This window comes from Seriola aureovittata, chromosome 9 (genome assembly GCF_021018895.1).
Source record: "Seriola aureovittata isolate HTS-2021-v1 ecotype China chromosome 9, ASM2101889v1, whole genome shotgun sequence".
Classification (NCBI taxonomy): domain Eukaryota; kingdom Metazoa; phylum Chordata; class Actinopteri; order Carangiformes; family Carangidae; genus Seriola; species Seriola aureovittata.
In genome coordinates this window covers 19,668,939-19,918,736 of record NC_079372.1, presented here as the reverse complement: position 1 = coordinate 19,918,736, position 249,798 = coordinate 19,668,939, and the positions used below count along the sequence as shown (strand labels likewise).

Genomic DNA, 249,798 nt, shown 5'->3' with positions numbered 1-249,798 from the left:
GTCCTGGTATACTAAACTTACAGTCTCAGAGTGTGAGGGGGATTTATCTTATTAGGATTTTTTTCTGGAAATTCAATTGGTTAACTTAATTTTGTGACTGATCAAAGTGATCTAAAAATACTGTAAATGTGATACTGTCACGCAGCAATGCAGCTCATTCGTCTCCAAGCTTGTCCACAATGGTCTTATACAACCAAAGATATTAATAGGACAGCTGACCCGATGAATTTGTTATTTTTATCATCTCGTGCTAAACACACATTGTCGTACTGGCCGACCTTATGCAAAGCACAGTGCAGCAGCTCACTGGTCGACAGTAAAAGTCTAACCACACTGGAAATATGCAAGTTTAAGCTGATATTTTTGAACTGCCGAAACCAAAACACGCCCTCGGTTCACAGCAGGATACAGGCCGGTGAGTGTCATCCAGCAGAGACATAACAGATATGAGGGAGTTTTATTGATTATATATTGTATAACTGAATCAATATGACTGGTTACGCACTAGAAGCCTTTAATCTGTGCTGATTACATTTATTTTTGTTTCATACAAGTCGACTTCCTATTTCAGTGACAGTAGAAAAATATTACATTTAAAACTAATGATTATTTGGCACAAATGTTGCAAACTGGTTAGTGTGAAGTCTGATCATTTTCTTAATAAAAAAGTGATGTGAAATGATGCAGAAAAACAGTCAGCATTAATCACTGAAACAAAAGGTGGCTACAGTCCTCAAGCTGGATATTTTTAACTTGCCCTTACAGTTACGTTAGTACATTAATTGTATTAAATTAGAACATCTCTAAAAGAGTCTGGTGAAATGATGTAGAAGTTATTTGTGTTCCAGTATTAAAGTGTTAGAAGAAACATGTTTGGAAACAAAATGCAAACCAAGAATTTACAGAAAGAACAAGCAATCAAAATTCAAACACACGAACACAGCCCCTAAAAACACATCTCTACTTTAAAGTATTTCACACAGGCTGCCTTTAAATCAGCAACAGAAAGATGAAGACAGGAGGAAACCTTTTCCAAAAGTGATTACAAAATCTTACCTTGAGAATTTCCACACAATATTTTCCCCATTTCTTCTCAACCGCATTCACCTCTGTTTTTCTGACCCACTAGTCATTTCTGTGATGTAAGCCAGAAAACATTTCAAACTTGATTACTGTGATTTAGATTTGTGGAGCCAAGAAGGGAGAACAAGGCTAGAGAAAAAAGCAATGACTGAAACTTTGGTCTAGAGTAGGTGTGGCTATAAGAGCAATCCTGACTATGTCCAGTTGTAGCTGGGCTTTGCTTCATCATATCGGACGACCAGGCGGGATGACAGGTGTGAGGGGTTACTGCTGCAGAACTGAATGTCATAGTCCAAACACATGCGACTCAGAAACAACTGTGGCAATGATTTCTCTAACAGCGCTCCTGACATTGCTGAAATATACGTAAGAGGATAGGGCACACGTGTGAAAAGAAAAATTTATTTCAGAATTCTGACTTTTTTTCTCAGAGCTCTGAAAGGTTTTTTAAAATCCACATGGAGCCACCTGAATTTTTTTAAATAATTTCTGACTTTTTTCTCAGACTTCTGACTTTTAAAAAAAATCACATAGGGCCACATGTGAATTTTTCTTTTTTTCAAAATTCACATGTGGCCCTATGTGAGAATTTTTGGGGGAAATTCTAAAAAAAATCTTTGAATTTTCAGACTATTTTTCTCATTATCCTAAAAAAAATTTATTTAAAGTTGGAATTCTGAGAAAAAAGTCGAAATTTTCTGACTTTTTTTCTAAGAATCCTACAAATAAATTAATTAATAAAAAAAAAATATAAAAGTCAAAATTCTGATAAAAAAGTCGTAGTCGTGAAAAGTCAGAATCCTGAAAACATTTTTTAGAAAAAATAAATTTAAAGTTGGAATTCTGAGAAAAAGTCTGACTTTTCTGACTTTTTTTCTAAGAATCCTACAAATAAATAAATAAATTAATTAATTAATTAATTAATTAATTAAAAAAAATTTAAAAGTCAAAATTCAGAGAAAAAAGTCGGAATTTTCTGACTTTTTTTTCTCAGAACCCTAAAAACATTTTTTTTTAGAAAAAATAAAAAACACATTTAAGGTTTGACAGCCACTGTTCCTACCATCCAACACAATGTAATGTTCAGACTGACACCATTGGCCAACGCTGACAGGTACAGTGAAACAACCGACACCGCCCACTAGTCAGATAGCCTAAGTTAGCTAACCAGCTAGTCAAGTGAAAGCCCTGATACTTTCAAATCTCTCATGTTGTGACAACGTTACACCAAAACCTCGTTTAAAATGTGTCCATGTAATTACATAGGTCAATGAGGAGGGCACCCACACGATAAAATAAAGACAAACCGATGACGAATGCGAATCGATAGTCGAAACTCATCAGTTTAATCGCTAAACACGGACAGTACCGACCCAGAGACATTACTTTTTCCAGCCGAAGTGACAGCTCCTAAAATCAACATCTGACGGAACAGTCGTTCCTCTCGTCCATTATAACACATCGCTGTTTTGACTCTGACGGGAACATTAACTGAACACGTTGAATCTTCAAACTGAAGTGAAGGCGCTGCGGGACAGCTCACATGTAAACGTATCATTACACAGACATAAACTGAAGCGTGTAACGACGAGCTGGTTACCGGTTAATTAGGCAAAATTTGTGAACTGAATTCTGCGTGTCTTTGCAATAAGAGGTGATGTCGGGGTTGTGCGTACTGATAGCTTGTCTAACACTGACGCTAGCTAGCTAACTCATGTTTGGCCATCCTTTATTGGAACAAAACACAACTTCTTTACTGGTGTAGCTACTTACCAGCCGTCTGTCAGCAGTGTTTACTGTGTGGTCAAATGTAATTCCGTGTCGCTGTCCACCACCAACACTGACATGACTTGATTTAGGACAAATAAGTATTTACTACACTGTGCGGCTCTGCAGCACACAGCCATGACAACACGCCCATGCATTGCGTCACTAATAATGCTGCCTTCACGTGCTCCTCGTAATAAATATAACAAAACCTGAATTCAAACATGTTTAGTTTCACGTTTTTTTTTTTATGAACTGAATAAAAATTGTTATGAACGTAAATGGTAGGAATATTTTGTTTAATATGCATTTTCTTGTACTTCCTCTCCAGATCTTAAAAAATGGATGGAGTCTATATTAGAGACTGTTTCATATGAACAAGGTGAGAACTTATAGTGGTCAAGGGATCTGTTTTGTGCTCACAGTATGAGTGGGGACACTGATGATCAGGTTGTACTACTTTAATCACTACATTTTTATTTTGGTTGTTTTAAAAATGTGCATTTACCATGGGTCTTTGAATACCTCATAACCAGAGGTGATAATTCTGTGTGTTTGTGTATATTCTAATAAGTAAATAAAAACGTTCTGCTAATTATCAGGTTAATAAATTAACCTTCTGATTTTTATTTATTGTTTGTTTGTTACTCTTGTTACTCTTTATGTTTTGTAACTTTTTTCTTTGTTTCTCTCTTTGTGTTTATTGTATCATTATTATTATTGTTATTATTATTACACAATAAAAAAATAATGTCACAATTGTTGTCATTGTTACTGCATTATGTTTTCAAAATAAAAATTTCGTTTAAATTTTTTTGTAAAACATCATCATAATGATGTCAGTAGATAAGTAAGTTGTTGTCAACAATAACTACTGTATATTACCTGTCAAAACATTTGCTTAATAAACTGGACTCCACTGGAAATGGAGAATGTCGTAGTAATTTACTTTGCAATGTGCAGATGTGTAAAACAACAAATACCTGTTTTCCTTTTATGGAGAGTGAAAATGTAAAAAAAAAAAAAAAAAAGCACACAAACATGTCACTCTTCACTTGTAATCAGGTCTTTGTTGGACCCCTGGTGTCCCTGGGGCCTTCAACAGTCAACCATTTAGTTGCATCATGCCTCGAGCTTGATATGTGTCCTTCTCCGTCTCATTTCTCTTGAAGTGAACTCAAAGTGTTTTCAAGTCTGCTAGGAGCCACAGGGTTAAACGACTGAATGGTTGCCCTTAATAACATAATGCAATTTCATAATGCGATCATATTAATATGATGCCTTTACTCTGAGACACAGATTTATGAACTTCTTTATTCAGATTTTAATGAACTATTTACAACATTTACAAGCTGGGAGTGGCATCAACTGCCCCACATGTCTTGGGGCTGTGGGTGGAAACAAGAGCACCCACAGAGATGCAAAGGGAGGCCAGGTAATTTATTTAAGTGAAGCCTGAGGTGAATTCTCAGAAAGAAAAAACCCAATTAAAGCATTTGAGTCTAAATTCACTCAAGCGCTGAAACTAATCTGAAGAGTCAAAAAGCTGAAAATGTTTCCTCAACAGCCTGAGCCTAAGTGGAGAACAAATAATAGGACAGACTGCACAGACTGCATGCAAATTGATAGCAATTGTACATGAAAATGAATGCTCTAATGTCTCTTAATAATATGGCTTTTGTGCTTTTTGCTTCCCTGTTTCAGAATGACTTTCTTCTGAGGATGTTTTAAGGAGTTTTTAAGAGACACAACAAACTGGCAAAAACAATAATCTGGTTTTATGAATGTTGTGCTGCAGCAGTGGAGTAAAGCCTAATCAAAAATAATGATGCCACCAGAGATTTAGCCTGTTAAAGAGACACAGGATGTACAAATAACACCCACCAGTTAAACTGTGTATCTGACCCTGCAGACTGGGAATTTACCAGTAATTACACAAAGTACATAACAGCTGTGGCTGTTGGTTTAAAGGTTGTACAATACTGCCTCCTGCTGACAAAAACACCATTACACAGAATTACAAAGGTGTTTTTTTTTTCTTAAATAAAACTACAGAACTGTCCCTTTAATTAAAAATATTTGTGGAGGACGTATGTTATGTGTGAAGTCAACAGTATTCCTGTGGTGTTTGTTGCCATTAAGTGTCATTTTAAACAGTGAATACGCTTGAAACTTTTCATATTCAAGTTCATATCCTTCTAATAGTAAATGCTAACTTTGTATCTCGTTACCAACAAAAAGGAAATGTCCATACAACAGAATATATGCTGCTCTGTTACTGTGGCCACGCCTGCAGATCGCAGCTTGATGACTGAGAACAGGGAACTTCATTTTTTAGTAAAAGGAGAGATGTTTTACTGGTTTAGCGGCAAGATGATGAAGTTTTTTGTTTATTTGAATGGAGATAAAGGAGCTGCTTTATTTTGTTAACCTCTAATGGAACCTCCTCTCAATATTTCTAAACTATTTTAATGTGTAAATAAGAAAAATAACAATAAAAACTGTTCACCATCTTGTCCTTAAAGCAGTAAAATATCTCTGCTGCTTGTTGTATTATCACATTTGTTTCAGTTTAAAGAAAAGTGAACTCCATTGGTCCAAAATGAAAGACATGCAGAACTTCACCATCAGTGAGTTTTATTACAATCCCATGAAATATTATTTGGCTCTCCAAAAAGAAAATCACAATGAGCAAAGGAACAGTATGTACCATACAGAGTACAGTGTTGAGGATATTAGTTTATTGATGTTTTTATGTGTCTTGAAGAATTACAAATATGGCAACTGTAGTTTTTATCACGTCCTTATTTGTAAAAATGTTGCCCACCTCTACAAAATGACACCAATACTTCTTAACTTTTACCAACACATTACAGGAGGGCTTAATACTGAAAAAAAAACATTTTATTATGCTCGTGTCACAGAGGAAGATCTAAACTAAATCTCTGTTCAACATATAAATTAAAGAATAAATTAAAGCCAGTGAAAGTCTTCAGACAGCTTCGTACAAATACAAGGAGATACATAAACTAGTCTGTGTTAAAACAACAAAATTTGAAATATCAAAGCTAATAAATCACAGTAACGGCAAGCTGCCAGGAGGCGCCAGAATGATCCCGAACACGTAGAAAAGTCCCATGAGGAGGTTGAGCTTGGCGGTCTTCTGGGGGATCTTGGCGTAGCATCGGCTGCGGAACTGCTTCTCCAAAGGGAACGCCATGGGCAGCGTGAGCAGAGGCAGCGCCATGCTGATGGTGTACCGGGTGGCGAGGATGCAGAAAAGCACGTAGGGGACAAAGAGCAGGAGGTTGTAGAGGACGTAGGAGAGCGTGGGGCCTACGAGGATGGCCAGCGTGACGATGCCCGCCTGCTTGTCAGAGTCCATGTCTCTGGTGTTGTTGCTGTGGAGGATGGCCTCTGTGTTGAGGGCCAGTGGGACAGCGTACACCAGGGGCAGCACCGACAGGTAGCCGACCTGCACAGCATGGGCAAACATGACTGCCAGAGGGCCGAAGGTAATGAGGATTACCACGTCTCCCAGGGCCACGTACTTGAGGCCGATGCCTGGGGGAAAGAGTAAACAGAAGGCAAATTTAACCTTTTGATTAGTGGTTGTCAACATCAAATCCCCCCCGGTGCAGAGGTGTAGCAGCATGTATTCAATCCTCTCTTCACCTCTCTGGCTGCGTATGTGCAAATCAGACCGGTCAGAAGGATAGGAATCAAACCTAATTGATTATTATCAACATGTTCTTTAGGCTTCTGACTGCAAGTGTGATAATAACTGAAGAGATATTCCTGAAGTTTACAGCATTTTCATAAAGTTCAAGGACTCTAAGGACACCGAACATTTTAAGCAAAGAGTGGTTCAAATCAATATTGCAGAGACATCCTGACTTTTACTCCCTCACATGCTGAAAGCTCTAAAAAAATAAATGGCTCCTACACTTCCCATAATGCAACAAATATACAGTTGTTCAAACTTCACACACACAGGTTATAACACAGGGTTTCTCTTTCATATTTATAGACTTGACAAAGCTCCTCCAGAGCAACAGACCGCATGTGTTCCCCTTTTAATGAAATTTTTTTTTAGATAAAACCATGAAAAACAAAGTGGAGCTGCAACATTAAAGAGCATCCCGTCTTTCCAACTGTTCTGCTGAATGAAGTCCTGATGGGAGGGTGTGCTGTTTGCACCTCTCCTCTCGCAGGGAGTGATGAATTGACATTTTAACCTCTTTCTGACGTGCACTTTACTTCATGAAGAAATGCAACACATCAGTGTCATGTTTGAAAAAAGACAGCAACTGCGTTAAAGGGCCAGTACACCCAAATTGCAAAAACAAAAAAAATGTAGTTTCAGTTTCATGTGAATGTTTTATCTGGAGCCGACGACACACCACTGCTGAGTGTATCAAATATAACTGTCAGAGGACCGAGCTGCAGAAATGAAAGTCAACTCCACTTTTTGAGGACGGAGGAGACGTTTCTGATGTGAATATATCAAAACCCTTGACACATTAAACCCAAACTATTTGCATGGCTCGAAAACCGCACGTGGCATGTCAGAGCTTGACCATTCAGCTGCAGTGAATGTCCGCTCTGTTCAGATAAAGGTGATCTTACCAGTCTTTGTTTTTTTTGTTTGTTTGTTTTGCTCTTTGATAATAAAAACATGACAGAGTGACCACGTTGCAAACAATAAATGTGCTGTGTACACTTTCCTGGCGTCAAACACAAGGTCCTACTTTCCAAACAGCAACCTTTAGCTGCCACCTGGAGCCGCTAACATGCAAATGTAGACGTGTGTGCATGTGTGCGTGTGTGTTTATGCTCTTAGTGACTGAGGTGACTGATAAACAGCGAGGCAGCAATCCAAGAGATTCAAGTTAATAACTGACTCACCTCCAGTGTATAAAAAAGAGCTGGACAGTCCCCCAAAGTAAATAAGAGCTAGGTGCTCCAGTCTGAGTGTAGACAGGAAGTAGAGCAGAGTGGCACACAAGCACCCTAAAGAATATAACAACGCTCCGAACATAACAACATCCTGCGGTGCCAGTATTTCATCCACAAGAGTCCTATCGTCACTCTTCTTATGGTCAATCCCTTTGGAGAAGTCATAATAGGTGTTCACAAGGTTGCCCGCCCCGTGGACTACGAGGACGGCGACCGCGCACACCATCAGGATGACCAAGTCCACAGAGCCCTCCAGTTTATACGCCAAGGCGCTGCCGAGGGCCACCGGCGTGAGCGAGGCACTGAAACTCCACGGTCTCAGTGCCAGCACATACGCCGCACATTTATGCCTGACATTTGATGCGACGCGGGCCATCCTCGACCTGTGGTTAGCGCCTGGAGGGTAACCGACCATGTTATTCAGACCAGTCTGCCATTGCTGGCCATTGTGACCGTTAGATCCAGCCAGAACAAATGTTTCTGCCCTGCTTTGTTTCTGCTCTTTGGCCATTTCTCTGCACGGCGTCTACAATCCCAGCAACGTTCCCAAATGTCACAGTCTGCTGATCCTGTAACGATAAACACAAGTCAGAGAAAACACAAGACAGGTGACAGTTAATAACACACTACAGCCTTGATACATACATACTACAGCTGCACAATGTGCAAAATAAATCCTATTATACTGCGATTATTTTGGCAGATATTGCGATTTCAGTTGGAATGATCATTTCTGCATTTTTATTGTGCCAAACAAACATGTTTCCTTTACAGCTGGAGAATATGATTTGTAGTCCGGGGCGTCTCTGTAGCGCCACAACACTCACGGCGCCAACAATGCACAACAATGTGACACATTTTAGCTTTAGTCAAAGAAAAATTGCAGCTTCTGCGACTTTTTTCCAGCTTCTGAGATTTGGAGAATGTAGCTGATTATATTTCTATTAATTGTAATAAGTATAAATCTCCCTTTATAAAACAGGCCTGAGCAACAAACTGTAATGCTTTGACTAATTAAAATGTGCATGTAGTGCCGTATATGGAAAGGTGTGAAGTATCATAGGTTGGCATCAAATCTGCGCTTGTTCACTTAGTTTATAAAAAGATATTTGAATCACTTCTTAAATCAGGACATTACATTTCAAGGTATCAATCTTTAATCAACAAACTCGGTAGAAAAAGAAAATACCTTAGTATCAGATATATTGAATAAAAACTGTCACACCTACCTCCTGTTCCACAAAAGACCATTTAAGACTTATCCAGGACTTGCATGTATGTCCACGTGCTTATATTAGTTTATAAATGACACTTGTCATTATTAAGTATGAGTATTAGTTGCATGACAGATATAGTTGCTGCAGCAGATTTGTTAATGAGGAGAAGAAATCTGCCCCTGGGGGTTAGAGAGGGCAGACAGCGGGGACACAAAAAGAAACTGACCGGAAGTTGTAACGTTAACGTTCCAGTGACAGAAACCTTTCTGTCAAACACTTTAAATTCAAAGAGAAGCGGGTGGTTTCAGAGCTGATCGAACATAGGCTAATTGATTAGCTTGCCAATACACGTGGCATTTCGTTTTAAACCAACCCCACTCTCAAACTGCTCTGGGGGGGGGGGGCAGATAAGGACATCGATCCCGGGAGGGGGGCGAACAACCTTAGGCTAACGGCTGAGATTATGGGATTACAGCTAACGGGCTAGCCACCGAGCTAATGTTCTCTGTAACGGGACGGCAGCTCTTACCAGCTATGTCTTCAATATCCGACACAACCCGGACTCCGCTCCGCTTAAAAACATGTTTCTGTGCCCGCCGAGCCCGGTACGGTGAGAGGCGGTGAGGTGGCTTACGTGTCAGCTTCGAGGGTATGTGACTGGTTGGCCACTGTGCAGTCTGCTGCACCTGACGGGCGCCATTTCCTCCGCCAGAAGTGCAACGCCGCACAGGGGGTCGAAGAAACAAACCCTTTCTTACAAATGGTTCCGACCTGTGTGTGATTTCTGGCAAATAATTTGGTACAATACGACAAATAATGAAAAATTAAATAAAATGAGACAATAAAAATTTAATGTATATAATCCCCCCATTACATATATCCTCATATATATATATATATAATATGAACTTTATTTATATAGCTTTTCTTAACAAAGTTACAAGGTGACTTACATAAAGAAAAATGGGGAATTAAAGGCAGCAATTAAAAACAAACAAGGCATTTTATTTTATTTACCTATTTATTCATTTATTTTCTCTCTCTTTTCTGTTGGGTGTGCTATACGGCTGGGGTGGGAGTATTGTATGTTGTTCTGTTTGTTAAAACTCAATAAAAAAGTATCTAAAATTAAAATAAACAAACACATCATAAAGCAGAAGTAAGTTACATGAAAATATAAATTGTCTGTATAATGGGAAAATAAAACACAAGAACAAATCAAACAAGCTTTCCAATAAAAGAGTAAGAAGATAATAATAAGAGTTTTAATGATGCTGCCTGTAGTTTGGGGACTCTAAACAGCAAACGTCACCTGTAGTCACCAGCCCAGACCTGGGAATAACCAGGTGTAGTGCTGTAGTTATGTCAATTTGTTTAGTGGGTGTAATTTCACATTAGGCCCTAAGAGCCTACAGCAATGGTTCCCAGTCCACCCAGAGCACTCTAACAAGCCAATGAAAAACTTGAAATTAACTTGAAACCACCACCTTTGAAACATTTTTTTATTAAAGTTAAGGTCGCTTTATCACAACAGACATTCAGATTTCTCATTGTAGGAAAAACACAGGAGTCATTATTAACTGAGTCGTGACAGGTCTCCACCATGAACAATACCACAACCACGGAGTTTACATAATGATGTGCAGCCATTGTTCATGTTATTACCAGTAATTACACATGTGCTATTATGTTTTTTGAGTCAGGGATCTGACTGTGGGATGGGATGTTGCTACTTAACCATTCATTTTTTTGTGTGAAAAGTGTTCAGACTGTGATAAGAAAGTAGAAGGGCACTGCACCAAACTTCAGAGAAAAAAAAAATCAACTTCATAGTAAAGATCCAGAGCTGCCCCAGAATTTAATGAGTTCTTCCCTGGCCCATCCCTCCACCAAGTTCAGTGCAAATCAGTACTTTTTGCATAATCCTGCTGATAAATAAACAGACACTGGTGAAAAAAAACCCTCCTTGTTCGAGGTAATGAGTTCAAATTGAACTCATGGAGCGTCCCTGAGAATCCCTAAACTGAACTTTACTTGGACAATAATAATAATAATAATAATAAAAATCATGTGTTCTCAGTCTGTCAGACAGTGGCGTACACAAGGGGGTGGGTGTCATGGGTACACAAGTGCCCCTTTAAGCAAATGGAAAATCTATTCTGCATCCACCATTTTGCAAAACAAAAGACAATCTGAAAAAGACCAAATAAGTCAAAAAAGATAAGCCAGGTATTCATCACACACACCTCTGGGCCCTCAGCTTTTACCTAAACTCACTGTGGCTCCTGCAATGTTCACGTCATATTGTCCTCACTGGACAAAAATGCAAATTACAGAAGTTCTGAAACTTTTTCAAAACTCTACAAAATAAAAAATGTAAAAGAAAAACACACTGAAGCTGTTTAAAACCTGGAATAATTCATGTGGTAAAATGCTCAATTGCATTTAGTTTGGAGTTGAGATGGTAACAGGGTCATTCTCCCTCAGTCCAAATGTCTGGTTTGTTTTCTGCCCTGCTCCTCTGAGTGTCTGTGCAGGCAGCAGTGGGATAAGGAGAAGACTAAACTCTGCTCTGTCCCAGCAGCATTACATAAACCTCAGAAAATCATGTTCAAAATAAGCCATCTGATTCTGCTTTAACGGAACTCTGGCGGTTGCAGCAAGTGGTTTGATGGACAGAGCGCGTTTGGTTTTCATTAGATTGTCTCGACACTGACCCCCTGCCCCATCTACAGTAATGTGAAACCAGCCCTCTGGCAGGCGCGCTGTGTGGAAAAGAGCCGTGCAGAGCTCATGCAGTCTGCACTGCTTCCACTACCCGGTCCGCAGGCTGGACTGCGCTGCCGCAATCTGCACCAGGAACTACCCGAGTAGTGACACACTTACCGAAACGTGCAATGGCCAAACGGGCATAGATGGTAAACCTGTGTAGTCTTCGCTGAGGGTATAACTTGTTGTTTTTCCTGGAGGTGTGATATCGGAGCCATGGTGTGCAGTCAGACTCCCAGAAGTTTAGGAAGAGGCGACCGGGGCTTCGCTCCGCTGCTGGCTGCTGCTGCGCTGCTCGGGCTGCTGTTCGCAGGGATGCAACAAACCACAGCGTTCCCCACCTGGAGGTTAGAGGTATGCTGTGACCACTTCATGACCCGTAGGAGATCTCACTCCAGCTGTGAAGTCCAGTGTATTGTATGTTTTGTAATTATTAAGTTATGTAAGTAAGCTGTTGTCTCCTTGATTATTTCAGAAAACACAGCACCAAACTCCATTCAAAATTCTGCTTCTTAACATGTGCCTCTCCTTTCTGTGAAGCGACACGTCCTGGATACTTTGATTTAAATTATTTTTAATTAGTAAAGGTCATTTGTCAATTCGGCATATGCAGTATTGATATTACACGAGGCAACACTTAATATAACTAACTTATAACTAACTAACTTTTGTAAGTGGCTGTTTAAACTCCTGTTGACCGTCCTCCTCTAATACAGGAGCAGTTCTGACTCTAAATGTGAAAGTTTGAGTTTTATTGAAATAAAGTGACACTCAGTGGATCTTTTATTGCCCCGAATTCACCACAAGTACGTAAAGATTAATAACCTTCCTTATTATATGTTGTATAAGCTGTGTATATTTGACAGTCAGGAAAATGAAATAAATTATAACATTTTTTAATGAAGTATGGTCTGGACAGGTGTCAGGGCAATGAACAGACTGAATGAGCTTTAAAAAAAAATAGCCTCAGCATTATTCACGTGATTTTCATTTTACTTTTATTATGTAGAAGTGAAGTCCCAGCTTTTAAAGACTTTTAATAGGGGTCCACTGTCCATGCATTCAATCATTTCCCCCTGGTTTCCTTAAACGTACCATTAGTTAGACATCATCAGATGAAATCACTCTTACAGCTCAGCCACGGGCAGAAGCGTCACATTCAATTAATGTCAGGGTTAAGGTTCAGAAATGAGGGTGATGGATCCTGTAATCAGGTTATAGACTGTGGAGAGGATCCATGTGCAAGACTATCTTAAGTGAATTGGATAAATGTGTTAACTCCAATCGGTGCCATCCTCCCGCTGGATACAGAGCCTGGGGGAGAGCTTTATGTCATTTCCTTTGCCACACTCTCTCATTATATGTCAGTCAAGAAGACTGCCGGTGAGGATTACATAACCGCCTTAGATAAGCTCCTTGGGGGCCTCCAGAATAAAATGTAAAAGACACATGAGAGTTTAAATTTATCAGCGAGTGAATAAATGTAGGTCAAAGATCATCTTGAATGTGTTTCCTTTTTTTCCTTCTTCTTCCCTGAACTGTTTGCATGATTCAAAGTTTTAGAGAAAAGTATGACAACCCTCTGAGTCAGCACTCCCCTCACTGGCTGCACGGCTCAGTCTAACGCGCCTGTTTCGGGGCCTCATGGTTTACGGTTCATCTTTATTTGCGCCAAAGTGTGAGATTAGATTTGCAGTGAGTATAACGAGACACGACACGGAGAGAGAACCGAGCTGGCCTCACTGCATTAAACACCTCGTAAATCACCGAGCACAAGACTCCGGCGTGTCAGCCGAGGTCAGGGGAACGCGCCTGTTGCGTAAAACCTCCGACCTGTGACATATAATGAAACGCAGAGACATTATCTTTAACATGAGAGCCGGAGAGACGTCGCCCAGCGGTGTCAGACAGTCCACCAGACTGCCTGCCCCGGTTTCACTATGTTGGCAAGGAAATGAAGGAAGTACGGCATCTCCTCGTCCTGACTGGGCGAAGCAGGGACCAGGAACCAGAGGATAGGGTGTAGAATACAAAGTGAAGGGAGTGGCTTTGATATTTGTTCTCCATCCACTGCGGGTTTTTTTTTTTCTTTCTTTTCCAGAGTAAGAAAATGCCGGAGCACAGGTCTCCTGTTTATCCTCAGTGGATTCCTCACAGTGAAAGCTTGAGACAAACGTTCAAATCCTGACTACTTTTTTTTTTTTTTTTTTTTTTTTAAATATTTTATTTTTCAAGATTATTTTGAACAATTTTTGTTGTTTGTGTGAAATTGTGTCATAATTTCTGTGTGAAGTATTGCGTAATGGCTAAAAAAGTGTTTTCTGAGGTGACCTTTGACCTTTGACCATCAAAGTCTAATCAGTTCGTCCCTGAGTCCAAGTGAATGTTTGTGCTAAATTTGAAGAAATTCCCTCAAGGCGTTACGGAGATATTGCGTTCACAAGGAGAAAAAATCTGTTTTTGTGAGGTCACCATACCTGTGGCCTTTGACCTTTGACCCCCCAAAATCTAATCAGTTCGTCCTTGAGTCCTAGTGAATATTTGTGCCAAATTTGAAGAGGTTCCTTCAAGGCGTTTCTTAGATATCGGGTCCACGAGGATGGGATGGACGGACAAACGTGAAAACAATATGGCTGCTGCTCCGACTGTCGCTGAGGAATAAAAACACAAAGTTTTGTTTCCCACCCAGAAAATAAAAAATAAAAATCAGTGCATAGAGTGAAACATAAGAGACGTGAGTCTAACACGGTATCTCCCTGAAAGAGGTCGTTGGTTAACGACAGACGGCTCGTTGTCATGGCGTCAGTGATGTTCCTTCATGCTTTAGATAAGACTTTCAGAACGTCGTTGATCTTTACGATCAGTTCGTTTCAATCAGAAATCAGGTTTCCACGTCACTGCGCCACATTTTCTTCTCCACACACACAGAGCGACCTTCAAGCATCTCATTAGGGAACTTAGTTGAGTACCTGTTTTTTTTTTTCTCAGTGAGCAGAGTCCAGGATCTAATGAGAAGGTAAAGCTCCGGTGATGTTGGTGAAGGAGGTCTCACCTTAGCAGGAGAGAGCCGACCTCTGTCCCACATCTGAATCTGACAGTCAGCTCTGGATTTGTGTCGTTGCTGTGGAGTGAGGTGAAGCTGATGAAGGAACTAGTCTGTACCTGGAATTACTAGGAGCTGACATCAGCTCTTCATCAGTCGTCATTACACACCCGACGTATTGTATATCAGCACAATTTGAAGTCCTTAAGGTCGAGGTTGAAACAGGGAAAAAGGGTCATGTGGACAGTTGTATGTACCTTCAGCTTTAATGCATTCCTCCTTAAATCTGCCTCAAATCCATCAGTTCCTGCAGGACAGAGCGAGTCCTCGGGTCACGATCGAGGCTTGACTTCACGTGATGAAAAGCGGATTAACCCGAGCTGGAATGAAGTCATCTGAAAAGATGTAATGCAATTATTGGTTAATAATTTTATACTTCATGTTTTATAAACAGGCAAACAAAGAGACAGAAGTTGCTCAGTCGATGGGGAGACGATACGAAGTTTAAAGTCTGAAGCTGCAAAAGTGAAACTGTCTCCAAGATCAGAAATAGGAAAGAATCCAAAGTGTCTTGTTTGAATTCCCGATCAAAGAGTTCGACTGCGTCCTCTCTCTGTTGTACTGTCGCTTCAGGTGTGTGAGGTGATTAATTAATTAAAGGTTTTTCTTTGTCCAAGGAAGAAGCTCACACCACTGTGTTGCTCATCGGGATCCGCAAAGAGGCCCGGTCGCAAGTGCTTCACCTCTCCAGGAACAAGCGCTACACCCTCACCCCGGAGCAGCTGAAATGGGACAAGTTCAAACTGACATACAAGTACTCATTTCTAATTCTTCCCCTGGTCAGCACAGCAGGAAAGTACAGGTGTAGCCAAAAAGGTCAAAGTGAATCACCTGACAGAACTCCAGAGATGTTTGATTCTTCCTGGAGATGAAGATGAAGTATCTGTGTTAGTGTAACTGCAGCAGATATATAATAGAATATCAGGTCACAGTAATGGAGCTGTAACTCGCAGCGCTGAGGGAATTCTGGTCCGTCTGAACAGTAGCCATTGTGTTTTTGGCAGATTGGTCCTGCTGCAGAGGAATGTGTGTAGAGACGAGTTTTAACCACACCGTGCTGTTGTCTCCGGGCAGGTTGCTCTCCTTCCCCACAAACTTGATAAACGCCAGTGACACGCGCCGAGGCATCGCCAAGGCCTTCGGCATGTGGAGCGACGTCTCGCCATTCAGCTTCAGAGAGGTGCCAGCTGACCAAGAGGCGGACATAAAGATCGGTGGGTGCTCCCCGACAGATGTTTATTGGCTCCGAGCTCCAGACTTCTGCTTTACTGTTTTTCTCTCCGTGCTGTCTGCACCTCCAGATTCATTAAATCACTCCACCGCAGCTATATTACCAAGCTTATATTCAGTGTGATTCATTATTCTAAACAAAAAAAAGAAAAAGAAAAGCTTTAACAACTTCCATACATGTCAGGCTACGGCGAGGCCGTCTAAACGATCCTCTGTCTGTCCCTCTGGGTGTAAACTCCAGGGTCCTGCACAGATTCAGAGTGACAGTGAGAGGGACGGTCGTCCTGCAGGGTGAAGCTCTGTCCTCTGTAATCCATCATCCTCCGCTCAAGTCTACACACTGCACTATTAATAGAGTGAGGCTCTCTCTCTCTCTCTCTGTTTTACAGGCTTCTACCCTGTCAACCACACAGACTGCCTGCAGTCCCACTTGCACCATTGTTTCGATGGCATCACGGGAGAGCTGGCTCACGCTTTCTTCCCGCCAACAGGCGAGATCCACTTTGACGACCATGAATACTGGATTCTTGGAAACATGCGCTTCAGCTGGAAGAAAGGTCTTTATCACGTTTGTTGAAATGGGGGGGGGGGGGGGGGGGGGGGGTTACAGCAAACATGAAGAGAAAATAACCAGCAGTTTCTTTGTTGCAGGGGTTTGGCTGACGGATCTTGTCCATGTGGCGACGCATGAAATCGGCCACGTCCTGGGACTCATGCACTCCATGGACCCGAAAGCTATAATGCACCTGAACGCAACTCTGACGGGGCGCAAGCTCATCACCCAGGATGAAGTGTGGGGTTTACACCGTCTCTATGGTGCGTTCACTGTCCACGTTTCCTCAAGTTTCTGCCAGAACACAAATGGGACACATATAGAAGTAGTAAGTCAAAGACAAACTGAATCGGTCATGAAGATCTTATGCGATCCATCCAAAAGGTGAACTACAGAAACTTCTTTAATGAATGGAAAAGATCCTCAAGACCTGAACAGTAAATTCAGTTCTGATGCCGGGGTCAAACTCCACGAGAGGCCTGAGGCCTGAGGCCCGACCCGACAGCACCAAAGTGTGGAACAGCATAAATAAATAACATCTAGAGCAACATTATGCAAAAGCATCTGGCAGGAATATATGTAAAAATATATAAAAATAAAACACGTATCAGACATCACCAAAGGCTGAGACACAGAAATGTGTTTTCAGAAGAGATTTAAAGGAAGTTAAAGAGTTACAGCGTCTGATTTCAGGCAGGAGAAAGCTCCAGAGTGTCCAACGCCCGGTCACCCTCAGTCACAAGCCTTGACCTCGGGGAGACCAGCACGCCTCCTCCTGCAGATCTCAATTCTCAAACCACGTCAATAAATCTGAGATGTAATTTAAAGCCTTAAAATTCAGCAGAAGAATTAAAAAAAATCAATGATGGCGAGTCAGAAATGTGCTGTCGTCTGATCCCGGCATCAGAAGAATTATTGTAGACACGCTTGAGAGGAACCTGTGATCCATTTTTGGTCAGAAGCGACCAGAATGCAGACCACAGTGTTTGTCTTTGACGGCCGACACCGAAAGCCAACGTGGCATTAATGAATACTGTATAAACTACTCATGAGTCATGATTAGCGTGTATTATGGTGAGTCATTTTCATTGGAACAAAAAGCAGAACGAGGATCCAAATTCTTCTGCTGCTGACTTAGAGCTGCTGTCTGATCCTCCTCACTCCTCACTTCTCCTCCTCTCTTCCAGGATGTTTGGACCGGTTATTTATCTGTCCGGCCTGGGCTCGGAAAGGTTATTGCGACAGCAAGCGCAAGCTGATGCAGAAGCACTGCCCCTCCAGCTGTGATTTCTGTTACGGTAAGACACAGCAGCAGCAGCAGCAGCAGCAGCAGCAGCAGCAGCAGAAAACAGCAGCAGCCGTCCAGGGGAAAAAAAAAAAAAAAAGAGAAAGTTTTCTCTCAATTGAGCAGCGCGAGGAGCTGCTGTGAACTGTTTGCCAATGGAGCAACGGGAGCCAACAGGTCCAGCCATGCAGAGCTGCGATGGGGGTTTTCAAGAATCTCATTTGAAGGGAAATTGCACTTGCTACTGAAGGAGTTTGTGTTTAGTTTTGGAGAATAGCAGCGCCCCCAGAATACTAACAGAGCTGGGGGGGGGGGGGGGGGGGGTACCTGCTGGTTGCTGTGTCTACACTAAGTAGTATTGATAACACACCCGTAGTGTAGCAGCCTGGGCTTTTCAGGCTTATCGTGGGGCGGACTAGCGCAGAGTCCCTCTGTTGCACAACAGGAAATGGCTCCTCTTAACCATCGCAGCCCATAGATTGTTGTGGCTGTCTGAGATTTTTGTCAGCAACAAGGGACAGTGTGGAGAGAAGCAAGAGGATACGATTCCTGGCTCACAGTAATCTGTTCCTCATTGTTGATTGGGAGATGTTGTACGGCTGTGGAAAATTCCTGAGTGAGTCCAAACCGCTGGAATTTCAGACTGTGGCTTGAGGGTTAGAGACACACAAGGTCAATTTGGATTTTTGTGGCATTAACGAGAGCGACTGTTTTTAAGCAGAATTTGAGTTGATCACTAGGCAGACGGTTGTGTTTGTCAGAAACCAGATGGGAGAGATTATATTGATAAGACAGGCCACGGCGCCGGCAGGTCAGGGGTGGTGAAAAGAGGAGCAAGTGTCTGACGGGATGAGGTCTGCATCGAATCGTCTGACCATTATCAGTGTTGGCGAGGGAGAGCGAGACGAAACACACACAGATAAATGCTGAAGCACTTTCCAGCACTGATCTTAGACAGACGGGAATATTATAAGATCATTAAAGGTCTAATCTTTGCAATTCTTATTTTGGAGTTTTTTTTTTGTTTGTTTGTTTGTTATTTCCTGTCAATCTTCCTCAGAATTCCCTTTCCCCACCGTGGCCCCCACACCCGCTCCCCCGAGGACCAAACACAAGCTGGTCGTTGAGGGCAAGAGGCTGACTTTTCGCTGTGGGAAGAAAATAGCATCAAAGAAAGGCAAAGTATAGTGAGTATCTACGGAAGAGGATTAGGGCCACGCGAAAAACAGTATCCAGTATTTAGTATTCTGACTTTCTGAGATTTAACTTGGAATTCTGAGGTTAAAATTGAAATTATAAAATAAATTTCATGTGGCCTTCTTCCTCTTCAGTAAGTATCTGTTGGTAGTCGACCTAAACGCAGTATGATTTCACTCAGCACTGTCTAATGTCTGACTCCCGTTCCAGCTGGTACAAAGACGGGGAGCTGCTGGAGTTCTCTCACCCGAACTACATCTCCCTGAAAGACGACCACATCACTATAGTGGCCAACGCCATCAACGAGGGCACATACACCTGCATCGTGAAGAAAAAAGACAAAGTTCTCACTAACTACTCGTGGAGGGTGCGTGTGCGCTTCTGAAGGCCGCGCCGCCTCCTCCGCGCACTGAACAGGACACATTCACACACACGGTCACACCTCATTCACTAGGGCACATATTTCTGTTTTTTCTTTTTTTTTTTTTTTTATAAAAATGACTTTCCTGTATCTTCCACACACAACTGTCTATCGTCGATTGTCATTGTGTAAGTGCGTTTTCATATGTGCAAGTAATAAATGTGCCGTGACAAGTAGTATTTTTGTGAAAATACTACCTGACTGTGAAAAGCTGTTCATGGCAGACATTGCGGTTTGTATTTTATTTGGTGATGAAAAATCCTTGCAGCCCTCGTCAGCTGTTTGGGACGATGTCCACCCTGGATTCATCGAGCCTGGACTTCTTCAAAGCTCTTGCTGCTTAGGCAGTAAATGGGGTCCAAGGCCACCCACGGGATCTTGGGACTTCCCCAGAAAAATGGGGACTAATTAGCTGCATAGTGCCACATAGAAATCAAAAAGATATTAACACAGTTGGAGAATTCTCTATTAGATTCTGCAAACTCCTACAGGCCACATGGAAAAAAACATCATCCAAAGAAATAGCCATGTCCCTAATGTGTTTCTTTTTAGTGGCCTGAAAAAGTTACAGAAGCCCTTTGCTTAGATGCCATTTGAATAATTTACGCACTGACCAAACCAAGCTAATAAAGCCAGAATAAGCAATGTTGTCTACAGCCTTTGGAACTATTTGGACCTTAAACCGCATATGGAACACCTCAGACGTCTAGCTTACTTTACTAGCCTCACAGTGAAGCCAGCAGTCTGTCTCCAGAGACTGAGCAGTCAGTTCCACTCGCAGCTCTCCGTCCAAGCTTATTCAACACATCAGGTGTAATAATCTGCAGAAGGGCTCCGGTGGGGGCAGGGGATAGATAAAACTGATTAATGAACATTTCCATTCGGTGCTGGCTCTGGACGTCTCAGGACGAGGGGATTTTTTTTTCTGCGCGTGTTCCAGTGAAAGCAGCGAGCGGTCCTGCAGGCAACGAAACTGTAATGTTTATTTTTCTTCGGCTCAAAATCAAAGAATTTATTGGTTTAATACTGAAGTTGCAGAACCATTTAAAAACAAAGGCAGAGCGAAGTCTGGGCCTCTTTTTCCCTGAAAGAACAAAGTACTGAGACAAAGTGTGCAGTGCAGAGAATGACATCACTTTTGGACAGCGTCTACCAAGTCGGGTTCAAGGCTGTTTCTTTTTTTTTTTTTTTTAAGGCTCGACTTCCCTTCATTTTTTTTCTCCTCTGGCAGTGTGCGGTTGTGTTTGCATAGCTTGGACAGAGTTTATAAATACAGGGAAAACGGCAGACAAAACAAAGTTTCAAACTTTATTTCTAGAAAAAACATTGTCCCCCTGTCATCGAGTGAGCCGACAGTCCCGAGTAAATTTCTAACATTAAGCTGGATGGAGAACACAGCCAGTGCTGCATCATTATACAGTAGCTCAGGCAGCCAGGAAATACCAACCATTTATAAAATCTGGTCCTCTCTCATGAAGTATAAAAGAGAAAATAAAATAAAAGTCGAACATGAGAGCTAAACTTCTAACAGATTTATGGTCGTGTCTCCTCTGTAAGAGCTAATATGGTGAAGATGGCGTGAAAATACAGAGAAGAAGCTGAAAAGTTGAGGGAAAAAATTCTGAAAATTCAACATGTTTGAGCCACCAGTCTTGCTGTGAGACAGTCCTGACTATTTGGTAACAGTTGTGATTGATCAGATACAGGATCCGGTTTACCGCGGTAAACCAGCGACACCGTCCAGTTCCAAAAGAACAACAAGTCCCAGAACTCTTTGCTCCCTCCTTCCCGGCTCAGACAGCCAGGTGTCCCGCACATTCAAGCTCAGAACTTGAGGCTGAATCCTGGGCCGACCGCAGACGCTCCCTGGTTGCTGGTTGTCAGGTGGAAGCCCGTGTCCTTCAGGTCGTCATCGCCCTGCAGAGACATTACACAGTTATTAGTTCAGTTTCATCAAACCTCTGATTTCACTCACTGATCAACACTACACTGGTTACTTTTGGAAAACCCTTCACGGATCCTAAGAGACATTTTGATTGTATTCCACAAGTATGCATGAACATGTTTATTATTATTAATATTATTATTGTTATTCTTCTTCTTCCTTGGTTCCATTGGAGAATGTTTATGTCAGACTGAAGCTTTTCCAACCTGACGAGAATAAAACTTCAAGAACGAAATGGTCTAATTTATTGGTTAAAAAAAAACAACTCCAGGGTGGGGAGGACCGTTGCTGAAAACATTAAGATCTAAAAGCAGATCATCATGGAAAACACAAGGAGGAAATACACCGACGCAAAGCAGAAGCCTGTAGGTCTGTAATCTATTTAACACAGACGCCGTTCCGAAAGCCTGGTAGCTGTATGTAATGGAGAAAGTGGAGCCTAATGTCCTTACCAGCTGACTGTAGCCCAGGCCTCCCTCGGGTGGACGAGGACTAGTGCCTCTCTTCACCCTCTGCTGCTCGCTCTTGGCCGGCCAGGTGGGGAACATGGACGGGTCGATGGGCAGCGGCGTCTCTCTGAAGTACTCGTGCTTGAGCGCGTCGTCCGACACGATCCTCTTACTGGGGCAGTAAGTTAGGAATCTGGAAAACAGGCAGTGCAGGAGTTCATATGTGTTCATATGTGTGGGCTGTATATGGAAACCTCTGTGTGGAGAGCACAGGTTAAAGTCTGAATTTGTTCTGGTTAAGAGGTAATCTGGTGCCGGAGGCGTCATCTTTCTGTGCCAGAGCCAGTGAAATAATCACAAGAAAACGGCCAAAATATGATGCAAGTGGGGATGAGATGAACACAGATACACATGTTGCTGCTCAAACATAAACAGGCAAATGAATCTGATAATCAGGCTACTGAAGAGAAGCTGCTTTAAAACAACCTGAGCGCTAGAGGTCCCTGACGTTTGAACAAAAATGGAAGAAATGGACTTTAATCAAGGACAGATCCAAGTCTTCTCAGAGTCGAAGGGGAAAATGGACGAATACAAATAGAGCAGCGCCTCCCCCCTTGTGTTTGTTTCTTGTTTTGTCCGTGACAGTCGTTTGTTTGTAATAAATGTTTGAAAAACTGCTTAAATAAAAAGAATATTTAAAAAAAAGAAAGAACAACTAGACAGAAGATGCCGCCGTGGCACAAGCGGCCGGTGGCTTAATCGTACATGACAGGATCAACACAGCACAATGGAGAGCCACTCAATTGTGATAATTGGCTTTCTAACTGTGTCTGATTGGAATTTTCTGTGTGAGCGGGGGCGCTGCGGTAAATCATGAACACTAGCCTGGAAAAGATTTTTATCAAACAAAGCGTCTCTGTTTTTACGTGGAGGGAATCCCTGAGAAGGATTTACTGAGCGACTGCTGCCAGCTTTGTGACATTTGGCATCGAAGGAGACAATCGTCCACTTGTGTCTAAATTAGTGTTTTTGTTGTGGAATTCCAAGAATGAACGCTCCTTCCTGCACCTCATGACTCACACAGACCTGTTTATACTGAGACACAAGGTGATAGAAACTAAAAATATCTCTTATCTTTCAAATCTTATTATTGCTCTTCCTTCAGTTTGCTGTAGTAAATAAAAAACAGGTCAGAAGCCCCTGCTCAGACTTCACTCTTCTACACAGGCGGGTGTGATATTCCAAACAGCTCTGTGATGTCTACCTGCCATCCTACACCTCTAAACTTCTACTACACTGCGCTGTCTGAAGCTTTTCGAGCTGGAAGGTTTCAGCGGCGCTGGCAGGGCGCCAAGGTTCCACTGAACCGTGATCCCTCCGGCAGCACAGTGGACATGTTGTTACCATCCTCTGCAGCTGCGAGGAAACTGCCTGGTGTGGTTTTGTCATTTACAGGTGTAGGCAACAGGCTCTGTGGGTGGGTGAAGATCTGAGAGGAGAAGCTCGTCTCTGCTCTCTGCAGCTGCTACACTCGGCCGATCTCTGGAATGTGCGAGGAAGAATTATAAACCTTTCACTCTCTGTGTGAAAATGATCCTCCATATTAAGTGTGTGTGTTTTCTAAAACATTTTCCTGGAGTGTGGAGAATCACCATGGTGTTTGTGAGAAACGGAACAAGGGGATGGAACGGGACTGCTGCTGAGGCATGCTGATGAATTACCAGTCCGCTACCGTTGTCATGTTTTCAGTCGGCTCGCCAGAAATGCACTGACTGAATAAAAAGCTCTGGAAAGAGAAACAGAACCTGACAGCGTAGCGCTGCGTTCATCCAAGTAAGGCAATTTCCACTGTAGCAGTCCTGCTGATTGTTACTGATATTAGTGGTTGACATTTTCCTTTCACTGGCGTATGATATCGGTATGTGTTCTATCAATAATTGACTGAAAACACAGCCATCAAATATTTTATAATATAATGCATATGTGGATATTCTTATGACTTATTCATTATTATTAATACACAAGACCAAACTTAGTCTTAAAATCTCAAAACTATCAAATCTTGTCATCTACCAGAAAAACAGATCCGTTTACGAACTGATAAGACAAAAAACAGCTGGAATACCAACGATCAGCCGCATGGCGGTGCGGTAAAGACGTAGTCCAGTGTGTGAGGTGTATAATATCTTTAAGAATCCTACTTGTTCATGAGGTCAAAGCCTTGGTCTGAGAGCAGCGCTCCAAAGCGCTTTCGCAGGTTGTTGTAGGGATACTCTGTGAAAGTCATCTTCTTCACAGCGGGCAGCTCGTTGTAGCCAGGCCAGATCTTCTCGCTGGGTGACCCCAGATCCTACAGGCAACACACACCAGTCAGCAGACAAACTGTTAGAGACAGACGCAGATGAGATATTCTCATCATCAACCACAGACATGTGGCAGTTCCCTAGTCCTAAGTACATTTCAATACTTTAATTCATCACTGGTAAAGTCTGTAGGATAACGGCTGTCACGCTTATGCACATCGTCTACTGAAAATTATTCAGCCAACTCTGGTTTCAGTCTCATAATAACTTCATCAGCTGGTGTGACATCCACCATGAGCTCCACCCTGTGGTGCAGAGCAGAACTGCAGGCTGACACACTGACAGACGACACTAAAGATTTACAGGCCGTAAACACAAGAGCTTCACTCTTTATGTTGAGGATTTATTTTATTTTAAAGGGCAAACGAGGCCGTTTACCTTAAAAATCTTGTTAATTTGGTCAATTTCAGATTTTCCAGGGAAAAGCGGTTTCTGGGTCAGGAGCTCGCCAAATATGCAGCCCACTGACCACATGTCCACAGCTGTGGAGTACTCCTGCGGAGAGAAGAACAAACACAGTGTCAGTCCGCAGAAACATAAAGTCGACAGTCTTCCTGGCACGTTTGAGTTTGTCTGTGTGAAAGTGGATGTGCTCTGACTGAGCTGCTGGACTTCTGCCGCCTGGCTTTGTAAATCATACACGTAAAACTCAGAAAGTGTTTCACGGCATTTGTTATCTTTAGGCCAAATGCTTTGCAGATGTTGTCCTCTCTTGGTGATATATCTTTGGATAAAACAGTCAATCAAGATGATGTAACGTTTGCAGTCGAAGCTATTGGATAGGTATTTCATCTGCTGCTGCGATGTGGGGAGGGAGCCTCGGCTTGAATTCTCACCTTGGCTCCGAGCAGCAGGTCTGGTGACCGGTACCACAGGGTCACCACTACAGGGGTGTACGGCTTCAGGGGGGAACCGTACTCCCGGGCCAAACCAAAGTCGCCAATCTACAGTAAAAGACAGATGGAAAGAAAAAAAGAACTTTAAAACCACTGCGCTTTATTCTGGGAAAGAGAACAATGCCTCAGCATTAAGAAGGTTCAACAGTCAAACAGTCAAACAGTCATACGTTCTGGGGTTAGTCGTATCAGATTTGAAAAATTATATGACGGAGTGTAATTTGTATTTGCTATTGTCAGCTTGCATGAAATTCATGCTGAAAAATGTCTGTAAAAACCTGGTTTATTTAAACATGAACTCAGTCTGTCGGACATTTTGCCAGAAGTTCATGCTCTAATTGACTTTAAGTAATCATGTGTTGTTTGTGCAACTGCGCTGTACTGCTGCTAACTCAGGGGAAAGATGTGCATCATCAGAAGATGGATTAAAGGAAACCTCTTTCTCTGAGTTTCTGTCTTCTAACAAACTACAGATGGATTTCCTCCAGGATCCAGGACCAGGAGAGACGTAACGATATGTCACGATCTCGCGCACTTCATGCCAAGAAGGATCAACACAGTACTTCAAAATAACAGACGACATATAAAGTACTAATATATTATATATCACTGTTTCCCCTAGGTGGGCTGCTCCACTCCTTGTGTGTGTGGGGGGAGGGGCTAAGGCACACAGGAAGCAGAGGAAAGAAACACGATGTTAAATATATATAAAAGGTTAAATATATGATAATATTAATTTCAAATTTTTTATCTTTTCATGAACTGTAATAAAGTTTATTTAGAAATAGAGATATATCTTTATGTTCAGGGAAAGTAAACTCATTTATGCTGTACATTTTGTACATTAATCTGTCATGTTTATTGCATTCGAAGGCAACCAGCTTCTTCTCAGCCTGCCTCATCTACCTCAATTACTGATTTCCAACATTTCCCAGAAGGCCATGCAGTATTCTCACAAGGGTGTACATTTCAAATCGGTTACTCACATGTGGACATGTGGGAATATGATTATATGTAGGGGTCGAATTGTCCCAGACGACCGTAAGAAAGAAAGACTTTAACCAATGGTGCAATAGTCAAGTGAAAAAATAAGCCGTGAATGCAGAACCTACTTCGCTTTTAACACATATTTAATTTAGCTGCAGACCCCTTAGCTGCCCTCTAGGACCTCAGGAAGAGTAGCTGTTGCCAAGGTAACAACTAATGGGGATCCAAATAAACAACAGCCGCTTTAGTTAGTCAGTAACAACCTCGCTTACCTTGAGGATACCCTTGTGGCTCAGCAGCAGATTGGACGTCTTCAGATCACGGTGCAGGATCCAGTTATCGTGGAGATGTCGGACTCCTCGAAGCAGCTGAATCATCAGAGTCTTTACCTCACCTGTAAGAGACGAGTCAGGCTTTAACAGAGGGGAGACATTCGCTGCTGAAACTAAAAATAAAGAAAAATCTTACTGTTTAAATCTCATTATTATTACGTCACCTGGCAGGAAGGGCTGCTTCATGGTTTCCATCAGACTCTTCAGGTCATGCTCTACATAGTTCATCACGATGTAGATCTTGTCCATGTTGCTTCCAACGACTATTTCCTAAGACAGCGTGGGGTGAGAGGACGGATTAGATTTACCAAGAACCCTAGATCCTGCATGTGAATGTTGTGCACTTACTCCTGCATCATTAGCATAAATTACTGGAGAAATAGAGGTATTGATTTAGATCCCCTGATGGCGGTTTTAGGAATTGTAGACTTTAACATAGTAAGAAAACACATGGAACATGTTGTGGTAGCATTAGCATTAGCACAAGGACTGAACTTACTAAACTGGAGAAAACAGAAAAACTGCATCTAATGAGAGATGTAATGAAACTTTTGAAACTAGATAAAATTTAATTCCTCTTTGGAAAAACAGGAAAAGAAAAAGTGATGGACAACTGCAAATAACCAAATGGAAGTCAAGAAGGGACACTGCAAATTGATAACTGTCATGTTTTGTGGTGAACATGCTGCTGTATTTGGACAAAAAGACAATATATAGAGTTTAAAAAAAGGAATTACCTAAAACATCATAAATAAATAAAAGTTTTTACCTAAGAAAGTATTTTACAAGTTCTCTCACCCTCACTGTGACAATGTTTGGATGTTGAGCTTTCAGAATTGTATTGATTTCTCTTAAAGAGGTGATGGGGAAACCCTCCTTCTCCTTCTCCATCTTCAGCCTTTTAAGAGCCACGATCTCATCTGCAAATATTAAACCCTTATTTATCGTTCCATACATCAACAGCTGTTTGAATTATAAAAGTAAATATATCTATTTTCTTACCAGTCTTTTTGTCCTTGGCTCTGTACACCACACCGTACGTTCCCTCCTCTATTCGGTTCAGACACTGGAATTCCTCGACACTGCGACAACCCTGGAACCACACACACAAACAATGTGACTGAGCTGAACATACGGCTTAACCTGCATCAGATGATTACATGTGCGAGCGTGTTTGTGATTTATATGGATAGGCAGCAGATCTGTGCTGCGTCGTTGCTCACCTGTAAAGCAGGCAGATATTTGGGCAGCTCCTTCTTCAGCTCCACGGGTGAAATCGGGGGGGAGTCGGGGATGTAGTTCTCTTCGGGGGTGGGGGAGCGTGAGTGTGTCTGGGATTGAGGAGTAGGGTCACCATCTCCTGCTTCATCCTCATCCTCCTCCTCGTCCTCCATGTCCTCGCCGCTCTCCTCGGAGTCGTGGTCAAAACGAGACTCTGGCACTGCGACGCAAAAGGTGAAGTTTGTAAGATGCCATATTTAATGTTAAATTTAAAACTAGATTCAATTCACGGTTGTAAAAAACAATCATCTTAATCAATTAGCCTGTCAATAATTTTCCATAAAATATCAGAAAATTGTGAAAATTGCACATTACAATTTCCCAAACTGCAAGTTTTTGTTTTTGTTGTGTCTGACCTACAGGCTAAAACCCATTTAATGAAATTTAAAAATAAAGAAACGTTGTGAATCTTTACATGTTTTTTTTTTTTCCTGAGCTTTTCCTGAGCGTTTTCATGGTTTTCATCAACAAATGCACTTTGCACATTTGTTGTGGTTTATGGTTTGGTTCAGTTCAGTTAACAGGTGAAGGTCAGGGGAGACCTTTCCACCACTGAAGAAGACCATGAGATAGAATTGAAAGCTCAAGAAAAAGCCAGTAAGGACCTTGAGTCAAAGTTTTTGTTTTTAGTTGATACTATTATTTCCCAGGTCAAAAATGAACCTTTATGCTAAAACCTGTCAACAGGCCGTTTCCACTGAAGACGTTTGAACATGAATTACAGGTGTAAATAATAAAATGAATGATGGATAAATTCCATTTAACTGCTTCAGTTTTAGGCTCCTGGTGTTCATGTTGACTTCTTTAATGTTATTCGCAACACCTCTGCGTTTCAGTTTATTGGCCATGTAACTATTTAAACTGATTTCCAGATAAGAACTGTAACAACACTCAACACAAATATTAACAATTAAATCAAGCTGCAGGAAATTTGAACCATTAACTTTGTGTTTATTCCTCTGGATTAGAATTAATATCATACCCTCATAGACATGAATGGTGAGGTGTGTTCACCCACCTGCAGGTATGTGATTTCCATTCTCCCTCTCCTCTTCAAAGTCTTCCTCTGACTGCTCGTCCTCACTCACGTCCTCTGAAAAGGAGGAAGTAACTATTAAACCTGCGATGCTGTGAAGTCACATAAAACTCATCGTAGAAGAAGAGTCTGTAATAGTTTTTACCTGCACTCTGCTCAGACCTTCCTGAGCCTGAGACAGACTCCTCCTCCTCCTCCTCTTCTTCTTCACCCTCGCTCTGGCTGCTGGACTCTTCTTCGTCATCGTCATCCTCCTCCTCTTCGTCAGAGCCTGATCCTGACGCTAGACGAGAGGGAAGAGATCAGAAATGTTACTGCGATGGCGAAACTGCCATGTCATCATCCTGATGTTGGTCCTGCTGGTTGTGTGTTGGCACCAGTAAATTCCTGAGGTGTCCTGACCTACTTATCCTTTCTAGTAAAGTTAAAGCTATAATGACTAACATGAGTGAGCGATTATCCTCATCAAATTTTATGTTCTACAGAGCTGTAGCTGCATGTGTTGCCAGTTGGCTGCTGTAAGCATAGATTGTCTGTTACCCATGGAGGATTCTGCTGTGCTGGTCTTCCTCTCGCTGTCACTGATGTCCTGGAGGTCTGCGAGCAGGTCTTTGCCCTCTGGTTTATCCTCCTTCGAGGCTGCAGACAAAAAGTAGTGTGAGATACGCTGAAACATGAGTGATTGTACCAGGAAACAAAGAGCTTGAAGATCCGATCATCACTAAAGCGTTATGTCATGTAGAGAGCTAATAGCTCTAAGGTCTCTTCTTGAGATGCATGTCTAAACTGTCATGTTAAACAGAGTGCGCGTTAATAAAACTGCTTTGGGTCTATTTGTAAAGTAAGAATTAATGTTTTTAATAATGCACCAGGTAAGAGGAACAATTAACAGCATTAGTTCTCTGAGAATCTCATTCATATCCAAGCATAATTGATATTGTAACTGAAATATCTCTAACTGAATCGATATCAAACCAGGACCTTGTGAATCAGAATTGAATCGTTTCAGGAAATCAGTGGTAATTCTCAGCCGTACTAGAGACTGTGATGTGATGGTGAACTCACCGGCACTTTTTCGTGGTTCGCTGTGTTCAGATCTGTCTCGGGGAACGCAGGTAGGACTGCGGCTGCGGTGACTTTGTTTTGGCTTCTCATATTCATCAGGGAGCATCCGGTGGTGAGACGGCACTGCGGACATTTAAGTCTCTTATTATCCACTGCTGTTATTTCACTTCATGGTTCACAGGATTCATCACAGTCCTTAAATGAACACTTCCACATTTTGGGAAATACGCCTAATTACTCTCTTTCCCTGGGTTTCATGGGGGAAATCCATGTGATTCTTCTGTCCATGTGTTAACAACTGCACTGGAATCAGGACATAATTAGCCTAGTTTAGCATAAAGACTGACAGCAGAGGGAGACAGCTAGCCTGGCTAGGTCCAAGTAGAAAAACACGTCTGTGGTCCAGCAGGTGTCTAGGTTCACTAACTGACCTTCTCGTCGAGCACCTCTTTCTTTGCGCCGCTCCTCGGCCCTCCTCTCTCGATCCTTGAGCTCCCGTTGCTCTTTCTGCTGTTCACGGAGCTTTCGGTCCCGTTCACGCTGGCGCTCCAGCTGCTCCAGCCGGTCCCTGTGGTCCAAAAAAAACCCAGGAGAATCCACTCGAGGTCTGTTCAGACAACCAAAAGCCCAGTGTTGTCAATGTTTGCTGGATTTTTGGATTGGGTTGATAAAGTTTGTCTTATTCAGAGATACAGATACTTTATTGCTGGGATTGGAATTGCTCTGTTTCCTTCACAGCTGTACTGAATGATTAACACATTTCCATAACTGCTGATATTCAATGTATACTGATTCCACTGATGTTTTAATCAACTGTTTCAAAATTAAACACATCTCTGTCTAAACTAACATGAGATCATCTATTCTGTGTTTCCTCTCTAGAGTCAATGCTCACCTCTCTCTGCGTGAATGAGCTCTGGCCTGTTCCCTTCGTTTCTGCCTCTCCCAGTCTCGCCGGGCTTTGTCTTCTTCCCACTGACGCTTCCTGCGATCGCTCTCTCGCTCTTTTTCTTTGTCTTTGGGTCGCACATGTTTCCCTGCTGAAGAAGCATCAAACCATAAGTGGAACCAGACCCACAAAACAGTTCCAAACGTGTTGGTTTCAGCAGTAAAACATATGTTTGTGTTTATGTAATTAAACAGGTCTCGAATACCTCCTTCATCAGAGTGACTACGATGACGTCTTTTATCTTTTCTCTTCTCCTCCTTTCTGTGGTGAGATTTGTCTTTCCTCGCTATCTGCTGTGGAGGCTTGATTGCTAGTGATTCATCTTCCTCTCCTCTGAGGAAATGTAAATACAATACTGTGAGACTCTAAACAGCCACTGGCACTGGGTTGTATATCATTTTTAAACTATGAAAAAAACCTAAAATATGACATACACACACCATAAAAATACACTTTCCTGACTTTCGCAGTCAGCATCAACATATTTACCTATGTTTGTTCCCTACAATTCCAAGTACCTGTCCTCTGTTGAGTCTTCCCGTGTGTACGGGGAATTACGAATTGTTATTTCCATTCTTTGATCCCGTAGTTCTCCTTCCTCCGGAGTGTCTCGTTTGGATTCCCGATCATCCGCCTGTGGAACAAGGCCCTGTGTGAACTGTGCAAGACAAAAAGAGCAGAATTTGAAGTCTGAGCTGGAGACAAGTCATTAAAATGTCATCAGATAGAGATTAAGGAAGTTAATACAAATACCAGAACATTTGGAATGTATCTACAGGTACTTGCAGTCTATTTTTTTCTTTTTCTTTTTTTTTAAAACACATTTCTTGCAAAAAAAAAAAAAGAAACATCAAAAAATAATACAATACTTCTACCCAAAGTGTTTCTTTGCGAATGTCTTGATGCAAAAGCTTCTTAAATAACAATTGGAGAACAGGAGACTGCCATTATGTTAAAACACAAAATAATGAATAACAAAAGTCAACAAAAATGTCTGTAGATACTGCAATTATTTGTATATATTACAAATTTATATGTTTTTAACCCTAAATTATGCTATTTGTAATGAAAAATATTTGCTATTACTTTTAACACTGTATCAACATGTAGGGGTCATATGGTTCTTACGTTAACTTTAAAATACTTTACATTTTTCTGGCGCTTGGGATCTGTTCTCTCTTCTAATTCTCTTCTGCGTTTTTTCTCAAGTAAGATTTCGTCCAGAGTTTTTACTTTCCAGGTCTCCTTTTCGTCCCCCATCAGCATCCACTCTGCACCGCCTGTTCCATATCACACACATACATATTCATTACATGTTAGTTCAGGTCAATTGCAATTATATCATGAAGACTGAGGCTCATCTAGAACAAAATGAAGCAATATAGTTATGACACAGAAGAACCAACTACTTGTCAGTCATTGTTTGTTTTTGTTTCAACCGAAACCTGCTGTACCTAAATTTCTCTTGCAAAATAGATCTTGATCTCAATTAGTTTAACTAATGTAATAAAAGGTTAAATGTGGTGTTTTCTATTTAGCATGCATTTATTTTAAAACCACTGGTAATTCATATCATTGGCAGATTACAGTTTGCCACACTGTCACTGCATGTTTAAAAACCAAACTGCTTCCCTGGCCTGTACCGGAAATATGAACTCTTTGCAGAACTTCAAATCAAAATGTGAGATTTAAAGACCTTACTGTAAATCAGCAATCAGCAGTTATTTAATTTTGTGTCACACGGTGACGTAAAATCATCAAAAACAGTTGGGATTCACTCTCAGTTCGGCTAACACACAGTCCAACAAACACCAACGATTTTAATAAAACGTCAACTTTAATAACCAAATTATACGCATCTTATTCCCACTGTTTCACAAGTGCATTGTACTGACCAACTCCCTACACATTTACCAACAATTACGGATGACTCTACGACAAATTTACCATTTCAAAACATAAGACGTTGACTCGGGTTATTTTACTTTGAGTGAAATTTGGCTTCAGACGGTTATCGGTGTTTAGCTTCAGTTTACTCTTCGATGCATCACGTTACAATGTGTAGCTTAGCTCACAGGCCAGTCAGGGAGACGTATAAAGTGCGCTAACGTTATAGTTGTTTCTGAATAGACCGATGGGTGAACTGTTAAGTAGCAGCATGTGCTAGCATCTTAAGTGAAATGGTACTGAATTACTTCTAAAACAGCTGTGTGTTGTGATACACGCGTGATGCTAACACATTAGCTAGCTAACGGTAGCTAGCTTAAACTAGCAAGGGCGACCGTTGCTAAACAACTCCTGCAGCTAACTACACGATATTTAAAGAAATAGTTAGAACAGCCGGTAGAGGTATAAACTAGAGAACCTATGGCTGTGTCCGTAACTGTCCGTAAAACCCTAGTTATAGCAAACAATGACGTTATTCAGTGAGCGGTTGAAACAGTTAAACAAACCTGAAATATGCGCAGCGGTATTATGGCACACCGGAAGTCTCAAGGCGTTGGTAACGTTTGTAAAACTTCCGATGTGAAACAATAAGTTCCTTGAATAAGAGTAGACAAAGTAAAATAAAATAAAATAAAATAAAATAAAAACCTTCTCCAATCATATGGTGAACAATCAAAGCATTTTGTAGCCATTCAAAGACATTATTGATTGATTGATTTAAAAACGATTTAAGTATGTTTAATGTATCAGGAGACATTTAGCTACCCACTTTATTTGCAGTCAACTTGTGTCTTGTCTTAATGTCACAATCCTTTTTTTTTTCTGGGGGGGGGGGCTTTATACTAACTCCATAAATCCCAAGATATCCTAGGCTTTCGTCTTTGATCATTTCTCATCTTACATGGATACCCAGCTCTGTTTCCATGGAGATGTGGGATAAGGGTTCTGCAGTATTCCACAGGATATCTGTCTGTTATTAGGAATATTAATGTATCGTTCTCAGGCGTATATTACATTTGCTGTTTGCTTTCTTCTGAAAATGCCAGACCCCTCTGCATTTTCAGTGTCTACCTGTCCATGAGGAGGCAGCAGTGTCCAACGATGTTAAGCCATGAACTCCACTTGGCCTTTCAGAGTTAGCACTGTGCAGCAAAAAACAGATAAGCCCCTAGCGCTGGTGGAAAACATAATATGTAAACTGCAACAATAATAATTGATGTGTATCACAGACAGTCAAAATCAAGTGAAACAAAAGTCAATTCAACTCTTTGTTCTCAGTGTGCAAATTTAAACACACAGAAACCACAAGGAATCTGACAGTTTCTCTGTTTAAAATATCCCGAATATGACATTTCCAGATCAGTGAGTCTTCAGCTCATGATACACTAGTGTATTCATGGTAATAAAATGAGTGAGTGGCTGAGATTGTTGGATTTCTTTACATGTAAAACACAAGAGGGCACTGTTACTCCAGCTGAAACATGTTTATCCTCCTCAGTGCAGACACAGAAGTGTTTGAAAGGACAAAGTGATGTTGTATTCAACCAAATCACCTGTTAATGCAGATGAGAGAGTTTCACGAAATCTACAACACTAAGCATTTTGTGCTTTGCAGTCTAGTATCTGCACAGGATGTGATGAAACCGGAGACTAACTACAGCACATAGAGTTTGAATTGCCCTTTATCACTGAGCTGGAGTCATATAAGGAGGTGAAAGACAACAGTTGGATTCCAACCAATGAATTTATGACAGGCTGACCTCTGTGAACACATGAACTATGGCCGATGTCTCAGGAGGAATGGCTCTGTCAGTCTCAGTCGAGGCTTTAAAAGTGCAGGAGAGCAGAGCTTTATGGGCAGGTTGTTGACTGTTTCACACTCAGGTGAGTACAAACTCAGTTTATTTGAATGTGAGGATATAATATCAACCAATCACTGCCTTTTGAATCTGATTATTTCAGTCATGTGATCTGATTAAACAAAATAAATCTTTGAGTGACAAGATTTATCTGCATCAAAACTAATTTTAAATGTCATGTGTGTGAAACACATATAATAACACGTTGATTAGTGTGTTACCATGTGTTACCAGCAGTTTATTGAGCCTAAACTGATCAGACTGCAACTTTAATTCTCCTCATAACTAAACACAATGATTAAAACCCTTTCCTCCTCACTGTGTCAGAGTGCGTGTGTCCAGGCTGAGCAGTGGAGCAGTGATTGAACAGTGATCCCAGCCATGGAGCCCAACAATGCCGGCAGTGTGCAGTATGACCGCTGGAACGAGAGCAACATCAACATGAACGTGGGGGCGTCACAGTCGACTGTGATGAGGTGAAACATAAAGATCCAAAGACTGAATATGAAGGTTTAATATTACTGAGAATTTGCTGGTACTATTTAAGAGCAAACCTATGGAGATGTAGGAGGATGTGGATGATCTACAAACCAGATGCTAGGATGTATGTAAATGGGTGTTTGAGTTGGATGGAGTTAATAAAACTAAATTTCTTGTCACAAACTATAATATAATAATTTGAACCTGTTATCAGTTGAGTGGAAAAATTTTATAGTCAAACTAAAGTCCAACAACAGCTGTGTCACTCTTTGACTCCTTTTCTCCCACAATCACAGGCTCCACAACAGACTGTGTGTCGGCAGGACTGGAATAATAGTGAAGACAGCAGGAGCTCTGGCTGCTCTGGTGTCCATCTACATCATAGGATATGCCACAGGATACTACGTCCACAGGTGCTGATGGTGGAGTCCAGCCAGGGAAGAACTGCGGCATGTTGATGATGAAGCATTTCTATGCTTTTTAGATTTTTACGCTTTGCTTTTATCCTGAAATCAATCTGCTCTGTCTTGTGTGATTCATGCACAACTTTGCAAGTAAAACCTCATCAGTTCAGCCAATTCAGTGTCTTTCATTAACCTCATATCAAATGTTTAATACAGGGAAACTGAAAGTTATGTAAAAGTTTATTTTTGTAATTATCTCCACGCTGACAAAGACCTGTCGTTTTAATAAAAGTTGCAACTATACATCAACAGTTAGTCGACTGAATTTCAAATTGTAGTATCGAATTGTGTTTTTTGCCAAGTACAGGAAATATGTTATAATATGTTTATATCTTATAGTTGAATTGCATTCAGGGGATGTGATGTAATATCTGCTTTACAGTGTCAGTACAGTGACAGCAGCAGTAACAGTTGAGAAGAGGCTGGAGCTGGCGTCAACATGCTGCCGTCTCTTGAGGGTCATTAGTGTCATTCAGCTTTTGTCTTACTGGAGGAGCAACACTGATTTCATTATATTCATTTATTAGACTCCTGATTTACTTTCCCACCTTGTGTGACTAATACGTAAAAGTCTTTATTTTCTTTCAAATAAGTTATTGGTGTTAAATCCTTTTGGTAAAGCAGCAGAGATGCTGATAGGTAACAGAGGGATGCTGCTGCAGGCTGAATGAAGTCTTGGTTAAGATAGACCCACCAGATGTTTTGAGTGGGTTTAGGACGTGTGCAGCGTTGGCTGATTTTGCAGTCAGTTAGTGAATGACTGAGTTGTTCCAATGTCATTTTGTTGGACACTGATCTTAAAGCAATATTCAACTACTGACACAAATCCTCACAGGAGAGTCATTTGTAAGTTTTTTTTTTTTTTTTTTATGAACGTATGATATAAATCTCATAAATCTCAGTTTGGTTATCAGGTGATATATCAGTCTGAATAGCATCTGTATGCCCATCGACTCTGCTGCACAGTTTCATTTACAACTCCTCACCAAGAACTGGGTCGTTATTTCGAGCACGTACAACCTCTGTGGCTGAAAACAGGAAACAGCACCACCTACAGCATCTTAGGCTTCATGAACATGAAATCAAGGCCGCCACTGTTGCAGAAACACCACAGCAACGAGTGTTTAACATTTAAAATGAAAACAAGTTTTTACAACAAAACAAACTAAACAATTGATTCTGAATTGTTGACATGGACTGACTCACTTCTGGATTTCAAATAAATCTAACTCTTAATTTCACACACTTTGTTTTATTTGACGCATTTCATTCTGTGGCAGACGTGGTCCAGATGTTGACCTCAGAGGAGAAGTTGTGTTTGTTACAACTCTTTTTCTCATTAAATATATTATTGATAATCCTGCACACTGCTCTTACTCAGCATCAAGATTTATTGATCATCCTGAGAAGTATTTTAATTTTAAAATCTCTAATTTTTATCTGCCACATGACATTTTGACACATGGAGCTGGATGTTCAGATTGATGTTATTGTCAGTATTGAGCTTGATGTTTGTCCGCAGGGTTTTCCTAAAATATAGCTAATCTAATAACATTACTTAAATGTTATTTTTAATAAACTTTTGACCTATCAAGACAGTTCCTCTTCTCTGTGCACCTTGAAAGTAGGTAAAGCCAGAAATCCTTATTCCGCTACAACTGCTGGACACATTTCCATGAAATCTGAAATGGATATTTAATAATTCTCAGAGGATGAATCTAAAAATGTTTGGAGATCTGTGAGACTCCACCATCAGAAAAAAATGTCAGCTATCCACACCAGATGAGACGAGTCCTAATTCTTTACTAACACTAACACGGTACAGTAAGTTCCAACAGTACATATTAATCTTTATAGTTGTGTTAATGGTCTTGTTGGTCAGTCAGTGCCCTGCTGGCAATGTGCTGATTAATTGCACAAATAAGATTTAAGACTGAATGATCCAGATTATCAGAGTCAGCACATCTGACGGAGGTGCTGTCCTCATGCCATTTCACGTTTAAATGTCTGCAGACACGTTCAACTCCTGAATTTCGAAATCAGAACTTTGGTCGTCCATCTGATCTGCACAGTGCAATCAGCGGAGCATGTAAACATACAATATCAAACATCTATATTATACCATGAAACATAAATATCTCTGGCTACATGAAGACAGTGAGGCACATGAGAAACGCTGACATGCATAACACTTAGGTCGATGAGTTCAGTTTTATTTTTGTCATCATCAGCTCCTCTGTATCCGGCCCAAATCCCTACGAGAGCATATAAATTGGAAGAACCTCTTATCTGAACACAATTACGATGAGGAAGCAGATAATATTCCGGTAGCAATAAATCAACATTTCTGTGTGTAACCAGTCCTGCAAAGCTCGTCAGTCAATGGACAAAGTCCCATAAGAAAAAAACACTATATTCTTATCAAGCAGTCTCACCTTTTTTTTTTTGAACACATACAGTTCCATGCAAACCACCAGGTGTTTAAGATGTTTTTAAGATGTTACACTTTGTCTTCACCAGTGAGAAAGACAAGTGTACAGGCCAAGATAACACACACACACACGCACGCACGCACACACACACACACACACACACACACACACACACACACACACACACACACACACACACACACACACACACACACACACACACACACACACCTCCTTATCAACATTTTAAATATCACAAAATGAATACTTAATTTGGCCAAATATATTGCGGACTTTTATTTTTTTCTGCCAAAAATCACAATGTAGTCTTAACGAACTTGTGACATCTTGTCTTACTGTCTATGTTTATATATATATATATATTTATGTTCATTTTATGTCTTTTCATGTGAAGCACTTGGTGCATGTCAATTCTTTGTTGTGCAACATTTCTTGCATGAAAGGTGCTATACAAATAAATAATAACCAAATAATACATTTATTATTACTTTCATTTGCACTACTTTATGTGTATTTGCCAAATCCTCTTGCTTATCAATCTGCACAATAAAACCAAGGAAGCTTAAAGGTTCAGATGTATCAAAGCAGGAAATCCAAATGACCTACAAACTACAACATCATGTTGACAGACCCATGCTGCCCTCATGTGTCCAAACAGAAACAGCAAAGCTCACTGACAGACTGCTTCAGAGACTGTTAAGATCTCTCTTTTTAAAGCTTTCTGTTCCCTACTATATATTTATACTGTCTCGCCCACCTGTGGCTTTGTTACAGAAAAGCCGGTATGCAGAGACTCACAGTGGCTTATACTGACAGTACGAGGCTGCTGCTTAAAGTCCCAAGAAGCTGCAGCACCAGTCAAATGTCTGTTAATGTTGGTGCGCCCACCTGCCCACCTGCCCTGCTGTAATATGAAATCTGATCTACAGATGTACGTGTAGGGTATCTGATTGTGCAAATGGTATTATCTCAGCCTTAACCAACCCTGAACTGAGCTCTGCGTTGTGAAATGTCTTTTGTTTTGACCTGATTTTTTGTGGATTTCTTTCTGTTTTGTGTGTCGTTTTCTTCTTTTGAACCCTCCACGAGCTGCATCCTTAATAAAGATTGAATTAATGAAAGCTTCAGAAACCAATGTTTTCTTTGCACTAACAATCTTATCAAAAATGCTCCAAACCTGGCCCAGAATATTAATTTATTATTCTTGGAAGTAATGACATTTTTAAAGAGAAATAATGTGACTGATAGTTCTGAGAGGACTGATCACCTCTGGGACTATAAAGCCTGAATTAACACTCTTATCAGACTCCATATAAGTATACAGGTATCAGAAATATGAAGAAAATAACTCTGCACTGTGGTGCATATGTTCATACATTATATGCAGTATAAGATCAAAGATGTCATGTGGCACAAGTGATGTAAAGTACTCACATTTACACCTGAGGATTTTGCTGGACAAGACCCCTGTCCTTCAGCGTCTCTATATATGCTGTGACTGCAGTGAGGCTTCACACGGCATCATTTCTCCAGTTCATCTGCATGGAAGATCAGGATTATATCAACCTGGGATTTCAGTGTATATTTATGGGCAGGAGATGTTTGACAAAATTAAAAATTAAAAAACGCACTGCAGTAGAATTCATTGTAATGTGGAATTTGTGTGTCACATCTGAATGTCAGAGTTTCAGGATGGACCATAACAATAAAGGAATAGTCCTACTCCTCACCATACAATGGTCAGAGGGTCATGACAAAGAAAAGCTACTGTGAATTATTTTAATATTCGTTACTCTGTGATATTACCTAACAAATTCAGCCCATAATCGGGCAACATGCTTGTTTTCCTCTGGCCCAGTATACGCCTGGTTCCACGGCCTAAATCTGGCCCATATACTGCATGATTGTAAGATGTTACTTCCAAATCTGCACCAATACTGGCACACACAGGGAAAATCTTGTCAGTCAATACAGGAGGATAAAAGCTGGACTCTGCCCAGATGTGCAAGTACATGGGCCAGACTCGGCCGAGGACCCAGGCATGTGTTGGGCCAGAGGTTTCATTTTGCTATCTGGGAAGCAGATGTGCAAAAGTCCAAACTGTCTCAAATGCTACAGTAGCTGGTTCAGTTCACAATTTATATGTTGTGGCCTCTTGCCATTCACAACTGAGGGTCACATTTGTGACACTTTTTAATGTGAAGTCCTTTCCTTCATTAAACTGAACCACAGTTAGCCATTTCTGATCAGCTGTGTGGAGCCGGTGTCACGCTGTGGGGAAATCCGTCAGTGTGATGTCACGAGCCGCAGACAGCCGAGAGGCGGGTCTGGAGCAGTGCAGGACGGCCTCCTCCACAGCGTGTCTGAGCGGTTTAAGCAAAATGAAACATGGATGAGGAGGTCGCCGAAAGTTGGGAGGAAGCTGCTGACAGTGGGGTAAATAACTAAGGGTTCAATATATCTTCTATTAAATGCGAATATCCTTTCGGTGGCTTCTTGATATTTACACTTTGGTTTTAGAAGTTCCCGTGACGTCGTTCCATGTTAACGACTCCCACGGGCCAACAATGTGGCTAATGCTAACGCTAGCTCTATGAAACTTGGCGAGCTAACGTCAAGTAGATAGCGAGCGACACGGGCTTTATGTGGACTTAGTTAACTAGCCAAGACGGCGTTTGCTATTTCTAACTAACTTCACGTGAAATAATGTCAATATACCTGGTTATTAGCGAACGAACTCACACGGCGCGAGCTAAACGTACTGAATTAAACGTCTAGCTAGGCGAAATGCTAAACTTGGCGTTAGCTAATGCTAAGCTAGCTATAGATTACATGGCTAACGTGGAAAATCTGACAATGAACCCATATTAATGTACGTATTGGAAAATATACGCACCTCACATAAGACGATTTTGTCTGGTTTCCTATTCAGTTCGGTTCCGTGTAACGTTTTTATAACGACAATAACTCTTATTTTAGGAAAATGTCAACTTGAAGTTTCCCAACCGAACCTTTTTGTGGACGACGACCAGAAGAACCGTGAATCCGTTTAAGGTCCACTATCATAAAGTGAGGACGGGTGACTGTTTTCAGTAAACGTCACATTTTCGTTATAATTTTTGCGGAACCAGGCTCAAACTATTCGTACTACACAGTTAGCTTAGCTAGCTGAATGCTAGCGTGCTGCACTAACTTGGTGGTTTCCTGTTAGGTTACAAGGCCAAGCTATTGGTGGAAAACATTTTCGGCCATGTTATCAACTAGTGGTCAGGTAGCGAGCTGGTTATGTCGCCAAACTGACAGGTCGGAGACATTGAGGTAACATATAGGTAACATTTATCTTTACATTAGCCGTCGTCGCTGTAGCCTGGCAGACCACCGCTAGCTCATGACGTCAAGAACGTGGCTGAGGAGAAGTTGGCCGTAACGTTAGGAACTAGTCAGGCTGAAGTTACAAATCCTTTCAACACTTCTACTTCAGTTATTCAGTATAAAACGCGATTAAAAAGGAAGCTCAGCTAATCTTACATTAACAGTTTTAGGTGTCAACATCAGCCGGCTAATGTTGGTAGCTGAGCACTCTCTCTGTTATGACTTGGCAGCTGTCCTACACATGTATAAATAGCTTGTAACTGAATCCTGCTTTCCATCCAGTCTTCTGCTTGCTTAATACCTGCTGTACTTTTCTTCGCATACATAATCAAGCAGACCAATGTTGTTTGTTTACATGAATACATGTTTGGACTATTTTTTCCCCCCCACAGGAAATGGAAAAACGGTTAGAAGAGAAGCTAAGGATCAGCCAGAAAGAAAAGTAAGGCTTTAAAAGGAAGAAGAAACATGGTCCAAATTTGTGACACTTTAACTTTGTAGTCAAAACTGCACTGTTTTGTTTCTGTTTCTTGAGTATCTGTAAAAGTCGCACCTGAACATGACTTTATAAGCAGACTGGCTATTAATCATTGACTCATCTACAATTACAGACTGTGTCTTCCTCAGTATTATCATTTACATTTATGCATTTGCAGTGGACTGCCAACTCCGATTTTGGCATCACAGTATCCCCTCTCTTCGTGTTACCTTACATAAAGATGATCCAAATAAGTTTCATGCAATGTAGTGTACAGATTTTAATTTGTGGGGATGAAAAGAGCACTGGATACTGGGTCTTGTATTAGTAGATACCTTGACTTGAGGTATTGGAATCAGTATCGGGTGGAGAAAAGTTGGATTTTTGCATCCCCATTGAATTAATTAAAACATTTATTTATTTATTCATTCATTTAGTTAATTATTGATTTAATTCATCCTTTTTTTTAATGATCTGAATTGAAGAACGTTGTCTTAAGACACGTTTTACCACACAATGTAACTTTGATGATGAGCAAGGAAGAAGTGCATCAGTAATAAGTGTTGGGGTGTGTGTGTGTGTCAGAAGTTTTTTTGGCCACTTATCATCTCAGCTATTATTGGCACTGCCTCCTTGACTTTAATGTTATGACCTCTTTCTGTCTGTCGTATCACTAATTTTGCATCCTGTTGCTACCAGGGAGTCCAGTAACAATTCTTCACGATCTCCTTTGAAGACGACCATGGTCATACAGGACGAGTCTCTACCAGCAGCCCCCCCACCTCAGATACGCATTTTGAAGCGGCCTGCAAGTAACGGCTCGCTGGGATCGCCCTTGAATCAGAACAGGCCTACTCCACAGGTCAAGTCTCTGGCTCAGCGTGAGGCAGAGTACGCCGAGGCCAGGAAGAGAATACTGGGCAGCGCCTGCCCAGAGGAGACGCCTCAGGACAAGCCCAACACTGACAGGTAATAATCCACAAACATTGACAGGTTAGAGGTTTTCTTCACAGCCTCATAAAGACTTCCTGAAGGGTGAACTGGTGGGTTCCACATTGTGTGAGCTAAATATTCAACTGAGAACTTTAGGATATCTCCATTCAGCTTGATTCGAGTAGTTAACACCTTTTGAGTATTTAAACAGGTTTATCTTAATAGCCCAGTTCCATCTTATACTCTGATTTTACATTTACAATTAGATTAGATTTTCACTCCGTCTAATGTCTATAGCACTGACAGACTACAGTTTGAAAATAAAAACAGGTGTTTTTAAAAGAAAAAAGTAAACAATTCAAATAATTTAAATAAGACAAATAATTGGAGAAACACAAGCTAGCAACCAGAACAGTAACTTAGTAAGCATCAAATGAATCCCAGATGAATTTCCAGAACCCACGCATCAACAGGATTGCGAGGAGCCTTGTTGACCTCCCCTCCTGGTGTTACTTTTTTGGTTCCATGATTTCGACTGCCACTGACAGAGGCACGTTGTTTTTGTCGGGCACGTGGGAAAAAAAAACTGCTGTCTCTAATTTATCCCTGTTTCCTCTCTTTCTGCCAGGCCAGGGCGCAATAACTCTACATCGCCTTCAGAGGACACCCGATCAAACAATCACACTGTCCGGCAGCCATCCGGACCAGACGGCACCCATGGGTTCCGACAGCACAGATAAGTGGGCCCCGGGGCCACCCAGCCATCGAGAGGAGAGAGATCAAGGACCTCCTGAGAGCAAAGACAGCACTGTATTCTTAAGCTTCCTTCCTTCCTTCAGTTCCATTATATCAGATGCGCAGTGAATACAGCCGCACTGCTGCTCAACTCCTCCCACCAGCAGCGGTGTGGAACTGACAGGGAGCGAGGAACTCCAGGAGGAAGTCAGATACGCTCTTTTCTCTCCCCGATCCAGTCTGTTTGACACTGTGATTATGGACATTTTCTGGACTCACTGTGATGATCCCTTTAAGAGACGCCCCTCACCTCCATCTCTGTCCTCCTCTGGTTCCCAGGATGCGTGCAAGGCAGCGGCAAAGACTTTATCAAAGGATGGCAGAGAGGGGAGGAGACGTGATGGGCCATAGCAAAATGAGATGAGCTGGTACTTGTGCAGCAGCTTCTCCCCAGCAATAATACCACACACCACTTCTCACACCTTTCATGTTTTTAATTTTTCTGATGTTGGCTCACTAAATTTTTATCTTTTAGGGATGCTCTGATATCTACCGAGTACAGATAGAAGTAGTAACGTTATACACACACCACCAAGGACCTGCTCATTACAACAGCATTTAATTTTGGTATTTAAAAAAAAAAAAAAAAAAAAAACATCTGCAGTTTTTGTGAAATGGGAAACATTCGAAATTTTCCCCATTTGTTTTGTGCTAAAAATGTTCTCAAGATGACCTGGTTTGGTTTCTCCGTACAGACACCCTGGGCTGCATCTTGTGGTGTCAGATGGGACAATGAACTCCCCACTAATGCAGAGTATTTAACTGGTACCTGTCCGGTAACTGAGCTGTTTGCATTATCAGTGCACCCCTAATTTGTAAATTGCCATTTGTTTTTAAAAACTTAGGGTAAGGGTCATGTGTGTCAAGTTGTATATCTGAAAAGTTCTGTTTACGGTTTTTGTTTTTTAATTGAGCTTTACAGCTGTCTTCCTTTGACTGTCACTTCATTATTTCTATTTAAAAGTAAAAGCAAAAAAAAAAAGACGAGTGAGGAAGAGATTGTGGATTTAAGTCCATTTTTAAGTAGCTTTTCTGCCTTTTTGTATGAGATGGCAGCAATGTCAGAGCAGTATTTTAATCGAGATGAACCAAAAGCCCATTTTAAAATCGACCTGTGTATATATCAGGTAATTCAGATGTCATTATTTGAAGGTGGTGTTGGCAGCAACTCGAGGGAGGTTCAGATGGGGGAATGAATTTACTGCTGTACTTCACAAGCTGCTCCGCTGCAGCTCCACCTCGTCAGCGGTGCGCTCATTTCATCATGTCCGTCACTGACGTACAGCATGTAGGAACTCAGGTGCAAGCGAACGAGACTGAATGAATGAAATGAACGAAGATTGTATTTTTCCAGCAGGTTTGATTTGCTCAAACAGCAAATGTCCATATTTAAGCTTGGGTTGGCACTTTGTTAGAGACAGTGCTATGCGAGTGTGCAGTGAAATGTAACTGAAGCGATGTCCACGTCCCAGGATGAATGAATGAGGTTTTTTTTTTCCTTTTTTTTGTTTTTGTCTTAACTGACAGTATGAAATTGTAACACCACTCCCTTGTTCAATAACTGATGGTCCACTCCTGAAATGGAACGTGTAGACGCAGCTGGATGTGAACCAGAGAGGTAGCGACTACCTGGCTGTCCATTGTGCCCGATAGATGTAATTAGTTTTTCACATATATTTGTTCAAGCGGAGAAGAGATCTCAATAAAGCCATATTCAGTGGTGCACATCATCAGTTCTAATAATGGTTGAATTCAGCTTGTGCCTCCTGTATCACATCTTTACTTCCTGGTTGTTGATTTTATTACTGTAGTTCAAGAAAAGTGAATATATGTGAGGGAGAATTCACAATACTGGTAAGAGACTTTAGTTCAGGAAATCTAGCGGTAGAGCAGGAGACAGACGGGTTTAACTGAGCTCTGAGTGAGAACACAAACTGCCTGTAAATACTGATTTAATAAAATGATTTGTCAAAAAAAGTAATTTTCCTGTTGTCATGCCTGCTCATTATTATTTGGCTGAAACTTGTGTTAATAACCATATCATGACAGAAAGAGACACACTGTAGTTTACATAAAAATAGTTTTTATTAACACAGGTAAACGTGGTTTTGTTAGTGGAGTTGTGTATTGTCTCTGTTCACTTTCAAGTGTCCAACAGAGGGGAGGGCAGATGCTAGGATAAGCAGATGACTCTGTGATCTGAGGGGGACAGGGTCTGATTGAGTGGCGGCCATGACGGAGAGTCAGACAGAAGGACGTGGAGACGTTTGTACTGTTTCTTGGACAGACGTCTCCCACGCAGCAACCGAAGACAGTTCAGGATGCCCAGGTCTATCAGCAGCTGGAGAACAAAGACAAACAGCAGCTGTACGGTTAACAAGGGATTTTACCACAGTTAGTGTCCATTGAGTGTTTATCTGTGAATGATGCGGATGGACAATAGGCTTTTTTTTCATAGAAAAAGCATGTGTTTTTAAAAACACTTAACGAAGGCTCTGCTGTGTTCAAGTGTCAGACAGTGAGCCACCGTGTACAATACCAGGCATAAAAACATATATAATAATATATGTTTTATGAGACCCAACAGTCCATATTTTGCATTTAAAGTTGTACGACAGAGTATTTGGGCCACATTGAGGGAAAAAAGTCGTAATATTACGAGAATTAAAAATGTGAAATAACAGAATAGACTCAGTTTCTTGCAATCTTTTCAATTTCAATGTCCTGATGTTGCTGCTGATGATGAGCCAAAAGATGAAGTATCTCCTTATTTGTGAAACCTCTGCTAAAGTAAAACTTCACAGGATGCTCCACGTTCCTCATTTTAAAGCTTCTGATATTTCCCCTCTAAAACAACACAGAATCTAAAATTATCACTTTATTCTGATAATATTATGACTTTTTTCTTGAAATATTATTTTTTCTTCAATACTCATAAAAGTTGAGATTTCACGCTTTCAAATTTTTATTTAATTCATTTGGTTCATCTGATGCAGAGAGCAGACACTGCCCCGCCTCCATTATACATATAATAATGTGTGTGTTTTTGTACACTGGTTACTCAGAAAGGCTCTGAGGGAGAACTAATCTAACACTAACTGTGCAGAATCAGAGATGGCTGTTAACATACATGAACATTCAACAGTCACAGGCGGAGGAGGAAGAAGTGTAAGGAGGTGAAATCCTGAGCAGTGCTGGCATGAGGAAATCAGCAGTGACAACAGTGAAGACAAAGGCCGCCTACTGCACTTGTTTGAATGTGATTGGATGTTACTAGTCAGCTGGTAGCTGAACAGATGCTGCATAAATACTGCAGTGAGCACTGACGACACAGATGATGCTGATCGCCTGAAATTAGTGAAATATACAGAATCTGTGTGTTTGGAATAAACAAGAAGTTACTATGGATAGTTTTTCAGCCATGAAAACTTGTCACTATTTAATTATGTTGAAACTGACATGAACTAAATGTCAGATCCATCTTTTTCTTGATGAAGGAGAATATTACAAACTTTTTATATCCTTCTCTACAGCCTGTAGAAAGTCTTCAAAGACAGATTTACTGATCAGCATCATGGAGAATATCCCTAGATCAGTTCAATCCAAAAGACAGCTGGCGTCTCATATGGTTGCCATAGGAGCTAATGACCGAGCCAGTCATGTAAATGTGATTATAATTTGTCATGAGAGGGAATATTAAAGCCTCATATCCACACTCACCTCCACAACAAAACAAACGAGGAAGTTGAGAGCGGCCACAGCGACGAGCAGCATTTTGTAACTCATATCAGAGATGTCGTAAAGTTGAAGTATCCTGCAAACGGCAGGCCCGGGATACAACACCAGCCAAGTCATCAGAGAGAAGAGGATGACCAGTAGACAGAGGAAAATCACTGGAAATATAAGAGAAAAAAAAAAAAAAAAAAAAAATCACTTCTGAGCTCAAGGTCCTAAATCCATAATATTTTAGCCAACGATTGGTGTAAATGTCTCACCCTTCCAGCCCCAAAACCATCATCTTACCATTGTAATAGAGAGGTTTCTTGTGAGGGTAGCCCTTTGTGACCACCACAGCCATGATAATGTACTGGAAACCTGACAAGGAAAACACACTGGTGTCCTCCATGTTGGGCAGATTGGCCGTTCCAAACACTGTTGAATTGAGTGGAATATACCTGAAGCAATAAATAATACAGGAGAAGAAGTTATTAAAGTGTGTGTATATTAAAGTGCAGATAGAATGGTGGTCTTCTCCTGAATCTCAGACATTGGATTTTGTTTAGTGAATTACAAAAGGATATTCTGGTGGGAAAGAAAAGCTCGACAGCTGTGTCTCCTTCTTACTGACCAGTCCTGTGAGGTGGTGATTAAGAGCGCAGCCAGCTGGCCCAGGAAGATCATGCAGGTGTGGATGAAGAGGCTGCCGAGGACAGGCAGGGCCAGCAGACTGGCTGGGGGTCGACTGGGATGCAGGTGGTCACTGGGGCCTCCTTTTCCCATCACCACAGCCAGCAGCGTCACTAGAGCAATGTCACTGAACAGGAACTGCATGTCTGCCACGCCCGTCTTCACCTGGTTACACACAACAACAGGTCACATTCCAGTGTGAGATCTTAAAGAAATAAAGGTGAAGGAAGAAACTGTTGTCTTGAGATCAAAGTTGCAAACTTGTACTGAATTGCTCCTCTGAATATATAATTATTCTTATATTTATTATAGGTATACTTATTAAATTTATTGCAATTATTCTAGTTTATTTGCATGTCCCCTTCCTCTTAAGAAAGCAGGCTAAATAACTGCTACCAAATTGAGCCAGTTAGCTCCTGTTAGCTCGAGCAACAACAGTGTCAAAGTAAATCTGAACTATCTGCTGCTGCTGTAAATAAACACTGTACACAGACACAGAAAATACCCTCTCCTTTAATTTATTTAGCTTAATCAGGCTACACATGCTACCTACCTAGCTGGCTAGGTTTGGTTGTGAGTTTGGATTATTACACACCATCAATGTGAGGAGACAGTGAATTAACCAGAGAAGGTTAGCTGCTGCTGCTAACCATGTTTCGATGTTAAGACATTGCTCAGAGAAAAAAAACACACACACACAACAACACTGAATTTCTCTGTGGTAGCTCAAGCTAATAGAAGCTAGCTAACACTGCTAACAAGGACGCTCCTCTTTGATGCTGAACCAAGCTAGTTCGCTGGCTAGCCAGGTAGCTAACAGGAGCTTACTATCTAATTCTGTTAGCAGTGTATGTGATTGGTTGAAAGGTGAAAACACAAATAAAATGTGTCACAATGAAAAGTAACTTTTTATGAATAAAAACAAAGTTTTGAAAAAGGGTATTTTGAAATAAAAATGTCAACAATGAAATAAAATAAAACATTTAATAATTGATTGAGTTATAATAATTTATTCAATAATTTCACAAATTGTTCATTTATATATTTTACACAATTTATTCATATGATTATTTATTTCATAATGTCTTTTTATTCATCTAATACTCATCACTTTGGGGCTTAATATAAGATCTTGTCTAAAAGTCGACTGGACAGAAATACAAATGAAACGTAGCTACTTTGAGGGTGATGAGCTCCACTGATACTCACTGTGTAGAGGATGAGGACAGAGCAGAACTGGATGAGGCTGTACAGAGCCATGTATCTGAAGAGACTGAAGGAGGTGACCAGAGAACATCGGCCCTCTCTGCAGAGACAAGGAGGAAAAATGTGTCATTGTTTCTAAAACTTCAAACATTACTAGTCTGGTTGGCTTTCAAAGACATCTCCCACATTTAACATGATTCTCTAACTTCAACGATATAAATTCCTCCCACTTCCTCACTTGATAAGCAGCGGCACACAGCTGATGTCTTCAGTTTTGGACGTGAAAGGTGAAGCGACCGAAGCCTCGGCTTCAGACAGGGAGACCCCGACATCAGCAGCTCTCAGAGCCCCACAGTCATTGGCCCCATCCCCGCACATGCCCACCCGGTAGCTGCAGTAAGAGAAGAGGAGCATTAAAATTTCACTAATAGCTGGTGTCTTATTTAAAGTTTCCCCCTGATACTCAATTCTCTGTAGATGTGGTTCTCTTAGTAAATCCTTGCTGTGTTTTATTTCCTGTCTGTTATTCGTCTGTGTTCCTGTTTTTCTTCTTTGTGTCTGAACTCACTTCAGTTTCTGCAGCTCCTTCACCAGCTGGGTTTTCTGATCGGGAGTCATCCGTGCAAAGACTGTGGCTCGCATCAAAACCTGAAATGAAAGCATAACAATAAAGGCAGTTATAATGCCACTGTCTGAACCTAATTATAATGTCATTTAAATCATTGTTCCAGTTGCTAGCTGCTCAATAGTTAGCACGGTCCATTGTCACAATTCCTGTTAGGATTAGACAGCTTACATTACCTTTGGCAGATACTCGGGGAAGTAGTCACAAAGGGCAGCGAAGGACTTTCCATTAATCGCCAAGTGATAACCAAAACCACCCTGGTACAGGCCCTGAGAGCAGAGGGAGAAAAATCAATAACAGCGACCGAAATTCATCCTGACAGTATGAAAATGTCACCCATGATTGTGCTTTATGTGAGATAACTACTCAACTGTCAAATATGACACAACCAATTAGCAAAAACCTGCATGTATCAATGCGTGTATATAAGAATTAGGGTTAGCTTTTAGTGACACAGCTCATGCTGTACGAGAGATAATGGGACCAAAACTTTAGGATTGATTGGAAACTGATATGAGGTCACTGTTGTCTCTCAAGTTCAGACAATGATCCCAGTTCAGTCTGGCATAAGATGAAAGTCATCCCCCCTAGTATTTATCAGATTAGCACAACTACAGTCAACGTCTGTTCTTCCCAGATGTCTAAAAATGTCAGCATTTGATTTAACCATCCTCAGGACCAGTGAACTGTAGTGGTGCGTGTGTCTGAGCAGGACCGACCCAGGTGATGACCTCTACGGAGCTTTGGCCAGAAGCTGTCGTCCCTCCTTCTTCCAGGCTGAACCTCAGGGTGGGCATAGTCTGGGCAGTGTGGGGGGTGGCATTGACGAATATCACCTTCTCATCAGATCCCACCATCCCACAGCTTTTTGCTACATTCACTGCTGTTAAAATGTTGTCACCTGTGTGAAGGAGGACAAAACAAGATTATAATATTTGGAATAGAGGAAACTAGAGAAAATATGCAACTTTATGCCTTCGAACTGCAGTGTTATACTAATGCAAAATATCCCTTACCAGTGACCATGACGCTGCGAAGGTGTGCCATTCTCAGGATGTTAATAACCTTGGGACTCTCTGGCTTCACCAAGTTCTTCATCATCAGCAAACCCAGGAAGTGCATGTCTTTCTCCACTTCCTGTCTGTTGACAGACACACAGCTGCATGAACACACACATCTTTGTATCTTAAAAAAGAAGAGCCTGTGAAGTGTCTTTGGTGTCATGAAGAAGTCAGACATGCAGACTGGGTTCTCACCGTTCTATGGTCCTAAAGTCAGTGTTCCTGTCTATGGGTTTATAGGCAAGTGCAAGAACCCTGAGGCCTTCACTCGAGAAGCTGCGCAGTTTGCTGGGGAACTGTGACGGCACTGTAAAACAGAAAACACCCTGTTTTTTTGTTTTTTTTTAATGTAATGAAGACACAACGCAAATTCACGAATGTTTTATTCCCAGTCTGTAAAAATTCTTCAAGCTTTAGTTTTTTATTAATAATAACTTTCTGACCCGTTTCTGCTCGGCAGAGGCTAGCCACAATCTCAGGGGATCCTTTGATAAAAGCCAGAGCTGAGTGACCCCCCTGGGCCACTGTGACCACACTCATCCTCTGCAGGGCCGAGGAGAAGGGAAACCTCTGAACAATGGCCACCGCCTCGCTTGTGGACTGACATGAAAATGAAAGAGAAGAATAAGAGTTAATAACTGAAAAACTGCAGGGCAATATATATATATTTTTTATGGCTCATGAGTTTTAAGATTTTCTAGAAAACATAGCAGGGACAGTTAACAAAGCAGACATTACAGTTTACAGGTTGCACTGGATGAACTAAAGATATGTTGACTTTTCCTGCCACTTCTTCTTTCCTCAACAGAAAAAGACACAAGCACACAGGTGGCCCTGGAAATATCCTGATGTTATACTAATTGTCAAAAATATAACACTAAGGTTAAAAATCAAAGATCAATATCTGTTGAAGAGTGTTACAGGTGTTAAGCGGTTGTTCATTTTAATAGCACATAAGCCCTATTAATCAGTTTATATAGGACTGATGTCAGCGACACTCACAGTTCCTTGAGCTTCTAGCCGTTGAGTTGGAGGTCTCATAACGGCCAAAACTTTGTGGCCTCCAAACGCTGCATCCAGCACCTTCCCGTCCCCCTCCGGCTCCTGTTGGGTCTGTAAATTAGATATGATGTAAAAATACTGATTTACATCAACGTTATTAATGGCAATTGACTGTAAGATGAAATGTGACAGGAGTGGAGAATCGCCTGAAGAATGCAAAAACACTACGTGGTTCTTCCAATGTCCCAGAGGTGTAAACGAGAGGGAAATTTTATAACCACTACTATCATTTAAAGGGAAAATTTGAGAACTTTGGCTACTTTAACTAAATGAACACAGGTTTTATAACTAAGTTAGTAACATCTCAAAAAGTATTGTTTTACTCTGTCCTAGTCAAGTACTTCTTGAAGTAAATAAAACAAGCTTTATACGATCGTACCCAACCAGTGGACTCAACCATCCTGAGCTCCAGAGGGTCTCCGAGGGGCTGACCTTGCAGCAGCGTCACAGTGTGACAGCAAGCCAGGCCTGAGAGCATGGGCCCTGGGGGCAAAAGTCTGGGCTCTGGGACCAACTCTGAGAACCCAGCAGGTGACCCCTCCATCACTCCCCACACGTCCAGACCCTCCTCCGTCAGAGTTCCTGTCTGGTAAAACAAAATGAAGCGTCAATGATAATTTCAGTAAAGTGGCCAAGACTGTTCTCCACATACGCGGCAAACTTCATCCTCACCTTGTCGAAGCAGAAGAGTGACACCTTGCCGCAGATGTTGATGCGTGGGGGACTGATGCAGAAGACGCCCTGTTTCTTGAGCCTGCGCTGGGCGTAGATGGTGCCCGTGGTGATGGCAGCAGGAAGGGCAGGAGGCACTGCAATGGTCACAATATCCAGACTCCTGATCACTAACTCCTCCCATGTCGCCTGGACACACATCCAGTCACAAGTCAGTCATTATCATTTCATCTGTTGTTTATATCCAGTAAAAAAATCAATAAAATCTGACAGGCCACAAAATACTTCAGTACACTATAGCTTACATTGGATCTGTAGAGGATCACGAAGCTGTAAATGGTGCCAAGACAAGCTGAAACAGAGAAGGACAATATTGGATATACAGTATCACATTTCATTACAGATAACTCAAGTTTTTCATACACTCTTGAAACAACATGAGTTAATGCTCTTACCAACAAAACCCAGGACGAGCAGGAACTTGATAGCGTCTTGGTAGAAGCGGAAGTTGATTGGCTGAGGATACAAAATGGAGCTGACCAGGTTTCCTTTGGCTGTGAAAAACCCTGAGGATAAGAAATAAGACAGAGAATTGGTTTGGTCTGTTTACATGAAGTGTTACTATCTTGGAGGTCTAACAAACATGTTGAAAGTGTTTCCTTCATCATAAAAATCACACTTGCACAATGGTCACCAAATAAGATCTGGTTTCACGGTCAACTGACATGTCAACGAAATGTTACTGCCTCAGATCATCAGTGTTTCTACTCACCAGTGCTTGTGACCACGGCGACAGCACCCCCACCTCCCGGACCTCCACCTTTGGCCTGAATGAGCTGGGTACCACAGAAGAGGGTGTGTCTACGCTCAGTCTCTGAGCTGTACTTGCCCTCACCGGCCGGCAGTGGGGTTTTCAGCACAGGGACACTTTCACCTGGACACAGGAATGATTAAAACCAGTTGATACACTAATACACCAACCAGGTTTTTATTGGCCATGTTTCCTGTATTTTTTGTTTTTACTGGTCAACAGTGTTGGAGCTTTCTAAATTAAATCCCAACGACAAAGTCAAAACTGCAGCAACACATAAACAAAGTGAAAGACTACCAGGTTAAACTAGTTTACAGACAGATTTTCTTCTCAAGAAAAGAAGTTACTCTGTGATTCTCTGAAAAAGTTTATGGATGTAGAGGTCATGGCATTTCATCAACACAAAGGGGATATAATAATAATATAATAATCCAACAGAAGAAGTTATAAAACAGGTTCTGCCTGTTGGTGTTCAGGTTTGATGATCACCTGTGAGCATGCTCTCGTTCACCAGACACTCCCCAGCCAGCAGGGCAGCATCACAGGGCAGCAGCAGACCTTCCTGGGGGATGATCACACAGTCGCCGGGGACCAGATCCACTGAGCTCACACACTCCTCGGCTGACAAAACACATAGAGCTCTGGGTTTAATGCAGAATAAGTGCACTGAAGCAGTCTGGCTTTACTTGGCCCAATGAAACAAAATCACTTCCTGATTTATTTCCTTGCTACATTAGCTCGAGAGTTAGGAGAGACATGTAAGAAAATCACCTTCAGCAACAAAAGCTACAAATAAAAACTTTTTTTTTTTAAAGCAAATTCTTCTTAAAGTAAACGATTCATTTTTCAAGTTACCAAAACAAAATCTTATTTGCCAGTTGGTTGCTGTCATGACCACACATTCTTCTATACATACACAGTAACTGAATGTTTCTCCAAACAAACGGTGTGGCAGAGGGACAATTAATGTTCTCATAGCTGCTGGAGGATGTAGCTACAGTAAGCGGTTGGGCAGAACACACAAATAGCTCAGTTGGGTTTTGCCTCGAGGGAGGAACTGTCACAGCTTAAAGCTGCTCTGTGGAGTTTTTCGTCAACAAAGCTTCTGTTTACTTTCAGCGTTGTCGACCAAAACGCACGAAATGGAACATTCCACAATAAATATTTGCAAAGCTGATTTTGTGAAAGTTTTCGAACCCCGCTTTGTTTACACCTTTGTTTACTTGCCTGCTGCCCTTTTTTTTTGTAACAACTGTAATCAAACAAAACGGGGACCACCTTGTAACGACACTGACCCGTAGCTGTGATCGCAAACTCCAAATGGCACCTCAATGACAAGAACTGCAGTTTTGATATGTAAAGAAAGTTGCACAAATAACTTTGGGCACTACTACTGACCCACGGTCGTGTTTTTTCCCCCATGTCTTAGCCCATTTTAAAAGGGTGCTACTAACTCCAATGCTGCTACGGAGGACAAAGGTTGTAATATACACTCAGTTGCCAGTTTATTAGGTACACCTCTCTAAAACTAATTCAGTCTAATACTGCAACAAATGCTTGCACTGGTTGTGTTTTTTGTTGTGTACATGTGTTTTTTAATGTTTACTCTATGTGCCCTTTAAATTGCCCCCTGGGGTGAAATAAAGTTTATTGAATTGAAATCCTACATTCATGAAGGATATGATGTTCAGCTTTTGTTGAAACAGTTGTTGATTCAACTGTATGATTATTTTGGGGGATACAGTTTGTGCTGCTGTTGAATTTTATTGCGTTATCATGTCTCCTGGAGGTGTCGTGGGACCAACTAGACGAAACACTGGTGAAAGGAGGTTCCCACCTGATGACCCCAAAGACATGTTAGTTATCACTGCTCATTAGTCTGTATAGCTAAATTAATAGTTATCATAGGACATGTTAAGCTTGGGGAGCTATTCACTGAGTCTGGTCCATTTTCTGTAGCACAAGCTTCTTGTGTTTATCTTAAATTCAAGCGTATCTAATACTGTAAACTGGCAACTCAGTGTTGAATCCCAGAGGTAACTCTGATTGATCGAGTTCTACTTCAGTCAATTTTTGATTTTCAGTCCTGAGGAATGAGGAATAATGTTGCTGGTTCAAGAGAGGCACCTACTTATGAAGAATATATGCCAACTCTTATTGTCTGCCATTTAAAACACTTGGGTACAGTCTCAGTTAACAAATCAAAACCATCTTTTACTGTCTCTGACCACTCTGAATAATGGTTATTTACCACTATATAAAACTATGGCTATGAATCACCTTGCCTTGTTCCTTTAGCAGACTAAAACCTCCTGTGCCAAAAGTCATTGGCTCTCAATTACATTACTACAGGACTCATGTTAAGGTGAAGTTAACAAAATTACAGCAAAGCCCCTTTTCCACTGGCCATAAAAACCTGCTAAGACCCGTTAACATCTGGCTTTTGTCAACAATGGAAAATGGTACAATCGTGATTCACATCCGGGTCAAATGACTCTGCAGTAGACGCGGGTATTTATCGGCTCTGGCGCCAATCATCATTGATGTAAACACAAGACCAGGTGAACAAACTAATGTCAAGCAAATAACATGAATCGTTTTTCTGAAACAGGAATTCCACAATGGAAGAGGAATAAATTAGCAAAAACTCACCTCCTGAGTTTCTGCGTATCATAACATTTGTGACCAACCGGGCCATGTTGTGAAGAGTGATGCTTTGCTGTGGAGTGAGGTCAAAAAAGTTTCAAATACTGTCATTAGCATCAACATCCAGAGTTACACATGTAATAAATAGTCAGATTAAGTATTCCACTACAGGCTCACCTTGCGTGTCTCATACAGAGAGATGCTGATAGAGAAAATGGAGATAAACAAAATGCACAGGGCGTACAAATAATAATTATCAATCATCCACAGGGTGATACTGAAGAACTGGAACACATAGAATGGGTTGAGGACCTACAGAAGCAGAGAGAGAGAGAGAGAGAGAGAGAGAGAGAGAGAGAGAGAGAGAGAGAGAGAGAGAGAGAGAGAGAGAGAGAGAGAGAGAGAGAGAGAGAGAGAGAGAGAGAGAGAGAGAGAGAGAGAGAGACAAAAGGAGAGGAGCCGGCTCAATTTCATACTTCACCTGGATTTTGAATAAAATATTACTTCAGACCAAATCATCATACAAAATTAATGTTAGTCAGTATGAAAGACTGTGATTTAAATCTCACCTCCTCAAACAGCAGTTTAATATAAGGCTTCACAGGCACGTCGATAAGGTTGGGCCCATAAATTCGTCTCCTGAAAGAATTCATGTCATGAATTACCCAGCAGTTCCCACTTAGATTAAAGAATTATCTTATTTCTCACATTCATGCATCGTTTCCCACCTCAAGCTCTGCTCCATGTGACTCAGGCCCTTTTGGAAACCATACAGGTCCTTGCAGGTCCAGTCCTCATTGAGGACACTACAGACAAAGATGGAAGTGTTCAGCATTGATGTGAAAAACAAACACAAAGTTAAACAGATGATAAAATATAAAAACAAAACTCAAGATTATTCTTTGGCTGAAGCAACAAGTGTGTAGACATATTTCAAAAGTCTATGTTTTATAGTATTTTCTAGGATTTAACTTTCTTGAAAATGGTCAACACCAAGCCTAGAAATCCTACTTGTCTCTGGTTTTCTTGTTTCAATACCTAACACGAAAGAAAGCTCCCTTCCTGTCCAGCCAGACGTAGCGCAGCCCTTCAAACAGGTAGTAGCGCAGCAGAGTTTTCTGTAACATGATAGAGGTCACTTTCAGTCGGGGAAAGAAGGTCACGCAGCACATTATTCTGCCAAAAAAAAAAAAACTGAACACAACCGCTCCCTTCTTCCTCACCTCCTCCTTGTACAGCTGAACTGTATCTCTCCACTCAGTGACCTCCAGCTCTCCCAACAACTCCACACTGAAAGGAAAAAAACAAAGTCAGCATCAGTTTGAACAGTTTTTCGGATACGTGCTAAAGATGATCCTCTCTGACAGCCAGAGGATAGAGACATGGAGCTGACCTGCCATCCTCCATCTCCTCTGTGAGGACCTCCACCACATGCTGCTGGCCAAAGGCGTCCTGAAAGCGAACGTTTTATACTTTACCACTGATGTGCAAAAATAATTCACAAAACAATTTAAATAAAGAACAAAATTACAAAATTGTAATAAAAATAATACACAAGGAAATTTTAAAACATATAAGATGACAAGATTAAAAACAGTTGCATTTTGTTTTGGGGAGATTTAACATCTAGTTTCTAAAATGTGGATAAATTATAAAACTATGAATTTTTAATGTGCTCTGTGTCTTATTCCATGTGTCTGGGGCATTGACTCCAAATGTTAGCCAATCATGTCACAGAGTTTGGTGCATACTAACTGATCTGACCAAGAGAGACCTAATATACGATGGTATTTTCATAAATTAATAGGTCCCAAAGCATGTCACGTCTTTCTGTTAGAGAGGACAAACCAACCTTCTTGTATAGGTTTGGTCGGTACAACATAAATGCATCTGTGACTGCTGGAAACTAGACATTAACCAACCAACACAGGAAGCATCTAATGTTGTGTATCAGAGGATGAGACAAAATACTGCCACAGATATGGTCCCGTTTTCCATCTGGCACTAACATCACACCATTCTGGTTGATCAGATGTGATGAGCGTGAGCTAACAGATACAAAACAAACTATAAAACTTTGGAGGTGGATGTTTGCAGATATGGAAACTGTGTAAAAGGACTATTTTAATCAGTTCCACCCAGTAGGTACACGTTAATGAAACAGATGGAAAGCAGCTTGGATAATAAATGCTGGTCATAAAACGGTGAACCAGGATGAGGTATTTGCTGCAACATTTTAAACTGAAGCTGGTAATTGCTAAGATTTTGTTCCAATGTATATAAAAGAAATTACAAGTACACTGTGTTCTCTGTGTAATTAATTTCTTCCCAGTGTGGAAAATAATCTGCAACAGCATTTCGGACATCAATGGACACTGCAATTCAGTACCTTCTTTGGAGGTTAGAGCAGTGCTCTAAACGAAGATAACATTCACCTATAATTGAACATTAAATTAAAATATAGACCAGACTGAGAGACTAACATTTCAGTGCAGGTTTTATTATAGCTGTGACCTCTCAATCTAATACTTTATCACCAGGCCACTTTCAGCCATTATGATTATTTCTCTGAAGGATAATGTGGGACAAAGTACTTGCAGGTCAGGTGCAGTTCTTGCTATGCCAAGACAAATCAGTTTCAGTGATAATAGGAATAGGAACTGTTTTTATTCTCACTCTTATTAGCAGAATATCTGCCAAAGCCAGAGGGCAGGAGCAGCAGCGGGCAAGGACACTGAGCCGCGGGCGCCAGTGAAACACGATCAGGAGGAGACCCAAGGACAGCACAGCCACCAGGCGACACAACCACACCCGCCAGCGCACCCACTTATACCCCTGAACATCCTGGTGGGGCAAAGGAGTCAGACACTCTATTCAGATTCAAACACAGGTTTGTTCTCATTGTTAAACAGAGGTTCATTTCCATTTAGCTGGTTAGCTTATCAGCACCTGAATTACATGATAAGCCACCGAAAAAAGCCAGAATGACAGAGTGGCCTTTTTGTTTTCAGCAGTGATACTTACTGTAGACCAAATTAAATAATGTTCAAAACCACTGGTTCCTCTTTGTGTGTAAATATAACAAGGCTATATCCACTTCTCTAAGTACAGGTGACAGGTGTCAAGTACTCTTGATTCTTTACTTCTATTTTCTGTATTTCTCCCAATTTGTTCTCTTTGGTCTTCTTGTCTTTATGCAATTCTTTGTTGCTACAATAAACATCATTTGTCTGTTTAGCAGAAACACTGTTGTGGTTCTTACCATGTGTGAGTCAGGACTGAGGAGGGGGTCTCGTGGACTGGGTGAGGGGAGTCCGCTCTGCGGCTCCACCACACTTCCTACAGAACAGGTTTAAGTGCTGTTAACACAACGGTTTCTCTGCTACATTTGCATTCGCTGAGCAGTGCAACACACACACACACCCTTAAAGTCAATACTAACAAAACACACATGGCAAATGCTCTGCTCTGGTCCATGTTGCAAACTGCAGTGAACTTTAAGGTGGCATGCTTCAAAAGTAACATCTTTTGTATTAATTTAGTGGTGATTGAATCTTGGTCCAAAAATTGGCTCAGTTGAGCTCATACTTCATGACCATCCTCTGCGTTATCAGACAACCATTAAACTTTACAGCACTACATTTATAGTCTGGGTCAGTATGGTTAAAGCAGTGGTTATGGATATTCAGTTGTGATGCAGTTGTAGTAATCCCTCTGCAAAAAGCCCCAGAGTAACTCTAGTAAAAAAAAAAAAAAAAAAAGAGGACACAATACAAACACAAGCAAAGGGAAGGAAAATAAGTGAGATAATGGAGATTTGCCTCAGGATCCGAGATTAAAGAGTTACCATAAACTGTAGTGAGGTCACTAACACACCTGAGTACGACAGATACACTTTGAGCTCCTGTTATAAACATTAACTTTTAAAAGGTTGCAGGAGAGTAAAACGTCCCGTTAAAAATGTACGTTTGCTTTAAACCCTTGTAAAAGTCATATATTAAAAGGAATATACAATAACCTAGGAGATAGAGAATACCGTAAGTGCTGTAAAGTAGGTTGTTTTTTTTAACCAGATGCTCGTTTCCGCCTCCATACACATGGAAAACATCGACACAAAAACCAACTTCATTCAGATTGAATTGAGCTTACCGTCGACTCTAGACCGTAAATGTAAGATAAATATATCCCAGAGATGATTAAGTTATAGAGGGTGAATTTCAGTGCTGCCGCCGGTGTGACCCAGCTTTCACTTCTACTGCTACTCTGTTTCTCTCTTTTCACCTGCCCGCGGCGCCTCGAGCGTCTGACACCTGACTACCGTAGCTGTATAACCGGATCCTGTGGCAAATCTGGGATACGAGTAGCCACCGTCGTGAAGATATATTAGACTGGTCTGTTGGTCCAGTCTTCATTGTGCTCACAGAAGAGTCTAATGAAAGTAAGACTGTTTCAGATAAGCAAAGAATGACTAATTTTAAGATAAAAAAAACATTAACCCCCAGCTAACTCAGACGAATGTTACCATGGTAACAATCAGTGACACCTGCGCTGAGTAGCACCGAACAACAAAAAACAGGAAAACATGGCTCATAATTTGAACGGACGGAGTTTTTAGAGACAACAGCTATTTTTTTTAACCATTAAAGAAAAATTATGTTTCACTCTTAAAGAAAAATTTCCTTGTAATTGATTAATTCTTCCAAAAGACAAACATTTTCTGCTGGACGCGGTTCTTCGGTGGGCCATTTTTTTATTTCGAAAAAAGTCTTAATTTACCCAGAATTCATTGCACCATAGTTCAATTTAAGACAGTCAAGAACTAAACTACTTTGCGTAACGGATGGATTCAGATGTCTATCTGAAGTCTGACTATTTTTTTTATATATAAGCCACAGTCAAAGTCTATCTTTGTGAAACCAGCCCCAGAGAGGCTAACTCTGGCCTAAGACTAATGTTACTATGGTAACAATCAATGACACCTGCACAAAAAAACATGAAAACATGGCTCATATATGTGGATTGCTAACATTGTTATTGAGAGAGCAATGAGAGGGGAAAGAGTTTTTAGAGGCTGCAGCCATTTTATTCCAAATCAGATTTTTACTGTTACAATCTTTCATGAATTTTCCAAGTAAAACATCCTTGTAACTGTAGAATTCTTCCAAAAGAAAAACATTTTCTACTGGAACCTGAGTGGTTGGATGCTGCTCCTTGGTCGGCCATTTTGTTTTATTTTGGAAAAAAAAACCTAACTTAATTTACCCAGAATTCATTGTACCATAGTCAGGTTTAAGATAGTCAAGAATGTAGCTGCTTTGTGCAATGGATGCATTTAGCTACTATTTGTTATATCTAAACCACAGTCTAAGTCTGTCTTTGCTAACTCAGGCCTAAGGCTAATGTTACCATGGTGAAAATCAATGACACGTGCGCTTATACGGATTGCTAACATTGTTACGGAGAGAACAGAGTTTTTCGAGACCACAGCCATTTTTTTCCAGATCAGATTTTCTACCCTTTTACCCTTATAAAAGATTTATAAATGGTTCATAATTAGGTTATTAATTTAGTTGTACACTTTTTAAATCATAAATAACCAATTATAAACAAGTTTTCATACATTGATACAGGCTCATTATTTGGCAAGATCAAGTTAATGTTTACTACTCATTAATCTTACTGATGAGTTACTACTATTTATTATATTATACTATTTCGATATTTGATAGTTTTACTCTCCTCTAACACAAACAGCATTATCATTAAATAATTAGTTAACCATCATGTTATCATTAAGGTAATGTTTTCCTTATGATAAGAGGTTTGTAAAGGAAGCCATAACTTACTATATGTTCATGTATTTATCTCTGTCCTTTGGCTCATAACCTACTTGTAGTTCTTGTACTGTAGCGTCACGCAGCTCCATGCATAGCACAATTTGCTACACTCTACACAAGAAACAAAACAACCGAGTCATCTGTTTTGTCACTATGCACATGATTGTAATGGAATCATGGGAAAGTCCATTGAGGCTGGGTTACTCTGCCAAATCACATGCTTGCCCTGTTCTAACTAGGCCAATCCCTAACAAAAGTAGACTAAAAAGTTTCAAGTCTGCATCACACTCCATTGGTTTTTGAGTTTAAAGTCTATTTGCCAGTTTGCTGTGTGGCAGACTATTTGGAATTGCATGTTTATTTGACTGTAAGCTACCCCATAGCAGCCAGTATTTCCTTATAGTGTCTACAATGGTATTGAATTTCAGCTGGTTTCAAGTAACCAATTCATTCACATACCTCACTTAAATAGACTGTCTCAACTCCCACAGCAATTCCAGATATCTGAAAGTCATCATTATGTTTCCCTTGTCCGAAGCATCAATCAATGACTGTTCAAATCTGCTTCCAACAAGTCAGAAGTGAATATTATGGCCCTAAAATAACTTTATAAATCTTGCTCCATCCAGTGAACTGTGATCAACCTTAAGAAAATCTACACTGTCAGTTCATCTTCAATCAGAACATTACACTGAGCAAACTCTCTGCATTGTCAAGAAAAGGGAAGTGAGAACACACAGATGAGTAGGCAGACACAAGACAGTCATCTGAGCTGAGGGTGCAAAAAACTAAACAAAAAAAACTTGCAGTGCATAGCAGCATTAGCAACATGAAGTAGTGGCAGCAGTAGCATATATTAACTGGAGCCCAACTGATACTGGATTTTTTGGAGGGCAATGTTTAGATATGGGAGTTTAAAGCTGCTGTAATCAATATTTCTATTTAATAATGTGTCACATGACTGTGTGTCTAATGTGAAAGGGGTCACTCGTAGTGAAGAACCCAATGAGAATTATCACCAGATTCTGCAGTTTCCTTCAGCTCCTTGGAGCATTTTGGTGTCTCTGTGTGCTCTGATCAGCATCATTTCCAGCAGCTGTTCTCAGTGAAAAACACTAATAAACCCACTGTGTAACAACTGGCTGGTGAACACTGTGGTGGACTTAAATCAATTACTACAACTTTAAACATGCAACATAAACATTTTTGACTAAAATGCATCACTTTTTTTTTTTTTTTTTAATACTTTTGAAGTTATGTACTTGGCCGGAAATTCACCCATTTTCTTTGCACACAAATTATGTAATGTAATACAATGAGGACAGTGTCTCATGTTTGCCATTTCTGTTTTGCAGTTTCCTGTTACTTATCAGCCAACACAGACCTCAATGCTGACATAGCTGGAGTAAGATAATAAGGATTTATCGCTCATGCTCTAACAAAGACACTTGTAATTTTGTGCCAGTGCTAGCTTTAATATCAGTAGTGGTAGCAGCAGCAATGATAGCAGCAGTAGTTGCTGTAGTAGTGTTTGTATTAGTAGTAGTAGGGCAACAGTGAGGTTTGTGGATTGTTTGTGAAAAGAAATGGTAAATTAACCACTTCTATTGTAATAGGGAGGAAGAAGAGAAGGTTATCACACTGTAAGCTGTACAAATAGAACCAAAAGATGAGAACCTGCTTTACTTTTTCTGTAAATAAGGCAAAACGACCCTTTAAACTCACATACAATATATATGTGGTCTCAGACCAGGTTAATATTACAGTTCATGTAAATACTTTCTGTCTTTTAAAAAGCCAATGCAATACTGTAGAAGGATAAATGCTACACAAAAGGGATATTTCTCAAACTGCAACCAAAAAGTTGTTCTTAAAAATGGCTTTCAATTAAGATATAAAGCATCAATAAATGGTCTAAAGCCATTAGATGAAACTTATTAGCACTTAAGCATAAACAGAAATATGTTTCACTGCAATAATGGAAATGTGTAGGATTTTTATACAACTATATAACTATATGGACATCATATACAGAGGGGTCCAGACTGAGTTGTCAGCACAAACCCTGCAGTCAGTCCACCCTTGTCAGCACAGAGGAGCCTGTCGCCACTTGCTGGTTTTAGCTAACAGCTAGCAAACATTTCTGTGTAGCGTTAACGTTATACTGTCTGGTGGGAAGGACTCATTAATAGAATGTAAACACACTCACCACGCCTGTCCATCCTCTGGTTACGATGACAGTCTCCACATTGCTAAATAACGGGCTGTCTTTTTAAGACTGAGCTTGTTTGAAACATGCAGCTGCCCCAGCTACAAACTACAGCTTTCTACGGGAAGTCGCGCTGTCCAAAACAGTCACAATCGCTTATGCGTGGAAAGAGCGTCACGCTGAAATCGGTGTGTTTACTGAGGGAACGTACTAATTACAAAAACTGCTCACATCCTTCATATTGAAGCTCATTATTTCTAATTAACAACATATTTTATAATTACATTTTGTTCTGATAAATTATTCAAAATGTATTATAAGTTTGATAAACAATTTCTATTTATATAGTTTGAGGCTTTTTCTATTTAAATCTTACACACTTCCTCGAGGGCAGTGAAAATTCACAGAAACATCTTTTGGTTTCTGGGCCACCACTTGTAAAGTGCTAATACGTTTCAGTTAATGACTATAGACTATTTATTAATGTTTTATATTTTTATTAAAAGACGTTTTTGAGAACAATTTTTTGAGGAAAAATCCCTCTGGCTCGTTTTTATCCTCCAGCACTGCACTGGCTTTTTAAAAGAGATAAATTATTTACATGAACTGTAATATTAACCAGGTTACTGTAGAGCCCCTGCTTATATGCAGCTGGTCAATAATTTCTACTCAAAACACTAAGTTAGTAATAAATATTCATGGATAAGAAATTAGGTTTCTTGGTCAAATTCTATCTTTGGTCCAGAGATTTCTCCTAATTACTAAATCCACATATCATGTAAGTAATAAACTCATGTTTCGCTGAAATTTCAAAATGCTGTGAAAATGGCACAGGTTCTACATCTTCTCTTTGGGCTTTTACTGAATATATTGTGTTTATGACAACATATGCACGTTTATTGTCATAATAACATTTAAAAATGATCATCTTCACGTTTGAGATATGATGTTGTTATATCACATTTATAATCTCAGATAAACTGGTATCTCATTACAACAATAAAAATACCATAATATTTAAGTATCTTGTTGTAGTGAGGTCTTTATTTTCATATGGAAACTTTTTGGCAAATAAAAATGTTTGATCAGATTCTCCAGTGTTGTTCATTGTTTATTGTAATGGAAGTTACAAAGGAAATCAACAAGAGGGTACTGTGTTCTTTCCTCATCCAAATGATAACACACGTTTGACTTCCATAATGAGCTCAGCACATCTTAATTAACAAATATTTAAATATTTACAGTCTGAAAACAAAGTTTGTGAGTAATTACAACAGAACCTAGTTTTTTTAATCACTGCGCACACAGATGTAAGAAATGTGGTCCAACTCGTTGCGTCACTCAAAATATTTTGCTTCATAGGCCTTTCCATCACCTCTTTCTCACACCTGCCTGTTATTCTGTTCCCTTTTACAATCACACTCACACACTCACGTCTCACACACTCATGAAAATCAGAAAAAGGTGCTGATGCAGGCAAAACTTCCTGGTTTACTTTTCTCTTCCACTTTGTGGATCTTGAGCCACCTGGATTTTCAGATGTTCAAGTAGCTGCAGCTTTCTTCTCTTTGTAAGTCGCCATCATTTTCTTGATCTCTGCAATTGCCTTTCCTGGGTTGAGTCCCTGTGGAGAAGTGAGTCAAACAGACTGTGAGAAACTTAAAATATTAACTCTTTGTGTGTGTGTGTGTGTGTGTGTGTGTGTGTGTGTGTGTGTGTGTGTGTGTGTGTGTGTGTGTGTAATTTGAAGTACCTTGGGGCAGGTCTTGGTGCAGTTCATGATGGTGTGACAGCGGTAGAGAGAGAAGGGGTCCTGAAGTTTAGACAGACGTTCCTCAGTGAATTCATCACGGGAGTCAATCATCCACCGATACGCCTGTGGGACAGTAACAGTATTCATGTGCTGTTTGCTTCATCAGGAATATTTCATGCACACTGGCACATTGGCTCTGGGGTCATGACTGGTGGTAAAATGATAAATAGAAAAAAAAAAAAACTTTGATCCAGAGTGAAATATCTCAATTCGATGGCAACGACTTCAAATTTCCCACATTTCAAACACTTGATTTCATGACATGACACCTCTTAAAATCACAAATGAATTCTTTTTAATTTTTCTTTTTTGTATGTTTTCCTTTATTTTAATAGCCACAGTGTGAGAGAGACGGGAAAGTCAGGGAGAGAGGGGATGACATGCAGCAAAGGGCCACACATCAGTATCGAACCCCGGCCGCTGTGGTTAGGACTGAGCCTTTGTGCTACGCGCTCTACCATGAATTTTAGTTTGCCTTGACGTTGGGACACTTATCTCACATCTAAATACATTTAAGATGCACGATCTCTTTGCTCACCTGCATTAGAACTGCAGGTCCCAGGTATTTGTCTCCATTCCACCAGTAGCTGGGGCAGCTGGTGCTGCAGCAAGCACACAGGATGCACTCATACAGGCCGTCCTGTTGGGTTAAAGACAAAAGTTTATTCCGTGGTGCTTTACGACTCCATAAGCAGAGCATGTTACTATCATTACAAATTTGATTCTGCTGTTATATCACTTGTGTATCTGTCTGTGTTTCTCACAGTAAGAAGTTGGTTTATTTACCAGTTTTTGTCTGTCCTCCACTGACTGGAAATACTGCTCCTTCCCCTCTTGAGTTTCATCCTTCTTTTTCAGGTAGGGCTCGATGGACTTGTACTGCGCATAGAAGTTGCTCATATCCTGGTGGAAATGATATGAGGAAGAAGTCATGACATGCATTCAAACAACCAATACATATACAACATTAAATTTGTGCTATTTTATTCACGTCGGCCCTCATCGTGCTGCAACAACTTCAAATACGGCCGCGGAATTAAGTCTTTTTCCACACTTGCGGTACTTACAGGCACCAGATCTTTGACCACATACATGTGTGGGAGTGGGTAGATCTTCGTTGGTTTGCTCGTGTTTGTGTCAATTTTGTTAAGGCACGCCAGTGTGTTGCCTCCATTGATGTTCATGGCACATGAGCCGCAGATACCTTAGGAAACACAGAGTCAGGGTGGGTCACTGAAATCTGACCCAGAGGTTCATGTTTCTATGTTTCATTTATTTTTATTTGCTTTTTAATCTGAGTGAAACTTGTTGACATTATGTGCAAGTTGAATCCAGATGTTCTTTGTTTCTTACCCTCACGGCAGGAGCGTCTGAACGTGAGTGTGGGGTCGATCTCATTCTTGATCTTAATGAGTGCATCCAGAACCATTGGGCCACAGCTATATTAAAAGGAACACTTCAATAAGTTATGACTGTAAAAACTAAAAACTAAAAAGCTCAGCAACATTCTGATAATGGACCTAGTCGTGACTTACGTGTTTAGATCAATATCATAAGTCTGCATTCGTGGTTTGTCTCCGGCGGTGTCGGGGTCCCAGCGGTAAACCTGGAACTTCTTGATTCTGGGTTCAGGAGCTGGAGCAGCTGCAGTCTGGGCATAACGCACCATCTGTATCACAGATAAGAAACAGAAACAGTGAATTAACATTCAAAAAGAAGTACCAAATTATTATACATATTTTTTTTTCTTTTATCCCTTCCACTAAAGCACCATCTTTCAGCTAAGAGAACAATAAAGAGTTATGTGCAAAACATAGGAAGGTCAGGACAGTGTGACCTAGCAGCTGGTTACGTCAACCAAGGCTAAAATGAAGCACCTATCCTGAGACACCAGAGGATACTATTAGTACTGCTACATCAACGCATATAAACAACGCCACCTGTATTGCTCAAATCTAAAATAATTCAGAATAAAGTAACAATATAACACGATACAACAACAGGAGCATTTGATGAAACACTCAAATAATAAATAACTATGATATAATCCTTTAAAAACCATATCATGGATATTACAAAACATAATACTGAAAATGTAAAGAATACAATTAGGATGTTTGAGGCACACTATCATGTTATAAATCAGTGTTATTACACGGTATCTGTATCAACAATTAAACATTGAAAAAAAAGGAGGAATTAAATCATGACTTCTGAAATAAGATACATAGTAAAATATGAACAATACATACCGATAAAATAAATACAATAAAAGGAAATAAATGCAACATATAAATAAGGAATTAAAAGAAAAGGAAATTTGGCCAGTAATGCAGTTTTTTTGCATAAGAAGGTATGAAGGCTCCCCCTAGTGGTAACTTGGACGAACTGTCATGGAAGTGTTACATCACTTTCCAGTCTATGATTACCTAACTGACTCTTTAAGGACAATGAAACTTGGGCTTCAGTAAATAATCTGAATATTTCTGTATAGTTATAAGAAGTAAACAGATATTTATTTCCATAAACTGCTAAGAAGAAGAAAAAAAGATTTTTTTATTTCAGTTTTTAATAAGAGCTCAGCTAAACATTTATTATAGTGTACTGAAAATTAAATGTCTCCTATATTTATTCACGTTTTACAGTGAAGCAGGTAGAACTAGAATAGATCTCTTTAATGTTTTGTGACATTTACACACAAAACCTGTGAGCAGGGTGTGTTACTACAGACAAAGCTAATATCACACACATCAGGATGATAAACTGTAGCCTAGCATAAACCAAGAGACATGTCTGTACTAATACTAAGTAAAGTTATTAATAAAGTTATTTAGTACTCACCACCATCGTGCCGGCATTCCTAATGGCCAAAACATTTCGACTCAGGGCGACACAGACCACCGACATCTTTCTCACTGGTTGTGTTTATCTATGTAACTTCACTACAGCACAGAGAGGTCCACGCACTGGTGTCTGCACTAGACTGTATGTAAGCCGAAGCTCCGCCCTCTATGTGCGTCACGGTTGTTGCCTTCACGGGCTTCCTCCTAGCTCCTTCATCCGACTGTCACAATGCAACTGGCGCGCAAATACACAATTGTGCTGCGGCCGGATGGGAGTTATGACAAATTAAACTTCAAGCATCAATAATGCACCGGTCATGTTTTCATATGAAAATACGCTTTCACTTAATTAGGATGTAAATGTATACCTTATCCATGAATAACATATTTATCCGATAGCACATGAACGCAGTATATATGTAAGAGCCTCTTTCACAACTCTCATTGCTGTGAACGAGGGTCAGTTATATATATATATATGTTGACTGAAAACATACAGCGCTGTACCGGTGATATATGTGACATAGGAGGAGCGAGGGGGGCAGTTTATGGGGGTCCAGCCCGGATGTTTTCCCAAAAGCCCCAATCTTATATCAAGTTTATCATAACATTATTTATATCTTATATATATACAAATCAACTGAGCTCTATTAGTACTATACTGGGGAAATAGCCATTTATACTATTATTTATTTTTGGCAAGCCATGAGGGAACATAAGTAAGAGAGCACGGGGACAGGACAGGACAACCTGTGGACCAGGAGAGGAAGCACGAATAGAAAGAGAGAGAAAAGCTAAAGTTAGGAGAAGAAGAGAGGAGAAAAATGTGTGAACAACCAGGAGGAGTGGGGTGGAGAACGGGTGAGAAGAAGACAGAAGAGGAAGTCTGGATTTGAAGAGTGAAAAAGAGAATAGAAAGGGAGGAGTGAGAGAGAAACTGAGGGAAAGAATGAAGGAGGGAAGGGGAGATGAGATGTGAAAACTTGTGCACGTGAAGAGAAAGAGGGATGGGTATGGAGGTTCATTTGTCTCAATATTATTTATATGAACTGATTGACAATCAGTGAGTAAATGTGTGATTTGTACATATAAAACACCTTCTACAAATACAAAAAATAAATTTGTAAACTCACAAAAGATATCTTGCAAATATAAAACGGATGTACAAACAAATTTCACGAATAAAAACAAATCTGTGAATACAATTTGAATCAATTATCTTTTCTCTACTCCTGCTGACGGCGCTATTTCCGCTTTTCAAAGTAAGAGCACGCACTCTTCTTTGAGCTTTTTTATTTCCTCAAATAATCGGCGACAAGTCACGTGCGCTACGTTAACGGTTGTAGAATATGAAGTAACAGCACCTGGTTAAGGTGTTTGATAGTATGGCTTTTGGTGTTGATATTTGTTTAGTTAAAAAATGACATATTATAATTTTATTGTTCAACGCTAACGTTGACTACTAAACCGGAACCCGTTGCCAGGGTGACAGTAATCAGTCATGTTGCAGACTGAGGGAATGAAAGCAGGGTTAGACCACATTTCATACCCATCCAACCTGTAAAGAGATAATTGGTGTCATTTCTTTACCATTTAGTTTATTATAATCATTCGGTCCATTTGCTGTTTATAACATAATTGCTATTTTCTACATGTAGGCTATACTCAGTTATCTTCATTTGTCCTGTACAGTCACTTGAACAGCCAACTCACCTCTTACAGGTGGTAATAGTGAGGAATATGTCATAATGCACAAAATATACTAAATAAGTGAAAGACAGGCTACAAGGTTCATGAATTTATCATTTGACACAGGGTTGTATAACAAGCTGAGACGCAATATTAATATTGTTAATGTTGGGACATTAGACTCAGTATTATGTTTCAGAAAAGCTGTTTATTCGGGAAGAATAGATTAAACTCATCATGCAAACATGCACTATATAAAAAGAGGTCACTGTAAATGTGCATTTAATGACATTTTACAAATTTTCTGCCAAAACGAGTTATCTAGATGAATACAATTGTACATAGTATCGTGAATTTCCTAGCAGCTTGCTAATGCTAATGGTAATAGAGGCTGGGGGGCTGCTTGCTTGCCCCCCACTTAGCCTTCACTAGTTACTCATCACTAACTGCTGAGCTTAAGTAACTAGCAGATGAATAGCATGCCTACCTGTAACCAACTACATCAGACATCCCACTGTTTTCTGCTGCTGTGATGCTAGCCGGCTAGCCAATATTACCAGTTACAACTGCTTACGTCTCAGACCCATGGCAAACTGTTGACTAACATGTTGTTTACAGATTGTTTCAACAGAAAGTCTGGAATTGTGATTTAAATAAAGCTATTGTAAGATGATGCAGGCTGCTGTTAAGGATGCTTACCTTGTACAGTGAGAGAAGAAAACATTAAACCAAGATGGCGTCCCACACAGAACACATCTCAAAACTACGGTGTCCCACAGCCGCCAAACAACACCAAAACCTGGATTCACCTGGGAATAAACATCGCAACTGCGACACCAAGTGGCTTATTTAGGCTGCTGCCCTACACATTTGTAACTGTATGTATACATGGATGTACAGTATATGCCTGATAGTATACATGTATGTGCAAGTGCTTAGTACCAGTATATTTGTATATGCAAGTGAAGTACTCAGCTTTGGACTAGCAGCTTCTCACAGAATTGACTAAACCTGAGTGAGACACATTGATATCATGGATAACAGCAAACTGAGAAATACATTTATTGAGCACAGAATAGATTTTAGTTTGCTCAGGTTACAGTATTATTTGCTCAAAAATATTTTTTCTTCAAAATATAATTTGGAGGGAGGGAATGAGAACAGAATGATGAGTAGATCAAATAAAATACTGTCCGATAATATTACAGTACATGTCCATGTTGTTTATCCTATGATGCTATTCCTTAAAGAGATTTATTATAATTGGAGTAAATGTTCTTCATATTCAGTTCAGTGGGTCTCGGTTCGCTTTGTTCTCAGTGGTTTGCAGACAGAAGGCTGGGGTTATATAACTTCCTGGGTGTGGTTAAGAGGATGGCAGGTGATTTGCAGGTGAGGCAGGGTATTAGACTACTGATTTAACAGTAAGTGTAGTTGCCCAGGTGGTCAGAACAGAAACGGCTGAATGAATAAAGCAGCACTGTCCTTATTATTCTGCTCTTTACTTCAGGAGGACGTGTTAAAGAAGCGCTTGCTCATATACATGCAGGAGCAGACTGTACAGCTGGAGCATCAGAGTAAAGTGAAAGTAGGTTTTGAGGGAAGGGGGGGGGGCTATGCCTCTGAAGTGATGCTGTGATCATCTGTTACTGTGCTCAGAAGAAGTAACTGCTAAACCCTGATGTCAGTAAACATAACACCAACAGCTGCTTTGGTGCAGGTGAAGGGCGAGCAGATCCAAGTCCAGGGGCAGGAAAGATGGAGGAGACAAAGTAAAAACCAAGCAGAATGGAATTAACTCTGTACACACCATGATATTCTGACTGTGAAACACAAGGTTTATCTAAAGGGAATATACAGTTTGTGTTACATGTAAATGTAATGGTTGTTTTCTCACCTCTAGAGGGCACAACATCAAGACCAACCTGCCAGAGAGATGATGATCAGCTCAGGCAACAGGTAAACCTATAACAAAAGGTTATGATAATAATAAGTGAGACTATGCTGATTTAAATTGGGTCAAATGTACAGCTCTGTCAGAAGTTGCTATAAGCATGAAGATATTAATATCTGCTGCTTTTCCTCCCAGCTACAACTGAACGACCTGTTTCCTGGTTTAAGCGGAGGCTCGTGCCCAGCTGGAGCGGGTGGATCCAGACCTGATGAGATCCACCTGAAATATGCTGAACACCGACAAACTGTATTTGAATCTAAAAGGTGAAGGCAAAATGACTTTCCACTTTTCCTTAATCCTCAGAGTAACTGGCATGTTATCTTCTACCATCTCTCTAAGCTGTAAGTCGCTGTTAAACAAAACTCCCAGAGGGCCGCAGTGAGAGTCGCCACCACAGTGAGGCAGTCGGTGTGATAATTGTGTTTTGTTCCTGGCAGGACGACGGGAGCAGTGTTTGGGGAAGGATTCAGGGCCTTCATCTCTGACTGGGACAGACTCGCTGCCACGTTAAATCCATGTCAGACCTGTCACACTTTCACCACAGGAGGACCGCAGAGGATTATGGGAGCCAGTGGTCTTCGTATCTGATATTTGTGTTGTGCTTGTGTGAGAGAGCTCCAGGTTAACAGTTACAGAGGCCGTCTAACACCCAATAAAGTCAAACTAGATCCAGATTTTCATGTTTTTACTATTTATTGTGGCTGATTAAAATCCAACTCACATCATCTACACAAGAATGAAATATGTGCATAAAAATATTATATTTTAAAGACCTTTAAATGCTTTTTACATGGGGGTTATTATATAAGCACCACTGTTCAAAAATAACACTGAAATGTCGGCAGCCTTGTCGTATTTGAAGTCTTCGACATCAGCTTGTAACAGCTGGAAGCGCATCTAATTTATTTTCTGACGAGAAAAAAAAAAGCATAAATGTATTTGTTTATTTGTTTATCATCATCTGCAGCACTTCCTGCCAATCCTCCACCACGCACTGAATCTGGGGGAGTTTTTGAACGTAACGTAGAAATAGCAAAATCTTCAAATATGCCATCAGTTCTACCAATGAAGTGTGTGAAATGAGGGAATACACTCATTTTATTTCTCAGACACCAAAACAATAAGGGAGGTGGTTATTTTCACGACAGCTTTGGTTGTATTTTCACATTTTTACCCCCAAAAAATCTGTAAAACGGACACGAAGCTGAACATTTGAATTTGTCAGTAGAGAAGCAGAAGAGACTCACGGGTGATAAAGCTTTTCTACATTTTATGAGTAGATCATAACAAATTCTCTCGTTAAGTGGGGGCCAGGACGCCAATCACTGGCATATATTTCGGGAATGTCCAGTAATAAGACATTTCTGGATGGAGACGCACAAAATATTGGAAAGCATATTCAATACAAACATACCTTTCAAGTTTAGCACCTTTATTTTAGGAAAAGTTGAGTTTCAATATGCCCACTTCAATGAACACTTGTTTGGTGTACAGATATAGAGGAATGGACAGATATAGTTTATGAAGAATACACAATGGGAAAAATGACCTTTTCACTTTGCCAACTATAACCATAATATTAATCATATTTACAATAATTTTCAGGAAAATGATGTTCAGTTGTACAGCACTATATTTTCTATCTTTCGCTTGTTACTTAGTATTTTTAAGACCAAAGATCTTTCCATTACCTTTCAGAACCTGGCTCTCCATATGCCATCATGACAGGTGGGTACGTGGCACCCATGGGGCGCGATGAAGTCACTGCCATGCACAAGGTGTTTGTCTTGGCCGGCACCAGCAGCTGAGGGTAGGGCACTTTTAATTTGCTCCTTTAAATTAGCACTGAGCGCTGAAGGAGCAGCAGCAAAATGGCAGTTTTATTCTCTTTGATGTTCTCTGACTCTCTGCAGCCTCTCGCTGTTCGTAGATGAAGCTGATGCTTTCCTGCGTAAACAGGCCTCGTGAGTTCAGCGGCAGTGCCATATGCACGGTGATGATACACTGCGTTTTGATCATATATGCATGAGTCATGATTTTTGCAAGAGAAAATCAGTGTGCACCTCAGAGCTACGATCCATGCTTTCCTCTATCACACCGGGGAGCGGAGCAACAAGTTGGTGTCTTACATTATTCACTGTGCATGGCTGGGCATGAAAAGGTCATCGCCATGACTGAAAAGGTCACTGGCCGGGTCTTAGTAGTCTCATTTCCTCTCCTCAGGTTCATGCTGGTGCTTGCTAATAACCAGCCGGAGCAGGTCGACTGGGCCGTAAACGACGCATTGAGGAGATAGTAAACTTTGCATTAGCAGGTCTGGAGGGGAGGGAAAGATCGGTACGCCTGTGTTTTGAGACGCTCACATTGTTTCAATAACCTCGACTGTGTCTGCTCTGTAGCAGAGGTGATTTACTACCAGAAAAGGAAAGCATTGGTCCCCAGAGGTCGCCTTGCTAGCTCAAGTTGCATAATGGTGTGTAAATGTGTTCAGTCCTGAAACCACAGTGATGTCTGAGTCTTAACTTACTGCTTTCATGAAATGGTCTTTAAGTCCTAATGAAGTTGTGCACAGGCAGAGTGCGTTGGTCAGTTTGAAACCAGTAGATGTAGATGATCAATGACATGAAACAAGTAAGCTCACTTACTGTGCAGACAAACCTCTGCTTTAACTCAATGGGAGATTAGAGTAAGCTCAGCAGTGTGCAAAGTACAAAGAAATCTCTAAACTTGCTTCAAGTCAAATCCAAAGCTGGTGTTTTTGTAGAATTTGTTTTTACTGGACATTGCCACCTACTCCTCTGAACATGAAGATGAAGAGTTCTGACTGGAGCGATGATTGACTCAAGAGTTGATGATGGCGTCAAGGAGCGTGCACAGAAAATGGAGCGGCTGCTGATGGAAGCAGGTGTGTGTGGGGGGGTTGGCAAGGTGAGCGCACTGCTCCCTAAGGAACTGGCTGCAGGAATCATTGTCCAGGAAGCTGCTTTACTTGCACAAAGTGAAGATACAACGACAAACGTGCAACAAGACCTTCCACTGCCCCCGGTACTTCCATCCCATTGGTGCAGGAGGTTGAGGCCGGCAGCCAGAAACCTACTGGAGCTGGACTCTCCCAGGAGAATATTGTCCAGGAAAAAGAGTCAGCAGCTACCTCTGTTGATGGTGGAGAAACCGAAGCCACTAAGACTGTTGAGGAAGGAGCAAGTGATACTGCAGAGGTGACGGAAATGCCCGAGTCCTTGGCAAACATTATAAAAGAGGCTGAAGCAGCAGCAGATGATGTGGTAAGGTGGCAGTAGTCACTAAGGAGGTTGAAGCGACGGAAAGGGATGTTGTCAAGGACGTAAATGAGGTTGCAGTGGAGGTTACTAGGTTACTAAATGCTAGTTAAAGAGGCGGTCAAATACATGTGGTAACAAAGGTTAAGGAAGCTGAGGTCAACCCAACAGAGGAGGAACCCGAGGAGACTCAGACTACTGCCTCACAGTTGACCACAGAGGCTGAGACTTTGGCTACAGAGCTTGTGAAAGACTCTTTAACCTCAGAGATTGACGCCAAGGAATCAGAAATCGTCCCACCAGATGTTTGCGAGGAAGCAGACGTCCTACCAATGAAAGTAATCCCAACAGAAATTGGCGTTGAAACTGAAGCCACAGCTTCAGGGGTAGGACAAGAGGCCCGGCCAGCTGCAGACTTTTGCCATGGAGACTCAAAGAGTACAAGTCCTACCAACGAAGGAGGCTGGCACTGTGGCCACAGGATATGTGAAACTACTGAGGTTGCTGCCAAGGAAGCTGAGGTAAAGCCAACAGAGTCTGTAGAGGAGGCAGACACTGTAGTAAAAGAAATCTGTGTTCAGGAGGTTGATACAGAGTCTGTTGTGTCAGAATCTACTGAGTCCAACCACAGAGAAATCAACTGCCTCAGTGCTGATGAAGCTGAACCCAAACAACAAAAGCCAAAGACAAGTCTAGTTCAATGAAACGACTGATCGCTCCTCACACAGCTTCCCCAATAGCTACAGTTTACACCAGGTGTGTTTTTGTCTGCTGCTGGTTGCCATACAGGTGTTTTACTTTCTTACTTTCTTTGACTTGACACAAAAATGTCATCAGGTGTAGTTTATATTATATCAATTACTCAAGCGCTCCAAGAGAAAATTCATCAACAGCAATTATGGAAATCAATGAATCACTTGAGTAATGGATTCACTGGATTCAGCCTTTTCTCACTTTTATATCACTTTCATTTTACTATCTTCAATTGAGTGATTAATCAATGATGAAAACCATTAGTTTCAGCTGTATATTTGATATATTTAAAGAATTACTGACATTGTGAACACCTGCAGTATTTATGACTGTCCATGAGCGCAGAGGTACACATGTATTTTCTAAAGAATATCCAACCAAGGGGGAAAATTTTGTTTTAAATGCCCTCGCAGCCTCTGCAGCGTATCACAATGTACCGCTGGATGATAATGGTGGAGGGCTTTTCTCAGGAGCTTCAGGATGTCATCGGCATTGTTAGTCATTTTTAAGTGTTGTTAGTAAGTGCTTATGAAATCCCCATTTGAATTTATAACAGAGAGAGCTGAAGTTGTCGGCGGGACCTCTCTACATAATCGCTCTGTTGTCGGCGCTCTAGAATAACCTCTCGCCATGAGAACGCGTTCTCGCCTTCACTCGTGTGACTGGAATGACACAATCAAACATCAGAGGTCACTGTTGTGCTTCAATGGCACTTTTAATAAAACAGACATTTCATCCTCACAACAGCAATGTCTGGACAGAGAGGGCGAGGGGGGGGCCGGGTGAGGGTTCCCTCTGCTGATAGGCTGGTTGCTCCTGATAAGTGAGAGGGAACTGGATAAAGAAAATTGAACTGTGCTGTTGAGCACAGTGTGGGGAAGATGGAGAGTGATGTGTGTGTGTGTGTGTGTGTGTGTGTGTGTATTGAACTGACTCATCTTGGCTGGCATTTATTTCTCCTCTCGTGTCTTCTAAAGAATGATAATATAGCGAAGAGAACCCTGACCACAACTGTACACGCTCCCCTCCCCCTCACATATTTACAGAAAAAATTAATACATTCAGTTAATTCACTAAGTAACAAAGCTAATTAATCTGTGTTTTTAGCAGAAATCACATGGTTTCACATCCAGTTTTCAAACAGACTCGTCCCTCTGTTCCACTTCTGTAATCTTTCCCTGCACGCTGTCCATCATTAGGGTTTTCTATTGATAACCGAATCACACAAAAATCCCCCCACGCACCCCCTCTTAAAGACTTAAATCCCATTTGCCCGTATTTATAACTATTTACAGAAGCAGCAATCTAACTATCACAAAAACCCACCCACCCACCAGTCTCATTCGCCCCTCCCCACTCCAACAAAGTCCCCTCCCACCCACTAGAGAAAAAAAATATCATGACACCCGTCTTGCCGCCCTGTTCCATACACTGCCCACATCTTACCCTGTTCTAAAAGAGCATGCCAAGTTTAACAATGAACACAGAAAATGTCTCTATACAGAAAAAACACCCTTAAAAATGTTTTTTTTTTCCTTCCTCCTCCCACAATGGTGGACATGGACATAAGACAAGATTTCAGTGGCAACAAATAATCGTCATCTTGCTCCATTTTGGGATTTTTTTTTTTAGTGTTGACAGGGGCCAGGTTTAGTCATAAGAAAGTCCTGTCATGGGGGGTTTAAGGGGGCCATGTTATGAACAGTGGGAGGGCAGTTTTCCAGGGTCTCTGAGGCAATAGTTGGCCATGGGGCAGTTTGGAAAGGGAGGTGAGGGGTTTTGGAAAGGAAGGGAGGAGGTTTTTTTTAGAGGAAGGGGATCTAGGTTTGTTTGTTTTTTTTTTGTTTGTTTTTGATTTTGTTGTTTAGTTTTTCAGAGTCAGAGGTGGCGGGGGCTGGGGTGGCCGTTGTGGTAGAGCTTCTGCTTGATGTGGACCATGTTGCCGCTGGAGTCCTCCAGTTGTCGGAGCTGCGCTCGGCGACGGAGGTCTCGAAGGTTGCAGAACTGGGGCAGCCATGACCAGGAGGGGGTATCTGGAGGAAAGAGAGGAGAGGCTGTCAGAGAAGGCAAGTGTTACTGAAGGATTGGTTGTATCATAGGGGTAAAGAATCACAGGTAACTCCAGGACCAGATTAACCTGCGATAGGTGCCCTGTGTAAAAAATGAGCAGTGGGTTTATTACCCCCCTCCCACCACAAACCCACCCAGCCTATTGTTTCCAAATTTTAGTTTTAGTGATAACATAATGAAACATACATTTATTGAAGAATATTCAAATAATATCAACTGAAAAATAAATTTATGAAAGATATTTAAACTATATTTTGGCTAAAGGCCTCAAGATTAATAAAAATGCAACAGCTGCTTTGACGCCCATTTAATGTAATTACCACAAATAATTGGACATGCAGTTTCCCACTTTCATTTTCCAGCCTTGAGTAATACACGGTTGGATACATATGCACTAAATAAGCCTGAAGGGAAAATATATGAATAAAATGTCCACACTTTTTGTTTTTAACGAAGCAGGAATCAAACCTGCAGTGTGTTTATTTACTACATTATTAAATTGTTTCAGTCTAATAAACAATTGAGAGGGAACAGTGTCAGGGCCGTGGCGTGGATTTTACAAATACTGAGGTTTTGATTCGGCGATTTTCAGGGTAAGATTAACAAATTAATCCTTTCCAGACATATGTATTAGAAAGTGACTTGATTTCTTTTTTTTTTTTTAAAAGGTTACACAAAGTCCAAAGATAGGAGCCAGGAAAGCGGACACCATTAAACAATGTTGTTATGTATATTATCAACCACTCAAGCTGCAGGAAATATGGTCACAGTCTCTTCTTACCGAGTTACAGAGCTGAATAATGACCAGAGGTGTTTTTGCAGAGCATTATGATGTCACAATGACCTTGACCTTTGACCTTTTCCCACCAAATTTGAATCATCCTTGAGTCGTAGTGAATGTTTGCACCAAATGTAAACTAAATCTCTCAAGGTAGTCTTAAGACATCACATTCAAGATGCCAAAATGTGTTTTGTGAGGTCACACTGAACTTTGACCTTTGACCCTTGACCACCAAAATCTAATCAGTTCATCCTTGAGTCCAAGAGGACATTTGTGCCAAATCTGAAGAAATTCCCCCAAGGCGCTACTGAGATATCGACCCCGAAAACATAAAAAAAAATTTGATAACATATTGGATAAGCTAGTTTGTTATAAACAGTGTGTATATAGATTGAATAGAGTAGATACAGAAACAGATGGGAAACATGGGGATAAAATAAAGTATACAACATGCAACAAATGCCCACATCCAGAATCAAACTGAAGTTATGATTATACGCTGACATTTTAGATTACACAGAGTTTGAATGACAAACAGCCATAAATTTGAAAGTGAGAGGAAACAGAACATTTCAGACCCAGGGAGGAAACGCCTCCGTATTCTATCAAAATCACAACATTTCACAATATTGATTATTTCATCCTCCGTTTCCCTTCTTTACTTCTGCTCACATATACACAAAACTGTGTAATCTCAGTCTCCGCGGTTTATTGTTCGCCAACATTGTCTCCCTTGTGTAGCTCTGCAGACGCGAGCAAAGAAAACTGAATGCGGCCTTTCGCAGACTCCAAAGCCAAGCTGCTATAAGACACACTCATGAGATCAAGACACACAATGGTGTAAAATCCTTCTTAGCCTGGTTTTCTGGCTCCAAATCCAGTTAGAGGCAGACGGGACATATCAACAACCAGCAACACAGACCGCTAATCTCTGTGCTGGGAACTGTACGTTTCCGAGTCCAAGCAAGCTCGGGTTTTTCTCCTGGAACATGTAGAAAAATAATTTGGGGCTGTCAGTTTGTCCTATCTCTGACGTGATGCATGATGTGATTCATTCCCACGGCGGCCTAAAGATCACTGTCCTACCCTGACGAGGAAACAGTTCTGAAGTCCTGTGTCTCTAAATCATATCTTCCATACTTCATTTAATATTTTCAAAGATCCAGTGAAACCAAAAAAAAAAGAAGACTCAGAATCAGACGCCTGGAGGTTTTTGTACTCCGCTGCATAAAAGCGAGTTCGGAGCTCCACACGGACCTCAGACGGGAGAAAGTGGATGTTTTAATGTGTCTTTTTGAGCGCCAGCTTTATCACAGCTGGAACAACTTTTAATTCTGGGAAGTAGGGGCTGAGCGTTTTACAGTGACGTAGATAAAAGCTCGGGAAGCTGATATATTGGATGCGATCGGTAAACGGCGCCAATCTCTCCAAGTGCATCGCAGCGTTGCCCTTGATTCCCAACCTTCTGTGTTGTTGCACATGTGACTGGGCATCATCCCTCTACGGTCAGAGAGATGAGACCAAGCGTTGTGAAATCAGTGGCCGTCTGGAAACGAAGCGGGATTTCATGAACGTGTGGTGTACAATGTGAAGAGGGGAATGGCGGAGCAGACATTCGGGCTTGTCGGGTTATAAAGTGGAGCCGGCGAGGCGGAGCGAGGTCCACAGAGACAGGAGAGAGAGAGAGAGAGAGAGAGAGAGAGAGCGTGAGAGAGAGAGAGAGAGAGAGAGAGAGAGGGAAGGAGGGGAGAGCCCCAGACAAGCAAACCCAGTAGCAAATGGCCCTGCTGGAGGATGAGGGAGTGGAGGGGTGGTGGTGGTGGTGGTGTAGTTGGGGAGGAGAGGAGAGGAGGGGGAGGTGAGGTGTTGGGTGGAGGAGAGGTGAGGAGGGAGGGAGAGGAGTGAGTTATTTATAGCTGTGAATGGGTATGCTGTCCACAAGGACTGCTCTGAAGGGTATCCAAAGGAAAAGGGGCAACGAAGACAGGTTTTTCTCATTTGAATAAAAGGATGGAGACCGAGATGGAGTCGGGAGAAATGATAATGCAAGGGGCAGAAAACGGGAGGCGAAGACACAATTGTTATGCTCTGTTAGAGGAGAGGCAAAGGAGAAGAGGAGGAGGAGGAGGAGAGGAGGAGGAGGAGGAGGGTAAGGTGGGGGGTGGGGGTTTAATGCTGAACGCCAAGTCATCATTTTCTCCATTTTTGAGATATATATATATATATTTTTTTTTTTTGTGTGTGTGTGTGTGTTTCTCTTTCCCCTTGTGTCTTTGTAAAAACAACAGACTCTGGTATCGGATATTCACGGCACATTAGCGATAAGAAGAAAAAAAAAAGTAGTTGCAGCAGGAAGCAGTGTAAAGGAAATGGCCAGGAGGAGATTCAATAAGTGAAGAGGGAGGGGAGAGGGAGGAGCTAGAGATGGAATTAGGAGGGGGAAAAAAAAAAAGGCGATGGGAATCAACGTGTATCTCAATGCGCTGTGTGTGTGTGTGTGTGTGTTTCTCACTTGCCATTCCAGCTGCTCTCTCTCATTCTATTTATAGCTCTGGCAGAGAGAATGTGTGTATGTGTGTGTGTGTGCAAGTTGGGGGTGGGGATATGACAGCATCTCCATCCTGCACCCCCAACACCTACACACACATACACACACACACATATACACACACACACACACACACACACACACACACACACACACACACACACACACCCTTCCCCGCCCTGTTAGCCTCACCTTCACTCCTCATCTCGGCGAGGCTAAACGAGTCTGACCTAGCATCAACGTCACGGCCGACACACACACACACACACACACACACACACACACACACACACACACTCACACACACAAGCGAGGGGATATTCCCTCCCAGTACAAAAGAAGAAGCCTATATCCCCCACTCTGTAACTGCTGCTAATGAATATGGATGCTCCCTCCTCTCTGGGTGTTTTTTTATGATGATGTATTTTACACTGTTGTACTAATGCACTGGAGAAAACAGCATTGTCTCAGCCGCTGCTGCAAAACCTTCCACACCTCTGCGCAAAGCAGAAGCCTGCAACTATTAAAGCTTGTATAATTCAAGCACCTTGTTTATTGGAGCCACATCTGAAAAAACTAAACAACACAATAAACACTGAAGAATCTGATTCGCACGTGATATTTTTTTATCTTAAAAACCCTGCTTCAGTACATGTTCAGATAACTTCTGAGTAATAGCCGTCATTCGTCTGATCTGATCGTTGCTTGATATTGCTTTCCCATCTTTGCCTGAGGAGCTTTTCCATGGCGGTCCAAGTATCCAGGTCACATATCACCTACTTTAGCATTATCTTTAAAACTGAGGAACCAGGCCACCTCCACAACACAGGCCTGCCCTGACAGCAGGAGAGCACACACAACATTCAACCTGAGTTCCTCCAAATCCTGTTTTTAAAGGCTTTTATTTTCAGCAAAACCTATAAATTTAGCTAATTTGGGGCAAAAGAAAATAAAAAACTTTGTGAGTGCCCACCCCCCCGTAGATCTTAATCCTGGCAGGGTCAAGAAGCAGTGAAACGAAAGTAAAACACTGTAATCCAGGATGCTAACACTCTGTGTAGTTGGGCGGTTGATGACTCTTCAGCCGAGCGCCAGACTATGAAGGATTTCATGCTGTCATGTCGTGATTTCACACGTGTGTCTAATAGCTGCTTAGCTTTACTGTGTCACTAAAAGCTTTTTTTTATTTTATTTCTTTGCTTGTGTCTGCAACAGCCACACAAGCCAAGAGATACTTGTGAACTGCACACCACGTTCTGTCTCATTAAATCTGCTGCGTTCCTTTTCTTGTACTGTGGTAACATGCATCCGTCGTGTCAGGAGATGAAAAAGATATTTCAGAGAAGGGGGGGGTGCTGACAGGAGACAGGAAATTAAGGAGCAACTATCACATCACGATTTAAACACATGGTATGTGGGAATGAAGCTTTCACTACAGCACAGCAGATGGTGGGAGTGAAGTCATTTCTCAGTCTCTGTTTCTCAGGTTTGAACCAGACTCACTCACTGCGTTTATCACACAAAAGCAATGTTTCTCATCAGACAGCTAATTTTTAGGCAGTAGTGAATATTAATTCATGTTATCTTCAGTGGAATATGAATTGTCACGATGTGCACTACACACACACACACATATATATATATATATATATATATATATATATATATATATATATGTGTATATGCATCTACACTCCCAGACACTTAAAAGCTGTGTCCCAATTCAGGGGCCGCATCCTTCAGAGGCTGCATTTGAAGACCGATTACGTCACAGCGGTGCGACTAGACTGTCCCATTTCGTTCAAATGCGGCCGAGAAATGCAGACTTCTTTTCCTGGGCCCAACCTATCCCAAGATTCACTGAGCGCAGGTAATTAAAGCAAACAGCACCAACAGAGAGCCTGAGGATTACACTTTTAAATGTAAGTATTGGGTTTCAGCTCAGTTCAACAGCTAACGGTACAATTGTTAAAATCACGGGCCTTAAAACCTCAAGTGTCTGTGAAAAAAAGTTACGAGTATGTGATGCAACGGTAAGGTTGGGAACAGCTGGTGATGCACAGTGAAAATCCTCTGGAGACTAGACCATCTCATTTCGGTTCGGCCTTCGTGGCCACAACTTCATAGAACGCATCCTCCGAGGGATGCCCCGCCTGAATTGGGACACAGCTGATGTGTCTGTGGATTCCTGCATATCTGTAAATTTAATCCACATTTTACGCACCACGTAAATTTGTAATTGTAACAAGGGTGCAGGTTTGCAAATGGATGTCAGGGACATGTCCCAACCAATATTGGAGAAAACTTGTTGCACTTTTTGGAGTGAAGTAATTAGAAAAAACCATTTGGTTGACAGTAAGTTTCGCTATTGCTACATAGCTAGCATTAGCATTAACAGCTGTTTACTTCCCAGTTGTGCCAAGAGCTTCAGCCATTGTTGCTTTTACAAGACAAGAGGTAATAATACGTCCTCAGAGCAGCAGCTACTTCTTCAGGCTACACTGGATGCTACAGTGACTTGGTATCGGAAAGTGATGAGACAGGCTGGGGCTAGCTGGTTAGCATGCTAACTTCATCAGAAGAAAAGAAGTGATAGAAATAGAACGAAAACCAAAGTTTCTTTCACCCCTGGAGACAGCTCTATGAAGTTTGATGCTGAACTCGTAACATATCAAGTAAACAGCTGTTAATGCTAACATTAGCTATGTACCAACAGTTAAACTTACATATAGGGCCTTTAAAAGGTTGTGTCCCCACCAATGTTGAGACCAAACCTACACCCTTAAATTGTATGTAATTTCTTATTATCATGTTTTTCCCTATGTCATATTACTGTGTTGATGCTCCCATTCATATTATGGCTAATACTGAGTTTCCAAAACCCTGCAAAGATGCAGAGAGCTAACGTAGAATCATACAGAGAGATAGAGTGCTGATGTAACAGTGCTAACCACTGATTTACTGCGCAATGACAACGTTGTCAATGATTGGGGTGGACACACACTTCTGGGTCGTACAGCGACTCTTGAGGGAGAAGTAATGTCATTAATTGCATTAATGTTCATTAGTTGCACACTTGGTGAGCCCACAGAGGTGATTTTAATTACTTTGGATGATCTGACCTCTTTTAAAGGACTGTATGGATGTGTACAGACCGTTCTTGAGTGACATCTCCCTGAGTCTCCCGTTAGGACGTATTACACCTTCAAAACCTGAATAATGCCAGTTGCCAGCTGGGCATGGTTTCCACTCCATTTCAATTTGGCACACGAGACGGCACATGTCATTCATGTTGAATGGAATCTACAGCTCCGTGCCACAAGTAAACACCACTGTAAACAATACAGGCAAATAAGCACGTACTTCACATGGCTCGTCTTGGCTGAATTCGAGTAGAAAATGTATTGTACTGTCTCTGCCAACACTTAAAAGCTGTGAAAAGAAATTACTTTAATTTTCTGATAGAGCTTCTACGTCACACCTGCCACCTCATACGCCGCTTGCACTCTATTGAAGCAGGTTAAGTGTAGAAAGATCAAAACGGTTTTGATTTCTGTAGGATATAGTTTGACATTGTTGGAAATAAGCTTATTAATTTTTTCTGAAAACTGCATGAGGAGATGGATACCACTCTCATTTCAGTGTATTAACTATGGAGTATATGTATCTCATTTGGTTAATCTGTACATATACTAAAATGTAATAATGACAGTTTTATGGGGAGTTATGTGCTGGAAAAATTTGCTGGTAGCTGGTTTCATTTTATTTCACTTTATACTTTACACTTTAATACTCCGTCATATTTGAATAAATTCTGTGAAAAGCTGATGTGGTGCTAGACTGGTTTACTTTTGATAAAACTGCCTCTTGTGGAGTTCCCCAAGGGTCTAACTAGGGTCCCTGATTATTCTCTATTTATACACTGTCCTTGGGGAATAACATCCACTGACAGATTTAATTTCACTGTTATGCAACTGACACACAGTTTTAAAGCTGTTTAATAAAGCCTTTTAATATAGATGTATCCTGCATTATACCATGGCTCTCTCATAATTCTTTTACTTGCTGCCCTGGTGAAGGTCATTCCTGCGTTTAGCTCCTCCGTCCTTGATTGTTGTCACGTGGTCGTGGTCTTAGCAGGAGAAATATCAACATACTACTGTTAATTCAGAACCCTCCTCCTGGGCTAATCACACTCTCTGAGAGAAGTGGCCAAATTACTTGAGTCCTTGTCCCTCTTCACAGATTGTCGTTCAAATTCAGAACTGATTTTTAAGTTTTAAAGTCAGCTTATTTGTGTGATTTGTCGGCCCCACGTGAGCCTGATTGCTGCTTGAGAGCCTCTTTTGGAGCCCTTCCAGTGATTTCCATGTCTCTCCTCATGAGAGACCTATGTTTACCATCAGGTAACACTCAGCTGTGGAAGTCTGTGCCAGGGGATTGCAGGCATGCAAAGTAAGCATCGTCTTTTAAATCCTTACTCAAAACTCACATTATCCTATTTCTAATTTATAGTTTTAATCCATAAGTAAATTAGTTTTTCATTTATTACTAGTCTAGGCAGGTATGTAGCCATGAATGCTGTGATCATGAATGTAAATTGAGGGAATTTCCATTTGTCCATTTAGCTAACTTGAAGGCATAGCCTGCAAAGCTATTTTTAGTCTTCACAATTAGGTTTAACTCAAATGTTTAACTCATTATTTCGGTTCGTATTAATATTCTCTTTCACTTTTACTGCATTGCTTTGCTGTTTTGCTTTTGCAGCGTCCCCAGTGAGATCATTAAAGTTCAACTTAGCATAACACAACAGTGTACTGGATATAGCAGAGAACTGAGTCAGACTTGGGTTGAAACAAAGGTTTGATATTTGAACCAAACCAAAACCTAAACCAAACGCTGAAAAGTGATTCAAGCAAATATGTGAGGTGACTTTGTTTCACATCAGTGGTTACAAGGATACCAACTTCTCTGCTCGATGCTAACGCAACATTTTAGCTAACGGGATAATACTGAAACACACTACCAGGGCAAAGCACTTCTGAAGTACAATGTTGCCATTAAAATGACCCGATTGAAATTGCTCCACATATTATTACACATGGACATGGCAAAATGGCTCAATAGCGCCCCCAACAAAACTCAAATTAGGCAGTCCCCCCTATGTGTTTCACCTCCATGTACCAAAATTGGTAGGCACATGAAACACGCCAAGACTCACAAAAAATCCTCTTGTACCCATACCCTAAACCCAACAGGAAATCAGCCATTTTGAATTTACTCTGCAATTTTGGCGTCGTTTCTGCAATTTAAGGGAGTCATACTTTAACAAACTCCTCCCACAGAATTAGTCAGATCAAGGTCATATTTGGTCCGTCTAATCTTAAAACCTTTGTGATGCAAAATTGTGAAGCTTTTGAGCTTTTTCATTGGAGGATCTGCATTAGGGAGCGTGGCGAATTCGCAGTGAATTTTGATTTTTTCGCCATTAAACAGGAAGTTGTTACAACCATAATATACATTGTCCAATCTGTCCCAAACTTCCCATGTTTGATGACAGTCCCACACTGAAGACATCTGCATGCTAATATGATGCCATACTCATAGCGCCAACCTACTGAAAACAGGAAGTAACCCTTGAATGACAATCATCATTTGATTTACATGATATTTTCATGGTCTGGTTATTCCTGAGCTGGGCAAACGGGTGCAAAGTTTTTGCAGCTTAATGTCATATTTTTCAACTGTAAATACGTATAAAACGATCATTGCAATCACTTCTGTTTTACAACACTTGCAGTTCTCATTAAGGTATGAATTTGTGTTGTCTTATTAATTTTGAGTTTAATATATTCAGATCATAGTAATTACACTTAATGATGGTGCTATTACGTTAGCATATGACTACTGCTGTTTCCTGAAAACAAATTAAGAGGATTATTAGTGTGATAAGATTTGAGGTATTGAGGCTTTCCAAAAGAGACAGCCATTTAAATTTAGTTTCACCTCTGCTGATAGCCTCCGTCTGAATCATCACACAGTTGGAAGGTTTAGCTGTGATTTTCCAAGAGGTCGCAGTAAACTGAGAGAAAAATCTGTGAGAAGAGCCAAAAATGGGCCAAGCAATGGGGGGAAGGTCATTTTCTAGAGCTCCACCAACTGCTGTGTTAACCTGGCAAGCACTTACACATACAGATGGATGTATACAAGGTGGATACTTATATTTCTGCACACACAGGATTTGTTCCACCACAAATCCTGCTCTGAATTATGGAGACTGTTGTTTTTTACTTGGCAAATTAAGATTTTGTTTATTTGTGACATGTTTTTGTTTTTTTCTGTCATGTAGCCGAACAGAGAAGGGTTTGTGATATTAAGCTGATATCTTGCTCGAGTTGTGTCCATGTGTATCTGCAGCAGACAATGTCCAGCTCACCATAGTAGCGGCTCGCCCTCCAGGCCCTGACGGCACAGTGTAGGACTCCGTCCAGCCACAGCAGCAGCCAGCTAATGCAGAAGCCCAGCAGCAGCCCCAACATCAAGTCCATCTCCTGCTTGGTCACACTGTCACTCACAAAGTAGTTTTCCGATGAGTCCACCAAGGAATGGTCCCCATCATACGGGATTACATAGTGGACATGATGTCTGGAGGGAGGACAGACAGAGAGAGGTGATGAGAGGGTTGGATATGCATATACATGTGTCCTTGTAAGAGTCCTTCAACCAACGTATAATTGTATGAATTTAAGATATGAATTAACATTTCTTAGACGTCTCCAAGACATAGAGATGACAAATTAAAGGAAAAACCACCAGCCTCAGTGTGAACTCCACTGGAAAGATGAACAGAATTGTTAATAAATGTATTCCTTCATTTGGTGTTTTGATGACGATGGTGAAGAGTTCCGTTTAACACATCGCTCCTAAATCTCCAAAAGTGTTTGATTTCATTGAGATCTGGTGCCTGTGAGGACTAAACCATATGATTCACATCATTTCATCAAATCCTTTACAGCAGCGTCTGCATTTGTCATCTTTCTCCATTCATCTATTCAGGTGTTTCCTTTAATTTGCTCGGCTGTATAACCTTACCTTGAAAAGTGACTTTCCAAATTTTCCTCGACCCCGAGAACCTTGAACACTATTGGACTTTATACTGTATATACACATATATAAGGGGTTACAATGAAGACGTTATTCTACGTACAACCTCTACATCAAATGATGTCTTGAAATTTTGAAATTTTAATCAGACTGCACTAATCCGCACTTTGCTGGGTGTTCCCAGGCTGCACTTTAGGTAGAGACGTTTATGGTCGGTTTGTGATTGTGAATTAGCAGAAAAAGCTCACGGCCGGAAAAGAGAGAGTGCACCACCGCTACCTCCTGCAGAGGTGCCTTTCAGCAAGGCATTGACTCCCATAACGAAATAGGTACCTGCTCAATAAAAACCTTTCAATTGATCTAAAAATTCTGGAGTTATACTAATTAACTAATTATCTTGTCATCTTTTTTTTATGTCATTTTGGAATTAAAATCCTATCTTAAATCCAAAATAAAACCTAGAAAGTCAAGTTTAAATTTGTTCCAAATAGAAGAAACCTGAAAGATCTCAATATGAAGCCAATTTTAATTGTTTTCCACAAATCCACAGGGTGTGTTTGCTACTAACCAGGTGCTCACATCCCACGGGAGAGGAAGGAGGAACTGTGGTGAAAAATATGGAAATGTTACACTGACAGACTGTTAATTTAAAAACAGCTTATGTTTGCGGTAGATCATAGAAAACATCAGTCTGTTGCATTAAAGCTAAGGGACATGCATGGTAACATCACATGCAGATGTGTATATCAGCTGTTGCAGCAGCAACTCCTCAATAATCATTAATTTCCTTGCATTCATTTTGCCACACATGGTCCAGCACTGACTCAGCTCCCCTGTAAAACAGATACATCCAGTTGATATGAAAGTCTTACTATAGTGGTATTACCTGGCCTCCTGAGAGGGGATGAAAGCTTCTAACAAAAACTAACAACACGGGCCGTTGTCTGACAAACGCTGTGAGGGAACACAGTGGGAGCTGAGAGATTTAACTGCTGGGAGTGAGAACAGATACACTCACACACTTTGGGATTTTACACTGATAACAAGTTTGGACTGATGCAGGTTTTTTGAAGGGCATTACCAAAAGTTTTCATTGTGAAAGAATACTCCAATTTGGTATCCTACTTCTCAAAACTGAAGGACTTGCAGGAGACAGATTTAATAATAAAAAAAAGTGTGGTCAAGATTTATGCAGCGGAATCTGAGATATCCTGACTTCTAATCCTTAGTATGGGCCAAGCTCCAAAAAACAAAGGATTCTACATTTTCTGTAATGCAACGTGATCGTGTCTTTCACTGGACGTTCCACATGATTCCACCTATTTTAATAAATATCTGAAAGTTGCTATCTTTTGTCGACCGGTATGTAGTATGTAGTGATGTTTCCGACTTGTTTGGCGTTAAACTGAGGAAGAAGTGAGAATCACGAGCAGCTGTAGACAAAGGAGAAATCTCCACCTACCGAAATGCAACTTCATAAACAAGAAAATCCACCCACACTGTTTGATTGACAGATGATCTCTGGGAAGTGCAGTGCAGAAACACAACAGCACTTTGTCCTAAACGTTGAGGAAAAAAAAACTGATGTTGCAGATTAGCACCTTAAGTATCTTTACTGAAGAAGTACGGCCGCATGGGGGATCAAACCCCCCTCTATTAAACCTCACTGACCTGAGCCATGCTGCCACCAAGGTCCATTAACGCCAAAACATTTCTCACAATAAACAAAGATAAGCTATGTGTAAAGATGAGGCAACATCTTCACTCCAGGTTTCTTTCCATTCCCTGAGGAGTTGCCTGTATATCTAAGTCCCGGTCACCTGCGCCCTACACATCTTTCACTGTGTGTCTTTTGTTCTGTTTTCTGTTTTCTAGTATAAAAATGAATTTTATGATGGAAATGCCCCAATAAGAGCTTTTAGATCATCTTAGATCTAGCATCCTGCAGCCTCGCAAAACAGTATGACACCAATAAAGGTTCACCCAGCAACACACACTGTCCAACTCCTAGATCACTCCTCTCCCACAGAGGCAGCAGCTATTGTAGGCCAGGCTTTGGCCCGTCAGAGAAGCTACAACTACATCCAAAATCAGAGCGCAGAGGCTGCCAAATAAAATGACACTGGCTGTGTCCTCGAGCCTGATAAGGTGAGCGCTGTGGGCGTCACGACACCTCTGTGGCTTACGGATGGAAGGGCAGGCAAGCGAAGCCTGAGCTCCGGTCTATTCACCCACCTATCCCACGTTTTTCTGCTGTTTACGTGAAAACAGATGACTGACTCTCACTCATGGATGTTTCCAGGTCAGTGAAAGAGACCGTGGTTACAGTAACCTGAAAACTAACAGGAGGACCAGGGGTTTGACTGTGCATACTGTCCAGTGGTAGGTAGTTTTATCTGATCATCGCCTATTAAACAAATATGTATACAGGACACATATAGATTATATAGATTAAGAAATCACTGCTTTCCAGATTTTCAAAATCCCGTTGCATTCATAATCACAGTTGTTTTAGCAGAAGCAAGGATGTCAAAACTACAAAATAAGATTGTGAATGATACATCATCTCCAAACATGCTCCTTTTTTGCAAGAGGCCTTTCCAAACTTTAAAAACCATAATCTAACATCACCTGAGGATGAAGGATTTCTGCATTTACAGGTTAAAAAAAAAAACACAGTGGAAGTGGCCAGTTAATGCTGCTTACAAACTGCTATAGCACACCAGCCCCCTCACTGCAGCACATGCACACTATAGACTGCTGTTTTTGGTTTGATGTGCATCTGTTCAGCTTGCACCGACATGAATAGTGACATTTCCCCCTTCCTAAACCACTGATCTCTTCTAGTGGCTGTAGCTAGGCTGCCTGTAGGACACGAGCCAATCAGGATCCAATATCTGAGGACAATATAGGGGTGAATCTATTGGTTCAAATGACTCCTACTTTAAATCTTGGTCCAACATTGTTGCCATAGCCTGTAGAGACTAAAAAAACAGAGGCCCAGTTGTGTGTCTGCTGATCCACACAGCCTACATCTTGCTCACTGTTGATGGAAAATAAATAATAATACAGATGAATTCAGAATTAATATATTAATGAGTGTCTTGCTGCTGCCCCCCACCCCCCACTTCAACCCTGCTCACTGTGACAGCAAACAGCAGGTAGGCTGATGAGCCCTACAGCACTTCTTAAGCCATAACCACTTCACCTCAACACTCATACGATCATAATTGGCCCAGCAGGTTTATATTCTCCGTGCAGCCTGAGTCCGTGTGAATTGCACACTTGATGCTCAGATTGTTTTTGAACGGCCTCCTACTGCTCACAGTTCATTACCTATTTATGGCTCCGACACACACCTTCGTAGGCTATATGCAGCAAAAGCCGAAATCCTCGCAGCCAATATGGGCTGTATGTATATACATATATTTAAAAAAAAAAAAAAAAAAAAGAAACACACACCTCGGCCAAACGTTTCATCGGACTGTGTGTTAGAGCGAATAATAAAAACCTGTATGAAAACATCAGCCGCTGTGTGGAGGCACAGACGGGGCTGATATCACGTTGGCTTTGCAGGGCTTCACCGCCAGAAATCTTCGAGGCCTCTTCAGCAATTAAGAATAGAAAAAAGAAAATAAAAACACAACACACACACAGCACCGTGTTTATCCCACATTTTGTACGAGGATGAGCATTTACCTTCCACAGTTGCAGTGACAGACGCGGTCCTCCCCTCGTAGATGCGGTAAGATGTAGTTGTGAAAGCGATCCAGTAGTGCGTTCATGTCCATTAAACAGGCTATCGCCTGCAAAGAACCATGCCAGTCAGCTGGGACATGTCAAGCAATAGGCTAGGCTATTCCTACAGACAGCCAATCATCCTGTTCTCCATTATTAAGATAAATAACAACCATAAGGATCATAAAGAAAAAGACAGAAAATAGCCTTGGTAGACCCTCCCGATTCCAAGAGGGGGGACTCTTGCCTCAAAACGGACTTAGATTATTTATTTATGACAGCAGGTAATTATAGGTAGGCTAACCTACTTCCACATGTCACTGATAGGCCTGCTGGAAGGTAGTTCCTCTATATTTAAGGCACATTTGTAACAATCTGATTAAATAGCTTGTTAGCTTCAGTGAGTAGGCTAAATTAGAAAATCATATGGTGGCTGAGGGAGGTGAATATGTCTTACCATTACAACTGAAGCACCAAGAATCATAAAAATCATGGTGGTTGTGATCATATGCATCAAAACTTCCAAACTGGCCGCCGTCCTGAAGCCCGGGGTTTTACCCGCGGCGGTGGAGACGCTCCGGCTGGGCTCTGGGCGCTCTGTCCCGGCAGGAGCCGCTCATGGAGCCGCCGCGCCGCTCCTGGCTCCCCGTCCCTTCAAACTGCCCGGTCTTCCTCCGTCCCCCTCCTACACACGGCAAGCCGCTCTCTCAGCCCCTTTACTGCGCCCTCTCCATCCAAGTATCCCCCCCTCCCGGTCCGTCGGATGCGGCTGCCGCTCGCTCCAAGGAGGCAGTCCTCTCCTAATTACCGATGCAAAAGTGATCCGTTCTTCCAGGCGCCTTTCTCTCTCTATCCCGGGTTAGAAAACCATCAAGAAAACAAGAGACGGGCTCATTCGATATCCTCTAAGGGGAGCCTCGGTATCCTTCCTGCCCTGTTCCAAGTTATTCCAAACCGGGGCTGCGCTTTAACAGGCTACCGGCGAATTCTGTCCTCCATCTGTGAAAACGGTCAATTTCTCTCGTTTCAAAGAGCTGCACCAACTCCTCTCACGGCCATCGCCCTCGTCTTTCTCGGAACAGCAGCCTGCTTGATAACATCAACATGAGGTCCAGATAGCTCCAGTCGGGAACTAGACCCACCCTACGCCCCGAGTCCAGTCCGGATCCAGCAACGGCAGCTGCATCAACGCCTGAAGCCAGACACGCATGATCATCCCATCCTGGCTTCCAGCAGCTACACGAGCATCCACTCCCACCTCTAGTACATGTGCGCGTGCACGTGTCTCTGTGCGTGCGTGTGCATCTGTGTGTGTGTGTGTGTGAGAGAGAGAGAGAAAGAGAGAGATAGTGTGTGTGTGTGTGTGTGTGTGTGTGTGTGTGTGTGTGTAGTGGGCGGTATGAGGGGGGAGAACTGCAAACTGCCTCTATGGCATTGGCCTATAGGCTCATTATTTATAGTGGATACCTGCAGATGCACCGGAGGCTTCAAGAATGACACTCTTCATGATGATTTAACCTCCTTTTCGTCCAGAGGCTTAACCCCTTTTACCCCTCAGTGTGTGTGTGTGTCTGTGTGTCTTTATATTTCTCTTCTAGACATTGCAGTTCTTCAGTTTCTGATTCTGCGCAGTTCCTGCTGTTTCTGCTCCTACTATCATGTTTAATGTCTAAAACCGAGTCTCAGATACAAATCAGACAAATTCTATATTCTAAACTCTTTTTTGGGGGGAAATAAAACCCCTCTCAGTTGTTTCTTTGAACAAGCAAGGGGGGGGGGGGGGTTCAGTGACATTGTCTTGTATAATTTTCATCCAAAAACTTGCAAACTTTGCTATTCGAGATAACTCACTAAGGACACACTGGTCTGGAAACTTTCCCTAATGGGATTTTCTACCATGGATATCTGGGGATTCTTTCTCTGTATTTTAACAAAAAAGTAAAAAAAATAAAAATAAAAAACAGTTCCCATATGTATCCAGTTGGGGAGACCAGGGATGGTTGTAAAATTTGTGACATTTCTGTCTGCATCTTGGAGCTGTTTTGAGTCAGTGTGTTCAAAATTTAATACAAACTAGTTAGATGTGTCTACTATTAAATGGTGTAGGTGTTATCTCTGCAACACAAACAGAAAATGTCTGGTTTAGTCTCAAACACAAGGAGTGAAATGTTACAATTCATCTCATAGTCCAGGTTAGTTATAACATACACTGGTGTGAAATGTGACGTTACGACATAAGTATGTTAGTTACTTTCAGTCATAATAGTGATAAGACATTTGGAAATAATAAAACAATAACTTCAACAACTTAACATTTGTGTGTGTGTGTGTGTGTGTGACTCTTGAAGCCATGGACTAGCTTAATTTACAGCTAACGGCTAAAATATTAGTACTGACAACTAGCATGAAAAATATCTACGCAGACTCACAATGAACATGGCATAAGTTTGAAGAGTTGAACTACATAGCAGACAGTGCTATTAAAAAAATTAATTAAGTAATCTTTTTTTTTTTTTTTAAAACTGTCTTACCTCAAAATTTGTTTTCATTCCTCTGCGCCGGGAACAATCAGAGCTGGAGGCATGTTGTTGTCCGTCCGTCCCTTTCTCATGGACGATATCTCAATTACACCATGACGGAACTTCTTCAGATTTGGCGCAAATATTTACTCGGGTTTTGTACGAAATCACTCACCCGTTCACTCTTTCCCGCTCCCTATCCAGGCATTTCTAAGTAGAGGACTCTATCGTCAGCCCATCCGCAAAATGAAGCAACATTTTCGGACCGTTTTTTTTTTTGTCTTTCAGCGCGAGCGCCATGCATGATGGTACATATTGCCTGGTTAGTGACCACACTTACTTTTCTTTCACTATACATTTGGACAGCACTACAAAATGGCGAAATCTTCATATAGTGAACTATATAGTGAGTAGTGAGTGATTAAGACTCAAGAATGAACTGATGAGATTTTGGGGGTCAAAGGTCAAAGGTCACAAAACACAGTTTTGGCCTTGTGAATGCAATACCTCTGTAACACCTTGAGGGAATTTCTTCAAATTTGGTAAAAACATTCACTTGTTCTCAAGAACAAACTGATTAGAATTTGGTGGCTAAAGGTCAAAGTTCAAAGGTCAGGGTCACTGTGATCTCACAAACCATGATTTTGGACTTGTGAAAGCAATAGCTCAAGAACTATACAGGGAATCCCTTCAAATCTCACACCTTGAGGGAATTTTTTAAGAAATCTGGTACAAACCTTCATTTGGACTCAAAGACAAACTGATTAGATGATGATTTTGTGGTCCAAAGGTCAAGGTCACAGTGACCTTAGAAAACATTTTTTTGCCATTATTCAAGATGCAATTATGCAATTATGACAAAATTTCCTAAATTAGTCAAATTAATCAGCCCCAGTAAACAATGTAAGAAATAAACAGTTAATTCACGTTATCACTATAGTAAACAGTGTTATACAGTTTCAGCACCATGGACAGCGGCCATAAAACAGCCTGCTTCTACCAGCTGCTACAGTGAGATGCATTTTCTGAATCTTTGTAAAAACCATAACATTTTACATGCATGTTGTACTAACAACTAAAATAGAACCGCTGTAACAAATTAATCAATAACCAGTCTCGTGGTATTCTTTATTTTTGGGGGTGCAGAATTCAAAAACATCTGCTGTTGTCACCTACAGGCACACTGCTGGTGTTACTTCATTTTGACTTCCCCCGATAAGGAAACGCAGCCAAGCTGGGGCACCAGTGTGGCAGACTCTGGTTAAAATCTACAGGGGTTAGAATGTAAACATTTAATAGGAAGAGGACTTGAAACCAGAACAATCACAATTATGAGTGCAGCAACAAACACAAGGTTGATTGTGAGTTAACAGCATTTATCTGGCATAACCAACAAAGCTCCAAATAGCTGCACAAACAAAGAGAAAAGTGCATGCGAGCTGATAAGGCCCCTTTTGTAGCAATGCTTGCCATAGTAATTAAGCTCACATTTAAAGGGTCAATTTAATTACAGAGTGACATTTTTTTTCCATTTGGTGGTATCTAAACATGCAGGTAGTTTTGGTTTTTGGTTTTATTTGTTGAGATTTGAAGATGTTTGTCTTTGCTGCACCAATGTGAGTGAATAAAATTTCATTAGTGCTGCTCAAAACAGAGAAAACTACATTTTAAAAGATCAGGAGCAACTTTTATTTTCATTTTCTTTGACCTAGATAACCACATATGATACTATCAACATTTTTCATAGCTCTACTTTCTACCAAAGAAACACTCTTCAAGGAAACACAGTGAGGTTTGTCAATTATCAAGAGTAACTGGCAGATTTTGTAGTTGGAAATACACGTTGTTGTTTAGTTTTTCCAATATTTTTCATTTAATTGGAGTAGGGCAGATAAATGAATCTTTACTGTACATAGTAAAGTTTCAGATATCTGAAAACCTAAATATATGAAACATATAGTGTGAATCACCAGTGTGAATCAGAAAATGCTTTTCTTTGAATTAGGTGAACTTACCCTCTAAAATCCTTTTTTTCAGTGTGTACCTGCAGTAATTTTGTCTCCCTCCTCTGAGTCGTTTCCTGCTTTAAAATTCCAACATTCACCAAAAACTGCAGTATTAGCACTTGGTTACAGGCAAAAATTACTCTGCAAAACTGGAAGAGGCCAGCTTATCTATTTGCTGTTATAAAAAAAAAAGCAGCTCAGTCTTTGTATGTGTGGAGCAGTTAGTTAGTTTGAAAAAAAAAACAATCTAGTTTTCATCATTTGCAGGACGTCAGATTTCTCAGTGTACCAAGATATATCCTCATATCGGATGTTAGCACAGGCCAAGAGGTTTTTATATTTCATGACTATAGTTTTGCAGGTGATATCCATTCAAATAACAGTAAGTCAGTGAAGCTGCAAAGATTTTAGGTTTCTAGAAAAAAAAGAGCATCAGTCATAAATATAACACTGCAACATCAGTTGAAATTAACTTTCTTCGACATAATGTTCTATTTTCGTCTGTTATCTTCCTGTAACATAATGATTTGATGTACCCTGATGGACTCTCACATACACACACAACCATACTGTACATGTGCAGTATAAATGATATGTTGTCCACGCTTGGCTGATTGCTCTTATGTTCCACTCAGGTGACTGACTCTGATTGCTGCACATGCACAAATGCATGGATAACCTTCAGGCCATTACATCTGCTTGCACACAGTGCCATCAATCACTGAGGTCTATTATAAACCACATACCAACTTACAGCTGCAGATGTGTGTCCTGTTTCTTTTACGTCAGCTGGCTTGGTACAAATTTGTTTTTTTTTTTTCCTAGCTTTTACGAAATAGAATGGTCTTACTGCGTTATTGTTTTTTGATGCAGTTTTATGTCTTGAGGCTATTGTTTTTTTGTCTCACTGTGTCTGCTTGTCTTTTTCACATAGCCAACATTCTGTTTATTGCTTCTCAGCCTACTCCTCCCCCACATTATATTCTCCAACTGTGTGGAGTCATCTGAAGGAGTTGGTGGTGAGTTGGGGAGAGTATAGGGTGGAGGGATTTTCAGAGATTCAAAATTTCTTTCAAAATTGTAACTCAACCTCCTACTTTGTCCTGAGTCACAGTCTGCAATATAAAATGACTCAGAGTTTTCTGACTTGTCGCAATTATCAAAATGATTAAAAAATGCATCTCACAGTCACATTCACACCTGTCCCCCTGCAAACAATGGCAGGTGGGAACTAAAAGTGCTCCATACTAAAGGGGTTGTAAATAACCAAATTAAATGTTACACTTACAAATTATAATAATTATAATATTATAATATTATACCTGTCATATTATATGAAATAATAAAGTACAGCAACTGATAATACAATTATAGAATAAACTTAATGAAATTATATTAACTAGTAATATAATAAACTCAAATAATATTGCATCTCTTAATATACAACACAACTTACTATGGAATTGTGGAATCATTGAATAAACCTGGTGCTTTCATCAGCCCGATGCAATTTATTTATCGCCTCTGCCGTTAGGCCCATTCCCCCTTCCGTACGTTTTGACGCACGCTGAGTTACGTAGGCGGAACTTGAGTTGTAAACAAAAACGACAATCATTACATTCCTCTTCTGAGCCAAAAATACACAAGAAACGAAACAAAGACATATCTCGTTGAACGCGGTGTGTTAAAGGCAAGTATCAGTCTATTAACTACGTTAAATTATTTAGTCTCTTACAATGTAGTGAGAGCTACGAGCGGGGAGATATGATTTGTTATGTAATATTCAGCCGTGAATGCTAGCTAGCTAGCTAGCTATCGAACTTCATGTTAGCAAATCTGACGTCGATAATGTTCCGTTTGGGTCGGTTCAACTAACATTATCTAGCATTTATGAGTACTAGTTACTATGTAGTGCTAATTAGTATTAACGTCAACTAGTTCATCGTTAGTTAAAATCCATCGACTAGTTAGTTAACTATATAACGAAACTAGTCAAATTGTGATTTAGCTTCAGTAATGACGCTACAGGAATATTAAGTCAACACCTTGTTAGTTTATCGCTGATCAGATCACATTTTGTGTCAAAAAACACAATTTCTAACATGTGAAAGACACTGATCTAAGACTTTTTGCCCTTCATGTCGGGTACAATTGTCAGTTTGATTAACATTTACACCAGACACCACTTCACTAACGGGATCAGACAGATAAAATATTCACTGACTCTGCTTTCATCAAAACACACCGTGCAGAACTGCACTTTGCTGAGAGAACCAAGCCCAGGTTACACTGGAACAAACTGCTGCTTAATAAGTCAATTATATTTGAATTTGCCGATATGCACTAGAGAATCAGACAAAAATAAACAGCTCATTGCTTAAAAGATATTCTGTGTCTGATGTATTGTCTAAGAATCTCAGCTGAAAACTGTCAAATTTCCAAGTGGAGTCTTCTACATCAGGGACAGACTGTGGCGGGATGTTTGTCTCTTGCAAATTACAGCTTTACAGAAGACTAGTAGACTCAAATGACAAACCTGGAATATTATGACATTCTAAGAAAACTAGAATACATATCTCATAACATATCCTGACAACTTGTCTCCCCCACCTCTGTGTATTTTTAAATAGGTTCCAGATGTGTGGCAGTGCTTGATGCAAGTGCTAGCACATTACTGTAAGAAGACATACTTTGGTGTTGTAGGCCTGCAGAAAGGGCTGCAGCCGGCATGTCTAGGAAACAGACATCGAAACCTGTGCGGAGCAATAAAAAGAGCGAACTGGAACGCAAGAGAGATGAGCGGGCAGCACGTCGGGCTATTGTAAAGGACCGCAAGAACCGGCCTCAGGATGGTGATGAAGGAGCAGAGTTTGTCAGTTTCTCCAATCAGCTCCAGGCACTGGGGCTCAAGCTAAGAGAAGTCCCAGGAGATGGGTAGGAGCCAGAAAAAGACTGTGGTGTCTAGCTGTGCTTTGTCTCCCTCTGTGTAGTCTCCTACCACCACTGATACTGTAACACCTCCCTCTTCAATCATATAATATACAGAAACCTTAGCTTCAAGCTGGCCACAGCTGTCTCACCATTATTAACCAGGAGAAACATAATGTCTCCAGCCTCTATGTCAATTTCTCCCCTGCCAACAGTCAGTAACAATGCGTTGTTAACTAAACTGCAACATTTTTATAGCTGCATGGCTGCTGCACAGTAGAGGCAAATGTCACTAGTGCCATAATTTGTCAGCGTTCATCAGTCATGTTTACTAAAAAAAAGGTCTAGGTAGCTTGTGTTTTGCAGGACTTCAGTCACTGTTATTGTTCAAAACCCAGAACTTTTGCAGCTCATGCCAACTCTGACAAAGGCACCTGTGAAGTGACAAACCTTTATTTTGGCTTTATTTCTTGCAGAAACTGCCTGTTCAGAGCTTTAGGCGACCAGTTAGAGGGTCACTCCAGGGGTCACCTGCGACTTCGCCAGGAGACTGTCCAGTACATGTCGTCTCATCGACAAGACTTTGAGCCCTTTGTTGAGGATGACGTGCCCTTCGCACAGCACTGTAAGAAAATGACCCAGTGTGTGTGACACTGACTAAATCTGCAAAGGAGATAAAAGACTGTGATCAGATCTGAAGCTTTTGATAAAGCTTCATTCACAGTGAACAATTTTGTGATGTTACCCTACATGATAAGTTCACTGATTTCAAAGAGAGACCATTTTGACCAGCAACTATGCACTGACCCCTGGTGGTCATCCCTTTTGCTTGCAATGGAGCGACAGATTGCGTATGTCAGTGGTTCCAAGATAATTAATAGGATAAGAATGACATTAAAAAAAAAAAAAAAAAAGATTTTTGTACTCAAATAGTTTTTCAGACTTCCCTCCATTCTTTGCTTTTGAATTGAGTGGTTGCAAGTAGTTGTTAAAGGTGTCCCAAATCAACAAGGTTGGGAAAAACTTTTAAATGAGGCTGTCTTGACTTCATGTATTTTGTGTTTTAGAAGATACACTGTATATTCGTTGTGGCAACACCACAGACAATTCAGTGTGATCACTGCTTACGTTTACCTTGTGAATACGTGTTTTTGTGTCTTTCCACCCAGTGTCCAACCTCTCTCAGCCCGGTACATTTGCTGGCAATGACGCTATCGTGGCTTTTGCTCGCAGTCAACAGGTGAAGGTGGTCATCCATCAGCTGAACACACCACTGTGGGAGGTAAGGACACGCAAAGACTTTGAAATTATAACATGTAATCTCATGTGCTATTACTCTGTGATATCTAACTCCCTTTGGTACACCACACAGTTTATATGTCGTGTTTTCATGGTAGATAAATGGTGCAGAGAAGCAGGTGTGCAGAGAGCTACACATTGCCTACCGCTATGGAGATCATTATGACAGTGTAAGGCGGATTGGAGACAATTCTGAGAGTCCTGCTCAGCTCCGCATAGAGGTATACTGTAATGTACAAAGGACATCAAATGGGCCAGCATTTAGGAGCAGTTATCCCTTACAATAGCTTAAATCATGTAGTAAATTCGAGAAATTGAGAAACCATTTAATGATGTGTTTCTGATGATTTCTTGCCTTTGCTGTCGCCAGAACATGCAGAATTCACGAGGCCAGCAGCGCGAGTTCGGGGACGGTCAGAGGGACAGGCAGAAAAATCCCTCCCCCACTGCCTCGGAGGAGGACAACGTGATCCTGAGTTCCATCAAGAATCGAGGAATCCAGGGTCAGAAGTTCCACTTGACTCATTAGCTGCAGGAAGAATTAGACTGTGAGGACAAAAGAGCAACAACTAGGAATCAACTTTGTTACACACTTTATAATCATCATGCATTCAAACTTGTCTCTTCAGCTACGTTTTCCATTGATAACTTACTTATATGACTGTTTTCTTCTCAACAGTGACGATCGCATCACCCTGACTCGTTCTGTTCATGTGTGTGTTCTCTGCCTCAGGTGATGAGGAGAACCTGCTCCAGTTGAGTGCGGCAACCATCAATGCTGAATGGCTTGTCGGCTCTGTGCTGGGCCAGTCCTGCGAGGGCCAGTGTGCCTCAGGATCCTGTTCTGCCTGCAGATCTGCAGCCACAGACTGCAGTGAGCATAAGCAGTCAGCAGAGGGCAGCAACGTACAAAAACCTAAGGTGGACCAACTGACACAAAAGTTTCAGTTTTAGGGATTCTTGTTAATTGTAATTCTATTGCCAAATTAATTGTAATCCAAGTCTGTTTTACTTCAAATACTCACTTAAAAAAATATTTTTGTTTTCTTCATTCCCAGGTATCGAACAAGCAAAGGAAAGAGCAGCAGAGGCAAGAGAAGAAGAAGCGTCAGGAGGAGAGGCATCGGCAGAAGTTTCTCCAGAGCAAAGGAAGCATGGATCAGAACCAGAACCTGCCGGAAGCTGTTACTTTAGTACCAGCTCTCAACACTCTCAGTATATAGACTGGAGCATGGCCAAAATTACCTACTGCTACTCTAGCTACTGGTGGCTGACGCTGTCCACAACGTTTTGCACATAGTCAGATATGATTCAGTCACAGAGGATGACTTTTCCTAAAGAGAACCCTATAGTTTCTTTCCAAACAAACAGTATAACGGTGCCTGCAAACTCATGTGTGTGAGACGTGTGAAAGTTGTAGAAGACAAGAGAGTGACAAAGAGCACGGCTGTCAGTATTTCCGTTGGGTTTTGATTTAGTTCAATCCCTGGTTGGTGTTGGTGTATGTAGAAACTCCTCGGAGCTGGTCTACCTACCACGCCACCTTTCCCCTTTCTATGCTGGACATCTGGCTTTCAACGACAACCAATGCAGATAATCTCGTGCAGCTGGGCTTTCTGATTCGCCACAGATTGAGGTAACGTTTATTCAGATGTTGAGATCGTTGCGTTTGTCCGATCTGACTGAAGATGGAAGAAAAGTAAAGGCAGAGCGGCAGATGAATGATTGTTATGCACACTGTGTAAGGAATGTGGCAATAAAAAAAAACAAACAATAAATGATAATTTACTGTTTATGTGCATCAGATAATATATTGCATATTCTCCAGGGTGACATGTTGCCTTTTGTATTAATTTTCCTTGGTGTTTAAGAAAATAACCTGAATACAACAAACTGAACATGAACATAAACAGACATGAGGCACATATAAAGACATTCATCCCTCTTATGTTGTCATGGTGCAGCCGCAGCAGTTAAGCTGGAGGCAACAACATTAACACATCCTAAAGGAGTTTTTTTAAATCGAAAACAACTGGACTAGGTTATTTGTCTGTGAAGACGTTTCACCTCTCATCCAAGAGGCTTCATCAGTTCGTGTACGCATCTGACCAGGCTAGGACTGGTCCTGGTCAGATGCGTACACGAACTGATGAAGCCTCTTGGATGAGAGGTGAAACGTCTTCACAGACAAATAACCTAGTCCAGTTGTTTTCGATTTAAAAAAACTCCTTTAGGATACTATGACCTGGAAAAATGAGAATATACACAGGAACATTAACACATGTACTGCAACACAAAAAACATGGATCCCTCAGATTGATGAATTACAAGTTACTTAGCCTGTTACACAGAAACACGACTAAAGTCACTGTAGCTGTAAACCATTGAATTTGTGTTCATTTGCATAATGAGCTTTCTTGCATTTTGTAATATTAGGTAGGACATGAGCACGGTGAACTGATGATCACGTCCTGTCATGTTCCATAAACCCTGTTTGATTTGTTATTCCACACTATATTATATTGAAGTTTCTGATCCCAGAACAGCATTTGAGGCTGTAGTGTGCAGCGCTGTTGTATTGGATTGTAATATTGAGAGGTGTTCATGTTATTTCACCTGTGAAAACAACCCAAGCTCTAACTGACTGACTGTGGTTGATGTTTCACATCTGGTCTTATCATCAGTTAACATGCAATTACATATTTGACTGGCCGTTATTCTAATTAGAGATTATCTAGCATGTACTCTTTGAGTGGTCAAACTGTTCACTGTAGATGTGTAATTAGTAAACCAAAGTCAATGAATGATTAAAAGCCTCACCGTTTGGGAATACTACGCTGGACTGGCACCAGCATTACGGGCCTGACAGCTCTGTGGGGGGACGCACACTGATGATTTAAGAGTAGTTTTTTTCTAACTGGTCATTGGGCATTTAGTTCTTGACATGTTCATAATTTGGTCATTTACCATTTAATAAATGACAAACTACATCTGAATGCGCTGTCAGAGAGCTTAGAGAGGAGGTTCGAGGTAACTTTACGATCCTGTCTGTTGACTCAGTGGCTGCCTATTTATCACACTGGGAGTAGGATGTTAAATTTGAATATACTTTACCTTCATGCAATAAAGAAACTGACCAGCTGCACCGAGCTCCAGGAAAACCACTGACACAACATATTACAAATCATACCAAACAGCAGTCAAATCCGTGTCTTTACATAAGTGGAACTAGACAATGCACTTAAGTCAGGTTATGTGTATTGTGATATCTGATGTGAGAAATAAGGAAAAATAAGAAATGTTCATTTTTTATTAAATCAGCATAAAAAAATTACATGAATGGAAGTCAAGGCGAGACTCAGAGATAATTTTGTATTCAACAGACTTGAACTATGTACACGTTATTCTAAACACACTCCTCTGTTGGTAGACATCCTCAAAGACTGAATCCGACATGCTGGTGTGAATTACATTTTAAAGCAAGACTATGTAACATTATTACCTTATGAAATAATGTTAATGCTGGTACAACAGTAGCACAAGGAAAGAAGAAAAGAGTCTTAAAGCTGGCAAACCGCCTCCACAAAGCCAGTTACACAGTATTATCTATCAAAAGTTAGCTAGCATTAGCCACCATAGGCTAGTGGTCATACCAGAACATGTGAGGCTGCACTGTATCAGCAGAAACCATAATTGTATTGAATTAAGCAAAGGTGTGTTTTATCACCTGCTGAGACAGTGTGGCTGGTTTTGTTTTCAAGTTTGTGTGTGTGTGTGTGTGTGTGTGTGTGTGTGTGTGTGTGTGTGTGTGTGGTCATGACAAAATGTGGTCCTGAGACGCAGACTGTAGCGGGAACAAGCTCAGAGGTGGTTTGGAGTACTGTGGCAGGTGTTTATGAACTGTGCAAGACACATTCACAGAACCTTACAGGTGTGTGGTTGAGATCAAAATGAAGGCCTAGCTCGAAGATGGGTGTGGTCCGACCCATGAGTACAGAGTTCTGATGTACTAATGTAGTAATGACCACTTACTACTCCTGAGTCAGAAAGTCAACATCATCACAAGATGATCTCTAGTTGCTTTTCAATTCAACTTTCCATTTGTAAGAAGGTGAACGTGTTCCATCCTTTAGCAAACTGTACATAGTCTCGCTTTAAACATCTGTGATCCTTGGAAGATAATAAAAAAATACACTCAAAAAGCCGCTTTATACCATAACCACCACTGTTTTTACTCTAGAATAAGGTCTGGTAAAAATGTGTGCTGTCACTGAGGTCTCTGGGCAGCTCCATCTGAATGTCAACGTTATTGGATGATGCAGTTTCACATCAACTCTCCTCCGTATGGATAACGTTCCATCCTTAGTCCTGTAAGTCTTATGATACCTGATGAAAGCTGCTGCCGCTCTAGAAGTCCTGTCGGATATTCTCCTTGTTCTCTTCCCCCTGCTGTTGTCTGAGCTGGGTGACTTCGTTCTCCAGCTGGACAATGGCCCGCTCGATCTCGTAGTTCTTGCTGACCAGAGACACCCAGCTGTTGAGGGGGCAGATACAGATGTTAAGACCGAGGGAAATCTAACCTACGTATTTGCTGTAGAGTGACATAAACAAGTGACAACGTACTTTGACTCCAGCTCTCTCAGTTTAGCTCCTCCTGCTAACTGATCGTTCTTACGCTGCCAGTTCATATCCTGAATTTGTTTCCTGTGCACCAAAGGAAAAAAAAATCGATTTAATTATTAAATGTGAAAGAAAGTTTGATAAAACTTTCAAAAATGTTCCAATGATCGTTCACCTGAATTTCTGCAGTTCCTTTTGTGCCATCTCGATCATGAAGGCCAAGTTACTGTAGGAAGAAGATAAAATAAAATGTTATTCTTCAGTGTTTAGACCTGTTTTACAGCGAGTTACTGTCTGTGAGAGAAGGCTGCTGTCACATACTCATTGTAGACTTTCCACGCGTTGGTTCCATATTGTGACATGAGCTCCAGGTTCTCGATGCGGACCGCCTGGTGCTCTAGCTGGGCCATCGAGTTGTTGACGCACTCCTGCCACGCTGTGATGTCGTTCTTCTGTCCAGCTGACGGCGCGGGCAGCTCGTATCTTCACAGGGAAGAAAAGGTCAAATGTAATGATCAACATTTGGAGCCAAAGAGCAAAAATAACATTACAGGAAAGAAACTTTTTTGTTATGCCTCTGCACAAGCGAGAGCCGGATCATGGTCAAAGGTCAAGGTCGTGGTGACCTCACAATACACAGTTTTGGCCTTGTGAACACGATGTCTCAGTAACAATTCAAATTTGGCACAAACATTCACTTGGACTCAAGGATGAACTGATTAGATATGGGTGGTTAAAGGTTAAAGGTCAAGGTCACAGTGATCTCATGTTCTTGTGAATGCAATATAAAAGGAACGCCCAGAGGGAATTTCATCACTTCTGTCACACTGTGAACATGTTTTTGACCGTAACTCATAAATAAAGTGGGGTTACACCTGAAGCTGCAACTAACTATTGTTGGCATTATATCAATTATTTTTGTAGTCATTATAAATTGTATAAAATGTTTCATATACCAAATTTTCACTTCTGGTTTTACTACAATATGTGGTGTTAGCAAAGAGCACTGTCAAAAAATGGAAATTATTCTGCAGTTATTTTGTTTAGGTCATTTCCTGAAACAAAAGTGGCAAAAATTCAACAGTTCAAGCTGCTAAAATGTTAATGATTTCTGTTATTTATTTATTTATTTATTTTTAAAGTCATCTGTGATAGTAAACTGGATTTCTTTGGTCAAAACAAAATATTGAAAGATACATCACTATGGGCACTCTTTTCATTTCTTTGCTATTTGGTGATTCTATAAACAAAATGATGAATTGAGGAAATATCAGTAGAATACTAATGAATGAAAATAATAATTAGTTGGAGCAATAATTTAGATTATAAGTGTGATGTTACAGGATTGCTGGGTGTACAAGTCTTTGAAACGCAGGTACCAAACCCTGCAGTTTGTCTAGTGGCATCATAAATATCTAAAGACGGATTCTGATCCTCTTGGCTTATTTCCATTATTTGAATTCACTTGTTGGTACAGGTTCATTTTTCAAACAGCAGTTTTGACTTTGACATGAACTTAAGTGAACTTGACTTTACTTTGAAGTGAAGCACCTGTGAGATGTGGTATAAATAACCTGAAGTAGCTTAGTATCAATGTATCCTTGTATCCATCATTTAAAATATTGCATACCTCACTAAGCAGTATATTTTCATTTAATACACATATAACTTGTCCACTGAGGCAAATAAGGAAAAAGCAAAACTTCTGTCTAAACCATCATGAGGCTCGAACACAGGCTCCAGCAGTGTGTGGGGTTTACCTCTTCATGCTCAGGAGATCCATGGGCTGCCGAGCAGCAAGCCGCTCAAATTCATTCCTCATAATTTCTGTCTGAAGGGTGATAAGAAATAAAAATAAGAAATGTTATGTTATTTCTGTCACACTGGTCGAAGCCATGAGGAAGGTTTCAGACGTCTGACTGTCACCTCAAAAGTAGAGAAGTCAGGTGTGGGCAGGTAGCTCAAGTAGTTCTTGGTTGGTCGATATCTTCTGGTCTCCTCCTCAACCAGCGCTGCAGCCTGGGGGCCAAAGGAGAATCAAACATTTTGCACAGGCAAAGCACCTCTGGATGAACCCAGTTTTCAATTGGTAATCAAACACTAACAGCTCATGTCAGTTCAGTGCCAGTTCCCTCGTCCTGTAAATACCAGCTGACTAGCATTTCATGCTGTGGAAAACCTTCACTATTTCTACGGTGACATCAAAATATAGAGTAGAAAAAAAAAAAACAAGTGTACTTTAGGTGTGATGATGCGTAATTGAGCACTTAATAATGGTCTTTTAGTCTTGTTCTATGAGGTGATCAGTAGGACCCATGACTGCATTAATTTAACAAAACTTTCAATATTTGACTTTAGTTTAATGTGGTGAGAAGAATCAGCTTAGGTGCCACAAATAGAGACACACAGACATTTTGAGACGTCACAGCAGAAGAAACACTGGTGGAATTAATATCACTATTGAAGGCTGCATTTCTTTTGGGTGCCAATGTTCTGGTAATGTGCATGGTGGCTGATAAGAACACCTTACAAGGACACATTAACTTACAAAAGCACAGCACAGACCGAAGCTGAGTCAATCAGTTGGCGGGAAAAATCTCATAATTTGGATATGAAAGTTGGAATTATGAGATGCGGCCTTCATCATTAATGTTATCAACTACAAGTAAGGATGTCTTCTGAGAAAAGAGGTCTAGAGGCCCCTGAGCTTTGTGAGGACTGGCCCCTAACAAAAGCCAAATTACTGCGTTTACAGTACTGTGTAAAAGTTTTAAGCACCTTAAGAGGGTTCACAAAAAACTTGCATTACAGTTATTTTATATCTTCTACATCAGTGTGTCAATGTTTGCATGCCATTAAAGAAAGTAACAGACCACTATCCACATAAAAAAAGCCGAAGGTATTTTTAGGCATATAGCCTTAAGCATGATTAAACAACTGCACCAAACAGGTGCTAATGAAAAAACAACATAACATGTAGTTTGAACCAAAACCATTAACTGAAACAGAAACAGCTGTGTGTGGGGAATAAAGCCTGGTGAACTACAAAGGTGCAAGAGTGAACATAACACAGCAAGACACAAGACCGCCATCCTGCATCAGCAAGGTTTCAGAACAGACAGATGTTTCCAGATGTGCTGTCCAAGCTCCTCTGATCCAAAATATAGAGTCATGAAGAATCCTGCTGCACTTAATATGACATTAAGTGATAAGTAGGAACTACTCATGGCATTATGTTAGAAAGCATCCTCACTTTACTTTAAGCGTCTTCAGCCTTTGCACAGTAGGCTATGAGCTCAAGTGAAACACTATCTGCATGCAATATATAATAAAATAAAAAATAAAACAAATATATTAATGATATATTATTATAGCAAATTAAAGCAAAATAAAAGTAGTTTTAATCTGCTGAAATGTTCTATTAGGTTCCATTGTGCCACTTCCATCTCTGGGTGTAGCATGGTTAGCTAAGCTAGCTAACATGCTGTTAGCGGTTAGCCGATTCCCGGTCTGATACAAAAGAGCTGCCCGTTAACTCACCGCTTCTCTCACACCTGCTGCATCATAACCTTGGTCAAAATATGGCAAAGCATCGACAAACACTTCACCAGCCACTGAAGCCGTTCCGGCCATTTTCAATCAGTCTGTACTGTTGATTTTATTTATCTCTTAGCCGAAGCACTTCTCCAGGAAGCTAAATGACTAACGGCAAACCTTTCCGGTCTCGACCTTCAAAATAAAAGCCTTATGTGACACAGCTACTTTTCACTAGTGACATCTAGGTGAGTGGAATAGTAGTGCTGCTCGATAAAGCCAAGCTGTAAAGTACAAAAATGCAAATGCAAGTACTCTGGTGAAGGTTTTGCCCTTGTATTGTTTTGTAAATTTCTTTAATGTAACTTTTTAGAAAGAAAGTCAAAGAATTAAATGCTACAATGCAACATTTTGATGTGTTTATCAAGTTAAAAATAATCAGAATCAGATTTATTGGATTTATTAAGTATGTTGAAACACTCAAGCAATGGATACAATATAAAGATGTTATATACAATATACAGATTATGTAAAAGACAAGCAATATACATCAAGTGCAACTGTGAGTGCCTTATTAGTTTCCTGAAAATGAGCAGAGACTGATGATGATGATGATCACAGAAGGAAATTAAATGTTAAAACTCTGTATGCAAAGACTAAAAGCATGTGTATTTCATTTTTTGGAGTCAAATTGTGAAATTCTCTGGGGAGTCATTTTAAATGTCAATTTAAATGTTGTTAATTTAATAATATGAGCTTGATGAGCAGTGTTTCTTTTCAGTCTTTTGTCATTGGTTGTGTATGTGTGTGTTTTGATGTTTGCATAGAAGCACACACACACACATACACAAAAGGTTCTTAGAATACAGGTCAGATAAGACCTGATGAAATGTTTATTATGTTGTTTCATACTTTAATTTGTGTTATGTTCCGCTATATTACATTGAAACTCCCCCCAATTTGTCAAGGGAGTCACATGACTCATGACACATGACTCCCTTGAGAACTCATGCACCGCAACACACCCACAGTGCTATGCCACCAGTGAGGACAAGGCCAGTGTTCACTCCAGGTTGCAATCTCTCCTCCTCAAACAGTCAGCTTTCATTATACTAATTCATGGTGTTCTGATTGGCTGTATTGTGTTTCTCTGTCAGCAGGCTTTTGAACCTTGTTCAGCTGTTAAACTCCTTCTTTCTTTTTCTGTCACACAGCTCTCACAATTCACTGAAAGATCTGCTCAAACTTCAACCACTAGTTACTGATTACTACTCAAGCTGATTATTATTTTTTTTGTTTATTCATACATTTCATACTTTTGATTTCAAATTACATCTATACACATAATCAAGCTATCGTTTAATGGCAGGTGATGTAATTGCTGACATAAATTAAGCTCAGATGCAGGTCAGCTGTGGTTATTACAGACCCCCCCACCCTCTTCTCTCTCTCTCTGGTTATGGCACAAATTGGCGGAGCTCCTCTTGGGTCTCACAGTTTGTTTTCTGCTCTCCAAACAAATTGTTCGACAGAGGTTTTCTTGTGTATGCGTATGTGTGTGTGTGTGTGTGTGTGTGTGTGTGTGTGTGTGTGTGTGAGTGTGGGTGTGAATGGGCTGAATGAGAGGCCAATTGTAAAGCGCTTTAGTTGAAAGCGTAAATGCGGCCCATTTTCCCGTCAGGTGAGACAGTTTGGTGACTGTCATTGTTGGAACAGATGAAGGGCTGCTTGCTCTTGTGTGTGCCTCAAAAACCTTCACAGCTGTTTGATTTATAAAACCTTTGTGAGGCTAATTAGTCCAACTCAAATCCATCCAGCTATGATACAAACAGAGCTGTGCTTCTTGGTTAAAAGCTAAAAACTGAGACAAAGGGTTTCCACCTGATTGATGTGAAATGTCTTGTCAGTACTGCTTTTTTCTAACTGTTGGTGATGTTCATGCCTGGATACATGTCACTCAACTTAATGAGATGTTGAGGTAACCATTATCTGTGAAACTACAATAGGTGTTAAAGCAGCAGCATGAAATCTTATTGACACAAAAACTAATGTTGACCTTCGAAAACTTTTTTTAATGGGCAATTACTCGTACTTTCTATTTTTTCCTCGAATTTATTCATTGTTGCAATGACTTTCCTGTACCGTGACCATTAGTCTCCTCATTATATCACCTATAAAATAAGGACACTTAAAGACCCAGGGCTATAGTGCCGTTGGCAATGCAGCGAGCACATAAAAAGACAAAAGAATGCAATGCAGCAGAGTGACAGAGTATTCTTAAGGAGTGATCACATGATTAATCATAAGCATAAAGAGAGACCCTGCAACTGCCCCATTGTTCATTTAATAAAATTCCTTCCATGTCAGTGATGTTGAGAGCCTATATAACTTCAATTTCAAGGTTAATTTTGAAAAAACACATTCACAGCTACAGGACATTTCTTGTCTGTAATTTACCTTTAACTCCATGTTCGGCCACGCCAACACAGACCTGTAAATTCCACAGAGTCAGACCTTCTGATGCAGGATGAGAGAGGGAAGTGTGCAAATTTGGTTGTATCATCAAAAGGTGGCAAAATGAAACTTCTAGCCCAATATATAGCCAAGTCTGACCCATATACCTGCACATCTGGGCTGATTCCAGATGTTATCTATCCTCTAGGGTTGGCTGACAGCCAGGAAGATTCTTTGTGTGTGCGCCAGAATTGGTCCAGATGTGGAAGTAGTATCTGACAGCATTTAACAGCTGTGATGTATGTGGGCCAGACTCGAGCTAAGGAACGGTAGATAGATTGACAACAGATTTTCAAAGCAAAACAAAGACCTTCTGAGCTCCTTCATTCAGTCTTTTTCCTCAGGAGTAGTAGCCAAGGCCGGCCCACATCTGGTTTATTTTATTTTAAAATCCTCATCATCTTCAGTGAATGCTTTTTAGTAATCACCTCTAGCGCAGCAGCTCTGAGAACCTGCACCTTGTGCCACAACTGGAATACAGTGAAGAGTACAAATTACACATAATAAATAAAATAGCTTATATTTAATCTATCACAGGGACTCCAGGGTAATGAGCACCTGAAAGACACCTCCATTTGTCATAACAGTGTATTACTATGGCAACTATTTTGGCAGATATTGCAAAGTTGTGTACTTTGTCCACCTCTGATGGCAGCAGGATTGCATGCCCTGGCCCTGGTCCTGGTTGCTGGACAAATAAAAACTTGGTTTGTGCTCTGCCACATTGTCAGAACACTTCTTCATACATGGTTGCACTGATTTCATTCAATGTATATTACAGGGCCTGCACATATTTGTGGCGATATTTCGGATCCGTTTTTAATTTGTTGTTTATTTGTTATATGGTCTTTATTTTATTGGTATATTTATTTTTATTGACCTTTATGTGTCTGACCACTTGTATTGCATTTGACACTGTCCTCTATTTAACAAAGACAGTTCATCAAAATTCTCTTCCATTCTCTCTAGCAATATTATAACCAATGCATTAGATGCTGATAATCTGGTACACCTTTCTAACTCTCTCTGTACCTCTACCTTATAAGGTTATGCTTCTTAGATGCAGAGTGAGGCATAGTCAATGTCATCAGTGATCTGATCACTGATGACATTTGTGCTTGTAAAAGATAATGAATGCATGAGAGTAGAATGTAAGTGCAGAAAGACAAAGCTCCAGGTACATTATCAGCAAATAAAGGACCTGATGACCAAGTTAAAAATGCAAGAACCATGTATTTTTTTGTTTTAATACAGTCTAATAAGCACAAACTAATGGCTCTTCCATTGATTGTCTTATAAACCCTGTCAGCGTGGATCCTCTCCTGATGAATGGTTGAGTTTTTTTTTTTTTTTTCACCTTTTCATAAATAAGGTAAATGGAATAAGATCAAAGATCATTGAGGTTCCCACTTCTTTTATTTATGCCCTTTGTCCCAACCATACCTTTCTTTCTCATTTCACACAAATCATCCCTAAATGAACCTCTAGAAATTAGGTCTCACCTCAAATGCTCATCTAGTCCTATGGATATTATTCCCCCTTAATGTGTCCACAGTGTCATGTTGATCATGTTTCACCCCCCTCCCTAGGACCTTTTGGGGTGCCCCAGGGCTCCATTTGGGGACCAATTCTTTTGTCTTTTTATGTGCTCCCACTGGGGGAAATAAGTTATTGCATGTCTACCATTTTTATGATATACGCCGATATATGTCCCAATAAAGGCTGAAACCCCACCAGCTTGTCCACCATAAAAGCCTAGTCTTGTGTCTCATTGACATTAAAAACTGGATTTCTGCTAACTACTTTCAGTGAGGTCCTTATCATTGGACCTGGCTGAGGATAAAAATTTTAAATCCTCACTTGGCCCTTTTCTAACAAAACGTCTGTTAGAAACCTAGGTGTCTTATTTCATTCCAACCTTAATTTTGAGATTCGTGTCAGTAAGACAGTCCAATCCTGCTTCTATTATTTAAGGAACATTGCTAAAATCTGTTCATGTCTGAGCGATAGTGACACAGAAACCATCGTATATACTCTAATTTCCTCCCGTTTAGATTAGGAGATTCCATTTAGCAGAATGGTCTCCTACATGGCACTAATCGAGAATTCATAGACTTCAAGTAGTACAGACTACAAAGTCTTAAGATAAGATTCTATTTCTGAATTATTTTAAGGAATTTATATGATATATGAATTTATATGGCATAATAGTATATATAATATTAATATATATATAATATTAATACTAATCTTTGTTATTTCGTGATAACGAAATAATTAATTCGTTATCACGAGAAAACGATCTTTGTTATATCGAGATAAATAAATAATAAGTCGCTATAACGAGAAAACAGTGCCAAAAAAAACAGTGCAAAAATAAAAAAGGGGCATGGCCGTTCTTGGCTTCCGTAATACATATTCTGTACTACTACTATTAGTATTATTATCATAGCTAGCTAGCTGTACCTAACAAACCGCCAACTTAATGTAAGCAAACAAGCAATTAAACAAAGTCGCGTCCTCCACTACGTCACGCCGTAATGCTACGTAGTCCTGGTTCGAGAAGTTACGCAGGACGTGCAGCGGTTCAAAGAGGAAGGAAGATGGCGGACAACAAAGACGAGGAGGATATGAAACCGTCTACTAATCCGGACTCAGTGCCTTCAGCACAAGATAACGAACAACCAGAGACTAAAGTGGAAAATGCTTTAATGGTCGTAGAAGCGAATACAAAGGGTGGCGAAGAAACAGACTCACATGAGAACACTAACGAGGCACCGACACCCACCACCGACGGAGGGGACGTTAGCAGCGGCGGAGCTGCTACCGCGGGAGGGGAAGCCAACGGTAGCGCTAGCAACGCCGTCAGCCCGGCTGGGACTAGCACTTCCAATGCAGAGCCACCGACAGCTGAAACCCTGACCGCTGGGGATGCTCCTGTTGGCGGACTCACTACTGAAATGTCTCCCCCTCCTTCGGCTCCAGCGGCCACGCCGGTATCCACTCCCATTAATTTGCTGGATACGTGCGCAGTGTGTAAACAAAGTCTTCAGAGCCGAGACTGTGAACCAAAACTTCTGCCTTGTCTGCACTCTTTTTGCCTGAAATGTATCCCGCAACCGGATAGACAAATAAGCGTACAGGTCCCTGGGCCACACGGGCAAACTGACACACACATAGGTGAGTTGTTGGTTTTTTTTTTGTTTTTTTTTTTTACGAGTGAAAATCTGGATCTACCTGTGAACAAGAACTCTGCCCTGTTATCTGATGTTAGTTATGATGAATTGCTGTGTTCGGGCAAGAGTTAAACATTGAACTTGATTGATTGAGTTCTGGTGGGAACTGAGATAACGTTAGGACAGCTTGGGAGGTTGATCTGAGTCTTTACACCTCAATACGTTGATGCTAACCGACAAGGGAGCCGTGTTTCTGTTGCACTGCACAGAGGAAGGTAGCTGGTCTGTTGTGGTAGCCTGTCATTGGTCCAGCGGATTACCACGTCTTCCACCATAACAGATAAAGACAGCGAGTAACATGCACCAAAACGATCGGGTGAGTTTTGATTGGAGAAAGGACTGTTCGGGAACTCCATGCCGAATAAACGATGGTGCAACCGATTTCACTCAGTTGCCGTGGTCAATACCAAGGCTGTATTCATTTGACAGATTTCCAGTGGCTTCTGCCATAACAGTCTCGCCCAGGATTAAGCTACATATTCTCCCTTACCAGAAGACATGTAGTCATCACTCACTCTATTTTTATTTTATAGTGACACATAACACATTAGTAGCTTATCAATTAGATGACATAAACATGAATGGATGATGATTAAACACTAGTCAAGTGTACTAGTCAAACCGATGATGCACCACTGCATATTCTGTAGCAACCAGTAATAGTAGGAAATTCAACATTAACAGTAGATAGAAACTACTAGATTACTTGATATCCAAATGTCATATTAACATATTAACTGCATGTTATAGATATTTACACGCTGAAGTGTTATCTAAATGATTGGATCAAAATACAACTGGGGGATATCGCTGTCTCATTTTTTTCTTTCTTCCAAATTATGATATCTGTATCTCAAAATCACAAGATGTTTTCTTGTAATTAGAAGGTCTTTTCTTGTAAGTATAAAATCCAGATATCCCAATTTCATAGCAATGAAATTACTAGTAAAAGTCATAACTCTGGGGCATGGAAGTCATAATTCTAAGTTAAGGTCTACAGTTGTTGTTTTTTTTTAGTTAATGAAAGTCAGAATATATTACAACGCAGTGTAAGTGGATACCCAAACATGTCTTTTGCTGCCTCGCTGCTTTTAAAGGATGCACACATCACACCATCTGCCAAGTACACTCTGAGGTGTGAATACAGTTTTGGAAAGATGGATTGTCAGATACCTGGCAAAAGCTCCACTGATGACATGCAGCCAGGTGTTTGGACTCATTTCATGTTTATGTGAACCACTACACATGAATAATTTTACTGCAGTGCCAGAAAATGTAACCACAACATCCTTTGGAAAACTGATCTGAGTGGTGGCAGTCTACACGAAATAAGTGTCGTATTTCAGGTTCAACAGAGGGACTCCTACAAGTGTCTCATGATGACATCTCATGTTACACTTTATTATCCAGTATTTAGGTATGTGTGTAGTTTTACGTCCTCACAGTACCTGCCACAAAGCTTGACATAATTTTATTGGTCTCGTTCTCAGTGGAGAGGTTTAATATCACATGGTCTGAAGGCTCAGGAATCGCATTAGTACTGGTCTTAGGAGCAATTCAGTGTCACATGGTCTGAATTGTATTTACAGAACTGCCCGTCATAACAAAGGATTGCTTCTGGGGTAAAACTGGAATATATTATGTTTTAGTTGGGTTTTTCTATTTACCTTTTGTAGATGATGTGGTTAATATGATCTGACTCAGCCCTGCAGTTTGACATTGAAAGAGGAAAATATTTTCCCTTTAAATGTTTCTTTGGCCACAATTGCTGACAGACTCATACTGGAGTTTTGGAAGGTGGGGGTCTTCAATCTCTCCCGCTCAGTTAATGTAATAATGACCTCCACAGCATCAGGCCCATTCTTTCCAGACTGCTTTCCTCAGTTTGTGAAAGTCTTACCATCTCAGAGAATTATAGATTTAGCTCAACACTTAAGTCCTACAAAAGGTGGTTTAATAGTAACTAGACGTGTATCATTGATTCCCATAAAGGATTGAAAGTTCTATCATCCATGCCCCTGTCACAACACTTCATCAGGCTACTGATTGACAGCGTTAAACCCTGGTCGAAAGAAGGCTGTTTAATGATAAGCTTAGCTTTTGAATGATAGACAGTTATAGTACATAATTATTTCTGAAGGCTTGACCATTAAATGAGGAACTGTAAAAGCCAGTTGAGAATGCTGAGTTCATAAACAATGCCACTGAAATAACTTCATTCTCTCCTACCTGGACTGACAAATTCATTAATGAATTCATCCTCCACTTTCTGTGTCCTATTTGTAAAGTCTGCTGTAATAGCTGGTAGCAGCTTGTAATGTGTTGATGTTTAACTTCTTATATGATATAGACGTTACAATATCCAGATGTAGCTGTCAGGGGAGGAAGATGCTTTATCTGATCTGATTCTTGATGACTAGTCCTTTTTTTTCATAACCTTACTCATTACTTTGTTGGGTAAAATGTGTGAAGATAATTAAATATGACTAAGATGCTAATTATCTTCTGCTGCACCAAAATTGCCAGTTCATTTTATGATTTAAATATATTTAGGCGTTTATTGAAGCCAAATCTCCGAATCTTGTTTGTTGTGCCCATTATGTAATTAAGTGAACGTGAACACTAACACCGAGCATGGTTGAGATGTAATGATATTTACCACTTCTGTAAGAAATTCTCTTTTTTGTATTTCAGCAAGATTTGGTCATAGTTTGGTCCAAGTTTAAATTCTGGTTAATCTCTGGTCTATCACCTGTACCAGCGGCAACTGACACCTGCATAACGACGAGGTTAATATTTGGCCAAGCAATAGCCCGATTTGAAAAGAGGAAAACAAAACCCTAATCATGGTTAAAATACAGTTTTAATTGTGTGAGTGTTCAAAGAGGGAGGAGGGGGGTTCAAAGTGACAGCTGTGTGGTTCATTTGTTTATGTATGTGTGTGTGTGTGTGTCTGTTTTGGGGTGGTGTGGGTTCCTCAGCACAGTCCCAGTCCAGCTGCTTTCACAACCAATCACTCGGGATCCATGCAGCTGGAGCTTACACAAACCGGCTGTGTGCTGCTCAAGTCAGTGTAGACCGCCTCAAACCGGCTTGAACCGGTTTTTACCTCTGCTGGCTGGAGAGGGGGATGGGGTGGGGGGTTTTATGGGTTTATGATTTACAGGAGGGGCAACATATTTTGCTGAATTAAACATTTATGTGAAGTTTAATCTTGTGCTTCATATTAGACTTTATGAAAATAAACGGCAAAGTTAATGAGCTGATTTAATTATTTGCTGTGGTGTATATGATTATAGCGGTAATTCAGCTAATTCCATTAACGAATCCAACTGAAGTGATTAAGTGAAACGGTCCTCGCTGTTTGGCCATGGGAGTTAATAATCTAATAAAAATGCCAGGAATGACGGTGGCTAAATCAATTAGCCCCCACGAATCGGCAGCGGGTGTCCCATGGCGCCAAGAATTTTTAATAACAACAGGAATTTACCTAAAAAGAAATTATTGAAATAACCTGAAAAGTCTCACTGAAGGCCTTTTATTCATCTTAAAAAGGGCAGTTCTCAGCTGAGAGTTAGGGGAACATTGGTATTAGTCTACATATGGGCTCGTTCTTGATGGTGACATCTTGTTTCCATGTTCCTTGAAAGACCAGTCACCAATGAAATGTCACTGAACATTGGATTTGTTGCCCAGTGTTTGACCTTTGCACCTCATTTAACTCGTACCCCCCCGTGTGTTCTGTCTCTTCTGTCTTTAGTAAATGTTATGCGCTGTTCAGTGTGCCACCAGGACTACAAACAGAGCGACATCATTGACAACTACTTTGTCAAAGATACCACAGAGGCCACCAGCACGTCTGATGAAAAGTCTGCACAGGTAAGCCTCCAACGATTGGGCTCTTGGCAACATGCATAAGCATATATTCACATCAAGTCTTGTAGCTTCTCCTCTAATGATTGGAGGGGTCTTTGCATAAGTTGTGATATTTAATTTCTGATAAGGTGAAGACAAGGTCAAGTCTTATTTGTTCATGATTCAGGGCAGCGTTATCTAGATAAGCACCAAGTCCATTTAGTCCAGAACAAATAAAAAAAACAAGAATCAGATCATACACTCACTTCTCTACAAAACCATTCCATGGTTTTATTATTGATACTTTTAAGCCAAGCATGTAGGAAGACATTGAAAGACAGACTGTTCCTATAAGGCCACTGTTTTACCCATAAGTGATGACACAAAGCGAGTGAAACTTTATTTTTTACAGCACATTTCATTCCAGGTGGTAGCACAATGTGCTGCACAGAGATGTTAGGAAAGTTGCAACCACAAAAACTAAACATTAAACAAACCCATAACTGATATGTATGAATTAAAAACCATTAGGAAAATAATATAATGAAGATCAACAACCAATCATTAAAAAGGTGTGTATATTAAAACTATTAAAAAGTAGGAATAAAATTTGAGGTAAAGTAAAGTCCAAACCAGACTACAAGAAAGGAATATTTTCAGTTTAGATTTAAAAGATGATAGAGTGGGAGCACCTCTAATATGACACAGTTAGTGTATTACATATCACACAGGCACATATTGCTTATGTCGGTTTGAGGACGTGCTCTTTAACCAGTAATTAATGATTGTTGTCTAGTCATCTTTGGTGGGAGGGAAAACCTGAAGCCATTTTTGTGTAATGACTGTCTTGTTAACTGCAAAGTGTATTTTACAAGATGTTCATCCTGTGCCACAGGTTTGCTTGGGTCTTGGCTGATTGAAATTAGAATTTTAAATTAAGGGCGAGGCCAGAAAATATGGAAATGGTCTGCCATTTTTTTTCTTACCACGCTGCCACAAGCACTGGTTCAGTCCCAGAGCGCTAATCTGTTTATTGATTAGATGCTTCAAGCAGGATTCTCACCAAGACATTAAATTAGTTTAAAATTAGTCTGTTTCATTCATATATTATTCTCATCTTTTTCTGCTCTCCCAATTCTTGTTGAAAAAGTTTATCCACTGATTTTTAGAGGTTTGTAAACTTAACTTCTATGCAACTAAAAATAGCCAGACCAGGTTCACTAGCCTGTCTTTAGGGTGTTACTAAAATAATCTCAGGCCTGGACATGAGGGCTGGCCGATAATCTAATCTAGTTTTATTTCAGCTACGCTTTTTCTTCAAATGATTATGAAAATTAAAAGATACATGAGATAAAGTTATTATTGTGCTGTATTTTGTTTTGCAACAAATTTCAACACCATCCCCACGTCCACTTCCTGGTTACATTTAGTTACTAATGTAGCAGTGTGTTATCTTGAGCAGTTTGCAGCTTTTTTCACTTATATCGTGTATAACTGGAAAAACTACACAGACACAATGCTTTTTAAAGTTCAATAAATGCGTGGTGTTTCCAAAGTCAATGAGTAATCCTGTTAAATAATGGTGATCTCAATATTGATCAACATAATCGCTGTTATTATTATTTTTGCCATAATCGAGCAGCCCTACTGGAGATATTGAAGAAATATTGTTTTTCAATGTTAAAAAATATTATATAATATAAGATAAACATGTCCACAATTTCCACCTGCAAAGGGAGCTGTTAAAATAAGTTGAAATATATGTACAGAAGAGCAGTTGTTCATTTACATAGGATCATAATTCTTACATTATACCTCTGTAAAGGCTGAGTGTTCGCGGCCACCTGCAGTCATACGTGTTTTTGTTGGTTCGTGGCCACAGACCATGAGGCGTGGTCTTAGATTGACATTCAGGATGGAAGTAAGAAAACATTGCTTGGTGTGAGTGATGTCATTTTGGTGTGAATGATGAATGGCACACAGTAGAAAAGGAACACAGCCCAGTCAATTAACAGAGCAACACTGTTGTCAAATAAAACGTCAGATCAAGTTTATCAAATCATTTGACACTATTTTTCCAGTATTGATTCCTAAGCTTTTTCATCACCTCTGTTTTCACCAGTTATTTTTTGTTACCTCCAGCCTTGAGGCCACTCTCCTGAAATGATAAATGGGTAATGTTAGGTTGTGAATGATGACTGTAAGCCAGGGAAAATGATGAAACATGGCTCTGTCCTCTGACTGTTTTTAATTAAATCGGGTTTTAATTAATCAAATGGCTCGATAATTTATCACTCCATTTTTCATTTCAAGTCCATTTTTACTGCTCCATTTTTCAATTTGCATGCATTTTCATCTTCTCCATTTTCATCAGTTGATTTTTGTTACTTCCACTCTTCACACTGGACGGTGTGACATTTTAAATACACGTTTGTGCTGCCAGGAGGAACAAGCCTGTTTTTGTTTGGTTTCAGTGGTTTTCCTCTGTTGCCACGAATCAAACCTCACTGTGCATCTGGACCCATTGCTCAGAACCAATTCAGTTGATTTATAAAGAACCCATAGCCATTTATTAAGTGCCACTATGAGACCACACTTTTCAAATGATCATTTTATCTTGACCCCATATTTGTCAAAACAAATAATACTCATTCACAAAGTGCAAGTGCTTTTAAGTGTTGCTCTCAGAGTTTGTGTAGCATGACCACGCTAAATGTCGTACATCTTTTTTCAGGCTGGAAATGTTATATATCGTCTCAATGTGAAGCAAAGTACTGTGTCAATATCAAGGCAATATCTACTGATGATCTTAGCACCAGGCGTAGGAGCTGTATCATTCAGCACCTCTGCAGATACTGGACAGACTTTGCATAGACTTCTGATCCTACCCAGATTCTTTAAGGTGCTCATTGGTGTTATCTTCTCAAGGTGTGCACAAGTTGTGAGGACAACGCGGGAACCATAGGCTTTTGTGTGGAGTGTGGGGAATGGCTGTGTAAGACCTGCGTGGAGGCCCACCAGAGGGTCAAAATCACCAAGGACCACAAGATTCGCACAAAGGAGGACGCCGACGCCGACGCCGCCTCCGGTAAGATGGCTGACCCTCAGAGCGAAGGACAGACCAATATTTACCGAAGCAAAAAAAAAAAACTGCAGAAAGCCTGAACAGGACAAACTGTAGCTGAAGCATTGTGAATGTGGTGCTGCTGATAGGGCTGTTGCCATGGTAACACTGCTGCAGAGCCTTGGTTGCTTGGATGGTACTTCTAGCTGGGGAGACCATACAAGCTCTTCCCAGGTTTTCTGGGGCTTTTTCTGTCTCGTTTTTCTGTCCGCTTGCAAGTTTAAAGTGGATTTGACATACGTAACAACTGACACAACTTTTTTTGTTGCTTGTTATTTCTGTTTTTCTTTTGTTCTCTTACCAGTCTCCATGGGTACTTGGCCTCTGTACTTATTTCTCTCTCTCTCACTGAGCATCAGTGGTGTCTTTTCTCCTGTGTGTCTACAGAGTCTGTTGGTGCGTCTGGACAGAGGCCTGTTTTCTGTCCCATCCACAAGCAGGAGCCACTGAAGCTTTACTGTGAGACCTGTGACACGTTGACTTGCAGGGACTGTCAGCTGCTGGAGCACAAGGAACACAGGTAACTGAGCATGCACACATCTGTTTTATGACTAATGGACTGTCAGTCTCTTGTCTTCCAGCTTCTTTAACTGATATGGTTCTGCCAGTTGTCAATATTTTGTACCAGTAGTCATGTTCATTAATTTAGATTTGTCTATTATTGCTTGTTTTAAGCCATTAACTACTGTTTGCATATGTTTCATGTCACTGCTGACCATTCCCCACAGCATACCATAAGGTTTTGATTAATTGCCTACCCTGCAGGCAGCCATTGAGTTCAGCTCATTTCAGTACATTGAGAGGAAATCCAAAGAGAGACACATCCCGCAAACCCCTGTGGTATTTCAGTGTCATGTACAATAATTGAACAGAAAATCGATCAGTTACAAACTACAAAACACAAAAATAAGGTCAATAAAGATGAAAATCCAACAATAGAATAATAATAAAACCAAAAAAATCTTAATTCCAGTAAAGTAAATCCAAGAAAATGAGTCTGGATCACGTCTTTGTGCTGTGCTTGTCAGACAGTTACGTCACATCAGGAAAGCAGTGAGCCAACTGAAGTTGTCAGCTGGTTTACTTTGTGCTCCAGCAGGAAACTTGTGTTGTTTTACAGACAAAGCCACTGGTAGATGAAAACAGTGATGGCTGAACATGAATTTTCCCACTGTAAAGCAAAGGAAAAATTGCCCACTCACAGACTCATATAAATCTTCAACATTTGACAGCAAGAAACAGCAGTTGCATTCCTGCATGATTCTCTAGTATTGATGAATGAAATGTGCATTTCCCCAGTTGTCAATGACGTTTTCCCTTAGAAACCTCTTATTTTTTGACCCTCTCTTAAAGATTTTTGTGAAACATAATTTGTCAAATTGTTGTTATTCAGTTTATGGAAAGGTGTCGATGACCCCTCTGCTCTCAGGTACCAGTTCCTGGAGGAGGCTTTCCAGAACCAGAAAGGCATCATTGAGACCAGCATGGCCAAGCTACAGGAAAAGAAAAACTACGTCCATTACTCTGTCTCTCAGGTGCAAAGCAGGTACGAGTTTCTCTCCAGTGCGTGTGAATGGGCTGACGGATGCGGTCGATGTTGTAATTGGTGGCCATAGTCTCAGTTTTGAACGATGAATTATGTTTTGTTTTTTTTGTTTTTTTCATCCAGGTTAAAAGAGCTGAATGAAACACACAGGAAGGTGGAGCACGAAATCAAAATTGCAGTATTTACTCTCATAAATGAGATCAACAAGAAGGGCAAGTCCCTGTTGCAGCAGCTGGAGGTAAGACAGTATTAATGAGAGCGCCTCATCACGTCATGCTACGTCACTTCAAAAAGATAATTGGTACATTTCTAAGAGTTCAGCCTGTTGACTCACTGTAGCTGCACTGACACTTATGAACTGGACTTGTGACGTTAATGTTGTTATCACTGAATTACACATCTGAAAATAGAGTATATGGTTGACAAAGAGTTTATATATATATATATATTTATGATGAATCATCCCACAACACATTTGTCATGTTGTTTATTAACACCTTTCCATTTATTTTAATTGTATGATTTATAGAGATATTGTGATGGATTCTGTTTACTAAGTATGCCTTTAGACACTATAAATTTAATTCTGTTTACTAAGTATGCCTTTAGACACTATAAATTTAATTAATCTTCATTCATTTCCTCATTTCTTTTGCCTGCTACTTTTCAACCACTTGCTGTGATTTTTTTTTCTATTTTCTTTCCTTCACGTCTCACTAAAAGCAGTTGATATTATGTTGTTTACTTGACTGACTCCCGACTTGGCTGCAATCTATATCGACTGCTGCAATAACCCAAATCCCCGACTGGGATCATTACATTTTCATCTAATCATCTAATCCATCTCCATGCATATGCAAACATTTTCTTATAGCTTGTCTAGACATTTAGCTTCAGTAGCGGTCTCTTTACCCAAATAATCTCCCTCTCTGTCCAGAGTGTGACCAAAGAGCGCAGTATGAGGCTTGTGGCTCAGCATAAGGATACCACCAGCTGGCCCAGCAGATCCACCATGTGCTCAACTTCTGCCACTGGGCCATCACTACTGGCAGCAGCACAGCGCTGCTCTACAGCAAGAGGCTGGTATGTTTCTCACACGCTCCACATGTTCATCAGTTTGAGAGACTTAAACCGGCAGCGCACTGAGAACAAAAACTGAATTTTACAGACACACAACATCACTGGTGTGCCACCGAAGACGCACACCATTTGGGATTCATCCTTGTTTTAGTGTTTGATTCTTGTTTTGGGGAATGATGGAGGTTCTGTCTGTTTCCAACATGTAAGTCTGTACCGAGCAGCAGTCTGAGAATTCATTTTGTTTGGAGTAAACTGCTGGCCCAAGCCAGAGATTTTTTTTGTTTGTTTTTTTTTCCTCAGACAAGGGATGCCTCTGTCACGTGGATTTCACTACTTACCACAAGACAGTCAGCAAATGAGATAACTGAGAACTTAATTGTGGGATTGTGGAATAATGTTTTCTAAAGGGCATGTTGACAAATGGGCTTTTTGTTGCGCCGCCATAGCCAAGCTTACTCATCGAAGAACATTTGTGTGTTTGTGTGTGTTTGTAGATCCTGTTCCAGCTTCGCCAGCTCTTCAAGGCTAGACTGGAGCCAGCGCCCCAGGCCAACGGAGTGGTGCGCTTCTTCTGTGACCCCACCTTCTGGGCCAAAAATGTGGTGAATCTAGGTGAGAGAGACCTGTTTTTTCAGTACTCGTCAGTTGATATTTCTCTGTATTAAATATGATCTTTTATTAACTTGTTCTAATCAAGATTATGTCTGAGAACATTCTCACCATCTGTCTGACCAGATGAAGTCTTAATTTACTGTATAATGGCCATTAACAGTTGGAAAATTAAACAATAAACATTTGATTAATGTGCATGTCTGAATAAAATAAAGGGATATTTCACACCTGTCTATAGCATGTGCTTACCTACAACTGTCTTCTTCCAACTGTAGGTAATTTGGTAATTGAGAAACCACCTCCAGCTGCACAGCCGCCCAATGTGATGGTGGGAGGACCGCCTATTTCACCGGGCCAGGGTCATCCCGGCAAACACCCAGGACAGATCAACCTGGCCCAGCTCCGACTGCAGCACATGCAGCAGGCAGCCTACGCACAGCAGAAGCAGCAGCAGCAGCACCAGCAGCAGCACCAGCAGCAGATCCAGCAACAGATGCGCATCGCCTCCCAAATGTCCCAGCAGCACGCCAGGCAGGCCGGCCCACCTCTGGTTCAGCAGCAGGTATGGGAATCAGTCAGCAATCACAGCACCTCTGACTGACTCCTCAAGTTATTAGAAGCTTACTTCAAATATGATCTTAGCGCAACACACAATATCAGTAATAATAATATAGATATTTTTTATTATTACCAATTATTACCAACCTAATTTAAATCTCCAAAGCTTTTGTTTTCCAAATATTTTTATTTATTTTTTTTTTATTATTTGTCTGTTCATTTAGTTTTGGATGAGATTTTCTCCAGACCTCTGAGAGTGTTAGCAGATGGAGGTCTGTTGATTCAAGATTAGAATTATTAATAAGGGAGCAGTGAGAGGATTTGGTGACAGACTTCCCATCACTTAATCCACGATGAACACACACTTGGTGCAGATGTATGTTTAGATATCGAAGGAAGATCCGGAATATCACTGGTGGTTTTAAATGGGCTTTGTTTTTTGTTTTTTTGAATTTTTTAACGGTAGAGTCCAACCATAGACATAAAGTTTGGGTTATATTTAGAATATGTGCATTTGTCCCCCACTCAATAAAAACAGCTATAACACACACACACACATATAGACACAGACAGTGTTGTGATCTCAGTCAGCAGTGACAGGTTGATAACCATAGAGGATCCACTAAGTAATGTTTACTTTTAGAAGTTGTTGTTTTCTAGTTGCTAACTAATCATAAGGTAATGTTGCCTCTCTGTGAAAGATGGCTAGCAGGAGACAAGCTAATCCAGCATTAGCTGAAAAGAACAGCAGCATGTGAATTGTTGACCACGTGGGACATTTGAATTTCAGAGTCTAACTGCATTAAATTCCATTATATTTTTTAGCTGTTGGTGAATTAATTTTGTATTTCACTTTACATAAACATTACCACCATAAATTGATGCAGAAATGGCACAAACTGGTTCATAAAAATTCACCAGAATGTGGGGAATGAAGTGTGTGACACTCAACATTTCCTGGGGAAGGTGGGGGCTGGGGGACGGGGCGCAGTGAATACATATCCATATATTATCCATTTTGTCCATCTTGCAATGTATAAATCATTTCTCAGTCTCAGTAGGAAGGTCAGTGCTGTAAATTATTTTTTAAAGCATACAGTTTTAGATTAATCCTCTCCCTCTCTCTCTTCTTTTTTTAATTATTTTATATGGGGAAACCAACATGATTACTTATAACTTAAATTATCCAACCAACAGTCAAAAGTCCCAAAATCTCCAGGCTGTTAAACAAATCACTGCTCTTGAGAATCATGATGATTTGGTAATTCAATTCCTCAACTTATCTTTTATTTTGACGAATCAATAAATAGAACTATATATTGTGGTCCCATGTTTACATGACCATGGTTGTCTTTATCCAGAGATCTGATTTCCACACAATGTTGTTGTCTTATGGTGTTGAGCAGCCTCCCAGGCTCATCAGTATGCAGCAGCTACCAAGAGGGCCTGGGGGTATGAACGGTGGGCCAGGTCCGCCAATGTACCCCTCCTCCCACCACATGCGTCTACCGGGTCCACCTCAAGGCCGAATAGCCACGGCCCAGCCGAGACTTAACGGACAGCAGTATCCCCCCATGATGCAGCCTCAGCTACAGAGACAGGTCAGTACAACCGCTCTGGTTTCACTGTATGGATTACTATATTTTACAGCACATTGTGACTGGTTTACAAGGGATGGTTGTGTGTGTGTGTGTGTGTGTGTGTGTGTGTGTGTGTGTGTGTGTGTGTGTGTGTGTGTGTGTGTGTGTGTGTGTGTGTGTGTGTGTGTGTGTGTGTGTGTGTGTGTGTGTGTGTGTGTGTGTGTGTGTGTGTGTGTGTGTGTGTGTGTGTGTGTGTGTGTGTGTGTGTGTGTGTGTGTGTGTGTGTGTCCAACACATTCGTTGCTGTAAATGTTGGATGAACTGAAACTGCACAAATGTGTTAAAAAGGTTGTTTAACCCAAAATGTGAGTTCCAGTTGCTGTATAGATACACAGGACGTGGCTGGTCCATTAGTCAGGGACAGGCAGGCTCCAGAGATTCTTTATCTATGTTTGTGGATGAGATTGTGGTTTTTGATTCTTCAGCTCAGTTTGTGTGGAATATGATTGTTTGGCTGATTTTAACTCATCACAGATACAGTGGTAAGAAAAAGTAAATGTGGTCAGATCTTCATCCAAGTCACAGTTATGAACAAACGCATACTGAAAACCTAATTAAAACATTCACAGAGTTGGTTGGTAAAAGTATATGAAGCCCTCGGCTAATGGCATTAACAAAAGATAAGTGGAGTCAAGAGTCAACAAACCTTGAGTCCAGTCAATGAAACCAGACTGGAGTTGTGGGTTAGAGCGACTCTGACTCATTAAAAAAACAAAAAACACTTTGGGTTCTCATACTCTTTCTTTCCACTGTATTCTGTATAAGTGCATATGTCAGTTGATACGTAACGAGACAGCAGCACAGAAATGTCAGATATTGCTTACATAGTCCACCAGAGAGCACTAACCAGTTTATTCTTAATCCAAGGGATCCTTATCAAAAGATGTTGTGTATATGCTTAAAAACGCGGTGGCACTGCTGTCCATCTGGACTTTCAATATTAATATAAGATCATTGAGGCAAAATGATTCTATTTGTGTGTGCATGATATAAATAGAAAAATTTAGTCAGGTCAGTCGATGCCAACTCATCCAGAATTTAGAACTTCTTCTGCTTCATGTCGTTGATTTTCTGGAAGAAAAAGTTGTTTTAAAAACTTCTATTAAATTCATGGGACCTTGTAAATTCCTACAACAAGTATGTTTTAGTTATTAATTTTTTAAGTTTGGCCCTGAGCTAAATTTCATCATTAATGATTAATACTCCACAGAAATCAAAGTTGGTTGCAAAAAAGGGAAATCTAGCGGAGGTATTAATTATTATTTTTTAATTTAAGATGTTGGGTAAAAAAATTGATTTATTTTGATTAATTTGATTACTGTAGATTACAGTTCAGAAACAACTATTTACCTGAGTATATGTTGTAAATTATCCTTGGATTTCTTTGAAGTACATTAAAAAATTTCAACCCAATCCAATGAAAAATAAACAACCGGTGAAGCTTCAAATACAAAGAATCGCAAAAGTGATGAAATTTAGCTCGGAGGGAAAACGTCAAAACTTTATAACTAAAAAAGTATTTGAAGTAGAGCTACAGGAATTTGTGAAGTCCCCATGAATTTAATAGAAGTTCTCACATGAATAATTTCAAGAAAGTCCATGACATGACCTGGGAGGTGAGTTTGTATGCAATGACCCAATTTAAATTTGAATGCTTAAAAATGCATTACAGACCAAAGTCAATTGAAAACTCCACTGACTATATTTCACGTTGCCTCAGAGTGTAACCCTACTATAATTGCAATGAAATTGAACATGGAATGGACTATGGACTATATTTCATTTGCATTAAATGTAATTCAGCCAGACACGAATGATCCCTAAGAAAGGCCAACCTTTTTTTTTTTTTGCCCACATTCCCTTCACCTTCGCAGACATGTTGACCTCGGCTTGAAAACTGAGCAGGTTAATCGTGTCCTCTGGTCGATTTCTGCTGGTTATAGTCCTTTTCCATTACAGGAACTTAAGGAACTTAAATTTAATTGACATATTTATGATAAAAATGTGCCAATGTCAGAGGGGGTCTCTTATAGTCCCCCGTACTCCCCTCGGCTTCATGGAGCTTTATAGCAAGTTTCAGCTCATTTGTCAGCCGTTCAGACCACAACTTTACAGTCCCGGGTCCCTCAGCGGTCCAATTACACCGTGTTCAGCCTCAGCAGGTAGTCGTTCTCAGAGAAAAAATGTACTCCCTGCTCTGCTCAGCATGTGACTGCAGACAGACACAGTTAGTGACTAGCTGGTGAACATAGTGGAGGATTTAACAGCTACAGAGCCAGATATCTCAGGTCATACAGTTCATGGAACGCGTCCCATATGTGGGTGGATAACTAAACATTACATTCCTGCAGTGGAGGAGGGATATTTGATGTTAGCGCACTAGTTTTGATGTGTGATTGTGACGGTTTTCAAAACAAGCCTGAGAGAACGCTGCCTTTGTTCAAACTGCTGTCTCTGAGCTCATGTTTTAACACAATACTAAAATGCAAAACGTCCAGTTTACATGTTCATTTTCAAGGTTGGAATATTGAGCGCCAAAATAAAAGCATAGTCGATTTTATTCAGTATTTGGTTATACTCGGGGGCGCACTGAAAACTATTTGACCTCGAAGTATTTTTTTCATTTTGATTGGTGCATTTTTAAACATGAATATGGAAAGTATGTTTTTGTAATTTCAATTTTGGGCACACAAACGTTAGTTGAAATATAGTTTTAATTTAATGGCTTCATTAAATACTGAACTTCCATTCACAAGCTGCTGTTAGTTTAAGGGACCTGGTTCATATGAGTTTTCTGAGAGTGGCGTGGATGTTCTGTTTCCTCATGCAGCCCAGCCTAAAACTGCCTCACTAGTGTATCTATACATATGAAGCTGGTCATTTTCTCGAGTGATGTGTACAGTATGAAAATGTAAATTCACTGCCTGCATGTAAGACTAGGTAAGAGACACCTCCACTATATCCAGCCCCTTTTTCTTTGTGTCCAGATGTCTATAGAATCTGAGATGAGCCACCAAAGGTTTCGTTTCTTACTACAATCAGGGGTTTGGCACCTTTTTCCTACTTTGTCATTTGTGTGTCTTGTGCAGCATGTGTCATCACCCAAATGCATGATCATGCAACCATGTTGTTTTCACAACAAAGAATAAATTTTTTTAAAACTGAGTGAGTGACCTGCGTCATTGTTCCTGTCTTCCCTCCTTTCTTCCTTTCCCTTTTCTTTCTCTGTCCTTCCTTCCCTCCTTCCTGTGGTCCTCTCTTTCTACATCCCTCTCTCTCTCTCTCTCTGTCTCTCTCTCTGTCTTTTTCTCTCTGTGCAGCATTCCAACCCGGGGCACGCAGGCCCTTTCCCAGTGGCGTCCCTCCACAACGCCAACCCCACGAGTCCCACCAGTGCCAGTATGGCCGGTGCTCACGCTCACCGCGGCCCCGCCAGCCCCATCATAGGTCCCATCGAGCTCATCCCCTCCGTTACCAATCCTGAGAACCTGCCCTGCCTACCTGAGATCCCGCCCATTCAGGTGCGTCACCTGCCATGAAAGTTAGACATTTATAATTAGCAATAATTCTAATAGTTAGAAATATCACAATAAATAGTCCTGGTGTTATAAGAAGAATGAATAAAACTGCACAATATTTGTACTCTGTCGTTTTACTAACTTGAGCCGCTGTTGATATTTTCCTCATCACTGTGCTTCTCTGGCATCACCAGCTGGAGGACGCAGGTTCCAGCAACCTCGGACACCTCCTGTCTCGCTACATCACAGCCAGCACGCAGCATCAGCTCGGCTCAGTAGACATGAACCCGTCACCTGGACTGTCCACACACTCTCCTGGATCGTCAGGTACGCACACACGTCCAGGGAGAGGGACTCGCATTCACATGTAACAGAGCTTCATTCAGTCATTGACTCTAAAACACTGCCTGATCATTAAATCTGAAGGATAATACACTGGGTTAGCCACAAAAGCATTAAAATAAATATAAGATTATAATGTTATATAATGATACAAATATTATATATACTATCATCAATGTTGCCAATATCTGCATCATATTCTGTCTCTTTTCTAGATGCTGTGTACATGTTTATGTTCACCAAGAGAAAAGAAATGATCACTGCTGCTGTATCATCTGTTCTCATCTCCGTCCACAGGTCTGTCCAACGCCCACACGCCAGCGCGGCCTTCCAGCACGTCCAGCACGGGCAGCAGAGGCAGGTAAGAAGATAAGGAGGTATCCTAGTAGCAAAACACCCTGTTAAAGTTTATAGAAAATATTAACACAGCAGAGTCCAAGTTAACTGATTTAATACATTAACCGAACTTTTAATTTGTCACCTGTCTGACAAATGGAGCTGCATGTGACAGACATAAACAGCTCATCGTGGTAGTGATGGGATTAAATTAAAGTTTTTTGTATTGTTCATTCAATTTTAATTCTGAACTTCTACAGTGGTTACTGGTTTCATTTGAACACCTTGGTGGTTATTTTCACCTTAATACTGGAACTGTGCCTGGACTGGAATAGAGGTTAAAGGTCATGGCCTAGCACATTGCAATATGCAGTTTGATTGCAAGTAAATGTGCTCATTCAAAAATCAGATATGTTTTGATTCTGCCGTGTCGGTCCAAGTTCAAAGGAGGCAAAGTTTTACACTTGATGCCTCGCTGGTGCATTTTGCTCAACATATGTGAGTGAAGTCACTGCAGTCTCACTCAAATAAATGAGAAGAGTTGTAATTAGTACCTAATTGGTTTGATGTTAATGAGTTTAAACAACTGCAGTAATGTTCTCTGTGATTTGCTTTTGTGTCTGTTTAAGCTGCAGCTCTGCGGGGAGGGCGGGGCCAGGAAGTGGAGCTGCGGTGGAGCAGGTGAGGGTGAAGCAGGAGCCGGGTACGGAGGATAGCTACAGCTGTCCAGCTTCTTCTCTGAAGACGGAGCGCGACAAAGACGCCGGGAGGAGTGCCTGCATGGTACGAATACTCTTCCTCATCCATCGGTTTAAAACGAGCCGTAGGGTTTGGGAATGTGATGACATCATACTGCACTGATCTGCTGTACCTGTTGGCAGCTTGTTATCTGAACTACATTGTGCTTGTGTTCAGCGTACGTCATGATACGGCTCACCCTGTCACAGGGAGTCTCCCTCTAATAGCTAACATTGAACATTATGGCAAGTGTGGTAACAGAACGACAGCAAGTGCAAACTGAACTAAATATGATGACAGTGTGGACAGAAGTGTTCAGTTATTCATGATCTTACCCAAAAACAGACAAATGCCCAAATATAAAATAAGATATGCCTAAAAACATCGGCCTGATAACAATGGCAGAAAGGGCCAGAACCACAGGGTCCTTCTCACTACAGACACTACATGTAGACTGTGGCAAATGTGCATTTAACTTTTTTCACTCTGCACTGTGCATGAATGACTTGTGTATGATGATTCAGACTGAAACCATCAATCTTTTCCTTGGACACACTTACTGTAGATTTGCACATTAATTTGTACATTAATATATAAGTAACAGAGAAAATTGGAAATGTCACGTGGAAGATGGAAAACGTGTGGACGGTGGTGAAATGTAGTTTGACCAAAACTGAAAGTGGATAAAAGACGATATGAGCGAGGACTGATGAAACAGTGAAACAAGTTTTAACTCACAGTTATTACCAGCGTGTGTGTGTGTGCTGTGTCGTCATTGGAAAAATATGAGCCTAGAGGCACCTACTGCAACAGGTATTTCGGCAGGTGTTTATATGTCTGTCTGTCTGTCTGTGGACAGATTTTGTCACAGCGATAGAATCACAACTGTGCAAGATACAGTCATGGAACTTTTACAGGTGTGTAGTTGAGATCAAAATGAGGCCAAGTCTGAAGATGGGTGTGATCCAAGTCCGACCCGTTGCTTAGTACTCAATTAATAATGTAGAAATGACTCCTGAGTACTCCTGGGCGATGAGTGTTCAATGTGTTGTGTTGGGTTGTCCATTGGAAAATGTTCTGATGTTTATGTGTATATTTTTCCCCAGATGAGCAGTCCTGAGAACAGCCCCCTCCCTACATTAGGGGTCGTAGGCCAAGATGCACTCAAGGCCCTGGGGGAGCGCATTAAAACAGAACCACAGTCTGAGACGCCTTGTTCTGGACTAAATGGCTCCAGTGCAGCCATGTCATCTTCTTCTGCTACCACAATGACCTCCACTACCTCGTCGTCCACCGAGAGCAGCGGCGGCACGACGGGCCCTCCGCTCACTAATGGAAGCTTAGAGAAAGGGACAGAGGCCAAACAGAGCGCGCCACCTGCTGGAACAGGAAACCCTGGCGGGAAAGAGGATGACCCCAACGAGGACTGGTGCGCTGTGTGTATCAACGGTGGTGACCTGCTGTGCTGCGACCGCTGTCCCAAAGTGTTTCACATGAAATGCCATGTGCCCACCATAAAAATCTTCCCTAAGTAAGTACTGCTGACACACACATCTAGGTGTTAGGAACAGCAACATTTAGGGAAACTGAAACAGACAAATGCACACAAGCAGAACCACACATTTAAAAAAGAGAACAGAAAAAGAAAAAAGGCTCAGGAGCAACAGTAAAACCAGAACATGTTTTGAACATTGATCTAATAAGAGACCCTCTACTAGTAAAAAGATGTGTCAGTCTAAATACATCACTGCAGAATATTCTGAATGTTCTCAACGTTCTCGAAACATTTGACCTCGGCTGCTGTTAATTGACAATGTTAGTTAAAGGCTAACATCATGTCCTCTGTGTGATTTTTCTTTTTCATCACAGGGGAGACTTCCTCTGCACTTTTTGCCGCAGTCTATCAAGCCCAGAGATAGAATACTGTGACGACGGCAGGAAAACTAAAGGAGAGCAGAACATGAACCCAGAGGACCAAAGGGTCAGTACATCCACCAGCGCATCACCTCTAAGAGTACGGTCTGTGATCATTACGATGAAGCTAATTCTCTCCCTCCCTCTCTGTGCAGAGATGTGAACGCCTCCTGCTGTACATCTTCTGTCACGAGCTCAGTGTGGGCTTTAGGGAAGCGGTTCCTAGCTCTGTAAGTGGCTCTTAATCACACACACACACACACACACACACACACACACACAAATATACAGATACTTGAGCACTGTTCAGTTTTCGCTACCTGATGCTCACTCGCTTCCTCGTTCCTGATCTTGATTCCTGATTCTTGATCAAATGGTTGCAAAGCTTCATTGTTCCTTCTTAGATTTTATTTTTCCCTTCCTCTGTAATCTTTGTGATTGAGGGAGACATGGTTGGAATCTCAAAGCAAGAATAAATGCCTGATTCATTTATTGTGGAACCAACTGTAATGCTTGGTTACTTGGAATATTTTATACTTTTTGTAAGAACCAGAACAATTTTGAAATGCACTGAAAAAAAAAACTTGCAGCAGCATATTTTTTTCTTGTTTTATTTTATTGCATAATTTATCATTTTTTCCTCTGATTAATAATTGATTAGTTTGCTCTTGGTAGGTAATTTTTCTTATAAACTATCTTAAAAATGTGTTTTTGATTAACTAATTTCATAGAAGCTTGCATGCCGGTAAATGAGGTACCTGACAATCATCATCATGTTGATTAATGAGTCTCCAGAGGGTTGAAAGGATAGACTCAATGGACATGTGGCTATTTATAACAAAACAGTAACAGTTGCTGTGTCGGCGTGTGTGCCTGTGGCCTGCGGTTAGCCTAGGGGACTTTTTTCTTGCCTCCCTACTCTTCCCCACGCTTCTTTTTTTGTCTTGACTTTTAAGCTACTGAATAAGGGCAAAGATGCCAAAAAATGTATTTAAGGGTCACCTCACAGTGCTGATTATAATTTCAGGATCTCAAAAAGTATAAGAGCTAAAGCTACCGCTAGGCAGATGGGTTCAGATTGTCACCCACTACAGACAACTAAAACCTTTTGGGATATTTTAGATTTTTTTCTTTTGACATGTGGTTTATGTGATTTACTCAAAGGTTGTTGCGCTGATGTATAGGTTTGATATCTGAGTGGGAGGAGCCCCAGTCTTAAAAGCATTTCATGGACTAACACAGCGTACACATCCACTACACACTCGTTACACAGTATCTCAGAATTACTTTGATGTTCTCCTGTGTATATTATGCTGCACAACAGCTATGAAATCATGATGCTCCCCTGCGGTATTGTAATAAACAACAATACTCCACAACAAAGAGATTTTGACAGACTCGACAGGAGAATCATTCAGTGGAAGATCAATCAGTTTTTTGTTGTGCACGTTTAAGTGCATGTTGTAGCTTGAAATGCTTTTGTTTGAAGGGACTGTGTATGCTGCAGCAAATTTTGGTCTAACTGTTTACCAGCTGTCTTGAGAAGCTCCAAGACAGATTTAATATCCATTTATCTATTTTTCTACCTGTGAGAAATGTGTAGCACCATATATAAAAAAAAAAAAAAAAAAAAAAACAATCCTGAAAAGCACCAGAACCTCAGCTCCTCTGCCTTTGGAGCTGATCTTTGTTATGTTGTTTGTTTAACCCAGGTGCCCAATTACTACAAGATTATCAAGCAGCCAATGGACCTGAAGAAGGTGAAGAAGAAGCTGCAGTTACGGAGCTCCCAGTATTACCAGTCCACCCAGGAGTTTGTGTCCGACATTCGCCTGGTCTTCAAAAACTGTGCAAAGTACAATGAGGTGAGCAGCATGAGTCTTGTGCCTGCTTCAGGGAATGGCATCTGCTTGTGTGTGTGCGCATGCAGACGAGGGTTAGACTGGTGTATGGGTTGAAGTTTAAACAGACACCAGCATATTCAAAATTAAAGAATCATTTGAGCTTTTTCATGCTCAAACGATAAAAGACTGATATATTAGGACTTAAATGGATAATTCTTTGACAAAAACAAAAGTGAACAATGCAATGAGTAAATAAAACAATATTTATATTTCAGTGCTAGGTGTTATTATGAGGCCAGAGATGGCAAACCAATATATTAGTCTAACCTTAACATGAAGACACAGCCTTACCTTGGACAAGGAGGTGGGAAGTGGTGCTTACAACCTGCATTGTGTGTAGTTTCGTACACTTACTAACACTGGCTGTTGGAGGATGGAGTGTACAGGCGCCGCTGTCGTCTCCTCACACTGGCTGCAGGAACACTGTCTGAACCCTGTTAACTCTGTCGTCATCGCAGTGATAAATCACAATGAGTTTGTTTGTTTTTTTGTGTTTTTTTTAATGGATTGCTGTGGTCACTTTTGAATATGTTATTTTTTAAAGTAAAATGGATGTATTGTTATTTTTGTTGCCTCTGTTGTGGGTATCAGTTAAAATTGCTTGTGATAGCTTGTACCCTCTGTTTAACGCTGGAACACAGTTTGTACACTGCATATGTTCACAAGTTACACCTCACAACCACAAGGGGGAGCCTCTATTTTAATCAAGAAGTGAACCGTGTCTGGACTGACAACTCAGACTACACAGAGACATCACTTCTATTGGCCAATAGAGATCATTAAGGTGCTGAGCCTCACAGGATGACCTCACTATACATATGTTGTTGTCATGTCACCAAAATTAACAGCAAGCAGGGTCCCCGCCTCTTGTTTTTAAATTTAGGTTGCATGAGTAAACAATAGAGTGAAAGACATTTCATCACTGTAATGTAATGAGATTACTCACCTCAAAGTAAGTAGTAAGTCAGTAAGTGGTGAGTGATTGCTAAAGTGATTAATCAGGTGCTAACACTCATGGCAACACGTATAAAAGTGTAGATTTTCAAGAGCAATTGAAGTTCTTTTCATTCTTAGATCTTCCAGAACAGCAGGTTTAAAAAAAGGAACAACCTGTGATGCAGTTTTTATTACAATAAGTTGCATTTGTATAAATAAAAAGAGTATAGTTTTTCTATAACACAAAGCGCCAGCATCAGCTATACATACACATTTTTAAATGACAATACTTGCACACACACAGCACACTGTATAAACACAGTTCTCTCAGTTTTCTATAACTGAGCATTAGAGAAAGATGCCAACAAAATGTTGAGCATTAACTAAGAAAATCTGTCCTGTTGAAAGATAAAAATCTGCCTTTGAACCACAGCTGCATAAATTTAAGAATGATTTCAAAGCATCAGAAATAAGGATGGAGAGTTTCGGAAAGTCGCAACTGCCCCAAAACCCCAAGAATCTGGAGATTTCCTTTTTTAGGTTCTTGTAAGAATCTGGATCATATCTGGAGATTTGTTTGATATGACATCTTACAATGCCCTGATCCGAACATGTCCAGTCCAGATGTTGTCATATATGGGGGACATAGTCTGAAACATCTGAGCAACTACATCTCCAGATTCTGGGGTATTTTGTGCTGTGAATTAATTCCTGTGATTATATCAGTTGTAAAAAAAAAAAAACATTCTGGACACACATGTATAACCTTAAATAATACGTTTCTTTACACATAAGTGGTGAAGAAACATCAACGACAGACTTGTAAGACCCGACGTGGTAAAACAGGAAACAAAAAATAAATATCCACCACCTCAGAGATGATGATGTAGAAAATGTGCTGCAGAAAATTGTGAAATAGATTTATAAACCACAGCCCATGTGACTGTATGGACCTTCTCTTGCTGTTAATTTGTGCAGTAATGACCTGGTGATACACGCCTCGTAGGCTTGAGCACAGTAGGCCGTAAAGCAGATTTCTTATCTGTTATTATCTAACCTGCCTGTGCTGTGAACTCTTTTCTTCCCCCTGCTGCTTCACTGTCTTTGTTGTAATGTTATTGCCCCTTTTTAGATGTCTCGAATAATCCAGGTTTATGATGAGGAGAAACAGATTAATACACAGGTAAGCCGTTTCAAATGGAGCACAGATGTCCTGTCCCGTCCCACTGAGGCTTCAAGAAGTGTTTTTACCCTTCATCTTAGCGAGAGAGAGAGAGAGAGAGAATTCATGAGCAGCAGATTTCGGCAGTCGTATGATGAAGATGTGTTTAGTATTGGATTAGTGGGTGTAGAAAACACAATGAATTCTTGGCCTCTCACATATACTCATATACATAGGTGTGTGTGTGTGTGTGTGTGTGTGTAAGTAAATATCCACTCAATTGGCAGTTTATTAGGTACACCTAACTAAATCTATTGCAGTACTACAATGTATCCAACAATAATAACGAGATTTTCTAACTGATATCTGAAGAGTTAGCAGATCACAATTATAAAGAGAAGACTGACCATTTAAGTCTTTAAAGACGAGCAGTAAAATCTTTAAATCAATTCAAACCTCACAGGTGAGCGGTGAGGCGTAGTGGGGATTGGTGTGGTGACGTGATGTTAGACGCCCCGGCGGCGGCATTTTTTATCAGCTGAGGTCTTTGGACGTTTTTCCTGCTGACACCAGAGTAAAGGACGTTGCAACAGTCCAGTCTGGAAGAGATAAAAACATGGATGACCTTTTCAGATCTGCAGATGATAGGAATGACCTGATCTTGATTAAAATGTCATAATTGTACGATAGTTGTAAATTATTGGACGTCCAGTTCTTAATTTAATCAAGACAGGACGTAATAGATGACTTTATTTGGACATAACTAATCTATATTGTCTGTGTATCAATGGAAATCAATAGTAGGGTAGCACAGCAAAATTAAAATAAGCTTTGCATCTATATAGTAAATAAATGGGGGCGGAGAATAGAACCTGTGGGATCTCCACACGCAGTAGAGAAGGAAGACTGAAATGAGATGAACCAATCCAGAGATGCATCCCTAATGTCAAAATCAGACGACTGGTCCGCCGGGTCAAAGGTTGAGCTGAGGTCAAGAGAGATATAAAAGGGAGTACTTTGCATCAGCAGCAAACACCACGTTAAAATTATTGCTCATCAAAGAAATGTGTTTTTTCTTAAGTCGTAGATAAAAAATGGCTGCTCAGCGTTGCGTCTAAAATCACTGAAAACAGAAGGATCCACTAAAGGGAGAAAGTGCTGAGGATGGGCAGGAGTCAACATCGAGCTCTCCACCATCTCGTTATAGAAATATTGAAATTCTTCACATCTCACTGGGGAGGTTTCAGCTGGCTGACCAATCACAGAGGTCTGGGACTACGGCTCTGATTAGCTATCAGCTGTTAAGCATAAGAGCTCCTTGCTTCAACTGTTTAATGGAAATCAGATGTTTAAGAGGGGCACAGGAATCACTATGTTTAATCTTCTACCGTTTCAACTCTGGTTTCTGTCCTTTTTCAATTCCTAATTTCTTCATTTAACTTTGGTAGAGAAGAAGATTTTGACTTTTTTGTCTCTGACGGGAGCTAAAGAATCTGAAGTATTTGTGCAGGAGATGTTAAAAAAACCCTGACAGGCTGATCTACAGCGAGGCCCTCTTGTTCATGCATATTAAAAACGTTTTGAGCTTGACAGGAACAAGAATCAGAGAGTGAATTTAGGGAGCGGGAGCGAATCAGTGTGGTGCAAAATCAGCCAATTGCACATCTTCCTCACAGGTGTTGATTGACCTGTATGATGATTTTGGAGGATGTAGTTTGTGCTGCTGAGCTTTATACACAGATGTTTGTTATTTAGTATATCCTCATTGATATAAATGTTGAGAAACACCTGTTAGTATAATGCACTATAATTCAAAAGCACAACGAACTGCAGCAACCAAACTGAGCATAAAGTTGAATCAACACATCATACAATATAACAATCGTGAAGGGAGGGTCAGTTTTAGCAGGGTGTACCTAATAAACTGCCAACTGTGTGTGTGTGTGTTGTGTGTGTGTGTGTTGTGTGTGTGTGTGTGTGTGTGTGTGTGTGTGTTTGTGTGTGTGTGTGTGTGTGTGTGTGTGACATGCAAACATGTGAGAGACAGTGTATGGATGTGGAAGGAGAAGCTGAGAGGCCTGAAATTATAGCTCTACTTCACATGGGCATCAGTGCAGACTTCAGGCTTTTAAGATCAAGAACTCCTGACTCTGACATCACAATCCTGGGTTTAGGGTTTGTTTCCTGGACCTTGTTCAAATCTTATTTTCAGTAAATTGGGCTGTGGCGTCATTTAGTGCCAGTAGAGTCAAGATAACCAGCCAGAAAAAAACACAATCAGGGGTCTAAAACTCAAATTTCCTTTTGAAAGCAGCCTGGCTGAAGTTTTGCCACTTGTGTCTGAATTGTGGAAATGCTTCATGGAGCCACAGTGGGACAGGGAGGCAGGATATCTCTGCTCTGTACAACAAGGTTGAGTCGGGGTCAGCCTGCCACCAGGAGTCTTAACCACATCTAATTTGTCTCCTCATTGTCCTCTTCATCCTCCCTGCTTCCACCCATTCATCCCTCCTGCTCTGCGGTACTTCCTCCATATCATAACTTCACCTTCCTCCTCCTCCTCCTCCTCCTCCTCCTCCTCCTCTTCCTCTTCCTCCTCCGGCAGGTGGGATCAGAGATGGCGATATCTGGGAAGGCGGTGGGTCTGTACTTTGAGGAGAAGCTGCTGGAGATGTTTCCCGGGCAGAGCTTCCCAGAAACGCCTGAAACCGAAGCCACGGAGGAAAAGGAGAAGGCGGAGGACGACACGGAGGACTCGGAGGAGGACTTCATACAGCCCCGACGCAAACGGTTAAAAACAGATGAGAAATTGGTCCACATCAAGTGAGACCCGACCACACGAGAAACGAGAGGTTAAAAAAACTGTCTTCCTCGCGTCCCCCCACTTCTCCTTTGTTTGAGGCAGCAAACAAAAAAAAAAAGGACAAGATTCGCTGTACAATCTGCTTGGTTTATCTGATCCTTGCCTTTGAATGAGTCACTGTCAACTCCATAAGAAGTCTGCCTTGATCTGAACTCTTTACAGACAGAAACATGGAAGAGCTGCTTCCCCTCCTTATTTCATGGACACTCAGCTCGCCTGTACAGACTTTGAAGTAGGACTTGTTTTGCAGTAGTTAAGTTAAAGGTTGGTCCTTTCTTTTCTATCCATTTTCATTTGTAGATTTGTTGTGATAATTGCTTTATAAAACATTTAAATCCCGTGTTCTGTTTAATGTATTATATCTATACTTTGACATGATGAAACCTACCAAGTATTTGTATGACTTTGTGGAAGCGTTATGTAAATAAGAGAATCTAGCCCACTGAAGGTATTCCTACAGTATAGATGTTTGGGTGCGTCATCAATAAAACATGTTCTTGAAATATATCAAAGAAATCGTGTGTGGTGTGGAGTAGGTTTTCATAGGGAGCTTTTAAAGGAGCAGTTCACCCTCAAAGAAACATGGTCTCACACATCCTCAGTGACATCAACTCAACTCAACTGTTGACAAGTCACAGCTGTTAATTTGTAAAAGCGCTCCCGATGACTTCCTCATGAAGCTGGTTAAGATAAAACCAATATTGTGCAAAGCTATCATTAAGTTAAATGGCGGCTACTTTGAAGAATCTAAAAAATGAAACATGTTTGTTTTTTTTACTTTTTTTGTTTACTTTATAAATACATACTTTTCATTATAATTAGTTTTAATACCTTTTTCTCAGCAGGTATTTCATCTGTCCCAGCAGGAAAAAGCACAGGTGGCGAGCCAACATGCTTATTACCAGGATACATCATTAACTTTATTATTTACAGCTGCACTTTTCCTACTGTAACACATCAACTGTCTTTCAGGAAAAAGGCCAGTTGGGGCCCTGTGGTGTCATGAGCACCTGTGAAATGAGTCAGTAGTCTCTGCTGTGGTAATCTTTAACATCTATAATCTTCCACACAACAACCACCATAATCTGGCTGTAAAACACAGTAAACAGAAGACATAATACGAGTGAATAGCACAGTGAAATGTCAAGTTGCCTCTTGTAGATCCACATGAACAACTGGAAGATTTAAGCTGCTACAATAATGTCTGATAAGGAGAAGTAGCACGTGACGACAGTGGAAACTTAACCTGAAAATAAAAACCACACGAGCTGACATCAGCGTAGTGAAGTGCTGAGTCGTCAGTCTGACAGACTGTCAGCTGACACATTTTTCATCAGTTCAGAAATTTTGAAAATACCAAGCGGAGTCCTCTCTTTGGTTTTTCATTCAAAGTCTGACGTTGGATTCAATCATCTTTTCCAGGTAGGATGTTTTCTCTTGACATAATGTCTGCAGCTATAGTATATAATGTATATAATATAGTGGAAACTGTGTCACTAGCAACAAAGTAAAATGATTTTTAAATCATTTTCACGACTAAATTTAGGGGGAGACCGGCGATGGTTGTAATATAGGTCACTTCTCATATGCAAATGTGATATATGTAGCCTACATATATTGAATTTCCATACATGACATATATGTACATACACAAAATAAAAGCACATATGTAAAAGTTTTATATGAAACCTATTAAAAATTGGGACAATTTAATATATTGACATATACAAAGTCTCTATATGTTGATATTATATACAGTAGGGTACAAAAGAGACCACTTTACTAGAATGGGATTTTAGTATTATTATTAATTTACAATTAACAATGAATTAATTAGAAAAACATAGATAAACATACAGAAATGTTATATGTATGTTGTATATAAATAGAATATTGTTGACATTTATAGTTGCAATATGTTATACTATATAAAAATTCATATTTTTAACATCAATAATATGCTGTATGTTATAAACTTATATCTTCATATATCCAGAGGATGTATAATACAGGTGACATATGTGCCAACATTACTGTTGATATAGGGGCATATATGTCATATTTTACATTTCTGTACGGGTTGTAACACTTCCAACTTCTCCAATTAGGAACAAGTTACGAATCACCTGGTTTCACTCTACACCTGCTCAATGTAGTCCTTATTGCACGTGAGGAAGTAGCTCAGTGTGTCAGACAGAGACTTTTTAGAAAGAAAAAAATAATTTTGAGGTAAGAAAGTTTTTTTTTTACTTAATTAATTTTGTAATAGTACTTTCTGCTTTGTGGTTAAACTCTTCAAACCGGTGTCGTGTTTATTGTGAATCTGCGTAGATATTTTTCATGCTAGTTGTCAGTGCTAATGTTTTAGCTGTTAGCTAAGTAAAGGTAGTTCATGGCTACAAGAGACTGGGTGAGTTGTAACAACAATACACTCACGCGCGCACACACGCACACAAAAATGTTCAATTGCTGAAGTTGATGAACATTTGTACATTTTGTTCAGTTTTATTATTATGGTAAAAAATGTTTTATCACCACTATGACTGACATTAGCTAACACACTTGGCTCTCTCACTCACACACACACACAAATTATGTTAAAGTAATTTAAGTGTTTTATTATTATTATTATTATTATTATTATATTATTTAAGTGTTAATATTATTATTTTTTAAAGCTTTCAGTATCAAGTTTTTTATCATAATCTTTATATCATCATGTCACATCACCCGTGTGTGATATAACTAACCTGGACTATGGGGTGAATTCTGATATTACACTCCTTGTGTTTGAGACCAAACCACACATTTTCTGTTTGTGTTGCAGAGATAACACCTACACCATTTAATAGTAGACTAATCTAACTAGTTTGTATTAAATTTTGAACACACTCGCTTAAAACAGCTCCAAGATACAGACAGAAATGTCAAAAATGTTGCAAACATCCCAGGTCTCTCTATCTTTAAACACCTAGGATAAGTAGATATGATGAAAAGTCACTCACCTCTGTCCTCTCCAGACTGTCAACAACTGCCCAAAAGTTCACAGAGAGAGAACATTTACATACAAGCCAGTTTCACAGAGTATTAACCTGGGTATTAAATTGTTTTTCACAGATGCATACTAAAATGCAGAACTTGTGGAAGAATGCAGGAGGCCTCGGTACTAATGACAGCTCAGGACTAATGACTGAATTACCATGTGCAGCCAAATAATACACTTTAACAAGGCTTGCTGATATGTGATGAGAGTATGTGAAATGTGTGAGTGCTGGAACATCAGATTGGCATTGCTAAATTGTCCTGGTTCAAGAGAAAAGTAACATTAACATAAAGCAAACCATTAGCTTGTTCCACAGCTTTAATACATCTTTTACAATTGAACAGTGGCCACCAGAGAGTATTTACACTATTATACCTTAGATCCTGAAGCAGAATAAGGAATTCATTCTCAACTGTAAAAATCATAACAAGAGGGAAAGAAATATGATGTATGATAAAATACAGCTGTTTTGTTTCAAAATATAATGTATATTATGTACTGTCATGGCCTCCTTAATCTCTTGTGGGGCTCAAAAATTTGTTCTTCGGCCCCTATTGACCCCCACTATACATGGCAGTTCAATTATTTCCCCAAGCACCCACATTCCCCACAGCTTAAATGATTAGCTGATTAATCAATCAGTTGATTGACAGAAAATTGACCAGCAACAAGTTTGATAACTGATTAATCCCTTAAATTGTAAAAAGCAATCTTTTTATGACAGGAAACTCTACATGTTTGGGTTTTGTCAGAAAAAAATTTACAATTAATAATGAAGAAACAGTACCTCCATGATGGAATAATGACGTATTCTATGTTGATTATTATTCGTATGCAAAGGTTTATGATTATTATTATTATTATTATTGCTTTTTTTGCTTCTTAAATACACATTATGTTAAAATGTACAGGCAGCTTGTAAATTAAACTTTTATTTTGAAGGTGAGGTGTTTTGTTTTGGAGCTCTCGGCGGCCGCTAGTCACGTGCTGATTTGAGTGACGTATCATCGTGCCGACCAATCAGCTCACGGGGACGGATTTGTCTTGTTTATTGCGAGCTTCCGTGTTATTTCTCCAGAGTGTCCGAGGGGTTTTTGTTCTGCTGAGGACTTTACCGGCATGTCAGCGGCTGCACAGGCAAGAAAAATAAGATGTTTTATCCATTTCCAGTTTGGCAGTTTGTAAAAGTTTGTAAACTGACATAAATTTACAATCGACAGACGAGCTACAGCTGTCTTTCATTAGGTAGTTGTTGTCGTGGCTAGCTAGCTGTGTCCAGCTGGTAATTAGGAACATATGTTCTCTGGTTTCTTCTTCTGGTTGAGTGTATTTTATGTGAAAAATGTTTTTTTGCTGTCGCTACCCGATGTAGAAATGCAGCAACACACACACACACGCCGTTTTATTTAATCGCCACTGTCTTGATCTAATCAGAGGAGCAGCAGCAGAATGTGGCTCCAAACAAGCTTTTTTGATGTTGTTTTAAGAGTTCAACAACCTTTGACCCCTTTACGACCGTGTTAACTGGACAACTGCTTTATGTTGAGATTTGGGGTTCATGTATGATAAATATATATATATATATAAATATGTATTTTTTTTTTTTTTCTTTTATAAAGCTGATTTTTTTTTTAAGTGTGCGATGAAGCTCTGAATCTACCTCTTTGCTATATGGTTGAGGTATTTTTCACAGGATGTTTTCTTGGAAGCACCATGTCAACATTGTTTATAGGCTGACAATGTGGCATAAGGATGTTAGCATTATTATTGTACATTTTTTCTAATAAACTGTGCATTTACATTGGTTTTTCTCTCCAGCAGATAATGTTGACAGACGGAGTCCTCACTCGGGGAGCCTTTGGAGGGACCGTTGAAGGAAACTTCACCTCTTTGTGCCCTAATGGATCCAAATGGGTTTGGGAGGGGCTTGGGGAGTGTGCCCAGGATGCGAGGGATATGGCCAGCATCTACCTGGGCCTCCTGTCCATCCTCTGCTTCATGGTGTCCTCACTTCCGTAAGTGTTTGAGGAAATGCTTTTTTTTTTTTTTCTTAATTGATAAGCAGTGTGTAATTCTGCTTTTTGTTCCTGTCTGTGTTATTGCAGACAGTACTACAGCTCGTGCAGGACAGGGAATATGGACAGTGCTCTTTCTATTTGGTTCCTGCTACTGTGGTTGGGAGGTGACAGCTGCAATCTGGTGGGATCCTTCTTGGCAGATCAGCTTCCACTTCAGGTGAATTGTAGTGATATTTTTGCCAACACAGTGTAGGGTAAATAATAATTTTAAGTTCCAAATCATCTATAAATCATTGTTTTTCATAATTTCAAGAACCATTGAGAAATGCTCATTAATTAAAGCCAGAAATTATGTCTTTAGATAGTTTTTTTTATTTCATTTAAAGAAAGAAAAGTGTGTATCTTCTAATGTCATGACAAAAAAACAATATTTTATTGTTATAATATCATATTTTTAGGGCTGTTATCATGTAATTATTGTTTTTGTCTTCATCAATGACAAAGATGATTTAATGTCAACTGACTAATTCATTGCTTGACTTCATCTTTATCCCTGTCTTGCAGACATACACAGCTGTTTATTACGTTATAGCTGACTTACTGATGCTGGGCATGTACTTATACTACAAGATGAAGAACAAAGTGGCTGAAAGTGAGTGTTTTGGTTTGTTAATTTTTGTTTAACTATTCAGTTTTCCAAATGCCAATATAAGAACCAAGTTCTTGCCTTGTGCCGTGTGAGTTTCACTGCCTTATTTGCATCCTAGCTCCTCATTTACATACACATAGGCCTTTGTTAACTTCAGGAATAGACACGACTAACCCCAAACATGTGTTTAATGCTCAACAGTAAAACTACAACTAAAGTCTTTAATGATCCAGCTGCTTATTTCTGAAAAGAGTTTTATCTGAAATATCTGCTTAATGAACAAGCATTACATCAATAATCAATACACTTGATCAAAACTGATGAACAATGATCCAGACAGAGGAAGAGGTACCCTGTAATGATGTCATCACATGTCTCATGTTGTTGTGGCGTTTGTGCCCCCGCCTACCTTTGACACAGTATGCCTCGTCTGGAGGAATGTGCTGAGTTGTCTTTCCCAGTATTGAGTTTTGATGGTGCTGTGTCTCCAGGCAGAAGGGTCTTACACGTGGTGGGTGTAGCCTGCGTCCTGGGCTTCACCGCAAACCTCGCCCACCTCCCCGGGTTAGGCACCCAACAGGAAATTCCCTCTGGGTTCAGAGGTCGCTCCTTGCTCTCAACCTCTGACAGTAGCTCCGTCAAGGTGAGTCCTATCCATTTCTTTAATTAGTGACTTGAGGGAAGTGAACTAGTTGTGTCTGGCTTTTTTTTTTTTCCCAAGTAATGTTGTGCCTCTCTGTTGCTTCAGGCTTTTACCCCTAAAGAGATAATTGGTTTCTCCATCGGCTCAGTGTCGTCGGTGCTCTACCTCTGCTCCAGACTTCCACAGATGTACACTAATGTGAGTATGATAAAGATATACATGTAAATTCTTCAGCACTATCAGCTGCAAACTCTAGGTGGTAGACATTGACTGATGCTAATGCTAATAACAATAAATAATAGGGATAATTAGAAGGAGTATTCTCATGATAATATTACATCTGCATCACTGTATATTACAGAGTTTAAAATTATACTATATTATATCCTATTATTATATTATATTATTATATTATATTATATTATATTATATTATATTATATTATATTATATTATACTACATCCAATACAAGAAGTTATAAACAATAAAATTCAGATAGTCAGATGTCCATATTTAAAATGGCAGGTATGGTTAAAGATAAATCAGATGAGGAGGTGACACGTGAAATAATGATAGTTATAATAAAAGCTGTTAAGAAATTACAAGTTGTGTTTTGATGTCTGTTCAAATCTGCACAAAAATGAAAAATGTTCATTAAAGCGAAAGAGGCAAAATTCAATGTACCTGCAAACTGAGCAGGTGAAAATAATCCCTGAAGAATCCCTGAATAAGCAATAAGCTTTCTCACTTCCCCTCCCGACCTCTCATTTCTCCCCACAGTTCAAGAGGAAGTCGACAGAGGGAGTCTCTTACTTCCTGTTTGCGCTAGTCATCCTGGGAAACACCACATACGGCCTGAGTGTCCTACTGAAGAACCCTGACGAGGGCCAAGGCGAGAAAAGCTACCTGATCCATCACCTGCCCTGGCTCATCGGCAGCCTCGGCACCCTCACTTTAGACCTCATCGTATCCTTTAAACAAATTAATAAAATAAACAAACATGTCTCCTGCTGCTGCCCACTCTCTGTGCTCTCCTTAATCCCATATATATGCTGCATCATAGGCCACACTGAGCTGTAGCAGAGGGCAGTTCATCAGGTGGGTTCAGGTCTTGTGACTGTGTTTGTGTGTGTGGAAACATGATGCACAGTATCAAAGGTCCAGACACTCGCAGGGAATCTGGCTTGTTGTCAGCAAAGAAGCAAGACTGCAGACGCTGCACTAGTGGCCCCTGGAGGCCGTGCGTCTATTTGTACCCTTCAGAAGAGGTGGACTCAAGTGTCATGTTGCTTCCCTCTTTGTTTTGAATGAAGATATAGACGCTGCAGAGGAATGTGACTTACTTTTTCTATGAGCTAATCCTCAAAAGCACATGGAAAAACCTTTAACTGAATATATGGCATGATCGGTTTGGTCCTCTAGCTGGTTAAATTAAGGAGGGACTGGGGTAAAAATTTGCTTTTGGGTCCCTATTGACCTTTCACCTATTGCTACATAGCTAACATTAGCATTAGCAGCTATTTTCTTACCAGTCTAGAAGAAATTCTCTGAGTTCAGTATCAAACTTCATTCCTTTACTCACCAACATCTGTCTCCAGAGGTGAGTCTTTCAGATGTGAGAAAAGAAAGTATGTTCTGTTGTTCATAGTTGTGTGTTTTTCTAGCTGAACTCTGGTTTTGCATTAAACTGACTCCTTCCCAGGATTTCTCTTGATTTCCTTGACGCTGTGGCTCAGATCTCCATCCAGTTCGTAATTTACCGCAAAGCTCCGGTGGAGGTGGGCAGCGGCTACGATGAGACATCGCCTCTGATTGGGAGCTAAACCAACACACTAAGGCTGTACTGGTCATACTGGTGGGACATGAACGGACACTCGCTTCCTGTGAACCCACAAAAATCACATTTCCAAAACAAAATCAGCATGAAAAAAACTGTACATTTTAGTTTAATTTTATAGTTTTATTTATTATGCTCTTTTTTTAATGTTTACAATGTGTTTTAATCCATACAGCACAATGACAGATGTTGTTCTTCACCTGGGTTCATCTGCAGTGATGATGATGTGACTCTGCTCTTATTATTCGTTTTTAAAGGGACAATTGAAGGTTTCCGGTGTCGGCCCTGAACTCCTGAATTTAGGTCACAGCATCAGTTTGAACCGATAGATGTCAGAAACCTGCTGCTCAGAGGTTTCTCTAAAATTATCTCGGTATTTTTAAGTTGACAAACATTTTTGACAGTTGAAATGAAATGAATTAATTAATTAATTTTACAGTGGTTCATCTTTTACTTTGTGTGTCATTGGAAAAAAAAAAAGTTTTGTTACTTTGTTTAAAAAAAAAAAAAAAGTCTAAATTGTACTTAGTCGATTTTTAATTGATGTTTATACCAAGTGCCATAATCAAAAATGTTTTTGAGCATTTATGTTCTTTGTGAATTTTAGATGCCTTTTTAATTGTAATCATGATGTTTTATTTTATTTTGTTCAAATACAAACCGGTTTTGTTTGCACTGGTGATAAACGTTGCATGACTTGACACAGATACTTTGTTTAATTTACACATTTTCATTTTTGCCATTTTTTGCACATTTTGACGCAAAAGTTGGTTTTTTACTTGAAATGTTAAATGTTCTGGTGGGTCAGTGTACTGTAAACATTAAACGAAATGAATAACACCTTTTTATCTGCTCCTGTCACTCCGGGTGAAGTCTTGATTGAGTCGCTCAGGATTGGCCCAGTTTCCTTCATAACACTGTTCCAGTTTGTCTTTCACTCTTTGCTCTGATTTATGAATTTTACAAAACCCGCTCTCCCTCCCTGACGCTTAACTCTCTGCACCTCCCATTTTCCTGCAGCACAGCAGAGGTCAAGCCCTGCCCTTGGCCTTGATGTTGACCTTTGACCCTTTGCCCCCCCCCCACTGACCTCGACCCCCAGCCACTGTGTTTGAACTGCTCCTGGGAGGCCCTGACAGCCATGTTGTTTTTCTTCATTAGCAGATTCACACTGGCCTCTCACTTGCTCTCTCAGGACACCCACGCACACACACACATTTTCTCTCCCTATTAAACATAATGCAACCACATACACTCAAATTAGTAAGGGCCCACCCACCGAGGAAGCGAGGTCAGTGCTGAAAATATCAAGAGTGCAGTAAGTGTGTGTGTGCGTGTGTGTGTGCGTGTGCGCGCGCATGCATGTGTGCGTGTGCGTGCACAGGGAGGTGGAGGGTGTTGGAGTGTGTGGTTGTGAAACAGTGGCAGGGAGATTGTTAAGCGGGTTGGGGAGTCAGCAGGAAGAGCCTGTGATAGGGAGCATGCATCCATCACCAGGGATGAACAAGAGCCTGTTTATAAACACTCCATACTGGGAATTTCTTAATGAGATGATTTCAGTTTCTACCAGCGGGGGAGGGGAGGGGAGGGGAGGGGGTCCTTTGTGACTCAAACGTTGCCAGTTCAAATCCCTAGTGCAACCAAAGAGCCCCATACTGGGAATTTTAATGGTAGATATGTGTTATTTGCAATTTCCCATCATTGACGCACATGGTGACACACATAACCTCCAGGCGGGGTTGTTCCCCCAGCTGTTTTTCATGGTCACCAGCTCATTCAAAAAAAAATAAAATGTGTATTGATTATTTCTCCTCCTCACTGACAGGTTCCTCTGACAGATCTTTGATCCGGGGTCCCGGGCGTCCAGCTAAAACACACATGAAGAGCAACTGTCTCATTTGAAAGGTTCTGTTTACTTTGTGTGTGTGTGTGTGTGTGTGTGTGTGTGAGAGAGAGAGAGAGAGAGAGAGAGAGAATGGAGGCTGGGCTGCAGTCAACATTACAAAAAGTGAGAGTTGGATGAAGCGAGAGGACGTCGGGACGCTCGAACACAGCGAGAAGATTCATCAGCGGTGAATTCACAGCTTCTGTCTCTAACTAACATACGATGCGTTTAGTGACCTGAGCATCAGCAGGTTCAGGTCCTGCAGCCGGACACAGGAAGTTTTGAACTGGGAGAAATCGATCGAATATAAAGGCTTATTTTTTTGTTTTTGTTTTTTTTATTAAAAAAGCATGTTTAACATTACAGCTTGTAATTGTTCTGCTGCAGTATTGCCGTTCTTTAGATTAACACCTAAAGACGTTAGATGATCGAGGGAAAGGTATAAAAAGGTTTTTAAAAAAAGCAGCTTTATGCATAATAAAAAATGAAAATAAGTAAAAACCTGTGATCCAGTATGGATAGTGAGAGTGAAAACACCTGGCGACATGGTTGGCCAGGTGAGAAGAATCCTGTAAAAACATCAGCAGGGGATCGGCTGCTTACAGCCTCTGATTTTCTGTCCAATTCACACTAGTAGATTAATGTTACAGGTGTTATTATGAATGCCACTTATTACAAGCTGCAGTCCAGTAGGAATACTGTGTTTTTATTTATCAGTGTATTTGGTTAAATCCATCATTTAAAACCTCTATAATCAACAAAAAAAAGAGTGTAGTTTTAAAGTCCAATCCGACAATAGCCTCCACAGAACAGAGGGAATTGTCTCCAACAAATTCTTTAAGTGGACATGACTAATGTTGGACAGTTTACATTCCTTCTTGTGATAGTCAAACACGCCCCCCCCCCCCCCCCCCCCCCCACACACACACACACATATGCTCAGACATAAGTTATGGACTTTACTCACAAAATCCTGAGGCCACTTTAATGTGAGCGTCAGTTTCCTGCGAGGATCAGTAAACAGTCCGGGGCCGTTATCGAGCTGCAGCTACCGAGCCAGCGGCCCCCCGTGATAAAGAGAGCAGGCGACGTCCTGAAGGGATTTATGACGTGTTGGATTTATCTCCAGGCTTGTGCTGTGAGTGATTCTGGACTAATGAGTTTCAGGGTTCGAACATGTCATTAGTTTGTTTTCTTTGGTCTGAGCCACAGAGGAGATGTTGACTTCGTTTTTTTTTTTTTGGTTTCTTTAAGTTTGTGTAAAGTGGAGATGCCAGAAGTTCCTCTATTTTTTCTAATGTTCACCTCATCACACTGCGAGTAGGTGCAAAGAAATAAAAATAATTAAGGGAACGTTCCAGAGTCCATTTGAAGTAACCCTGCTTAAAAGTCTTTTCCATCCTTCCTCTCCTCCTCCTTTTGTGATGTTCATTTCCCCTGGGGCGAGCCCTCATAGCCGGGCCCCCCTCCCCTCTCCCCCCCCCCCCCCCCCCCCCCCCCCCATGTGTCCAGCAGTGTGACACCTCCAGAAGATCCATGGCGACATTTGCACGCTCTCAGATATCGTCCCCATCGTTTAGCGTCACTGTGCCTGCTCTCTGCTCTCCTTCCATTCCTCAGAGGTCGGAGGCGGTCGGAGAGGAGCGGCTGACGGCTCGTTTTGTCACATATGTGAGGACGGGGTCACGAGACTCGCTGCTCTTTAACTGAGGAATAACAGTAGACAACAGTTGGTGCACGCCATCCCCAAAACCATCACTGATCTATCATGGCGGCGTTTGTTTGTGAGGCATTTTTACGCAGATGATGCTGCGCTGTTTAGTCAACACAAGAGATTCTTAAAGCTGTTTTACAATATTCATCAAATACAACGAATTTCTAAACTGATTTTGACTTGAACTCAGTTTGAAAAGCAGCAAGTTAAAAGTTCTGCCCCTGAAAAATACACAGTGAGATAGTTCTGAGACAGTTTCACTGCAAGTTCACTTAATTTAGGAACCTTAGTGAGTGTATATAAAATCAGTGGCAGTTCAGTCAGTCCACCATTTTGAGCTAGAGTGAAATACCTCAACAACTATCAGACGGATCGGCACAAGTCCAGTGACTTTGTTGCCACCAGAAGTTTGACATTTGTGGGTTTTAGATAAATTGTTTCAACTAACACATGTTCATGTTCCCCACAGGATGAACTGTGATCATTCTTCTTCTAGTGCCATCATCAGACCAAATACTTTTTGTCTGGTTACAGGGATGTGCTAACATTTAGCTCAAAGCACCACAGTGCAGCTCGTATGGGTGCAGGTTCTTAATCCTGTTGTTTCATCACGTTTCAACAAGAACAAATTTTTCTTCTCCATTCTAGTCAATTCAATTATTTTCTAGACAGTTTGTGTAAGAGTAAGTGGGCTTCAAATTCTGACCAGGATACACCTTCCATCCTTAGACCGTCAAAAGGTAAAACTCTACAACAACAACAACAACAACAACAACAACAACAACAACAACAGAAAGCCTTAAAATAATACTTTTTTTCACCATGTAACAATTCATCCGTGTTTATGACACTTGGATTTCATGCTCCTTAATAATTAATTCAGTTTTTTTTTATATGTAATATTTTTTATTGAGTTTTGTTTTCTTTAGTTTGATTTCACCCACTCTGTGTTTAAAGTTAAGAAATCTCTTAAAATTTGAGTATTTGAACATGTGGCGTTCTCAACCTTGCAAATTTCAGTTGTTTCTATATTAGAACAAAAGTTACAGCAGGTTTTTGATGTGTAGGACACATTTATTTGTGTATTTGTTTTCTTTAAGTTTGTACTTTTCCCTGAACTACAGCTCATCTTGAGGCAGTGTCGTCCAGTGAACTGTGGCCACACTTGTACCAATTTACCCTTTGGACGCAATCTTCAAAAGAAAGACACCGTGTAGCGTTTGTCATCGTGATCGATCGTGTGATCGCTCCACTGAAGGCTACGGCTTCGGTGACCATGACTGGCTCTTCCCTCGCCCCTCCGCCACCCGCCGCTCAGCCCTGGTTCCCATAATGAGCCAGTGAAAGCGATGATATGTGGGTGGGAGGGCGCAGTTAATCCTCAGTGAGCATGCTGCGTGTCAAACAGCTCAGCTCGGAGATGTACAGGCCAGCGCTGAGGTCACTCCTCTGTCTCCTCCGGGCGGTTCAGGGCCTCCACTCCTTTCGCTCTTTGCCCGGCCTGGTTAACTGTCTGTGGGGGAGGCCGAGGTCCCCGGGCCCCTTAAATCTAACCACTGTCCAATATTAACTGCAGCACAAACAGAACAGCGGTAAACAAAAGACAGAGTAAACACACTCCCGAAGCTTCGAGGACAAACATGGATGTGCACACACACACACAAACACACACACACACACACACACACACACACACACACACACACACACACACACACACATTAAGTGCAGCATTCAGTCCATGAAATGCTCGTGAAAAAAATAAACTTTTTTTTAACATTTCATTTAATGAGATTTTTTTGGTGCAACATCATCAGATTAAATTGAGAAAATGTCTCATCGCCCAGACCAGCTGTTGCACTCTGGGATACATCCATCCAGTCCAAATCTCAACACACGCACGCACACACACATGCATGCGCACACACACACACACACACACACACACACACCATGAGTGTCGAGTGTGTCCCTCACTCTGCCCATGAGGGATAAAGTCTCCGTCTTTCCCTCTATCCATCCACCCTCTGTCTTCTGATCTGTGAAGTCCCCGCCAGGTCCAGCTGTTTGGACCAGAGTCCCATCCCTGTCCTTCCTGGGTGTCCCTGCTTTCCCTTTCGCCCCCCCCCCCCCCCCCCCCCCTCGGGGGACGGTTAAGACCTCCTCCAGCACATCATCCACCACAGACCAAGAGAGCCTCAGCTGCGCTCTTCCTCTCTGCTGCTTTTTTAAAAATAGGCTGGGATATCAGCCTGGACAGCTAAGAGACCTGAACGCATCTTGGGGATTGAGGAATGTCTCCGCACTTCCCAGATCCTTCATATCTGTGTGAATCCTCTGAGTAATTGTCTCTGTGTGTGTGTGTTTATTTCTTTGCATGTGTGTGTGTGAAGATAGATCCTGTATTACTAGCTGAGGAGAGGATCTTCTGTCCAGATGAGAGAGTGGACCGAGTTGGAGATGAGCTTTTCAGCAGGGGGGTTTCTCTCCGCCTCGGATGGTTACTGCTCCACCGAGCAGCTCCAGTACTACGGTGAGTCTTCTCTCTCCTAAACATTTGAATTCTGACAGTAATAGATAAAACAGTGAGGATGGACTGATGAGAGAGCTGAAGATGCTCTTGGTCACTGAACTGTCGGTGTGCGAGACCAAAACAATTAAACCACTGGTTAAATTTAAGTGCATGAGAGACTGGATATTCAGACGTGAGTGTTCGCGTCTTGTGTGATTTGAATATTATTTGCAAAGCACTTTTCAGCATTAACGGTCAGTGGTGCACGAATTCAAATGATGCAGTTAGATATTTCTTACCTGGTATAGAAAGGAGACCAGGAGCAAAGAGAGCTGGTGTCATTTGATTTTCTGCTGTTGTAAACAAACCACATTTTCTCATTTACGTCATTTAGCTTTGGTTGAATCTGACCACTTTTTGAAGATATTCACTGATAAGATTCCCAATACAATGAATGAAGTTAATTTAATTTTAAAAAATTAGAATGACATCTATAAAATTCAGAAGCAGTAATCTCTGTCTAGAGTCAGTTTTCCTGTTCATTCTGAATAATCCACAGTTTCTTTAGTAGAAATTAAAACTGTTGACAGTTTTTACCTGAGCAAATAAAAACAGAACCATCAGCGCACTGGTCTGAAACCACCAGGGTTTCTTTTTAAATAAAAAGAGAAAGTCACTGCTGTGACCTCAGTCCGAACTGAATCACTCCTATCCATGTTTCTGATCACTATTATTGACCTTTGTTAGTGACGTGCTGCACTTTCTTCTTCTTCTTTCAACATGTGTCAGCTGATTTAACTCCTGACAGAAGAGCTGCGGCTTCATGTGCTCTGGTGCGACCAATAGCGTATGGTGGCTAATGTTAGCTTACTTTAGCAAACTTTAGGTAGATATTGCTGTGAAATACACATGACTGAGTCGAGTTTGTGACTCTTTTGTACTGCTCTACGTCTACTGTAACATTTGTAAATTATTCCATGATTGTTGCTTTAAGCGAGGGGCTCAATTACACATTAAACTGTTACACATCATCTCATTGGCTCTCACAGTTGATGGATAAATGCAGAGCATTTATTCATGAGGATGAGATGGAGGAAGTAGTTGTTGAGGAGCTCCAGCCGCTCGCTGCGTTCACAGCACACAGGGAGGCTGAGCGTGCATCGGAGGATCTATTTATACTGATGTGTATCATCAACAAATTCCCCCTGTTGTCTCCCCTCTAGCCCTAAGGAGAAGGGGGGGTGGGGGGTGGATGGATGGGCCGCTATGGGGGGTAGTTTGCTGGTGTTGTTTTGCTCCCTAGCGTGCGTGGGATGGAAGGGAGGCTGAGGAGTGTTTAGACAGCGTTCAAATGGTTTACAAACAGCACGAACCACAGCTCTGTCACACGCCGAGAAAGCAAGGACCCCCCACCCCCCACCCCAGAACCATCGCCGTCACAGTCTGGTAAAGACAGGAAACATCTGGAGAGAGAATGAAAGAAGAGAGAAGACAAAAGGAGGGATACTAAGTGCCCTTTAAACTGATGGTTCTGTTGACTCACACACTCGCTTCATCAGAGCAGAGTGTCGATCCACTAAAAATCTAAACCCTCAAAAGTTCTTACACCGTGGGAACAAATCGATCAGTTCTATTTACTGTATCAGTCATCGGTGTTCAATCGGTAAAGACTGAAGGTTGATGGCTGATAAATCGCGACAGTGGCATCGCCTCAGACCTCGTGACTCTATGCAGGACACCTCAGCTCCACGCAGGATTAGAGTTCAGTTTACACTTTAATTTTCCCACGTTTCTGTCATCATAATAAAATAAAATAAATGTTGTCAGGATAAAGCGGTGAGAGTTGCCAGCGCGTTCCACATTCTTCTGGCTGCGTCTTGATAAAATGAGAGGGCACCTGAGTCCGATGGTTGAGGTGCGTGGCCACGACACTGCTGACCGTCTGATACAGGCAGAAACAAGCAGAGAAGATGTTGAAGGTGACGAGCAGGAGACGTGGGAAGTGTTTTTTTTTTTTTGTTTGTTTGATTCATTTCTTTAGAAATCTGAGACGTGACGAACGGGAGAGGTTTAAGGATTGTGACTGGACCCGGAGCCTTTGGACCTGTGGGGCCCCCGGGCCGTTGCACAGTAGCCCCATTAAGTAATCCATCACTGGTCATCAGGGTTATCTCTGCTCGGGCTTTGTGACTTTTTAACAGAAAGCCTGGATTACACACTAGGGGTGAGGGGTGGGGGGGCATTTATCAGAAGGAGGGGGGCCTAACCAAAAACTGAGTTGCATTATGGGAAGACTTGGTTCCAGTGGTTTTTGAATGAGGGACTAAAAGTCTGTGTGGACATGCATCGCCAGATCACTGACGTTCACCTTTAACAATGTGACAGAGCTACGGGACTCACACATTTTGCACGTAATACTATATAATTATCAGCTCTCATGTTTTACCATTAATACTTCCATCTGCGGCGGTCCCCAGACCCCCGACAGTTGGGTGGGCTCTCCTTTCACGCAGGACATAACAGATCCCACAGCAGTCCCAGTTGTGCCGGTCCAGCTGGTTCTTTACGGAGCGGCCAGTGGTCACATGTTTTCTCAGCAGAGATTTGGACTTGCAAAACACAAGCTGCTCACCCTCACTCAGAGATGTTTTCAAGTGCCGTCGCAACACTGAGCGAACATTACGGACTGACTGAAGCGTCCAGAAAAGAGGATCAAAAAAAAAAATCTTAAATGGCACTGGGAGTTGTCAGCTGCATCCTGTTTCAGCAGTCTGAACAAGTTCACAAGGTCTCACTCCAGTCTTTTATTGTATCCCCCAAGAGCTATAAAAGCAGTGAAGTCACACGAGTCACGTAAGACCCACATTCCTGTGACGCTCTTTGACTTGCAACAGCGTAACTGTGTCCCTTGAAACGTTCATTTACGTGTCTGTCACGTAAAAGCAATCGATCTCCGGCAACTTTTTAACTCGTGATGCTGATAACTTCACTTTCTTGGGAAGGATAAGCATCCTGTCACATTAAAAGGGTGATTCAGGTTTATTACAGCGTCATATAATCATCAAGTCACTCATATTATTCCTGGATATGTTGTACGTTATTTTAAACCAGGATGTCAGGGAGGGGTGAAACTCCTACCTTGTCTGCATTTGTTTTTATTGATGATGTAAATCTTTAAAAAAGATAGTTTCATTTTTAAAAAAGGCACAGTAAGTTCCTGAAACAGTTTGGCACTGTAGTTTTTGGCGAACGTCACTCAAACAGAAGTAAAGAATGCGTTTACTGAGGAGTGTTTTCAGTGGATTAATACGGTTTTGCTCCAGTGACGGTCTTTATTGATTGACTCAATGAGATATACAGAATGTGCTAATGTTGTTACGATCAATTCATTATTGATTTAGTTTTTTTTAGGAGGTTTGTTGACAATAAGAAAAACAGAATATTATCAGCCTCATCATTTAGAGTGGTGATGGAAACAAAGACAGTTTGTTGGAATAGAGTCGAGCAACGCCACTTGTTCTGCTGTCCAGGAAGTTCAGGTTCCCTTATCATGTATTTTTTTATAAACACCAGATCTAAATGTCTGAACATGTTTAGTTTGGTTTTGTGAAGGAACTCAGAATCAGATCACAAACCTGAACACAATGTAGAACTAGAATTTACCGCCTCACGGTTGTATCCCTCCGCCAACCAGCCAGGCTGCAGGAAATATGGTCACAGTCTCTCCTTCCTGAGCTACAGTGTTTAATCAGAACGTTATGATGTCACAGTGAAGTCGACCTTTGACCGTTGACCATTTGGATATAAAATATCATCACTTCATTTTATCCTTATAGATATTTGAGTGAAATTCACTAATTATTGTCATAATTAGTGAATGAATCTGTGAGTTATGGCCAAAAATGTGTTTTGTGAGGTCACAGTGACCTTTGACCTTTGTCCACCAAAATCTATTCAGTTCGTCCTTGAGTCCTAGTGAATGTTTGAGCTCCATTTTCTTCCATTTCAGACATGCTGGCCGACCCCCTGGGGTACCCCCTGCAGGACCCCGATCTCCAGCTGCTCCCTTACAGCCAACAACAGTACAGCCCCGGCAACATGCCCTTCACCCTCTACAGCCCTCCGCCTTCCTCCACCTCCTCACCGTCCTCCTCCTCTTCCTCCTCGCAGCTCTGCCACCCCCAGTACCTGTACAGCTCTCACTGCCTGGAGGCCCCCTGCGATCCCAGCCCCGAGCCCCACTGTGGAGGTCTGGTTCAGGGGCTCGGGGCGGTGGGACTGCCTCTGGGGCGGAGGTCGCGGGTGGGGTCGGGAGGGAAGGGCAGAAGTCAGGACGAGCTGTGCGTGGTGTGTGGAGATAAAGCGTCAGGGTATCATTACAACGCTCTCACCTGCGAGGGATGTAAAGGTATCTCTCCCCCCTGCTGTGTCTCCTTTATTTATTCTTCTTTATTTACCTTTCCTTTCAACCTCACCCGGTTCTTCTCTTCCCGTCGCTGTAGGTTTTTTCAGGCGTAGCGTGACTAAAAACGCCGTGTATCACTGTAAGAGCGGAGGGGGCTGTGAGATGGACATGTACATGAGGAGGAAGTGCCAGGACTGCCGGCTGAGGAAGTGTCGCGCCGTGGGAATGCTGGCTGAGTGTAAGAGATATCGAATTAAACTACAGGAAATCAAACGTTTAACTTAATGTAATAAAAACCAGCAGATGAGTGAGAGTCACCAGCACCTCCTGAGACAATATACATTTGACTGAACATGTATATTCCTCCCGCAGGTCTTCTGACGGAGGTGCAGTGCCAATCCAAGAGACTGAGGAAAGGAGGGAAAGGCAGAGGACACGAGGAGGAGAACACAGACAGCCGGAGGGTCAGCTCGACCAGCAGACTACCTGGACAGGTGAGGAGGTGCAGCAGTATTCACATACACAAATGTAATATATATCACGAATGATGAAATACCCATAGTAACATTTATATTTCAAAATATCTTTATGATGAATTTTTATATGGTATAACATGTTGTGACCATATATGTTAATTATATGTTAAATTCATTTACACAAGTTTATTAAAACAACATACATATGAAATTTCTATATGTTTATGTATGTTTTACTCATTAATTTCTCATTAATTTTAAACATGTCTGTCCTCCTTCTGGGGAAGTGGTCTCAGACCCACTGAGACCCACTGTATATATATATGTATATATATATATATATATATATTGACAGGTTTTGGGATGGATATATATTTATGTACACATTTGTATGGGTGGGATATATATTTCAGTATATGAAATTATTCCAATTTCTAAAAGGTTTCATATATGATTTTTACATATGTGCTTTTATAATACATGTACATATATTTCATTTATGGAAATTCAATATATTGATAGATAGATAGATAGATAGATAGATAGATAGATAGATAGATAGATAGATAGATAGATAAATAGATAGATAGATAGATAGATACTTGATTTATCCCCTAGGGGAAATTCATGTATATATAAAATATATGTACATATGCGATTATTATTCTTTGTCCAATACAAAACTATTTGTGTTAAGTGCCAATTAGCATGTAAAAATGCTAAAAACAGATGATGAACACTGTAGACATTACTGACTGACTGAATAATATCTTTCACACAGATGGTTAATATTTTATATGACTCTGGATTAACAAGGATGTAAATCTGGAACTAGTCTGAGTGGCGGAGGGATACAACCACGAGGTGGTAATTCTAGTTTTTTTTAGATGGGGTCATTTTCTGGCTGGTTAATTGGATGGTTGTATAAGTTACTTGTTGGTTGCTGGTTTGATGATAAAACAAAGACAGGTATAACACTCCCTCCCCCACAGGTGGTCAGATTCCGACAAGTCGACGTTTATCTCAGTCTTTATACCTTGTAGTTTTACCATAGGGGATATTATAATCCTTGTTTAATGCCGCCGTGTGTGAACCTCCGTCTTCACCAGGCTGTGTCGGCCAGTTTAACCCGAGAACAGAAGTACATCGTGGACCGGATGGTGGACGCTCATCGACTGTACCGAGCACAGAACGGCAGCCACGGAAGGGTAGGTCCCCGCGTGTCAAACATCACCCGATCTCCCCAGAGACACATTCACACGTTTCATGCCGTCCTCACGATGTCTGGTGTGTTTGTGCTCAGCTGCTGGAGTGGCCGTACGCGGAGGAAGGGGAGGTCCTGTCTGGTCTTGTGTCACCACACCTGCAAAGGCTGCTGCAGTTTGCCAGGACAGTGCCAGGTAAAATGGACAGGAACATGTGACTATGATATACTGTGACCCAAAGACTTTGACTTGGTTTCATGACTTCAGACAGATGATTTGAATGGACTTGGCTTTTTATTATTATTAAATATTTGCATTTTTCTAGATATTGAGAGGTTACATTTTATTTTGAAATGTAATTGGATGATTTCTAGTAAGATGCACCTCAAACCTGAATTACAGGAGGAAAGAGACATAGACATATTCCACATAGAGATGATTCGCCCCCTCCTCCCCCATCACGCCACCAGGTTTGGTGCAGATCAGTTCAGGACTTTTTTTTTTTTTTTTTTAAGTATATTTTTTTGGGCTTTTATGCCTTTAATGGACAGCACAGTGGAGAGTGACAGGAAACGGGGAGGCAGAGAGAGGGGGAGTGACATGCAGCGAAAGGCCGTCCGATGCGGGATTTGAACCGGGGCCGACTGTAGCCTCTACACATGGGGCGCCTGCTTAAACCACTACGCTACTCGACGCCCAAGTTCAGGACTTTTTACTGACAAATAAACAGACACAGGTGAAAACGGAGGTTAATAAAAATAATAAGACTGATCATGATAATAGTAGCAGTGGGCGGCTGCAGACATGACACCTGATAATACCACATTCAAATAGGAAACACTTATGTGATGTTTTTTTTATTTGGTTTCTAAACAGACAAAAAAGTAACATTTGCTTGATTATGAGTAAAAAAAAAACTAAATGGAGACATAGATAGAGAAATGCTGTATTATTGTTAGTTCAGAAGCAGTGAGCTGTCATGTTCTGGTTGCAGGTTTTGAGCTCCTGGACTTCTCAGATCAAAGCTCTCTGTTGTCCATCTCTTCACTGGAGGTCATGTTTCTGCTCTCGGCTCAGCAGTTCTCCAACAACCCAGCGAGCCCCAGTCCAGGTGAATAAAACAGCAGGGGAGGAGACACACCGACGTCACAGAAAGCACACATCAATTCAGGAAATCTAGATTAATTACTTTTAATTAGGTCAGTCAGAACAAATCTTTTCTGTTTCCCTGTCGTCAGCCCTGCAGCTTTTCACCACGTCAACACACAACTGGCTGAGAAATGTAGAGTCAAAGGAAAACATCCGCAGTAGCACGTTGGTCAGTTCAGGTGAGTCCAGAAACACACACACACACACACACACACTCAGAAAATAACTGGAGTCTTTGAGATTCACACGAAAACGAATGAGGCATTTTCCCATTTGCTCGTGTGAACAGGAGGCAGCGAGGATCTCTTCGGGCCGGTGCTCAGCTTCTTCCACAGCATGAAAACGCTGCGGGTGACGGAGGCCGAGTACAGCCTGCTCACCGCCACAGCTCTGCTCTGCTCAGGTCAGACCGGGCGTACCGTACGTTTTCTCTCGTTGTCTGTGGGCGTTTGGTTTGAAATAATCCAATCAGCTGTTCAGCCAAGACATGCGAGTGCTCTATTGAACTGTAAATAATCAGTGTAAACCTATCTGCCACCATGTGAATGATTGACTCAGTATGTCTCAAAGGTCCCGACTGCAGACTCGATCAGGCGCTCTGCAGCAGGGGTTTGACAGCTGTGTTCAACCTCACTCACATAGTAGCTGTCTGGAAAATTCAATACGTCAATCAGTGTTTGGATATAAACAAGATTCATCTGTCACCCCCACTCCTCCCCCCGCAGACCGGGCGTCCCTGCAGGCAGCCAGCTGTGTTGAGAAAATGCAGGAGCTGATCCTGGACCTGCTGTCCAGGGTGTGTGGGGCCCAGGCCGGAGCTGCACGAGGGGGACCGCAGCGGTTCGGCCGCCTGCTAGGGAGACTGACGGAGCTCCGAACCCTCCGTCACAATTACCTCCTCCTGACGAGACAGCAGCCCGGACCCTGACGGAAGTGAGACGCACCACCACTGCCATCTCTGGGGAGTCGGATGGTTTTGAAGTATGAGCTGAGAAACATTTTGAAAGTGCAAAATTTTCACGATATTGATCTGACAGTGTTGGATCAACAGGCCTGACTTCCTGTTGCTGAAAAACTGACACACAAATCTTCAGTCATATTTAAATTTTAGCTCGTGGACTGCTGTAGTTTGTCTGAGCAAAGAAATGTTTATAGGTCTTTTTTATAACTGGTTGTTTATAGCCAACATGTATACGTACAGTACTTTTCACTATGCTGAACATTGTTAAAATAAAAAGGAGAATGCAGTCTGTGTGATAACTGGAGCTCATCAGTGGAAGGACAATTTGACGTCACAGTTTCACCAGAGAAATGAACTCAAAATAATAAATAAAAAACACGACACAAAGCTGCAGTTAAGTATCCCAAAAGGCTTTTAATAGAGCATTTATATCCCAAAATGAGGAAATACTGGTTCAGACAAAATATTTGGTGAGCAGGTAAAATATGCAGGTAGTACAAGCTTATAAAGGTGTATTTTTCCATTTGATAAAATGGGGCTCTTGACAATAAATAGAGTCTTCTGGCGGGGGTCAACAGTGAATGATGGTGATTGGGTCCGAGTCAAATCATCAACATCAAACTGAGCGTGAAATTTAATCTGTTAAAATGTTGGCTGCATGTTTGTTTTGTTTTTTTTAAACCTCACTCCATTTGTTTTAAATAAAATTTCATTCTCAACTTTAACCAATATAGCTTTATTTCTATAGTTCTGTCTTCCATAAATAAATTATTTCTCTCTGTATCAAAAAGAGAATTCAAATATAAAGAACAACGGCTCATTGTGTTGTATGCTCTGAATGTACACACACACACACTCACACACACTCACACACAGCACAATGAAATTACATCAAAGACAACCTTAGTACACTGCAGCAAGTCAGGAATTATTTTATCTCCACAAATATACACAGCCTCGTTTTGCCCCGTGTGGGTTGATTGAAATACGCATTTTAAAACAGCAACATTAAATTAAATTGGGTTTGATAATACACATACATATGTACACAAAGTGTGCCTTTTTAATATACAAGTGTCTTTGTAAAAGAAAATTTAAAAATGTAAAAAGCTATTGTATAAAAGATGGCAGTGATCCATTCATTCATCTTCTGTGGTTCATAGAAATGTCAAATCTCTTTTCTGACAATTTGTTTCCTTGGCAGTAGCATTAAACAAAATAGAGGGGAATTCTTTTACGTTTGATCCAGACACACGGCTTCAACACATCCAGGTTGGAGTGAGCAGACAGCTCCATACAATCCTCACCGACCCCAGCTACAACTTCATCCACATCCTCAACGGCACGAAAGGCAGACACACCACAGCTCTGGGTGTCAGACACTAGTGGTTTGGTAACGAAACTACAGTCCTGGACTCTGTGCTGCCATGGCAACCTCTTCAGACCACAGCGCGAATACGAATTCACCTCGCAGCGGGACTCGCCCCCACCTGCTGCTTTAAGACCAAAGAGAAATACTTAAGTGGCCGGCCGTGGGTGCACACAGGGCTCACGCTCGCCCTCTACAGGTAGTTAGACGCCACGAAGCCTTGGCTGTGGCTGACTCGGCTCTGGTGGATCATGGCGCGGTCGTACGCCACCTGGACAGACTTGCGGATGCTGGACTTGCGGCCCTCCATTATGCGCAGCTTGTCCGCTGTGTCGTCTACACCCAGGGGTGTCACCTTCTCACGTGGGAGCCACTGCCTGCAACACCAGAGACACATGTCGACTATTAATCTGATGCTTACTTCCACTGCTTTACATTGTATAATTTTTCTATGCATTTTATGGCTTTGATGTTAACGTACATAACTACAATAATGATAATAAACTTTATTGATAGAGCACTTTTCATACAAGAGATGTAGCTCAAAGTGCTTTACAAAAAAAATGAATGCCGAATAGAAGGATGAAAATAGACAAGACAGTAAATGATAAAATATGTAAATAAAAATAAAAACAGTTTCTTGTGCTTAAAATTGTGTTGTTTTTCCTTAAAATCTTAGTTAAGGTTTCCTTGAAATAAAGGTGGCCTTAAATCTTCTCCTTAAGGTTTCCTGAAAATGTAAAGTATTTAAGGTTTTCTCCTTATCTTAGCCTTATACTCAAGGAATCACTTAAAGTTAATTAAACCATTGCAAAAAAAAGCTTAAGGTGCCTGTGACTGTTTTCACTGCAACATGATGATGACTGAAGAAAATGAAGCGTGGGAGAAACTGATGGACGCCCTCAATGCCGCATTCCTTTAATGTTGCCAGCTTCCCAAAAGTGATAGCAGGTATCACAAGCTAATGCCAGCAAGCAAACGGTCTCCATGGAAACAGAAAGCAAACGGTCTCCATGGAAACAGCCGAGTTTAGACACTGCAGTAATCTCTTTTACGGCTGTAAAAAGATTCTGTGCAACACCCTCAGCTGAGGAGAAATCAAACCTTAAGTGTTAAACTTAAGTTGTTTTGTGCAACAGTAGAGGATGTAAGAGCTCATGAAGGCAATCTTCATCTGCAATGTAGCTTTATAAGCATATAATATAAACTATATACGTTTATTTATTCATGAAGAAGTCATGGTTTTTCAAATGAATTGGCACAATAACAACTTTCTTCTTCTTCTTTAGAGCTGCAGGTTGGCCTGGGAGTTATGATCCTCCGGGACCGGACGGTTCGACCAGCCGGTCAGCGACGGCGGGTCTGAGGAGCAGTTTGTTTTCCAGTTAGTCACATTTGAAACTCACCACGTTCGCTTGTTGTCAAAGAAAAGCACCAGGTAGAGCCTCTCGTTGGTCTCCTCCTGTCTCTGCTCCCCCAGGCGGAGGACGTCTTTGGGTGGGACGGGGATGGGCACCCCGTTGTGCAGGAGGCCGTCCTCGGGCATCTCTGGGTCGATGATCTGGAACCAACACACAGTGAGTCCAGAGGGGGGGCCTCTGGTTTGTTCCTGGCACTGCACCCTCAAACAGTTGTAATTAAACACTAAGAAATCACTGAGATTATAAATTCTCAAAATATGGTTTGGTGGAAGCTGCCTATTTATAAAAAGCTACAGCACCTGTTGACAACCCAGGTTAGGTGGAGCGTCAGTAATACTAGATGAAATAAGGGAATTACCAGAGCAGGGTAGGAGGGATATCCTCGACATTTGGCCCAAACCAGATCGAGAGACTCCAGCTCCGTCTCATCCTCAGACGTTTGGCTGCCGTTCCCTGAAAGACCAGGAAAGCAAACGCAAGTACAGTTTAAAAGCAGTGTTTTGATTGGCTGTGTGCAGAGAGCTTCTTCGTATGTGTGAACGGGTCATGAAGCACATATCAGGGGAACATTCATGAGACCAACAAATATAGAACTTAAATTTCTTCCTTTTGGTAAGTGATTTTTTTAAAACCTTGTGGACATAGAACATGACATTTGGAGCAGATTGATGTTTATGATGTAACACAAAAAAACCCATTTGATTTAAAAAAAAAAAAAAAAAAAAAAAGAAAGAAAAACCTACCGGTGTAATCTGAGTCTCCATTCACTATCTCCATGAAGGGAACTTTGGAAAGAGCCGGTTTCCCGAGGCTCCGTTTGGGTGGCGAGCTGCTGTAAGACAACACAGTGTGATGTCAGCGTATTGTCAATCATGACTAAAACCAAACAAGCGATAACAGCAGACACATCATGTCTTACATCTCTTTGTGGAGGACCGGGCAAGGGCTGTACTCAGCATCAGAGCCGCCATCTTTGTGCTTGTTGAAGCCGTTGGTCAGTCCTGAAAGTAAATGAGAGGGAAACGTCAGAACAGCTGCTGCTGGAAAAACAAGAGCAGGAGGAAAAACCAGACAGAAAACAGAGAAGAGGATATATTTAGTTTTTTCTCAGTCACAATGAAAACAACAACACATGCAGGGAGGAGAGAGAGAGAGAGAGAGAGAGAGAGAGAGAGAGAGAGAGAGAGAGAGAGAGAGAGAGAGAGAGAGAGAGAGAGAGAGAGAGAGAGAGAGAGAGAGAGAGAGAGAGAGAGAATCAAAGCACTGCACACAGCTCTACAGTGAGGAGATAGATATATTTTTTTAGTTGGTTATGAAACTGTGGCGGGCCTAATTAGACTGTGTCAGAGGACGTCAGTAGAGTGGGCGGTCCTTCAGTGTGGACCAGGACACATCTGTATTCATGCTGCTGAAAGGATGTGGTCCAGATGGGATCTCAAATGTGCGTTTCATGTGCGTTCACACCTGAACTTAAGAGCTGACCACAGATCACCTGAGACGCATGTTAATACCAGGTCTAAACAGGGCCATCGATAATAAGGGTGGTGGTGCTCCAACATGCTCCTACTGCTGTGATCGAGTAGCTCGCTTTGTTTCCTCACATCACAAGAGAAAGAATACATGAAAGCTGATCAAACTAAACCTCGACATGTTTAAAATCATCAGTGTGAGCTTGTTAACCCGAGGAGAAAAACAGATGATGATGAAAACTGATGAAAAGACAAGTTGAGAAAGATGGGAAACTCAAACATCTGTAACTGCGCTCCAACAACTCGTACTTTCCTCCACTTATTTTTTTTTGTGTCACGTTATTTGTACCAAGACTCTTCAGACAATGGACTGGTGGCTAACATCAAATGCGAATTCAACAGATTACAAACTGATGAACTCTAATATCAGTAACCATGTAAAGCCGCTCACCACTTTCCAGTGTGTGGTTTGGTGTCCTCTCTAGCTCCCCGTCTGAGCACGTGTCTCGACTGGGGGTCCACTGTTCGTTGAGGGCGGGGGGTCCTGGGCTTTTCTGTGGCGTCTTGGAAGGAGTGGACAAAGGTGTGGAGGATGGGGTGCTGGCTGTGGAGTTGGGTGCTGTGGGGGGGTTGCCTGCGTTCTCGTCCTGCAGCCCCTTTCCATTCATCAAAGGATTGTCTCTGTCTCTGAACAGCTTTGCTCCATTTTTTGCCTTTTTGAATAACACAGAGGTCCGTCGCCCGACTCCGCCGGTGGTGGGCCGCGGGGGGGTGCTGAGCTCTGGCAGACCGTTGGCCACCGCCTGCCCTTCACTGTGCAAACTGGGAGGTGGCGACGCCGGCCGCTCACGCATTTTAGTGCAATTAATGTTCTCTGTGGCGCCGTCTGAGACATCGCTGTCCATCTTTAAGCGCTTGCAGGGCCAGCTGGGGGACTGGGGCTCCCCTGTGATTGGCCGCAGGGTGGGAGGCTCCAGAGGTGCGTCTCCCTGTCGCGGAGGAGGAGCCGGCCCTGTAGGTTCCAGTGTTGGCGGTGAAGTGGATTTGAGATCTTCTGGAAGATGAGAGGAGAAAAAATGAAATTCCATTTCACTCAGCACTTATTTGAAATGAATGTCCACTTAGTATGTAGTGTGATGTGGTGGTGTAGTATTCACACTGGAAAATGGTGTCCCTTCGTAATGATTAACATTTCATTCTAACAGTCTAACCACAGTCCAAAGGGAGTTGAGGTTTTCTGCAGATATGGAGGACCTTGTCAAGACGAGTGAATAAATAACTTTGCTCTCACAACTGTACACCAGCAACATGGTAACATGGCAGCATTTCATGACGTTACTGACACAAATCACAGGTGCTCTGCCGCCCTCCTCTACGGTGACAAGACTGTTTGACTGGACTAGCCTGTAGTAAGTGGGATGATATGGCATGACTGTACGTGGCCAATGGAGAGTGGTGAGTCCATGACAGTGATGTATAGAAGAGGTGCAGACATAGAGTGCACTGGGAGAGAGGAGTTGTGAGGCAGCCATGGCTAACGAGACTCTGTGGGCCCCTACTTACTAGACTGGAGACAGTGGGGTGGTTGGGGTTGGTGCGTGGGGGGGACCCTGGCTCAATTACCTGAGGACAATGTTCCGTTAGCTCATGTTCACAACTGGTCTCATTGAAAAAAAGTGGCTTTTAAAAAAGGTACATGCATTGGCAATTTCATAACTGTTGAAACGTCAGTGCCTTTCATCACCCACCTTTGTCTGAAGACGAAAGGCCGTTATCCGCCTTGGCGTCTTTGTCCTCGTCTTCCTCGTCGTCCTCGTCCTCGTCCTCTTCCTTCAGGTGTCCGTTGTGGAGGCTGTGGCGGGAGTGTTGGCCCTGCCTGTAGCGGATGTTGTTGATCTCGCGACGGAGCAGGCGGATGCGTCGGGTTCGGGCGCCGCTGCATCGCATGGAGGAGACAAAGTCCAGCTTTTCCAGCAGCTCTTTCAGCTGCTCCTCCACGGTCATGTGAAGCCGGTTATCTGGATCCAGCACACTGTCAACTGCACACAACAGACAGGAGTTAGGCTAACAGAGCAGCTAGCATCCATGTTCCATGAAGTTCGACAAATATGAGTTTAATACTGATTTTTTTTCTGACAAATTTAAAAGAAAAGAGACTCCCAACATTGACTTTATCTTCAATATATACTGTATATAACCAGAATACTGAACATGGAAAAGGTGGTAGCACTTCAAAGTTTTACATAAAGACAAAATGGCACAACTGTCTACAGAGACAGTGTACTGTAGCAACCTTTACATCTCCATCACGAGGATGATTAAGCAGCAACCTATCAACAAATTAATCTAAGACACAAATACTTTGACTCAAAAATCACAGAATTTGTCTAAACTAACTAACTTGTCTAACTAAAATCACTTCTCAAAAATTATGATCCAGTAAAAGATGCAAGACCCACTTCTCTCCTGGCAACTTCCCAAATCTAATATCTCTAATATCTCTAATATCTCTCACACACACACACAGACACACACACACACACACACACACACACACACACACACTATCTTATATTAAGGACAAGCGTGTGTCCTCAGGTGCCGCCACAGTGACTCACCATCCTCCCAGGTGCAGCTGTAAAAGTCTCTTTTCTGCGGTGACTCTGGGAGGTGCATGCCAGTGTCCAGGTCCAGGCCGGTGTTGGTGGCTTGTCGTTGTGCGTGGCGCAGTACGGCCCCGCCCAAGTCACGAAGACGCAGCGCTGCCCGGTGGAAGACGGTGTCCTTGCCGTTGTAGAGGAGGCAGTTGGACACCATAAGGTTGAAGTCGGCCTCCAGCTCAGCCACTGAGCGATAGGCGTGACTCTCCAACTTAACGCGTATGGTGGAAAAGTCCATGGGCTGGCTGATGAACTCCAGGTAATCTGGGACCTGAGCACAAGACATAACTCCTCATGTTAATCACAGGAATCGATGCATATTAGAAAATAAAAGACAAATTTGTTGAAGTGTAAAAAACTGGTGAGCAACGTAACACGAAGTGCCATTAATAATAAGTTGTATCATATAAGAAGGATATGCTCCATGTTTCATAAGTTTTGGTTTCAATCTGAAAATTATGACCAACTACAGACATGTGGAAAAAATTTGTTCAGGTTAACCCGTGTTTTGATTTTCTTGCTTGTGACTCACAGACCTCTGACAGCCTCATGTCCACTGTGTTATTTAGAACCGTTCGCCAACATGACAAGACGAGATTTCTCAGAAACACAGCTAAAATAATTGAGGCTGCTGGTGTGAACATAAACCATTAGGGTCTTTACATTATCAGAGAGTCCCATGTTTCTCAGTTAACCAAAAATGTGTGTGTGATTTAAAAAATATCTTAAAAAGGTGCAATGAAATATGAGGAAAAAACATGTCCAGAACCAGCGAGTCCTCCCACTCTGCCACTCTTTATAAACTGCGTGCGAGCATCTGGTGTCAGTGATGTAACATGTCTGACCTCCTTGATGTTGACAGGCTGTGCAAAGATCTGGGCTGTGTCCTTTTCCTGTAGTTGGTCCAGAGTGGAGCGGAGCAGCGCCAACATCGGGGTCAACTGCATCTCCAGGGCTGCCTGGTGAACCTTGACCTGCAGTTAAGACGATATGCACATGACGTCAACATATGTGGACACTGCATCCACGCTGGAAGCTCAACTGAAGAGAAGCAATGTGAAGTGTTATTTTTCGAGGGGCCGTGCAATGTTAACTAACCACAACAATGTTTTTTTTTTTTTTTTTTTTAAATATGACAACACAATAAGATTGAAAACATGTCCGAGGGACAATCAGAGTATCATCTGAAGTTCAACATCCACAGACAACTGGAGCATCCAACCATCTCAGCACTTCAGAGTACATTCAAGAAAACCCTTCAAGTGATCAAGTGATTTACATTTTTCTTCCAACCACACCTACCTGCTGTTTCCATGTAATTTAAAACTTTTACATTTCAGCCTTGAGATACTGTATTCGGTACAACGACCTTTATGCTTTTACAAAAAAAAAAGGGTAAATGGTGAATTGACAAGCCTGAATAGCAAATACATTTAGTCTCCATGCCACACCTGTTCTCGTTTGAGTTTCTCCCTCTTGCGGATGAGCTCCACCAGCAGCCTGGCTTTTTCAAGGTCGTGCCGAAGCTTCTGCCAATATCTCAGTGCCTCTCTTGCTGCAGAAACCTTCTCGTCCACCTCAGGCTACAATGTATAAGAAAACATTTTGAGCGTTAAATACTGTACCAGAAGTGTATCTGAAGGCAATCAGTTAACTTTGGTGAGACAGTGGCCTAATAAATAATGCTGAAAACATCACAAAAATGTAATCACTGGAGTGCCAAGGCTGCAGTTGTTTCCTGCCCTGACCTGTTCCGTATTCCTTTGGGATTGGATGTTAGAGTGCAAACGCCGAACCAGCGGCACGCCGTTCCTCGACTGACGCTTCAGTAACCAGAAGTTATGCAGCCTCTGCATGAACTGGTTTTTCCTCTGGAAGATGATTCCTTTGCAGATGATATTCAGCCTGTACAACAGAGGTAGATGCAGGTGGGTTGTATTGTCAACATGACTCATATCTGATGAAAACCACCTTGGTCATATTAAACTTTTAATGAACAACAACATAAAACAAAGAAAAGAAAATCTGACCTGCTCGTGGGGATCTGAGGTACTATCACTTGTGGTGAAGCAGTTTGTTGAGCTGTTGACTCGGCGCCCTTCTTCCCTTTCTTTTTATCCGTTTTGCCATCGTCATCAGATTTCCTGCCTTTTTTTGGTGTAGTCGGCCCCTCTGTGTAGGCACTCCGTCCTCTGCTAGCCCTCCCTCTGCTGCCCACCACTCTTCCTTCACTCTCCTCATCTGATGCGGTTTCTTGTCCCGGTGGTGAATGGGCCTCGCAGAACGCCGTCTTCTTAACGGAGAACATGGTCCCGTTGACGTTCGTCTCGCGCACTGGATCGATCTTCATAAAGAGGCCAGCGCGCTGAGCACATGTGACGTGAAACGCAGTGTAACAGTTGGCCTTGTGGCACTGAATAGATGCGCCGCGGCCCTTCTGCTTGCACAGGTAGCAGGTCAGTTTCCAGCGTGCTGTGGGAATGTTATTGACCCCTTCTACTGGTTCCAGAAACACTGTGTTGGCAAAGCAGACTTCAGGAATCCAGATGGCACAGACCACATGTGCCCAGCGGCCGTCACTTGTTTGTTTGAAGGCGCCGCCACGGTTTGGACATAGAACACAGTCAACAGGTTTCTGAGGGGACTGGAGGCAGCAGCGGCACAGCCACTGGCCCTCAGGGATATAGGGCACTCCATAACACTCCTGGTGCACAGCCAGGTTGCAGGAGTCACAGAAGAGGATGACGTTGCTGTTGAGGCACTCATCATCCAGGCACACGCAGCAGAAGGCATCATCGTCAACAGTGGTCTGAGAGGGCGCCCGGCTGCGGGCTTCCCGGTACGCTTCCTCCTCCAGTCGGTCCACCAGCAGCTCAAAGGTGTCCGGTGAGACAGCGGAGTAACCCTCTGACGTTCGTCCAGAGTTGACCATCTCCAGCCAGGCGGTGTCCTCTTCGTCCATGTCGTATTCTGCCTCACCTTCCTGCTCCTCAGCTGAACGTTCAATGTAGCGGTAATATGCTGTAGGCAGTGGAGGAGCCTCCACTGGCGTGAAGGTTTCTAGCACACGAAACTTAGGCTCAGGGAGGGTCATGTGATGATGGTGTGCTGTGTGTACCTTTTCAGGTGTTTGTAGCTGAGAATTGGGGCAGTGGTTCTTGGAAGGTGGCGGTGCCTTGATAGACGAACATTTAGAGTCTTTCCTGCGGCCTCGGGGTGTGACTGGTTTGCGGGCTGTTTGGGCGCTGCTGGTGGGAGATGAGGACTGCTCACTGTTCTCCTTGTTGCTGTTACACTCACTAATGTCCTGAGCCATCATCTCATCTTCAGTAATGACCTCCAGGGGATCCAGAATAGAAATGCGGTGAAGCCTACCATCGAGTTCCACCTCCACCACCTTCTGGGCCTGGGCGTAGGTCAGGGTTTCTCTGCTTGGAGATGCTTTGAGGCTGTAAGGCGAGGGAGATCGCTGGCGGGCACCCCCACGCCCGGCAGCTGTCCCATTGGACTTTTTGACTTCACCCCCACCACCCCCTCCTCCTCCTCCTCCGGCCGCCTGGCATTTTCGACGTGGCTTCCTCATAGGCCACTGATCACAATTTCCCTCCTAGTGGTTAAAGAGAAAACAAATATAATATGAGAAGTCTTTGGTGTCAGACTGGAAATAATAGTTAATATATTTTGTATACTGCACAGCAAAAACCATTTGATGATGATACAGCAAAATATGAAAATGTTCTGCCATTATTTCACCATTTAAAGTCCAACTGAAATCACATTCAGTTATCCCTTTTTGTAGTCCAAAATGCCAAGTTATTTTTTAAATATATTGTTAATAGTTCTTATTATTAAAAAAGGGAAGAAAATAGACCTTTGGAGAAATATCAGAAATGCTCCTTTCCTCTCAACTCGCTGCAGGGGTGAGAGTGTCTGTATTTGATTGACTGCAGCTGGCGGGCTGCCAGTGTTGGTGCTATGAGTGGGCAACAGAGACTAAGCAAACAAACTTGACTGTAGCCTAGATGTCATGGACAGACAGTGTGTTGTTAGCAGCACTAAAGAGTAAACATCACAGCAGCATCTAACCGGACTGAAGTGACATTTGCAGGTAAGTTTACACGGACTGGTATTCTGTTGTATTCATGCAAAACTAGGGCACGCCATTTTAAAACAAAAAATATATATTAAATTGTCATTTCTATCTATCTACATTTATTCTCTGCCGATTAATTCCCTCTTTTGATCAAGAACTAAAGCAAATTAATGCCATTGTTGTAACAAGGCCAAACAACAACGACGCTAAACTTGCTTTGAACTTCTTGACATATTAAGTCATTCAAAACACACCTGTCATGCGTTGTATGTTACTACACAGTGTTATTAGGCAGGACTGTCACCTGCAGCGTGAACATTCCTTCACACACCTCAACTCACAGCACACTTGCTCACACAGTGCCGGTAACTAAATGCATAGAGCAACGTATTAACAGCTAACTAACTGTCGCCCTGACGCTTACTCTTCACTGTCTAAACACAGAGAAAAATTGTCTGTAGATTATTCTCGACTTTATCTCATTAACTGTTGGCAACTACTATCACTAGCCACAACACAACGGACACATCCAATCAGCTGTCAGGAAAGTATGACTGATCCACTCCAGAGCCAATCAGCTTCAGCAATACAACGGTCTCAACAGATCAGTGCCCTTATTTCGAGAGTAAAATGTCAGCCATATTTACAGTTTTAAAACACTGTTAAAAGCTCTTCTACAGTTTAAATCTTTATAATAATTTTATAATTTTGAAGCGGTGCATCATCTTGTAAATTCGGCATGAGAAATGCACATTATTTTGACAGTATTCCGGTACGCTGACATAAAAGTACAGAGACAAGTAAAAGATATCAGCTAGCTAGCCTGCTAACTTAACAGATTGACAGTACTAACGTTAGCTGGCTTGTTATTTTTTTTTACCCTTGACAAGACGCAAAACAAGTTGATCACTGCCAGTTAAAACTGTGTTAAAAGTTCTGAACCAGTCAACAACATAGAAGCAGTAGGTAGCAAACATAAGCCATCTTACCTATTATGGCAACTGACTGACACAGGTAGCTCGACAGCCGGCGGTCTGAAGCCGCCTCTACAGTAATGGTTTCCTAGCCAGCCGCCTAACTTGCTGTACTCCCGAAGCTAACAGCTATCGTTAGCCAGCTACAGTTTGCTGGTACAGCCGGTATATTTCGCTATTTTAAAACGCATCCGTTTCTTCACAACACGGTATTTGGGACGCAATCAGTCAATCCCAAAGATTTGCTGAGAACAAGAGTGGTATATCTGCATTAGTAATTTGAGAAACAGCTTATTGTCGACCCAGTTTTGTGAGAAGGAGAAATACTAGCCTCCTTCGGCTAGCTGGCTAGCTATTTGGAGCCTAGAAGTTCTAAATCGATATTAGCCAAAGTAAGAGCATAGGACTTCCGGATATACCTTTCAAAATAAAGTCATAAGTGGTTTATACTGCGTACACCTCTAATTCAACTCAAAGAACATACATTTTACATGAGACTGAATTTATTAACATCTTTGTTTATTTTCTTGCCAACATGTCTTTTTCACAGTATTTCAGCGCCATTCTGACATTATGAGAAAGGATTATCAATGCACACGGTGAAGTGTGGCAGAAATTGGATGAGCAACATTATTGAGAGTGGTCAAGGTAAAGTGCAGAGACGATCTTTTCTTACACTCTTCTTATTTTCAGATTTGTGTATTGTTATTGACTTATGCACCTACATTTAATATATTCTTTTTTTTTTAATTTTCTTTTTAAATATATTTTTACTGCTCTTAAATTGTAAAATTCCCCCCATCTTGTCTGAATATTTCCTTCTGTATCATTTTCTGAAGATTTTTAATTTACATTATAGTGCATATAGATTTGTTTTCAAGCAATGGGCTTAAATTTAGTTTGTATTCTCTTTCCATGGGATATCCGGGATAAATTATTTTAAAATAAGGTTTTGCTAAATTTAAGATAAAGTTTAACTTTCAATCTCAATTAATAATAATAAAACGGCCGGGAAACTGCGTTATGCTATTCTTTTTTTACATTAGTCTGTCAACTTTTATTTTGACGGCAAAATGCCTCACTTCCGCTTTTATGTATCGCCTGTGGGCTACCTTGATAACAGCAATTAATACAAGTTTAGCCCGCCCTCTTGACGTCACCAGGCCATGATTTTCGCGCGCAAGCTATTTAACAGGGTCAGTGGCAGATCAGGCTGTATTGATCTTATTATCAGCTTTAAGCATTCTAAATATGTAGTTACAACACGGCGCCATTAACTGTATCTGGACCGTTTTCTCTGATGTGGTGCTTTGGAAACCTGACACTCGTCCCTGTCACCCCCATGTACATAAAACATGTGTGCACACATGGATGCTCATGCTCATGTTTATTCTCTATTCATATGCACACATGCACAGACATTCACCCACTCAGAGAAAAAAAAAGAAAGAAGTGACAAACCAGCATCACATTTTAAGGTATTACATGGTTATTATCAGTCTCAAGATGTCCTGTGCAGGATCCCCTTTCAAACAGATGATGCAATGAATTAAACAGAATAACCTTAATCCCAATGAATGATCACTGTGCAATATTACACATCACAAAGTGGCCTCTGAATAATGTACAAGCCCAGCCAAGTACATATTAAAAAGCTGCTAGATACTGAAAACAACCACAAGGGTTGGGCTTAAATTTGTGTTTAAGTGTGAAGATGGTATATACAGCATGGCAGGCATTACAGTAGTGCAATATGGACCCACAGGTGATAAAAGCAGACATAAATTAAAAGGACTAGTTGCTTTGAGCATCATACACACTGTCATGGTCCCATATTCCAACAGACACCTGTAATATATTGCACATTCACATTGTAACTGCTAATCTTTTGGGCCCCTCACTGGTCAGGGGTTTTCAGGGATTTGTTGGCAAAAACCCAGATCCAACCAAACCCCTTACCTGAGAGATGCTATTTTCAATGCAAAAAATAACTTTATACATATTTTGTCTTATAGTTTAATTGGAAAACAATTTTACAGTAAATCTTACAGTAAACCCCGTGACATCTGGTCACAATAAATTTGCAAGACAACTCACTGACAGGGAATGTGTGTCACACAAAGCAATTTAAATTTAGGAAATAATTGCACATTATAAAAAAAAAAGTTTTTAAGATGATCTCTCTTCTGAACACTGATTCAAAATCTAAACATCTCCAGGCTAGAAGAAACAGACTGAATCCATGGTTAGAGTATACAAGGGCACCATTGGCTGTATTCTATGTTGGTTGGGGCACAACATTCATCAGGTCACTGAGACATAGTCAGGGTGTTTTTCCTCTTGGAGTCCCGCCGTGGGAACGGCACAAAGTCTCTCACCTCTTTGAAACACAACCCTGTGGGTAGAAGGGGGAAACCATTAGTTTTCTGCAGGTGCAGGATGTCTATAATAATTTAAAGAGGACTAATTGCATGGCGTTTTAACATTAATTATTCATCACCACATTAACAGAAGTTTTGTGTAGTTGTAAATCATTCAACATGGTAAAAAGAAAATGTCTATGATTGTAAAACTGTTCCCACTATGAGACACAAGTATGTGACTTCTGTTTATATCTGTCTCATATAACGCCATAGAAAAAACAAAAACAAAATCCAATCCATATTTACGCCACTCTCATCTGTAATTAATTACATCATGGTAATTTCTTTTTAATTAATGTTTATGTATTTTTTTTCTCTTACGCTTCCACTCATCCAGGGACAATGTGGCGTTGTCGTGGCTGTCATCATACGTTTCAGGCTCACGAAAGTCGTCCTGGTCCCTCAGACCGTCGAAGTATGGGTGCTCCAGAGCCAGTTCCGCCGTGAGCCTCTCGTCTCCATCGAGAACCAGCATCTTCTCCAGCAGGTCGATACCTGCAAACGGTCAGTGGTACAGAAGAACGCAACGATTTGATCGAACGTAAAAAAAAAATGCTCAAATTGTAGACGTCAGTGAATGTGATATTAGCCATGTGGCAGATTTGCTGCAAACTCTCCAGTAGCAATAATTAAATCGGTTCCAAAAAGAGAAGTTTTTCTGCTGCTGCCAGAGACATAAAATGTATCATGTAGAGAATTTCTCCTGATCTGAATCCTCCTCACACTGATTGTTCAGATCAGTGATTGGAAAATCTTTCATGAACACGGTACAGGGGCAGTGTCACATCATTCAAAAGACAGTAAGGAGCAAAGGAACCTGCTGTTACTATGACAACAAACTCCTGACCCTGGACTCCTTTGGTGGGCCACTGTAGTAGTAGACTGGAATTATGCTGAGTCTGTCCGTGTGTCAACCTGGACCAGGAGGGCCAGCTGGAGGCTGGACTCACCGTGTGCGCTGGCTCTGGTGAACAACGTTGAGAAATCTTTTCTGGGATAACGTGGAAGGGCCTTCACATAAGTTTTGGCCTGTTTTTAGAGACAAAAAACAAATTGGAATGCGAACCAGAAAAACATCTTACACTGACTCTCTCCAAAAACAGCACCGTAAACCAATTTTGCAGACATGTTTGGTATCAAATCTCTGTAAAAATATGCACTGGAATCATTTTCCGTGTACTTCAGCGGCTCAGAGTGTGGGTTCATTATCAGGTATATAAAGCTGATGAAAAATTGGATAAAAAAACAGGGTTATTAAAATGCCTGAACAGAGAGAACATGAAGAACATGAACAGGCACTTCTCTTGCAAAGATAAAAATATATATTGGAGCTTTTTATGTGCAGAAATCAACAGAAGCTCACACAAAGCAACGCATGAGCCTCAGATGTAATAGACAGAAAGACAGTGATTGATTGTTGAGCTTGGTGCACAGATTTACTGCTAAGATAAGCTCTTACTGGTGATATCTGGTGGATAAAAATCCATATTTCTATCATTATTTTACACGTCTTCACTTACCCTCATTGAACACACCCTGCTGAATGTTTTTGTTGATGCCCTGACTTTCCCTCTAGTGCCACCCTCAGGACAAATTTTATATTTTTACTGTACAACTGGTAAAGCTTAAGAAAGGCAAAATCTTTTGTATTTTGCATTCCTGATGTTGTTGTTGTATCTAACATGTACAGTGAGACTGTAGCCTTGTTAATAATAGTGTAATATTGTGGCTGTGGTGTCATTGTTGAGTTCAAACTCAGACTAAGGAGAAAGGGGGGGGGGCTCTTTTAAAAGTAAGAAGAAAGTCGGAAACGGACGATCTGGAAATAAGTTTCAGTTTCAGACTGAGTATTAAATCAGCGCCGCTGATTTCAGGGGAAAACACCTGAGAGGACTCTTGGCATCTCGGCAGAGAAACACATCAACGTTCAGCTCGTGGTACGGTTTGGATTAAATGAACATTATCAACCAGAAGAATTGTTTACTCTCTGAAATCTGATTGTGAGTTATAGGGATGTGAGAATATATTATTAGAATATATTATTATTGTCGCTGGTGCAGAGGCATAAAAATGGCAAAAGCCACATTAAAGTGGTGATTGTATTAACCTTAACCTCCATCTTTTTCCATTTCAGACATGCTGGCTGACCCTCTGGGGTGTACCCCCTGCAGGACCCTGATCTCCAGGTGCTCCCTTACAGCCAACAACAGTACAGTCCTGCCAACATGCCCTCTACAGCCCTCCTCACACATACAGTAGCTTGTCCTACCTCTGGACTGTCCAGCTTCTGTATGAACTCTGGTCCAGGTACTCCAGTCACTTTCATGATCTGAGTCAGCTGGTCCATGTCTGGTGGTTGGTTATGATCAAGGATTTTAAAACCTGAGATGTTCTGGTGCTTTCATAAGCGTGTGTGCACAGAGAAGCAGTGGAAAGTATGGGTTTCCAGGCAGATCCATAAAACACAATAACAGAGGAAAATGAAAGCCATCTGATGAAACAGTGACAGCTTTATTTGCGATGAATCAACTGTCAGGTGCAACACAAAAAAGAACATAAAAAGCAAATATAAAACATGCAGGAAAAAGCATGTAATAGCTGAGTAAAAGAGATATACTGCATGTAATATGCTGTAACTGTCTTTTGTGTTCTGTGTTGCACCGGATTTATGATCAAATAAAACTGTCACTGTTTATTTAAGGGGCTTTCAATCTCATTTATCATTACATTGATTCGATGACAAAATACATTCAAACTTACAGTATATTTCCATTTCTGTACATTAGAACCCGTTTCATTATTTAGAATTACACAGGCTTCAATAGTGGATGAAAGGATACAGTCTTTTCCTTTGAAAAGAGTCTTTCCATTGATCATTTCTGCCATGATACAGCCCACAGACCAGATGTCCACTAGAATAAACAGGAAAGGAGAAAACACATCATTGAGAATCCAAGCAGAAAACACATCAAGAGTGTTTCAAATTCAGCTCAGTGGAGTAGAAATGAGGAAGGTGGCATTTATATGCCAGAGCAAAGTTCCTATTATCAACAGGAAGCAGAATCTATTGTGCTGTTTATATTGGGAATACTTGGTGAGTAATACAATCCTGTGAAGGGTATAAACTTGCCAGAGTTGCTTTCTTTGCTACACCCCATCCTCTAGATGTTGTTTACAAATTAAAAAAAAAACTCCCACAGAAACATGAATCCCGGGAAAGTCTGTCAGATCTGTCATTCAGTCTCAGCACTATCAGGCTGCTGTCAGACCCATCTGTGTCAATGTCTAACAGATTAAAGGAAAAAAAAATTTGTCAGAATGACACCCATGCAACTTCAAACAGGGTTTCATGCGGCAGCGACAGGATTATAATAAAACCTGCTGACCCGTAAAGTACCACACAAGCTAAAAGAAAGAAATCCCTGTAAGTGGAGTTGGGATGTTTTCACACGACAGACGGCGAACGGTTACAGTTACAGCACCGACAGGCCGACTGAGCAACCGAGACCACAGCGAGGAGGCAGGTACAGTTAGAATATAAAAAACAGCTACGATTGTCTTGCCAGTCTGGGTGTAGTGCATCCAGTTCAGAATGACCTCAGGTGCCCGGTACCAACGGGTCACCACGTAGCCCGTCATCTCTGCGTCAGTACTGCGAGCCAGACCGAAGTCCAGGATCTGCATCAGAGGCACAAAACTGATCACAATCTGGAATATTATATCAACAATATATCATTGATAAAGTGTTTGATTTTTACTGATATATATTGTTTAAGATATGTAACATTATTTTACACACACGTGTTTCTACATCAATGTTTCCTGAGCCACATTTAAGTGAGAATCAAAACAGCAGCATCTGTAATTATTAGTAAATCCACATGCTGTTTCTTGTATATTGCTAATTTTATAACATTTTCTGAATCTTATTACATTCTTTTGCTGAAATCTATTATTTGCAGCGTCCCCATCATTTCAGTTTGGTCATGTTTTTCTAGTGTAATCCTTAGAAGTACGAACCTTCAGTTCACAGTCTTGGTTTACTGCCAAGTTTCCTGGCTTTAGATCCTGTAGAAGAAAAAGAGCTGAGTGATGGTTTCTTACAGCACACAGTGATAAACAGAAAACGATAGCGCTCGTACTGAAGCAGCATCAGAACCGGGAACGGGAGGAGCTTTGGTGCTTGTAGTTCCTGCGGCCTGACATGGCTCAGCTGTTTGTCTCCATGCATACGCAGGGAGTCAATGGCGTGACTCAAGTATAACTGACTGTAGGTCTTACTGTGTCGTTTCTGCAGAGTCATTCATAAAATACTGTCACACAATGTGTGATCAGTATTAGTGAGTGCTGATAACACCTTCAATGCTTTAGGAATTACTACAGTAACAACAGGGTAACACCTTAACAGAGGACTGAGTCAGAGTGTGCACAACTGAGTTTCCTGCAGTTTAAACAACAATTACTTATTACAACCCCACACACTAGCAGCTAAATTAATATTGAGCATAACTGATAAATATGTTAAGGCTAAAAAGGTAGGACAGCAACATAGCATAGCATAAAATAATATAACAGCATAAGATAGCATAACAACATAAAATAACATAACCTATCATATCATAGCACAGCACAGCATAGCATAGCATAGTATAGCATAGCACAACACAACATAGCATTATAACATCCATCGGTGGGGGAAGTGCGCACTACTGGGTTGGTGTAAATTTGTTTTCTTATGTTAGGTGTGGGGGTGGGATGTGTTTGGTTTGGTTTGAAATACAGGTCTGTCCCCCACAGTGTTCAGGCTCCAGACCTTTGGAAGGGGGCTGAGACCACCAGGTGACAGGACCCTGTCTTCCAACCTGGACTCCTCCCAGAACCTCAGGGAGGCGCACCCCGTCCAAACTGTGCTGTGATTGGCCGACTTGTCACCCCCCCCCCCCCCAAAAAAAGATAGAGGGATAGAGATAACGAATAACAGATTGGTCAGTTTCAGTTCTTTCCTGCATAAATCACTGTTTTCTTGAATCAATTACAAAGTTACAGTTCGATTTTCAATATGATTTTCCCGCTCCATGACTCTGTATTAATGGTGCCACTGTGATGCACTTAGATAACAAACCGGTGTCTATCTGATATGTAAGTGATGCATTAATCTAACTCTGCTTTCCCTTATTCCACACACACACCCATAGGTCTTGGCAGCCGTCACCCATGGGTGTGGCCTAACGTCTCTAGACACGCCAGTCAGACATCAGAAGTGGAGTGAACTCATCCTACCTGTCGGGGCAGGGTTTAATCTGAGTCGATAACAATGACATTAAATCACCATTTGCAAATTCTTCTGAAGTACAGGAAGAAGTGCACGTCTGCAATCTGAGCCAGAATCAACGTACGTGACAAAGAACTCAACACGTTACAGTTTCTTAATAAAACTCTGAGAAGGTCAATTTATCATAGAACAAAAAAACAGACCCAAGTTAAGGCTGTTTTTTCCCCTAAGCTGTACAACGATGAACTGACTTGTACTTACCCTGTGGATGATTCCGGCTTTGTGAATGTACTGCAGAGAGAGAGAGAGAGAGAGAGAGAGAGAGAGAGAGAGAGAGAGAGAGAGAGAGAGAGAGAGAGAGAGAGAGACATTTATATTGCATTAATATCTAAAATGTATGGTATGGTTCATTTTTGATACAGCTGGTTTTATCAATGTTTGCCTGTTTGCAGTATGAGCTTTGAGTGAGTTTTGAGTGAAGTTATACTTAAAATACTTTTGACAGTAGCAAACATTTTATTATATTTTAACAAGGTGCATTGATCTGTGCTTCTTTCCTTTCTTTAAATAACTTCTAATTCTTACATGCTACGACTGTACACTACGACTTTGTCTTCAACTAAAGGTTGAACCCTCAGCTGCACCTCTCGTTACATACATGTGTTATATAATTACCACGATGAAAGTAGAGCTTTTAATTTATGACTTTAAACGTTCTGACGCTGCACGGTGAAATTCTAACATCCCTGTCTCACCCTGAGTCCACAGAGCATCTGGTAGACCAAAAACTGGACTTTGTCATCTGAGAGATGACCCCGCACCTTCGACAGGTCAGTAAACATGTAAGGCATCACCAGGTAGCTGCGAAAAAGAGAGAGAGAGGTTAGAGAGGGGCCGAGTAAGAAGGCAGCGAGAGAGACGGCAAAGTGATTACCTCTGTTCAACAGGCCAGACATGACATAACAAATTAATTCAGTCAAGATCACAACTAAGCACAAAAAGAGGCTTTTATCCCACTTATTTTACACACCCTGTTAATGCTGTAATCCGTGTCTTTTCATACTTTTATTAAGGAGCTTAGGGTGCTTGTGTCTGTTTATGTAACTCTTAATATACAGTATTCTTCTTCTTTATGTGCTGCTGCAACAGCCACAGTTTGCAGTTTGATGTGTTCGTCTTATGAGCAACCTAAACTCTGAGTCACAGCAATGAATAATCATTCAATTCAGTTAAAGAAAATATGATAATAATAATTTTCTATGTTATATTGTATAGTTATTTAATTATACGTGGCAAAATAAAAATAATAATGTGCGTTATGCTGTGGCAGAAGGCCTAAATTAAAATTCACCACCGAACCTAAAGCTGACTGTTCCTTGGTTTTCTGAAACACAGAGTGGAAAGAGACCAATAAGATAAGATCGTGACGGAGAACTGTAACTAATTTTTGAGCGATCCTCGGCGAAAACCTGGCAGGTGTCGTGCTCTGTTCACTGTCACCCCGCTCGCTAACCGCGGAGTTTCATGATGGACGTTTTTTCCATCTTAAGAGTTCCCTCATCAAGACCTTAAATTCTTGACTGAATGGTAGATTTTGGTCTCTGTATACAGTGATTTATCCTTATGTAGTTTGTCACGAGTGTAAACTGTGTGGCCAAAAGTATGCGGACGCCTCTGGGGCTGTAACTCAGTGTTTCAGTTTTGGGGCGCTTTAGCTCCAGTTCAGGAACATTTTAATCCTACAGTGATATTTCTAAATGCTATACGGAGTTATTTTAGACAACACAGCTGGTAACAGTTTAGATAAGACCCCTTCCTGTCTAATGACGGTGGTCAGTTCAGTTTTTATCTCATCACTCTGGTGACTCACCTATTGTTTAACCCCCCCCCAAAACGGCTCTGCAGTCCAGAACCTGTAGGCATTGCTGCAGGTGAATACTAAACCCGCAGATCACCAGATAGGCGTTGTCTGCCTCTGCCTGAGGGCTTTGCTAAATACTCACAAGTCTTGGAAGTCATTGAGGCTTGAGGCAGGTGTAAACACATCAAGAAGTCCTATCACCTGGTTGGAATGAAGGGGAGATGTGACGAACACAGAGACATGGGAGCAGGCGTTAGGAGCTGAAGTATTTACACCATATTATCATATCTATAATGCATAATGATTATTACCATCATGAGGCCAAAACCACACATAAAAGCTCCAGTCTGTTACAAGAAGCGGGGAATATGTCGGCTTTGATCTACTCACATTTTCGTGCTTCATGTGTTTGAGCAGCCGCAGCTCTCTGTAGGCCCTCTTAGCAAAGATCTCTGACTGGAAGGGCCTGTGCAGCTTCTTGATGGCCACTTTCTCTGTAGTCTTCTCATTTATTGCCGAGCTGTGGTGCATAATGGAATAACGGGTCAATGGCTGTGCAGTCTGAGTCTACGTGTGTCTTCTAGTTTCACAATGATTCCCCTCTTTTGAAGTGAGAGCAGTGGGAAAACGACTGAGGCCAGTCTATTTCGAGGGGTTTCGCTTTCACTAAGAGGCTGTGTGTTAAAATCATACGCTACAGCGAAGACGTTCTCACATGGAGGGACTCGTTCTCTAACTGATCGGCGGTCTGTGGTTTATTGAAAGTCAACATGTAAATGTTTGGCAGCTGGTGACGTGCATGTTTGCAGTGATCTGCAGGGCACCGAATCGTGGGAGGAAAGGCTTGTTAGGCTATTTGGAGCCGCGTCCACCAACACACATCACACACACACATCGTTTGTTCACAGCGCCGTGGACAACACTGATGCACTAATGTAGGATATTTCAGTAATTTGAACATGAACAGCTTCTCCATGCCAGAAAAAGATCTGAAATAAAAAACAGTACATCTCACACCTACAGTACGGTAACAATGAAACTGGTGAATATGTTTCAATTCTGTTGATTATTTCCTTCCTTCTTCTAATGAAAGATGTGCGATCCAGATAATGGTCGCTTGATCTCATTTACTCAGATGGTGCTTCTTTTAATAGGCGGATATCTTAAGCTTCAACAGACCGTCACTCCAAAACTATAAAGCTTAAAATCCTGGTAACTATAGTCAGTATATCTGATATTTGATATAATATCTGCAGCTCTGACAACAGGAGTCCACTGTGATAGATGTTTTACCATTTCAACTTTATGGATAAAAAAGCATTCTCAGAACTTTTACCTATCGTGCTTCAGTGGTCAGTCGACTCAGACCAGTGATCTATAAACAAACTCAAAGGGATAAAAAAGCAAAGCTGAGAGTGGGAGTTGCGTAACTCCAAAAACTGGCCAGAAATCAGTGACTATTTTTCTGAATAAAACTGGAGCTGATCTCATTCAGTAACTTCACAATGAGATCACAAAATTATCCCAAATTTGTTGCTACAGTATGGATAATCAAAATATAATAAAATTTCTTACACATGCAAAGAATAAATGTAAGACCAAAAAATATATATTTTAATTAGATTTAGGTTGGTTTAGTGCATGTGGTCTACCACAGTAATGAAATGAGAGCAGAGTGTGGGCAGGGCAGCAAGGTTATATCCTGTATTTCTATTATTAGATATATTATTATTTTATCTATTGAATTTAAGGAGGTTAATGATGTGAAATGGAGTTTATATATTACGATTACACACATATTCTGCTTTTAAGGCTGATTCTCATGTATATAAACTAGTTTTAGCTGATGGCTAATTAGTGATTTCTTGGGTTGGTGGCGTTCTGCTGAGGGAATTTATAGTCTTATTTATTTTTATTTGTAAGATTATAGATCAAAGTGCATTTGCATAATGCTGGTATGAAACTTGACGGCAGAGTTGCATGTATGATAATTATAGACACATGGAGCAACTGTTACACACTGATTTTATTTATCTAGTGGAAGGTAAGTTGTGTTTCCATTATGACACACAGACACACACACACAACTTGTAGATACATGTTTACAAAGAGTAAGTAACATTTAGATTTCTTCAAATCTGTGTGCGTAGGTGGCACCATGTCATATTGTACCTTGCATGTAACTGCATGTAGAGATGAAAGTGCAAAGTGGCCATCTTTAACACTGACAGAGCCTCGTTTCCTCTGTTACTGCACATATTATAACATATATGTGCTGTGAGGTGTGCCTGGTCTCCGTGGTAACACATGGCACACGCTGTGAGGATGTGCTATAATATGTGAGGTGTAATAACTAGTTACATAAGTTACTCCTGTGCCACCAGTGTTGACAGTGTGTTGGTGCACAGGATATAAAACCCGGGCCCACCGTAGGCTGCCGGGGTAGCTTATCGTTGGTGAGTGCTGGGCTCAGATTGAGTATTTTCCACAAGGTCCAGTCCCAACTACGACACACACACACACACACACACACACACACACACACACACACTTCATGCAGCGTACATGCACAGTAAATGGTAAATCACTCACCACACCGAGCCGTACGCCCCGGTCCCTATCTGTTTGAGCCGTGTGTATTTCTCAGCTACTTCCCACACCGTGCTGTTGATTTCCTCCCGTGAGAAATGTGCCCGAGCCTCCATGATGAAGGGGAGAAGGCGAAGCTGCGAAAAACTTCTCCTCCCTCCTCCTGTAAGCCTGTCACTTCTTCGGTAAGGTAGAGGCAAAAAAAAAAAAAAAAAAAAAAAAACACACACACACACACACACACACACACACACTGCTCAAGTACGAGGTGATACCGCAGACCTTACTTCCGTTCGTGGTTTTCAAAATAATGTCCTTTAGTAACGAACTGCGTGGGAGTAATGCAAGTGTAACGAGAACTGAAGCTAGCCGCGATAAAATCAGATAAGATAAGATCAGATATTCCTTTAAAAAAAAAAAACAACTTCAAAATGACAGTACCAAATATTGATATGTATTAATATATTAATATAATTATAGTACCAAATACTCACCAAAAAAGATAAATAATATAATTATATAATAAGTACAATTTAAATACTCAGATATAACAAAAAACACAAAGTATTTGTTTCCTTGTCGGTTTTTGCCCCCCATTAATGATAATGAGTATTTTCAATAAAATGGAAAAAAATCAATAACATCAACAATAACAACCAGCTACATTTATATCTGACTTTTAGTTTGAGATATTTTTGATTATTTTGTTTTATAAGACTCTATTGAATCTAATTAAAAAAAAACAAACAAAAAAAAAAACAAAATACTTTTTTATCTTTAATATTCCTGGAAATAAACTTTATTTTGAAGGAAAAATCACCTAGGCTCCGGTATAATCCTCTGGTGGTCTTTACACAGCACCACAGTGTTATACTACTGCCAGTAAACTACAGTCAGTCTATTACAGCATACAACATGTTAAATCGCCTGGAGGACCATTTAACGGAGCCTCCATTTGCAAAAAAACCAAAACAACAACAACAACAAAAAACAGACATTTCACCATGAAAAGCCTCATCTACCGTGTGGAAAATAACTAAATGATGTAAACAGACTATACAGATCCCCAGTGTGAAAAATCAGACAGCCTGCATGCTCAAACATGTCAATATGACTGATTTGCTCCCACCCACACATAGTAGGTGTTACTTGTCATGAATAATTACTGTACATTGCCAGACGTTTATGAATCACGACAGCCTACAGCAGGACATTCACACTTACAGGGATGGACGTAAGCCTGGAGATTTTTACTTTGTACACAAATATGTATTTATTATCAATTATAAATTATCCATATCAGTCCTTTTCTTTTTTTTGTCCTCTGTAGTAATAATCTTTTACATATTTATGCTGTTGTTAGTGTTCTGACATGAAGTAACACTACCTTTTTTATTTTTTTAAGGGGTAATGTTATTGCTGTACTGTGGTTTTTAAATATTTGCATTAAAGGACAGGTTTCCCTTAAAGCCTGACAAGCCAGAAATACAACACTGAAATCTACAGTGTCATCATAACCCGGTGCTGCTCTCACAACAGCTAATAAAACAATGATAGTGAGCGGCAGAAACCGGCAGGTCAGAAGTGCACTTAACATAAACTAACCCTTTTCCACTGAATTTCTGTAGAGTGGTAGATAAACCTGTGTGATAACAACAACAACAACAACAACAACAACAACAACAACAACAACAACAACAACAACAACAACAACAACAACAACATTAACAATAACAACAACAACAACAACATTAACAATAACAATTCATTTTCAACTGTTATTTTCCTTGTTAAATCTGTCAAATTCTCCATAAATCCAAATGCATTTGAACTAAACCACATATGTGTACATGAATGCAGAGGGTTTCAAATCTTACATTAGTTATAATACACACATATATTATACTTACTGGGATTGCAAATTAGAATTCCTGAGAAATACACATATTTGGTATGATCCATTGATAACAATACAAAACAGAACCTGACAAATCATAAGAAATATGTTGTTAGAACAGTTGGGGACTATGTAAATGTGTGTTTCAGAGCAGGCGGTGTTCAGGTGGTTTTATGAACAGGGTGAAATTGTAAGTTGGACTATGAGAATAAAAGAAAATGTGTATTTTCTGTGTCTTGTGTGAAACTCATGTCAGTTAAATGTTAAACTCTTTTATTCAACTGGAGAAATAAGCAAAGACTCGTGGTGGAAGTCAGAGGATGGCGTGTATGAAATCAAATGAAATATTTATACTGTATGAAAAATAAATGAGTCAGTTAAATCCTATATTCAAGGTTAGTGATTTGCAATTTGAGCCAGTGCAGCTCCCATATTTCGGTGGCAGCATTTAAAGTAAAAAAAAAAAGAAAGCAAAAAGGATGAGGTCATTGTTTTTAAGGAAGCAGTAAGTTAGATCTTTACTGCTGGATGGCACAGAATGATGATAATAAATCTGTGAGAGTTGAAAGGGTAATGGATCAATAGCAATGACTCAGCTGTTGCTTGGCCAGCTACTGAACCTGCTGGCTTTCAAAAATCCCTTTCTATCCTGTCCTCTGTTCTGGAGAGAAAACATCCCACCCATCCACTGGAGTTTCAAGACGTAAACTAAACAAGTCTCTGTTTAGTCAAGTGATTAGCAAAGTAGACCAGCTTTAAGGAAGAAGAAACAGTGCCCTCTGCGTGACCAGGAAGACTCACCACAAATAACCGGTTTGACAAAATAATCTTAAGTGAGGGTTCGTTTTCTAGATTTGCTGAAAGTCCCGGATCACTTTTCACATCCCAGGTCCATTCCAATGGACAGAACTTTTTCTGGGATGGCTAGATGTGTGATGTACTGTCACCTGACTCCACCCAAATGCATCCATAAACTAATCAACATCACCTAAAGTGGATTGCAGTAAAGCCACACCCACTTTTTTCAGCAAGCACGGCCAACTGTGAAACTAATTTTTAATCGTGAGATGTTATACTACTTATACATGTCAAAATATCATATGAAAGATCTGACATTAGAACACAGAGTTTTAAAATCTTCATTTGAGACCCTTTGAATATTACACCCGCATCAGTTTCCCACTGTGTGTTTATTAATGCGACACACGTGAGAATCTACTGTATAAGCAACTGTTCAAACTGTGTGAAAATGTGAAATGTTTTGTTTGCCTAATAAGACCTCTCTGCTGCGGTCGAGTTACACTGACTTTGAACCAGTGAGGGAGTACAAACAGAACGATGAAGCTCCATCTTGTAAAATTGTCATATGATAAGTCTGAATCAGAAATGGTCTGTTCATGTAAGCAGGGTTTGGCATTTGCTTTGTTCCCGGGAAGAAGCCTATAGGTGGAAAATTTAGAAGTGCATTAGGGAAGCCATGAAAAATGATCAAGTAATGTGTAATTTTTTTATACTTTAAGCTGCTTTAAAAGGTATAAACTGTATAAAAGGTTTGAATGGTTGTGCACATCTGTTAAGTGTTCAATCTGAGCACTGGAAAGCATCAGATAAAAGATAATACAAACCATTAAAAACAACCATAGTTTTAACTGCAGTGGCATGGTAAGTTTCTACGATCTTGTTTGTGTCCCAGCTCATTGATGCTGACTTCAGCCTCAACATAGTGCAGACCCTTCAGGATGAGGCTGATGAAAGCAGCAGGGCATTTTAAGCACTGGAAAGCAATGGTATCATTTTAACACAACATGATATATGAAAGAATTAAATGTTGTTTTTTTCTCCACAAGCATAAAGCCCCCTTTCTCCTTGCACACCACTTTCCTTTTTTGCATTCTTGAGCGTTTCTCACACTGGTTGAGATTTCTGAGGTTGTAAAAGAACTGAGGTGAATGCTCAATGTCAGACTTCACAGTGTTTTCAAGATAATTTCTGTTGCACCAGTCGCACTGCAGTAAAGTGCTCTGTTACTCGCGGTGCACTTTATGCGATGTGACATTTAAAGCAACATTATGCAAATAAGAGCCTCAAAATCATTTTGATAGTACACTGACTTATAACAAGGAGAATGACACCTCTTTCATTCCCATTGAGCACCACCCCACTTCCTGTTCTTGCACCGTGTAACTCGGGTTGGCTTTCACTACCTTTAACCGCTCGGACTCAGAGCTCAACAGAAACGTCCTGTAATTACCACTTATGGCTGCAGAGGCTGCTGTTTGCTGCTGCTCAACAAATGTTACAGTCTTGCTTTAAAATGTGTTAAAAAACAAAAACAAATGGCATTAGCAGATCCACATAATGTGTGTACATCCCTCCCAGCGTGTGTGTAATGCTGTCCAGCCTTTCATGATGATTTTAATTAGTAAACAGAAAAATGGCCGGATGGGAATTACAATTTACAACCCACACTGGCTGAGACACAGATTTGTGTTGCAGGAGTAATGGCTCAAAGGTCCTTCCATAATTTCAAATCATGAATGACTGCTTCCATCTCAAACCAAAACATCAATTAGTTAATTAATAACATTACTGAGAAGCATTCAACGTGATGCTGCCAATTGATATCCACAGTCTGAAGGCTGATACTGAGACACTGAGTGTAAAAAGCAGGTTGGCAGGAAAACAAACCACTAATAAAAGTGAATCAGCAATATGTTAATTACCATATGACAGTCAGGTAATTCCAGTGGCTGAACATTTTACATAAGAAACAAATGAATGAATCATTATTAGGAGGAAGGAAGTCAGCCGGGAAGTTGACCTCATCGCAGCAGGTTTCATAAAGCTAAAATGAAGACTTTTAAAACCTTCTTTAATTTCAGACTAGATAGACAACTGGCCCCTGCGATGATTGTGGAAACAGCTGTTGTAGTCTAAGGTTGACTAAGTAGGTTAGATTGGAGCACAAACACACGGCTACCCTTGACTTTTTTTCCTCCTTTTTTTCTTACATATCTTAAATCTGTTGCCTCCATTTGCATCTGGTGGTGAAGCTTTTATTTTTTCCCTCCCCTTTCACAGCATTTGCTAAAAGCCAGCGACAAAAGCTGTTCCCCGACTGTATGTGGCTTATTCGCCTTGGCGATTTGAAAAAAACCCATGAATGACGCACGCAGTGTCACGTTTTTGCTGTCGCTTGTCCTCTTAATTAGTTTTGTCTCCCATGATCCCCTGCTGTGACTGAGCATGTCACAACCCAAGAGTTTAAAAGCCACTGGCTGAACAGCCGCTGCAGTTCGACAGCAGAGGAGGAGGAAAGAGAAGTGAGTTACTGTGGGATGGGAGGTTTTTAATTCATGTCCCAATACCTTACATTACGCTTTATGAAAAAATACAACAATCACTGTAAACACTAGTAGGAATATTTTTATACTTTTTTGCAAAGGAAACAAACACCTCATTTCTGTGGCTCTAATTTCTTAGAGACAAAAGTATTTTGTGTAATTATATAAACATGGAATAAGTTTATACTTTCCACCTCTCTCTCTGTGGCTTTTCACAGATGGTGAGAACAGCTGTGGGCAATTACTATTTTAATCTTTTATATCAAGATCAGTTTGGCATCAACAATGAGGAACTGGGTGATGCCCGGCGATGGGAACCATCAATGGTATGCTGGATACAACAGTCCAGACCAAGCGATAGCTGCGCGGGAGACTTCTCCTAAATGTGTTTCCTGGTTCTCTCTGTGTACAAGTGTGTACAAGACAGTTTACTCATTCACTTTACTCATTTACCTCTCATGCCGAGTTCGTTTAAGCTTTAAACCAGCTGACAACATTAACACATACTAGCAACACACAGTAAAATTAGCTACTTCTACATTGAAAAAAATGCTTTTATGGCTAGCGCGCTAATCGCGGTTAGCTTTTCTCTTTAACACACGATGATGACGTGTTTTCAGTTCATCAAAGTTAGCTCCAACATGTTGTTTGCCTGAAAATGTCTTGTTCGGCGTTCAGTTGTTCTTAACGACACTCGGAGGAGTCGGCGGTTCATTTTTTCCGGTAAGTACATTTTGTTTTAAGCCTTTTTTTGCTAGCTAAAATTAGCATCCCTGTTAATATCACAGTTCATGTGAAGATGCACCTTGCTAATCAAGCTAACCAGCTAGTGCTAGCGTTAGCTGATAACCTGTGTCAACCTGGGTTAGCCCGTGGAGGTGTTCAGTCAAAGCCCAATAAAAGGTGAATTTAATCGATGTTAATCTAACGACGTTTGGTTTGTGTTTCTCGCACATGTGACCCAGTTCAAGTGATCTGTGTTAGTGTAAAGCGCAGCATTAATGTTAGTTAATACATTGTCCATCAAGACGTCGTGATAGTTCAAGTTAAGATAACGTGACGTATACAAAATGTGTAGACAAATATTTGTCACATAGAAGATTATTCATTTAATACTCAAACCAGTCCTCAACTGAAGCAGACATTCATGCACCTATACTGACAGCTGATAGATATTTGTGATTAACTGATCCACCGCATCTTAACTCAAGTGTTTGTCTTTTATTGTCATTTGAAAGGTTTCCACACTGAAAACTGAGTGATCTGTGCCAACAGAGGGAGGACCTCATGTACAGAGCAGCCCATTTGTTTCCATTCATCTGGTTGTGGTGAAGGGAGACTGCATGGACATCCTTAGTTCTCAAATGTGCTGTGATGATGATGATGATGATGCTAGAAAACCTCTCCCAGTTGAATGACAGACTAACTGACGAGTTTGTTTATTATTCTGTCTTCAGTATTCACAGGTAGTTTCTTACCTGCAACTTCATTTCTGCTGTTGTTGACAGGTGATGGTAGCAACACTTTTAAGAACAGAATTTATAAATATTAAACTGTGATTAAGTGATGGATCATCTCTAGCACTGTCACAGGTGAAAGTATTTACTAATTAACATCAGCATGTTTTTTGATCCTTCATTGTCAGTGTTGGACAACATTTAAACATTTCTAGTATTTACGTTGTTGATTAAAGCTAACATAGAAATAGCCACACAATGCTGTACGTGTTACTATTGTGAAAATTCATACCAGATGTATTCTATGAAAACCATCAACAAAGTTAAAGCAAGAGCATCATAAATAACTTTATTGGACATTATAAACTACATTAATTTCAACAATTTACAACACTGGAAACATGTATAAAAGAATGTAATAAATTGATTAATTAAATACTGTAGTGTACAATTTACCATCAACTAACTATTTAAAGTCAAAAAATAGTTGTAGATGAAGTTAAAGTTGAATTTCACTGTCATATGTAAGTTTGTTTAATAAAAAGAAGTAGTTGAATCAACAGTGCAACAGAATTTTTTGTAACAAGTATAATCATCATGTGAGACGGTTCATATTTATTTGTTCCAGTAACAATCTCCCTCTAAATAAGTGATGCTGTTGGAACAGCACACTGATATTAACTATAATGGCTGAGGACTATGAAATATGGACTGTAATGTTTTAAACTATTGACAATTTGTTACAGCTAGAGTGGAGTCCAAAGGTTATGTGATTGTATGTCTGACGTGGGGCAGAGTGTAATACGATAGTGAGGGTGTAGGGAACAAGGAAGAGCATAGCTGATAAGACTGAACAATGTTATGGCCACAAGTGTTACATTAAAAAATACTATATTATCATATAAGACACTGTCTATGTTTGGGAAGAGAAGATCTTCATGTGTGGACACTGCAGGTGGAGGCGGTGCAGGGCCTCCATCATTGCTGCAAGAGGTTGTAGGTGTCCCCAAAGATCCAGACCTCTCTAAAGGAATTGTCCTATTGCATGTTTCTGTATCAGGGCCAGAAGTCCAGTCTAATCATCACCAATGATGGACCAGCACCAGCCTTTTCTTCTGCATCTGGCCTCATCAATCAACAACCACATTACATCAACACCTTGAGGTATTATCCCTGCACATGACAGATATTGTCTATACTGTGTTCTTTTGCACATCCCCTAATCAATACCTTTTGCACATCTTGCCCAGCAGGAGTGTTGTCATTCTAAAACACTTTTATACATAGTTGTGTAGTATCCTTTTCAATGTTTTATTTTTTTAATATTTGAATGTTGCAGTATTTCACTTTGAGCACCAAGTTTTACAGTTTTGTGCTTTGTATGTGTACACAGATGTTGACAGAAGCTTTTCCTCTTGCAGTGTCTTTGTGTTGCCTCACCACTAATAAGTTTGTTTATTTATATATGAATATTTTCTACAAACTCTTCACATGTACATGTATCATTTGTTCAAATGTATTCATAGTCTTTTTATTACAGTATATGCTAAATGAGTTTTAAGTGGATGATTATATCTATGTTTGGAAGTCCTTGGACTGCCTCAAACATTTCATAGTCAAGAGGAGCTGCTTGACATGTCCTTATTTTTCCTTTTTTTTGTTTTCATAGGGATGGCAGAATCCACCTCAGACCAGAAACCAGCAAGAAACAGTAAGTCATGCACATGACTCCACCCCATACATGTATATAGGCTCAAATTAGGGTCAAAATAACTGAACTTGTAAAGTGACCACAACAAATAATTCCAATGTTTGTAGCTGTAAATCAACATTTGTTAACCTGTAAAATAAATCTGCATTACAAATTCAAGTTTAAAAGTAGTTTGTTATTGCATTTCCACACAGATCGTAGTCTAACGTTCAAGATGAGTTAAAATGATATTCTGTTTATTACATTTAAGTTGTTGTCATATCAAATGCATCAGAAAACAATGTGGATGTGATTAATATATTTGGCTTGAATATTACAATTAAAATACTTGTTTGGAAACTTGCTGTGTCTGATTTGTTAAGTAACGTATTGTGATGGAGTTTAACCAGTTAATCCACAACCATGTAATGTGTAACATAGCCTGCTTTATGCTGAGAGATGTGTATTAGTTAGCAGATGTTTTTAAAAACCTGTTGGTGGCTGTAGGTGTGTGTGTGTACCTAGGCTCAAATTAGGGTCAAAATGATTTTGAGCTTGTAAAGTGATGTTCACAAATAATTCCAGTGTTTGTAGTTGTAAATCAAACTAAGTTGGGGGGGCGAGCTAGCCGCCGATTTCATTAGCATTAGCATTTAAAAAAAAAAAAAAAAAAAATCTTTATTGGTGAAACAGGGACAAACAACACAGGGGGGATGGGGGGGGCTAGCTTACTAGCATTAGCATCTAGCATTAGCATTTTTTTTTTTTTTTTTAATCTTTATTGGTGAAACAGGGACAAACAGGGCACAGGGGGGTTGGGGTGGGGGCTAGCTTGCTAGCATTAGCAGCTAGAGCTAAAATGATGGGCTATTGATTACAATTATAATGCTAACAATGATATACATGGGGGCAATGTATGTGTGCGTACAGTATGTATACCCCCCCGCCGTTTTCATTAGCTCTAGCATAAGCAGCTGGTTCGCTGGCATTTTTCATTGATGAATGATTTCAACAATGTCATTATAACATGTCAAAATGGAGGTGCTGGTTTGCGAATGCTGAATGCAAAATAACATGTGGGGGGATAGCTAGCATCTTTACTGATGATAAATGGATAAACAGACGGTGACACAGAAGACATTTTAACCATGAAGCATGATAGACAAGTGACAAAATGTATATAAAGTGATATTTTGTTTGTGATTGTATATAATAATAATAATAACAACTTTAAAAATAACATGCCTGTTGTCACATTGAGGCATAGCGGTCCTGGCACAGGATGCTCGGCCTTACTGTTGCCAAGGTGATCCAGAGGATCTCCTGGGAGGAGTGGAGGCTCCTCTGTTGGAGGAGGACAAATGGGGCAGAGGAGAAGGTCCTCCTCATCCAGGATCTCCACGTCACCCTGGACGTCTGTTTGCTGGATTCTCTCTGCATCCAGGACATGGAGACACAGAGGTGCCACCTCAGCTGCATTCAGGACCCAGCAGGTGTGCAGCTGTACACAGACTGGTAGGCTGACAAAGGGCAGGGTCAGCCTTCTGGTTTCCACCATAACCAGGTTAGGCAGCCCAGGTGACAGTTCAAGGCAGCGACGGGGAAGAACACCTCCTGTCCTGGGAAGGAGAGTCTCCAGAGGTAACTCCGGTGACTCCGGCTGCCAACGTCATACATCTGCAGCAAGTGTGGCCAACCCAAAAGGATTGACACTGACCTCACTCACATTACAGGTGTGTAACACTGACTGTTGGTGGAAAGAGATGAAGAAAAGACAGGACAACGTTTTCTATCTTCATTTATAACTTTTAATGATGTTATTTATAATTATATTTCATTTGTTGCATTTGGAGTGGTGTTTGTGTCATCTGATGTCTCATGATGATCTCAGTCCAGTGTTCCTTCTCTTTTAGTTTTGTGTTTGGTCTCCACCAGCTCCTGAGGGAAATCTGTCTCTTTAGCTTCTTAAAGCTCCACTATGTTCACCAGCTGCTCTCGGACCGTTTCTGTCTGCTGTTTGCTGCTGAGGAGGTTGTGGACAGTGGCTACGGCCAAAAAAGTCTATTGAACAAAGACGGTAACTGAATCATTATTTTACCTATTATTTTTTTTTTTTTCCTTTTTAATTATATTCTTAAATTGCATCCGCGATTGCGCAGTGCAAAGACTGGACACTGACTGTTTCCCTGGTAAAAATGTTGTAAATAGTTTCCATTGGGCACAATGCTGTTAATTTATGTAAGGATTCATTTGTAATTTGTGCTTTCTTTTATTCTTTTTATTCTTTTATTTATTTTTTATATATGTGTATATGTGTGTGTGTATATGTGTGTGTGTGTGTGTGTGTTGGGATACATTCGAGTACTTCAAACTTTTTTTGTTTGAAGTTTGAATGTTTAATGTAATGAAAAGTTTGTTACATTTGCATCCAGAATTACAAAGTTTGAATGTAGAAGTCACATAAATGTAAAACAAATAAAATTTACCCTAAAATTAAAGAGAAAAACTTTAAATTGTTGTATGGACATTATTCTTTATAATAACAAGCTACATTTTTAATTACAGATAATTTCTGTCCTTTTACAAAGATTTGTATGTAATTTAAGAAAGCAGAAAAATACTGTATAAATAATACAGTAATTTGTCTTTACAAAAATGGGAAATAAATGTAATTCATTATCATTGGCATAATGCTTAAAATAGAAGTTTGGCTGTTAATTCACAGATAATTTCTGTCATTTTACAGACTTGTACACAATTTTAAAAAACAGAAAATGACTAAAATTATGAGTGTATTTTGAATAAATTTGCATATAACATTGGCTGCAACATGTTATACCATATAAAAATTAATTGTATAGATATTTTTTTAATATGTTACATATACAAGTTTTACTATGGGTATTTCATATATGTTATGTATACATGTGATAACAATATATCCCCTTATATGGCTACATCATTCTTGATATAGGGACATATATCATATATTTCATTTCTCCATGTGTATGTTAACCTACTTTATGCCTCCTCTGTTGCTCTTCTTGAGGTTTCTCTTTTTCCCAGTAAAGTGTGTTGTTTTTTTTTTTTATCTAAATTGGGTCTAAAGCTGCAAAACACACACCCCCCTCATTAGTTTGAATGAAGCTAGTCCAGCAACACGGTGGGGGCGCTCTGCAGTGGCCAATCAAGTACTTGCATGTGCACATTACTGCCCGACTACTTTCTTGAACAGTGTATTTTGCGATCGTTTCAAGTAGAGAGATATAATTGTTGCCACCATGATAACTATCCAGGGTTGTAAAATTCTGTTTCTGAGTGTTATATGCTGTGTACAGTTTTCGCATCTGAATTTCATGGAGATCTGTCTCATAGTTATCAAAAAATAATGCACAGTGGGTTCAGCTTTAGCCTCCAGCCACAGGTTTGATTTTTGTCTGCAAAAAGCAACAGCTGTCTGGATGGAAAACATATCAGTTTATCTTTGACATGCAGGGGACATACCTCCACATTGCTGCACATACTTACAGGAAGAACACAAATACATCAGTGATCTGTATGAACATCACAAATCCTACTTAAACTCATGTTTTTTTTTTTGCTTTTGCATATATTTTATTACCCACAAGTTTACCAGCCAAAATGTGACCACAGTGCAGCTGCAGTAATTTAAAAATCAATAAACATCAGATACATTTCAGTTTATAAAACACATAAAAGCCCCGTGTCATGTTATAAACCTCATGCGTGTGGTTTACGAGGGACTTCATCCTGTAAAGTAACATTTAAAAGGATAATCCACTAAAAGCTGGAGCCAGTGATTTTTTTTCAATGGACAATTTAGTATCTGGCACTGGTTCAATTTATTAGTCTCACTGTAAAATGAACCAAAAGTTTCCTTCACCTTGTCGTTCACCTTGACCAAAGCTTGAAGTATATTCTGGCAGCCACATCGTCCCTCTGCCCCGTGAAGTCCGGGAGATGTGCATTTGATTTATTGGATTCACTCTTACAGTAAATCTGCATACTGTACATTGTTCTGTATAATTACTTCACCACCCTGCTGGCTAATATATCCGGAATTAAGAAATCAGATTTGACAGACATCTGTTGTCGGTCGGCTGTTGCCAGTATTGATCATAAATCCGTTTGCTCTTCTCTGTTTATTTGCATTTTGTCAATTTTTTGAGGTCACTTCCAAAAATAGTTCCCATCAGCTGCTCGGAGAGGGCCAGTGTCACTCTGTCTGGGTAAATGTCAGTGAAATGCCACATTTCAGAGTCTTTGAGAAACCAAACACAAATGAGTTGGATTAAGTTCGAGGGGACGAGTTACATCAGCTTGAAATCATCATACAGAGACAGAACTACTCTGTCCTGTTGATGCCAAAATGATGGTAGACCTGTCAGTTACTAGTTAGAGCTGACCCATATGCAAATGTAATATATACATATAATACAGATAATACATTAAATATATGTACATATATCTAAAAAACATAATGTATATCAAACCTGTTAAATGATGGAACGATTTCATTTATTTACATATACAGTATGTCTGGCATATGTTTATGTATGTATGCTTATATTGTAGACTTATGGTAAGTCTGTCAGTATATGTTTATAATACATAGGATAGAATGTGTAACATAAATAAGAAAAACATTTATAACTTTTTAAACTTATATTAAAAATTATAAAATATGTTGTTTTAATAAAGTTGTATTTATAAATTGAATGTACAAATTCATCATGTAGATATTTTTAACATATGTACAAATCATACTATGGGTATTTCATATATTTTATAAACATATATCTTATAACTAGAGGATGTATATATCTGATAATAATAATATATGGCAACATTACTCTTAATATAGTGACACATATATATATATATATATATATATGTCATATATTACATTTCTGTGTGGGTCGAGGGAATTTGCCTGTGTTTTATAAGTGTTGTTTGAAGGTAATCTCCATAGGATCATAATAAATCAGACTAATCAAATGACTTTCATGCCATTTGCCACGACTGAATTCAAAATGGATTCAGCACAATGATGACATGCTTATGCATATTTAATATCACCCACACACTGATTTAAATAAACACTTTGTATTATAAAGGCTGCAAACAGCAGCTAGAATCATCTCGGCCTATGTGGGTTTATATTTTTGCTCAAACAATGAAGTGATGATCCCATTTTCAGAAACAGCATCACACACTCTTTAAAGCCTGCTGAGCCCACCACATATGCTTTGAGCTGTAAGCCTCTTTTGAAAATGGTACTTTTACAAGATACAGCAGATTGACGGCATCAGTCGCTCCTGATCCCACCGCACACATTCTCCCAGTCCGGTTCAAGCTCGGTTTGGCCGTGCAAATAAAAGCAATGAAGGTGGAAATGTGTAAAGACTGTCTGGTCTGGTCTGTAGCTGTAATGATGTAGCTCAATATTTTCTGTGAAAAGAGTTAATGTAGTCCACAAGATGGCGCTAACGTCTAGCTGTGGGCCACAGGATGAGCTGGATGGTGCATTCAGGCTATTTAATCAGATCAGTGACCACTGCAGCTTTGTTTAAGCCTGGTTGTGTTTACTGTGTAAATCTGTTCATGTGTTAATTGCTTAGAAAATGAAATAAAATGAAATTCCCATATGGGCTTTTAATGTTGTTTAGCATGAGTCATAATGTGGTATTTGAAAAAAATAAAAAATAAAAAAATCCATCTTTTTCCTTGAGTTTTCTTGTGATGACTTTCAGTATGTGCTTCTCTTTTCCTTCAGTGACTGTGGCTGTCATTGCTAATGCTGCTACCAGGTTGTTTTATTCATGACAAAGCAGACATGTAAAAATGCATCACCTGCTGTCTGCAGGAGGACTATTCCCAGGAAACATCTCCCAGGCACTGACGGCTGTGAACAGCAAAATGTTAAAAGCATTCATACGTTGAATCATGACTCTACTTTAATAAATTGTCAACGGAAACAAAGAGACTGAATGAGACAGTAGTAGATGAAACATTTATTTATGTGAACATGTCACAGGGTATTATTCTAGAAGTGAAAGCCTCTGGGTGGTGCATTGCATCAGCGTACAGCATGGATTGGTGGATAATAAAATAACATGGCATGTCCTCTGTTCTTGTTTGTGATGCAGATGCACCGGCATGACTGGTGGCATTTACGTGACTCAAGACAAAGTTAGACAAACATACGTATACATCGTTGCAAACATAAATGCACGCTAACAGCCATAGGGTCATGCAGATGCACACAGAGCCTGTATGTCTGCCCTCCACCCCACCCCACCCCCACCCCCCCCATCACTTGTGCTTCAACCCATCTGCCAAAATCCTCTCAAGCGAAATCTGACTTGACATTTTCAAACACTGAATCAGCGGAGAAAGTAGCCCAGCACATAGATGGATACCACTGGAGAGACATAGGAAGTAAGAGGGGTGGGGGGGTGGGGTGGGGTGGGGCAGCTTGTTTCACAAAAGGCCACAGCTAGAGGAAGACATCTATTTGCCCCCCTGTGCCACTGGAGCACACAATGGCATTAACCTAATGAGTCTTTACATAGTAATTAAAGGTTCCCCACTGAATGATACTCTCTGTCGTTCTGTACCAATGGAGAATTAATTATTAGTATTAATCAATGATGTTATCTGTGGGTGTTACTTGGTTAAGAAGGGAGACGGGCAGACAGTGGCATTTAGCTATGATTAATGAAGTGACCTTCCCTACAGCCTTGGCTGAGATCTAGAAAAATCTATTCCATTTCAAAGTGACCTCAGGGAGAGGGACGGCTGGTTGGAACACCCATACACTCAGCATCCAAATGCAACAAAACACACACACACACACACACACACACACACACACACACACACACACACACACGACCTTCACCACGAGGACTGGGCAGCGGTGCAGATGTGAAACGTCAGAGACTAATGTCTGAGGAAGTCACATCTGAGCTTCCTCACACTCTTTGTTCTTGTGTTCAGCTGTTTCTGACAGATGATCGTCGCTCTGACTGAGGCTGGTGAACTGATATTACTCCTTAAAGCTTCAGCGCGCCATACACTGGCATGCAAATGGGACAGTGGCAGTAGTGGTGATGATAATGATATTAATGGGTGCCCAAAGACTTCTCCTAAGAAATTTCCATATTTTGTCCCATGGGCCTGAGTTGGTAGAGCATGGCATTAACATTTTTATATTGGTACCATTCCCACTAGAACAGGACAAGCCAAGCATGCAGGCTATATTCATTCTTCACACTGGAGAACAGGAGGGAGGAACCGTGTTTTCCACATGGAGAGGCTCACCAAGCACGCATAGAATTTATTTGTATAAGGAAATACATGGGGTAGCTACAGCTGCTACTTATACTGCCTATATATAGGGTACATTTTTACATTAAGCATTAGATGTTTTATCTATTGTAGATGGTTTGGACAGCCATATACACTTCACACATACAGCGGGGTCCAAACGTCTGAGACTACCTTTGGACAAACTGTACAAACATAAAAACATTTCCTGAAAATAAAAGAAAACAAAAAGTTATTTTCCAGAAACTTAAAACATTCTTTGTTCCCTTTTTTTTTAAACATAAAAAAAAATTGTGCTGTGGCTAAGAACCGTTTTCAAAAAACACTAACATTAAGTTTTTCAAGGAAATGCTTTTGTTGCAGTCTCTCCAAGTGCCAGCTTTTCTTTTTAATTACTCATCTCAAAGGCAAAATAACTGAGACAACAGACTGCAAAAAAAAGATCTATTTCCACTGAAACACACTGCAAACATATGTCCCATCTGTACATGTTGATTCTCTAAATGCAAAAAGCTCTGGATCTGTTCTGTAGGAAAGTAGAGGAGATAATGAGGTAGGTGACTGGTGCTTGAAGTGGGCCGGTACCGGCACTTCTTTAAGTTGTTGCTGCCGCTGCTCTTCTGCCCCCTTCACCTCAGGTTGTGGGCGATTCGTGTTGAACCCAGTGGTTGTTTTTGTAAAAAACGTGTCGGGAGATCCGACAGTAAACTCAACAAACATCATGTCGCGGTGCCCCGCCCACAGCTCCATCTGATTGGTCACACGTCACGAGTAACAGCCTATCAACGCTGAAGGCTGCTGTGTACACAAACGGTCACGGACTGGAGGAGTTCCGGTTAATGAACGGAGCTGAGTGTCGGAGGTAAGACAGCAGACATCGTGAAAATGTAATAAACATCACGTTCCTATAAACTGAAGCTATAACAACAGCACACTCTGAAGAACAAGTTCATCTGTTGGTTCAGGACACACCGAGAGAGAGAGAGAGCGAAGCTAGTGCTAACTGCTAAGCTAAAGCACAGGTGAGTGTCTGCACTTTTTTGTCCTCCACTTCAAGCAGTGTACAAAACCCTTGAAAAACGCTTTTATTTTATGCTTTATGAACCTTACAAATATACAAATATGGTCGTTTTAGAGGAAACTGAGATAAAACTAGATGTGATAGGTAATTTTATATAGTGATCCTAATGACTAGAGCTCGACCGATATGGGATTTTTGGGGCTGATGCCGGTAATAGGAAGTCAAAAATTCTGATATCAATATATATATCAATATACATATATATATACATATATCTATATATATATATATATATATATATATATATATATATATATATATATATATATATATACATATATGTATCGGTGATATATTGATATCAGAATTTTTGACTTCCTGTTATCATCAGCCCCAAATATATATATATGAACACTTGTGAAAAACATACGTAATGAAAGCAGGATAATTTAAAGTTTAACAATAAACTTTACTGTACAAAATTACATCGGTGCACTGAAATGGTAAATTTCACTGGGAATTAAATAAAATAACTATAGTAATAAATAACATCATAGTGATGTAATATTCAAATAAAAAACATAATAACAAATTGGTTCGGGCTCTACTAATGACATCAATAGAAATCAATAAAGATTTCCGATGCCACGGAGAGATAAGCATAATGAAAAAAACAAACTGTCTCCAAAAACAAAAAAACAACAGTCAGAGATTACATTGCTACAACAAATCGTCTCAAACCGGGAGAACAGTTTAGTAGGCGGTTATATTAATGTAATTTAAAGGAGATAGAGTTGGTTTGTTTGCTGTTATTGCTGAGCAGGTGTGCACTTGGTTTATCAGCTTTTTTTTAATTTATTTTTTTGGCTGAAAACTGTTCGCTGCTGTGACAACAACGATGGGAATGAGGTTGATGAAAGCAGAAATCAAAACAATGAGCTAAAAGAGGCTAAACAACTGCACAGAGCTGAGGGAAACTGCAGAGTTGGATGTTAATTATCCGTGTGTTTGTCACTTTTCAAACTGCAGTGGAATGAAAAAGTCTGTGGACCCATTTCGATGACCTGGTTTTATGCATTAACTGGTCTGATCTTCATCTAAGTCATACATGTAGATAAACACAGTGTCCCTAAACCGATATCAAACGAACAATTATAATCTTTCATGTCTTTACTGAACACAGATTAAACATTTAAAGTGCTGATGGAAAAAGTAAGTGGACTGCTCGAACTTTATTTAGCTCCAATAACCTGAAACCAATCTCTTCCAGTAGCTGCTGATCAGACCTTCAGGAGGAGGTTTGGACCGTTCTTCCCACAGAGCTGCTTCAGCTCAGACATATTCTCAGGATGTCTGGTGTCAGGTCAGTCCACAGCATCTCTACTGGATTAAGGTGTGGGATTTGACTGGGCCGCTCCAGGAGCTGGAATTTTCTTTGTTTGAAGTCATTCTGCAGTAGATTTACTTTGATGTTTAGGGTCGTTGTCCTGCAGCATCACCAAGGGTTCTACTGAACTTCAGCAGGTCGACAGACACCCTGACATTATCCTGGAAGACACCTTGATAAACCTGGGAGTTCATTTTCCCTGGGGATGACATGGAGCTGTCCAGGACCGGAGGCAGCAAAGACCCAGATCACAATGCTCCCTCCACCCTGCTTCACCTGAGGTTGGTATACACTGTCTTTTTTTATGTCATACATAGTGCTGCATGGTCTTCTCAAACAATTCAACCTGAGTTTCAAAGCTTTATGTGTGTTGTCCTTGGTTGACCCATGAGCAGAGATTCATCACTGATCATTCTCTGTTGAGCTTTTGGACTCGTTTTAGCTGGACGTCCACTTCTATGGACGGTCGCCACAGTCAGACAAACTGTCTCCACCTACAGATCGGTCGTCTGACTGTGGACTGATGAATATTTAAACTCTTTGTGACCTTTTCAGATTTATGCAAATCAACAATTCTTGATCCTAAGTCTTCTGTGATCTTTTTTTTTTTTTTTGTGAGGCATGGTTCACATCAGCAGATGTTTCCTGTGAATATCAAACTCACAATGTTTAAGTGTTTTTTATACAGTAAGTCAAAGAAACTCTAAAACCCACCTGCTACCTTTTTTCATTGGACCTCCAGGTTGTTAACTCCTGACTCAAGTTATCTTTTGTTGATATCATTGGCCGAGAGGTTCGTCTACTATTTCCAACCCACACTGTGAATGTTTGATGTTTTCAGTATGGACAAGAACAGTACAATGATTTGTGTTTTATTAGTTAAAATAGATCATGTTTGTTCATGTTTGTTCACCTTTGTTCAGCATGTAACACAGATAATTACAAAGGGTTTACGCACCTTTTTTTTTTTTTTGCTTCTGTGCACACGGTCATTCGATCCATACCTCCACTCGGAAGGCGATGTCTACCAGCCTTCACCCAGCGATCCAAGCTTTCCTTGAGGCTCCAGGTATGATGCGTTCCAACCAAGAAAACAAAAAGGGATCGTAAAGCTAAACATTTATTTGATATTGAAAACAAAATATGTTCCATCATAACAGCTGGAAAATAAACTCTCTGCCAACCTTCAGGATAAAGAGTGGAAAAGGGGAACAATGAGAAATAGGATGTGGACATTGAGTTAGACTCAATATTCTGTTAACTAATTGGAAAGCTCAATTATAATACCTTATTGCAACATAACATACTACACAATACTTTGACATGATTTGATTTGACATCCTTTTTGGCTGCTACAGTTAATGTGCTAAAAAAAAATATCTGGTGCACCTTTAAATTCTTTCCGTCTGATGATGTGGGGCTTTTTATTTACTTTTTAAAAGACCTGCAGGTAGCGTGTTGAAGTGGCGCTGTTAGGTTTGGACAGCTATCACCGAACAGTCACATCATCTACTCTGATGATCAGGTCTCTGATCGCGGACGGTTCACAATCCCAAATGTTTCCGTTCCATTCAGACGGCCACCTGGCTCTCCTTCCGTCTGACCCAGCATCAGGTCAGCGCAGATCATGTCCTAATGAGGATGAAGAGGAAAATACATTAGTTAAAGCAACTCTCCGGGCGTTGCAGATGTTGCATTTGTTTTTATCACAGATTAACATTTTGGTAACAGATGGGTAATACACGCACATGCACACCAACAACGACAGCGATGGCAAACACACAAGAGTACGCATCTAAACGGCGATTACCATCTCGGGTTGAGGCTGCCCAGACGATGACAGCGCCTCATACAGTGCAGGAAGTCCCTGCGGTGCCACTTTACCGAGCCTCACAGGCGTGCAAGTCATTGTGCCACGTTTCATCTCATCCACTCATTAATGATGCTTACTGGCCAGCACGTGACAGACCTCAGCTTCACCACTGTTTGTCTGCTGGCTGCCGCCGTAGCAAAGCCGGCCAATTCTAATAGTATACATGGTGTGTAATTGCTGCATTTCTGGAGTGTACGGCAATAATGGACTATTGGAGGCAGTTAGTGGGGTGACCCTCTGCATAATGGCCCAACGCAGGCCTTATAAAGTATTCAGGACATTGACTTTTCCTTCGTGAGTGTGAGACTGAGGAAAAAGGAGATAATAATGAGCATTAGCCAGGCTAGTGTATTCATTTGTGAGAATGATGACCCAAATTATGTCAGAGTGTTACGGAGCCATGTGAGTGAGAGGATATGATACAACAGATTGTTCTTGTCTCCAAAATGCGTCTCAGTCAGTGTATTCAATGCGGCTTAAATGTGGGTTTTATTGCAGCAACCGTGGAACAATGTGGTGTGATTAGGCTTACTCCACGGAGAAAAGTGCAGCTAGTGCGGATCAATAAAATTTTACAATCAATCCTAAATTGCCCTGGTAGCCAATGAAGTGAAGCCAAACTCGAGTATTAGACTGTCCTCTCCACTTAGCTCTCATCGGGAACTGTAATCTGGATATAATCTGCTGGTTCTGACAGCTTTCCAGAGGGGGTGGGGGGTTGTGGAGCGTGGGTTGCAGTTTTAGCAGCGAGAAGTCAGAGACCGAAGATCTCCAGTGTTGTGAAGTTATGTTAAACACAACCAGGTGACCAGGCTTTTATCGTGTTTCCCTGAAAATCAGATAAGAACTGAAAATGAGTCTGGCAATCTGGTTGTTAAACCAGATTGAGCAAGATATAATTCACTTACCTTAACAGGATAATTAAGGTTTATTGCAATTTATTTTCATAATCTGGTCGTCGTCATTCATTTTCAATATCACGTTAAACCCAGATCAAACGTACGCTGAAGGAATTTGAATAAACGTACGTGTCTTTGTCTCTCGTCCTAATCTCACGTGATACAAGAAGGTATCAGTAACACTGCTCTCACCAAAGTGACTGCTGAGATCTAAAAGGATGACATTGCTATGATGTCACACAGGCAGTCACAACATCAGACCTGTTGTAAAGTTTTACTGATGAAGATTATGGCCAAAAACTACAAAAATAACATTCAAATTACGGTAAAAAAAAGTGATGCTTTAATTATGGTGTTAATTCTCATAATAAAGCCTAATTATAGGTGTGTAATTGCCTCTCCTGACCAACGTCTGCTATAGTCACAAAATTCCCTGCTGCTTATTTTGTCTTATTTTTATGACACTTCCCAGTCAGGTTTTTTTTTTTATCACAGGAGACACCGTCAGTGACAGAATAGGATAGTATCTGCCATGTTGTGTGTGGTGTTGCTGTCAACAGTCCTGTCATTGTTTGTTATGCTCATGTTTCCACAACTCTTGCTTCCTACAGTTACCAGGCAGCAGGACAGGCAGACCGGACTCGAGCGCCACTGGGCCAAATAACCATCATCCAGGATTCATTTGTAATCATCTGAAAGAAATTAAGGAAAAAAAAAAAAGCATCAGCCTTTTTTACATACAGGAGAAAGGTCAGGTAAGGTGGTTAGTTGGTATATTTTTAGTTATGTAATTAAAAACACCACATTTTACACAATCATCATGGTTTACAGCTGTGCAGCTAATTTATTCTACTCACAGACAAAAGGCTCCGTATTTAGAAAAGTCTTGTGTCCAACGTCATTGTAGGAAGATCAGCTTTACAAGCAGCCTGGAAACACAGCAGCAAAAACACACAGTGTTGTGTGTGTGTGTGTGTGTGTGTGTGTGTGTGTGTGTGTGTGTGTGTATTTGTGTGTGTGTATTTGTGTGTGTGTGTTTGTGTGTGTGTTTGTGTTTGTGTTTGTGTGTGTGTGTGTGTGTGTGTGTGTGTGTGTGTGTTTGTGTTTGTGTGTGTGTGTGAGAAATTCATGTGTATATGGCTGAACTTTGCATTTCCTTGTGTGGCTTTTTATATGTTTATGTATTGTACACACTGCTTTGCACACAGCAGGATATCAATGTTTTCACTTCAGCTGATTTTATAAGACATTTTTATCTTTTTTTTTTCTTTTGTTTTCATTTAACATCAACTGACAAATATCCCAAATGGTGCAATGTGCTTTTTGACCAAATTCCATCAAGGGAAACAATTTTTTTTTTCTGGAGGAGCTCACAGAAATATTTTCTTCACAGTCACTTTGCTGGGTTGTACAAAACTTATTGATAAATAGACAACAGTATCTGAAAGGTCCAATATTTTTACACTTTTCCTGTATTTTATTTTGAAGTTTTGAAGATATATTTGTGGTTTTAAGAACAAAAAAAACTATCTCAGTGTAGTTTTACATCTCCTCTCTCAGGCTTCTCTCTGGAGCTCTAGTAACAACAGGTCGGTGAGCCAATCAGAAGAGAGGAGGCTCTGAGCCTCTCTTGACCTGATCTATACTCAAACTACACATGGACAGAGACCTTTAGACTGGATGGGACATTTATAATTTGCCAAATAATTAATGATATTGATGCACTCTCCTCATTGTCAGCCACCTCAGGTGTGACAGATTTAAGTTGCATGTTCTAAGACACAATGTCCAGCGGGGGGGGGGGGGGTGGGGGGGGGGGGGGTGGTGGTGCATGAGGCACTTAAACAGCCTGTGAACGGAGACGAAGTCTGGACACCTAATAAATGACTTATGATGAGTTTAGAGGGTGAGCGACCACATGTGTCCCAGTGCTGTTGACCCAGTCAGAAACTCAAGTGAAGAAGAAATCCACCCTTTCAGCAAACCAGCAATATAACTACCATTCACTGGTCCATTTTAATACTGGAGAATAACAGTTTCTACAGGTAAGACGAGGTTTATTATTATTCCTTTTCCATTTTGATCGTTGATATATTGCTTGAATTGGTTATGTTAAGAGTTCCACTTCCTAGCCTTGCAAATGTGTCGCTGTATGTTCTGGGAGCCTGCTCACTGATTGATGGATGGGTTATGATTATAGACACATAAATTACACGGTTAACATCAGTGACAGTTATTGAGGGAAATGTGGGTGAAGTAGAAGAATAAATGGACGAGGCAGGTTGAAGAACAATAAGTCACAAAATTACTCCCAGCACATTTTAAACATCGTAGATTGATGACACACATAACTGCATAAGACAACAATATGAGGGTGGAAATTTTTGTTGAGTTTTCCATCCCTTTAGTCTGCATTTGCATGACTATAGAGCCCATTAAGCTTTTTGATTGAGTTTACCAACAATAAAGTGCGTAGGCTTTTTCTTTCCTAAATTGAAACTTGATTAAGAGAAGCCAGTGACTTGTAAGATCTTTCTATTCCAAATAATTCATTTGTCATCTCAGTAAGTGTTTGTATCGTATCCATTGTAGACCTCTGAAGAAAAAACAACAACACAAAACTGGCTCTGCATCACGTCACTGAAAAAAACAAAACAAAACAAAACACGTACCAGACATCAATCACCACCAAGTTTCACCCAAATCACTGGCATTTCACTGAAAACTTTGTGCGCTGCCTGTAATTAGTGTAAAAACTGTAAGTGGTGAGTGGGCAGCCTGTGTGTTAGAGAGCATATGTCACAGTGTGTTAGTGTCCAGGCTAAAACGTGTTACTTACGCCTGTCATGGCCGCCCTGGCTGCCTGTCAGACCAGCCGTGAGGTGACAGTGATGTGTCTTGTCTGTCCAGCTCAGTGGCCCAGAAGACCTGTCACCTGTCAGCACACACTCACTCTCTCACTCACACACACACACACACACACCCTTTTCCCTCCCTGACAAATACAGAGGGGCATACAATTGCAACATGGGCTCGTAAAAGTCTAAATTTTCTGCATGAATCCTCCTATCACCTAACCAAATGTATGTTGCTTTGTTGTAATGTAGCTTGACAGCTCACCTGTACGTCAGACTTTTCACCCACTCCATTTTGGTTTGCCTCCTCCCAGCCGTCCTCGCTTCAGAAACTCATGATACAGCAGCACATATTTACAAAAACTGGCAGTTTTCTGTCAGAATTAAATGAAAAATTAACCTTAATCTTCACCGAAGTATTCTTAAAGCTGTACTAGTTTACATTTTTACATCAGGAATGGATCAAATGACCATTATGTGAAAAGAAGTTTTAAATGATAAACCCACAGAATTATCACTCAACTCAGAAGCCTTTTAGTCTATTTTGTATCGTTGTTTTGGTTAGCAACTAGTAAGCAACTAGCTAATGATGAACATAGTGGAGCATTTAGCAGCTAAAGAGCTAAATATTTCCCTCTGGGAGTTAGACCAAAGCAGAGCTTAAAGGAGACTGGATGTTGGACTATAGGTGTCAAATGAATGCTAACGCTGTTCTGTGTCTGCTGGATGCACCTGGTTTGCTAACATGTTAGACATATCAACTTTATAAGGTGACAATATGTCTATATGTTCTGTTGCTAGCCTATATGCGCAGTTTGCTAATTGTTTTGCTAACAGTCTCAACAGCAAAGCATGTTCCACTGCCCCCAAGTGGATAAAAATACAAATGAACCACAGCTTTAATCACATTATTGCATTATTTTATTGTTGTAATACAAAACTGTAATGATAGACATGACATGAAATAGTTTGCTTCTCCCAGGATAACGTATAGATGTGTAAAACGGAGGGAATGAGAGTACAATGAAAAGCTAACCTTGTCTAATTATCTGTAATAACATCGTTTAATTATGTTTTCCGACAAACCAATCTCCCATAAATCTTGCTGCATTCTTTACCCTATTATTGTAATTTGCTTTATGTTTACACCCATCATATCTACCCTGCTCTCATTTTAATCCTATTGAGCTTCACTATATCTACCTATCTGCAACAACCTTGTGTCCACATGTGAATCACTGAGGTTTCATCTTATCTTATCTCCTGCTCTCCCCCTGAACCTTCTGCATGGCCTCGCTCCAAACCTCTGCCTTCCACCCTGCAGCACATCGACCCAGCTACACTCGCTCTCTCACAACCCCCTCCTCTTCCTCCCCTCTCTCTCTCTCCTGTCCACTGGCCCTTGTCTAAGTGTGTATTTGTGTCTCTCTCTGAGGCCCAGTGTGTTAGTGCCAGATGACCTGAAGCCACCCTTGACCAGTGGTCCACGGATAAAATGATAAGGCAGGGGACTCCTCTCCTTCCCGTACCTTCTTTACTCTCCTCTCATCACCTTTGAATTTTTCTTTCATTTCCTTTCCTTTCTTAAATCTATTGACTATTTCAAAGCCGAACTAGTATTAGCATTGATTGGTACCGGCCCCTTCACAACCCACATTGGTTATAAAAGGCTACTTGACCTTCACCTCCTTAATCTGAAGAGGGAACGACATGATTTACCTTTCAGAAAATCACAGATAATCAGAGTTAGAGGAATGTTTCATCGCTATTTGCCGCTCTGAATACTTGAGATCTATTCAGCTCAGCACTGAGTCAAATGAAGGAGAAAGAAAGTTGAATTCCTCTAATTCAAATGAAGGTTTCTTTTTCCTTTTTGGCGGAATGTATTCAATTATTAAAGATTACATTAATATTATAAATATGCCTGTAATTAGCCTTCTTGTTCACATTCAGAAAACCCCATCCTTTTGAAAATGCTGCACTGTAACTCACCAGGATTTTCTCAAGCCTTTGTGACTGATCTGAAAAAAATCTATTCTTTCAATCAAACCTAAAGGAAAAAAAAGAAATCCCTCCACGATTGATCTGTTTTCAGAGAGGCGGTCAACAGCTTAGCATTTCCTTGGTAATACCCATGTGAGTCAATGGGAAATCTATTTATTTTGTCTCCAAATCAAAGTCCTGAAACCTAATGGAACGGTTTGCAAATGATTTTGGGAGAAATGGTCCGTGTCCCCATTGACTTTGACTGCAGCTTTGCAGCCCTGTGTTGGCTTCCCAGAAACCCCAGAGAGTTTTGATTAACCACATCTGGCCCCGCTCTTTATTGGGATTCATCAAGTCAAAACTCTTTGGTAATTAGAAAGACCGTCCTTCATGTCAAATCAAAAACATGACTGATGGCTATTTGTAATCTTATGAGTGCATGTGTGTGTGTTTGTGTGTGTGTGTGTGTATGATTGTAGTATGCAATAGAAAAATCTGATTAATGATGCTCATCTCAGCCTCCCTTGGCTGTCCAAATGTAAACAGAGGACTCAACTGTTTGCTTGCAGTGTAATTAGTCAGCGGTGACAGGTCTTTTTTCTCTCTCTCGTTCTTTCTTTGGTCGTCCTGTCAGCGGGACAGATACGCACCATGCTGTCAACAAGCCTGATAGCCAGCACCAGTGGAAAGGTTAAGATTTACATAAAATATAGCAATCTGCTAACACACACTCCAAATCAGACAGATTATTGTGTTTTTTCTGTATCTTTTCTTTTTGTACTCTCTAGTGCTCTTCTTCTCTAATGCAGACTGTTCGCTCTGATTGACTCTCACATGTACAGAGGAAAGAATCCATGTATGATTGAGTGCACTCCTATATGAACAGTCATAAACATCCCTCTTTGTTGAGCAGGTAGACAGCAGAACAACAGTCATCTGTCACAGTCAAGGTAACTTATAGTTCCTGCACATGCTGTCCTACATAAGACTATATACAATATATAAGTACCTTCTTGTTTTATTGTGCAAGCGCCGCACTGTCATTAAGTTATCCTCGCCAGCTGGAAGAATGAAAGCACTCTGTGCACTCGATGCTCTGAATTATTCTGAGGGTCATTTTCTGAAGTCGCTAGGCGCAATGCTTCCTGGGCAAGCAGAGGAAAGACATACATGGGAGATGTAGGTGTTATGAGCTACATACTGTTAGTATCCACAGAATGTTCCTTGGCTAATGGATGAAGTGAAAAGAGAGATGAATACGTAACAAAAAACATAAATATAAAAAATATCCATAAATGTGAATGGACTCTGGTAAAACAGCAAAAGGGGCCGTGTTTGGCGTCGACTGCTTGCCTTGTGTCACCAAAATGTCAACTTCACCATATGTGCACACACGCAGCGACTTCATTTTCACATTAAGGCAAACTTGTCCTTGACATTTTGCGTTACGCTGAGTATCCCCTTTAATAGGGGCACCTCATCATTTAGAGTAACACCCTGCTCCAGACAGTGAGTCACATATGAATAAAGCATAAGTGTGATGCGTGCAGGCAGGGTTGAGTGGTTCAGAAACTGTTTCTCCGAACGTGCATGGAACTTACAACATTTCCTTACATTAGCACCGCCAGGTCCTCCGTACCCTTTAATTAGGGGCTTCTGTCATTTCCAAGGTCTTCCAGACGCATCAAAACATCAACATTCCCATGATTTGCTGCTTGTGTTCATCGCTTTCTCCCGTCTTTGTGAAGCACTTACAACACACAGAGGTGCATGGTAATTAAGTGCATTTGCTCTGTACTCTCTGTTGAGTCTCAGACACTACATCAAGGAACTGATCATTCATAGGGGACGGTTACACAGAAAAGGCTCTGCCAAAGAGTCTGAGCAGCAACAAGGATTCTGCTGGGAGAACTGATTCTCCTTCATATACATGAACAAAAGTCTTAGTTAAATCAACAAAACTAAAACGTAAAGAGTCTGCGATGGTGGGTGGATGGTGGTGACAAAGTCATAGTGAGAAGTGTCAGATTTGAGCTTGAGTTGTAGCTACACTGGTTCAACAAATAATGGCCAAACTTCTTACAGATGTCTTTTGAAGATTTATTTTCTGTCTCTTTCTCATTAGAAGACAACATCAGAAGACACTGTGAAAACCACACGAAAATGAAAAGATAAAAGTTCAAAACACACATCTCTCTGCTGTTTTACAGTCTCGTAAAAGTCTGTATAAGCAGCTCAGACATGGTGAGCTAGTGTCCATCAATGATCAGGCCCGAACACATTAACTCAACAGAAATGAAAATCAGATAAAATACGGAAAACTTAAACATTATACACATATATATCGGATCAATTGCAATTATTGTGTGCGCCTCTTGAACCATGTGCAGACTAACATCATTTTTTAGTTGTGTTTCTTTCCTCTGCATCCATAGTGATTCTGATCCACTGCTCTGACGCACAATGCCACGATCATATATTTAGCTCAACTCAACAAACCTTTTAAAAATGTTACTCTTTTTTTAACATCTTATTTATTGTTTTTAATCATTTTTAACAACTGTATGCTCTTAAGTTATCAAGAATTTACCATGAAACCATATGAAACATAAAATACACATCTCAATGAAACCTGTCTCTTAGACAGTTGCATTAATATTTTTATTATATGTTTCTTTATACTCATACTCTACTCATAGCTGTACTGTTTATTCAGTACATAGCTACTTTGCAGTATGATCAACCAATTAAATATGATGCATTGTTGCAGATTAAATTGTTTATAAAGTAGTTAAAATTAGCTTCATCTCAATCAGCTGCAGCATTAAAATAATGACAGTATAATTGTACTTTTTATTTTGAATGCAGGACTTTTAGTTGTGATTGAATATTTTCACACTGCGGTATTGTCTGCTTGTACTTAAGAAAAGGATCTGAATACCTCTGCACACCCTGCTTACACGCTTAATTAGTTTAGCTCAATTAGCTTTTAAAGCACTATAAAAATGAAGTTGAACACATTTTGTGAAATTTGTGGAAAGACTCATCTCTGCTGTGTGATTAGTCATTAGTGTTGCTTGAATAAATGTACGCTGTCAAGTGTTGTGACTGTGTTGGAATAACTGCACCATATAGCAGATATATTTTTCTTGTGGTTGTTTTTATTTGTACTTTTATGTCTTTTTATTTGTTGGTGTATATACTGTCGTACCATTATCTCAGGCCTCGAGGTGGGAAAGTAAGAGTGGTGTGTGGGGATGATGTGGAATGAAATTATATATGGCGTTGATGAACCATGACCATGGGGCAGCAAGGTGGTGCAGTGGGTAGAACTGTTGCCATGCAACTGTTTTATGACTTTATATGCCTTACTATACTATGACGTTTTTAGTCGTTTTTATGCCTTACTATTTTAGGAAGATTTTTGATGTCGTTAGGCCTTACTATACTATGACCTTTTATGTCTTATTATACTATGACATTTTTTCACATTTGTATGCCTTATTATATTAAGAAATTTTTATGCCTTACTATACTGTGGCGTTTTTTGTTTTTTTATGCCTTATTATACTATGAGGTTTTTTTTTTTTTGCCTTACAATAATATGACATCTTTTCACAGTATTATGCCTTTCTATATTATGACGTTTTTTGATGTTATTATGCCTTACTATACTATGACATTTTATGCCTTATTATGCTATGAAATTTTTTCACATTTGTATGCCTTATTATATTAAAAGATTTTTATGCCTTACTATACTGTGACGTTTTTTGCCATTTTTATGCCTTACTATAATATGATGTTTTATGCCTTATTATACTATGAAATTTTTTCACATTTGATTGCCTTATTATATTAAGAAATTTTTATGCCTTACTATGCTGTGACATTTTTTGTTGTTTTTATGCCTAAGTATACTATGTTGTATTTATGCATTACTATACTATGTCGTTTTTAAACTTTTTTATGCTTTACTGTACTATGTCGTTTTTATGACTTTTTATGCCTTAATATACTATGTAATTTTTATGAACTTTTATGCCTTACTATACTATGTTGTTCTTTGGCTGACTATACTATGACATCTTTATGTCTTATTATACTATGCACTACAATGACATTTTTATGCCTTAGTATACTATGATGTTTTTTGATGTTTTTATGCCTTATTATGCTATGATGTTTTTTCACATTTGTGTGCCTTATTATATTAAAACATTTTCATGCCTTACTATACTATGCTGTTTTTATGACTTTTTATGCCTTACTATATTATGATGTTTTTATGACATTTTTATACCTTACTTTAATATGACTTTTTATGACTTACTATACTATGACTTCTTTATGACTTTTTATGCCTTACTATACTATGACGTTTTTATGAATTTTTATGCCTTACTATAATATGACTTTTCATGCCTTACTATACTATGTCTTTTTATGCCTTACTGTATTATGTCATTTTTATGACTTTTTATGCCTTACTATACTATGTCGTTTTTATGACTTTTTATGCCTTACTATACTATTTCGTTTTTATGACTTTTTATGCCTTACTATACCATGACGTTTTTATGAATTTTTATGCCTTACTATAATATGACTTTTTGACTTTTTATGCCTTATTATAGTATGACTTTTCATGCCTTACTATACTATGTTGTTTTTATGACTTTTTATGCCATAATATACTATGACTATTTATGCCTTACTATACTATGTTGTTTTTATGACTTTTTATTCCATACTATACTATGTTGTTTTTATGACTTTTTATGCCTTACAATACTATGACTTTTTATGCCTTACAATACTATGACATTTTATGCCTTATTATACTATGAAATTTTTTCACATTTGATTGCCTTATTATATTTAGACATTTTTATGCCCTACTATACTGTGACGTTTTTTGTTGTTTTTATGCCTTACTATACTGTGACGTTTTTTTCAAATTTTTTTGCCTCACTATATTATGACATCTTTTCTTTATGCCTAACTATACTATGACGTTTTTTGACATTTTTATGCCTTCGTATTTTATGAAATTTTTTTATGTTATTATGCCTTAGTATACTATGTTTTTTGTTGTTTTTATGCCTAAGTATACTATGTTGTATTTATGCCTTACTATACTATGTCGTTTTTAAGATTTTTTATGCTTTACTGTACTATGTCGTTTTTATGTCTTCTTATGCCTTACTATACTATGACTTTTTATGCCTTATTATACTACGACTTTTTATGCCTTACTATACTATGACTTTTTATGCCTTACTATACTATGACTTTTTATGCCTTACTATACTATGTCGTTTTTATGAATTTTTATGCCATACTATACTATGACGTTTTTATGACTTTTCATGCCTTACTATACTATGACTTTTTAGGCCTTACTATACTATGTCGTTTTTATGAGTTTTTATGCCATACTGTACTATGACTTTTTATGCCTTACTATACTATGACGATTTTATGACTTTTTATGCCTTACTATACTATGTCGTTTTTATGTCTTCTTATGCCTTAGTATACTATGACTTTTTATACCTTATTATAGTATGACTTTTCATGCCTTACTATACTATGTTGTTTTTATGACTTTTTATGCCATAATATACTATGACTATTTATGCCTTACTATACTATGTTGTTTTTATGACTTTTTATTCCATACTATACTATGTTGTTTTTATGACTTTTTATGCCTTACAATACTATGACTTTTTATGCCTTACAATACTATGACATTTTTATGCCTTATTATACTATGAAATTTTTTCACATTTGATTGCCTTATTATATTTAGACATTTTTATGCCCTACTATACTGTGACGTTTTTTGTTGTTTTTATGCCTTACTATACTGTGACGTTTTTTTCAAATTTTTTTGCCTCACTATATTATGACATCTTTTCTTTATGCCTAACTATACTATGACGTTTTTTGACATTTTTATGCCTTCGTATTTTATGAAATTTTTTTATGTTATTATGCCTTAGTATACTATGTTTTTTGTTGTTTTTATGCCTAAGTATACTATGTTGTATTTATGCCTTACTATACTATGTCGTTTTTAAGATTTTTTATGCTTTACTGTACTATGTCGTTTTTATGTCTTCTTATGCCTTACTATACTATGACTTTTTATGCCTTATTATACTACGACTTTTTATGCCTTACTATACTATGACTTTTTATGCCTTACTATACTATGACTTTTTATGCCTTACTATACTATGTCGTTTTTATGAATTTTTATGCCATACTATACTATGACGTTTTTATGACTTTTCATGCCTTACTATACTATGACTTTTTAGGCCTTACTATACTATGTCGTTTTTATGAGTTTTTATGCCATACTGTACTATGACTTTTTATGCCTTACTATACTATGACGATTTTATGACTTTTTATGCCTTACTATACTATGTCGTTTTTATGTCTTCTTATGCCTTAGTATACTATGACTTTTTATACCTTGTTATACTACGACTTTTTATGCCTTACAATACTATGTCGTTTTTATGTCTTCTTATGCCTTACTATACTATGACTTTTTATGCCTTACTATACTATGTCGTTTTTATGAATTTTTATGCCATACTATACTATGACGTTTTTATGACTTTTCATGCCTTACTATACTATGTCGTTTTTATGACTTTTTATGCCTTACTGTACTATGTCGTTTTAATGACTTTTTATGCCTTACTATACTATGTTGTTCTTTGGCTGACTATACTATGACATCTTTATGTCTTATTATACTATGCCCTACAATGACATTTTTATGCCTTAGTATACTATGATGTTTTTTGATGTTTTTATGCCTTATTATGCTATGATGTTATTATGCCTTACTATACTATGACATTTTATGCCTTATTATACTATGACATTTTTTCACATTTGTATGCCTTATTATATTAAAACATTTTCATGCCTTACTATACTATGCTGTTTTTATGACTTTTTAAGCCTTACTATACTATGACATTTTCATGACATTTTTATACCTTACCATACTATGACGCTTCTTGGCTTAAAAAAGTTCATTTACTATGGGGCAGCATCATTGTAAAATGGTTAGAACTGTTGCCTCTGTGTCAGAATGCTCAGGGTTCAAAGCCCATCCCAGGGGCTTTTCTGTGTGGAGTCGACAAGTTCCTTGCCATACTCTGACATTGTTATGCCTTACCACACTATGGCATTTTGTGCTTTAATACACCTTGGCTGTTATGTTATAGCACAATGGTAGAGTGGTTAAAGCTGTTGCTTCACAGGGAGTAGGTTCAGGGTTCAAATCCCCGTCAGAGGCCTTTTCAGTGTAGATTTTGTTCTATCTGTCCTTGCGTGGGTTTTCTCCAAGAACTCCGGCTTCCACCCACAGTCCAAAGACATATACATTTCCTTTACTGAGATTTTCATGCCTTGCTATGCTATGACATTTTTATTCCTTAACACACCTTGGTTACCATCGGAAATCATGGTGGTCCAATGGTTAGAACTCCATCCTCACAGTGAAAAGGTTGAGGGTTCAAAGCCCAGTCCCAGGTGTTTCTGTGTGGTTTTTCCATTTTCCTTACTATGACATTTATGCCTTACTATACTGTCGTTTTTATGACTTTTTATGCCTTACTATACGATAACGTTTTTATGACTTTATTTATGCCTTACTATAATATGACTTTTCATGCCTTACTATACTATGACGTTTTTATGACTTTTTATGCCTTACTATAATATGACTTTTTATGCCTTACTATACTATGACATTTTTATGAATTTTTATGCCTTACTATACTATGTCGTTTTTATGAATTTTTATGCCATACTATACTATGACTTTTTATGCCTTACTATAGTGTGACGTTTTTATGAATTTTCATGCCTTACTATACTACGTCGTTTTTATGACTTTTTATACCTTACTATACTACCACTTTTCATGCCTTACTATACTATGACTTTTTATGCCATACTATAGTACGACTTTTTATTCCTTACTATACTATGACGATTTTATGACTTTTTATGCCTTATTATAATATGACTTTTTATGCCTTACTATACTATGACTTTTATGCCTTACTATACTATGATGATTTTTATGACTTTTTATTCCTTATTTACTATGTCGTTTTTATGACTTTTTATGCCTTACTATTACATGTCGTTTTTATGACTTCTTATGCCTTACTATACTATGACTTTTTATGCCTTACTATAATACAACGTTTTTATGAATTTTTATGCCTTACTATAATATGACTTTTCATGCCTTACTATACTATGACGTTTTTATGACTTTTTATACCTTACTATACTATGACTTTTTATGCCTTACTATACTATGACTTTTTATGCCTTACTATAATACGACGTTTTTATGAATATTTATGCCTTACTATAATATGACTTTTCATGCCTTACTATACTATGACGTTTTTATGACTTTTTATGCCTTACTATAATGACTTTTTATGCCTTACTATACTATGACATTTTTATGAATTTTTATGCCTTACTATACTATGTCGTTTTTATGAATTTTTATGCCATACTATACTATGACTTTTTATGCCTTAGTATAATATAACGTTTTTATGAATTTTTATGCCTTACTATAATATGACTTTTCATGCCTTACTATACTACGTCATTTTTATGACTTTTTATGCCTTACTATAATATTACTTTTTATGCCTTACTATAATATGACTTTTTATGCCTTACTCTACTATGACTTTTTATGCCTTACTATAATACAACGTTTTTATGAATTTTTATGCTTTACTATAATATGACTTTTCATGCCTTACTCTACTATGATGTTTTTTATGACTTTTTATACCTTACTATACTATGACTTTTTATGCCTTACTATACTATGACTTTTTATGCCTTACTATAATACGACGTTTTTTTATGAATATTTATGCCTTACTATAATATGACTTTTCATGCCTTACTATACTATGACTTTTTATGCCTTACTATACTATGACATTTTTATGCCTCACTATACTATGTCGTTTTTTATGAATTTTTATGCCTTACTATAATATGACTTTTCATGCCTTACTATACTAGGACGGTTTTATGAATTTTTATGTCTTACTATAATATGACTTTTCATGCCTTACTATACTTTGACGTTTTTATGAATTTTTACTCCTTACTATAATATGACTTTTTATGCCTTACTATAGTGTGACGTTTTTATGAATTTTTATGCCTTACTATACTACGTCGTTTTTATGACTTTTTATACCTTACTATCATATGACATTTTATGTCTTACTATACTATAATATTTTATGCCTTATTATACAATGATGTTTTTATGAATTTTTATGCCTTACTATAATATGACTTTTCATGCCTTACTATACTTTGATGTTTTTATGAATTTTTATGCCTTACTATAATATGACTTTTTATGCCTTACTATAGTGTGACGTTTTTATGAATTTTTATGCCTTACTATAATATGACTTTTCATGCCTTACTATACTATGACGTTTTTATGACTTTTTATAACTTACTATACTATGACTTTTTATGCCTTACTATACTATGACTTTTTATGCCTTACTATAATACGACGTTTTTATGAATTCTTATGCCTTACTATAATATGACTCTTCATGCCTTACTATACTATGATATTTTTATGAATTTTTATGCCTTACTATACTATGTCGTTTTTATGAATTTTTATGCCATACTATACTATGACTTTTTATGCCTTACTATAATATAACGTTTTTATGAATTTTTATGCCTTACTATAATATGACTTTTCATGCCTTACTCTACTATGACGTTTTTATGAATTTTTATGCCTTACTATACTATGTCGTTTTTATGAATTTTTATGCCATACTATACTATGACTTTTTATGCCTTACTATAGTGTGACGTTTTTATGATTTTTATGCCTTACTATACTACGTCGTTTTTATGACTTTTTATACCTTACTATCATATGACATTTTACGTCTTAGTATACTATGATATTTTATGCCTTATTATACGATGATGTTTTTATGAATTTTTATGCCTTACCATAATATGACTTTTCATGCCTTACTATACTTTGACGTTTTTATGAATTTTTATGCCTTACTATAATATGACTTTTTATGCCTTACTATACTATGACGTTTTTATGAACTTTTATGCCTTACTATAATATGACTTTTCATGCCTTACTATAGTGTGACATTTTTATGACTTTTCATGCCTTACTATACTTTAACGTTTTTATGAATTTTTATGCCTTACTATAATATGACTTTTTATGCATTACTATACTATGACGTTTTTATGACTTTTTATAACTTACTATACTATGACTTTTTATGCCTTACTATACTATGACTTTTTATGCCTTACTATAATACGACGTTTTTATGAATTTTTATGCCTTACTATAATATGACTTTTCATGCCTTACTATACTATGACGTTTTTATGACTTTTCATGCCTTACTATACTATGACGTTTTTATGACTTTTTATGCCTTACTATAATACGACGTTTTTTTATGAATATTTATGCCTTACTATAATATGACTTTTCATGCCTTACTATACTATGACTTTTTATGCCTTACTATACTATGACATTTTTATGCCTCACTATACTATGTCGTTTTTTATGAATTTTTATGCCTTACTATAATATGACTTTTCATGCCTTACTATACTATGACGTTTTTATGACTTTTTATGCCTTACTATACTATGACTTTTCATGCCTTACTATACTTTGACGTTTTTATGAATTTTTACTCCTTACTATAATATGACTTTTTATGCCTTACTATAGTGTGACGTTTTTATGAATTTTTATGCCTTACTATACTACGTCGTTTTTATGACTTTTTATACCTTACTATCATATGACATTTTATGTCTTACTATACTATAATATTTTATGCCTTATTATACTATGATGTTTTTATGAATTTTTATGCCTTACTATAATATGACTTTTCATGCCTTACTATACTTTGACGTTTTTATGAATTTTTATGCCTTACTATAATATGACTTTTTATGCCTTACTATAGTGTGACGTTTTTATGAATTTTTATGCCTTACTATAATATGACTTTTCATGCCTTACTATACTATGACGTTTTTATGACTTTTTATAACTTACTATACTATGACTTTTTATGCCTTACTATACTATGACTTTTTATGCCTTACTATAATACGACGTTTTTATGAATTCTTATGCCTTACTATAATATGACTTTTCATGCCTTACTATACTATGATATTTTTATGACTTTTTATGCCTTACTATACTATGTCGTTTTTATGAATTTTTATGCCATACTATACTATGACTTTTTATGCCTTACTATAATATAACGTTTTTATGAATTTTTATGCCTTACTATAATATGACTTTTCATGCCTTACTCTACTATGAAGTTTTTATGAATTTTTATGCCTTACTATACTATGTCGTTTTTATGAATTTTTATGCCATACTATACTATGACTTTTTATGCCTTACTATAGTGTGACGTTTTTATGAATTTTTATGCCTTACTATACTACGTCGTTTTTATGACTTTTTATACCTTACTATCATATGACATTTTACGTCTTAGTATACTATGATATTTTATGCCTTATTATACTATGATGTTTTTATGAATTTTTATGCCTTACCATAATATGACTTTTCATGCCTTACTATACTTTGACGTTTTTATGAATTTTTATGCCTTACTATAATATGACTTTTTATGCCTTACTATACTATGACGTTTTTATGAACTTTTATGCCTTACTATAATATGACTTTTCATGCCTTACTATAGTGTGACATTTTTATGACTTTTCATGCCTTACTATACTTTAACGTTTTTATGAATTTTTATGCCTTACTATACTATGACTTTTTATGCCTTACTATACTATGACTTTTTATGCCTTACTATAATACGACGTTTTTATGAATTTTTATGCCTTACTATAATATGACTTTTCATGCCTTACTATACTATGACGTTTTTATGACTTTTCATGCCTTACTATAATATGACTTTTTATGCCTTACTATACTATGACATTTTTATTAATTTTTATGCCTTACTATACTATGTCGTTTTTATGAATTTTTATGCCATACTATACTATGACTTTTTATGCCTTACTATAATATAACGTTTTCATGAATTTTTATGCCTTACTATAATATGACTTTCATGCCTTACTATACTAGGACGTTTTTATGAATTTTTATGCCTTACTATACTATGTCGTTTTTATGAATTTTTATGCCATACTATACCATGACTTTTTATGCCTTACTATAATATAACGTTTTTATGAATTTTTATGCCTTACTATAATATGACTTTTCATGCCTTACTATACTATGACGTTTTTATGAATTTTTATGCCTTACTATAATATGACTTTTTATGCCTTACTATAGTGTGACATTTTTATGAATTTTTATGCCTTACTATATACGCCGTTTTTATGACATTTTATGCCTTACTATACTACGTTGTCTTTATGACTTTTTATGCCTTGCTATAATATGACTTTTTATGACTTACTATACTATGACGTTAGTATGACTTTTGATGCCTTACTATACAATGATGTTTTTATGACTTTTTATGCCTTACTATACTATGTCGTTTTTATGACTTTTTATGCCTTACTATACTATGACTTTTTATGCCTTGCTATACTACGACTTTTTATGCCTTACTATAGTACGACTTTTTATGCCTTACTATACTACGTTGTTTTTATGAGTTTTTATGTTTTAATTTACTATGTTGTTTTTATGACTTTTTATGCCTTACTATAATATGACTTTTTATGCCTTACTCTACTATGACTTTTTATGCCTTACTATACTATGTCGTTTTTATGATTTTTTATGCCTTACTATACAATGTCGTTTTTATGACTTGTTATGCCTTACTATACTATGCTGTTTTTACGACTTTTTCTGCCTAATTATACTACGACGTTTTTGACTTTTTATGCCCTAACATAATATGACATTTTTTATGACTTTTTATGCCTTACTATACTATGACTTTTTATGCCTTACTATACTATGTCGTTTTTATGACTTTTTATGCCATATAACTTTTTATGCCTTAATATACTATGACTTTTTATGCCTTACTGTACTATGATTTTTTATGTCTTATTATACTATGACGTTTTTATGACTCCTATACCTTACTATACTATGACTTTTTATGCCTTACTATACTATGACGTTTTGATGACGTTTTATGCCCTAACATAATATGACGTTTTTTATGACTTTTTATGCCTTACTATACTATGACTTTTTATGCCTTTCTGTACCATGATTTTTTATGTCTTACTATACTATGACATTTTTATGACTTCTTATGCCTTACTATACTATGACTTTTTATGCCTTACTATACTATGACGTTTTGATGACGTTTTATGCCCTAACATAATATGAGGTTTTGATGACGTTTTATGCCCTAACATAATATGACGTTTTTTATGACTTTTTAAGCCATACTATACTATGTTGTTTTTATGACTTTTTATGCCATACTATACTATGACGTTTTTATGACTTTTTATGCCTTAATATACTATGACTTTTTTTCCTTTACTATACTATGATTTTTATGTCTTACTATACTATCATGTTTTTATGGCTTCTTATGCCTTACTATACTATGACTTTTTATGCCTTACTATAATATGACTTTTTATGCCTTACTATACTATGACGTTTTTATGGCTTTTTATGCCTTACTATACTATGCTGTTCTTATGACCTTTTATGCCTAATTTTACTACGACGTTTTTGACTTTTTATGCCTTACTATATTACGACATTTTTATGACTTTTTATGCCTTACTATACTATGACTTTTTATGCCTTACTATGCTATGATTTTTTATGCCTTACTATACTATGACGTTTTTATGACTTCTTATGCCTTACCATACTATGACTATTTATGCCTCACTATACTATGACGATTTTTATGACTATTTATGCTTTACTATACTATGACGTTTTTATGACGGCTTATGCCTTACTACACTATGAGTTTTTATGCCTTACTATAATACGACGTTTTTATGAATTTTTATGCCTTACTATAATATGACTTTTCATGCCTTACTATACTATGACGTTTTCATGACTTTTTATGCCTTACTATAATATGACTTTTTATGCCTTACTATACTATGACATTTTTATGAATTTTTATGCCTTACTATACTATGTCGTTTTTATGAATTTTTATGCCATACTATACTATGACTTTTTATGCCTTACTATAATATGACGTTTTTATGAATTTTTATGCCTTACTATAATATGACTTTTCATGCCTTACTATACTATGACGTTTTTATGAATTTTTATGCCTTACTATAATATGACTTGTTATGCCTTACTATAGTGTGACGTTTTTATGAATTTTTATGCCTTACTATACTACGTCGTTTTTATGACTTTTTATGCCTTACTATAATATGACTTTTTATGCCTTACTATACTATGACGTTTTTTGACATTTTATGCCTCACTATACTATGTCGTTTTTATGACTTTTTATGCCTTAATATAGTACGACTTTTTATGCCTTACTATACTATCTTGTTTTTATGAGTTTTTATGTTTTAATTTACTATGTTGTTTTTACAACTTTTTATGCCTTACTATACGATGTCGTTTTTATGAATTTTTATGCCTTACTATACTATGATTTTTTATGCCTTACTATACTATGACGATTTTATGACTTTTTATGCCTTACTATAATATGACTTTTTATGCCTTACTATACTATGACGTTTTTATGGCTTCTTATGCCTTACTATGCTATGATTTTTTATGCCTTTTTATGCCTTACTATACTATGACTTTTTATGCCTTACTATACTACGTCGTTTTTATGATTTTTTATTCCTTACTATACCATGTCGTTTTTATGACTTGTTATGCCTTACTATACTATGCTGTTTTTACGACTTTTTCTGCCTAATTATACTACGACGTTTTTGACTTTTTATGCCTTACTATACTACGACGTTTTCATGACGTTTTATGCCTTACTATACTATGTCGTTTTTATGACTTTTTATGCCATACTATACTATGACGTTTTTATGACTTTTTATGCCATATAACTTTTTATGCCTTAATATACTATGACTTCTTATGCCTTACTGTACTATGATTTTTTATGTCTTACTATACTATGACATTTTTATGACTTCTTATGCCTTACTATACTATGACTTTTTATGCCTTACTATACTATGACGTTTTGATGACGTTTTATGCCCTAACATAATATGACGTTTTGATGACGTTTTATGCCCTAACATAATATGACGTTTTTTATGACTTTTTATGCCTTACTATACTATGACTTTTTAAGCCATACTTTACTATGTCGTTTTCATGACTTTTTATGCCATACTATACTATGACGTTTTTATGACTTTTTATGCCTTAATATACTATGACTTTTTTTCCTTTACTATACTATGATTTTTATGTCTTACTATACTATCATGTTTTTATGGCTTCTTATGCCTTACTATACTATGACTTTTTATGCCTTACTATAATATGACTTTTTATGCCTTACTATACTATGACGTTTTTATGGCTTTTTATGCCTTACTATACTATGCTGTTCTTATGACCTTTTATGCCTAATTTTACTACGACGTTTTTGACTTTTTATGCCTTACTATATTACGACATTTTTATGACTTTTTATGCCTTACTATACTATGACTTTTTATGCCTTACTATACTATGATTTTTATGCCTTACTATACTATGACGTTTTTATGACTTCTTATGCCTTACCATACTATGACTATTTATGCCTCACTATACTATGACGATTTTTATGACTATTTATGCTTTACTATACTATGACGTTTTTATGACGGCTTATGCCTTACTACACTATGAGTTTTTATGCCTTACTATAATACGACGTTTTTATGAATTTTTATGCCTTACTATAATATGACTTTTCATGCCTTACTATACTATGACGTTTTTATGACTTTTTATGCCTTACTATAATATGACTTTTTATGCCTTACTATACTATGACATTTTTATGAATTTTTATGCCTTACTATACTATGTCGTTTTTATGAATTTTTATGCCATACTATACTATGACTTTTATGCCTTACTATAATATGACGTTTTTATGAATTTTTATGCCTTACTATAATATGACTTTTCATGCCTTACTATACTATGACGTTTTTATGAATTTTTATGCCTTACTATAATATGACTTGTTATGCCTTACTATAATATGACTTTTCATGCCTTACTATAGTGTGACGTTTTTATGAATTTTTATGCCTTACTATACTACGTCGTTTTTATGACTTTTTATGCCTTACTATAATATGACTTTTTATGCCTTACTATACTATGACGTTTTTTGACATTTTATGCCTCACTATACTATGTCGTTTTTATGACTTTTTATGCCTTACTATAGTACGACTTTTTATGCCTTACTATACTATCTTGTTTTTATGAGTTTTTATGTTTTAATTTACTATGTTGTTTTTACAACTTTTTATGCCTTACTATACGATGTCGTTTTTATGAATTTTTATGCCTTACTATACTATGACTTTTTATGCCTTACTATACTATGACGATTTTATGACTTTTTATGCCTTACTATAATATGACTTTTTATGCCTTACTATACTATGACTTTTTATGCCTTACTATACTATGATGATTTTTATGCCTTTTTATGCCTTACTATACTATGACTTTTTATGCCTTATTATACTACGTCGTTTTTATGATTTTTATGCCTTACTATACCATGTTGTTTTTATGACTTTTTATGCCTTACTATACTATGCTGTTTTTACGACTTTTTCTGCCTAATTATACTACGACGTTTTTGACTTTTTATGCCTTACTATACTACGACGTTTTCATGACTTTTTATGCCTTACTATACTATGTCGTTTTTAAGACTTTTTATGCCATACTATACTATGACGTTTTTATGACTATTATGCCATATAACTTTTTATGCCTTAATATACTATGACTTTTTATGCATTACTGTACTATGATTTTTTATGTCTTACTATACTATGACGTTTTTATGACTTCTTATGCCTTACTATACTATGACTTTTTATGCCTTACTATACTATGACGTTTTGATGACGTTTTATGCCCTAACATAATATGACGTTTTTTATGACTTTTTATGCCTTACTATACTATGCCTTTTTATGCCTTACTATACTATGACGATATTATGACTTTTTATGACTTACTATACTATGACATTTTTATGAATTTTTATGCCTTACTATACTATGACGATTTTATGACTTTTCATGCCTTACTATACTATGAGTTTTTATGCCTTACTATACTATGACTTTTTATGCCTCACTATACTATGTCGTTTTTTATGAATTTTTATGCCTTACTATACTATGACGTTTTTATGACTTCTTATGCCTTACCATACTATGACTATTTATGCCTCACTATACTATGACGATTTTTATGACTATTTATGCTTTACTATACTATGACGTTTTTATGACGGCTTATGCCTTACTACACTATGAGTTTTTATGCCTTACTATAATACGACGTTTTTATGAATTTTTATGCCTTACTATAATATGACTTTTCATGCCTTACTATACTATGACGTTTTTATGACTTTTTATGCCTTACTATAATATGACTTTTTATGCCTTACTATACTATGACATTTTTATGAATTTTTATGCCTTACTATACTATGTCGTTTTTATGAATTTTTATGCCATACTATACTATGACTTTTATGCCTTACTATAATATGACGTTTTTATGAATTTTTATGCCTTACTATAATATGACTTTTCATGCCTTACTATACTATGACGTTTTTATGAATTTTTATGCCTTACTATAATATGACTTGTTATGCCTTACTATAATATGACTTTTCATGCCTTACTATAGTGTGACGTTTTTATGAATTTTTATGCCTTACTATACTACGTCGTTTTTATGACTTTTTTGCCTTACTATAATATGACTTTTTATGCCTTACTATACTATGACGTTTTTTGACATTTTATGCCTCACTATACTATGTCGTTTTTATGACTTTTTATGCCTTACTATAGTACGACTTTTTATGCCTTACTATACTATCTTGTTTTTATGAGTTTTTATGTTTTAATTTACTATGTTGTTTTTACAACTTTTTATGCCTTACTATACGATGTCGTTTTTATGAATTTTTATGCCTTACTATACTATGACTTTTTATGCCTTACTATACTATGACGATTTTATGACTTTTTATGCCTTACTATAATATGACTTTTTATGCCTTACTATACTATGACTTTTTATGCCTTACTATACTATGATGATTTTTATGCCTTTTTATGCCTTACTATACTATGACTTTTTATGCCTTATTATACTACGTCGTTTTTATGATTTTTTATGCCTTACTATACCATGTTGTTTTTATGACTTGTTATGCCTTACTATACTATGCTGTTTTTACGACTTTTTCTGCCTAATTATACTACGACGTTTTTGACTTTTTATGCCTTACTATACTACGACGTTTTCATGACTTTTTATGCCTTACTATACTATGTCGTTTTTATGACTTTTTATGCCATACTATACTATGACGTTTTTATGACTTTTTATGCCATATAACTTTTTATGCCTTAATATACTATGACTTTTTATGCATTACTGTACTATGATTTTTTATGTCTTACTATACTATGACGTTTTTATGACTTCTTATGCCTTACTATACTATGACTTTTTATGCCTTACTATACTATGACGATTTTATGAATTTTTATGCCTTACTACACTATGATGATTTTATGACTTTTCATGCCTTACTATACTATGTCATTTTTATGACTTCTTATGCCTTACTATACTATGACGATTTTATGACTTTTTATGCCTTACTATTCTATGACGATTTTATGACTTTTCATGCTTTACTATACTATGACTTTTTATGCCTTATTATACTATGTCGTTTTTATGACTTTTTATTCCTTACTCTACTATGTCGTTTTTATGAAATTTTATGTCTCACTAGATTATGCTGTTGTATGACTTTTTTTGTTTTAATATACTATGCCGTCTTTTTGACTTACTATACTATGATTTTTTTTTTAATTTTTATGCCTTACTATACTATGACTTTTTATGCCTTAATATACTATGACATTTTTTTTCATTTGTTAGGCCTTACTATACCATGTTGGTTTAATGCATTATTTCTAATATGACGTTTTTTTAAAAACTTTTTATGCCTTACTATACTATGTCAATTCTTTTTTGCTTTTTAGGCCTTATTATACCATGTCATTTTTTAATTTTTATTCCCTACTTTACCATGACATTTTTATACGTTATTATATTCTGACATTTTTTGACTTTTTTTATCCTTACTACACGATGACACATTAGCTTTATTCTTGTCTGTAATTCATTACGATGATTTTTTTATACCTTATTTTACAATTACTTTTTATGTCTCCCTATACTATGACCTATGACATATACAGTATATAACATACATGTCCCTATATCAAGAGTGATGTTCCCATATGTGTCACGTATAAGAGGATCTTTTATTATGACATATATACATCCTCTGGATGTATGAAGATGGAAGTTTAAAACATGCATGAAATACTCATAGTAAAAACTTTATTAAAACATGTTTATTAACATTGTACATGTTTGTATCTGTTTTTATTAATAACTTCTCATTAAATTTAAAAATACATGTCTCTGCTTTATATTTACATACATAACATGAACACATAGTGACAGGCTTCTGGATGGTGATTTATATACAATATCTATATAATATAAACAGACATACTAAAATAAATGTCTGTATTTGCTGGACATATATGTCAATATATGATATTTTTCCAGTTTCTAACAGGTTTCAAATGTACTTTCTACATATATATAGGCTATACTTTAAATCCATACATGATTTTACTTCAAATGTACATATTTCATACATGGAAATTCAATACATGTACATATATTACATTTGCGTATGGGCATCCTGAATGAAAATTCAGACCTTATATGGTAGTAAGGCATTAAAAAGCCAATCCTTTGTTTTCAAGGGGTTGTGGGGTTGTTGCATCCCTACTAATGTTGAGACCAAACCTATGCCCTTGGTAAAAAGTAACTACAGTTGTCACATAAATGAAGTTCAGCAGCACATACAATATTTGCTTTTGAAATACAGAGGAGCAGAAGTATAAACTTGCACAATGCAGACGTTCTCATCTAGATACAAGTGCAAAAAAACTGTATTTATATATAGTACATGAGTAAACATTAATTTGACAGTAAACTTGCTACATGTTGCAGCTCACGACAGAGAAGGTTTGACTTTCATCCCATCAAGTGTCTTCCGGGGCTCTATCCTACCACCCAACCCCACCTTCCTTTCCCCTGCCCACCACCTCCTCAAAAAGATACCCAGACACCCTGCTGGCTCTGAAGCAGGAGAGAGAGAGAGAGAGCGAGAGAGAGCGAGGGAGTTGGCATTAGTCAACATTCTCACTGAGATTTCTCCCCACTGATTTGCCACCCACTCCCATGAATGCCAAACAGTTCCTTTATTATCTCTGCATTTACATGATTTTTGGGAGCAGCTTAGGCTTTATTCCTCTACCCTTCCCTCTCCTCCGCCTCCTTCCTCTCCTTCCTTTCCTTTTCCTCTCTTTTTGCCTTCCCCTTCTGCTCTATCAAAGTGCTGTATCATTACGCCCGGGATAATCCTGATCCCCCTCGCCCCTCCCGCCTCCTTCAAGTCTTGAGCCTCACCCTTCAGATTCCTCTGCTTTACAGGGTGTTCAGAGTGGGAGGAGGAGGAAGAGGATGGGAGGAGGTTGGGGGGGGGGGTTTCTTGTGCTATTGCAAAATGATGATGAAACCATATGGAGGCTGGTGGTGGTGGTGGTGGGGTTTGCAGGGAGGGAAATGTGTGTGTGTGTGTGTGTGTGTGTGGGGGTGAGGATGGGGAGTATGGATGGGGGGGCTACATGGCAGCGTAAATGACTTCTTAGCAGTGCAGCGAGATGTGAAGGACAGACTGACATGAGACGGTGTGGCGAGCAAACTAATGAGCTACACATTTCACGCCGAGAAAGAAAAGGAAAGAGGGGAGGGAGGGGAGGGAGAAGACAGGAAGCAGAGATGGAGCGGGAGGGACGGGATGATGACGGAGATAGAGAGATAAGAGGAAGAGGAGGAGAGGAGACAACGCAGGAGAGGGTGGGAGAGGGAGAGAGGAAGAATGATGGGGGGAAAACGAGAGAGCTGAAGCCTTACATTTGCAAAGTTGGGTAAAGAAAGAGGGTGACAGGAAGTGTGTGAGAGAGATAGGAAAGAAGGAAGAGAGGGAGCAGGATAAGAAGTGACATGAAAAATGACCTCTCTTTGGCAGCGTTTCTCATTTATCCTTGTCATGGCAATGAACAATAAAGTTAGCTTTGATGAGATATTGCATGGATACACAATTTCACAGGCGGCTCAGACTTTTCATCTTTTTTCATTATGACTTTCAAAGATTTCCATTCATTTGACCGCAAAGGAAATAGGTATTTGATGCCAAAAAAAAAGGTTCCAGTGTTAGTGAGGAGCTGATATATGGCCCCCAGACAGACTTTAAGAATGAAAGATCAGATAGCTGCCGGTTAGAGCCGTCCACATTTGTTTGATTACACAGTCATTGTAGAGTTAATCAATACTACATTTGCTGCCTTTGAGCAGCCCTGAACCCGCTGCTACAGAGTTAGAAGAAAACTTTGCAGAAACGTAATCACTTCATGTTATTTTTTAGTATGAGGATAAAATTTACAAAACATCATTTTGAAGGCCGGATCCAAAAATATTGGCAGCGACCTAAAAAACAGAATCCACATTAGACTGCAGGCTAACTGAGTCAAGTTTCTGTTATGAATAAGCTAGACAGTAATGTACTTATTAGCTATACTGTGTTGTAGAATCCATTTATATTTATATTTACCTATCAGAAACCAGCAGTAGGTGTACACAAAGATTCCAATGAATTATATCGCCACTGATTTTTAATCCCCACCCCTCATCGCCTGCACCTTCAGTTTTCAAAGTGACACATGCTGCAGCAGTACATTTTGTTATTTTTGGCCTCAAACCCAGGACAAAACTTTCTACTCTCATCCCTCCTCCTCCTCCTCTTCTTCCTCCTCCTCCTCAGCTTCTTGCGGCGCCAGTCTTTCAGTGCCTGGTGTGATGGGTGTTGGAAGAGGTCTGTGGTCCTGTTACTGAATGCAGGCTGGCGTCCAGCTCGTCTGAGTCACGTCCAGTGTTTGTTCTGTGGTTCTACTTGCCCACCACTCCAGTCCCTCAGTGCATCAAAATTTAAAGCACAAGACACTGAAAAAATGCAGCGAAACACATCATAGAGCTTTACTGTGGAGAGCTAAGCCAGTGGTTGGTGTGAGCTAACATTGCCCTGAAAAATATGGGGCCAGTGTATTTCTAACAAGATGAGCTTGAACACCATATAGTCATCTTTTAACAACTTGGAGATAAAAACCACTAAACGTTAGTGTAACATATTTGGTAAACCTTTAATTTACAGGCCATTAATTATGTAGTAATTATGTGGTAATGTGAAGAAATTGCCAAGAATTTATATCAGTGCAATCAGTATTACTGTAAAATATGGGCTAATTAGGGAGCAAAATTGAAGCAGAATAAAGAGGGTTGGTTGGTCATTATGTGGTAATTATCATTGGTAATTATTTCAGTAAGTAGTATAGCTCACATACAAGGTAAGACAGGAGGGTTGTTATGCCTTTACAGGTAGAGAGACAAGTAATGTAGGGACAGAGTTAAGGGGGATGACATGCTGATTAGATTTTTTGACTAGTTTGACAAGTAAGTGAAATGTTGCTAGATAACTGATCAACTGAGCAATGTTTTTCTGTGTATTTATATTTTCATATTTATGTACTTTTGTCATACTTTTTCATTTTGTATTTTCTGTATTTGCGTTGTGGATCTTGTACTTGTGTTGTGGCTTTTGTATTTGTGTTGTGGCTTTTGTATTTGCGTTGTGGCTTTTCTATTTGCATTGTGGCTTAATTTGTATTTATGTTGTGGCTTTTGTATTTATGTTGTGGCTTTTGTATTGGTGTCGTGGCTTTTGTATTTGTGTTGTGGTTTTTGTATTTATGTTGTGGCTTTTGTATTAGTGTCGTGGCTTTTGTATTTATGTCGTGGCTTTTGCATTAGTGTTGTGGCTTAATTTGTATTTATGTTGTGGCTTTTGTATTTGTATTTGTGTCGTGGCTTTTGTATTTGTATTTGTGTCGTGGCTTTTGTATTTGTGTCGTGGCTTTTCTATTTGTGTTGTGGCTTTTCTATTTGTGTTGTGGCTTTTGTATTTATGTTGTGGCGTTTGTATTTGTGTTGTGGCTTCTTATAAATCAGACAGGACAAGAAACATTAACTGTCAGATGATCTTATGTAGCGGTTAAAACAGGTTAGAGTACCATATATGTACATAACACGTTCAGTTTTATGGCCAAATAAAGAGGTTTAGTTGGAGCTTATGCTAACCAGTTAACAGCAATTAACTTGATGAACACAATCTTATTATTACCAGTTGGAAGGAACTACAAAAACTATGAAAATAAGGCTCAAGTTGTAATAAAGCGAAATAAACCTTCAAAATTAAAATGTATTGCATTCGCATGTAAAGTCGGAAGCATAAATAATGATTTGGGAAAGGTGACAGAGCACCCAGGGGTGTCCTTTACATAGAACAGGTTCTCTTTTGATTCAGCAGTTGCTGACATGTTAAAATATTCTGTGGTTTGAATAAAATCCGGCTCACGTTTATCATCAGTGCAGCAGCTCCTGATTTTTAATCATGAGGCAATCACAGGTTTTCTTCAGGTTTCCTATATAATTGTCTCATACATCATTGTTTGGCTCTTTAAACACAAACCTTTTATTTATCAGTGTAATGATGAAATGTAATTTAGACATATTTGATTGTCCTTGTTTCTGCGTGTCAGTGCTATCGTAGGTGTTTCTTCAGTGTAAGTGGTTCATCCTAACCACAGGTTAAAAAGGACTAACGTGCGAATAATCAGCCTTTCCTCTCTCTCTCTGTCTCTATTTATCGCCCACCCCCCCCTCCCACACTGCTGTGCTATGCTGATATATTATGCTATTTAAGTCTCCCTCTTTTCCTCTTTTAGTTGAGATAAGAGTTCATTTCCACTGCCTCTTCTGCTTCTCTCATTATTGTAAAAGTCCTTCTTTTCATGCCAAGGAGCCTGGCGAAGAAGCAAATTGCTTGTCCTGCTAATACTTTATTAGAGGCTACTGGTGCTCACGTACTCCTTCAAACTCAGTCAGACTCACTCATTCTCTCAATCAATCACACATGTTTCCCTCAGCTCGCCCTATCTGGTGACCACTTGTGCTAAAAATGGACCACACGCACACACACACACACACACACACACACACACACACACACACACACACACACACACACACACACTCATACACACTCTGTGGCCTGAGTGACGCTTTACATCTTAATATGCAATTATGCCTTGTGTTTAATCTTAAAATTGCATTTTCTTCAATGAACAATATGCAAGTCTCTTCATGTGAGGTGAACGAGGTCAGGAGGTAATTATGACAGTTGGGACAAAATTTTCCATTAATGAAATTGTGCCGTGCTCTTTCCTTCGTCCATTTCCATCATGGCCCACATTCCAAAACACCAGACACCTGTAAACGCTTTCATTATTAACTGGATATTGAAATTAACCAACTCTACAACCTACACTCTGCCTGTGTTTCATCCTATTATATCTCCATTGTGTTTTAAAATTGAGGACATTTCTGGATGTCAACCCCTCTGGCAAGTGGGTGTCATATCCCCTGCACTGTGCCTGATATTAGACACCATGAAAACATTTTCCTGCACATTAACCTAATAGCTGTTACTATATGTATCACCTCATCGCTCAGGCTCGTTCAGGTACGTCCTTCGCAAAGAAAGCTCCCTGAGGTTTTCAGAGGCACTGTTGCTGCCGAATCCTGGCAGCTGCATTCGGGGAGGCCGTGACCTTCGCGTCTTGTTGAGCTGGAGAGGGATAGGTCACTTTGCAAGCTGTTTACAAGCCACTCACAGCAGAAGTCCACTTGTATGCATTATAGAACAGGCAAAACACCCCAATGACGTGGGGATTATTTAAATGTTTGAACTGTTTTACAGGTTTTCCAGAAACGAGGATGGATTTGAAAACCACAACAAAGCAGAAAATACATTACAGACAACATGTGACTTGTTGGACCTAAACCATTAGTTTCTAATGCAGAATTAAAAATGCTCATTCATTTCCTCACATATCGACCACTGTAATGCACTCTTCTCCTCTCTTAGTACATCTGCCCTGGATCGTCTGCAAGCACTCCAGAATGCCCCCTGCAGACTTCTTACTAGGTCAAATACATGGTCTCATATCACTCCCACATTTACTTCCCTTCACTGGCTCCCTGTTACATATAGAATCCAGTTCAACCCATACAGAAAAGTAATATATGACACTAGAGTAATGTTGCTATATATGTCACCTATGTTACTATCACATATATGCATACTCTGGATATATGAAGATATACGTTTATAACTTAAATTATATGAAATATGCATATAGTAAAATTTGTCTATGTATATATATTAAAAATATGTATATGATTAATTTTTATATGGTATAACATGTTGCAACCGTATATGTTAATGATATATAATTTATTTATATATGTACGTTTATTAAAACAACAGACATAAAATTTCTATGTTTATATATGTTGTTCTCATTCATTTCTTATTTTATTTACTTATTTTTTAATTTTAAACATGTCTATCCACCCATTCTAGGAAAATGGTCTCAGACTTTTGTAACGCACTGTATATAATATCATCATATACTGACAGGCTTTAGGATGGATATATATTTATGTAACATATGTCTGCAATATAAGCATACATACATAAACACAGATATTTGTATGGGCTAGACATATATGTCAATATATGAAATTGTTCTAATTTCTAATAGGTTGCATATCAAATTTTCCACGTGTTTTTATTTTATATGTACATATATGTCATGTACATATATTACATTTGTGTATGGGAAAGTTCTCAGTCTTACATACAGAGCACTGCACCATCAAACCCCTGCACGTTTAACTGATCTACTCCACCCCGGCTCATCAGCTCGCTCCCGCACATCAAATAAGTCAAAGTCTGTCCCACGCACCCGTTTAAAGACTTGTGGTGATCGAGCTTTTGGGGCCACCGCAGCACCCAAGTTGTGGAGCGTGCTACCTGCACCTCTAAGGTTTGCTGAGTCATTTAAAAATCACTTAAAGATTTATGTGTTTAACCAGGCTTTCAGATAAACTGTGCATATTTTACTGGATACTCTACCGTTCCCCTGTGTGGTGTGATTCTATGAGATTCTATTGACTGACTTTAATTGTTTATGTCTCTGTAAAGCACTTCAGTGGCTCAGTGTAGTACTTTCTTATGCGTTCTTATTCTATTCTCTGTGTTGTGTGTTTTCTATGTTTTTGTACTGATCTTAATTGTTTTTGGTCTGTAAAGCACTTTGTGTGCTGTATAAATAAATTTGACTTTACTTTACTTTCAAGAACTTTCTTTAACAGGTGGATGTGCAGGAAAAATGGATCACAGATATTTTGACTCAATACCAAATAAAATACTCAGAAGTTTTTCTTTTAGCATGCGTTTGTTAAAAAATGCACAGACATCAGATGTTGGGAAGGAACATATTATTAAGTGCAGTTTGTAATTTGTTAATTACATCCCAGCCATTGGTCCCGGTAACTGTTATTGGAGGTGAGGAAGTTAACCAGAATTGCGTTTACCAAACCTTAAAGTGCATGTCCTTAAATCCATCACGTCTTTTCTCTTGTAAAACTGAGACATTTTTTGTTTTTGAAAACACTTTGTCTACAGTATTATGTTTGGAACAGCCTCATTATTGCCCCTTGTAGCCCGAGGGGGTAGGAAAAAAAAAGAAACACCCACTACAACAGAGAACAATAATGAAACTGGTACAATTTGGCACACCACAACGAGGAGAAGAACACACTGCATTGAAACACCAACTTGGACGAACCACACAAAGGTGAGATATCTGCTTTACCAGAAATGTTTCCCAGCAGCACGTTTCACTTTTTACAAGAGAGGGATGACTGAAGAGAAGGCGATTCATTTGGTTTGGCAAATGCACGTCTGGTTAACTCGCTCATCTTTGATAAGGAGCAGCTTCCCTGAGCATTTCTATGTAGACTGCCCCCTCTTTCACCCCCCCCCCCCAAACACACACAAACACACACACACACACACACACATACAGTGGATGAGACAGTCACCAGCAGGGCTAACGAACCACTGATAAAACCACATCCACAAATCACCTGGGTTTTGTTGTGTAAACACCTACAGGCTGGAGGAAGATGTGATATGTGGATGTGGTGGTTTTAGAGAGTTGTTGTAAAGTTTTTTGTCACACAGCAGTACAGTTCAATAACTCCACTGGCCTGTGTTGCACTGCATGAGGATTTATTACTGCCTGTACACTGTATATAGTTTTCCCAGTGTGAGGTAGTGTCACATCCTCGGGAACATCACAGGCATCTCTGAGGAGGCTGTGCTCAGTAACGTACAGTCAAGTAATAAATAATGTAAGTCATTCTTTCTGTTGGAGTGATTTGTAATGTGATTACATTTTCAACGGGGTCCTCGAGTAATGAATAATTGATCGTATTTTTCAAGTAACTCAGAAACCGAACACCCTGACTCGCACATGCACATCACAGAGCCGCGTGCAGACACAAACAGAGAGCGATAGGAAGCCTGTCTGAGCGCCGAGCAAGAGGAAGACCCGCCATGACTTGCCAGCAGCTTTAACCAGCGTCTGACAGGAGGAGGTGAAGCAGCTCAGTTAATTGACTACACATGGCGTCTCTGCACTCAGCACTGCTGCTGAGGCCTCCACCGCGCAGCATTGATCTGATGCAGAACATTGTCTGTCTCTTACTCGCCCTCTTCCTTCATCCATCTGTCCTCTATATTCCGCTTACTTCATTTCCTTTCTCTCTCTTTCATCCAGCGCCCCTCCCTCTTTCACTCTGCTAATCACTCCTTCCTTCTATCTCCCTCGCTGCCATTCTTTCTTCTCTTTCCTCATCAACATATTCCACTACGGGGGATCTGAGCCAAGCCTTTAAGACAGATGGATGGTGATGAATGGTGAGGCGAACCACATCTCTCTCCCTCGCTGTCGTTCTCTTTCCGTCTCTCTTCCTTTTCTTTCGCGTGGTCTTGACTTTGTTTTCTTTGATGCACTTTTGAAGCTAATGAGAATGCGCCTTCGGGAGGGAGATGATGTGCTTTCAGATGATTAAGGCCAAAAGCTACTTCCTTGGCCATCGAACATCAATAGAACAAAGCCAGTTGGACACAAACAGGGTTGAGATTGAAAAAAAAAAGAGGGAAAAAAATCCACTCAGAAGTCAGTTAAGAACCCTCTTGTGAAAAAAAACCAATGAGGGGTCGTCGTCTACTTGTTAGAGCTTCCACCCCTCAAGTCTTCTTTACTTCCCTATGATAATGATGTGATTCTGCTTGTATCTCTATCCGATTTAAGGGTTGCGGAGGGTAAAGATCTGTGAGCAATGTGACATGTAGCTTTTGCCTTTGAAGAAACGAGGATGAGGCCTTTTGGGAAATCTCCACAGGACCCAAGATGGACTCCCCTCGGTTTCAATTATAGCAGCCTCTGCTTGGTACGACAGTGTTCCCTCTCCGCGGCCTCTATCTCTCTCTGCATGACATCTGTACGTCTCCACTAGCACCGCGGGACAGTTCTGTCCTTCACCTTTTGATCGAGGCCGGATCAAACACCAGCTCCTCTTTGATGAGAGGGGAGATGGTGGAAGCGCTAAGGATCCCAGGGCATTGCATCCCCTTCAGCTTATCACTGGAAAAACCCTAACAACCTGTGGCGGCGAGCCTGCAGTGATGCTCCTGGCGGGAGGCACCACAAATAATGTCTGTGGAGATTCAAAATGGGAGTTCTACATTTTACTGGCTGTTACACTTCCAAGAGTGTTTGAGGAGGCGCCGCTGCTGGGGTGCACTGTGATGTACAGGTGGAGGAGTCGAGTAGTAAATGATTCATAACGAGCAGCGCGAGTTTGAGCTGAGTGAAGTTCAGACTACTACTCAGAAAAAGTCCTGTCTGTAGCTGCGGGGAAACTATGAATTCATTCCACATGATGTTGTGTTTTTGTGTTTTGGTTTGATGAGTTACAAGTGAGTGGGAAACAGGGAACAATTTAGAGTAGTATAGCTGCAATTAACAGTAATTTTCATTATTGATTAATGAACTGATTTACTTCTGGGGAAAGCTTGTTGATTGGTCTGTCAGTCAGAGAGTCCATCCCTTTTGTCCGGGCTGAAATATCGTTGCCACACATTTATTCCTGGTTCCTGGAGGAAGAATTCTTCTGACTTTAGTGACCCCCTGACTTTCCTCTGATGCAACAACGAGGCTGATGTTTCTGCTTTTTAGTGACACTTTTCCACAATGGCTTTGGTGAAGATATGCATGGTGCCCATCCACATGACTTGGCAATCCCCTGATCTTTAATCTAGCGCCTCCAGCAGGTCGAACTTTTCACTTGAAAATCCCAACATCTGGATGGCAGTGTCAGTTAGTCCACTGCTTCGGTTCAGACTATCGCAGTACCCAGTGGATGGCTTGCCCTGATACTTTGGACAGACCTTCATGGTCCCCAGATGATGAATCCCAAGGACTTTGTCGATCTCCTGACTTTCCTCCAGCTCCACCAGCAGATTGATATTTATTTTTTTGGCTTGCCATGAAATTTGATAAATCTATGTCTGTAGACGAATCTATTAATATTTTCACAGTAGTGCAGATTTTTTTTAAAATTTGATTAATTTCAAGTTAATTCAACTTGAAAGTTTTAGTTTTGGTTTTCAGACCACTTCAGAACTTGAGGACACGAGTACACGATGTCTTTGGACTTGAAATAATGAGCCGAGTGAATGAACTGCTGAGTGTTCACTCAACTCAATAAATTAAGAAACACTATCAGCATTAGCAGACTCCTCAACATGCAAGTTTCAAGAGTTCAACCTTGATGAAGGTTTCAGTAATGAATTCACATCCTTGTAAACTTATACTTATAAGCAAAGCGACTTTGTTGGAGCCATTGTACCAGTCAGCACAACGACAACATGCTCGCACTCGGATGCTGTCCTTAGTCTGACTGGTACACAGCAGGTTCAACAAGAGCAGCTGTAGCAGTAAATACTTCATGTTATATGAAAAGCTGATTGTAAACCTGAGAGAAAGAAAAAAAGTTGTTGATTTAACTTAATATCTTAAGTTCAATGACCTTGTTTTCTCAAGTTCAGTTAACTTTACTCTGTTAGTTTTACTTTGAATCAAGTGTTGAAACTTAAATTCAGTGAGCTCACCTTTTAAAGGCGGCAGTGGGACTTTAAGTTTTAAGTTCAACCAGTTTAAAATGATTTACAGAGATGATGAATCCTTTGACTTTTCTTTTAGCACCATCATCAGGTCAAAATTTCAATTCGTCCAATATTTTGTTTTATGACCAGATTTGTGTTTGGTGCTAATTACGTGGTAAACTAAGATAGCAAACATGGTAAACCTGCCATTACCTGCCAAACATCAACATGTCAGTATTGTATTTATAAGGATTCCAGCATGTTGACGTTAGCATTTAGCTCTCATTAGCTCTTTAGTCTACATTTAAATAACAATGATATGAAACAGAGAAAACCATCAAATCTTCACGTTTGAGAAGCTAGAACCAGCAGAGATTTGACATTGAGGCTTCAAGAAAATTTATTAAATTACTAAATTTGTTATCAATACAATGCATTGATGAATCAACTAATTGTTTCAGCAGTAGAGGAGGTTAGATTGTGGAAAATCACAATAAAACATCCAGATGTTTCAGACATTTGTTTCAGCTGCTCCTTGGTTTTCTCCCACATAAAGTACAGAAAGTTGCACATTAAATTACAATAAATTAATAAATGAGTTGCTCGTTATCATCCCCACTCAACAGTACGTCAAATTGTAACAGGCATCGAGTCTCAGTGGGTATTACAGCAACAGTCCATGCTCCCTAAGAAGACAAGTAAAAACAACAACAACAACAACAACAACACTATATAAATGTCTTTTTATGGATCCAGTACATAAAATAATGATTTTCTCTGGCTCGAACCTCGTTACACGTTGTATTCTATCCACACCAGAACAATATTGAATCGTATGGCACAACTAGAACTGATATTCCCTTTGGCTATATCAACCTTTAATACCGTAGAAAACGAACCATTCATCATCTGGATTACGATATATTAAACCCACGGACAAAAAGATGAGAGTGAGCGGCGCCACTTGCTAACACAAACACACTGGGAGATTTATGACTATCATCATCATTGTCTGCTCAGACCTTTCCGTCACCTCGGGGCGATTTACCTTCTCCGTCTCTGACCAGTACAGCTCTAGACGGTAATATAAAATGATCAGGGCTGATATGGACATTTACGGTGCCCACATTCATACACAGGAGAGACACAGATACCTGAAGGTCAGATGGAAGAGGGTGGTGGTGGTGGTGGTGGGGGGCAGTCAATTTCAAAGGACCTTTTGTCAAGTCCTTATTGAAATTCATCAATAAAAATGGGCCACCCTAAGCCTTTTCAAAAATAAAATTGTCATGCTAATTCATTTTGATTGCCACATTGGAATGGCTAAACAAAATGAATGGCTGGGGCCAGATGCGTCCGCCGAAGCGTAACTCTGGATATTTCATAGTGAATTACCCTTGATCGACTTGCCCCATGGATCTTGGTGCAAATTCCGATCAAATGCCAACACGTGTGGAATTCCAATCACCGCTTTGCTAACTCATTGATTTGCATGCCAAAGAGGCACACGTAAAAAACAACAACAAAAAAAAAAAACCTCCAGTGAACACTGCAACACTGCTGACTGAGGCTTTTTTATAAATAGAAGAACAGAGAGAATTAAATTTTTCATCCTAAGCGTGAACCTCCTGATGGAAAATGAAAAAATTCAGCCATTTGTGAACCAAACAATGAATATTTCCCCCTCATCATTTGCAGAGACTCGCCGACACTTGCAGAGAATAATATGTTTCATTACGCTTTTATTGGGGCTGACATTTGTACTCAAACATATAATTTCACATATCAACAAACCAAAGTTCTTTAGTTGCTATTCTGGTTGGGAGCACGGACTTAATAAGAAAAACACCAGCGAGTGACACAAGTTCAGAGCCGATGAGTGCGTCAAATACGTGACGGCTCCTGGAGATTAACGACCACAGACCACAGTATGGAGGAACAGTGAGGGATAATAACCCTTCTGTGTTGCATGAGAGACAGGACTCTTGTGTATGAGGGGGGAGGATACTTTCCAACGAGCCATCTGGACATGCCCCCCCCACCCTCCCCAGGGGACACAGAGCAAAACATGCTTGATCTGTTTCTCTCTCTCTCTCTCTCTCTCTCTCTCTGTCTATCCGTCTATCTATCTCTCCACATTACGCCGGGTGCACGCTGCCAGCGACTCGTTTGACATTGCTGCCTTTCTACATTCTGACTGGTGATTTGACTGTCGATTAAAATTTTTAAAAACTTTTATCCCAAAACCAGTGTGGAATGAATTCATCTGTCATCGTACCTTTTTATATTTTACCAGGTTTTTTAGTATCCAGAGAAACGAGTTTACATTTACTTTTATTATTTCGGCACATTTTCGTTCTGAAGGCACCTTTAGATTTAGTCTGAATCTGGAAAATTTTCTAAATACGATTAAAGAAGTAGTTTTGTTGTGTTTCCATATTATTTGTTTAATAGACCACGTCTGCGCTAAATAAGGATACATTTCAAAACTTGCTAACTTTGTGTGTTTATGCGTGTTCGTAGCGACAGTTATTTCTGCTACCAGATGCTTAGCTGAGCTGCTGCGAGTGCTACATTTTCAAACTTCCAGTATCTGATCTTTTGGCTGCTTGTGACACTGACATATTATCAGCTTTATACTTGCTAGCAAACAGTTGCTTTATTACATATCCAGCTGATATATAGCCTTTATGCTAACCTTTATTTTGAGTCATGTTCCTGTCCACGTGATGAATGTGAGTCTCTGGCTAAAATACTACCACTCTCCTTTCAGCTCTGTTTTGGTCTATCTGGCTGTTCAGCTGCTACATGCTCCACTATGTTCAGCAGCCAGTCGCCTGCAGTACCGTCCGCTGTTTGGAGCTGACCGGAGACTTTTCGCTGAGCTGAGGAGTTTGCTTACAAAGTATGTAACAGCTCGACTTTCAACTGCAGCAAATATTTCTCTCTCAAATCGAAATTTTAAACTTTTTTTAATTTTCAAGGAGAAACATTTTCACTTGAGCAGACGCGTGTTTGCTTTAATTAGCACCACTCTGTCATGTCCACTTTACGTGAATCCAATTCTCTTAAATAAACTGTTCGGTTTACTTTGGTGTGCCGGCGGTGTGATTAAAGCGCATCGTTTCATTTTTCAAACGACCTCGTGAGGAGGAAGCAGAGGCTGGTGAAGAAGAGAGAGCGGTAGGTAAGCAGAGAGAGAGAGAGTTACAGCAGCGGTGGGTCACTGAGACATGCTACCGTTGCTCCTCTGGTGCTGCTCGCTCCTGACAGCGCTGTTAGCGGCGTAGCCAGAGGGAGGCCACCAGCACCCAGGCTTGATAAAGTGCCCCCCCCACCCCCACCCCCCACCCTCCTCCTCCTCCTCCTCCTCCTCCTCCTCCTCCTCCTGCCTGCAGAAATACCAATACCAACCAGCAGAGGAGCTATACTCAGAGCTGGGATGAGACTCTTTCTCCGGTCACTGTCTGTGTGGCTTGTTTGTTGACATGAGAGTGTTGTCGTTTCTCTGTTATTCTGTCGACATCATTTTCCTGTCGGTTGTCAGAGTTTTTCACAAGTTGCCTTTTGTCTGTTTCTGCAGCTGCCTGTCTTTTGTCTGCACTCGGGTCCTATCTACCGGTCGCTCCAGAGTGCTGAATATGAGTTTTAATTTTTTACTTAAAAAGTCATCATTTAATCATAGGTATAGGTATATGATACCTAAAATTGACTTTCAAATGAAAAAATGATGATCAGTGTTGTGCTGAGATGAAACGGCATGAAAGATATTCCACACATTCATATTGTCAGGATGGAAATCTCGTCTGCAGGTTTTTGGCAATTAAGATTCAGAAAACATTGGACTGTGAGTCAAATTTGAGGAAGGTACAGGCTCTTATCTATCAGGTTACAAGTAATATCTCTATTGCACACTTTGTCTCCCCCCCTTCTCACCCATTCTCAGTCACCCTCCAGTGTGTCTGTCCCTCTCTCCATCGTCCAGTTGCAGGGTTTGGAGGCCCTCGGGGTATTGACTGGGCTTGGCTTAATGCTGTCAGACTGATGGGAGACATGTGATTCACAGAAGAAATTTTGGCCCGGGTTCAGTCAGCCTCCAAGTGCACGCACACACACACACACCCATACACACACACACTAACAGTATGTGGGCAGTGAGCACATACACACAAATGAACGCACATTAGATCATGCACTGATGCACAAAGGCAAATGCATGTACACACACTTAAACAAGTACCACATGCATGCACAAATGCACACAGTCCCACACACACGCACACACACACGCACACATGCACACACACACACACACACACACCCTTGGGAGTCCCTCCTGACACCCTCAATCTGTCACAGCTAAAACCCAGAGGACCTCGTCTTCGAGTCAGGAGGGCTGGGACAGTACACTGAGCTACACTGAGTTTGAGCTAATCAACACTGGCAATGACAGACTGCCTGCAATGACAGACATTTTTTTTTTCACTTTTACATATTTCACAGTTGAGGATATCTCATTTCTTTGGTTAGAGGCATGGAAAAGGGAGTCTGTCCTGTTGGGCAAATATGGATCGTGTTTAATCAGCCGTCATGGGACTGAGGTGCAAGTCTGAATGGATAGACAGCCTCAGGTTACTCTTGCCATATTTACTGACAATAATTACATGAACAATACATTTTTTTTTAATTAATTGCATTATTTTTTGGTTCAGAGAATGTGCAGGAAATTTTTTACTGTCACAGCAGGTCAACGCTGTGAGCTACAAGCAGTTATTCAATGATAATAATAATGATAATAAAGGTAAATTATGGGCTTTAATCACCAGTAATCAAAGGGCTAAACAACAGAAGAATGGAGCCTAATCAAAGTGTATTCACAAAAATGCCTGCCTTTAATGGAGTCCCAAGGGATATGTTCCGATATATAACCAAGAGAAGGAATTTCCATGACAAATGTAAATACTTATGAAAGGTGATGAAGTTAGTGAACTTTATTCTGCAAATGAATTAAAGCTTTAGGCGGGTTTTATTCTATATTCTTCTTATTTTCTGCAAATGCAATGAAAAGACAAAAGAGTGCTTCTCTGAAGAGTTTGCGACTTCTCT

At 39.9% G+C, this 249,798-nt stretch overlaps 15 protein-coding genes and 1 long non-coding RNA gene across 33 annotated transcripts in view; 7 read left to right on the top strand and 9 right to left on the bottom strand.

Moving 5' to 3' along the window:
• mib2 (MIB E3 ubiquitin protein ligase 2) overlaps nt 1–3,015 on the bottom strand; it is a 49,296-nt gene extending 46,281 nt beyond the window's left edge. For 2 of the 4 annotated variants that reach the window (XM_056384609.1, XM_056384608.1), the window contains exons 1-2: nt 2,857–3,015; nt 1,057–1,135 (exon numbers count right to left, since the gene is read on the bottom strand). Coding sequence is in view for 1 of the 4 variants with exons in the window: in XM_056384608.1 (XP_056240583.1) it covers nt 1,057–1,087 (31 nt within the window). In the remaining 3 variants the exon portion in view is untranslated. The remainder of the gene's footprint in view (nt 1–1,056; nt 1,136–2,856) is intronic. The other 2 variants (XM_056384610.1, XM_056384612.1) reach the window with 2 other exon arrangements.
• Nucleotides 3,016–5,466: 2,451 nt separating this feature from the next.
• On the bottom strand, nt 5,467–9,737 carry ubiad1 (UbiA prenyltransferase domain containing 1). 2 transcript variants are annotated; one of them, XM_056384908.1, is made up of 3 exons: nt 9,556–9,737; nt 7,759–8,378; nt 5,467–6,414 (listed from the first exon to the last, which is right to left on the bottom strand). In XM_056384908.1, the coding sequence occupies exons 2-3, from the start codon at nt 8,318–8,320 to the stop codon at nt 5,927–5,929; spliced, it is 1,050 nt and encodes a 349-aa protein (XP_056240883.1). In that variant the 5' UTR covers nt 8,321–8,378; nt 9,556–9,737; the 3' UTR covers nt 5,467–5,926. The 2 variants fall into 2 exon arrangements, with proteins under 2 accessions (XP_056240883.1, XP_056240884.1); XM_056384909.1 differs by lacking the exon at nt 9,556–9,737 and adding an exon at nt 9,039–9,549.
• A 2,045-nt stretch (nt 9,738–11,782) lies between these two features.
• On the top strand, nt 11,783–21,328 carry mmp23ba (matrix metallopeptidase 23ba). The gene is made up of 8 exons (XM_056384907.1): nt 11,783–12,149; nt 15,516–15,652; nt 15,973–16,112; nt 16,518–16,685; nt 16,780–16,944; nt 17,869–17,979; nt 19,027–19,153; nt 19,374–21,328. The coding sequence occupies exons 1-8, from the start codon at nt 12,012–12,014 to the stop codon at nt 19,546–19,548; spliced, it is 1,161 nt and encodes a 386-aa protein (XP_056240882.1). The 5' UTR covers nt 11,783–12,011; the 3' UTR covers nt 19,549–21,328.
• cdk11b (cyclin dependent kinase 11B) lies at nt 20,879–41,122 on the bottom strand. Of its 5 annotated transcripts, none has more exons than XM_056384902.1 (21): nt 40,987–41,122; nt 39,525–39,628; nt 32,037–32,167; nt 31,406–31,545; nt 31,093–31,220; nt 30,834–30,978; nt 30,370–30,545; nt 29,939–30,061; nt 29,414–29,512; nt 29,019–29,156; nt 28,856–28,930; nt 27,780–27,997; nt 27,559–27,649; nt 27,355–27,476; nt 26,721–26,826; nt 26,497–26,618; nt 25,178–25,285; nt 24,720–24,836; nt 24,180–24,328; nt 21,982–22,171; nt 20,879–21,501 (listed from the first exon to the last, which is right to left on the bottom strand). In XM_056384902.1, the coding sequence occupies exons 3-21, from the start codon at nt 32,151–32,153 to the stop codon at nt 21,409–21,411; spliced, it is 2,457 nt and encodes an 818-aa protein (XP_056240877.1). In that variant the 5' UTR covers nt 32,154–32,167; nt 39,525–39,628; nt 40,987–41,122; the 3' UTR covers nt 20,879–21,408. The 5 variants fall into 5 exon arrangements, with proteins under 5 accessions (XP_056240877.1, XP_056240879.1, XP_056240880.1 ...); XM_056384904.1 differs by having other exon boundaries at nt 30,385–30,545; XM_056384905.1 differs by having other exon boundaries at nt 30,370–30,506.
• Nucleotides 40,395–45,649, top strand: szrd1 (SUZ RNA binding domain containing 1). Its single transcript, XM_056384910.1, has 4 exons — nt 40,395–40,526; nt 41,855–41,904; nt 42,640–42,909; nt 43,502–45,649. Exons 1-4 carry the CDS (start codon nt 40,479–40,481, stop codon nt 43,611–43,613), a joined length of 480 nt encoding a protein of 159 aa, XP_056240885.1. The 5' UTR covers nt 40,395–40,478; the 3' UTR covers nt 43,614–45,649.
• Nucleotides 45,650–45,734: 85 nt separating this feature from the next.
• On the bottom strand, nt 45,735–64,337 carry atp13a2 (ATPase cation transporting 13A2). Of its 6 annotated transcripts, none has more exons than XM_056384895.1 (29): nt 64,205–64,337; nt 59,421–59,497; nt 58,835–59,002; nt 57,552–57,610; nt 57,382–57,448; nt 57,197–57,276; nt 56,887–56,964; nt 56,728–56,797; nt 56,336–56,470; nt 56,165–56,231; nt 54,002–54,133; nt 53,474–53,635; nt 53,157–53,267; nt 53,007–53,053; nt 52,702–52,890; nt 52,409–52,615; nt 51,970–52,080; nt 51,411–51,567; nt 51,163–51,274; nt 50,923–51,047; nt 50,626–50,807; nt 50,083–50,175; nt 49,850–49,929; nt 49,520–49,672; nt 49,285–49,381; nt 48,017–48,240; nt 47,692–47,843; nt 47,389–47,561; nt 45,735–46,009 (listed from the first exon to the last, which is right to left on the bottom strand). In XM_056384895.1, exons 1-29 carry the CDS (start codon nt 64,215–64,217, stop codon nt 45,842–45,844), a joined length of 3,489 nt encoding a protein of 1,162 aa, XP_056240870.1. In that variant the 5' UTR covers nt 64,218–64,337; the 3' UTR covers nt 45,735–45,841. The 6 variants fall into 6 exon arrangements, with proteins under 6 accessions (XP_056240870.1, XP_056240872.1, XP_056240873.1 ...); XM_056384897.1 differs by lacking the exon at nt 64,205–64,337 and adding an exon at nt 62,455–62,602; XM_056384898.1 differs by lacking the exon at nt 64,205–64,337 and adding an exon at nt 62,005–62,024.
• Nucleotides 64,338–65,228: 891 nt separating this feature from the next.
• LOC130174241 (succinate dehydrogenase [ubiquinone] iron-sulfur subunit, mitochondrial-like) lies at nt 65,229–69,018 on the bottom strand. Its single transcript, XM_056383899.1, has 8 exons — nt 68,859–69,018; nt 67,553–67,686; nt 67,371–67,456; nt 67,085–67,221; nt 66,804–66,920; nt 66,556–66,657; nt 65,958–66,080; nt 65,229–65,828 (listed from the first exon to the last, which is right to left on the bottom strand). Exons 1-8 carry the CDS (start codon nt 68,922–68,924, stop codon nt 65,748–65,750), a joined length of 846 nt encoding a protein of 281 aa, XP_056239874.1. The 5' UTR covers nt 68,925–69,018; the 3' UTR covers nt 65,229–65,747.
• An 8,206-nt stretch (nt 69,019–77,224) lies between these two features.
• On the bottom strand, nt 77,225–94,052 carry tmem240a (transmembrane protein 240a). The gene is made up of 4 exons (XM_056386075.1): nt 93,233–94,052; nt 92,737–92,843; nt 88,370–88,578; nt 77,225–78,567 (listed from the first exon to the last, which is right to left on the bottom strand). The coding sequence occupies exons 1-4, from the start codon at nt 93,287–93,289 to the stop codon at nt 78,413–78,415; spliced, it is 528 nt and encodes a 175-aa protein (XP_056242050.1). The 5' UTR covers nt 93,290–94,052; the 3' UTR covers nt 77,225–78,412.
• Nucleotides 94,053–98,843: 4,791 nt separating this feature from the next.
• Nucleotides 98,844–103,320, top strand: otud3 (OTU deubiquitinase 3). Its single transcript, XM_056385566.1, has 8 exons — nt 98,844–98,990; nt 99,931–100,234; nt 100,705–100,853; nt 101,398–101,510; nt 101,626–101,748; nt 101,898–102,030; nt 102,261–102,448; nt 102,586–103,320. Exons 2-8 carry the CDS (start codon nt 100,029–100,031, stop codon nt 102,748–102,750), a joined length of 1,077 nt encoding a protein of 358 aa, XP_056241541.1. The 5' UTR covers nt 98,844–98,990; nt 99,931–100,028; the 3' UTR covers nt 102,751–103,320.
• Nucleotides 103,321–104,823: 1,503 nt separating this feature from the next.
• Nucleotides 104,824–109,860, bottom strand: bcas2 (BCAS2 pre-mRNA processing factor). The gene is made up of 7 exons (XM_056385565.1): nt 109,688–109,860; nt 108,074–108,166; nt 107,908–107,978; nt 106,469–106,630; nt 106,323–106,373; nt 106,151–106,231; nt 104,824–106,061 (listed from the first exon to the last, which is right to left on the bottom strand). Exons 1-7 carry the CDS (start codon nt 109,778–109,780, stop codon nt 105,935–105,937), a joined length of 678 nt encoding a protein of 225 aa, XP_056241540.1. The 5' UTR covers nt 109,781–109,860; the 3' UTR covers nt 104,824–105,934.
• Nucleotides 109,861–114,768: 4,908 nt separating this feature from the next.
• Nucleotides 114,769–142,075, top strand: trim33 (tripartite motif containing 33). Its single transcript, XM_056385254.1, is given in 22 exon segments — nt 114,769–115,375; nt 119,192–119,310; nt 122,215–122,374; nt 122,798–122,930; nt 123,840–123,956; nt 124,080–124,194; nt 124,894–124,939; nt 124,942–125,039; nt 125,531–125,648; nt 125,924–126,210; nt 127,613–127,807; nt 130,834–130,890; nt 131,167–131,367; nt 131,559–131,691; nt 132,004–132,067; nt 132,672–132,825; nt 133,887–134,311; nt 134,650–134,761; nt 134,850–134,924; nt 136,407–136,559; nt 138,667–138,717; nt 141,302–142,075. Coding segments are annotated over 22 exon segments (3,612 nt in total). The 5' UTR covers nt 114,769–114,798; the 3' UTR covers nt 141,524–142,075.
• A 3,532-nt stretch (nt 142,076–145,607) lies between these two features.
• Nucleotides 145,608–150,589, top strand: slc66a1 (solute carrier family 66 member 1). Of its 2 annotated transcripts, none has more exons than XM_056383876.1 (8): nt 145,608–145,739; nt 146,421–146,617; nt 146,708–146,837; nt 147,185–147,272; nt 147,761–147,912; nt 148,018–148,110; nt 148,693–148,878; nt 149,649–150,589. In XM_056383876.1, the coding sequence occupies exons 1-8, from the start codon at nt 145,722–145,724 to the stop codon at nt 149,733–149,735; spliced, it is 951 nt and encodes a 316-aa protein (XP_056239851.1). In that variant the 5' UTR covers nt 145,608–145,721; the 3' UTR covers nt 149,736–150,589. The 2 variants fall into 2 exon arrangements, with proteins under 2 accessions (XP_056239851.1, XP_056239852.1); XM_056383877.1 differs by having other exon boundaries at nt 145,622–145,739; nt 146,424–146,617.
• A 1,084-nt stretch (nt 150,590–151,673) lies between these two features.
• On the top strand, nt 151,674–164,342 carry nr1h5 (nuclear receptor subfamily 1, group H, member 5). Of its 2 annotated transcripts, none has more exons than XM_056384187.1 (11): nt 151,674–151,821; nt 155,746–155,881; nt 159,870–160,268; nt 160,363–160,503; nt 160,638–160,759; nt 161,851–161,949; nt 162,045–162,141; nt 162,941–163,057; nt 163,185–163,274; nt 163,385–163,498; nt 163,821–164,342. In XM_056384187.1, exons 2-11 carry the CDS (start codon nt 155,785–155,787, stop codon nt 164,021–164,023), a joined length of 1,479 nt encoding a protein of 492 aa, XP_056240162.1. In that variant the 5' UTR covers nt 151,674–151,821; nt 155,746–155,784; the 3' UTR covers nt 164,024–164,342. The 2 variants fall into 2 exon arrangements, with proteins under 2 accessions (XP_056240162.1, XP_056240161.1); XM_056384186.1 differs by having other exon boundaries at nt 151,688–151,821; nt 155,742–155,881.
• Nucleotides 164,343–164,445: 103 nt separating this feature from the next.
• On the bottom strand, nt 164,446–176,418 carry brpf3b (bromodomain and PHD finger containing, 3b). Of its 2 annotated transcripts, none has more exons than XM_056384184.1 (13): nt 176,058–176,418; nt 173,006–174,582; nt 172,724–172,880; nt 172,427–172,558; nt 171,821–171,949; nt 170,934–171,246; nt 170,064–170,354; nt 168,767–169,369; nt 167,766–167,847; nt 167,590–167,678; nt 167,205–167,299; nt 166,832–166,986; nt 164,446–165,802 (listed from the first exon to the last, which is right to left on the bottom strand). In XM_056384184.1, exons 2-13 carry the CDS (start codon nt 174,556–174,558, stop codon nt 165,619–165,621), a joined length of 3,783 nt encoding a protein of 1,260 aa, XP_056240159.1. In that variant the 5' UTR covers nt 174,559–174,582; nt 176,058–176,418; the 3' UTR covers nt 164,446–165,618. The 2 variants fall into 2 exon arrangements, with proteins under 2 accessions (XP_056240159.1, XP_056240160.1); XM_056384185.1 differs by having other exon boundaries at nt 168,767–169,366.
• Nucleotides 176,419–177,412: 994 nt separating this feature from the next.
• On the bottom strand, nt 177,413–188,410 carry mapk13 (mitogen-activated protein kinase 13). Its single transcript, XM_056384188.1, has 12 exons — nt 188,191–188,410; nt 185,989–186,118; nt 185,741–185,799; nt 184,493–184,598; nt 183,999–184,028; nt 182,486–182,533; nt 182,029–182,143; nt 181,306–181,377; nt 180,735–180,814; nt 179,416–179,494; nt 178,787–178,960; nt 177,413–178,437 (listed from the first exon to the last, which is right to left on the bottom strand). The coding sequence occupies exons 1-12, from the start codon at nt 188,301–188,303 to the stop codon at nt 178,352–178,354; spliced, it is 1,092 nt and encodes a 363-aa protein (XP_056240163.1). The 5' UTR covers nt 188,304–188,410; the 3' UTR covers nt 177,413–178,351.
• A 5,242-nt stretch (nt 188,411–193,652) lies between these two features.
• Nucleotides 193,653–196,857, top strand: LOC130175031 (uncharacterized). Of its 2 annotated transcripts, none has more exons than XR_008828678.1 (4): nt 193,653–194,151; nt 194,667–194,894; nt 195,946–196,049; nt 196,555–196,857. It is a non-coding gene; the product is annotated as an uncharacterized LOC130175031 (long non-coding RNA). The 2 variants fall into 2 exon arrangements; XR_008828677.1 differs by having other exon boundaries at nt 194,667–194,936.
• Nucleotides 196,858–249,798: the final 52,941 nt, after the last annotated feature.

Bases quoted from the DNA above. Each gene is read 5' to 3' on its own strand.
- ubiad1 (XM_056384908.1), bottom strand. From the start codon at position 8,320: ATGGCCAAAGAGCAGAAACAAAGCAGGGCAGAAACATTTGTTCTGGCT. The intron at 6,415-7,758 runs GTGAGTCAGTTA...TCTTTCCCCCAG, and splicing joins CTCTTTTTTATACACTGGAG to GCATCGGCCTCAAGTACGTG.
- mmp23ba (XM_056384907.1), top strand. From the start codon at position 12,012: ATGGTGTGCAGTCAGACTCCCAGAAGTTTAGGAAGAGGCGACCGGGGC. The intron at 12,150-15,515 runs GTATGCTGTGAC...TCTTTGTCCAAG, and splicing joins TCCCCACCTGGAGGTTAGAG to GAAGAAGCTCACACCACTGT. The intron at 16,686-16,779 runs GTCTTTATCACG...TCTTTGTTGCAG, and splicing joins GCGCTTCAGCTGGAAGAAAG to GGGTTTGGCTGACGGATCTT.
- cdk11b (XM_056384902.1), bottom strand. From the start codon at position 32,153: ATGCTGATGGGGGACGAAAAGGAGACCTGGAAAGTAAAAACTCTGGAC. The intron at 30,979-31,092 runs GTATTCGAGACC...ATGCTTCTTCAG, and splicing joins TAGTCACTCTGATGAAGGAG to CAGGGAAACATGTGCGACCC. The intron at 26,619-26,720 runs GTGACGTAATAA...CGTCTCTTACAG, and splicing joins GAAGCAGCCCTTCCTGCCAG to GTGAGGTAAAGACTCTGATG.
- szrd1 (XM_056384910.1), top strand. From the start codon at position 40,479: ATGGATGAGGAGGTCGCCGAAAGTTGGGAGGAAGCTGCTGACAGTGGG. The intron at 40,527-41,854 runs GTAAATAACTAA...TCCCCCCCACAG, and splicing joins AGGAAGCTGCTGACAGTGGG to GAAATGGAAAAACGGTTAGA. The intron at 41,905-42,639 runs GTAAGGCTTTAA...TGTTGCTACCAG, and splicing joins AGGATCAGCCAGAAAGAAAA to GGAGTCCAGTAACAATTCTT.
- atp13a2 (XM_056384895.1), bottom strand. The intron at 57,611-58,834 runs GTGAGAATAAAA...GTTCGCTTTCAG, and splicing joins CAGATATTCTGCTAATAAGA to GACGCCTTTGGCCAGCAGCA. The intron at 53,636-54,001 runs GTGATCATCAAA...TCCTGTGTCCAG, and splicing joins GAACGAGAGCATGCTCACAG to GTGAAAGTGTCCCTGTGCTG.
- LOC130174241 (XM_056383899.1), bottom strand. From the start codon at position 68,924: ATGTCGGTGGTCTGTGTCGCCCTGAGTCGAAATGTTTTGGCCATTAGG. The intron at 67,687-68,858 runs GTGAGTACTAAA...TCTGTGATACAG, and splicing joins GGAATGCCGGCACGATGGTG to ATGGTGCGTTATGCCCAGAC. The intron at 66,921-67,084 runs GTAAGTACCGCA...CATTTCCACCAG, and splicing joins TGGTCAAAGATCTGGTGCCT to GATATGAGCAACTTCTATGC.
- tmem240a (XM_056386075.1), bottom strand. From the start codon at position 93,289: ATGCATATGATCACAACCACCATGATTTTTATGATTCTTGGTGCTTCA. The intron at 88,579-92,736 runs GTAAATGCTCAT...TCCTCCCTCCAG, and splicing joins TGTCACTGCAACTGTGGAAG to ACATCATGTCCACTATGTAA. The intron at 78,568-88,369 runs GTGAGCTGGACA...TCTTTCCTCCAG, and splicing joins GAGGGCGAGCCGCTACTATG to ATACCCCCTCCTGGTCATGG.
- otud3 (XM_056385566.1), top strand. From the start codon at position 100,029: ATGTCTAGGAAACAGACATCGAAACCTGTGCGGAGCAATAAAAAGAGC. The intron at 101,749-101,897 runs GTATACTGTAAT...TGCTGTCGCCAG, and splicing joins CTGCTCAGCTCCGCATAGAG to AACATGCAGAATTCACGAGG. The intron at 102,449-102,585 runs GTGGACCAACTG...CTTCATTCCCAG, and splicing joins GCAACGTACAAAAACCTAAG to GTATCGAACAAGCAAAGGAA.
- bcas2 (XM_056385565.1), bottom strand. From the start codon at position 109,780: ATGGCCGGAACGGCTTCAGTGGCTGGTGAAGTGTTTGTCGATGCTTTG. The intron at 106,374-106,468 runs GTATGTGACAGC...TTCTTCCTACAG, and splicing joins GCGTGGAAAGTCTACAATGA to TAACTTGGCCTTCATGATCG. The intron at 106,232-106,322 runs GTGAACGATCAT...TTTGGTGCACAG, and splicing joins AAGGAACTGCAGAAATTCAG to GAAACAAATTCAGGATATGA.
- slc66a1 (XM_056383876.1), top strand. The intron at 147,273-147,760 runs GTGAGTGTTTTG...CTGTGTCTCCAG, and splicing joins GAAGAACAAAGTGGCTGAAA to GCAGAAGGGTCTTACACGTG. The intron at 148,879-149,648 runs GTATCCTTTAAA...GCTGTGGCTCAG, and splicing joins CCCTCACTTTAGACCTCATC to ATCTCCATCCAGTTCGTAAT.
- nr1h5 (XM_056384187.1), top strand. From the start codon at position 155,785: ATGAGAGAGTGGACCGAGTTGGAGATGAGCTTTTCAGCAGGGGGGTTT. The intron at 160,760-161,850 runs GTGAGGAGGTGC...CGTCTTCACCAG, and splicing joins CCAGCAGACTACCTGGACAG to GCTGTGTCGGCCAGTTTAAC. The intron at 162,142-162,940 runs GTAAAATGGACA...TTCTGGTTGCAG, and splicing joins GTTTGCCAGGACAGTGCCAG to GTTTTGAGCTCCTGGACTTC.
- brpf3b (XM_056384184.1), bottom strand. From the start codon at position 174,558: ATGAGGAAGCCACGTCGAAAATGCCAGGCGGCCGGAGGAGGAGGAGGA. The intron at 172,559-172,723 runs GTCAGGGCAGGA...TATACATTGTAG, and splicing joins CCCAAAGGAATACGGAACAG to CCTGAGGTGGACGAGAAGGT. The intron at 167,679-167,765 runs GTAAGACATGAT...GTTGTCTTACAG, and splicing joins CCGGTCCTCCACAAAGAGAT to CAGCTCGCCACCCAAACGGA.
- mapk13 (XM_056384188.1), bottom strand. From the start codon at position 188,303: ATGGAGGCTCGGGCACATTTCTCACGGGAGGAAATCAACAGCACGGTG. The intron at 180,815-181,305 runs GTATCCTTTCAT...ACCAACCACCAG, and splicing joins TCTTTTCAAAGGAAAAGACT to ACATGGACCAGCTGACTCAG. The intron at 178,438-178,786 runs GTAAGAGAAAAA...TTCTACCCACAG, and splicing joins GTCCCTGGATGAGTGGAAGC to GGTTGTGTTTCAAAGAGGTG.